General features: G+C 42.4%; 1 protein-coding gene across 1 annotated transcript; it reads right to left on the bottom strand.

The window, feature by feature from the left end:
- Nucleotides 1-22,829: 22,829 nt before the first annotated feature.
- On the bottom strand, nt 22,830-214,817 carry COLEC12 (collectin subfamily member 12). The gene is made up of 10 exons (XM_036823213.1): nt 214,641-214,817; nt 197,583-197,633; nt 66,300-66,422; nt 56,854-56,952; nt 55,066-56,112; nt 42,855-43,343; nt 41,741-41,877; nt 40,303-40,412; nt 31,924-32,069; nt 22,830-24,291 (listed from the first exon to the last, which is right to left on the bottom strand). The coding sequence occupies exons 1-10, from the start codon at nt 214,645-214,647 to the stop codon at nt 24,272-24,274; spliced, it is 2,229 nt and encodes a 742-aa protein (XP_036679108.1). The 5' UTR covers nt 214,648-214,817; the 3' UTR covers nt 22,830-24,271.
- Nucleotides 214,818-256,773: the final 41,956 nt, after the last annotated feature.

The following is a 256,773-nucleotide window of genomic DNA, read 5'->3' as shown; positions in this document are numbered from 1 at the left end:
GGTTCTTCAGAAGAGAACGTGTGGAAATCCACTTTTAGCTTGCACCCCAGCAAGGAAATGTCTTCAAAATAAGGGAGCAAAATAAGTCCATCTCCTTTGACCCCGAGGTATAATTACTAGGAGAGGGAGAGTACTGATTGAGCAGTAACTGAAGTTTCAAGAAGGAGCTCCCAAGGTGGAGTTGCAGGGCTAAGAGAATAGAAAAAGATATTACTCGGGTGAACAAATCAAATGGGCAGCTGTGTTTAAAGGCTAGACCTGAAATGAACTCTGAGCCTTTGCAAATACAGGAACCAAAAGGGCCTTGAAAGTGAGGGAAAACAACTCCTACCCAAACTACAGGGAGGACTTGTGTGCTCAGAATGGGCGAATCAGGAGGAAGCAACACTCCTTTCTTAAAATTCTTTCCTTAAGGTAGCTAATGGCTATTTTGAGCATGCTACCTGGGAACAGAAACTTTGAGGGATTATATCTCCAACATGCCTTTTCATTTCTTTCTCAAAAATTGGGAGCTAGATTTTCACTTAGATTTGTACCATGAGCATTGCCTTTCTTATTTCGCAATGGCTTCTTCCTCTTTTTTTTTTTTTTTTTTTTTTTTAAATGTGCATCTTGTACAGTTTTCTAGTTGCTGAGACTCTGGAAATTTCCCGGCAAATTATGGTTCCATTTTCTTGAGAGCAAGGAATTCTTTATAGATATGGCCCTATTAGTTTCCCATTTCAAGTAACTTATTTTTATCACTCATCTTGAAAAAATATTATGAGAAAGGGAAGGGAATTAATATTTACTGAGGATATGCTAAGTGCCAGACAACTCTTTCACATGCATTATCATAACCCCGCTCCCCCAGGGTTTCCCAAATTTGAATGAAGAATAGACCTCTTTTTAAAAAGGAAAACATTTCCACAGACCCCTTGTAATGATTAAAGTTATTTTATGTTTCTTAAGTGAACAAACATAAAACTAAATACAAACAGCTCATGTATATGGCATTTATGTAACTACAGGACTAAAAGCACATATACAAATTAAATAGAAACAAAACTTCAAATGACATAAATAATAGACAATGTAATTTTGTTAAAATAAAATTGAGGCTTGCAATATAAATACAACATTGATTCTCATAGTGCAGTTTTTTTTCACTTCGGCATTTCTATCTGCTGTGTGATGATTCCATTTCACATTACCACTTACTCTTTGAACTACTGTGAAAATCTGAGATTTTTACAGCACATCGTGATATGATTTAGCCTTTGCTTGGCCCAAATGATTATTTCATTATGGAATCCACCTCTGTTCTTGTTTCATTACAATAAAAAATCAATCATGACAATAAAAATAGAACTATGTCCACTCCTCGAGGGTGTATTCTTGGTGTCTAGAACAGTGCCTGTCACATAGTAAGTGCTCAATAAATGTTTATTGGATGGAAGAGTTAATGAACAAAAAAACACTTGGGGCTAATACATTATTACCTGTAAGGGCAGTTTCTGAGATCTTATGGTGATAATAGATTGTTCGATGGTCGTCCAGATGATTCACAGTGTGCTTATATTGCTGAGATAATATTTTGAGGCATTATTTATTGATTTCTGTCTGTGTTTTCCCTCTCTAGCCCTTCCCTTTCTTCCTGCCCTGACTGTTCCAGCAGGTACGTGGATTCTATGCCAGTGACCTCATGGGAGGGGTCTGGCGGGTCGGAGAAGCAGACTGTAAGCTTTCTTGGTTTGTGTTCCCTAAGCCTCCAGGTGACAGAGCCCCTTTTGGGTCTACTTTTCCTCAGTGTGCTGCTTATCCTCCATCCGTACCTTCAGATCCACTCTCCATTCTTCTCCATCCTGATCTGTGCCCTTGGAGGCTGCTCATTATGAATTGTATCACTGGTCCCTCCCTCTTGTCTTTTGGCTTCTGCTTGGATTTGGCCAGTGGGAGGCACTGGCATGAGACTGAGGGACGCATCTCAGTGGCTACTTGTTTGGACATAAGTCCTTGCTCCCACACAGGCCCCCATGCTTTGGTGTTTGGGGCTCTGTGAAAAGTCACAGAGTTGAGACAAAGCCCTGGAGATGTGGGGTGAGGGGAGCAAGGAGACCTGAAGTTAAGTTGTTTGTCCTCCTGGTGGAATGGTAGACTCAGAGTTAGAAATTAAGTTTAATTATAGAGAATTAAGGAATATATTTTTCCCTGCTTAAATTTGCAGATTGAGATTCATACCCTCCATGGTATTTTTTTTAAAGGTTATCATTACAGTGGGAACTCCAAACTTAAAAATTGTCCCAGTGAACTCAATGGACCCCATCCAGGAATCCAGTTTGAAATACACTACACTATGTCATACTGACCTTTGGGTTGCAAAATTCTAAAAGCTGGTTTCCGTGTGCATGAACAAAAATTGTGATTAAAAGTTACACTCTGGGCTTCCCTGGTGGCGCAGTGGTTGAGAGTCTGCCTGCCGACGCGGGGGACACGGGTTCGGGCCCTGGTCTGGGAAGATCCCACATGCCTTGGAGCGGCTGGGCCCATGAGCCACAACTGCTGGGCCTGCACGTCCGGAGCCTGTGCTCCGCAACAGGAGAGGCCGCGGTGGTGGGAGGCCCGCGCACCGCGATGAGGAGTGGCCCCCGCTTGCCACAACTGGAGGAAGCCCTTGCGCAGAAACGAAGACCCAACACAGCCATAAATAAATAAATTAATAAATAAATAAAATTTAAAAAAAACAAACAAGCCCATACATATAAAAGATCTCCTACCACACACTTAGTTCAAAAAAAAAAAAAAATACACTCTGGGAGGCAGCAAAACATAGTGGATAAGAATGAGGAATCTGGATTCAGATTCCCGCCTTGCCACCCACCAGCTACGTGACTTTCAGTAAGTCTGTGCCTGTTTCCTCATCTGTAAAAGTACACAGAACTTTGAGGATTAAATAAGATAACGTGTAAATAACTTAGAAAGGTGCACATAATAAGTTCTCAATAAGTTTATGGTAATTATTACTCTGATCTCAGTAGTCACTCAAACACCGCTTCATTTCACTGTTTACTTGCCACTCACCCTGCAGTGCACAGCAGAAGGCACTCATGAAGAAATGAATAAAGGGTTTATCTGCTTCCAAGCAGATGGTTAGCCATTCACCAAAAAAAATCCATTTCTTCTTTTTCTTTGGGCAGGCGGCTACCTACACTACATTCCTTGCACCCTTGCAAGTAGGCATACAATGCAATGAAGTTCTAACCAATGGTTTGTGAGAAGTTTTACATGTCACTTTCGAGCTAGAGTTTCTAAAAGGCAGGGTTTTTAAGTGCCCTCTTCAGTGTCTTGATGCAGAAGACGACAAGGCCGTAGGAGATGACACAGCCACAAAATGGATGGAATATGGTTCCTGAATTGCCATGTGGAGGAGAGCGGCCAAACAATATCTCCTTCACACTGAATTCTGGGAAAGAAAGAAACTCCTGTGGTCTTTGAGCCATTATACATTTTTTGAGGGGCTGTTTATTATAGCAGCTAGTGTTATCCAAATTAATATACTCTTCTCATAACTCTAACCATGATGGAGTACATGGAAAGGGTGGATATTTGCAGTCAAATATGTTGTCTATTTGGATTCAGATTTTCAGGAGGGAGAGGGTGGGGCAGAAACTAGAAAAATGGGATCCTTTTATATCTTGTTTTTTTCATAAAGCCAGAACCCTCCCAGATCCTTCTGCTCTTCCCCGTGGTGTTTCACCCTGGGCAGTGTTTCCCCCCACCTCTCCTCTATCATTTTCTTCGTTATGAGAGCTTCCAGGCAGCAGTCTCCTCAGCTCAACCATGAATGGCATCTGCTAGCAGTGCTGGCCCCTTTTTATATCTGGGTCATGCTGTGTGTGTGTTTCTGCATTAGTGGGAGAAAGAGTTCCTCCTGACCCTTTGGTTCCTTTCCCAAATGATCCACTGGCAATTTGTAAAGTGAAAGGTTGGTCTTCCAACAGTCCATAAATAATGTGACTTACTAATCAAAGAAATATCATCATACACAAGGCATTTAACTGTTTTCATTGAAAACAAGGTTTATTGTTATTTTGGGAAAATATTTTAAAATTCCAGATTAACTGTGTATCTACTTAATGAGACAAAATACCTTACTTTCAGTGAGCACGTTCTAGAATGAAAGGCCCACCTCTTCACTAAATGGCAAAACCAAGTAGTAGTTTCCGTAGTATTTGATCACCAACCTCCAATCTAAATTATGAATTTGACAGAGACACTTCTTAGGATACAAAAAAACACCCATTGGGCAAATGTGTATATGCCCCTAGAATGGCCTATCCCGAGTGGGCTCAAGTGGGCTCATTCTGAGGGTGCTGCTGCGATTCTGGGCAGCCCAGGAAGGCCTGGCTTGGGTCAATTTCAGCGTGGCTCTGCTCCAGGCTTTGTCTGGAGGCCTCCCTAATGGGAGGTGTGGGCGCTGTCCAGTTCTCTGCCTTCTTCAGGGCACTGCCAACCTGCAACCTTGGCTTGAAAGGTGTAATAACACAACTAAAAACAAATTGTAGGCACATTTTTACCTGGAGTTGCCAACTGTCCTGGGTTGACCATTGTTATCCAATAAGCAAGCCTGAATCGTAGAGAAAAATAAGCACTTCAGAAACATTTGGAAGTTTCTCTCTCTTTCTCTGTCTCTTTTAAACTCCTCAAACCTGAAACGAAAAGAAGGCAATACTTCTTAAGTTGCCATAGGTAGATTCAAGCTACATTGATAATTTTTGCTATCAGGACTTCATTTTACATTTTAAAACAATATTCCAACTCTGAAAAAAATTACTCTTTTGGCAGGTTTTCAGGAAATAAATACTTAACCATGTTAGATTTTAGAAAAAAAGGAAAGAAAATTAGTCACTCAATACTTTGAAGTATCCAGTAACTTCTAAGTCCCTGGAAAAATCAACACAAGGCAGACCTCTTGCAGATTTCTTAACTTTTCTATTCTCCTAGAAATACCAGTCTCTCAGCTGGCTGGAACACAATTTGTGAGCCAGGATTGGCCCAAACCAAATTGCGGTTTTTCATTTTTCTACAGCAATGGCATTCAAACTGGTAATAACAGCCACAGTGTAAAGTGTACCCTCCAAAACTGGGCAGAGTGGGAGCTGGCACACGGATGTTTTTCTGACCTGCTGTGTAGAGGGTGTCATGTTCTGGCCAGTCGCTAGAGTAGTAGTGACCACCCACTGGGCAAAGAACTTATGGGAGAAACTATGTATTCTCCAGCCTAGCACTACTCTCTGGTTTGGCAGAGTGGGGTGCCAAGGAAAAGCACAGACTTAAGCACCAAAGAGCCTCACTCATATCACATCCCTGCCCTGAACCTACCACAGTGGGAAACTTAACCAGCCACCTGCTATCCATTTACCAGCACAGTGGAAAGAAAGATCATAGGATCTTGGTGCTGGCTGGAGATGGACTGCTGCCATGTTGTACCCCCTCTCAGGGTGGCCTTATAAAGGCTCACTTTATAAAGAAGGAGAAGTACCCTGAGATACAGATTGATATGAATTCTTGGACAAGAGTGAATGGCTTGACTGCTTGGTCGGGGCCCAGAAGGAACAAAATTGGAAGGTCCGTGGTGAGGAAATCTGGGGAAGAGGCATGAGGATGTATCTGTGGTTGTGGGCACAGAGTATGTGTATCTTTGTATCCTACATTAATGCCCACCGGAGAACCCCCACTGCAGAAGAAGCTCTCAACCACAAGGTAGACAAGATGTCTCATCTTGTGGATGTGGACAGCTAGTGATGAGCCTTGGGGAGACCAGACCACCCACTTGGTGGCAGAATGATGTCAATTTCAATTTGTCCTTTCCAGAATTGATATACCTACCCTACCCACATGTCTCTCTTAATATCACCACCCAAGGGCTCACAGAATTCCTGATCTATTAAAAATGGCATCCTGCACAGCATTGTGGCAAAGGGCACATGAACACGAGATCTACTGGTCTCCCCAGAGATCTGATCAACCAGAAGTAGCTAGTCTAATGGGAGAGTGCAAAGACTGTTGAAGGCTCAGCTAGGGTTCTAGCCTTGGGGCAATAACCTACAGAGTTAGGGTGCTGTCCTCCAGGGTGCAGTATATCCACTAAGTCAGTGGCTATAGTGCTATGCTCCCAATAACTAGAATTCACAGGTACAGGAACCAAGGGATAGAAATGGGTGTGGATCCTCTCAGGATCACTGCTTATCAAGCTTGCAACTTTAGACTCTGCCATTTTAAAGGTTCTGGTTTCCACAAGGGGAACACCAGGCAGCAGTTGAACTTGAAGCTGTGACTATGTCAGGTCATTTTAGGCTCCTCATGTCAGTGGAAGAACTGGCAAAGAAAAGAATTATCCCCTTGGTGGGCAAAATTGACCCTAATTACCATGAGGCATAGGATTGCTCCTACATAATGAAAGCATGGAGGAGTTGACTGGAACCCAGAGGACTCACTTGGGTGTCTCTCGGTGCTTCCATGCCAGCAATAAGTGGGCAACTTCAACAGCTATGGCTTGATGAGGCCAAGGCAGCTGAGGACTCAGGGCTGAGGTTCTGGGTCAGCCCATCAGGCAGGAAGCCTCAGCTGTCTGGAGTACTGGCCAAAGGTGAGTGAAATCTAGAGTGGGTGGTGGAGGAGGTAAATGAAGGCTTTATCTTGGGATCTGCTTTCCAGGGAACTCAAGAAAGATCCCCAGCTTCTGGCACAGGATCTAGAACACAGTAGGGAGGCCCTAAGAGGTTGACTATATGAATCTTTGATGAATGTATGAATGAATAGCTATGCCTTGTGCTCTGTGGCAAAGATCCTCAAGTTAATTCACATTTGAGAAGTGCTGAGGGATCTCAGGGAAGGTCTGTATGTTAACACGTGACACCCCCAGCCTCTGTTCAGCAGGGTTCACTCACTGTTCCTCCCACCTAACCAGGGTCTCATGTTGAAGGCTCACACACAGCTTTGGAAGTGCACCAGACCCCCTCAGTGCTTGCCTCCACAAGCCACTGTGTCGCCAGCAGGAACTCATTATTCCTCAGAGTCAGAGTGACAGAGAGAAACACGATCCTTAAGGCTTAACCATTTTCTTTCCCCCAAATAAAAAAGCCAAGTCACACATGGCTATAATTTGGATGCTGTGTCACTTTCACACTTTATTTCTCCACACATAAGCCAGTTGAATGTTTTTGAAAGTGACTGAATGAATTTAGTTTTTAAATTATCCCATGTACCTTACCCCAATAAATTACCAAAATAAGTGGCAAGTGTAATATAATTACAGCGTTGACAGTGGTCTAAGGCTCAGCTCTATGAAAAATTGCTTTCCCTCCACCCCTTCATCTCTCTCCTGGGATTGGTTGGTGGGAGATGAATTCTGCAACAAATGAGCTATCTTCTTGAGATGTAATCGTAGGCCTGGAAGGACTTGGAGGTGTTTTTGCCTAGTGCCCAATGCCAAAAGCAGAGGCTCTGCAGATAGGGTCAGAAATCTATCAGTCTTTCACTCTTTTCCCATCTTTTTTGCTTTCTCTTAGTTCTGACATTTTACAGCCTGGCTCACTGATTCTCAGCTCTTACATTTCTAGTCCATTCTCGTATGCTAGAATTTTGGTGGCATTTGTGAAGAGATTGAAATACTCAGAACAACAGTAAACAAGTAAGCAATAAATTACCATGCAGCCACTGCTTGGGTTTAACACTTTCTCAAGGTGTTATGAAAACATCCACAGTCATTGCCTCATTCACCTGGCAGCTTTTCAGGCCGTGTTGTTGTTTCAGAAGACCTTTTTACTGTCCTGGCCTTTTGCTCACATGGTTAAATTAGCATAAAATTTGCCTTTGGTACTAGCCTGATAAAAATATATGCTTTACCGCCTTACAGTAAGTTCCACATAGCTCTATATTGCTTTTCACAGCCTTGTCACCTCTGTGTTTCATTTTTTGAATAACTCTGTAACAGTAAGTATGGTAGTTGTGCCCAAAATGAAATTTATATGTTGATCAATATTTGGCCACATGTTAGTAATGGATTTGTGAGATGCCACAGTACTATATGTGACCTACCAATTAAGAATCCTGGATCTAGCTAGTAGTGAAGAAAACAGTATAAGAGTTATGAGTTATGAGATTAAAGCCTTGAATGTTAAGACCTGAAACCAGAAAACCCCTGGAAGAAAACAGAGGTGGTAGGCTCCTTGACATAGGTCTTGGCAATGATTTTTGGTAATCTGACACCAAAAGCAACAAGCGAAAATAAACAAGTGGAACTATATCAAACTAAAAACTTCTGCCCAGCAGAAATGAAAAGGCAACAAAATGAAAAGGCAACCTACTGAATGGGAGAAAATGATTGCAAATCATAGATCTGATAAAGGGCTAATATCCCAAATATATAAAGAACTCATATAACTCAATAGCAAAAAAAAAATCTGATTAAAAAATAGGCAGAGGATCTGAATAAACATTTTTCCAAAGAAAACATATGAATGGCCAGCAAGTACATGAAAAGATGTTCAACATCACTGATCACCAGGAAAATACAAATCAAAACCACAATGAGATATCACTTCACAGCTGTCAGGATGACTTATCAAAAAGATAGGAAATAACAAGTGTTGATGAGGATGTGAAGAAAAGGGAACCCTTGTGCATTGTCTGTGGGAATGTTAATTGGTGCAACCACTATGGAGAACAATATGGAGGTGGCTCAAATTAAAAATAGAACTATCATATGATCTAGCAATTCCATTTCTGGATATTTTTCTGAGGAAAACAAAACCCTAATTTGAAAAGCTGTATGCAGCACCCATGTTTATTGCAGCATTATTCACAATAGCCAAGATATGGAAACAGCCTAAGTGTTCATCGATGGATGAATGGATAAAGAAATTTTGGTATATATACACAGTGGAATACTATTCAGCCTTAAAAAAGAATGAAATCTTGCCATTTGTGACAACATGGATGGACTTTGAGGGCATTAATACTAAGTGAAATAAGTCAGACAGCAAAAGACAAATACTATATGATCTCTCTTATATGTGGAATCTTGAAGAAAAACAACAAAAACCAAAAAACTGAGCTCATAGATACAGAGAACATGTTGGTGATTGCAAGGGGTAGGGGGTGGGGGTGGGAGAAAGGGGTGAACTTTTTTTAATAGATTGAATAAATTAAACTCAAAAAGTCAAAAAGAATATTATATTTTCCAAGCTAATGTAACCACTAACATAATGTCAAAATAATGTCTAAATAGCAAAACAAAAAGTAGAGAAGGGGGCAAAACAATATTTGATCCAAAAGAAGACAGGAAAGGGGAGAAAGGGAACATGAGAAAGTGAGACACGAAACATGTGATGCTTGATTTAAATCCAAATACACGACAATCACATTACTTATAAGTGGACTAAATATTTCAGTTAAATAACAAAGATTAACCACTATACACCTTTTAGAATAGCCAAAGTCCAGAACACTGTAAACACCAAATGCTGACAAGGATGTGGAACAACAGGATCATACATTGCTGGTGAGAATGCAAAATGGTACAACTACTTTGGAAAACATTTTGGCAGTTTCTTACAAAACTAAACATACTCTTACCATACGATACAGCAATCATGCTCCTTGGTATTTACCCAAAGGAACTGAAGACTTATGTCCTCTCAAAACCCTACACACAGCTGTTTATAGCAGCTTTGTTCATAATTGCTAAAACTTGGAAGCAACCAAGATGTCCTTCAGTAGGTGAATGGGTAAACTGTGGTACAGCCAGGCAATGGAATATTATTCAGAAATGAGCTATTAAGCCATGAAAAGACATAGAAGAAGCTTAAATGCATATTACTCTTTATTAGTAATATGATAAATAGTAATTGAAAGAAGCCAATAAGAAAAGGTTACATACTGTATGATCCCAACTATATGACATTCTGGAAAAGGCAAAACTATGGGGACACTAAAAATATGTGTTACTAGGGGTTCCAGGGGAGGGGGAGAAGGATGAATAAATAGGTGGAACACAGGGGATTTTTAGGACAGTGAAACTATTTTGTATGAGACTATCAATATAATGATGGCTACATGTCATGTGAACCCTAATGTAAACTATGGGCTTTAGTTAATGTAGCACTATTGGTTCATCAATTGTAGCAAGTGTAGTGCACTAATGAATGATGTTATTAAGAGCAGAAACTGGGGGAGGGGGTGGTTGAGAGGGTATATGGCAGCCCTCTGTACACTCTGCTCAATTTTTCTGTAAACCTAAAACTGCTCTGAAAAATAATGATTAAAAAAATTTACAAGTTATGATTTTAAGACAAAATTATCCACAACTTGGAAATAACATAAAAGGATGAATATACATCCGTGCAAATGTCATTCTGTCGCATTGACCAACAAGCCCATCAACGGGCCATCAGAACCTTTAGGGAATGAAACTTCGGCAACTTAATGGCTCAAACGCTGTAAAGCTGGATGTTAATGAAGATAATTGATAAGCTGCCAGTGATTTTTGGCCAGTAGAGGAGCAGATGATTTCTGTCTGGCTGAAGAGATAACTCCAAAGGTTATGGCCCTATTGTCCTGTTAGTGTAGCTTTGTATCTAATTTAGCAACTAAAAAAAAATTATTTTTATTTTTTCACTTTGTAATTCTTTTTTTTTTAAATTATTTACTTATTTATTTATGGCTGTGTTGGGTCTTCGTTTTTGTGCGAGGGCTTTCTCTAGTTGCGGCAAGTGGGGGCCACTCTTCATCGCGGTGCGCGGGCCTCTCACTATCGCGGCCTCTCTTGTTGCGGAGCACAGGCTCCAGACACGCAGGCTCAGTAGTTGTGGCTCACGGGCCCAGTTGCTCTGCGGCATGTGGGATCCTCCCAGACCAGGGCTCGAACCCGTGTCCCCTGCATTGGCAGGCAGATTCTCAACCACTGCGCCACCAGGGAAGCCCTGTAATTCTTTTTTTAATTTTTATTTTATATTGGAGTATAGTTGATTTACAATGTTGTGTTAGTTTCAGGTGCACAGCAAAGTGATTCAGTTATACGTATACATATATCTATTCTTTTTCAGATTCTTTTCCTATGTAAGTTATTACAGAGTATGGAGTAGAGTTCCCTGGGCTATATAGTAGGTCCTTATTGATCATCTGTTTTATATATAGTAGTGTGTGTATGTTAATCCCAACCTCCTAATTTATCCCTGCCCCCACCTTTCACCTTTGGTAACCATGAATTTGTTTTCTAAGTCTGTGAGTCTGTTTCTGTTTTGTAAATAAGTTTATTTGTATCATTTTTTAGATTCCACATATCACTGATATCACATGATATTTGTCTTTCTGTCTGACTTACTTCATTTAGTATAATAACCTCTAGGTCCATCCATGTTGCTGCAAATGACATTATTTCATTCTTTTTTATGGCTGAGTAATATTCCATTGTATATATATACCACATCTTCTTTATCTATTCCTCTGTCGATGGACATTTAGGTTGCTTCCATGTCTTACCTACTGTAAATAGTGCTGCAATGAACATTGAGGTGCATGTAACTTTTCGAATTATGGTTTTCTCTGGATATATGCCCAGGAGTTGTTATTGCCCTGTTAGTATAGCTTTGTATCTAATTTAGCAACTTTTTTTAAAAAATAGACTTTATTTTTTAGAACAGTTTTAGATATACAAAAAAATTTAGTAGATATACAGAAGATTCCCTTATACCCTCCACCCAGTTTCCTTTATCTTAACATCTTACATTAGTATGGTACATGTGTTATAATCAGTGAACCAATATTGGTTCATTATTATTAACCGAAGTCCATACTTTACTCAGATGCCCTTAGTTTTGACCTAATGTCCTTTTTCTGTCTCAGAATCCCATTCAAGAGACCACATTACATGGAATTGTCAGGTCTCCATAGGCTCTCCTTGGCTTTGACTGTTTTTTGTTCCTTGTTTGTTTTTGATGGCCTTGACAGTTTTTAGGAGTACCAGTAGGATATCCTTCCATAGGAATGTGTCCAATGTTTTCTGCACGAATAGACTGATCTTATGGGCTTTTGGGAGACAGACCAAAGGATAAAGTGCCATTTTCATTACATCATATCAAGAGTATATGCCATCCACATGATTTATGACTGTTAATGTTGGCTTTGGTCACCTAGCTAAGGTAGCACTTGTCAGGTTTTTCCATTCTCTCTCCTCCCTCCTAGCAACCACTGATCTTTTTACTGTCTCTATAGTTTTGCCTTTTCCAGTTGCTATTATTGGTGACCCTTACAAGAGAGGTTGTCGAAAGTGCTACCTTGCTTTTAAAGCTCCTTAAGATGATTCTATGTGCCCTTCAGACTCTTACCAGGTCACATTAAGGATAATGGTATTGTAGACAGAGTGGTGGGAGAGTGGAATGGAAACAGTGCTGAGTTTGAGGACCCCTCTGCTACTCAGTGCCCAGTCCTTTAACACCTTCAGCCTCAGCTTCCTCATTTTGTAAAGTAGGAAATGTCATAGCAGTGCAATGACACTATAAGTGATAAAATATCCTAATCCACTGAGATGTTTGTCTGAAATAAAATTATATGTGTGAAACACTTCCTAAGCACTACAGAAAGATAAATTATTACCATCTAGTATAGGGGTTAGCAAAATTTTTCTGTAAAGGAACAGATAGGACACGTCAGTTTTGTAGGCTATCTGGTCTCTATTGCAACTGTTCAACTCTGCCATTGCTGTTCAAGAGCAACCATGGACAGTGCTTAAACCAATGAGCACAGCTGTGTTCCAATAAAACTTTATTTATAAAAACACGCAGGGGGCTGTATTTGGCCCACAGACTATCGCATGCTGACTCCTTGTCTAGAATATGCGTGGAAAGACACAAACCACTCTGCCCCCTTCCTCCTGAAATCTCTTCCAAATATAGTGCTGGCGAGGACATTCAGTAATTTATTGGGAGTCTTGACGCACAGACTACAAAGACTCTAGGTGGATTGAGCCCATACACATATGATATAAATAAATAAATGATGGAATAAATTAATAAGAGGGGGAGAAGAGACAGATCTCAAGGCTTGATCCTGAGGCCAGATGTACCACTGTGGTACTGCTGATTGTGAGGAGCTCCAGGGAGTGGTGTATCCTTGAACATTTTATCCTGGGTGTCCGATAGGTGGAGGTTCTGAAGACTAGAACGTCAGCAAGGATATACAGTGCTCGGCCATCGCATAAGACGCCTGGGGAGAGAATGGTGCCAATTTGCAGAAAATAGGAAAAAGAGGGTGTTCGGGTGAGTGGTAAAGGGGTTTGAGTAAGGACGTCAGGGTGCCCCCAATTTCCTGTATTCCCCAAAATTCCCACAAAAGAGAAGAGCTGAAAGGGCTCCTGCTCTGAAGACAGGCTAACAATTGCCATCCATGGAGGAACTCTTTTTTTCTTTTTAATTTTGCAAAGTTTTCTAAATAGGTAGTGTCAGTTTGCAAGCCCCCCGAGCTGGGTGCTAAGCATGCGGAGTCCTCGTTATCTCACCCTGGGAGGGCTGGCTGCTGCCTTGTCTCGGAGGACAGATTTTATCTTTTTTTTTTTTTTCTTCTGGAACTGCCTCCTAAATGCCTTGTGACAGCCAGGTTCCCAAGGCCAAGGGCCTCACTCTGCTTCATTCCACCTGTGCAGTTGCAACTGGGAGGAGATGTGTGAGAACTGGCTGAACTTTCTGATCAATTTTTCCCTAAATCTAAAACTGCTCTAAGAAAGTAACATCTATTAGCTAGTGGGAAGCAACCGCATAGCACAGGGAGATCAGCCCTGTGCTTTGTGACCACCTAGAGGGGTGGGATAGGGAGGGTGGGAGGGAGGGAGATGCAAGAGGGAAGAGATATGGGAACATATGTATATGTATAACTGATACACTTTGTTATAAAGCAGAAACTAACACACCATTGTAAAGCAATTATACTCCAATAAAGATGTTAAAAAAAAAAAGTAACGTCTATAAAGATAAGGAAAAAATGGTCCACTTATAAATGTCATCCCCCCTTATAAATGTCATCCCCCCCTTTTGCCTCCTATCCCCAGATTCCTCCCCACAATGACTGAGTCCACCTTTGGAGACACCCTTCTTTGGGTGAAGTATCACCTTCCCAGCCTTTCTACCGAGGTTTTTCTCCCTCCCTATCCCTTCCTCTGTCTCTTGTATTAGTGGCATTGGGTTTTTATTATTGAGATTTGGTTATTCTGGTGCAGACCCTGTAGGGTGAGGCTGGATCTTGTCTGAAGGTTGAGATCTGTGTCGTGTGAATAACTGGAGACAGGTGTCTCCAGGGTGGACCCATGGATCTGTAGGCAGGAGAGGGGCACTTTGGGGGTCTAGATGCCTAAAAGGTGCTTCTGGACAGGGGGTTTTCAAGGTGATGTCAGGCGGCACCCTGGAGTGAGGGAGGGAGCAGTCCAGGTGAGACCTCTCTTCCCTGGAATCCTCCATGGCTGGCAAGCTCTGCTTGTCTAGCAACTGGATGCTCTCTGTGACTGTTTATCTTTTATTGTGCTCTAGCCCTGACTGTAAGCCTTCTCCAGAGCTTCTAACCTAGAGAATGAAAGGGAGGGGTTTGGTCAATGCTTGGATGTGAGCGTTGACAGAGCAGTGTCCCCGTCCTGCTGTGATGACAGCAGGGATCCATGAGGCCCCAGGAGAACGTGAAGCTTAGGGACACATCAGGTTGTGTGGTCCAGGATGTTAGCCTTCAAGTGCTAATCTTGGGGATTGGTTTATTTTCTTATGAGAAGTGGTATTTTCTTATATCATCTCTAATACTAAGTAGGAGATTATTTCTCAAAAATAACAACGGGGCTAGACGGGGAAGGATGAGAATCCAGAGTTCATGCAAATGTTCAGACAGAAGATCAGCCTTGCCTGCTTTTCCGTGGTGCCCAGCGCCTTCCTGCGGGGGTTTCCGGTTGCTGGGAGCAGCCTGTCTCTGGCAGGTCTTCTCCTGGGTAGGTTCAACCCCAACCTGTATTTGGGTAACATACTGGGTTCCTGGCCTCCCCTGCTCTGGCCTCACGAGGTGCCCGTTGTGGCAGGGTGCGTGTCAGCGAGCTGAATTAGGGAGGAAAACAGTCCCCACGGGAGGAGGGAAGCAGCAACCCCAAATGCCAGGGCCAGTTGACCAAGCTGCCAGTTCTTACTGCAGACTGTGGAAGAATGCAGCACATGTGATCCTGTTGCCTGCGATGGAAGACGAAAACAGGAAAAGGTAATGCTGGGGCTCTATGATTTCAAAACACTGTGGCCACAGAGTTGAAAAGTGAGCATAAACAATCTTGAGCAGATGATTTTTTCATGCCTTCAGAAGAGTTTGTGCAGTGGCGCTGGCTGCTCCTAAGCTGTCATCATCTTAAACTCAGGTTTCACCTGCCTGGGGGGGGCAGGCGGAGGACTTCAGGACTTCAGTGGACTTTAAGGCAGTGCTTTTTCCACTGAAAGAACTCTTTCAAATGGACACTGGGGTAAAAAAAAAAAAAAAAAAAAAATGGTAACAGCTTTCTCTTGGCTGATCCTCTTTCTTTTTCTCTTCCATTCTATGCATCTTTGTGTCTGTGTTTGTCTCCTATCTTTCTTCCTCCCTCCCTCCTTCCTTCCTTCTTCCCTTCCTTCCTTCTTTCTTTCCTTCCATCTATCTATCCATCATTTAATTTTGGGGGGCTTTTTTTTTCTTTCTGAGAAATGCCAGGCTCTGTATGAAGGTGCTGGTCATTATTCCTTGTGCCTGTTGATTTAGGCCTCTTGTATACTTCACCCAGTGAAGTTGTAGGTATAGGGTTGAAATAGGTGAAGTTCTGGTATAAAATGATTATTTCTTTGCAGAGTGTCAATTAAGTGGCATCTTATAGGACCTGAAATCCAGACTATTTTATGAAATGGACTCCAAACTATACCTTTGGAGTAAAAAGAGCTTATTTTCACATAGTATTGTCCAAATGGAGGCATGGCAAATAGTTCTTTAGAAACAAGTTGTTATTACCATCAATAACAAGGTAGTGTGTATCTACAATGTCCATGATCATTGTATATGCTGATTAAGCAAGAGAAAAATCATTATTCATTTTACTATCTATGAACATCATGGGGGAAGGTTGGAGCTAGGAAATCTTTTGGCGGGGGCAGGATTATAGATTTTTAAGAGCATGTTAGCAAGTCCACTGGGGACTCTTTCTTGCTTTTTGTCTGTTTGAGCAGGATTTCCCACAGCATTAGGCTTCCGTGCTGTTCCTCTTGTGCCCCTTTCCTTCCAGGTCTCAGTAAGTGGGACCTGGAGCTGCCTCATGCAGCTGAGTTCAGCCAGCCTCTCCCATATCCTGTCTGACCTTCAGCTCTCCTTTAGTTGGCCTTTTAGAGTTTGGTTGAAGTTCCAGGAGAGATGCTTCCAGTGGGATTTGTGTGGAGCAGAAAGTCATATTTCTACAGGTCATGAGGAAGAAGGTAGAACCTGTGAAAAAACTACTTATGATGGGGCCAGAGCCTTTCCATGCAGCCAAGCATCTGTCCATCCATGCTTGCATCTATCCTTGCAACTATTCATGCATTCATCCTTCCATCTGCCCCTAAAACAAAGGGAGGACACAACGGTATATGAATTCATTCTATTCATTTTGGGTAGATACGATTTATATGCATAAAAAGACTAGTGTATTTCATCCAAGTTTTCAAACTTTTTTAAAAAAATAATGAACCTCAAATGGAACCTCATATGAAATAAATATGTAGCCATCTGGATAGTGATCTGGAGCTACATTTGCTCTGCAGATACCCTCCTTCCATCCACTGTGGCCCCTTCACAGGATCCCTGGGCTCCCCAGAGCACAGTTTACAGACTGCTGTATGAAACAAAGTATTGGTGATGTGGTAAAGGTGGTGGGTCTTGGGGGAATTAAGGAAAGAGCTCACTGGGGGCTGCAGACTTTTGAGGAAGTGTCTTGAAAGAGAGGGTGTCCTTGAAAGGGGAGTCATGTTTGGACCTGTGAAGAGGAGGGGGGGCACACACTAAGTGGCAGGTAGAGGCCAGGGATTTGATGAGCAAAGGCCCTGGAAGTGGAGGTGGGGTACAGGTAGGAGGGGTGTCAGTCAGGGTCCAATAAGAAAAAGATGGCACCCTCAGTCTGGAACCAACTGGAAGCCAAGAGCCAATGGAGCCCATAAAGATCTACCTTCCAAAACCCAGAGAATGGTGGAGAAGGGATCTGGAGGGACAAATAGAAAATAACCACATAGAGAACTGCTGGGTTAGAGCTGAAGGACTTGTATCAGTTAGCTCTTGTTCCAGTAATGCTGTGTAATAAACAGCCCCCAAATCTCAATGGAATATATATTGCATTAGATGTTTATTCTCACAGGTCTGTGGGGTGGCCCAGTGGCTCTGCTGCAGGCTCTGAAGGTTGGGCTGGCTCTGCTTCTTGCTGCAGGTCTGTCTTGCCTGGGGCAGCTTTGTGCCATGTGTGTTCATTCTAGAGCCCTGGCCACAGGGGCAGCAGCTACCTAGAGGAAGCCCTCCTCAAGGTGATGGCAGATGTACAAGAGGGCAAGCACAGTTACCCTAGGATTTCTCAAGCCTTTGGTCACATCACATCCACCAATATTGGCCGAAGCAAGTCACCTGGCTGAGCCCAAGTCAAGGGGGCAGGAAGGTACCCTCCTCCCAGAGAGATAGGGGAATTACAAATGGGTGGATGCAGGGAGGTATGGAGAATTGGAGCCAGCAATTCAATCCACCAGAGTCTCCACAGTAAGGCAAGTTAGAAAATACAGTTGGCCCTTCAACAAAGGGTCAGGTTAGGGGCACCGACCCTTTACACATAACTTGTGGTCCTCCCTCCATATATGCCATTTGGTTCCTCCGTATCCATGGTCTGCATCTGCGGATTCAACCAACTGTGGATCGTGTAGTACTGTAGTATGTATTTATTGAAAAAAATCCAGGTATAAGTGGACCCATGCAGTTCAAACCTGCGTTGTTCAAGGGCCACCTGTATGTTGTACAGGAGGGGAATTGGTGTGGGTGGGTTTGGAAGGTGCAACTATTTATACTGCTTCCCACCCATAGCCATACTCCTTTCCTTTTATCATAATAGAAGTTTTAGCTTGGCATGTGACTGTATTTCACAGCTAAAGCCTATATTTCCCAGCCTCCTTGCAATAAATGAGGCTATTTGACTAAGTTCTGGCTAAAGAGATGTGAGTGGAAATGATGTCTGCAATTTCTGCCTTAAAGGGATTCAATTCTCTCTCCACCTCTCCCTCAGGCCTGCTTCCTGGAATGTGGGTGTGGTGCTGAGCCCTCTTGGACCCTGCAAATGCAGGCGATGGCTTCAGGATGGCAGAACAGGAATATAGTAGGAGGGTGGCTCCTTGGCTGGGCCGCTTATGTTCATACAGTTAGAGAGAGGAGAAGAAGCTTCCATCTTATTTAGGCTGGCATTATTCTGGGTCTTCATTTCAGCAGCCAAATCTGTAATTAATACCAACTGATAGGAACCTCTACTCTTATACCTAATTGAAGGGATAACACAGAGAGAGATACCAATTAATTGTTTTCAGCACTTACTGGACTAAGAGAGAAGAGATGATCACAATTTAAGTTTTTCTCCCTGTCACTCCTGTCTAGTATTTTGAAAGGCATTATCAGTGAGCTAATTGTCAATGCAAATTCACCCTAATGATAACAGGACAAGCAATGCCAGTTCTGAACCAGTTCTGGACCAGTGCTGGTTCTGTCCATGAGCAGAGGGCCTGGTGGGAAAGAGAGGTGCGGGGAGAGAGCTATTTGTCGCTTGTTTGAATATGCCTCACAAGCAGGAAGTAGAGAGGAGGATTCAAACCTGGGGCTATTTGGCTCCCAAGCCTGTCTCCTTTCATTTGACACTAATTATATCAGAGAACTCTGTGAGACGTCCAGTTACTCTAGAGTCTACGGTGGTTTCTCCAAATTGGACCTCTTTGGACATCCATGGCATGGGCGCCAAGTGGACTTTTGCCTCTTTGCTCATTGATAACAAAGAGATTGGTCTAGTACTTTTATGTAAGTAAAGAGCACGAATCATGATTCCTCCATTATCTCCCTGCTTCTATTAGAGAGACCTGGTGGCTTGACTGATTTCTTGTGGCAAAGAACAAAATACAACCCAGAAAGCCCAGACTCTCAGGAAGGTTACTGTTGGATCATAGGAGACAGTGTGGCGGGGTGGAAGCTAGGTGGCCATGGGTTCAAATCCCAGTTCTTGGAAAATTATTTAACCTGTCTGATCTTCAGTTTCCTTGTATGGTAGTTGGAGATAGTAGGTGTTATTATAGCTCCTCTAGAGCCAGCACTTTGTGCTGGTTTATGTCAGGCCTGGCCTAGCTCCTCTGCTCTCAGGCACAGGAACTGCTTTTAAGAATCTTATAATTCCCTGCAGCTTGCAGGCATTATTTAGTGGGTCACGGCAATGAGTGATGATTAAAGAATACAGCAAACTCTGGCACCAACGGTTGGAAGACTGGCCAAAGGACAATTCTCCATCTCTGGCCAAGAGGACTAACCCTTTCGTTAAAGCCCATTTAATGACCTGCCTGGTTGAGTTGTTGGCGGGAGTATCCTTGCTGGCAGCTGACTCCCAACCAAGTTGTACGGGTGATCCCTGTTTTACAAATTTGGGCCTAATAAGTCCTTGGGGGAAAGCTGGAGGCTGGGATACAACCCTGCCTATGGCAGGCAGGGCTGGACTGAGATAGTTCATTCATAGACTCATTCATTGAAAAGTTTGAAAACCAGGGGCTCTGCTTCTGGAGAATTAAAGTTGGTTTTCTTAAGCCTGCTTTTCTTTGGACTTCTGCCCACCTGGTGTAACCTGGGCATGCTATGTACTTATTTGAACAAGTATATCTAGGAGGAGAGGAAAAAGCATGAACGGGTGGAGTGGAATCTCTTTAACATCTGCTCTGTGATTTATAAAATAAGTGTGATGCCATGCCACTAAGGGATACTTTCCAGGAAAATGGAGCTATGGTACAGAGAAATACCTTCTAAAAAATGGCAAAAGTTCACCTATACTTCTAAACCTGTTGAGTATAACAGAAAAGAGATATTTCATTACACAGCCATTTAGAAAAGGTTTCTAAAGCTTTTCCCTGACTCAGGGCCATATTTTGATAAATAGAATGAATCTGCTTTGCCAGTTGATCCTTTTCACTCAATATTCCATTCATAATATGTATATTACATATATATCCAATATAGTGGATGTATAGTAACCAGTTGTTATCAACATGAATTGCTTCATTTCTCCTGCTTGGCTTCTCCCATTCTTCAGTTCTCTTAAGATTTCATTGCTGACTGGCAATATTCACCTTTCTCTTCTTTCTTTCTTTTTTTTAAAAATAAATTTATTTATTATTTTATTTTATTTATTTATTTATTTTGGCTGCATTGGGTCTTCGTTGCTGCGTGCGGGCTTTTTCTCTGGTTGCGGTGAGCGGGGGCTACTCTTCACTGAGGTGCACGGGCTTCTCATCGTGGTGGCTTCTCTTGTTGCAGAGCACGGGCTCTAGGTGCGTGGGCTTCAGTAGTTGTGGCACGTGGGCTCAGTAGTTGTGGCTCGTGGGCTCTAGAGCACAGTCTCAGTAGTTGTGGAGCACGGGCTTAGTTGCTCCACAGCATGTGGGGTCTTCCTGGACCAGGGCTCAAACCCGTGTCCCCTACATTGGCAGGTGGATTCCCAACCGCTGCGCCATCAGGGAAGCCCACCTTTCTCTTCTTAATTCAGTAATATTTAGGCCTCTCAGCTAATCTGTAGATCATCTAACACAGTGTGTGGGTTTTCCTCCATGTTATCCAGAGCATTTGTGTGTAGCATTTGACATGGAAGGAAGAATCAGCTCTTCCTTCAGGGTGCATTTGTTGTGAAAGGATTCAGGCTAGAAGTGATGCTTGAGCTGAATCTTAAAGGAGGTACTTTCCAGGTAACAAAGGTAGGGAAGGGAAGTTCAGGTAAAGTATGGGGGTAAGAAAGAGCATGGAGGAAATTGCAGGTGGCTTGCAAGGCTGTTCTGGCACATAGCAAGGGAGGGCAGGGTTGCAGCTGGAGGGGAGGTTGGAGGTGCAGCTGAGGACCTGGTCACGAGGGCCTTATCTCCCCGGCATGTTTTTCCTGCAGGCAACTCAGAAGATTTTAAACTGGGGGTAAGGGTTAGAATGGACTTAGATTTAGGGACATAAGAACGAGGAACCTGATGATTTGCAGGACAGTGATGTGGGCAATGGGCAAGTCTTCAAATTAGCCTCAGTATCCTCATTCCTAAAGTAGAAAGGTTTTGCACCAAGATTAGAAGAGGTAATGTATGTGAAAGTGCTAAATATATTTAAACTTTTATTATTATTGGACTTCTTTGAGCCATGAATGAGTTAACATAGTTTTTCAAGAGATCAGTTTTGTCATCTGAGGCAAAATACACATGCTTAATGTTGTTACCTGATTTATATAGGGATATATGATTGATTGATTGATTGGCTGCGTTGGGTCTTCGTTGCTGCGTGCGGGCTTTCTCTAGTTGCAGTGAGCGGGGGCTACTCTTCGTTGTGGTGCACGGGCTTCTCATTGCGGTGGCTTCTCTTGTTTCGGGGCACAGGCTCTAGGCGCGAGGGCTTCAGTAGTTGTGGCTCACGGGCTCTAGAACGCAGGCTCAGTAGTTGTGGCGCACGGGCTTAGTTGCTCCGTGGCATGTGGGATCTTCCCAGACCAGGGCTCGAACCCGTGTCCCCTGCCTTGGCAGGTGGATTCTTAACCACTGCACCACCAGGGAAGTCCCAGGGATATATGATTTATGTAGCTTTCTATTTCCTTAAACATCTGGTTTTTAAAATGGGAGGCGGTCTTACTATTTGTTGTCTGCTTTAAACTCTAACTGCTAAAATTAGAAGGATATGGGAAGACCTGGTGAACGCTGCTCACGGAAGAGGAAAAGAAAGGGCTTTTTTCTTTCTGGTTGTGCACTCATTCTTTCAAGAGTCATTTAAAAAGAAAAAGTTTCCATCTTCTCATAGCAACTCAAGTGCTTGAAGACCTCATGACATTTTACCAAAACTCTCCTCCCAGAAGGGCATCAGTGGTGAGGAGGTGAATAGAAACATGGTGTATAAATAGCTAAATATACAGAGGAGTACATGAGGCATCTGGTAATGTGTGATTTTCATCTGATTTTACTGTGTTATTAAGACGAACCCTGCTTCCTAAAGAAAATTAGAACGTTTTCAAAGCTCGAGTCTGAATCCTGCCTCATTCCTTGGTGATGATGTGATCCAGGAAATGACATCACATCCCTGAGTGCCCCCCTCTATAAAATGGGGAGAGTAGTAAGGCCTACTTTTTAGAGCTGTTGGGAGGATGACATGAGATCATCTGATTGAAGCCTGACAAATGATAAGCACTGGGTAAGTTGTTGTTAGGAACACCCTCAGCTGTGGGAGCCAGCACCATTCTCTTCTGAGCATGGCATCAGACGTTCAAGTTGCTTCTGAACATGAATCTTAATTGACACCTAAGAAACCAGAAGAGGGATGAAAAAGAGGATAGAGTTTAGTCTATAGAAGGTCTTGAGCCTGAAGAGGTACCAGAGTCCAGTGCCTGTCTTGTGTCACAGGGCCCAGACGACAGCGGGTCCTACCAGCCCGACCAGACCACATGGACAGGACAGCAGGGCATAAAGGAGCTGAGGAGGTGACCATTCCTGGGCTGCAGAGATGGCATGATCGGTGACCAGGGCAAGACAACACAGTCCACACAGCTGCAGGTGTGAAAATCAAACTCTGTCTTTATTCTTTTACCATTGTATGTGGGATAGGTAGCAGCACTGCTGGGGAGCTCCTTGGGAGGAGAGGAGAGGGAATCTGTTGGATGGAAATCTTACCTTTGAGCATCAGTTACATCTAAGCCTGTTTTCAGCACATTTCATGTTAGACTTTTCAATGGCAAGTCAAGGAGTAGAAGGGAGATGGGCTCAGACAAAAGGTTCTTTGCAAGAGTTCAACATAGTGGCCAAAATTTTATTCTTGCATTTCATCATGCATGTGCCTTGGAATTATGGTTTTTTTGGAATCTGACTTAAGAAAACATAAACTTTCCAGGTAGTGTATAGCTGTCCCCATCTTTCTAGCCTCTCTGCCTTTGGCCGATGTGATGCCATACTTTACTTTCCTGACATTTAATATCAGCTCTGGTATGGGTCTGATACCAAGTATATTCATACCTCAGCCATAAAACAGGACCTTCTAGATAGCCAGATTCAGGTGCTCTGCCCTTCCCAACAGATGCCTCTCCACCACCCCTGACTCCGCCAAAATGAAGTAAAAGCACATCCTGAGTTGACCACTTCCTCTGAGCCTGGCAGACACACAGCAAGAGTCTTGGCTGGTGATGGGCTTGATGCATGGCCCACTTGACTGAGCCACATATATGCTCAGGCTTGACCTACACTGGCAAAATCTGCAAGGACACTTCTAGACATTTCAAGTGATTGACTCCTCTGAGGAAATGATACATTAAAAAATACACATATACACACATATTTAATTATTTTTTTAAACCATAACTGAAAAAAATTCTTTGCCACTGTGTAGAATTAAATCTGACAAGAAACCCTATGAGTTTTTATTAGTACCATTATTGTTTTCTTTGGCTTCATGTACTATATTGGTAAAATAACAAAAAAAAAAAAGAAAATAAATTGTAAAAAGGCAAATATTTTGTACAAAAATACAAAGTTTTAAAAGCTCTTTAAGTATATTTCATATTGTTACTAAGAGTTGACCTATATATCTGTATGTCTGCATATTTTTCCTACATGTGGGATTTTAGAAATGTAAGGTACTGTTTACACAGTATACGTTTTCAGTTCTTCCTAAAGCTCAACAACCAATGATAATCGTTTTTCTGATTGGAGCATTCCATACTCTGGAAGACACGATTTGCATAACTGTACGGTTACTGGCTGAGAAAAATCTATGTGATTCAGTCCACTTGCATACTGAAAATCAATGTATCATACTGGGGGAACACTTTTGTTCCAAAGTCCTTAAGTAATGGCAGATGGTAAAGAACGTTGGCTGTCAATTTTTTCAGTAATTGGTTTTCAGTGCTTTTTTTCAATCTGGTGAGAAGGTGATGCAATGAGGAAGAAGTATCTTTTGCCTTTGAGAACTGTCCGAAAATTTGCTCTTATTATTATATCACAGTCCATTATAATGCAGGTGATAGTACTAAAAGAAAGGAAAAAGGATGGGTGTTAGTTTTTCTCAAAGAACAATGTTAATGTATAATTCAAAAAAGGAACATGTGTTTTTATAGGAAACATTCCAAATACATCGTTCAATAATTATTTTTTCAAATAAATGCCTAGAAATTCTTACTCAGATTAAATAAAAGGTAAAATTCACTTTGAAAGAGCCTATTCTGGGGAATCCTAGTCCCAACTCAAATCCCAAATGGCCAAAGAAGGCTAACAAATGACAAATCTGGGTCACTTGTCACCCTCTACTGTAATCTCTTGTTGAGATATTTGTGTTCTTTTCCTGAAACCGACCAGGCTGGGAGTTCCTTACGTGTCTGGAGACCTCTAGCACTTGGACCAGTGCTTGACACACTAGAGGTTTTCAATACATGACTGTTGAATGGATAAATGCATAATTTGTGCCCCAGTTACTGTCAAAAATAATTTGAGCAAAATATATTTTTGTCATCAACTTTCTTTCTAAAAATTAAGATAAAATTGACATATAACATATTAGTTTCAAGTGTGCATGATTCCAAATTTGTATATCTTGCAAAATGATCACCACAGTAAGTCTAGTTAACGTCCATTACCACAAGTAGTTATAATTTTTTTGTTGTTGTTGTGATGAGAATTTTTAAGATTTACTTTTAGCAACTTTAAAATATATAACAGGATTATTAACTATAGTCACCATGCTGTACATGACATTACATTACCATGCCTTATTTATTTTATAACTAGATGTTTATACCTTTTGAGCCCCTTCACACATTTTGTACACCCCACCACTCTCTGCCTCTGGCAACCACCTGTTTTCTGTATCTATGAGTTCCATTTTTTTTTTTTTAAGGTTCCATATAAGTGCGATCATATGGTGTCTGTCTCTGTCTGACTTATTTCACTTAGCATAATGCCCTCAAGGTTAATCCATGTTGTCACAAATGGCAATATTTCATTCTTTTTTATGGCTGAATAATAATATTCCATTGTATTTATATACTGCATTTTCTTTACCCATTCATCTATTGATGGACCCTTAGATTGCTTCCATATTGTAAATAATGCTATTGTAAATAATGCTCCAGTGAACATAAGGGTACATATATCTTTTCAAGTTAATGTTTTTGTTTCTTCAGATGAATACCTAGAAGTGGAATTGCTGGATCATATGGTAGTTCTATTATATTTTTAATTTCTTGAGGAACCTCCATACTGTTTTTCCATAGTGGCTGCACCAATTTACATTCCCACCAACAGTGCATAAGTGTTCCCTTTTCTCCACATCCTTGCCAACACTTATTATTTCTTGTCTTTTCTATAATGACCATTTTGACAGGTGTGAGGTAATATCTCATTGTGGTTTTCATTTGCACTTCCTTGATGATTAGGGATGTTGAGCAGCTTTTCATGTACCTGTTGTCCGCCTGTATGTCTTCTTTGGAAAAATGTCTGTTCAGATCTTATGCCCATTTTTCAATGGGATTGTTTGGTGTTTTGCTATTGAGTTGTATGAGTTTTTCATATATTTGGGATATTAGCACCTTATCAGTTCTATGATTTGCAGATATTTTTTCCCATTCAGTAAGCCGACTTTTCATTTGTTGATGGTTTTCTTTGCTTTGCAGAAGCTTTATAGTTTGATGTTCACACTTGCTTATTTTTGCTTTTGTTGTCAGATCCAAAAAATCATTGCCAAGATCAATGTCAAAGAGATTATCACCTATGTTTTCTTCCAGGAATTTTATGGTTTCAGGTCTTACATTTGAGTCTTTCATCCATTTTGAGCTTATTTTTGTGTATGGTATAAGAGAGTGGTCCAGTTTCATTCTTTTGCATGTGGCTGTCCAGTTTTCTCAACAGCATTTATTGAAGAGATTGTCCTCTCCCCACTGTATATTCTTGGCTCCTTTATCATACGTTAGTTGACCAATAATCCATATGCATGGATTTATTTCTGGGTTATATATTCTGTTTCACTGATCTATGTATCTGTTTTTATGCCACTACCACACTGTATTGATCCCTGTAGCTTTGTAATATAGTTTGAAATCAGGGACTGTGTCTAGCTTTGCTCTTCTTTCTCAAGATTACTTTGGCTGTTTGGGGTCTTTTGTGGTTCCATACAAATTTTAGGATTGTTTGTTCTATTTCTGTGAAAAATGCCATAGGAATTTTTCTAGGGATTGCATTGGATCTGTAGATTGCTTTGGATAGTATGGACATTTTAACAATATTCTTCCAGTCCATGAGCACAGAATATCTTTCTATTTATTTGGGTCTTCTTCAGTTTCTTTCATCAATATCTTATAGTTTTCAGTGTATAGGTCTTTCACCTCCTTGGGTACATTTATTCCTAGGTATTTTTTCCTTTCTGATGCAATTGCAAATGGTATTGTTTCCCTAATTTCTCTTTCTGATAGTTTGTTATAGTGTATGGAAACACAACATATTTTTGTATATTGATTTTTGTGTCCTGTGACTTTACAGAATTCATTTATTAGTTCTAACATTTTTTTTTGGTGGAGCCATTAGGGTTTTCTATATATAAAATATCATGTTACCTGCAAATAGCGACAGTTTTACTTCTTCCTTTCTGATTTGGATGCCTTTTATTTCTTTTTTTTGCCTAATTGCTCTGGCTAGGATTTCCAATACTATGCTGAATAAAAGTGGTGAGAGTGGGCATCCTTGTCTTGTTCCTGATCTTAGAGCAAAAGTATTCAGCTTTTCACCATTGAGTATGATGTTAGTTGTGGGCTTGTCACAGTCCCTCTATAGAGAGTTTCCCTCTACAGGGAATCCATTTGAGAGTTGTTGTTGTTTTTTTTATCATAAATGAACACTGAATTTTGTCAAATGCTTTTTCTGCATCTATTGAGATGATATATGATTTTTTTCTTTCATTCTGTTAATGTAGTGTATCTCATTGATTGATTTGTGGATGTTAAACCATCCTTATATCCCTGGAATAAATCTCACTTGATCATGGCATATAATTCTTTTACTGTATTGTTGAATTCGGTTTGCTAATATTTTGTTGAGGATTTTTACATCTATAGTTCATGAAGGATATTGGCCTGTAATTTTCTTTTCGTGTAGTGTCCTTGTCTGGCTTTGGTATCAGGGTAATGCTGGCCTCATAAAATGAGTTTGGAAGTGTTTCCTCCTCTTCTATTTTTCAGAAGAGTTTGAGAAGGATTGGTATTAATTTTTCTTTAAACATTTGGTAGAATTCACTAATGAAGCCATCTGGCCCTGGACTTTTGTTTATTGGGAGGTTTTTGATTACTTATTCAATCTCTTTACTAGTAATTGGTCTGTTCAGATTTTTTTATTTCTTCATGATTCAGTTCTTCATAGATGGTATGTTTCTAGGAATTTATTTCTCATAGGTTGTCCAATTTGTTGGTGTATAATTGTTCATAGTGATCTTTGTATTTCTGTGATACCGGTTACAGTGTCTCCTCTCTCATTTCTGATTGTATATATTTGAGCCCATATTTTTTTCTTGGTAAATCTAGCTAAAAGTTTGTCGATTTTGTTTATCTTTCAAATACCAGCTCTATCATTAATCTTTTCTATTATCTTTTTAGTCTCTATTTCATTTATTTCCACTCTGATCTTTATTTCCTTCCTTCAACTAACTTTGGGCTTCATTTGTTCTTCTTTTTCTAGTTCCTGGAGGGGTAGGTTTAGGTTGTTTATCTGAGATCTTTTTTTCTTGATATAGGATGTATTGCTATGAACCTCCCTCCTAGAACTGCTTTGCTACATCCCATAAGTCTTGGTATGTTGCATTTTCATTTGTCTCACCATATTTTTTACTTCCTTTTTGATTTCTTCCTTGACCCACTGGTTGTTCAGTAGCATGTTGTTTAATCTCCTCATATTTGTGATTTTTCCAGTTTTCTTCTTGTGATTGAAGCCATATCAAGCATCTTTTCCAGCCACAATGGTATGAGACTAGAAATCAATCTTCTTAAATTTATTGTGACTTTTTTGTGGCCTAACATGATATATTCTGGAGAATGTTCCATGTGCACTTGAGAAGAATGTGTATTCTGTTGCTTTTGGATGGGATTTTTTCTATCAGTTAGGTCCACCTGATCTAATGTGCCATTTAAGGCCAATGTTTCCTTATTGATTTTTTGGCCTGGATGATCTATTCATTGATGAAAGTGGGGTACTATTACTGTACTGCTATCTATTTCTCCCTTTAGGTCTGTCGATATTTGTTTTTTTTACTTAGGTGCTCCTATGTTGGGTGCATAAATATTTACAAATGTTATATACTCTTGTTGGATTGATTCCTTTATCACTATGTAATGACCTTCTTTGTCTCTTATTCCAGTCTTTGTTTTAAAGTCTATTATGTCTGATATAAATATAGCTACCCCATCTTTCTTTGGGTTTCCATTTGCATGGAATATCTTTTTACATCTTCACTTTCAGTCTGTGTGTATCCTTCATCTGAAGTGAGTCTCTTGTAGGCAGCATATAAATGGGTCTTGTATTTTTATCCATTCAGCCATTCTATGTCTTTTGACTGGAGAATGTAGTCCATTTATGTTTAAAATAATTATTAAAAGATATGTATTACTTGCCATTTTGTTAATTGTTTTCTGGCTGTTTTGTAGTTCCTCTGTTTCTTCTTCTCTTGCTCTCTTCCTTTGTGACTTGATGATTTTCTATAGTGGTATGCTTAGATTCCTTTCTATTTATCTTTTATGTATCTACTATAGGTTTTTGCATCGTGGTTATCATGAGGCTTACATATAACAATTTGTATTTATAATAGTCTATTTTAATTAACAACTTAAGTTTGAATGCATTCTAAAACTCTGTGTTTTTACTCCCTGCCCCCACACCATTTTATGTTTTTGATGGCACAATTTATGTCTTTTAATCTTGTGTATCTCTTAACAAATCATTGTAGTTATAGTTATTTTTATTACTTTTGTCTCTTAACCGTCATACTAGCTTTATAAGTGTTAATCCACTACCTTTACAACATTAGAGTATTCTGAATTTTACTATATATATGTAAAGGTAAATATATTTTGACCTTTACCAGTGAGATTTATACTTTCATATGTTTTCCTGTTTTTAATTAGCACCCTTTCTTTTCAGTGTAAAGAAGCCTCTTTAACATTTCTTGTAAGGCTGGTCTAGTGGTGGTGAACTCCTTTAGGTTTTGCTTGTCTGGAAAACTCTCTCTCTTTCAATTCTGAAGGATAACTTTGCTGGGTAGAGTATTCTTAATTGGAAGTTTTTTTCTTTAAACACTTTTAATAAAACTATTCCACTCCCTTTTGGCTTCCCAAGTTTCTGCTGAAAAATCAGCTGACAGTCCATAGGGGTTCCCTTGCATGTAACAAATTATTTTTCTCTTGCTGCTTTTAAGATTCTCTCCTTGTCTTTAACTTCTGACATTTTAATTATAATGTGTCTTGGTGTGGGTCTCTTTGGGTTCCTCCTATTTGGAACTCTGGGTTTCCTGGATTTGGATGTCTGTTTCCTTCCCAAGTTTAGGGAAGTTTTCAGCCATTATTTCTTCAAGAAGTTTCTGCCCCTTTACCCCTCTTCTCCTTCTGGGCCCCTTTAATGTGAATTTGGACCACCACATGTTGTCTCATAAGTACCTTAAACTATCTTCATGTTTTTTTGTTCTTTTTTCTTTTTTCTTCTCCACTGGGTGTGTTCCACTGCCCTGCTTTTGAGCTCACTGATCCTTTCTTCTGCTTCATCTAGTCTGCTACTGAACCCTACTAGTATATATTTTCCAGTTCAGTTATTGTATTCTTCAGCTCTGTAACTTCTATTTGTTACTTTCTTATATTTGCTATCTATCTCTTTATTGAAGTTCTAACTGTGTTCATCTATTCTTCTCCCGAGTTCAGTGTGAGCATCTTTATAACTATTATTTTGAACTTTTTAATAGGTATATCACTTATCTCCATTAAGGACTTTTTATAAGGTTTTATCTTGTTCTTTCATTCAGAACATATGTATCTTTCTTCATTTTGCTTGACTCTCTGTGTTGTCAAACTAGATAAAACAACCCTCTTTCCCAATCTTGAGGGAGTGGCATCTTGTAGGAATGAACCTTATCTTTCAACCCTGCCCTAGCTCTTGCTTGTCCTTCAAACCACTGTGATTGTTCAAGAAGCCTTTCTTATTTTTAGTGGCTCCTAGCATTTGAGTGTGCCAAGACCTGTCAGTGCCCCAAAGGGGAGGATCTCAGTCAGCAACTAGAGTCTTGCTGATTAGAAACTAAACCTTCAGGCAGCAGCTTTTAAAGTATGCAAATATTTATAGTCTTGTGGGACTGAAAGGTATGTCCCACTGGCCACCAGAACTGGGTGACCTAGAGGTGTCTCCTGCACAGTTGTTGCAAAAATCAGGGTGCCAGACAAGTGTACAAGCTCCATCCTGGGAGCTACCCGCACCCTGTCATGAGGCAGAGGGAGGTCACAAAGATGGCATCCACCAGCCTTTGTCCCTGGAGGGCACCTCCGTAGGTCCCTAGATGAGCCAAACCAGAAGCTTACCCCTCTTGCTGAAGCTCCAGGACAAGCAAATAGGCCTCTTTCACAGAAATACTGGGGGTATGATTCAGTTTGCTGTCTGCACAGTGCCCTGGGGATAGCAGCTGGCCAAGAATGATTTGTTTATTATAGTCTCATGGGACCCAGGAATGCAAGCTCACTGGCCACTAGAGCCAGGAGATCAAGGGGTGTTCCCTGGGTGGCAGCTGCAAAAAACTGGGCATCAGACGTGTGTAAAAGCTACCCTTGGGGTGATACGGGTGCTGTGGAGCACAGCAGAGGGAGGGCACAAAGATAGTGCCTGCCCTTCAAGGTCTCCCACCAACTTTCCAAATAAAGACTTTATGAGATTGAATTACATCATATTCACAAGGTTGTATAGTTTAGAACTATCTAATATTTTAGAACATGTTCATCACCCCTAAAAGAAACCCATACCTATTACCATTCACCCCCATTTCCTCCTTCCCCCACCACAAACTTTCAAATCTAGTTCTGATGAAGAAAACTAAGATGCTATGTCCTGAAGAGGGTCATGTATTTAATGAAGCTTTACATAAGTACCTTTTGAAATGAAAAAAAGAATCTCCAAATGCCTCTTAGGCTTATGAGCTTATAAGGAGGCGGGGAACCTATATCCCTACATTATCTAGCACAGCATCTGGCCCATAGTAAATGCTCAATAAATACACATGGAATTGAATGCTTGGCCACCTGAATTATCTGTGCATGGAACTCTATGAAAAAGACTTAACACTGGTGCCATATGTTAAATAACAATTGACTGACAATATTATAAGGTAATGACCTAGGTCTTTTAGTCTAATATTTTTTGAGTACTTCCTCTACATTAGGCACATTTATTAACTTATTTAAGTCCTCACAACAACCCCATTAAGAAGATACTATTATTCCCCTGAGGTTAATAGCTTGCCCAGCTAGTAAATGGCGGAACCAGGACTGGAACCCGATTACCGAGCCTACATTCAGATCCCTTATACTCATCACCTCTTGCCCTTTAATAAGATATAAGCTCAGCGGCTCTCTCTTAAATCCCCTCCGCTGCTTACCTGTCTCCCTGTCTTTTTCGCAAATGAAGTTATTGATGTCCTCACATTGGAAGTCGTTCCACTGCCCAGCATAAATCAGCCCGGCACAGTCTTCTCCAGGCCCATGGCCATGACCCCAGTTATCTGGCTGTCCAGCTTTCCAATTTCTTTTAAGAAAACAGAAATCAAGTATTATTTGCAAAGTCACAGGGAAGTTTTCTTTACCCAAGAGCAGCAGAGAAATGTAAAAAACAAAACCAAGGCCTGTCATTTGTCCGGGAATGAAAATGCACTGTTTAAAAAGCTGTGCACACTCTGATTCAGAATAAGCAGCTGTTTTGCAGAGCAGTGTGTTATGCAGCATCTCCCTGCAGGCTTGTTATCATTGCCACAGTGCAATCAGCTCACTGAGCTGCTTCATCCCATTGCTGAGAGAGTAAATCTGTCTCCAACACAGTTAGATGAATGACAGCTTTCTAACGTGCACTGGAATGCTGACTGCTGGGCATGTGGGTGTATATCTGTGTGTGAATGTATATGCATTCTGAGGACCACACACGCACACACGCACACACACATTCTTGTGAGAACCCAGAAGGATCCTCGTATGTTCTGATATCTTGTCTCTAACAAGTCAGAGTCAGGCAGAGAGCGAAAGACACTTGATATACACTTACAAGAACCTACAATTATAAACACTTGGTTATGGTTTTCTGGCTAAGTTGCAGATAGTTAATTGCTATAGAAAGAAATAGTAATTTATTCTTACTGAAAATGACTTATACATCTCACTGCCTTTTTTGGGAGAGAGATTCTTTAAAACAAGTTTTCTTTAGGATGAGCTCATTTGGGGCTTAACTTGCATGCTGCTGCTCAAAGCACCCCTTTGCCAACGTTTGCTGTTCCTGACTCTATTTCCAAGCAATAAATTAGATGTGCTTCCAAGACTCAAAACTTGAAAGACTATGTTTTCTCTGAGAACCAGGTCTTTGCACAGAAGCTTGTGGTTACCTCCTAAGAGGACAAGCTTGCCTCGTGCGGAGGGTCCGAAAAAACATCTGCAGCAGGAAGTGCTTCCCATAAACGATGACTCATTACCCAACCAGCATCATCTAATAATAACTCACTCTGGTCCATGCTTCATGTTCGTATCAGAGTGGCTGCGGCTTTGGCCGCTAGAGAGAAATCTTCCACTGTACAGACCCTGATAGCAGGAGAAAGTTCTACAGCAAAGAAACACTTCTCACTACTAAGATTTTCCTTTTCTGAGGCCAGGCTCTTACCAGGGTCACCTGGGGACAGAGCCCATGTTGCCCTACTTCTTTTGACAACAAGACCAGCAAAAATCAGGGCGAGGGGAAAGGAGAGTTGAAATTTACAGTTAAAGGGTGTAACAAGGTAGCGTGGACTCCCCCAAACCAACTGTATATTTTGGGATATTTTAAAAAATGAAGTGACCTCACTTAAATAAATCTAGTGATGAAGAGATAATTTAGATGAAACCATCAACTGATGAGAGTAAATGTGGGACGATACTCAGGTGGAAGTCAGAAATAGTCATTCGTTAACTCATTCATTTGACAGATACTCACAGAGCACCAACTATGTGCCAGGGATAAATAATGCTAGCTGATGGTAACACGGCACTATGGAGAACAGAGTCCCAGCCCTCTCAGAACTTATATCACAGGCAAGAAAGAAATGAGGTAAAACTCTCAGACTGTCACAGTGATGCCAGAAAGAGATGAAGTTGGAAGGAAACTTTCAGGCAAGTTTTTTTGTGTGTGTTTCTCTCCACCTTGCAGGACCCTCCCGGAAATGTCAACAATGCCTGGGCAGTTTGATGTTGTTGGTGTACACTTTGTTCATTTCTGCAGTTATACGAGGGGGTTCCATTCCAATTTTGTTTATCAAATTTGAGATTGTGATTCTCGATGCATAATGACGGGACATTTAATATTCTTTATCTCCCAGTTAGTTGGGAAATTGCATAAATAGGAATTCTGATAGAAGATCTGTTTAATATTTTCCCCTTGCATTTCCTTGCCCTTTTGAGTAGATAAGAGGGCACTACCATTCTACGGTTCTATATTATAAAAATGTAGTATGTAATATTACATGTAGCCATCTGTGTGGACAGAAGGGCAACCCATGTTTTGTCTTTGCAGTGCAGAGATGAAAGCTGTTATTCGTAACTTGACAGCATGCTCCCGTTAAATGATGTCCTGTGCAGCGGACCAAGAAATGGACAAGAGGAAGAAAGGAGCTTCAAGTGTGTTTTGGGAGACTCTCAGGAAGCACAGCACATCTCTGGTGATCTAAGGTGGGCAACTGCAAGCAGGGTGGGCAGGAAAGGCCTTCAAAGGTTCCCTTACAGTTCTGCTCTGAGCAAGTGGGCACAGTCTCCATCCCATGTGTGTTTGACTGCCCCGTGCCTACCAGGCAGTCTCCATTGACAGTGATGACCTTTGCCAAATGACACACTGGCATTTATTCCATCAAGAGTAGAAAGACCAGCTTTGACATGCTCCTGATTTCACTGGTCTTCTCGCTGGTCTGTCTGTTTTCTATTTCATTGCTTTCCAGTCATTATTATTTCCTTCCTTTTGCTTGCTTTGGGATTAATTTGCATTTCTTCTTCTACCCTCATAAAGTAGAAGCTTAGGTCATTAATTTCCAACTTTAAAATATTTTTCTAATATAAGCATTTTAAATCTATAAATGCCCCTCTATATACTGTTTTAGCTGCATCTCACAGATTTTGATATGTTATGTTTTCATTGTCTTTGAAACATTTGCAAATTTCCTTTGTGATTTCTCCTTTGCCCCATGGGTTGTTTAGAAGTGTGTCTTTAATTTCCAAATACTTGGCGATTTTACAGATATCTTTTTGTTATTGATTTCTAATTCAATTTTGTTTTGGTGAGAGAACATACACTACATAATTCCAGAGCTTTTAAATTTATGGAGACTTGTTTGATGACCCAGCCCATAGTTGATCTTGGTGAACACACCATACGCACTTGAAAAGAATGTGTATTTGTAGTTGTTGGGTGAAAAGTGCCATAAATATCAATGAAGTCAAGTTAGTTGATAGTGTCTGCTATATCCCTGTTGGTTTTTCTATCTCTTCAATACTTGTTCTATTAATTACTGAGAGGAGAGCATTGAAACCTCCTTTGAAGCCCCGTTCTTCACTGTATCCACATTTAGGGTCAGAGTGTCTGTCTTCTTGATTGTGACAGGGTCCTGGAAATCAGACTGTTTTTACATGAGTAGAAGAACAGTACCTCTCACTTGTATTGTGCCCCAAACTCCAGAAAAGATCCTCCAAACCAGCACAGAGGCTGGGTCATGGTGGACACTCCAGGATAATTCACTGAATGTTATCATGGGACTGTGGGCCAGTGGATCCCAATGTCCAGTCAGAGGACTGGTGCTGGGCAAGAATGAAGTTCTCACAGGTCTGTGGTGAAAAGAGAAAAATGAGGACAACCCTGTGTGTATGTGTGATGTCCAACTGTCTTTTCTTGGTTTTATTTTTGTTGTTTTCATGCTGAGATTTGTTGATAGGTGATTTTTTTTTTTTTTGCCTGTGCTGTGTAGCATGTGGGATCCTAGTTCCCTGACCAGGGATCGAAGCCGTGCCCCCCTGCATTGGAAGTGTGGAGTCTTAACCACTGGACTGCCAGGGAAGTCCCCGTTGATAGGTGATTTTTAAAACCCATGTCCTTAGTTGGGCAACTAAAATCTCGGCAACACGAGTCAGCCCTCCAGTGTTTCTCTTGGAATTGTATTGGCGCGTGGATCCAAAGCATTTGGAAACCTGTCCTGGGGACCATCCTGGGACATCACAGATCACTTCTCATGCCATCCTTTTCCCTAATCGTCATAAGATTTAGTGAGTCAGGTCATATGTTTCATGGGAAATAAACCTTCGTTCAAGTCCACGTGTGCCCTAAGCTTCTGGCATCCAATCCACATCACTGTTGCTTTTTGTCTGTTTATTCCAGCACCGTCTTTCTCAACCAGCTCTCAGTATAAAAATGGAGTGGGGGCAAGAGGCAGAGGAGAGAACCTTTTATCCCTTGTCTGTTTCCTCTTTAACAGTCCCCTCAGCAGCCTGAAATAATTTCACAAGGGGTGTGTGTGTTTGCGTGTTGGAGAGAAAGGATAAGAGTAAAGTAGGGAGACTGACTTCTTCTGTAGCCTGGACAAAGTATGGGGAGGTGGCAGGTCCAGAAACCACTGTGGGTGGCAGGGGAAAGGGAAGTGGATGGACCAGGCTTGGAGGCCACAGAAGCAAAGAGGAGGAGGGTACAGGTGAGTCTGAGTAGATGGAGAGGTACTTGGGGAGCTGTATCGTGTTGGGAGACCCCTGAGAGCCTAGAGCCCCATCCCCAGGCCACGGCAGGGAACATTCTTCTTGTCTTCACAAACCTGTCGTGAGTGTGTGTGGCATCTCCTTCAGGACATGGTATAATCCATAACTGCTAGGAAGTGTTATCCTGCAATTAGTGACTAGTATGAAAATGATGACAGTGATGACAATAGGAGTAATAATTCCTGAGCACTTCCCATGGGCTCAGTGTCCTCAATGCTCGATACATATTATCTCATTTAATTTTCACAATACTGACATCAGTCCTTCTGGAATCTTCATTTCTAGATGAGGGCATGGAGATTCCACACGGTTGAGTAACTTGCACAAGGTCACAAGCTGTTGAGTGCTGGGTCTGGACCTGGAACCCAGACCTTATTGACTCTAGGGCAGGTACTCTCTCCCCTCGCTACACTAACTCTTTTTCTAGTTTGCACCGTGTTTATTATTATATGTCAAGTTAAATTAGCCTTCGGCTATTGAGACCTCATAATATGTCTGCCTAATTTATTCTGGCTTTTAAAATGTGATCCCAGGGACAAAGTGAGAGAGTGGCATGGACATATATACACTACCAAATGTAAAGTAGCTACTGGGAAGCAGCCGCATAGCACAGGGAGATCAGCTCAGTGCTTTGTGACCACCTAGAGGGGTGGGATAGGGAGGGTGGGAGGGAGACGCAAGAGGGAGGGGATATGGGGATGTATGTATATGTATAGCTGATTCACTTTGTTATAGAGCAGAAACTAACACACCATTGAAAGCAATTATACTCCAGTAAAGATGTTAAAAAAAAAAAAAAATGTGATCCCGGGGTTTTTTACATGTCTATGTATTCCTTTGGGTGGAAAACTAGAAGCACAGTCTGGGCTGTGGCTGGGAACAGAGCTCCCAGGAAGGTGTCAGGGGATGTGAGCCTTCTCAGGTCCCAGATACCAATTCTGGGGCTCTCCTCCCAAATCACATAATTCCTGCTGGAGCCTGGGAGAGACGAGGAAACTTCCACCTTGGGAGAGCTGGCATAGGCAGTACTGTTCTGTTCCCTCTCAATCCATTCCATGTGGGCCAATCCAGTTTTTGCTTAGAGGAGGGCTTCAGATTGAATTTCTTAGTGAGTCTAACCCAGACCTTTTTCGTATTTATGGTTGTGAGAAAAGTGGAGGAGACTGAGGGTTTTTTTGTTTTTGTTTTTTTTTTCCAGCTCCCCACTGACTCCCTTAAAAAAAAATGATCCCGGCACTCTAGACTGTCAGTCACAAATTTCTCTTTCCCTTAGTAGTCTCTGCCTCCCGTCCCCCCACTCCCACTGGTCCGATTTTAGGTGACAACTCTCACAACTGTTTTGACTCTCCTGAAGCATATCTCTGCTGTGCTGGATGCCCTCCTAGGGCTGGCGGCCAAATTCCCGAGTGCCAGGGAGTGGTGTGGCTTCATCTCCCCAAGGACAGGTGCGCAGGGAGCAGACAGGATGTCTGCTGAGCCAGGAGGCAGATATCCTTTTGCCCTGCGGGCAGTCTGGGGCTCACCTTCGGAGCAGACCTAAAATCTTCAAATGTTCCACCTTGAGGTTCGGTCGCTCTTTTAAAAGAAATGGCCTTCGCCAGCCCCCACCCAGAACTCCCTTGTGGTAGGATGAACCTAGCTATGGACCCGAAATTTCTTGCATGCCCTTCAGCACAGCACTTGTGATGGGCTGCAGGAGCAAAAACATATATTGTTGGGACTTCCCTGGTGGTCCAGTGGTAAACAGTCTGCCTGCCAATGCAGGGGACGCCGGTTCGATCCCTGGTCAGGGAACTAAGATCCCACATGCCACAGGGCAACTAAGCCCGTGCGCCACAACTACCGAGCTCGCACACCTCAGCTAGAGAGCCTGCATGCCGCAACTATGGAGCCCATGTGTTCTAGAGCCCACGCACCACAACTAGAGAGAGAAAAGAAACCCGCACGCCACAACTAGAGAAGCCTGCGCGACACAACAAAGAGCCTGCGTGCTGCAATGAAAGATCCCGAGAACCTGCATACCGCAACTACAACCTGCAGCCAAAATAAAAAATAAATAAAAAATAAACATATATTATCTTTCTCTAAGTACGGTTTCTAAACACTCCCCCCAAACCCCCCACAGTGGTAAGATCATAGACCCAGTGCCTGGCTATGTGACCCCACCTCGGGGGTCAGGTCCATTCTAGGCTGATCATTTCCCCCTCTCCTATGGGGGTGATGAGGGTCACATGGAATGAGGTCTAGGACTGTGCTGAAAACTGAATTCCCACGTTTACACATCTGTGTTCATAGCAGCATTATTCACAATAGCCAAAAGTTGGAAGCAACCCACATGTCCATCCATGGATGAATGGATAAACAAACTGTGGTCCATCCATACAATGGAATATTATTGAGCCTTAAAAAGGAAAGAAATTCTGACACGTGCTACAGCATGGATGAACCATGAAGACATTATGCTCAGTCAAATAAGCCAGTTACAAAAGGACAAATACTGAATGATTCCACTTACAGGAGTGACTTAAAGGAGTCAAATTCATAGAGACAGAAAGTAGAAGGGTAGGTACTACAGGCTGGGGGGAATAGAGAGTTATTGTTGAACGTGGACAGGGTTTCAGTTTGGGAAGATGAAAAAATTCTGCAGATGGATGGTGGTGAAGTTTACACAGCAATGTAAATGTAGTTGACGCTGGAATCTACACTTAAAAATGGTTTAAATGGTAATTGTTATGTTATATATATTTTACCACAATTTTTAAGTAAAAGTGTTTTTAAAAAGATAAAATAAATGGCCTTATTCTGGTTTCCACCTATATCCTCTAATCATGCTTTTCACGTGGAGGATTTAAAAGTATAAAGAAGCCTGTCTGTCTACCCCCATGCACAGACATGCACAGGAACTCTATCTGGCCCCTCCATCCCCTCTAACCCCTGTTCCCTGTCCTTGACCTCTACTGCTCCAGCCTCGATGCCCGTGATGCTGTCTTGGACCTGAAACACCCTCGCTTTCTCCTCTCCTGGTGCCAAGGTTGCTGCGGCTCCTCCATGCTCGGGACGTGGTCCTGAAGCCGAGATGCCCACACGCCTGCTTGAACCTCTGCGGGGCCTGCCTTCTCTGTCTCCAGCAAAGGAAAGGTATTCACAGGTCGGTTTTTATGAATTCTGCTCCATTTGGTACAGTGTGTGTTGCATATTTTCATAGTTTCACATCCATTAGAGGCAAAGCAGGAGTAGGATAAAGAGGTGGAATTTAAATGGGCACAATTTAGTCCTCTTCAGACCCTGGGGTAGGATTAGGGCAGGAGTGGACACCGGGGTCGGATGAGGCTCACAGAGATGTCTGTGCCCCTAGGAGCTCCGAGAAGGTTCTGTGAAGTGCTTCCCTTCTCTGTTGCTGCCTTTATAGAACTCAGGTCACATCGGACTTACAGAGACTCTTCAAGCCTGTAGGACACGGTCATCCCACAAACGCCTTCATTTGTGGTGTACTTGAACTTTCTGTGTGTAGGAGAGTCATCAACCTGTAGTTCATCCCCACACTCTGGCCGGAAGCACAGAGGGGGTCAGGGCGTCGATGGCGTCATCCTGAAGGGAGTGCCCGGCTCTCGTCAGAAACATGGCTGGTGAGCTCGGACCATGCTGGGGAGCCTGGGGCTTCTCTGGCCTTCACGGCAGCACTTAAAGAGCACGCTTGGCCACAAGTGCCATCCTGGGTGGTCTTATGAGCCTCTGGTGGTTTATTTTGTTTGATTTTTGTTTGTTTTTGTAGAAATGAAAAAAAATTCGCTCCATGAAAAGAAAAAGGAAAACCCCTATTTTTACAGCATATTGATTCTCAACCATAATTTCCCTACATGGAAATAAACATGCAGCTGGTACCTGAAGCCTCAGTTTGAGGAACGTGTAGGACACAAGGTCGTTCAGGAAGAAACTGTAGGAAGTCAGTCTGGCAAGAGGTGAAAACATAGACCAGTGAGAGCCTGACCAGCAATCTGGAAGTTTCTGAGACTCACTTATACTCTAGAGAGGTCCCATCCAGCCACTTCCATTCGTTTTCCTGCTCTGAGTCTGTGAGGCCGATCCAGTAGTTCTCTCTCCCTACCATCTGCTTTTTGATCCATTGCTGAAAAAGAAATCAGAAACAGTACATTACTATTTCTTGAACAGATGTTTGGGGGACTTTCCCCTCAATGTTTAGAAAAGAAGGACACTTTATAAGAGGATGTTTATCAGACTTTAACAGAGAAGCATAATGAGATTTGAATAAGATAAAGCTGTCTCAAAAAAAAAAAAAAGAGGATGTTTGTCAGAACTTGTGCACTGCTTTTGCTGTCCTCTTCTTATTGCATTTGTTTTGCACTGTTTTGGGGGCTTTGACGTTTTTTCCTCTTATAAGTTTATAAGCAATATTTAAGTGATGCTCTTTCTCCCGTAAAGTATCCAGACCACTCGATGAATCCCACCAGGCTCCACCCCCTTCCACCACCCCTCCCTCCCATGTTCTAATGACAGTAACAGCCATGGCAATATTGAGCGCTTCCTCTGGGCCAGGTCCCACGTCCAGTGTGTCACATACAACGTGTCTTTGAGCCATTACAACCACCAACCTAAGACAGATGACAGGTGGCTGAGCTGGGCTCAGGCCCAGGTCTGTATGTGCTGAAGCCCAGGTACCTGACTACTGTCTAATGGATGTTCATTCCCAGTCAATTACTGCAGAAGCATCTGTTTTCAGGGTCATGTCTGCCAGAGACACTTAAGGAAAAGGAAGGAGGCCACTGGGACAGTGTGGCATTAAAGAAAGAGCATTGGTATTGTTGCTAGTTGGACCTCAGTTTCAATCTCAGCTCTGCATTTACTTGTCTCATCATGTATTAATCATTTAAACTTTGCGGGGCCTCAGTTTTCTTATCTGTTAGATGGGGGTAACATTACACATAGGCTGTAGGGATGTGGTGAGGTTTATAAGAGAAAATGCCTCATACAGTGCCTGGCACACAGTAGGGGCCTAGTGAATGGTCACCATTGTTATCATGTGTGGGCTCTGCCCCAGGGCCTCCTTTACTCTTCCTGACTGTGCCGAGGCCACATGTCTGGTCCCTTGCATCCCTCCCCACCCCTACGGTGCTTAGGCCTCTCTGCCTCTCTCTCCACAGGGGCCTGGTGCCGGCCTGCCAGGCTTACGGCTCTTTCAATGGCCACTGGGAAAAGCCACACACCTCCAGGCTTGATAAAGCAAGACCTTCCAGGTGGAAGCATAAAGACCTAATTCCCATGCCATGAATGCTTCTTGTCACTGGATAAATAGCCCAAATCTCCATAATGCAGCCTTCTGTGTTTATGTGACTATGAATTCTTGATATCTTTGAATCCTCAGTAAGCACGTACTTTCCAGATGTCACGATCCTTAAATTACAGTTTTCCCCAACTATAAGTATGCTGCAAACATACCTGTTCCTCTCTTGTGTTTATGAAAACGAGATGTGAAGACCTGTCTTCACAGGAAAGTTTTGCATCCTCAAAAATTTCTTTTTCAACCGAAAAATAGTAGCATTTCTCTGTGAAGTTCTTCCAGTGAGGCGGGCAGCCTAGGAATGCAAAGTTTAAAAGTACTGATTAAAACACACACACACACACACACACACACACACACACACACACACACACACACACACACACACACACACACAGAAAGCACTATGCCTTTCCTCAGCTGTGTTTAAGAGGCACAGCTATGGCCCTGCTTCCCCACGTCCGTGTGCCAAGCCAGTGACTGACGTTTGGGGACATGCTAGGAGCAAAGACTAGTACAAGAAAGTGGCCTGCAGAATACACAGTAGTTAAAACTACATAATCTGGAAGATATCTACCCTGAGCCTTTGTTCCTCTGTGTCTGGATTAGTCTTTACAATGACAGAAATAACAGACACAGCAACAAAAAGCAGCACAGGCACAGATGTTCAACGTCAGTCTGGAATCACGTGGCACCTGTAAACAAGTGGCTGGGAGAGCCCAGAACTAGAACTAGGCTCACGGAACAAACGTGACTGAGCTGGACTGAAGGAAACCAAGTGGAATCGGGTGTGGGTCAAAGGAGAGAAATACAGGCTTGGTTGCAGACCCAACACTCAGGGTTTGACCAAAGGTTTCACTATCAAAGGACGAGAAGGCGCCATAACATCTTCTCAAAAAGAAATAACAATCTGGCTTCAGGAACAGAAAGTTCCACCTGCACGTTAACCACGGGTCATCCATCCCCAGGTGAAGGGTATAAAATGAGGACAGGGACGGGTCTGGGGTGGCCAGCCTCGGACTTTCCTGAAGGAAATGTTTGGGACCAGTTTGTCCCCGAGGACCTGACTCAGCTAATTATAAACAAGTGCTGGAGGGCCTGGTGCTGTTTGGAGAGAAACACAAGTGCCTGAGCGCCACCGCCTGGCACGGGGCCGTGGGAGCAGCGGGGGCGGAGGCCACCCTGTGCGATGCCTTCACTGCCAATAAAACGGGGTGTGGGGGGCGCACATGGGGGGGCACCCATCCCCGGGTACGAGGGGCTCAGACTCACCGTTGGCCTCGGGTGCTGTGGTTGGCTCGCTCTGCAGGGCCAGGGGCACCGCCGCCCCTGATGGGCCCGGGGGACCGGGGGGGCCCTTGGGACCTGGCATGCCTGGCACCCCAGGCAAGCCAGGCAGACCCCTCGGCCCGGGCACCCCAGGCTCCCCCACGGTGCCCTGAAGTCCCTGGAAGCCGGGGGGGCCCTGGGGGCCCGGGAGTCCGTCCTTGCCTGGTGGGCCGGGGGGGCCTGGGTCCCCACTGGGGCCCTGAGGGCCGGGCTTCCCGGGGGACCCGCGGGAGCCTTTGGGGCCCTGCAGGCCTTTGGAGCCTTTGCCGCCACGCTCTCCAGGGGGGCCGACTGGCCCGATCGGGCCCCGCTCACCGGCCGGGCCGGGAGGGCCAGGCTCCCCCTTCTCTCCCTTCTGTCCCTTGTTGCCAGTGGGCCCCGGGGGTCCCTGCTGTCCTCTGTCACCTTTCGGACCCCTGGGGCCAGGAGGACCTAAAACAAAAAAAAGACAAAAGGCACAAATGTGAAATCCACGGCGCCTCTGGTCATCTGGGACCATTTTGTCACCAGCAGGAAGGCTGTGCGGGTTGAGATCGGGATGCCCTCCCTCTTATTTCCTCCTCTTTCCACTGATGTGATGAATATTTATGAGCTACCTGTTATATGACAAGCCCCATGTAAGGTGGGGGAGAAGGGGTTGAATTAGACCAAAGAGACGCCATCGAGTGCTGAGAGGCCCTGTGCTGTAATTCCTGCACCACACCGGCCCCGCCTCTCCTCTCTGCTCCTCCCACTGGGGCTCCTGTCCCCTTCAGCGGTGCTGCGGGCACACTGCTGTCCTTAGGGCTGAGCCTCACCGTGGACCAGCTCGCAGGGACGGGCGGTCTCCATGAGAAGCGCTCTCGGGGCCAGAGCGGAGGAGGATCAGTTTCATTTTTTCCAGAGAGTCTAATATGACACAAATAGGGAAGGTGAACTAGAGAAAAAAATAGGTGGACCATCTAATTGGCAAGGGAGGAAAAAAAGACACCATTTTCCACCAAAGGAGGAAAAAGCAGTTCCCCCTAAAAAAGGTTGGGAGAAGAAGGCAAATACCTGTTCATCCCTTCTTGTTCCAAAAGGAAGTTCACATAACATGGGATTGTTTTGTTTTCTCTGAGTTCTCAGGGGTAGGTAACGGGGATGTCACACAAATACATCACAACAAGGATTTGTATAGAAAATGACAGTGTGAGGTACTTTCACATACATTATGTCACCTGACCTTCATCTATGACATAGAATTCCCACAGCACACCTGAGGACACGCAGGGCCGCAGACACCAAGCTCTTTGTTCAAGGTTACTTAGTGACTCAGGACAGATCTACCCAGGGGAGTAAGACACGGACAGTCACCATCTGGGAGAGGAGCTGGGACAGGAATTCAGGGCTTCTCGTGTTGAAATGGATGCATCGTGGAGGGCACTGTGCTCAAATATCCTGCTGCCTGGAATCTTAGAGTTTGAGATCTCACTATTCTTCGTGAATAAGTATAAGAGCTTCACACCCATTCTTTGGACAGAAGCAGAGAGCCTTTGAGGCTGGAAGGGCGGAGGTGCGGGGGAAAGGCAGGGTTGGTGGGACTCCCACACACAGTTTTTCCTATTCCCCTGCACCAGCACACCCCACCGGCTGGTCGGGATGGAACAGTGAAGCAGCCTTTCCCGCCTCAGTAGGGGGACTCTCTGCACCCTCCCATCCCAGGCCCTAATGGACATCACTGCACCCACATACCATCCATGGCCAAGTCCAGCCTGCCATCTCTGCTGTCCCTTAGCAGGAGCCTAGGTCCTGGACTCAGCTTTCCTTACTTGAGGCTACCCATGACGTTGCCCCTAGACTTACTGGCAGGACCCTCTATAGAGCTGTAAGCGAGTTTATGCCAATGGCTAGCACTGGCTTCAATGCGTTCTTTCTAGGGTTATCTACCCCATAAGTGGGAGACTTTGGGATGAAGCACCCTCTCCCTGAACCCATTTCATTGACTTCTGTCCATCCGCTCCTGTTGACTCCTCTCTGCCATCAGCTCCCCTGGGCTCTGGGTCCTTATCTCCATCTCATAGTCGGATGGCCCATCTTTTCTGGGATGTCCCGCCAGCACCCCCAACCTGGTGTGTCTACACTGACCTTGTCATCTCTGCTGTTCACGTCCTCCTCCCGCCATCCCTCATCCCACTGCATCATCACGACCATCCCATCACCATCCTAGTGTGAGTGTTCTCTCTCTTCCTCTCTCCCTCCTGCCCCTCTCTGTCTTTCTGCTAGATGTTCACAGTTACCTCTTAACTGCTCTTCCTACCTCTGATTCCTCTCCATTCATCCCACTCTGCATCTTTCGCACTTTTGTCTTCTTTACACATAACTCTGGTCTCCACCTGCTCCAGAATCTTCAGCCCCTTCTTGATCACCTGGTGTCAAAGCTTTCATGACCTGGTCTCACATGTGTTTATTCCATCTTCCCCTGCACTTATGCAAATTTCTTCTCTTAGAATTTTCTCTGCCCATATCCATCTGGAGAATTCCTGTTCACCCACCATGTAATCCTCCCAGGTCACTCCAGATGGAAGTTTTCCTCTTTCTATGATTTTTTAGTCCTTGTTGTTCTTCGAGGATCCTTCCCATCTAGCAGCTAGATTATAGGCCATAGTCATTATCCAGCAAGTGTTATCAATTCAATGTGCATCACAGGTCAAAAAGCCCAGTGCACTAATGCCAGCATTATGGGCCCCAGCAGAGACCAGAAGGGAGAGATTTTGGGGGAATGGTGTCCTGCCTGGTGTCCCCTCACCTCATTCCAAGAAGTACAGCTCCACTCAATCTACATATCAGGTTGACCCTGGCTGCCAGTATGGAATCACCATGGGGAGATGTCTTTCCTGACTCTACTCACATTTCAGAATTGATCTAGTGGTCTTTTATCCACAATCTGATTTTTTTTTTTTCTGTTTAACTTGATGAGGCTTATTAAACAGCCAAGGCATTTAGTAAAGACATGGAGGGTGGGTTTTCATTGCCAGATCAGTCTCCTTTAAAAAATAACTTAGAGGCTTCCCTGGTGGCACAGTGGTTAAGAATCTGCCTGCCAATGCAGGGGACACGGGTTCGATCCCTGGTCTGGGAAGATCCCACACGCCACGGAGCAACTAAGCCTGTGTGCCACAACTACTGAGCCTGAGCTCTAGAGCCTGTGCACCACAACTACTGAAGCCTGCATGCCACAACTACTGAAGCCCGTGCACCCTAGAGCCCATGCGTCGCAACTACTGAGCCCACGCGCTGCAACTACTGAAGCCTGCGTGCCTAGACCCCGTGCTCCACAACAGGAGAAGCCACCGCAATGAGAAGCCCGAGCACCACAACAAAGAGTAGCCCCTGCTCACCACAACTAGAGAAAGCCCACGCACAGCAACGAGGACCCAGTGCAGCCAAAAATAAATTTTAAAAAATAATAAAAATTTAAAAAAATAAAGAGGGCTCTCACTCTTCTAAAAAAAATAACTTAGTTCCTTTGTGTAGTTGAGAAATAGTGTCTTACAGATTATTAGTGGGTAAGGTGGCATGTGTGTTCCTCCACAACGGATGTAGCATTATGGAAGATGCTAGTGGAACAATACTGACAATAGGCCAAAACGAACAAACAAAAATCTGATTTATTTAGAAAAAGGGCGAAAATAAAAGTAACTTTTTTTTTTCCCTCAGCTACTTCTGTTTTATGTTCTATGTTTAGCCTTAAGAAATCCAAATAATGAGGAAGGCCTGTTGGGAAATTCAAGTGCTTTAGAAATTCTTTATCCTTATCCTCTTCGTGGATTTGCCAATAATCAGTGTTTCTTGATCACTACGTCTGGGGTTGGGCTTATACTTGAAAGTTATGGGAAATGAGTTCACTTGCAGCCATGAAATAGTACCCGTTCCGGGGCTGTCTCCCTGTCTTATGTTCTGACAGACCCTGTGACAGGGACTTGTATTGTTCCAGAACGCCCTCCTCTGGTGTCTGACGGAATTCCAAAGACATACCAACTTCTCTTTTTGCCTCCTCACATGAATCCAAGACCTCCCCTACCTGGGGTGACTGCTTTTCGTGAATCTTATTTTCTTTCTGGGGTCGGGTAGTTTATCGTATTCAGCTGTTTCCCTCTGAACCGAAGGTGTGCTTGAATGGCCACATCCTCCACATAGAATCGTGGCTTATTTTAAGAACAGCATAAAAACAAGGATCCCACAGTCAACACAAAATACCAACAGATGCTAATTTCCAGATCTTGAGAAGGAAGGGAATAAGACTCTGGGAGAAGATGCAAGATTTTGCCTTTGATAAAGTCTAAAATCCTACTTGTGATGGATTTCCTAGCTGGATTAGCATAAAAAACTGAATTTTCATATGAAGCACTACATCCATCATAAATAGGTTATCTGTCTCTCTCTTTAAGATGAAGTTTTATATTCATGGCTGTGGATAAACTCCTAGCAAGCACACTATTATCAACGCATGTCTTCATCCACAGCTGCCCCATCCGCAGAGCTAGAGCAGGAGGCTGGCGCTCTGCCTACAGATGCTGGGCTATGTGAAAACGTATTCTGTGTGTCCCATACCTAGGGGATTCATTCATTCATATACTTGGGTCATTAAGACAATACTTTGCTCCTTAAGACCTAGATATTTGCTAATCATTTCTTTTTAAAAATCACTAAGAGAAAGAGCTAAAACCATTTCAAAAGTCAGCACTGGATCCCCCTACAAAGCCGATCATTAATGCCATGGGTATATCTTCCTCTAGGACCTGGGATGCTGGTATTGCTTTTGGCATCTAGATGATCCCAGGCTTTTAGGTATTACTTGAATCTTTTATTAGGCAGCTATTGAAGTGAAATAAAATGAAATAAAAATATAAGCCATCCATAGTGCCCTTAAAACTGAGAACACTGAGATAAATGATGAGGGAGTTTTATGAGCTCATGTGATAACAACTTGAATTCAGAGTCAAAAAAGTGTAACACTACATGTGAGGCAGACATGATGTCTTATACAGAAGAGGCAAACTGGAGATTTGCTTCAAGACCAAGTGGGTGGCTGCCTGGCTGGGGATTCTGAAATGCCAGGATACCCATGTTGCTGATAAAGCCACCAAAGGCTCCAGAAATGCCTGTATATAACCGACACCAGAACTTGGAGCAACCGTGTTTGCACTGCCAGCAAAACCTTCTCCCCAGGTTCCCAGGCTCCAGAGCCCAGAGCCTTGAACACCCGAATCCCCTAAACAAGCAGCTCTAAAGAGGACAGAAGACTAAATCACTGTGCCATTTCTGCTTTAACAACCAAACTGCAGGCCTTGAGAAGGGCCCAGCCCTGTGTCCTATGCCAGAGATAACTTTCCAATTCGTTTTCCAACAAAACTGCTGGTGCTTAACAGAAAGTAGAGAAACCACTTTAATTCTTACTGCCATTCAACATCTTGGAGACTCTGTTTTAGAACCACGAGTGGCTGGGTTGGAAGACAGAACAAAACAGTAATATAATCTGACATATTTTTCTTCTTCTTAAAAAATCTACTTTGCATGCAATGAAATTAATCAACATTTATTTATACCCACATATGAAAAAGTGGTCCTGCTTCACTTAGGTGAAAGGAATATACAAATTAAAAGGAAATTTAAGAGATATTTTTTGGCAATCATTTTGAAGAAGAATTTGATTCTTGACTCATGTTCAAGACAGTCAGGCTTCTGGAAAGCCATGGAAGCTCTCTCTCCACAGAGGAGGAGATATACTTAAACCACTGTTTCTCACCAACTGGCCACGGTCTACATCGATGCCTTTGAATTGCCTACTCTCAAGGCTCCCAGACACGTGGTCTTGTATGGGGAAGAGTATCAAGAGGGGGTGGGGTCGGCAGTGAGAGGAATCGAGGCCTCATGCCTGATCCACTTTGCTCCATGCCCTGTTCTGCTGTGTGTGCTGTCCAGGCTTCCTGTGCATCTTCTAGGTCCAGATCAAATGTCAGTCTCTCACTGAAGCCTTAACTGATAGCTCTCCTGAAGATAAACTCTCATGTATTCAACCTCCCCAAACATGCCATCTTTCTCCTGAATCATCCGAGGGCAGCAGGGTACCGTGTGGAAGCATGGGTTTAGGGACCAGACAGACCCGAGTTTAGCACTACCTACCACTGACTAGCTGCTTGATCTTGGATTAGTTACTCAGGCTCTCTGTGCCTCAGACCCCCTCCCTGCAAATGGGGATGCTGACGATTCCTACCTTAAGGAGCTGTAACAATGAACAGAGACAACTTATCCAGGTGCTCACTGCATGACTGGGCATGTTGCAGACACTCAATAAAAGTCGATTAGGGACTTCCCTGGTGGCACAGTGGTTAAGAATCCGCCTGCCAATGCAGGGGACACAGGTTCGAGCCCTGGTCCCGGAAGATTCCACATGCCGTGGAGCAGCTAAGCCTGTGCGCCACAACTACTGAGCCCACACGCCACAACTACTGAAGCCTGCGCGCCTAGAGCCTGTGCTCTGCAACAAGAGAAGGCCACCGCGATGAGAAGCCCCGCGCACCTCAACAAAGAGTAGCCCCACTCGCCGCAACTAGAGAAAAGCCCGCGCACTGCGACAAAGGCCCAACGCAGCCAAAAATAAATAAAATAAAATAAATAAATTTATTTTTTTTTAAAAAGTGTGATTAAAAAGTGAGTGAAAGCCAGGGGTCGGCAGCCACCGAGTGTGATTCCTCTCCTGGGCTGGGCACCAGGAAGCCAGCAGTTAAGTACTTTTGGACCCACATGGTACAACTATAGTCCTTGTGCACATGAAGCGTGGTTTCCACGGCGACTGTTACTGGCTGGGGCTCCAGTGGAGGGAAGTGCTTGGATAGGAAACTGAACAAAACTCACTCTGGGTATGAATATTAGCTAACCCCCTGCCAGGCAACTGCACTGTTTTATTTACATTATCTCATTAAGTCCTTATAACTCTAAAAGGTAGATGCAGATGGGAAACCGAGGCAAGAGAGGCTAAGGAAGTGGTACTCGTATCCAGGGCTATCAGGCTCTAGAGCTTTTGTTTCTCACCCACTAAACCTCGTGCTTCTCTCCAGAAAGCAGGTGCAGGGAACTTCTGATTGCACTAGGAGGATGGTGACTTACACCTGCATGGCTTGCAGAGAATAGGCTCAGGAGGGTGGAGGTGAACTTGCCACCCAAGAGTGGGTGTTACGAGTATGAAGTTCCTCCATGTGCCTAATTAGGATAAAAGCATTACATTATTGGTTAACAAAAAAAATAAGGCTTTCTTAAGGTTTGGGGGTGGTTATGGATATAGAGAGATAATGTTATCAAGATTCAACATATGACTTAATATCTAGTTCACATTATCATCTGGCTTCAGTGCCATCTAATCAGTCAAGCTTCAGCTTTCACTTCCTAATGAGGCAAGTGTCTCCTGTGGCTGAAATGTCCCAGAAGCATTAGGGTTCTTGAAGTGCAAGTCACCAAGAATTTCCTGGAAAGCATCAGGGTATTCTAAATCTTGCAGAGGCAAACCCAGCATAAGCCAATATTAATCCCATCCTGCTCCTTCCTCTTTTATCCCATCTGTCCCTCATCCTCAGGGGTGGGATGTGCGTACAGAGAGAGAGGAAAGGTGCTAGAGATGCAGGGTGGGAGGAAACGCTTGCATTTGGAAGTAGAGGTCTTCCCCCAGTCTCTGGTTCTCTTGGAATTGCCGGTGGGCATTCCCGTCCTGGAGGAAGTTGAACACATTGAAAGGGGGTGGCTTGGCTTGAGAAGTTTCTCAGGTCAGCTCACAGAAAGCGCAGGTAATGAGAAGACCAAGGATAAATGTAAATGGGAAAGCATATGAAAAAAAGAAAATACCATTCAGAAACCAAACTCTGAGGGCTTTCAGAGACACTGAGCCAGGAACCTCACCCTAAGAGACATCTCCCACTTAATACGTCTAAACAGACCTCCCTTTCTGTATCTCCTGGTTGGTACTGCCATCCGCCTAGGTGCTCAAGCCAAACACTTAGGAGACACCCATTCCTCCCTTTCCCCTGCCCTCCATGGCTGATGCATCCGTGAGCCTCGTCCACCTAACCCCGTGTTCAGGCAGCAGCCCCTAACCCTGTGTTCAGTTTCTGTCCACAGTACCCTGACTCCTACGATGTACTGGTGCCTCTTGGCTGCCCCTTTGGGCTTGGGACACTTTGGGGAGGGAAATCCAGTGTCCTGTGCACCAAACGTAGTCAAGAAGGGATTGGCACAGACTCCAAACTGCACAGCCCCTCCAGCCCGGGGATTCCTCACCCCGGTGGGCACGGCCTGCTGTCCAGGGAAGGGCAGGGCTCTCCTTGATTCTACCTCCGCGATTCCTCCTGACTGAGGATACCCACTTCTGTCATCTCCACCGCTACCATCCATCCCACGTCACCCATGACTGGTCCATCGCCCCTCACTGGACCCCTGCCTCCAGGCTCACTCCCCCAGAATCTGTTCTCCCCCCAGAGAACATTTATTTTTGTATTTTAAAATGTAAATATTTTAATATTTAAAAACATAAATATTTTTATATTTAAAAAATAAATATTTTTATATTAAAAAATATAAATCAAGTCATGTCACCACCTTCCTTAAAACTCCCCTTCACACTTAGAATGAAATCCCATCTCCCTGCCCTCACAGGCTCCCTCAGGACGGCTGGGAGGGGGGGGTGTGCACTTTCTGTGATTATCAATGGGGTTCGCACCATGGGCTTTGCACCAGACACACTGGGCTCAGATCCTGTTTAGCTGCTTATCATTTCTGTAAATTTAAGCAAGTGCCTTAAACCTCTCAATGCCTTAGTTTCCTCATCTATAAACAGGTGATGATTTTCTGAGTACCTGCCATACAGAGTGGGTGTTAGGACTCACCAGGATGGTTCATGAAAAGCCCTCATTCCTCTCACACTCAATATCAGCTGATAAAAATAATCAGAACAATGGAAACATTAACTAATTTAAAGCCGGGCTCTGAATCTTCAACCATGAGCTTTTCATACCCTTCCTTAGCTGTTAAGCCGCACTGTCTGTAAACTAAATATGTCAGAAGTTTCCTTGTACAAGAGAAGTTAACAATTAAACCCATGGAATAATAAAACTATGAAATTTATAGCTAGAAAATGTCCAGAATACCATGATAGGATTGCCTAAGCTATAACAACTTTAAGAGACAATTAGAAAGCTCTTATTTTCTGAGGTTGAACGTCTGCTGAGATCTGCCCTCATTCTGAATTTAGGTTGAGAAAGAATAGGAAAAAAAATGAATCAAGCACTGAAGAACTTTCTGGTCATCTGAAAGCCCACCTCTTTATTCAGAGTATGACTCATACCTACAATACTCTGACGGGCACTGTCCAACCTCTCTAGAGTTGGGGCATGCCTATGGTTCAGGAAACCCATTATAGTCTCAGGCAACACCAATTTTTATAAGGAACATTATATAAAACCAAAATTTATTTTCCTTTAATGAGTACCCACTAGTCTTTGTTTCACCCTCTGGAGCACCTCAGATGTCATTTAAAATCTCTTCCACATGCTGGCCTTTTGAATAGTTGTAAACAACGGCCTTATTCCCCACTAAGCTGTCTCTCCTACAGGTTAAAGTTCCCAGGTCCTTCAGTCCTTCCTCACAGCACATGGTTTCTAGACCCCATCATCCTGGTCATATTTTTCTGAGCATGATGGCCTGTGAGTGCCCCTGTTGAAAGGGGCTCCCCGACATACGCAGTATCCTCCAGGAGTGGTTTTGCCATGCTGAAGGGAGTAAGATATCACCTCCCTCATTTTGGAAATCATATTTTTATTAATATGGTCAAAGATCACATTAACTTCCCTGGAAGACACATTTAGTTGCTTACAGTCAACTAAAATCCCCACGCTTTTCCTGCACACTTCCTCCAAGCCATGCCCTCCCATCAACATTGGTATTTGGTCTTTTCTATGTACGAGCAGGTTTTACATGTCTTCCCTATTTATTTCATTTTGTTGGCATCTCTTTACTACGCCAGCCTCTGCAGATCATTTTGGATTATGATTCTATCACCCATTACATAGTATATACAGTTTCATGTCACACAAGTATTGGATGACCAGGTCATCCACATCCTCAAGCGAGTCCCTGCAAAGCTGTTGAGCAGGTCCCTGCCATCTGCCACCCAGATCTGCCTCCAGGCTCAGAGGGGCTCATGAACTATCACTCTTTATACTCAGTCATTCAATAGTATGGCAGTCACACCCCAGGGTGACTCCCAATGACTCATGCCCTTGTATAATCCCCTCCCCTTAAGTATGGAACCTCTAACTTGCTTCTAACCAACAGAATATGGCAAAGGCAATGGAATGTCACTCCCTTGACTAGGTTACATTATATAAGACTCTGTGTTTGCCAACTAGAGAGAGAGAGAGAGACTCCCTTGCTGGCTTTGAAGAAGCTGTAATGTTTTGAGATGGTCACATGGCAAAGGACTGGGGGTGGCCTTTAGGACCTGACAGCCGATCTTACAGTCCAAACAGATGAATTCTGCCAAGAACGTGAAGGAGTGTGGAAATGAGTCTTTCCCCAGTCAAGACTCTGACGAAACCACAGTTCCTCGCTGAGACTGCAGCTGGGTGAAACCCTGAGCAAAGGACGCACCTGAGCTGTGCCCAGATTCCTGACCACAGAAACTGTGGGATGAGAAGTGGGTGTTTTAAGCTGCTGAGTTTTTAGTAATTTGCTATGCAGCACAGAAAATGAATACAACCAATAAACCCATCTAACTGGGCTATAAACCAGCACTGATTGCTCCATCTTGTTCAAGGGTATCACTGCCAAGTGCCTTGGTGAAATCCAGATATGCTATTTTTCATTCTCCTAGTTTAAACAATATACTAACTCTGTTAATGTGAGGAAATAAGATTAGGTTCACCAGCCTTCTTCTTAGTGAATTCATTCTGATGATTACTGCATTCCTGAAAACTCAAAAATTATCCTTTTTATAATCTCTTCTCAAATTTTTCTTGGGCTTGAAGACAAATTCCCCATTCTACACAGTGTGTAGACTCTACCTTTATCCCCTTTTTTTGAAAATCGGGATTACATTTGCTTATAGCCAGTCTCTTTTTGCCCTAAAATTCTCTTGATTTTAAGCTATGTGAGGGCAAAGACCATCTGGTCTTCCTTGTGTACCCCAGAGCGCCGAGCACAGCATCTTTCACCCAGTACTTTCAACTTAAACCCTGTGAAAATAGTTATGACTGAAAATACTATTAGTATATGGTTGCTGCAAATCTTCAGAAGTGGGCTTAATCTAATCCAAAGACTTTCAATTCATAGGGATGATCTGGTTGAGAGCAAAACTCAGATTTTTATGTAAGTGCATTAGTCCCCTCCTCTGTGGTGTTACCAGTTACTGTAATGGCCAACCATCCATCTGCTCATGACACTTAGAAGTAGGAATCTCTTAATGGTAACTCCATGATCTAAAAGAATTAATCTTCCTTCCAAAGGAGCCTGATTTATATTGGCACTGAAATAGCTAGGCACTAAGAAAATCCAAGTTAACCAATCTTTCATCCCACAAATATTTAATGGAACACATTTGAGCAGTGTCCACAAATTCTTAGTTATGCTTCCTTTCAAGAAATGGAGCTTAATTCCCTTCCCCCTTGGGTGTGGGAAGGACTTAGTGACTTGTTTCTAAATTAGAGAATGTGGTGGAAGTGATGGTATGTGACTTTTGAGGCTAGGTCATAAAAGGCATCGTGGCTTCCTTCATTCTGTTTCTCATGGATCACTTGCTCTGGAGGCAGCCAGCTGCCATGTTGTGAGAACACTCAAGCAATTTCACATGGTGAGGAAGCGAGGCCACCTGCCAACAGCTGACAAGCCAAGAGCCGTGTGAATGAGCATCTTGGAAGCAGATCCTCAGCCTCAGTTAAGGCTTCAGAAGACTGCAGCCCTGGCCAATATCTTAACCACAACCTCATGAGAGTTACTAACCATCTAGCTAAGCTAAGCTGCTCCTGAATCCCTGATCCATAGAAACTATGAGATAATACATGCTTATGGTGTTAAATTGCCGAGTTTTAGGGTCATCTGTTACACAGCCATAGATAACTAATACAAACACAAATTCAGAATTTTCGCTTACCTTGTAGTATTGTAAAATTCTTGATGAGCTGACCATGCTTGGAGTCCACCAGCTTCATTTCTTCCATAATCACTGATAAGTTGGCCACTTCAGTGTCCAACCTCGACCTCATCAAATCTTGTTGCATCCTGAGAGAAACAGAATCCAAACGGATGTTGGCCAGTGTGTTATTCAAGGAGGTCAGATCATCCGTGTGTTTGGTCAGCGTATCCGTGCACGTGGTCCTGACTTCATTCAGGTTGCTGGTCAGTGTCCGTAGGTAGTGGGCCGTGTAGCTAATGTTGCTAATGATGTTCACAATGTCGGTCTCAAAGAGCTGGAAGCGCTCCTCCAGCTGGCTGAACTTGACAGCCGTTCTGTTCTCCGCATCCCTGTGTACATCCTGCAGATCTTTCAGGTTCTGCTCATTGGCTTGGGAGGCCGTAGTGATGTTGTCCATCTGCCCCGCAAAGGAGCTGAGCTGGCTGTTCATGTCCTCCAGGGTGTCATTGTTGGCTTTGGCCAAGGCAGAGTTATTGGCAGCCAGCGTCTGCAAGCTCTGCACTTTCTCCTTCAGCCAATCTGTGTCCTTCCTGGCTTGAAAGAAAACCTGCTGCAGGTTTTGGAAGTCATTCTTGATTCGCTGGATTGCCTGGCTTGTGTCATCCAAAGAGCGCTGCAGATTTGTGATGAGGTTCCTTTGCTGCACCTGGGTCAGGTTCAGGTTGTTGAGGTTCATGATGACCACGTTGTGAGAATACATCTGGCTCTGCAGGTTGCCCTGCAGCACACTCGTGTCTTGCTGCAGATTTGTGACATAGCCGTTATATGCCTGGAGGGTTTTGTTTACAGTGGTGATGAGGAAGGAGTTATTCTCCAAAGTTTCTTTCAGTTGACTCTGCTGGTCCACCAGCGCATCCCCGCTCACCTGTAACTTCTCCAGCGTATCTTTGTTCTTGCTAGTCTTTTCTGTAATATCACGAAGTTGCTGACGAAGATCCAGAATGTCTGACCTGAAGGTGGAGAGTTCTGAGTTGGTGCTGAGAGCTTTCTTCCCAGTTTGGTCCCCTGGAATAAGACACGTGTGTTACTCAGATTGGTGGGATGGAGAAGTGTTCAGATGAGGTCACAGATCCCAGAGACCTAACTGGGATGTGCTCTATTTCACACATAAAACTTGTGGGATATGCAGACTGCACTGCAGTAGTAAAATCCATATCTCTGTTAAAACTGGGTCCTCAGAAATTGGAAAGGCTACTGAGTACTAGGACAGACTAACTTGGGTGAACACTGATCTCAAAGGAGGGGGAATTTGCCTGATTCTAGAGCACTGGGAAGGACGTCAAGAAGGCAATAACCTGTTTAATTCACCAAAATTCCTTTTTAAAAAATTGAAAAAAATCACAGGATAAGAATAGGCTGGGATCTTTTATTTTTTTAAATTAATTTCTACAATTTTTTTATGAAGTTTAAAATATTTCGAATAGGAATTTACTGAGTATTTCATAAAAGAGCTTTTAATAAAGGGTATTTGTGGTTCTTTTTGATCAGGATTGGTCTTCAGGTTTTATGTGGCACATAATAGTGTTTTCTGGGGAGCGGAATTCAACTCCAAAATTGGTCCTTAACTTTAAAATTTTAAAGTCTTTGAATTAAATCATGAGGAAAGATTCAACACACAACATGAAAGTTTAAAGTCTTTCTGGGTGAATGTGAGTTTAGAGCCATGTCATTCTAAAAAGCTGTGGTCATTTACATAGAGTTGAGTTAGGGGATTCAACTTAATGGTTCACTTTCATTGCAGATTACCTAATTTTTTCAGGTCGCTTTCCACTGCTGTGAGCTTGTCATCATAGGTTTGGCGAGATGTCTCCATGCCACCTGTTACACTGTCCATTTTCTCTACAACTAAGATTTGGAAATCAATGGATTAATACACACACCTGCCCATATTTTATCTTTCAGTTTCAACAAGAGAGCATTTCATTACAGAATAAAGGAAACAGAGTGAAAGAAAAAGAGTATAAAAGAAATTAAATATAGGGAAAAAGCCATTCTTTTAGAAAAATAAGTAACGTACTTGTCGCAAACCCAGGTGGTAGTTTACTCGGTTGAGAACTGTATGTTCTTAAAAGCTATTCTCAGGATTCTGTATTGGCTTGGAGATTTCAGAAATTGTATGGAACTCATTAAATATTTTTTGTATTATAGAAATCCTCAATCTGTGTTATTTTTTATATTAACTTCCATAGGTGGAGGCATAACACAAAATTTTGTCACTCATCAGACTCCCTACCATTCTTGGTAGGTGTAACTCGATTATATGGAAGGAGATTCCATGGCAAAGAACATCTAGCTCAAGTCTATACATAAAGTCGTTGTAAAAGGAATGCGAAGTCAAGGGTGTTTGCTACTCTCTGTCATGAGTTCATCACTGAGGCTTGAAAATCTGCTTCTCCGTAGTGACAAGTGAATCTTTATCAGTTCCCAAGAAGATGCCTAAGTGGGTTTCCAAATAATAATTTACTAAGAAGACTTTTTTCCCAGCATTTTCCTGATTGTACATGATAGGGAAAGTTAGTGATGCAGTGTTAAAGCCACTGTCCTTATTCGTTCTCAGAAGGCAGTAATTCTCCATGGTTATGAATTTAAGTTTACCATTCTAAAATGTCTGGGGATTGTCTCCTAAGGCAAAAGAAACAACACAAAGAAACAAAATAAACAAATGGGACCTAATTAAACTTAAAAGCTTTAGCACAGCAAAGGAAACCAGTGACAAAATGAAAAGACAACATACTGAATGAGAGAAAATATTTGCAAATGATATGACCCGTAGGGGTTAATATCCAAAATATATAAACAGCTCATGCAACTCAATATCAATAAAACAAACATGCCAATTAAAAAATGGGCAGATTTATTATACAAACACCAAACTTACTGAATTATACTTTATTGTAATTTAAAATAGAGAATGAATATGTAACATATATGTATACACATACACATATATATATCTTTTTTTAAATTGATTTATGGCATCCTCGATGCTTCCCTGAATTCCAAAGTTGCAGTGTCAGACTCTCTTTCATCTATTTCCTTCTCTTTATACCAGCCTTCATCTTTTGTATTATTGGAATAAAAATATCCAGGTCACTAAGCTCTAGTCTATAAAGAAGAAAACTCTTACTCTCCCTAACAGTGATCCATCCTATGTCATAATCTCTTTCATCTTCTACCTTCTCTAGTATTGTACCTCTTCATATAAATGAAAACCTGATTCCTTCCCAATAACACCACTTCCCTGGAGGTCCTCCCTAGTGGGGACTGTAAGTATTGACATAATTGTTTACCTCTGGCACATCTTGATCCTTATCTTTGAAATATCTTTTAACCCTTTCCTCCTTTTGAAATCAGCATCACCCAATTTTACTCTACTTTTCTATCTTTGAGGCTATAAACCACAGAACTTCAAGACATGGTGTACCTTCTCTCTGATTTCAGCATCTTTTTCTTCTCATCCTTTCAATGCAACATTTCTTGAGACTTCAGTGTTTCCCTATTCATCTGTAATGGACGCATTTCAACAACTGTCTCTTGCTCCTTACAACTCAAGCCATGTCACTGTAACTCATCTTCCAGGAGATTTCCCCCCCACACACCAAAAACAAATCCAACCAAACAAACAAACAAAATAAAACAGGCAGAAGATCTGAACAGATGTTTTTCCAAAGAAGATATGCAGATGGCCAACAGGTATGTGAAAAAAATGCTCAACACTGTCAATCATCAGAGAAATGCAAATCAAAACCACAATGAGATATCCCCTTACACCTGTCAGAATGGCTATCCTCAAAGTCTACAAATAACAACTGTTGGCAAGGATGTGGAGAAAAGGGAACCCTACTACACTCTTGGTGAAAGTGCAAATTGGTGCAACCACTATGAAAAACAGTAAGGAGGTTCCTCAAAAAACTAAAAACAGAACTACCATGTGTCCAGCGATTCCACTGCTGGGTATATATATGAAGAAAATGAAAACACTAATTCAAAAAGATACATGCATCCCAATGTTCACAACAGCATTATTTTACAATAGCCAAGATATGGAATCAACCTAAGTGACCATCAACAAAAGAATGGCTAAAGAAGGTGTGGTATGTATGTATGTATGTATGTATGTATATATATATATATATATATATATATACACACATACATACACACAATGGAATATGACTCATCCATAAAAAAAGAATGAAATTCTGCTATTTGCAACAACATGGAGGGACCTGGGGGGTACTGTGTTTAGTGAAATAAGTTAGAGAAAGACAAATACTGTATCATATCACCTATATGTGGACTCTAAAAAAATAAAACAAACGAATATATATATAACAAAACAGAAACAGACTCACAGGTATAGAGAACTAATGTTTACCAGTGGGGAGAAGGGAGGGGAGAGGGGCAAGATAGGGATTAAGAGATACAAACTATGTATAAAGTAAATAAGTAACAAGGATATATTGTACAGCACAGGGAAATATAGCCATTATTTTGTAATAACTTTAAAAGGAGTATAACCTATAAAAAAATTGAGTCACTATGTTGTACACCTGAAAATCAACTATACTTCAATAAAAAAATAAAGATAGAAAAAAATAAAGTGTACTAAGTGAAAAAATAAAAATAAAAAATAAATGTCAAATAAGAGTATATCCCTCCAGAAGTAACTCCTATGAGATCCAACCTCTAGCACCTTGGGATCAAGTCTGACTGTCCCTCTTGGTATCGATAGCTTTTTAAAAAATAATGACTAATTTTTTAAGCATGAGTATGTTTTATATATTACTTATCAGCCAATGGACCCAGTCTATTTTATTCAGCAAGCGTTCCACCCACGTGGGACTGCGTGAGAAGATTCTCCAGGCTCCCATCAGGAAGCAGAAGTATGTTCCCACGTGTATGCGTGACCTAAAGTGAACCAGGCTCCACGGCTCCCAGCACCTTCCCTAGAGAAGCTCGTCGTGCTCTTCCTCAAGCTTCTATAGTCTGGTCATAATGAAATGTGTGCTTTGCACCAAACGCTCTTTCTCCCCCAAGCCTTTCCACGCATGCTTCTCCCCACCTAGAATGTTCTTCCCTGGCCTCTTCCCCAAGCTAAGCCCTCCTTGCTCTTCAAGACTCAGCTGGTCACGTCCTGTGGGAAATCGTTGCTGAAGTTTATGTTGCAGGGGTCTCTCTCCCGATTATAGGACTCTCGTCACTGTGTTGTCATGGTTTCTCTAAGACCCCTTAGGGCCGGAAAATTTGTGTTGGTTTTATCTCCAGCTCTTAGCTTAGTGTGTGGCGCATAGTAGGTATTCATCACATACTTATTCATTACACCGTTTTTTTTAAATAAATGAGAATCTGCCTGCTGGCTGCCGAGGCCTGTGGAAAAAATCGTGGAAAAAATCGACTGAGCTAGAGGTTATGCAAACAAACGTATAAACCAACCAATGCAGGGAGGCCTCGGCACTGGCAATGAGTATGGCATTTAGTTGAATAATTATCGTTTTTTTTAAAGATGACTATATAAACACAGAGGTATAGTTATAATAATCTGAGGGTTGTCTGATAGGCATGCACATTCCTAAATCCCTGGAAAATGGGAAGAACAAAATGTTTCATCTGCATTTTAGCAAAGCTACCCTTTAAAAAAAATAAAATACGAATGTTTACAAGTTTAGGTTCAGTTTTGATCCTCAAATCAAAACACATTCCTCAGTCTGTCCTCAAACCACATACAGGATCTTAAGTCCTGACCTTTTTTCCTGGAAGCCAAAGAAACCTCTGAATATGCTGACAGGCAGTCATTTTCTACCCTCTCTTATTTTTCTTCCATTTTACTTTTTAAAAACACAGAACTGTCATAGACAGATAATTCAGGTTTGTATAGAGTAAAAGGAATAAATACATTCATTAAAAAAACCCAAAAACCTGTTGGGTTTCTCTTTGGTGCTAGGAAACTCTCTGCCCCGCCCACAAGGATTATGAACCGGTTACACGCACCAGTGCCTGTGTGTCTGTGTTTAAAAACACAGGATCTGGGTATAAAGCTGCAAACTTGAGGAGTGCAAAACTGGCAGCTTGCTAACTGCTTTAAAATACTAGACTGATGGAGATAACACTTGCTGTAATAGCACACAGCATTTTCGCTGTTTTTTACTCTTAACTCATTAGCACAAATTCTCTGTCAGGAAAATAGTGGCAGACCATCCTCTCTGACCCTGGAAATTCCCCATCTTTGGAGGGAGACCTCAGTTTGTAGATTATTCTCATATGAGGAAAACAAACATGAAACACAGAAGGGTCATGAGCAGTCTGTTTTTTCACAGGCTCCCCTTTATTGGAAAGTGTTTCTTGACAGATTTTTTCTTCAAAATATTGTTGCTTTAGGTGTCATATCTGAAGTGTTGCCCTTCTTTAAGTACCCAAAACTCAATTCTCTAGGATCATCTGACAATAATACCTTTTCTATAAAAGCATGTTGGTATCATTCCTTGGCCTGGGCCACTAACCTCCTTCTCCCCTGTCTGGATTCCACCCGTCCTTTAAGGTCTACTCCAAATCTCACCAGCCCGTCGTGCTAAGCCTTGCCTGATGATCTGATTCCACACCAATGGACCCTTTATCTGAATGGCAATAAAAACAGCCTCTATGGATTGCCTGCTCTCTGTAAGGTGCACTGCATCATCACTGCAGTTAATCCTTATGACTGCTATTTTACAGATGAAAAAAACTGAGGCTCAGAGATGTTCAGTAACTTGTCCAGAGTCACACAGCTTATTTTTTTAAATTTTTTGGGGGGTAAAAATCTGCACTTTACTTTTTTAATTTTAAAATTTTTATTATTTTTTTGGCCACATGGCATGCAGGATCTTAGTTCCCTGACCAGGGATCAAACCCACGCCCCCTGCAGTGTAAGTGCGGGGTCTTAAACACTGGACCACCAGGGAAGTCCCTCACACAGCTTGTAAGTGACTAAATGGGATACCAGGCCAGGAGATCTAACTCTAAAATCCATGCTTGCTCTATAATTCCACATTGCCCTTCATCCAGTATTTCTTTTTCCTAAATATGGTTTCTTCCAAGAAAAGTCCCTTCAGGGGAAGGACTGTGTCTTCTTTATCTTCCCTTTACACTCATCATCCTCAGATGTTTACCAAGTCTCTGCCAGGTTTGTGGCCCAGAGCTGGACATGGAGGATCCAAGAGACTTAGCTCATGGCCCAGGCCTTGGGGACGGGGAACAAGAGCAGAGCACAGAGCTCCTGCCTGGTGCTCACGAGGGTCTGTACCAGCCTGACTGTGGTCCTGAGGGAGAAACACGCCCCCTACTGGTACCTGGGACTTCCCAGTAATACCAGTTACGCTCCTTCGTGCTGTAATAAAGACATTTCTACCTTGAACACTATTTCATATTTCATTACAAAAATACAGAAGATCTGGTTATAGGGTGTTATCCTGGATTCTGACAACAGCTACACAGTGTGATCTGATGCACATCTGAAAGCCTACTTATCCAGCTGTAACTGCTACCTTGGCAGAGCTGAACAGCAAGGCAGACATTTATGACTAGGAATGTTGCATCAGAGGAGGTTCTTACTGAAAAAGATTCAGATGTCTGTCTTTCATCTTTATCCTAATTACCTTAAGGTGGATGCCTGCTGGGCAGGACCACAGACTAGGATTTTCTTGTTCAGGGAATGTTCTGGAGGAAGAATGACCCACTGAATTTAGGAGGTGGCCTCTGTCATGGAAGCTTCACTCACCGATGATAAAGAGTCCAGGACAGAGGGTGCACCAAGCTGTAACTGTCTGAGAATGTGCTTTCTGTAAAGTGGCTGACATGCCTCATTGTCACAAGTGTACTGACCTGTCTGGGTGACTCAGCAATCCTCTGACTTGTTCAGCAAATTCTCTGGAAGGAACTTAAGTTACATCCTAACTTGTAGCTGCATAAGTGACATAAAAGGAGAAGTAAAGAACAGTTTTGAGGAAAACACCATGGAATTGCCTTTGCAAACTCTGATAAATAAAGGAGTTTCTATTTTACTTCCTTCCAACTTCTCCTCCAGAGAAAGATCTTTTTTCACTGAATATTCTTTTTTGTTTCTTTCTTCCCTTTTTTTTTTTTTTTAAAGTGGAGCGAGTTTCTCCAGACTTCAAAGGGAGATGTGTGAAGGAAGAACTTATCTTTCTGCCTCTTACCATGTTGGGTCACCAGAATCTTATCAGCAAGAAAGAGGAATCACTGTTCAAGTAAAGGGAAAACACATCTGGAAATATCAGCATTTTTAGCACATTAAGGCTGTGTTTAAAGACAAAATTGCATGTTGTGTTACCTTATTTTGTCAGTAGAAGCCTGAGGGATGGGGACCCTGAAAGAGGGAAAGGGGCCTCCAACTTGTCTCGCTTCCTCAATCTCTTCGCCCTTCATCCTGGCAAGATACACCCCAGAGCAGGCCAAGTGATCTTCAGGATTTTAAGCTTCTAGGTAGGGCCTTGAGTCTCAGCAGTTGGCTTAGAGGTCCCTGGGCATTGATTGACTGCCTTTATAGAAGTCAGCCCTAATCTACAATTCAACCATCCATCCATCCATCCATCTTCTCATTAATTCATTCAGTAAACTTTATTGGGTAACTATTATGTACTATGAGTCAGGTGCTAGTGGGAGATATGATAAATAAAAGATAGTCTCTTGTCTTCGTGGAGCTTACAGTTTGGGTGGTGAGACAGACCCACTGGCCATAATGATATAGTGTGACAGGGGCTAAGAGTAAAAAAGGATGCCATGGGGACCAGCAGGAGGGCACCCAACTCAGCTTTCAGGGGCTTCTTGCAGGACATGTGTCTGAGGGAGACATGAAGGGAAAGAAGGAAGAGAAAGTCATAAAGAGAAAGGTGGAGAACAGGGAAAAGGTGTTCCAGGTGAATGGACCAGCCCACACAAATATGCCAGAGCTGAGAAGGGCTTTCCACTGTCATAAAAATGGAGGAAATATCTGTACTTTAAAAATAAACCAACAAAGCCCCCTATTTTGTATCTTTCTGTATAATTCTTAAGGCATAAAGATCCTAGACCTTATTTTTTTGCAGAGGTAAAAATGACAAAATACCATACAGAGGTATTTCTTCAAACCTTTCTCATCTCTGTTTACTTTCATATCACACAGTGCTGAGCCCTAAAGATACCTATTAAATGACTGTTTGATTTCAAGCATCTCCTTTATCTGAGTTCACTAGGAAAAGTTGTGAAGTGAGTAATGACCTAAATAACCCAGTAAAGGAAGACAACCAGGCTGAATTACCTGGGACATAAAACACCTTCCTTTTCGCCACTAGGTTTCCTCCCCCGCCGCCTCTGTCCAGCCCCGCCATGATTTAATAGCCTTTCTTAACACTTGCTCGTTAATCCTAGGTTAGATTAACTCATCGTAAATGGATAAAATGACCTGGTAATTTCCCAAACTTCCATTGCCCAAGTTCATCAGTCAGCCCACTACAGGATGCATACAATTTTCCATGGAAATAGCCTTAAAAGTGGACTTAACAAGCCTTGACTATACTGAGTATTTTTAACATGTTTTGCCATTCTCATAGCTAGGGCTGTAAAAATGCAGTTATGAAGAAGCAAGGAACAGAGAGATTCAGCCACTCGCTACTGGGACCAACCTTAGGACAGGTGGCTCAGTTACATCATCTTTGCTCATCGCAATCACCTTGAAGAGTGGCATCATTATTGCCATTTTACAGATAAGAAATCAGAAACACTAAGGGGCTATGCTTCATACCCAGGTTACACAGCCATGCAGAGGATTTAGCGTGATGCCTGGCACACCAGCGAGCACTTAATAAACATTCACAATTGCATTACAAATGGTGGACTCAAGAACTGGACCGGGACCGTCTGGCTCCAAAGCCCATTCTTATTCCAGTACATTGTTTTCTCAGGAAACTGCTAAACACTGGGAGAGCAGTGGGAGGAGTTACAAGCTGGAGGGAATTCACTTTGCATCCTTCTGTCCCCAGGTTAAATCTATGGGGCAGGGAACAGAGAAGGGAACATGTGGGAATTCTCCACTGTTAATCTGTCAGTGCTGAGGGAAGGCAGAGCGAAGATCAACAGACCCCATGTCTGCCTCTTGCTGAAACCAGACATCACATCTATCTCGCATGTCTCTGTGAGGCTTCCATGGCTGTTTTCTTTTCTTTTTTTAAATACATAAATAAATTTATTTATTTAGGGCTGTGTTGGGTCTTCGTTGCTGCACGCGGGCTTTCTCTAGTTGCAGAGAGCTTGCGGTGCACAGGCTTCTCACAGGCTTCTTACAGGCTCTAGAGCACAGGCTCAGTAGTTGTGGCACACGGGCTTAGTTGCTCCGCGGCATGTGGGATTTTCCCGGACCCGGACCAGGTCTCAAACCTGTGTCCCCTGCATTGGCAGGCGGATTCTTAACCGCTGCACCACCAGGGAAGTCCCCCATGGCTGTTTTCTATAAAAGGGTTTACGTAGCTTGTGATTCTGAATCAGGGCGCCTTCTACCTGCGGTGTCTGGAACAGGGGGTGGGGGGAACCAACCCACTTTGCAGATCTGGAGGATTCAGGCAAAAATCCTCCACTGACCTTAAACCAGACATGTTGAAAGAATGCCTGATGTGCCATAAAGTACAGTTGAGGTGGTGGTGCCACCTCTGTGTTTAATTTCTACAGGGTGGTATTTTTGTGGGGGTATATAAACAGTGACCACAGTAAATGTGCTGAAGAGAAACAAAAGGGAATTAATTGGCCAGTCCCTAGGTGAAGTAAATTGTATCTCTTGGAAGTCTTATCCTCTGTCAATACAGTTTTCCCGTGTGCTGACTCCAGGGTTTTCGTGGGGCCTCTTAGAGATAAGATGAAAAAAGATAGAGGAAGAGGGAGTATTTGGAAATAAGTAGGAAAAAGCAACAAAGAGGAAAAAATTTTATAACTCATAGAGGGCCATGATTATGGTTGAAATGACTCAAAAGGAATTGCTACTTCTCTCCTTTCAGATCCCACAGCTACAAGAAGCTCAAGACACAAAGATGGAGCTTAAGATGTTTAAGTTTTGTTGGCAAGAGTTATATTAATGAAATACTTCACACTTGCAAATGTACTTGTTTTTTCAGGCTTAAATTAATGAAAGAAAACTTGCTATTTGGAAGGAAAAAGGAAAGAGTACTTACCTTTGTATCCCAAAATGGCTACTGTGATTGTTAACAAGGCACACAAAATGTATAATAATATGATAGAAAACTTCAGTGCCCAGTTATTTTTACATTTGGTACATTGTGTTCCTTCCTGAATACCTGTAAGAAAAGTCAAATCTTAATAATAGTAACCAAAAAAACATTTCAAAAGTATCTTTTTGCATTTTGGTTCAAATACTGTAACTAAGAATATAATTTTTACATATGCCCTACTATAGGATGAGTGGTATTTTAAAATTAAACATACTTGAGCAACACAACCACTTTAAATCTCACCATTATTATAAACGTATTTAATGACTTGAAAATAGAGAACTTTGTCTCATAGAACAGTTTCAAGATCACATTCCATTATGATAATTATAATTTCAATAAAGATCTCTACATGACAAGAGATTTAAAACACCCAAATCTACTTGTGTCAGCCATTATTGGACCTACAGTAATTCAGACACAACCAACAACAACAACAACAAAATTGTGACTTGTCCCTTGATGTTTGTTTCAGTGGTGTGCTCGAGCTAGTTCCTACTGGCTTGCAAGAGTCAATTGTCAAATTTGTAGGAATTTTGGGAACTGGTTGTTAAACGGTTGGCAGCTTGAAATCAACCCTGGAGGGAGTATTTACACCATGGAAATTGGCAAACACTACAAATGATGCCCTCCCACACCCTCAATTGCTTTACCAGCATGCCACTGGCTATACTGTACTATAACCTATAGCAGAAAATATAGGTAATTTTATGATTAAAATGCTCCATATATAACCATCTCTGTACACTACATATGTACAGAAAACAGACACTGACCCTTATTTAAGTTATCACAGTGATTTAAATATCAACTAGGGAACAACCAGAAAAACCAGACATTTTTGATGCGAGGAGGTAAATTTTTAGTGCTCACAGCTGAACTTTTTGAAAAACATTCTAGTCTAAGTGGTAAACCACCAACACTTCTGCAAATGACTCCAGAAACTAACCCATAAAAAGGGAACTTGCCATCGGACTGATGAGAAACACAGAAGACAAAGACTCTTGACATTTTAATGTGAAAATCACATTGTAAGGAGTATCGCGAGAGTCTTCCTTTCCCTATGTGTGTCCTACTAATAGCGTCTCCCAGGAGCAACAGCACATAAAGGACTGATCTTCTATGATTGTGCTCAATAACTTTTGATGGGTAAATTGTGAAGATTAAGCCACAGCTGAAGTTTCTCTCCTTTGGTTTGTAATTTTACGCATTGTGCCCTTCTTTGGTGAAAAGAGTTCTTCAGCTGTGTTTAATGCAAAATGATGAGAGAAGCAGCATAGAACAATGACTCAAATTAAGTTTCAGGGTTTAACCAATCCCTCCAGTGTTCTGGGCTATACACCCAAGGGGAGGGGGCTCAATCTGTCTGTTCCATGACTTAGAGCAATGATTCTCAAACTCTGCGGTGCACTGGATTCACTCGAAAGGCTTGTTGAAACACAGCCTTTCTAATTCAGGAAGTCTGAGAAGGCGCCTGAGAATCTGGATTTCTAACAAGTTCCCAGGGGCTGCGATGCTGCTGGTCTGGCCGCCATGCTTTAGAACAGTGCTTCTCAAACCGTCAAGTGCTTACAATCACATTGTTGAAATGCAGATTCTGATTCAGCAGGTCTGAAGCAGGAGCTAAAATTCTGTATGTCTAACAAGGTCCAGGAGATGCTTCGTTGGAGGAACACATTCTGAGGAGCTACGGTTTGTTTTAGAAGATGGTCATGCTGGATCAACCTTGGTGAGCCAATTCCTTGAAGGTAAAGCTGTAAAGTCAGACTTATTGATCAAACAGACCCAGAGTTAATCAGCTTCTCAGCATCGCAGTTTTCTCATTTCTTTGACTCCTTTTCCTTTCCATCCTCCTCCTTCCATTGCCACCTGGATGTTTCAGTGCCATCTCTTGTGTCCAAAACTGACCTTGGTACTAGCCCTGCCAAACCAGATCTCCAGCTTTCACCCAACTTTTTTATTTCCATCCAATCTAAATACTCCTACCATCCCAATCCCCCAGGTGGTCAAACTCAGACACCTTGAAGTCTTCTCTTATACTTATTCTCTAACTCAATCAGTCATCAGACCCTGCTAATCTTCCTGTGGATATTTTTGTCATGATCATCTCATCCACAGTTTATTGATGTTCACTTACTGCCTACACTGTGCCAGACTCTAATATAGGTACTGTACATCACCTTTAATTCATATAATAACCCTTCAAGATGGCATGGTAGTGAGAGCTGAAATGACATCCCATAGACATCATAGCCAGGATTCGAACCTGGGCCTGTCTGACTCCAAACGCCATGACCTCTCCCCTACGCCATGGTGCCTCTCTGGTCAAGCTTTCCTATCCATTTCCACTGCCACCATCCTAGTGTGAGATCTTCTGATCTCAGTGGAAGATTCCTCTTCCATTCCCACTGGAATCCAGCCTCAACCCTATAACAAATACTGCTGACCTCATGATGATGCCAAAAAGAAAAAAACAAAACAAAGAAAACTTTCAATCGTTCACCCTTAACTGAAGGGTGAACACACACACAACCCCCTGCTCATAAGCTCTCTATAATCTGGCAGTTTAAATGAAACAAAGACCCCCTTATACCCAGTTAGAGTGAGCATATTTTTGGAATTGGGAGTGGGGGAAGCACAGGTAGACCCAGAGGTATGCCACATCTCATGTTCAGAAAACAATTAACTTGCTTTGGTGGCAAACTGTAAAACACAGACGAGGATAGACCCAGGGATGCTGTGGAAAGATTTGGATGACACTTTTATGGTTGATGGAGGGTTTCATTCCTTTTGGATTTTAGGACTGTGGTGGGTGAACTCTTTACGCCTCTCCAGGGCTATTTCTTTCATTCCATTAGAAGTGCCTCAGAAGATTTGGTCAGAGGGCAGATGATGATAGATAACAGAATTTGGGGCTAGAGCATTGCTTAGAAGTCATCCGGTCAAGCATCACTGTGTTACTGATGTGGAGAGTGAGGCCGGCAAGGTAAAGCAGAATCAGAAGGAACGTGCCCTGATGTCCAGTGCAGGGGTCCTTTCCTCCCCTTCTCACCATGCGTGCTGGCGCTGTGTTTGCCACTGGACATCTTGTGCATGTGGTCTTCATGCAGATCTGCTCCCAGACAGTTGTCACTGCTTCACATGCTGAAGAACAAGGGTCACTTCATAGTGACACGCATTTCTCGTTGCTGACTCTATCAGCATTTAATCAATATCAGATGGCACCGCCTGGTCTCCCGTCCTACTTGACACAATTTCTCCGTCTTGTTTTTTCTCCCTCCCAAGACTTATTTTTCATAAGAATTCTGTTTTATCTTTCCCTCTCTGCCCTCCACTGGGAGGACATCTGGCCAAACATACGGATGCCTACTACAAAGAGACCCTGCTGGCTCACGTAGCTGGGGGACCCCCTCCTCCTTGAACCTAGATGGTCACAAAAAACATTCAAGAGAGACATCCCCCTGTTACCAGCCTTTGTAGTGTTTGTTTTCTTAGCATTACTTTCCAGAGACGGGGGACTCTGTTCCCATTGCGAGGGGCCGGTAGGAAGGGCAGGGAATGGATCTGCAAGGCTGCAGATAAGAGATTCTAGGTCAGGAAGTGAAGCAGTTTGCCCCTCACCACCGAGAGAGCCAGCTTATCACAAAACCTGGCCCAAACGGCACATCTACAATTCAGCAGGCCACAGGCAGAACGTGCCTGCAGGACCCATGCCCTCCCATGGGTTACCCCTCCTGCTCTATCCCCACTGAACTCAAGGCTTGGCTTGTGTTCTGAATGCATTTTCCAGTGTCCAAGTCTTTATTATACAAAAAACATTGGGGAGGCCAAAGGAAGCCAGAATCACTCTGGTTAACTCCTTGAGTATTCTACGAAGTTCAGAATAGGCTGACAATTTGATCCCATCCCCAGTGTGCAAACTCAAAGTTCCCTGTGTTGCCCTGCTTCCAATAACACGTTTTAAGTAAGAAGATGGGGGTCAGTGCGGCCGCCGATCAGGGTATGGTGAGCTGGTTGGAGAGTATAAGTGAAACACTGCAGGAATGACAGTGCAGAAAGCCAGAAAAATTCACCAGCAAAGAGAATTCCTTTCTGCTGTGGTTCTCCATAAAGAGCCCTCCCAAGTTCTGTGGTCCTGGCCCCAGTACAGTCTGTTTTTGCCAATCATTTTGGAAAACAAAAGAGTCTCCTTCACCATCATATTTTTCTACCATCACCAAAAGAGGGCTCTCTGTTAACATGGATGCGTGCTGATCAGCGCCCTTCCTCCTTAAGTGAAGGCCGGCGCTGTGGGCGAGTGCACGGCACTTCCGGGCTGTCTTAATTATCATAAATGTCCAGAGCTCAGTGGTGTTGCCATAAAGATCATGTTACCATAGAGAAGCTTCAAAAAGCTGGTAGCCTGCAAAATCCAGAAAAGCACAGGTTTTGATCTGAGTTTTGCAGTGACCTTTTCATGTGGTTTTTTTATAGTTATTAATCTACTGCCTGGTGGCATATATTCCCATAAGCCCATGAGAATGATTTGGCCCTAACGGTAAAACTGATGATTCAAATACATTCCTATCATTAAAATGCCCTCAAAAGCAACAAAACAGTAAGAGTTAACATCCTAGTTAGTTATTTGGATGTTGAGCAACATCACTAGAACAGAAGTTAAATACATAAAACAATTTATCCCACGAATAATTAGTTTTTCCTTATTATAAAGGCTATTTACTAAATGATGGGATATGGATTTATTTAGTATTTTTTTAAAAGTATTAATGAGTATTTAGTTCCCCAAATACAAATCCCAGCCCTGGACAACTTATTATGCCAAGTTTCTTAAATAATGTAGAGAATCATGGTAACAGAATGAGGACAAGAATTAAAAATAAAATCACTTTCTGTGCAAAATAAATGAAGCCTCACAGCATCGCTATATTCAGAAAGATGTATTCAAACCAGAAAAATGATTTAGAACAGAGTTTTATGAATTTGAACTCTTCAGCATTCATCCTGAGCTTATATTAATATTCCGCACATTTACCAAAGGTATAGTTTCTTTCGTTAAAAATTTTTCATGTAGGGCTTCCCTGGTGGCGCAGTGGTTGAGAATCTGCCTGCTAATGCAGGGGACACGGGTTCGAGCCCTGGTCTGGGAAGATCCCACATGCCGCGGAGCAACTGGGCCCGTGAGCCACAATTACTGAGTCTGCGCGTCTGGAGCCTGTGCTCCGCAACAAGAGAGGCCGTGATAGTGAAGAGGCCCGCGCACCGCGATGAAGAGTGGCCCCCACTTGCCGCAACTGGAGAAAGCCCTCACACAGAAACGAAGACCCAACACAGCCATAAATAAATAAATAAATAATAAAATAAAAATAAAAAAAATTTATGTAAAAAAAAAAAATTTTTTTTCATGTATATATTAAAAGAGGCAGCCAGTTCTGGTTTGGTTTCAATGTAAAAAAAAATATTTATTATTTGTTTAAAATTTATAATGTATACCCTGCCTGCTAAAAAAGAATTGTTAGAGGCAAAAGCCAGATAATGATGCCACTCAGAAAATATAATATCTGCCAGAACGTACAGTGTCTCAAAAGAACGCATTACTTTCTCTTGTGGTTTTTATAATAGGAAATCCTTTATTATATGAACTGTACACAAATGCCTTCAGTTCTGAGGAGCGGAATCCTAGGTCCAGGGGGAGTTCATCCATCACATCTCTTACATATGTCTCTCCTGGCTGGCCCCTTCCTCCTGGCTCTCTTCCTATTCATTTATTCCATGGGCACAGAGTGAACTGTCAACCATCCTAATGATACACTTCAGCAGCCCTGACTAACTTCATTATCGGCACCACCAAACAATGTCCTTCTGTGATTAGGCGCTGAATCTTTTAATTAAAAGGACACATGAAAATTTGGCTCCAGCTTGGACCCTCAAGAGTCTGTCATATAATTGAGCTGGACACTTAGACTGCACAGGTATTTGGAGGAAAGCCACCAGATATTTGTTTAGTGGATGAGAGTTTGCTATTGCTGCAAACTCGAAGAGGAATTGGTAAGGATGGCGGCCAGTCTTGAGTACTTGATGTGTACCACGTCCCCCTGCCCAGCTACTTTCAGTCCCTTTAATAACCCTGCCAAGTAGGACTTCTGACCCTGATTTTATAGATTTTTAGGAAAGTGGGGGTCAGAGAGGTTGAGCACCCAAGCTAGTGAGTGGCTGAGCTGGGAACTGAACCCAGATGATCACACGTTGCTTCCCTAAGCTTGCTGACCTTCAGGGGTGGAAAGCAAAACAAAGCAAGGAGAAGGATGCCTAATGACATAAACTGTAGAAGGTGGACAGGTTAGACTTTAGAAGTGTTCTGTCAAAATACAGGAATGCAGAAACGTCCTTTCAAATCTTGACAGATACGCCTTTCTCAGAAATGAGCAGGAAAATTTAGTCTCCAGGAAGTTAACTATTACAGGCCTGAGGTTTCTACAGGCTGTAATTTCTCTTCCTATTCTGTGGTGACATACTTGAGCAGCAAGTTAATTCCACCCTAAATAAATCCTCATTATCTCTGTGAGACGTCACAACTGGCTTGGAGGTTTGGCTGGTAAGGTCTGTTAGCCCCTCAGGGGAATCATCCCCCAATGGTGGTGAAATTTCTGGAATGGAGTGGCCTGGGAAGAGAAGGTAGCTTTATAATTTCAAGGCAAACTATGAGACATGTAAGGGCTTTGAGCTTGAAACCAAAACAAGTTGGTTGCCCCTACTGAGTTTTCTTCCGAAGTTCTAGTTCACTGAAATAGGAGCCTCAAAAGTCAATGGTGCACTCATCTATGGACCCAAATAATTGCTGGTGGTTCAAGCCTGCAGGAGTTGGGAGAGAAAAGTTAGTGGAAAGGAAGGAGGTGAAAGAAGGATTTATTGAGTGGTAATAAAAATTTATGTAGCCTCTTAACCCCCTTTTTAAAAAAACCTGCCTGGGGACTTCCCTGGTGGCACAGTGGTTAAGAATCCACCTGCCAATGCAGGGGACACGGGTTTGATCCCTGGTCCGGGAAGATCCCACATGCCACGGAGCAACTAAGCCCGTGCACCACAACTACTGAGCCTGCACTCTAGAGCCCGAAAGCCACAACTACTGAGCCCGCGTGCTACAGCTACTGAAGTCTGCATGCCTGGAACCCGTGCTCTGCAACAAGAGAAGCCACTGCAATGAGAAACCCATGCACCTCAACGAAGAGTAGCCCCTGCTCGCTGCAACTAGAGAAAGCCCGCGCGCAGCAATGAAGACCCAACGCAGCCCCCAACCCCCCCCAAAAAAAACCTGCCTGGAGTACTTTGGAAAAAAACAATTCTTTTTACAAATACCAGCTTGACCCCATGGTTCAGAAATCCACTGCCACAGTAACAGCTCCAGGTGGCTCAAAGTAGATACCAAGAAGCTCACTACCTAGCATCCTCTGACCACCCAGGTCCTCGGAACCTCACAGCCTGAGGGCTTCAGCGGTCACCTCAGCCAGTATCCATCTTACCAGTGAGGAAACTGCAGTCCAATGAACTTCTCTGCCCTCCAGGCTGTCCCGGGCTTGAGGACTCAGGTCTCCGGATCCTCTGCCAAAGTTCTTTAGAGCCCAAAACACAGCCCACCATACTTCTTTCTCGCTACATCCCATTTATTCAAGAAACAAGGATGGAGCACCTAGTCTGTACCAGGCGCTGAGTAGAACAGTGAACAAAACAGACAACAATCTGTGTCCTTAAGGAATGTACACTCCGGTGGGAGGATATTTTAATATGTTGGAAGGTGCTAACGGCTATGGAGAAAAATAAAGCAAGGACTGGACAAAGGGCACGTGGGAGAGGAGGTGGATGGCAGTGTAAGCAGGTGGTCAGAGAAGGCTTCGGGGAGTAACATCGGGGCCAAAGCTTGAAGGAGCTTGGGGTGCTGGGCGGGGACCTCATGGCGCGGCCTCAGCGTCTGCCTGTCTCCTCTCTACGTCTTGAGATTCGCCCCCCTTCTCCCTGCAGCACTCTTCTCTCTAGCAAACGACTTCTATTAGAAGCCGTTTAATTTCCTCACAAATTTCCTCCTGGATGAACCCTCTTCAATAAGCCTTGCCCCGAGCCCAGCTGGGCCTGGACCCCTTCGGCTCCTCTGCGGTTCACATTGCATAAATCTATTAGGCTCATTTGTACGGTTTTCAAGTAATTTAAATGCCATCTCCCTGGCTATGACCATGGTATGGGAATGCAATTGTTCTGCTGTGCTGCTTTTGCATTTCCCTGAACAAACCAGACCCCTCTCATACCCTGTACGCCCTGCAGATTCACAAATATGGGCCTGGAGTGTAGAGCCCGCCACGGGCAGACAGGCTCTGTCACCCCCTCAGCCAATCCTAGTCAAACAAACTGGCAGCAGCGCCAGGTGTGGGGATTTCACAACCTTCTCTTCCACTCTGTGTCCAGCCTTCTCGGTGAGGGGTGACACGCTGAGCTCAGTGTCCTGCAGGCCAGGGTGTGACGTCCTGAGAGAGGCATTCAGCTCAGGGCCTGACAGTCAAAACGCAGACATACAGGACACCTTCCAACCAAACACTCATGAACCTATGGCTAGAAAGGAAGCATTTCCTTTTCACCACTGGGGAAGGGGTGTGCGGTGGGATTTACTAACCAAAGAAATGCAAGCTGTTCCCAGAGACCCTTCCCCGCCGCAGGGCTACAGCTCTCACAGAACTAAATCTGACAGGGCAGAGGTGAGAAAGCAAACCCACAGTCCAACATTTGCCTTTAGGTGCTTGCTTTAAAAAGTGTCATTTTAGGGCAGCTGAACTGAGCGGGCAAGTCTCAGTTAATGATAGCGTATTTGTTGTTGATTACTGAGGCAGTGTTGGGGCATGTGGAAATTATGCTTTGGAGCAGGTGCTGGCGGAAAAAAAAAAACCCCACTATCTCTCACATATCTACTTGACTTTTTCTAAACCAAAAAACGAGTGTTTTGATGAAAAAAAAAAGGACCTCAATGTAAGTGAAAATATCAATCAGCCTGACAGACACTCCTCAGTCCTGTATGAATATGTGTTTTTTACTTTCTTCAAGTGAAGACGATAGTTGAGGACACTTAAATTAAGGGAAAAGTGAGCCAGACAAGGCGAAAGATTTTCCTGTCGGTGCTTTAAAGTAATTAACTATTCTGTGGTGAAGGTAGCCTCCGTTCTGAACCTTGATGAGAAGTCAGTCGACTTGAAATGACCCAGATGAGGGGGAAAAAAAAAAGCTGGTAAAAATAATGAGGAAAATGAGAAGGCTCTATTTTACAGACCATGGGACCAGTGATGAAGGGGGTGTGGCCCCCAGATTCAGTGAAGAGCATCTGTTCACCAGCTTGGTATTCACACTTGGTATTAAAACTGGACAAAGGACAGAAAGAGGAAGAAATTTTTCATGGAGCAGACAGCCCTGGCTGTAGAGGTCAAAGGAATGAAACTGAAAAATATAAGTGGAAAGTCACTATACCAACAAGTCAGAAGGCATGCAATTATAATTAAAAGTAAAGTAGGAGAGCAGCTTCAAGATGGTGGAGGAGTAAGACGTGGAGATCACCTTCCTCCCCACAAATACATCAAAACTACATCTACATGTGGAACAACCCCTACAGAACACCTACTGAACGCTGGCAGAAGACCTCAGACCTCCCAAAAGGCAAGAAACTCCCCACGTACCTGGGTAGGGCAAAAGAAAAAAGAAAAACAGGGATAAAAGAATAGGGACGGGACCTGCACCTCTGGGAGGGAGCTGTGAAGGAGGAAAGGTTTCCACACACTAGGAAGCCCCTTCACTGGTGGGGATGGGGGGTGGGCGGGGGGGAAGCCTCAGAGACATGGAGGAGAGCGCAGCAACAGGGGTGCGGAGGGCAAAGCGGAGAGATTCCTGCACAGAGGATCGCTGCCGACCAGCACTCACCAGCCCGAGAGGCTTGTCTGCTCACCCGCCGGGGCGGGCGGGGGCTGGGAGCTGAGGCTCGGGCTTCGGAAGTCAGATCCCAGGGAGAGGACTGGGTTGGCGGCATGAACACAGCCTGAAGGGGTTAGTGCACCACAGCTAGCCGGGAGGGAGTCCGGGAAAAAGTCTGGAGCTGCTGAAGAGGCAAGGGACCACGTATCCGGGGTGTGCGAGGAGAGGGGATTCAGAACACCGCCTAAATGAGCTCCAGAGATGGGCATGAGCCGTGGCTATCAGCACGGACCCCAGAGACGGGCATGAGACGCTAAGGCTGCTGCTGCAGCCACCAAGAAGCCTGTGTGCGAGCACAGGTCACTATCCACACCTCCCCTCCCGGGAGCTTGTGCAGCCTGCCACTGCCAGGGTCCCGTGATCCAGGGACAACTTCCGTGGGAGAACACACGGCGTGCCTCAGGCTGTTGCAACGTCATGCTGGCCTCTGCTGCAGCAGGCTCACCCCGCATCCGTACCCCTCCATCCCCCCGGCCTGAGTGAGCCAGAGCCCCCTAATCAGCTGCTCCTTTAACCCCGTCCAGTCTGAGGGAAGAACAGATGCCCTCAGGCGACCTACATGCAGAGGCGGGGCCAAATCCAAAGCTGAACCCTGGGAGCTGTGTGAACAAAGAAGAGAAAGGGAAATTTCTCCCAGCAGCCTCAGGAGCAGCGGATTAAATCTCCACAATCAACTTGATGTACCTGCATCTGTGGAATACCTGAATAGACAATGAATCATCCCAAAATTGAGGCAGTGGACTTTGGGAGCAAGTATATACTTGGGGTTTGCTTCCTGCATCTAATTTGTTTCTGGTTTTATGTTTATCTTAGTTTAGTATTTAGAGCTTATTATCATTGGAAGATTTGTTTGTTGATTGGGTTGCTCTCTTCCTTTAAAAATTATTTTTATATATATAAATTTTTTCCCCTTTTTCTCTTTTTGTGAGTGTGCATGTGTATGCTTCTTTGTGTGATTTTGTCTGTATAGCTTTGCTTTTGTCATTTGTCCTAGGGTTCTGACTGTCTTTTTTTTTTTTAGTATAGTTTTTAGCACTTGTTATCATTGATGGATTTGTTTTTTGGTTTGCTTGCTCTCTTCTTTCTTTCACTCTTTTTTCTGTTTTTTTATTTTTAATAATTTTTTTCTATTTTAATAACTTTATTTTTTTTCTTTCATTCTTTTTTTTTCTCCCTTTTTTTCTGACCTGTGTGGCTGACAGGGTCTTGGTGCTCTGGCCAGGTGTCAGGCCTGAGCCTCTGAGGTGGGAGAGCTGAGTTAAGGACACTGGACCACCAGAGACCTCCCGGCTACATGTAATATCAAATGGCGAAAGCTCACACAGAGATCTCCATCTCAACGCTAAGACCCAGCTCCACTCAACGACCAGCAACCTACAGTGCTGGACATCCTATGCCAAACAACTAGCAAGACAGGAACACAAACCCACCTGTTAGCAGAGAGGCTGCCTAAAATCATAATAAGTTCACAGACACACCAAAACACACCACAGGACGTGGTCCTGCCCACCAGAAAGACAAGATCCAGCCTCAACCACCAGAACACAGGCACCAGTCCCCTCCACCAGGAAGCCTACACAATTCACTGAACCAACCTTAGCCACTGGGAGCAGACACCAAAAACAATGGGAACTATGAACCTGCAGCCTGCAAAATGGAGACCCCAAACACAGTAAGTTAAGCAAAATGAGAAGACAGAGAAATACACAGCAGATGAAGGAGCACGTAAAAACCCACCAGACCAAACAAATGAAGAGGAAATAGGCAGTCTACCTGAAAAAGAATTCAGAGTAATGATAGTAAAGATGATCCAAAATCTTGGAAATAGAGAAAATATAAGAAACGTTTAACAAGGACCTAGAAGAATTAAAGAGCAAACAAACAATGATGAACAACACAATAAATGAAATTAAAAATTCTCTAGAAGGGATCAATAGCAGAATAACTGAGGCAGAAGAATGGATAAGTGACCTGGAAGATAAAATAGTGGAAATAACTACCAAGAGCAAACTAAAGAAAAAAGAATGACAAGAACTGAGGACAATCTCAGAGACCTTTGGGACGACATTAAACGCACCAACATTTGAATTATAGGGGTCCCAGAAGAGGAAGAGAAAAAGAAAGGGACTGAGAAAATATTTGAACAGATTACAGTTGAAAGCTTCCCTAATATGGGTAAGGAAAGAGTCAATCAAGTCCAGGAAGCACAGAGAGTCCCATACAGGATAAATCCAAGGAGAAACATGCCAAGACACATATTAAACTATCAAAAATTAAATACAAAGAAAAAATATTAAAAGCAGCAAGGGAAAAGCAACAATTAACATACAAGGGAATCCCCATAAGGTTAACAGCTGATCTTTCAGCAGAAACTTTGCAAACCAGAAGGGAGTGGCAGGACATATTTAATGTGATGAAAGGGAAAAACCTACAACCAAGATTACTCTACCCAGCAAGGATATCATTCGGATTTGATGGAGAAATTAAAACCTTTCCAGACAAGCAAAAGCTAAGAGAATTCAGCACCACCAAACCTGCTCTACAGCAAATGCTAAAGAACTTCTCTAGGCAGGAAACACAGGAGGAGGAAAAGACTTTCAATAACACACCCCAAACAATTAAGAAAATGGTAATAGGAACATACATATCAATAACTACCTTAAATGCAAATGGATTAAATGCTCCAACCAAAAGACATAGACTGGCTGAGTGGATACAAAAACAGGACCCATAAATATGCTATCTACAAGAGACCCACTTCAGACCTAGAGACACATACAGACTGAAAGTGAGGGGATGGAAAAAGATATTCCATGCAAATGGAAATCAAAAGAAAGCTGGAGTAGCAATTCTCATATCAGACAAAATAGACTTTAAAATAAAGACTATTACAAGAGACAAAGAAGGACACTACAGAATGATCAAGGGATCAATCCAAGAAGAAGATATAACAATTGTAAATATTTATGCACCCAACATGGGAGCACCTCAATACATAAGGGAAATGCTACCAACCATAAAAGGTGAAATCGATAGTAACACAATAATAGTAGGGAACTTTAACACCCCACTTTCACCAATGGACAGATCATCCAAAATGAAAATAATTAAGGAAACACAAGCTTTAAATGATACATTAAACAAGATGGACTTAATTGATATTTATAGGACATTAGATCCAAAAATAACAGAATACATTTTCTTCTCAAGTGCTCATGGAACATTCTCCAGGATAGATCATATCTTAGGTCACAAATCAAGCCTTGGTAAATTTAAGAAAATTTAAATCATATCAAGTATCTTTCCCGACCACAACACTGTGAGACTAGATATCAATTACAGGAAAAAATCTGTAAAAAATACAAACACATGGAGGCTAAACAATACACTAGTAAATAACCAAGAGATCACTGAAGAAATCAAAGAGGAAATCAAAAAATACCTAGAAACAAATGACAATGAAAACACGATGACCCAAAACCTATGGGATGCAGCAAAAGCAGTTCTAAGAGGGAAGTTTATAGCAATACAATCCTACCTCAAGAAACAAGAAACATCTCAAATAAACAACCTAACCTTACACCTGAAGCAATTAGAGAAAGAAGCACAAGAAAACCCCAAAGTTAGCAGAAGGAAAGAAATCAGAAAGATCAAATCAGAAATAAATGAAAAAGAAATGAAGGAAATGATAGCAAAGATCAATAAAACTAAAAGCTGGTTCTTTGAGAAGATAAAAAAAATTGATAAACCATTAGCCAGACTCATCAAAAAAAAAGGGAGAAAACTCAAATCAATAGAATTAGAAATGAAAAAGGAGTAGTAACAACTGACACTGCAGAAATACAAGGGCTCATGAGAGATTACTACAAGCAACTATATGCCAATAAAATGGGCAACCTGGAAGAAATGGACAAATTCTTAGAAAGCACAACCTTCTGAGACTGAACCAGGAAGAAATAGAAAATATAAACAGACCAATCACAAGCACTGAAATTAAAACTGTGATTAAAAATCTTCCAACAAACAAAGCCCATGACCAGATGGCTTCACAGGCGAATTCTATCAAACATTTAGAGAAGAGCTAACACCTATCCTTCTCAAACTCTTCTAAAATATAGCAGAGGGAGGAACACTCCCAAACTCCTTCTACCAGGTGACTATCACCCTGATACCAAAACCAGACAAAGATGCCACAAAATAAGCTACAGGCCAAAGGCCAATATCACTGATGAACACTGATGCAAAAATCCTCAACAAAATACTAGCAAACAGAATCCAACAGCACATTAAAAGGATCATACACCATGATCAAGTAGGGTTTACCCCAGGAATGCAAGGATTCTTCAATATACTCAAATCAATCAATGTAATAAACCATATTAACAAATTGAAGGAGAAAAACCATATGATTATCTCAATAGATGCAGAAAAAGCTTTTGACAAAATTCAACACCCATTTATGATAAAAACCCTCCAGAAAGTAGGCACAAAGGGAACTTACCTCAACATAATAAAGGCCATATATGACAAACCCACAGCCAACATCGTTCTCAATGGTGAAAAACTGAAACTATTTCCTCTAAGATCAGGAACATGACAAGGTTGCCCACTCTCACCATTATTATTCAACATAGTTTTGGAAGTCTTAGCCACAGCAATCAGAGAAGAAAAAGAAATAAAAGAAATCCAAATCAGAAAAGAAGAAGTAAAACTGTCACTGTTTGCAGATGACATGATACTATACATAGAGAATCCTAAAGATGCAACCAGAAAACTACCAGAGCTAATCAAGGAATTTTATAAAGTAGCAGGATACAAAATTAATGCACAGAAATCTCTTGCATTCCTATACACTAATGATGAAAAATCTGAAAGAGAAAATACGGAAACACTCCCATTTACCACTGCAACAAAAAGAATAAAATACCTAGGAATAAACCTACCTAAGGAGACAAAAGACCTGTACCCAGAAAACCATAAGATACTGATGAAAGAAATTAAAGATGATACAAACAGATGGAGAGATATACCATGTTCTTGGATTGGAAGAATCAACATTGTGAAAATGAGTATACTACCCAAAGCAATCTACAGATTCAGTGCAATCCCTATCAAACTACACCGGCATTTTTCACAGAACTAGAACAAACAATTTCACAATGTGTATGGAAACACAGAAGACCCCAAATAGCCAAAGCAATCTTGAGAAAGAAAAACGGAGCTCGAGGAATCTGGTTCCCGGACTTCAGACTATACTACAAAGCTACAGTAATCAAGACAGTATGGTACTGGCACAAAAACAGAAATACAGATCAATGGAACAGGAAAGAAAGCCAAGAGATAAACCCACGCACATATGGTCACCTTATTTTTGATAAAGGAGGCAGGAATATACAATGGAGAAAAGACAGCCTCTTCAATAAGTGGTGCTGGGAAAACTGGACAGCTACATGTAAAAGAATGAAATTAGAACACTCCCTAACACCATACACAAAAATAAACTCAAAATGGATTAAAGACCTAAATATAAGGCCAGACACTATAAAACTCTTGGAGGAGAACATAGGCAGAACACTCTATGACATAAATCAAAGCAAGATCCTTTTTGATCCACCTCCTAGATAAATGGAAATAAAAACAAAATAAACAAATGGGACCTAATGAAACTTAAAAGCTTTTGCACAGCAAAGGAAACCATAAACAAGACGAAAAGACAACCCTCAGAATGGGAGAAATTATTTGCAAATGAAGCAACTGACAAAGGATTCATCTCCAAAATTTACAACCAGCTCATGCAGCTCAATATCAAAAAAACAAACAACCCAATCCAGAAATGGGCAGAAGACCTAAACAGACATTTCTCCAAAGAAGATATACAGATTGCCAACAAACACATGAAAGAATGCTCAACATCACTAATCATTAGAGAAATGCAAGTCAAAACTACAATGAGGTATCACCTCACACCCGTCAGAATGGCCATCATCAAAAAATCTACAAACAATAAATTCTGGAGAGCGTGTGGAGAAAAGGGAACCCTCTGCACTGTTGGTGGGAATGTAAATTGATACAGCAACTATGGAGAACAGTATGGAAGTTCCTTAAAAAACTAAAAATAGAACTACCATATGACCCAGCAATCCCACTACTGGGCATATACCCTGAGAAAACCATAATTCAAAAAGAGTCATGTACCACAATGTTCATTGCAGCACTATTTACAATAGCCAGGACATGGAAGCAACCCAAGTGTCCATCAACAGATGAATGGATAAAGGAGATGTGGCACATATATACAATGGAATATTACTCAGCCATAAAAAGAAACGAAATTTAGTTACTTGTAGTGAGGTGGATGGACCTAGAGTCCTGTCATACAGAGTGAAGTAAGTCAGAAAATGGAAAACAAATACCGTATGCTAACACATATATATGGAATCTAAAAAAAAAAAAAAAAAAGGTTCTGAAGAACCTAGGGGCAGGACAGGAATAAAGGCACAGACGTAGAGAATGGACTTGAGGACATGGGTAGGGGGAAGGATAAGCTGGGACGAAGTGAGAGAGTGGCATGGACATATATACACTACCAAATGTAAAATAGATAGCTACTGGGAAGGAGCTGCAGAGCACAGGGAGATCAGCTTGGTGCTTTGTTTCCACGTAGAGGGGTGGGATAGGGAGGGTGGGAGGGAGATGCAAGAGGGAGGGGATATGGGGATGTAAGTATATGTATAGCTGATTCACTTTGTTATACAGCAGAAACTAACACACCATTGTAGAGCAATTATACTCCAATAAAGATGTTAAAAAAAAATAGTAAAGTAAGTGGGGAAAGTATATGCTTATTATCATTTCCATGCCTACGTAAAGAGTTCATAAATGAGTGTTAAATTTAGAAAATTGTGTAAAACTGATATAACTAGATGAAAAGATAGGTAAGTACCTACATTTGTATGTACACACACACACACAGAGTGACTTTCTTCAGACGGTAGAGATGTTTTTAAAGAAAGGATTTCCAAGGCAAAATTCAAATTCACGATTTCCCATCGTTTCTCAGGGGTGTGTTGGAGCCAGCTTACACTGACTGGTGACAGCCAACTGTTCTTGTTTTTTAAATAAATTTATTTATTTTATTTATTTATTTTGGGCTGCATTGGGTCTTCATTGCTGCGCTCGGGCTTTCTCTAGTTGCGGTGAGCGGGGGCTACTCTTCCTTGCAGTGCGCAGGTTTCTCACTGCAGTGGCTTCTCTTGTTGCGGAGCACGGGCTCTAGGCCCGCGGGCTTCAGTAGTTGTGGCTCGTGGGCTCTAGAGCACAGGCTCAGTAATTGTGGCGCGTGGGCCTAGTTGCTCCACGGCATATGGGATCTTCCCGGACCAGGGGACTCGAACCCATGTCCCCTGCATTGGCAGGCAGATTCTTAACCACTGCGCCACCAGGGAAGCCCCAGCCAGATGTTCTTATCTCTTCACACCCTGTGTTCAGAGACTTTAGTTGACAGCTTGAAGCTGGTCATGCTGGGAGTATTTACACCACAGAAATCAGCAAACGCTACAAATCAGGGCTTTGGCCTCCTGGAGAATTGGTTGTTAAAGTTGGCCAGCATGCTGTTCAACCTGGTGCAGCTGACCCATCACATTTAAACAAGTGAAACAACTGTTCTGTCCATAGAATCACATGAGAAGTTCAGGATCACTGGCCCTGTCAAGCTGGACATGGTGGAGTCTCTACTGGACCGTTGTTCCTTCTCTCCCCTCAAGGTAGTAGAGATAGCGCACATGCTCCTATTGGTGATTTGTGCACATTAAAAGTTTTGCATTTAAAACTTGCATGGAAAGTTCATAAATTACAAATTCATCATATCAGTGGGACATAATATCAGTGAGATAGTCTTATATTCTCAGTGAAACTGACAATGTTTATTTTAGGGTTCAATTCCCACATGTCTGTTAATTCATACCAGGGCACAACTTTGACTCAACTCTGACCAGCCACCCTGAAAACTAATTTCTTTCTCATGTGGAGGAAGGGATTTCGAAATGACAACCCCTCAGAGTCTGGAAGATATTCTCTTGGCCTCCTAACATCATGCAGGAATTAAACCCCACCTGCTAGGCAGAAAAAAAATCCAAGAGTCCAAAGGAGCATGAAACTTCTGTACATTTTTAAGATGCACAAATGTCTGTGACAGCAAACAGATGGACCCCAGAAACAGAAAGAGGAGAACATTAGAAATACACAAGCTGAGCCGCTCAGAGTGAGGCCGGGTGCCTTTTGAACTTGACCTCTTAGAGCAGAGAACTGCAAGTTTGGTCAGGGCCACATCAGCTTTGGTCCATTATTCAATGGATATCAGAGATGCAGAAAATATATACACAATTTCATACGATATGAAATTCTTAGGGTAAAATCACTTAATTGCATTTCATGCTCAAGAAATGAATTTTATTGCCCAAATGGCTAAACAGCTTCTAACTAGGGCTGTAAACTGGTTAAACAGGCTGAAAGAAGAGGCTTTGGACAAATGCTTCACAATACTGTCCAATCCACACCTAGCTCAGGGTTTTCTCCACCACCCCCGTGAATCTGGAATTTGGAATTAATATCAGGATCACCCACCAGGGAGTCATTCATATATTATATTTCTAATATGCAACTCTATTGGTTTACATGAACTCCTAGAAATCTGTATATAGTTTAGAACTCAGTGTGAGTTCACTGCTTATTATTCTTTAAAATCTCTTGTGGCAAAAGAGTCCCTCTTGGTTAAGAAGATGTAGCTGTCTTGGGTGGCCACTACACAATGGGATGCCAGGGATGGGCTCAGCTTGGCAGACCAAGGACACACACCCCATCTAGAACGGGGCCTGAGCAGGGCTCTTCCTTCTTGGGGAAGCAAAGCTTCCCAACCCTACTGTTGGAAAAGCCACTTGAAGCTCAGGTCCTAGGGATGACGGGCCAGCAGTGTCATCTGGTGAACACAAAGAGAGCACTATTTCATTAACTTCACATTATGCATGGCCCTGGAGAGCAACTGAAAAAGAAAGATTCAGTGATTCACAAACGTCTGTTCCTAAATGAGGAATCAGATGAAGTCTGGACTTAATAGCTCAGCTACTTTGCAATGTTCCTTCCTGCTGGAAAGCAGTTGTGTTATAGCAGCTAAGCTAGTAAAGACAACCAGCCACCTGTAAATACAAACCTACTGGTTGCCCTGAAACAATGCATCCCTTTATACAGCACTTAGAGGAACAACACCTAATAAACAACACCTAGAAAGCAAAGAACATTATACTACGGTAAAAGGAAACATCCCACTTACAACCATGGTTATGACAGTGCTTATAAAATTAGAAGCACTAATTCATTAGGGTATACAGCGCCCCTAAATGACTGTGTGATTGTGTATTTACTTAAATTTTATCTATAGGACGGTTTGCATAGGAGTAAATCTTCCTGGCTTTGAGTTTGTTTTCCATCCCCTGCTTACTTGCCAGACACACATCCCAAACTGGGCACAAATCATCTAAGAGAAATGTTTATCCAAATGGAACTGGAAAAGTCAGGGGCTCCAGGCAGGCCCTGGGGCTCTGGGAAGGGCCCTTCTTTCAGTGACTTCTGCTGTACAGGCCCAGGGTGGGATGGAAAGGATCACACAGTAGGGCACGGAAACAAGATTTCTTTTTTGAGGAAAAGAGCAAAGCTTGTGATTATCTAGTCAGAACAGGAGAAAGGGGACAGCTGTGACAACAGGGAAATGAAAGTAAGCAACAACAGGCTTCACGAAATAGACTGTAAGGAAGGTTCCTACCATCGAGTCATTTGTGTCCCAACGAGCTGGGAAACCCTGAGGTGGAGTGTTGGTTCTTCACTTGCTGGGACACAGAGATGATACAGATTATTGCTGTTAGTAATGAAGAGGCGGCTCTAGAGAGTGAAGGAAAAACAAACTAGAACATGAAACGAATATCTGCCCAAGTCTTGTTAATTACTTGGACATCTAGGGCAAAATCAAACCAGTATGTCAGGCAGAGAAAGTGAGTGCCAATCTAGTATCCACTATTAAAATGTGGTGATTCTTATTTACCAAAGGGCCAATCTGCTTCCAATACTAAGGTTTTATAGCTGCACCTGGTCTTCAGAGCAGGGCAGGACTTCACTCCCCTTCCCCTCCCACCCTTCCCCACAGCCAAGTACATCATGTGGCACGAAAACTGGGAACCAAACAATGGGGCTCCCTCCTCGTCAGATGTACCCCACTTGGGCGCACTATATCCAGATAATGAAAGCATCCCCCTTTAGTAGATGTATTTCAGAGTCCTTCTACAACCTCAACTCCCCTCCCTCCATGAACTCTCTTGAAACACAAAACAGGTAATAAACTGAAGAGAACAGCACTATCTCCTTTAAGTCAAGCACCACAGTGTTGAGGTCACTGAGCCACAGCTGTGAGCAGGCTATTCAAACCCTTAAGTTGGTGCAGAAGTTGGTGCAAAATAGTTTCCTACCTACATCAATTTGTAGGGTACGACCAAAAGTGTTACCTGGTGTTACTGACACCAGGTAATAGAATTCACGCAAGGTCGAGCAGTGTGTGATTCAAAGGAACACCTCCAACTACTTCCTGCCAAGGGGGACATTTGATGCTGTGACACAGGAAGTGTATCGATGTCTCATGAATAGGAGATCCAAAATGGATGTCTGATCTTCTAGCAGAAAAAGGGTCTGGCCTAACAGGTTAAACCTCCTCCCATCTTTAAAGGAAACAGATTACAGCTCTGTTGCAAAACCTAATGAATCCCTCTGAGAGACTGATATTGTTAAATTAATGAAACAAGGAGGCCATCAGACTGAGGTGGCTCTAATCCCGGCAAGGCCTATGGAAGCAAACCAAAACCTGAACCTGAAATGCCTCAAGGTTACGAAATCTAAACCCAAGGACAACCAACCACAAACAGCCAACTAGGCTTTAAGCTACAGCCAATCAATAATTTGCTGTCTCTGCTTCTGCACCTTTTCCTTGTAAGTCTGGCCCCAGCTTCTGTCGGGCAGAATGCTCCAACCACTTCCGGCTTAGTGCCATCCAGGTAGAATCGATTTTTGTTCAAATAAGCTCTTAAAATTCTTAATATGCCTCAGTTTACCTCTTAACAGTCCACTCGAGTTAGAGAGGAGTCCAGACCACGGCTTCCCCGTGACCAGGACAAAACTGAAACGTTGGTGACAGTGGTGGAAAGGCACACAGACTGAATCCAGGGCACTTTTCATAGTTTTTCTCAATTCCCATCTTGATGAAAAATGTGAAATCTCTGTGTGTGTTTCCGACGGCCCCCGTTTCCCCCTGCAGAGCGATCAGTCAGGGGGCATGTCGATGCTCCTGACCCTGATGGGAGGAGCAGACAACCAGTGAGAGGAGCAGTGGGGGAGGCAGTGTGGACATACAGGCCGGATTCAGACAGGACTGGGACTATCTCCTTAGCCGCACTGATGAGGGGTTTCTACCGGGTCCTTAGTGAGGAGAACTGGAACCTGATATCAAAACCCACTGTATGTCCTTTCTAGTTTATTGTATATAATGAAGTACCACCAACTGTGCGGGGTTTGCATTCCAGGGCCTGGGATCAGTCATTCTCGACAATCCTTTTGTTGACTCCCCTAAGTCCCAGCTAAGAAGCCCTTGAGGGCTTCCCTGAACTGGGAGGAACTGATTAGCGGGGCAGAACTCTAGCGCCCAGGACGCCCCTCCCCCGCCCCCACCATCTCCGCCAGGTGTGCTTCACGGCACACCTGCAGGTGAGCATCAGACAACAGACACACCGGGTGCGTGCCCTGCCTCCAGCTGCAGAAGAGGCCAGTATGTACCCGCGGGACTGGGAACGTGTATTTCTACCATGGTACTGCGGCGAAGTCGCGAGGTCTCCCTGTTAAGTCCCTCTCTTTGTTCCCCTTCTGAGCCTGGACTTCGTCTAGTGTGTGGGCCCTGTTCCACCAAGGACCCGAGGGGACGTGGCAGGGGGCTTCTAAATACCTCAGGCCTAGGTTGTTGTTTCAAACCGCTTGGCTCATGCGCATGTCTGTAAAGCATTGCTAGAATTGGAGGTGTTTCAAAGGCAATGAGGAGCATATGAGAACAAATGATCTAATACAGAGGGTGAATTCCTGGTGACTTAGTCACTGAGTAAGGAGGCAGAACAGACCTTGAGTTATACTACACCTTGAGGTCCTCAAAAATACATTCCACACCTTCTCAGGGACCATAATTTATCTATCTTGGGAACACTATAAGCAGTATTTGTCAAATATAGATATTACAGATTCTTAATATTACGGAACTAAAAGTTCCCTTTAAACCCCTTTATAAAACATGTACATTTTCACACGGTTGCACATAGGTTATCCAAGGTTGCAAATGTGGCCTACAATTGTGACGAAGCCATTCAATGAACATGCAACTGAGCGCTATGACCTGTCCCCAGAAAAATGTACACAGACATCCATTTGGACATGATTTCAGGAGATCCATGAGCTCCAGATGCCACTCACAGACCTGGGGCTCAGAACTTGTGATGCCTGACCTCTCATAGGATGTATGAGGATGTCATAATCCTTTCCCACAGGAATGTACGGGTACAAGTTGTCTGTCACTCAGACACACGTCTGTTCCCCCATGGAACAGGATGGAGGGGAAATTCCATTGACAAACATCTCCTCCCTCACCCTTCCTCCCCGCTGATTCTCTTGATTGCCAGGCCCAAGCAATATTTATCTGCAAGTCCCTGGTCCCAATAACTAATTCAACACAGCAACATATTATGAATCACGAGTGTGGACCACAGTTGTCTATGCAGCCACTTAAGTAGCATCATCAAGACAACCCAATGCAGAGAGAGAGCAAAGGACAGAGTCATCCAGAAGAGGGGAGGAGGCTGGACACAGATACAGGGGAAGTTGGGGAGAGTTCATCTGTTGTTAAAAATCAACACGTACAGTGTTGACAGTGGAGGCCCAGATGTCCCATTAAGCAGTGTCCTACTTAAAGTCTCAAAAAGTTGGCAACTGTCCTCATGGGAACCAACAGCAGGAGCAGCAGCTGTAGTGAATGAAACAGAAATGTCCTTTCTACACATCTGGCTTCCTCTTGATCATGTCTCCCCTCTGCTCAAGTTCTTCTGGTAGCTTCTCGTCTCACTGAGATAAAGAGCTGAGACCCACAAAGCCTATCTTCTCCCCAAACCTTCTCTCTCTGACCTCATCTACTCTGCGGATCACTCCTTCTGCTCCAGCCACATTGGACTCCTTGCTGCACCTTGAACACACCAGACACATGGCCCCAGGGCCTTTGCACTTGCTGTTTCCTCCGCTTAGGACTCTATCCCTTATATACCCTCACAGCTCTCTCTCTCTCTCTCTCTCTCTTACTTTTTACAGGTCTTTACTCAAATGTCACCTTGTTAGAGAGGCTTTCCCTGATCAACCTTTTGAAAATTACAGCTCCCCCATCCCCCTTTCCTGTTTTATTTTTCTCTATAGCACTCATCACCGTTTAACACACTATCTAATTTACTTATCTTTTGGCCTCCCCCAACAAGAATGTAAGTTTCATGCAAAGGGAGATTTTGTGAGTTGCACTCACTACTCTTTTTTTTTTTTTTTTTTTGAGGTTTGCAATTTTATAAAGAAAACAAAAACATAAGCTATACAAAAAGGAAAGTTCCGTTCCTACGGGTGGCCCGAGTCCTGGGGGAGGGGCGGCCCCGGCCGCTAGGCATCTTGCTGCTGGATGAAGGGGTTGGGGATGGCTAGAATATGGCTGGCTAGCACAGTGCCTACTGCACAGGGTTATTGAGAAGATTAAATGAGTTGAGACACATAAAACACCTGAAAAGCACAGGGCATATACTAAGAATTATGTAACTGTTTGCTATTATTCTGATTTTTGTTTTAAACTCCATGACACACCTAACGAGTAGTTGGTATTGTAATAGCCATTTTACAGATATAAGAGGCTGAGGCTCAGAGTAACTTTGCATGCCAGTGGTTGGCAGAACCAGGATTCAAACCCAGATCTGACTCCATGTTCTGTGCACTCATTTCCCTCGATCTGCTTTGGGAGTCCTGGGATAGAAGAGAGGCAGAAATCCATTCATTGTGGAACAAGGTCCAAGCCTGAGAAGGCTCTAGCCCAAGGGGGTGGGCGGTAGGGAATCAAGTTTCCAGAATCCAGAGACATTTCTACTGCATGGATCTGAAATGGCGTGTGGCATTCTGTTTACTTCCTAACTTCACCAAAAAATGTAGCAGAACCTGCCAATTAAAAAATGTTTTCATGACCCCAGAAAATCCGCGTATCAGAGACATTTACTTTAAACAGTCATTCCACCATAACAGGAAAAAGAGGTAGAGCAGAGGAGTTTATTATAACAGCTGCTTTCATACCCAAAACAAGGCTTGGCTGTTTTTGGCAGGTTGTACTGTAGTAGAGTTGGCAAGAAGCTGACAGACTGCATGAGTTTCCTTTCAAAAGATCATTTTGCTTCCTTAGAAAAACCCATGACTGGACTATCCAGTGTGACCTGCAGATGTCTGTTCCTCCTCTGCTCCTCTGTCACCCCGGGGCTTCCACCCTACCTGGGCCTAAACGGGGCACGAGCTTGTAGCACAAGAGGGTGTGGGCTTTGGAACTGCAAAGACCTTGGGTAGAATCCAATCTTTCCATTATTAGCTGCTTAACTCTGAGACTCAGTGTCCCCGTCCGCACAGGGCTATTACGAGGATGAAAGTAAGGCAACTGCAGCTCCTAGCACATTATCAAGTACCACTGGCAGCTATTATTAGGATGCAGTTATTATTATGACTTTAAATGGTGACAGGATTGAGTCCCGATTCCTGTGAGACATTCCTTTTACAAAATGCACACAATGTGAAGTACAACTCCTTTCCTGGGGGCTTTTAAAAAAGTGACTTATCTGCACCCCCTTCCTTTCAAAACTGCAAAGTGGGCAAGAAAAGGAATGGGGAGAGATGCCAGGGTCCCCCTGCAAGTGTCACTGCTCTCGAGGTCCAAAATAAGAGGAAAGGGAAGGGAGAGAAGGGGACCTGATGGCGGCCTGCAGGGCAGGGCTTCGCTGGGGTTGACACTGGAAATCCGAAAGGAAGCAAAGGGCTCCTGACTCCTAGGACCAGGGCCATGCTGGGCTGCGCCTCCTGCAACACAAGTGCACGGCAAGCGGCTGAGACCGTCTCAACACTGATGGCTTCCAGATGGCAGGAGAGCAACCAGCACACGGCACAGCTCAGTCCAAGGGGTCTGATGCCCATCATTCGGGCCAGTGACCCAAACTCATAAAGAACCCATGTGAATTAGAACCAGACGTCCCACATGTTCGGATCCCCTGGCTGGACCAACAGCGCGTGCTGGGGATCCCAGGTAACGGGCACACACCCTGTATCCTGCAGGGTCTCCAGCTGCACGGAAGCCACCTCCCTCCAGCAATGCGTGCCCTGCCGCATTTGAGCCCGAGACCCACGGACAGCACAGGCCTTGCGGCACAGAGGAAATGAGCTTCCCACAGCATTTGGGAACTGTGGGCTGGGCTGGGTTTGGGACCCATGCTTGAGGGGAGAGAATCCTTGGCCATTGCTGGCAGCTTTGAAGACCTAGTTTTGATTTCAAAAGCCTTTAATCCTCTGTCTATTCAGAGCCTGAACTTGGAGCACTTGCCTTCCAAAGAAAGAGAGGGAAGCCGGTGAGCAGCACAAGGGGCGTGGATTCAAAGGGGCACCACCAGCTGGCACATCTAAGCCCTTATTCCTGGGCTCCAGCCAGGCGAGGAGTCAGGGTGGGGAAGGTGGGTGAATGGGTGGGGCCTGTACTCCTTCCCCACTGAGAGGGCTGTAGTCTAATTCAGTGTAAAACATCCCACAGCCCAAATACCAGCTCAGCCAATAGGAGAAGTGCACATCTGACTGTGCACATCTTCAGCCTGAACTCCACGTCCAGGTGATATTCCAAATATTTGATAAATGCCCTGGCACGAGCACGAATCAACGAGCAGGGATACCCCATGGCGCTCCCGGCCGAGTATCTGCCCTGCCTGCATCCAGACAGAGATGTTTACAAAACACCACAGCAATTACCCGTGGGTGGAATATCCCAGCACAGCCAACACACTTTCCACTGTTGACTCAGAGCTTTCACTGCCTGGCGCTTTTCCTGGAGGGTGCCCTGCTCTGTGGTAGCCTGGCCACACAGAGCTGATGGGACATCAGAAGATGGACTATCTGCCCCAGTTGTGAATTAAAAATAAAAGCTGTTATGAAAGCAGACAGGCGGATGGCCATTTAAATTTGCTCCTCTGTTTAAGGAAAGTAGCCGTAAGGACAGGTGCCAGGGCTCGGAGGATATCCTTCCATTCCTGTGAAACTGGGTAAAAACCCCAAGTGCAATGTTTTGTGAACCAAACACTCAGCGGCGATTGCTGCAGGCCCTTCAGCGGGTTGACCAACATCGGGTCCTGCAGGGTGTGGCCGGTGAGGGAGAGAGAATGAGGGCACCTGGTGCCCACCCTCCCCGAGCTTACGCTGAGGTCCTGGCAACTAGTATTAAAGTCGGACATGATCCCGCTCCCTCCGCGTCACAGTCTGTACTGCTCTCCACGGGGCCATTCTCAGGGCCAGAGGGTGTGCCAAGAGAACCACGTTTGTCTTGCCTTTTCTCCACCCTCCTGACACCCAATTGATTTCCCCTTTTCCTTTCCACTCCCAGATTGTTACCCTCTCCATTCGCATCTTTCTCCCCCCGCCCCGTACACGCTCTCCCCTGCTGTCCCTTCCATTTTTACAGCAGTTGTGCTACTTCCTCCCGGTTCTTTCTTCCCACCCGTGCCCTTGAGAACCTTACATCCAAACTGTCAGAAAGCACCCTGCCTGCCCTTGGCTGAGGGTTGAATGGGACATTGGAAACGTGTAGGATGGTTTCCAACAACTCCCTCTGTTTGGGAGACAAGGGCTGGATGGATCGCTCAACCCTTTTATCGCAACACTAGATTTTCGTCAGAAAAAGTTGTAACAAGCAGAAGGGCTCACTGACTCCCGACCAGGTCCATGCAACCTACACATTTTGGAAAAGCGAAGGAAACAGGAGGGGAAAAAGAAAGAAGAAAAGAACAAAGAGCAGAAGAGAAAGACCCCACTTCAGAGCGATCACAGCTCATTCAGGTCAAAGTTCAAAATACTCAAACTGTTCCTAATGTCCCGCTACGCAGCAGCCTCTCAGGGCCTCTGACAAGTGATTTAAGAGGAGTGGTCTGCTCTCCTGGGGGCTCACGAATCTCCACGCAGGATGGTCCGACCGAGCGAGCACAGAGCCGCACAGTGGGGAAGGCGGTGATGCAAAGGTCAGACAGACAAGGGAGAAGGTCATCCATCAACCCGGACGTGCGAGCGTGCCCGGGACAGCGCATGGGACGGGAGCCATCTGGCAGCTTCGCTTGCAAGGCCAGATTAAGAAAGCACCAGCACAGAAACCACAAAGGAGAAGATGAAGCTGTATTTCCGGAGGAAAAGCAAAGATTTCTCCCCAAAGCTGAGGTAAGAGCTTTATTGATTTATTTTTCCAATGATGAAGAAAAAATCCTACTTCCCTCTGATTTGGGATTATTTTTAGCGTAGGTGCGTCAGCTTTGAGGCCCACACGTCTGGCCATATCTTCTCCCCAGCCTGAAAATTTTCAGGAGCTTCCCACTGCCTAGTGTATGAAACAAACGCCATGGCATGGCACCCAAGGCTTCCAAGGTGGAACCCCACCCACCTCTTCCCCTTGTCTTCTTCCTGCATTCTCGGCTCAGACTTCAGAGTATTTGCGTTTTCCAGAGCACGTTATACTGTCTCACACTTCCCTGGTACACGCGTTTCCCTCTGCCTGGAACACCTTTCCCTGCTTGCTTGCCTACCCAGATTTTACTCTCCCTCTGTAACCCATCTCAAAACTCTAGCTCCTCCGTGAAGCCTGACTTCCTGGGTTCCCTCTCCTGGACTCCACTGCACTTGAGAGCCACCCCATTACGAGAACGATCTTTCATTGTAATACAGACAAGAACTGTATCTTTTCATTCTGTCACCAGTGTCTAGCCCACAGGAAGTGCCCCAAATGTATGCCAACTGTTCGTGTAGCATTCATTTGGATTCTACATGTATACACATTTAGTTACACATACACATACACCCACACAGCCATCATCCCCTGCATCTCCAGGGTTGTGGGTTTTAGTTAGGACCCTGCCATGAAGTTTCTGACCAGGGTCCCAGAGTTGGGATGGATTGATGGAATGGCATAAGTGATCTATCAGAAATCAAGTCTAAAACTTGGAAATGAATGGCTTCAAGCGCTTGGAGACCTCATATGCACAGGCCTCAGCCTCAACTCAGGCAGAGGCTACATTGTCTGAGAGAGGAGAGCAGATCAGAGTGAGTGAGAGCAGAGAGAGGGAGGTGCAGGGTGTTGTGCAGAGTCTCACACCTGGTCCCCTTCCAGCTTCCTGGGAAAATGGCCCTTATCAGGTCATCCTACGTAAAGAGCCATTTATTATATCAATTTTTTTTTTTTGGCCACACTGCGCAGCATGTGGGATCTTAGTTCCCCAACCAGAGGTGGAACCCGTGGCCCCTGCATTGGAAGCTCGGAGTCTTAACCACTGGACCGCCAGGGAAGTCCCCTATTTCCATCAATTTTAATTCCATTTTTAATTAGCCCTTTCCCAAAGAGCCACCCAATGTCAAAGTTGCTGGAATAAGCAGTTGAGACTTTAATAAATGTCAAAGCCAGTGGAACCAGCCTCAGAGAAAGGCAGGTAAGTGCAGGAAGGGACTTCTTGCATTCCAAAGCATACGTGAAAAATCGCAGAAGTGGATATTTACGTATGAAGGAATTTTTAAAATAGCCCATCGTACTGAGACATAATTCTGCTCCAAAACCTTAATTGTCAATAAGTCTGGCGTGAAACTGACAGGAGGAAAAAGGGGTATCTAAATCTCAAATGTTCTGCAGTTCTGAAATTTGGTTCTGCATTCTATTAAAACACTTCACCTCTCATCAGGAAAATAATTGCTGGATTTATGAATGTCAAGAACTCATTACTGGGCATATTTAACAAGCATGCCAGGTCTGTGATCATCTAGGGATCTGAAAAAAGCTACTTGCCACCATGCGGGAGACAGGAATATAATAATCGGCAGTATACTCATGATGGAGGTGGAATAGTATTTTCATCACCACGTATGGTATACCATGGTTTAAAAAGGCAATGCAGATGGCCAGAAGAGAAAATATTATTTCTTGGGCAAAATATATCTTTAAATGATCAAACATCTGCCTTGCAAATCACCTTTCCTGTTCCAAGTTGGGGACTACCTATGCAAATCATTCAGACACACTCAGGGGGAAAAAATCCCTTTTTCTTTCTACTTTTCATGCACAGGGTCAAGAATATAGGATCAATTAGTTTCACAAGCACATTGTCTGACTTACTACTTTACAGAGCAAATTGCTCAAAGACAGGATGAGTGTCTTCTAAGAGTTCTGCATCCCATCACAATGGAGTAGGTTTCCCGAACCTAGCAAGTGCACGGCACAAAGAAAGAGGATTCAGAATGACTGAAAGACTGGAACTCTGGAGCAAACCCAACACAATGAAATGCAGTAGGATGGAGGGCCTTCCTTACCCTAGCAAGATGGTGTGGTGGAAAGGGCATGACTCTCACTTTCATCCTGACACCCCACTGATTAGTGCTTAAGTCCCTCTGAGCCCCCATTTTCCTCATCTGTAAAATGGGCATAATTACATGCACATCACAGGATTATTGTACAGGTTAAAGGAGACCATGCATTGCCAATGAATACAGTGAATGTGGCACATATTAAGTCAATGTATTGTAGTTTCCTCTTCTTCTCTCCTTTTAAAATGCAATTCCTCTTTGGAGGTATCTGCAGAGAACACACTTTCTGGTCTGTGCCTCCATGCTGCAGGTTTTACACGACAGTCCCCACATGGGAAGTCTGTGGTTTTCCAGCACTTCCTGTAACTTCACAGGAAAGTCTAGCTAATTCTGGAGTCCAGGATTGGGAAGCTCACTGCTGTGGCACACCTAAGCCATATCCTCCCACCTAGCCTTTATCAATATTAAAGGTGAATTTTTTAATTTAAAAACAAAAAGCATTTGCCAAAAAAAGATGGGGTGTAATGGTTTAGAAGTAAAAAGACCTAGGAGTTAAAGTGCATAGCAAATTCACCTTGAGTTAGTGATCTGGTGCAGCTCAAGTGTCATAAGGTAGTGTGATGGAGGGGAGTGATCTCTCAGGAGGGAGATGTATATCTCCCCACATCCCAACCCCCCAAATGTCTCATCACAGCATCCCAGAGAGCGAAATAAAATATGTGCCAGAAACATGATAAATAAGACATGAAACACAAAAACATGAGCTCAGCTAGCTCAGCTGTGAAACTTAAGTTATGATTATATTGGTTTTGTATCAATGTAAAAAAACTTCAAGATGAGAATCTAAAACCCAAGAAACAAGTATGAGTTCCAGCTTATGGAGAGACCTACCAATTCAACAATAGGCTGTAGCCCCTCCTCGACCCTAACACCCTCTCCCATTCTCATCCCTTCTCCACACTCAGCCTGGGAAGCCAGCAATGCCTCTGATGGGTAAAGACTTTAGAATACTCGTTCTCAACCTCAGCTACACTTGGTATTTCCCCAGAAGTTTATACAAATCTTGGTGCTCAGACCACACCCCAGGTCAATGAAATCAGCATCTCCAAATGTGGGGCGCAGGCACCGTCCAGGTGATTCCAACACGCAGCTAAGGTTGAGAACTACTGCTCCAGAAGGCCAGTCCCATTCCAACCTGAAGGACAGTACCAGTTCTGGGCCACGAACCTGAGGAAGGTTGGTGAGGTAGGAGCCTGTTCAAAGAGTGACCAGGATGGTGAAGAGTCTGATCTCTGACATAAGGACAACTGGCAAAGGAAAGAGAGGCGACTCAGGGGAGTATAACTGGTACTTAAAATCCCTGAGGCCCTGTCAGGTGTAAAAGGAAATCGTTCTGTTCTGTTTTCTCTGCATTGCTATCAAAGGGTGGGAACTAGAGAGAAATGGATTTCAGCTCCAACTCGGAAGAACTTTCGTATGAGAACTCTGCAAAGACTAACTTATAACCTGTGGCTGAACAGGTTCGAACACAGACTATGGTGAAGCCCATCGGGCAGGGAATCTACAGGGAAATCAGGCATCGGACAGGGGATTAGACCACGTGACCCTTCGGGTCGGCTGTAACTCTGTGATTCCAGATGTCTTTGATTCCAAGGGCTCAATGACTAATAACGGACTTAAATCACAACTTTGCACAATGAAGAAAAAAAAATTTGTTTAACTCAGGAGAACAAATCCATTGCAAACCTTACCAAATGGATAAACATGAGTGGACTGGGACTTAGGAATAAAGCCCAGAAGACTGAAATGCCCAGAAGTTCTTTCCACAATACCATACAGTTCATTAGAACAATGGGAAATAGAGCAATAAAAGAGGCAGCTGAATGGCCCCGCTGTGGCAGCTCTCTGGGAGGCTATCTGCTGATTTAAGAAGGCAGACACTCAGGAGGAGACCCCTGCTGTTTATATGGTTGTCCAAGTTAATTATCCCTATATTTTCAGATGAAATGAATGGTAATCTGTTTATCTAGGTCAAATATTTGGAGCTGTCTTTGTCCCTTGACAGTGGTACAAAATACATAGTGTTGTCCTTTTGGGCATTATAAGAAAAGATCAGGTTAAAAAAATAGTAGCCGCTTCTTTATAGGTTCAACACAGTAAGCCCTTATTTCTGAAGTACTCTAATTAGATCCAACTCTAAACAAGTGGTTTAAAATGGGATTTAAAAAACGACAGAAAGAAAAGAAATTCTGAATTCATGCCATATTTTTGTCTTGAGTTTATGAATATGTTTCCCCATAGAGATTATGAGAATCTGGCCTCTGGCCTCTGCAACCATTCCTAAGAGCAGTAACTACCACTGCACAAGGAAAAAATGCATGGAGCCATCATAGACGGCTAATAAAATGCTGCATTGGTTACCAGAACAAAGAGGGGTGTCGGAGTGGAGAAGAAGAAACTTTACATGTCACAGTGTACATGGGGAGGATGTGATTTAAACTGCAAAAATAAATAAAATCTTTGGAAGAGTAAGGTGCTTCTTAATGGTATTTACCAGGTGTCCTTTAAGGTTGGTCTCATTCTGGAACATGTCAATCAGAGTGAGCTGTGGATAGACAGAGGTAGGGTGAATGAGCCCACTGTGGAGAGAGGATTACCAGGGACTCTGCCATGGGGTGGCGGTGGGGTGGGGGTGGAGGAGAAGGCCAGGCTCTGGTTTGGCCCTTGAAGGATGGAGCCTTCAGGGAACTGCAGAATCACTGAGCAGCTAAAGTTAAAAACCTCCCTTACTTTGAGCCACTTACTCTACTAAGCAGATCCAACGTCTCTAACACTATTGAAAAGCAAGTATGCAAGGCACCTACCAAACGCAAGCCTGCATCGGTGAGTGGAAGACCTGGTGGCTGCCATCTTGGAATCCCAGGGTGATGATGCTCTATGACCTCCGTTCCTGCACCAGCATCAGCATCACCTGAAGCTTGTTAGATGCAGAACCTCAGGCCTCTCCCAGACCTACTGAGTCAGAATCTGCATCTTAACAAGATCCTCAGGTGATTCCCATGCTTATTAAAGTTGGAGAAACACTTCAGTAAGAAACCTTTGAGTTTCTATCCTTTCATTTAAATTTGTTTGCAATTAAGACTTTATGCTTTAGAGTAGTTTTAAGTTCACAGTAAAATTGAAGGGAAGATAACAGAGATTTTCCACGTACTTCCTGCCCACCCCTCCACATGCACAGCCTCCCCCATTATCAACGGCCCCCACCAGATGGTACATTTCTTACAGCTGACAAACCTGCATGGACACGTCATCACCCAAAGCCCACAGTTCACATTAGAGTTCATTCTTGGGGTTGTATATTCTGTGGGTTTGGACAAATGTATAATGACCCGTAGCCATCATAATGGTATCACACACAGTAGTTTCACTGCCCTAAAAATCCTCTGCTCTGCCTATTCGTCCCTCCCTCCCCCATATCCCCTGGCAACCTCTGATCTTTTTACTGTCTCCATAGTTTTGCCTTTTCCAGAATGTCATATGGTTGGAATCATAAAGTATGTAGTCTTTTCTCATTGGCTCCTTTCACTTAATGTGCATTTAAGCTTCTTCCATGTCTTTTCATGATTTAATAGCTCATTTCTTTTTAGTGGTGAATAATATTCCATCATCTGCTGGTACCACAGTTTATTTATCCATTCACCTACTGAAGGGCAACTTGGTTGCTTCCAAGTTTTGGCAATTATGAATAAAGCTGATATAAACATCTGTGTGCAGGCTTTTGTGTGGACACAGATGCAGGTTTTCAATTCCTCTGGGTAAATACCAAGGAGTGTGATTGCTGGATCGTATGGTAAGAGCATGTATAGTTTTGGAAGAATAACCTCTTATTTTTCAGATACAAACCTGAGGTTCAGGGAAGTTATGAGACTTACCCAAAGTCACACCATGAACTCATGGCAGCCAGGTCTAGAACAAGCATTTCTTGATGCTTCATCTGTCAATACACGTTGTCATGGGAGAAGAATGGATACGGGAACCAGGGAGACCTGAATTGGGAAACTCTGTGCCTCAGTTTCCTCACCTGTGGACACTAAGATGCTTATACTTCCTCAGCAGTGTAATTGTGAAGATTGAGTGAAATAGCATAACTGAAAATGCCCAAGGTGCTCAAAAAATTTAACTCCCCAATTTTTTTTTTCTGTTCCTACCAGCACCTTTGAGGGACCCAGTGCCTCGGGAAGAGGCCAGGTGTATACCTGACTCAGGCTGGGGGTTTTTCTACATAGTAAGGAGTTTTCTTGGACAAAGAATGCAGAACTTACTTCATCTGCTGCAGGGTGGGTGCCACATTGCTGCCCCTGTTGTTTAAGACTGGTGTCTACGCTTTATATAGATCCCTGGATGCCTCCAGCCCTGTTTTCTAACAGTGACATGCTTGCTTCTGGCAGATTAATTGGTAGTGTTGTCAACACAGCTGCCTTTTATTGGCAATAAACTTGGGCCCCTGTGAGCTGTGGCCTTAATGATTTGTTATTTCTTTTTCCAAGAGGGATAAAGTATATCCCGCTTTAAGCTGGTGTTCTCTTGTATCAGGACACGAAACTAAAGAGCACACTGAGGAATTGATCATGTAGCAGTGACTAGAAGGGGTGCCTTCGCAAAAGCAAAAAGTGACCTGAGGCTCCAGCACCCTTCCTGGCTCTTTTTCATCCTCTCACACCCTCTTTCTCCCCTAAATCCAAGCTTAATGGCAAGAGGCAGAGAAACTTCTGCTCATAATCTAAGCCTCATGAGGAAATTTGCACCAGTAAAACATTGTGATTTGTCTCTCCCTACTTAAATGTTTGAAGGCTTCTACGCCATAGAGCAATCGCTTGGTGATGTTTTCCTATGTCACATTGGAGAACTGATCAATCTCTCATGGCACCATTGATTCAGATACAACCGTATATGTATTTTCATAGCTCTTAAAAATAATGTGCTCTAGGAAATTTCAGACTCTTTGTTGACAACATTTGCAGAGTTAAGCAAAGCTCATTTTGATGAGTATAACCACAGTACAAACCATGTGTAATTTTTTCAAGCTATCTTGTTGGGTTTATCAGTGTTTTTCCTTACATGTGACAAAATTAATGTCATATAAAGCAGAAGCCTGCTGACTTTACTTTTTACCCTCCCAAGAAATAATCAGTTCAGCTAATTATTAGCTCTCTCCAACATCAGGAATCCAGGGAAATCAAAGGAAAATTTAATCCACGGGAACACAAAGGTCTGTTTTAGTCAACAGTTTCAGTATCTTCTCCACAAAATAGTTTACCAGATCTGCTGCTAGGCAGAAGGATTTGAATTTTACCTTCTTCCATTCTACCTTCTAGTCAAGGGGCTAATGAACTGTAAAACAGTCTCAACTGGACAGCAGGAGGCATACGGAACAAAAAGAACTTGGTAATAAGCCATCAACATAATTAGTCCTTGAAACAAAAAAATCCAGCTTAAATGGTAACTTTTAAGGCTGTTAGTAGCCCTCAGCTTCCACAATGGCAAGACCTAGTAAACGACTTATTATACTATTTTATTATAGTCAACTACCACCTCATTTTAAATAGAGGCCTTGTAAAACTGAACTAGATTGATGTCTTAGAGTTATCTGTGTAATCTCTAACTCCAGCCGCCTAATTGGATCATCGGCAATGGCTCTTTCGGCCATTAGTCTTAATTAGCATGGCGCCACCATTACTGCGCATGCACACGTGGCTTCCAAGCGGGAGCGCGCAATCACCCACCCGCCTCTTTATAAAGAGAGTCACTCAAAGTTTCTGTATGTGTGTGGGTCTCCCCAGATGTCAACCACACATCCAGTGAAGTTTGTAAACGTCCGTTTAAATACGCTGAAGTCATTTCATTAACTACCTGTGGCCACTCATGTCCGAGAGAGCCGGTATGTCAGAGACATGGACTAAACAGGGATGCGCTGGGGAAACAACTGAAGGTATTCCTGGCAACTAATTAACGTGACATGAAAACTAGCTTTTGCCACAAAATCTGTTTCCCAGGGAAATCTGAACAGGAGCTGACACATCAGCAGTTGCCATAATTGACTGTGCTGATAAGATTCTCACCTACCTTTATCTCCCTTTCTTTTTGGTCAAAGAACCCTTGGGAGAGCACACACCTTCCCCTCCCCAAACCAGGGTCAGCTTTGTTCACATTTTCAACACGAGTAGAAGTTTATCTTTGGAGGCCTCCTGCCTGTATCTCTGCATTGCCCTTCTTTCTTCTGAGCATACTTTCTGCATCCTCATAGGCTCATGTGCCTGCCAGCTACTGGAAATTCCTCGCTCCAAGTACCTCTTCATCGGACAACATACACTCCCTCTCCTGGACAGCGTGTAAGCCAGGCATTAGAAGGAAAGCAACATGATCACATTATTCACAATTTAGTGTGAAGATAGACCAACTCACCACAACTCTCCAAAGAGTATTAACAATTGAAAAGATGAGCTTATTGTTATCATTGAATTTATACTGATACACTTTCAGCCAATATAACTTTGGAAAGGAACTTATTTTAGGGAGAATTGGGAAAGAATGTTTGAAAAGCAAGATACATATATCCACTTCACACACCCACACCCATACACAGACAGAACCATGCTACAGAAAACTATACAGCCAATTTTTAAAATGAGATAGTGCTGCAGATCCTAAAGCACCCTTTGAGTTTCTTAAAACCAACCACAAGTCACAAATAAAGTCATCCCTGGTCTTCCTCCACTAATTCAGAATAATCCTCCCCTTCCCTCACCCTACTCCCGGAGAGAATCAAGCTCACTCAGTGCCACCCACAGCCTCAAGCCTGAAGAAGGGAGCTGGAAACTTGGCGTGGTACTTCTGAAAAATTGCTAATTCCCGAGCCTGGCCAGTGGATGTGGAAATCTCATTCGTGGTCAGAATCACACTCACAGATCAGGCCACAAATGGGAATTCATTTTCCGCCATGGTATCCATAAACCTCATCTATAGCTCTCTGATGAGTGGCTTTTGTTCTAACTGAAAGGTCAAAGATAAGCTCCCAATAGAATTTTTTTCTTTAACACTAAAAGCACAAATAAAAACAAAAGAAAACAAAACACTGCGCGAACACATTGCCAGACTCTTGTTTCACAGGTGCCACCTCAACCTGTGGCAGTTTCCAGGACCTAGAAGTGCTTTGCCCAGCAGGGGGCGACACTGCTCCCAATCACATCTGCATTCTCCAAGAGCAGGCCTCAGATGCTCCCAAAATCTGGGAAGGGAAGTGAGTCCTGTTACCCAAACCGTGGTTTGTTATGGAAGCAGAGATGGCCTACACCTTTCCCCCTATGAGCTATTTTTGAACAAGAAGCAAGATGAGAAACTTGAATTGGAATTTTTTGAAGCAGAAACTACTCTCTGGGACCCACAGGTTTTTGGAGATGTTCCATTATCTATTTCCTGGCACTAAGGATCATTCAGCAAATGACTCTTTTCTGTGCTCAAAGATGAAAACAATAACAGAGGCAAGGACTCCTTTGGCGCATGTGTTATAATCCCTGAGAGTGAAGAAGGCTCTGCTTTCCTAATGCTTTTGTCACTGTTTAGCAGCAGGTCACAGAAGGCACCTGGACACCCCTTGCTGCTACACTGGTGGGACAGACATTGTCCCCACAGCAGCAAACTGGTGTTTGTCAGGAAGTAACCAACCGTGCAGGGAGCTGTGTTGACAGGGAACTGGTTCCACTCTTTTTTTCTTTTGTTCTTCTTTCTTTTTTAACCTGAATTTCCAGTTGTATTGCAAAGCCATTTCTAAACAATGGGTTTCCCAAACCAGTCTCAAGTTTGGCTGTCAAAGGGTTTTGTTTCCACTGAATTAACATAAACTCTAACAATTTGGGAGGCTGGAGAGAAGCAAGCTCTTTGGTGTGTAGCTGCTTTCGTCTTGTAGAACCAGTAAACTCCCAAGTTTTGAACTGAAAGAGACTCAGGAGATGATATATCCTCTCATTTTGGGAGTGTGTGCAGGTGCCAACTGGAAAGAGGTAAGTGGTAACGTGTGTGCCCTAACAGAGAACAGGGAAGAACATTCTGGAACATTTTATCCTGATCAATTTGGGGATGGGTTGCTTTTGGAAACCTTTGGCAAGTAACTGCATCAAAAGTGTCTCGGTTTTTCAGTGAATACGTAACAATGTGTTGAGTTACCAGGTCTGCCCACCATTCTGAGATCTGGAATCTCCTCCCTGGCTATAAACTGGGGATATTTGGTGCTATATTGAAATCATCCTTTTGAGTGCTTATGGCTCTCTAGTTATAAGTAATTTTGCTGATCGGGAGGAGAGTGCTGTCTTTTGGGACCCTAGCTTACAATTTAGTGCACTGTATCAGCAGTGGCATTGATGTCTGAATTTCACCCCCTCTTTGTACTTTCAGGGAGAATCAAGTGAAAACAGTCTATATCCACAAAAGTAACACCAAAGTATATGCACACCAAAGTAACTAGATATGAGTTAGCTCTTTAGATGTTCAATGAAAAAGTAGAAAAGAGGTGGCAATGCTTCCACTTAAGTAGAGTACTCCGAAAAGCAATTATTACAACATACAGAGTTCAAGTTCATCCTCATATTTACAATAAGTAAGTTAGCTTTGAGAAGATTTGGTCACTGAATACCAATAAGTAAGATTATTTAAATAAGTAAGATTATTTAAAGTTTCTCCAATGTTTGAAGCTACTCTTGCATTATACCGAGAATATACACGTCCACACACTCATGTATGGCAACATGTATGTATGTTTGGTAAAAAGAAGGGTGAAAGAACAAATCCTTGGATTGTCTCTGGCCAGTGTATACCTGGGGCCATGCGTGGGGTCCAGCAACTAGAGAGTGCTCTTCCTCCCATGAACAGATGCTTCCCTTTAGCATTCCTGCCTAAGGAGTTGGTATGTTTTCTGAGTTAACTGCAGGGAGCCTTCCAACCCTACAGTGTTTGGAATTTTTCCCAACAGGCGCTACTCTAGCCTGGTGGCTGCTGAGCATGGTCATCACGACCTACAGCTCACTGGTCCTTTGGGTAAGTCAGTTGGGCCTGGGAAGGTAGAACAATACCTATACTAAAATCAAAAGACCTGGGTTACGATCCTGGTTCTCCCACCTCACATCCATGCCAACTTGATCAAGCCTCTGTTTTCCCATCTGTCTGATGGGATAATCATACCAGGCCTGCTCAAGGTTTTTATGCAATTCAACTTAGATACTGGATGGGAACAATGTGAATACATTTTACGAGTTGTACTATGTTGTATAAATATTTGGGATTGATTTATGTTTGGCAAAATTTACACTTTTACCTTAGATGCTATTTGGTGAATGCCACAGGCCTTCTGAGACCGAAGCAACACACATACACACACACACACACACATCAGCCTCTTGAACCTAGGTTTGCACTTCACACAATTACTTTAGCCGCTAAGGAAAAGAACCAAATCTCAAAAGATGCTCAACCCACAGCTTTACTTCTGTAATGTGAGGACTTTTTATGCTACCACCTTCAACCTAGATTCACAGCAGTACACGTGCCGGCAGGTCAGGGAACTCTACTTAGCAACCCAGCCTTAATTCCAGGTCAGTTGGAGCCGAGCCATGAGATTGCACTATTAGTCCGGGATAACCAATTACTTTCCTTCCATGATTAAACATCTTTGGAAAAATATTGTTTTTCTTTGTTACATAACCCGAAGTTCAAATTCTTTTGTTCTTGAGGTCTCTGCCAATGAATGGAAGCTCAAGTTCACTGCCTGCTGTCCAATACTTTTTAAGAGCCCCATTGTAAGAAATAATATTCATGGATGATTGCCTAAAAGATATGAAGAACTTCTATTTCTCTAGATACCCTAAATTGTATCCGCACACCAAGCCAAACCATGGAAAAGCTGCAGGCTTAGGCTGAATCGTTCTGGCCCTGTGTTCAGCTGGTTTTACTGAATTACACTTTGGCAGTATGCCATTGGCTTGCATTGAGGGACATTACAAGAAACAGTCCTATAAAAATTGCTAGTGCAGGGAAGATATTTCCACTGTGTCCCCACATTGAGCCTTCGATGAGAATCAATGGAGAAATTTCCCTTGGCTCTTAGTTCCAGCAAAAGCCTGTTTCTTTTGAGCAATTGGCTTTTTTTCATATGGGTATAGCAAAGTTCACAGTTCCCTTTTTGCTTTGGCATCTAGGAAGCTCAGAGTCAATTTTTGTCCCACCCCTAACAACTAATGGTACATAAACTCTATATGAACTAACTGCTCATGGTCTTATTTTTCATCCCTTATATTCCCTACACTTTAAATTCTTGTCTATGTAGTGTGTGTTGGGGTAAACCCCCCTGAATCTTTTTGAGAACAAATGTGTATGGAACTCACTGGCCCTGCATAAGCCTCTTCTAGACCCCAATCTGCCTTTCCAGCCTTGTCTTTGGCCACTTTTTACCTTGAATCTGTGCTCCAGTCACACTGAGCCACGTCACGCCTTCACGGTGCTGTGCTCTTTTGTGTTGTTCTACACCTGCCTGTGTAGGTTCCCCTGCCTGGAATACCCTCTGCCTGTCTTCTCAGTCAAGCAAAAGACTGGCAGAACGCAGAGTTCCCGCCTCTGTTCCTGTACAGCTTTTCATCCACACCATCAGCTTATCACATACATTACACACTAGACCAGGTACACCCCTCTGTCCTTTGCTAGATCATAAACCCCTGGAAGGCAATGCCATTTGCACTTGTCTTTGTATCTCCAGATACAAAGTTCCAGATGTACAACAGGTGCTCCACAAACATTTGTAAAATTAACGAGTAAATGAGCGCTCCTGTTCCAGCACCAGCACGCGGGACCCTTCTGATGCTTGTTACCAAGGTTGATAACAAAATGCATTTCAACATTCGCAACCTGGTGGTGGTTGCTAGAAGCACAAGTGCAGGGGATGCTGTCTTCCAGAGTGTGGGATACCGGTCCTCAGAGCAGACCCCAGTCCTCCAACTCTCTTCTAGAGACAGCAACGCTTGGATGCTCCCGCCGTCCCGCCCCACTACCACCTATGGCATTTGCTACTTGGTCAGTTTCAGCTGTTTGCCATTGGTGAGGCTAACACCAGAACAGCAATCATGGGAAGCCAGAAACAGAAAAAAGTGCAGCTGATTCTGGTTTGTGATTCTCTAGGCCAGAGGAGAGGGGCCCAGGAAGGGGGATGGGAGGCAGCCTGGTATCCTGGGGGCAAATATCTATGCATATGAGCGCAAAGGAAAGTTAACACCAGAAACCAATTACTCAATCAATTTTCCAAACACTGGGGTGGAAACGATGCTTCTCCAGCCTCCCTTTGTTCTTCCAGTGCCGGAATAGTGTGTTTCTCGTTTACTCAAGAATCCAGAATATTCTTAGGATGATGAAATAGAACATGAAAAGAGCATCACAGTGTTCTCAGCAGAATGCTGCATCGCGACATATTAAAAGGGCCTTGCACAGCAATGTTCAATACGATAAGCAGTTACTTTCTACCTTGAAGGTTTCCCATTTTTGCCTCTTGCTTTGGTGTTTGCTTTCCTTCGAAATCTGACAACAAAACTAATGGGATTATTACTGTTTCAACAGGAAGAACACTGAATCCAACGCCTCCATTTTACAAATGAGCAAGCTGAAGCCCTGTCAGATACAGTGACTTGACCAAGGCCACACAGACCAAGGCGGCAGAACCAATACTGGACCCCCAGCCCACTGTTCCTCCCAGGACACCATACCAGCTGCCTCTTTGTAGGCATACAACAAAAAGCAAGTACAAATAACCAGAAGCTCCTGGGAGAATAAGCCAGTCCATTTGTTTCCACGTTGATGCCAACTCAGTCCAAAAAACTCTTGTATTAAAGGGCTAACAGACTTAGTTGACGGACCCAGCAAGTGATTAATGAGTACAGGGACTAAGGTTGTAAAGAGATGCTGTATCTTCAAGCTTGGCGTCTGGGACTGGTTCGACAAACACTCTGGGAGAGCCTAGCACTGACCCAGTTGCTGGAAGGAGATGAGGTGATTGAAAGCCAAGTGTGGAAGAATGCAGCAGAAACCTAAGACTCAGACCTCCTGCTCTGCTGACGAACGTGTTATGCATGTCACTTGGCAACAGGACATGGCGTGCATCAGCAGAAAGACACTCGGGATTTCTGCAGTTGAGGTGGGAGGGCACAGGGCCCTACAAACAGTTCACAATTCAGTTGGGAGGGTCACAAGGAAGGCGAGAGTGTCGGTGCCCTACAGTCTCAATTCTGCCACAACAGGCCGTCTCATCCCCAATTTTAGGGGCCAAGGGTGTCCACGATCTCTGGGCACACACAACACAAAAGGCAGGCTCGTGAGAGGTGTACCAACTCAACCACAGAAAGAGCACTAGACATTTTTGAGTTTCTGATTGTCTTTTTTTTCAAACAGTAAAAACACGGATAATAATCCTTCCCAGAAAAATGTGAGGTTAAAAGTTTAATCTGAGTTCACAGCACACACATTCCAAGGGGGCACCGTACTTGGGGAAATTACTCACCTAGAGTTTATGTAAGTTCCGAGGCGATTAGAGTCAGCCGACAAATTGGAGCCAGAACACGTTTACATTTAAGGCTTAAAATGTAGATTCCTCTTACGGAAGAAAGAAGGGTGTCGGGGCGGGGGGGAAATCACCCACCACGCAATGTTTCTTGTTAAGGGACCAGACTCCATTAAGTGTCAGCCCGTCATCCCAAAGAGTGTGGAAGATGCCAGTACACGATTCCCCTCTGCCCGTCCCTCTTGAAAAGCGCACGTCACATCTGCTTTCAATCAGCATTTATCTCGCGGCGTGCGTCTGACTCATTGGGAAAACTCAAAGCACATGTCTATTCCTGCTGAGGCGCCGGCCATTACCATGCAATTTACAGGCCCTATGCAACCCTGAGCACACGGCCACAGAGCCGGTCCCGGCTCTGGAGCTGCTGGGTTCGATGACTTTGCTACCAGCTTCACAAATGGAGGTGACACCCGTGTCAGCCTCCACAGAGCTCTCTTGTCACCTCCCAGCCCCAGTCACAATGAATGCTTCTCCTTCTTTGGTGAGGACCCCAAAGGCAAAGTGTTTGGGAAAGAGTGGCCACATGTAACTAATGGGGAACATGTGGCTTGTTAGTTTCTGGAAGCAAACGGCCTGCGTGCAACCCCTCCAAAAAAAGCCTTGGTCAGAAAGCAAAATCAAAGTACTCTTTCTTTTTTTCGAATGCCTGCAGTCTCTGGGGTGGAGCTTGGTGATTGCAGCACACTTTTCACCTGGGTTTCTCTCCACCACCTAATCTGATTTCAAGCGGCCTCTCTAACAACACTGAAAGGGAGTGCAGCGTGAACCTACTTAACCGTGGTCTATACCAAGCCACACTCCGGGTTGAAAAGTGAAAATTCATCAGACTTAGCATTTTGTCTGCTGGATCTTTTCTTTTTTTTCCTTCTGATTTTGGCTCTAGTCGGCCACAAGTCACAGCAAGGTCATGGCCATAGCGGGTCCACAGAGGTGCCTTTGTGTAAGTTATAAAAAGGTGACCCCTCCAGGCAGCTCAGCCCTTCCGGGAGCCTTTCTGCAAAGCAAAACCTGCACCAATGAATGTTGCAGCAGTGGCAGGAGCTTATCAGCCTTTCCTTTCCAGAAATCTTGAAAAGTGATGGATACTCTAAAGTTTGTTCACCTTAACTGGAAAAGGCCACACACCAGGCTGATAAAATGCAAGGGGCCAAAGGCTCGAATAAAAATCTACTATGTACCCGTCTGTGTTCTAGGAATGCTGGACCTCTGCATGGAGAGGCTGGCATGAGTTATCTAGACCCGATGGGCTTCCATCTGGCCAGGTGACCCTGTAGTATTCATTTTGCTCTAGAACCACCTCCTAGATGGAACTGGTTCCTTTGGTGAGGTGGCGTCCACTTTCCTTGGGTCCTTCCTTAGTTCTGCATATCTCTGGAAAGATGGGAGATTTCCTGTCCTCCTGGTTTGTGCAGAATGTCCTCCCAGCTCTTTACTTCTCATCAGTGGCCTGTATCTTCCCTCAGACTTTGCAGGCAGGCCTGTCCTCTGAGGCCACCTCTACCTTTGAACATGCCACCAACCTTTGACCATCAACCTCAGAATATGCCATTTCCTAGAGCAGTGGGTTCTAAGCATTTTGAACATATATCCTCCAAATCCTTATTTTTTTTTTTATTCTTTATTTATTAACATATACATTATCTACACAGGCTATTACCATTATTTAACAGTTCAAGGCACAAAATAGATTTTGAGATTTATCATAACAATTATACTTGTAAATTTTCATCCAGATTCCCAGTGACATTTTAAAACTTTTGGAGGTTTTTTGGCCAACTGCTTAGTAAATCAAATTAGATTGCCACTGTTTCTACCTTGTAACACTGTGACCTTGTAGTGTGGTTGGCAAACATTCTGCAGTGGGAGTAGCAGGAGGGCTACTTCTGCCATTTTTGTTCGGTTTTCTTGGAAACTGTATGGTTAGAGTGTTATCTTTAATCCGTGGTTCCTTTAAAGGAGTCTTTTCAAGCCATGTGTCCCTTTTGTCAAGGTTAAAACTAGATAATACAACTGGTAAATCCATTTAACCAGGCACAAGGAACCAGGCACAGGACACTCCATGCCTTTGAATTGGAAAACTTGGAGACAAAAGACTAAAGACTGGCCCATTCATTCACTCAGGGTTAATACCAGGTCAGGAAAAAAAAGCAGAGGGGGCTTTTTTGGGGGCTGCCAAAAAAATGCTACTTTCACCGTTGATTCCACATCTACATCATTTCTGGTTTAGAGCACTTCCCAACAAAGGAAGGGAAGCGACAGATACCAAACGTGTCCCAATGTCTCAAATGCCTCTAAAGGGAAGCAGGTAAGGTATACGAGCTAACTTCATAGGTTTAAAGAAACCCAAATCGGGGCCTGTCTTCACACGTCTTTCCTCCACAGAAGGTCAGGGAAGCATGGGAACCACGAGACAGTGGAGAGAACCATGAAGTTCCTCTTCCCACTGGCCCATGCTGCCTCTCACCCGGCAACAGTAATATCTACAGTCTTAACACCTCCAGTAAACTGATTTTTGTCACCCCATTCTGGGTTTGAAAAAATGAGAGCTGGTATAGGCACATTCAGTCTCAAGGGTCACAACTGCTAGTTTTAGAGGGAGGTTGCTACTTTATCCAAGAAAAGCAACCACTGTCAAGGTGAAAGGAACAGGTAGCACATTTCCTTTCCGCCCACTTCTATGGTAAAAAACCCCAAATCAGCAGATTTCTCTGCTGTTGCCAGTGAAGACTTTTCTCTAATGCTTGAAAACAACCGGCCCGTCCCACCCAGGCTCCCTGGGAAGGTGGGAGCAGCTCTGCTCGCTCAGTGGGTCCTGATGCAGGGAAGGGCCCTGGGGGAAGGGTGGGTAACTGCCTGCAGCAAGGTCCAGAAAACCTCAGGATGGGAAAGGAGGCTTCAAGCTAGGGAGGAGTTAGAGGAGGTAGTTAACCATAAGCTAACTCTAAGTGAGCTTATACGCTGAACTGTCCAACTCAGTGGCATCCACAATGAAATTCATAGAAGTCAATAATTCTATAAAGAATGAGAAAGAAACTGACATTGAAGCCAACAAAAGACAGGAACAGAGACAGGCAAAACCTCCCTGTTGTCTGGGCCGGCGGGAGATATGGGAGCTGACAGCTTTGCTCTCATCCACGTGCCGCCTCTTTTCTCGCTACTTGGAGGTGTTCATATACCCGTGGACTTAAATAAGACGAGAAGGAAAGAATCAAATGCCAGCCTATATGCAGTATCCAGACCTGAAACCTAACCTAAACATATCCAGATTCCTCTGATCTTGTTACTAATTTAAGACAAGAGAGTAGGTCCAAATAATGCCAAGCATCTCAGGGCCACCCATGGAAACCAGGCTACTTTATCAGCAGTTCAAGGCACTATTTATAAAAAGCAAAACCAACCAAACAAAACAACCCAAAACAACCCAAACCAGAAATGCCATCCTGGAAAATGCACAACGGAGTCTGAGGTCGAGGACATTTTCTACCCTGCTGGTCTCAGGCCAAGTGTAAGATGCTACTGACAGAGTGAATTTCAGACAGCTGGGGGGGGGTTGGGGGGAGTGACCCCTGCACTAGAGACCCGGTGGGGGTGTGTGGCCAGGAAGTGGGGGCTGAGAGAGCAGCTCACTCAAAAGGATCCTTCTCCTCTGTCCCCAGCTCCTGCTGCTGGAGTCCTTTCTTGTCAAACGAGCCCCGAGAGCAGCCCGAGCTCTGCCACCCCACGTCATGTCATTCACTAATTTATTCATCCATTTAGCAAATATTTATTGAACTCCTCTGAAGGGTCAGGCCCTGGGGATACACACATGAATGGGACACACATGGCCTCTACCTTCATCTGAAGCTTTCTCTAAGTCTCTCTGGCAGGTTGTTGGCTTCAGTTTTCACCCTGGTTAAAAGGCAGACGCTGTGGGGTAGAACTGTGCTTTGTGTTCAGTAAGTGGAGTTTTTCAATCCAGGCTGATGCCCGGTGCTTGGAAGGAGCAGGCCCCTGCCCCGGCCTGGGTTGGATGTGTGGGGAGAAGCATGGTGGGAAATTAATTTTCATCTACTTCACAGTTTGCTTGGGACTAACCCAACCTAGGACAGAGCTCCCATCTTGGCTCGATCCTCAGACAGCCCTTGTTAGAGGGCGTCTTGGGGTGGGGGACTGGAGAGGCTCTATTTATTCAGGGTCTATAGATAATCCCATGACAGTTTCAGCAAGGACTTGCCGTTCTCTCTTAGTATGAATAGAGAACCCTCTTCACCTCCATCTGTGTCCCCAGCACAGGTCTGCTGGTAGTGCTGGGAGAAATGAAACTGCAAAAAAAGGCTGGGGCAAGTGGGTATCTAGAAGATGCAAAAGGCCCAGATAAGTTCTAATCTGGATAATCTCTGCGTACTGGATGATGATGTGCCCTCAGAGTGGAGCAAATTTTAGTCTAAATCATGCCAATTCTGTGTTCAATAGTTTACAGGCTAAATAGATCCTTTTAGTCTGTCATAAGTTCATGCACTTGGAAGGACCAATAATGTAGACTTAAACATGCCATAAACTTAAAGGAAACGAGGGTCCAGGGCGTGAGGAGAAATGAGCTATTACTCCTCTGGCAGGGAAAGGCCACTGTATTTCATGTATGATTTGACCATGCTTTTTTTTTTTTCAGGAAAGCTTTTTTTTGCTTCAGGAAAGCAATTTTGGCTTTAAATGGCACATTTCTTTCTTCTTTATTAGGCTTCCTGAAGGGTTATTTTACCCCCAGGTACTTTCTTACACTGAGTAGTATTTCAGTTGTGTTGCACAAACCCAGAGGTCTTGCAGAGATCTCAGGAATACTTGGTATGTCACTAACGGTCAACAACCAGCAGACTGTGGTTCTGGAATCCTGAGATGCACACTCGGATCTGTGATGGATGTTTATAACTCTCGGGATGTGTCTTCAATCATTGCAGAAATGCCTGAGCACGTGGCTGTTGCTTGTGCAACGTGAGACGTGACTAACCGTGTTTCTTAAGATGGGCATTTGCGCCATTATTTATTATTGTTCTGGTAACATTTACTATTTCGGAGTGCTTGTTGCTCTGTTCTAAGAAGTAACAATTTGACTATGGATTTTTTTCAAAGTAAGTAGCCTAAGCCTCCTTTCCCTGAGTTTTGGAGCAAGGCAGCATCTGGGAACATATGGTTACAGCTTCCTGAAAAATAAACTGTCCTTCCTTATTTTGTTAAAATGCATTCTTTATCCCTAGTGAAACCAAGATGAGATTAGTTCATGGAGTTTTATTTCCATGAATTTATTTTGGGACTTATCTACATGGGGACATGAATCTCATTAGAGCCTCTGAAGGCAAGGGCTAACAGGATGCAGACCGCCTTGCACATGGATGTGATCCCCACCCAACAGCTCTCACCTAGGAACTGCATATGCTCCGTTGTGATACTATCTGCATCCAGGCTGGTTTCAACCTCCTTAGTATTTAGGGTTTTTTTTTTTGGAATTTTTTTTTTAAATTTTTATTTATTTAATTATTTATGGCTGTGTTGGGTCTTCGTTTCTGCGTGAGGGCTTTCTCTAGTTGCGGCAAGTGGGGGCCACTCTTCATCGCGGTGCGCGGGCCTCTCACTATCATGGCCTCTCTTGCTGCGGAGCACAGGCTCCAGATGCGCAGGCTCAGTAGTTGTGGCTCACGGGCCCAGCCGCTCCGCGGCATGTGGGATCTTCCCAGACCAGGGCTCGAACCCGTGTCCCCTGCATTGGCAGGTAGATTCTCAACCACTGCGCTACCAGGGAAGCCCAGTATTTAGGTATTTTAAATTAGTTATTCATCAGTGAAATCAAATATTTTTATTTGCATTATAGTGCTTCACATCTGTCACTGCTCATGCGCCACACGGCATGTGGGATCTTAGTTGCCCAACCAGGGATCGAATCCACGCCCCCTTGCAGTGGAAGCACGAACTCTTAACAACTGGACCACCAGGGAAGTCCCCCTGGCTGGTCTTTCAAATAATTCCTCTATAAAATCCCCAGCAACTCTGTCAGTCAAAGCCATGCAGTTACCTTTGGCTTCCTTAAGGGATTCAACCCTTATTCCAGGGGAAACAGACCAGGTTTTCAAAAAGCAAAACTGTTTTCGACTCCTTAGTTGCTCATGAAAGCACAATTATTACCAACAGAAAAGATACTTTCTAATTGTCACTAAGGACTTGTCCTCAGTGTTCTGCGATATTTGCAACTGAAAGTCTCCAGGTGTCATGGGGAGGGCCAGGGCCAGGGCTGGGCTTAGACTCACAATGCATCCTCTTGGCACCCAATGTTCTTGATTATGAAGTTGGGCTCTCTTCCTCCTTAGAGATCCTCTAAGAAGTACCTCAAGAGAATATGCTCAAAAATTTGCTTCAGTATAATTTTGGGGGGCATGGCAGTGGCCACACTGTGTCATATGAGCTTCATAGCAGGCTTCAAGCCCTCTTTCTTCAGGGTCCAGGGACAGGAAGGCTGAAAACCGTCTGTGCTACGTGATGACCTGGAATTCAGAGGACCCAAGAGGGCCTGAAAGGGACATTTGTCTTCTGGAGCAGTTAACACTTGGCTCCAACAAAGGCCTCCCTCCTAAGACAGCAGAAAGAGTTCTACTCTGGAAGGCACAACGAATGGTCTGAGTTCAACCATGGCATCACCGTGGTTAATGGTTTCCTCACCTGTAAAACGAGGGTTTGGGTATATTCAACAACCTTCCAAACCTCTTCCGGTTCACATTTGTGTGACTCTGTAATTCTATTCTACATAGAATTATACCCTAGCAGACCATGGTAGAGCAAAACTGTAACATAACAGTACGAAAGAGGGTATTTATGACAGTTAACCAGGGCCAAACAACACAAAGGCTACCAGAAGTGAGGCGAGAAGGTGACTTCTCATGACTCCTTTACTGCAGAGATCTAAAAGATCCAGGAGAAATCTGGCAGGAATCTAAAAGATCCAGGAGAAGTCTTGCCTTGTGAGATGTTCAACCTTCACATAATAAGGATCTTAGCGGTAGGTGAATTAGGGCTATCTCCATGACTGGTATAACGATCCCACTCCTCCGCCCTGGGCAGCAGTAATAGTTTGTTCCTTGCCTTCAGGTGTATGTTTGGGAGCCTCTTGGAGGGTGAGGCATGTGCACAAAAGCTAGAAGCACATAAATCAGGCACAAAGTGACTAAGCAGCCGTGGCCTAAGTGACCACTTTAGGGAGGGCGTCTAATTGTTTCACAGAAAGTGTCTGACGGTGCCCCTGTTCCTGACAGTGAGCCATCTGGATTCACTTCTCCTTCAAGGGTTAATTTACTTTGCCCTTCAAATGGGGTTTTTTCAACTTCTCATCTATAGTCTTAGCACTCAGAAGAATGCTAATCCTACTGAGAGGACTTTGAGATACTTGGTTCCTAGGCTTTAGGAAACAAAGACTGAGAGCTATGTATGACCAGCTTAGGAGAGACCTTTTGAAAGTAAGAAGTACAACCTAGATCAGGGATGGCACAATCATGATAGAAGGACTCAGCCTGGGACTTCCCTGGTGGCGCAGTGGTTAAGAATCCGCCTGCCAATGCAGGGGACACAGGTTCGAGACCTGGTCCAGGAAGATCCCCCATGCCCCGGAGCAACTAAGCCCGTGCACCACAACTACTGAGTCTGTCCTCTAGAGCCTGTGCGCCACAACTACTGAGGCTGTCCTCTAGAGCCCGTGCGCCACAACTACTGAGCCTGTGCTCTAGAGCCTGCGAGCCACAACTACTGAAGCCCGCACACCTAGAGCCCGTGCTCCACAACAAGAGAAGCTACCACAATGAGAAACCCGTGTACCACAACGAAGAGTAGTCCCCGCTTGCCGCAGCTAGAGAAAGCCCGTGCACAGCAACGAAGACCCAACACAGCCATAAATGAATGAATGAATGAATGAATGAATGAATGAATTTATATTAAAAAAAAAGAAGGACTCAGCCTGGACCAGAGCCACTGCCTAAGGGCAACCAGGTCCTTAATGAGTGGAACTGGTAACTAATAGCAAACCCCACTTTATCTTCTGTGTGGTTTGTTGTATGTACACATGAGTGGCAAATTGTGTAAGGTCTTCACTTATCACAGAGTGTGATTTCAACCACTCCTAAGAAATCCTTTTGTTGTCTTCATACAGACCCTGCATTAAAAAACAACAAAAGACAAAAAGACAAAAACACACAAACAAACCAAACAACTTTCAGGGGTTGTTATAAATAGATTTGAACACAGGTGACCATAAAAGACAAGATTCTGATGCCCAGAGTGGGAAAATTCAGGCTAGCAGCACCCACCTGCCCCACCCTTGAATACACAGAACACAGATAGCACTGGGTGTGCTAACACTATACACACTTGCATAGAGGCACTAAAGAACAGTATATTAAGCAAAGAGTGTTTTGTTGGTGGTATTTGTTTTATTTTCAGTGATGATTTACTGTCCAACCTTCTGAAAAGACAGTTTTAACTGGAAACACATCCATCTAATTTCTTTTGGAAATCTCTATCAAAAAGATAAATGGAGTTGATGATTACAGTTGTATTTCCATTAGCTAACCAAAACGAAGAGCTGAGGAAATTATCCAGTTTGGGCAAAGGTAAGAGGATAGTTATCCTTTCAAGTCTAAAATGTCCACACTGCTAATTTCACCAGGTCATTGGGCAGCCTTCTGATTCACCTGAAGCCAGGTAAACATGGCGCAGGGTTGGCTCACCTGTTGTTCTCACATTCCTATAGTATTAAAAAAAGGGGGTGGGAAGAGGTTTTCTTTTGCTGCTCTGGAATTGGAAGAACCCCAAGATCCAGCCCAGGTCGTTTTCCTTTTCCCCAGATGTATTTCTAGTTGGTTTATTTTTTAAATTTATTTTAGGTAAAATGAGAATAGCAAAACCACGTGAAGATTAAGCATGAAATGGAAACTCTGATGTCTTCAGCTTCACACATGGCAGCACCAATGTGCTTGTGTAATACAGTAACGAAAGCACTGCTAGCTGAACTTCGGTGACTTCTTTTTTTTTTTTTTTTTTTAATTTTTATGTATTATTTATTTATTATTTATTTTTTGCTGTGTTGGGTCTTCGTTTCTGTGCGAGGGCTTTCTCTAGTTGTGGCAAGCGGGGGCCACTCTTCATCGCGATGCGCAGGCCTCTCACTATCGCGGCCTCTCTTGTTGCGGAGCACAGGCTCCAGACGCGCAGGCTCAGTAGCTGTGGCCCACGGGCCCAGCCGCTCCGCGGCATGTGGGATCTTCCCAGACCAGGGCTTGAACCCGTGTCCCCTGCATTGGCAGGCAGATTCTCAACCACTGCGCCACCAGGGAAGCCCTCGGTGACTTCTTTTGATCCCTTGAAATCTGTTTATTCCCTTGAACTGGAATAATTCCTGTGGCTTTGTTTGTTTATTAGCAATTGTTTTTCAAAGTTTGGAAAAATGTAGCAAAAAAAAAAAAGAAAGAAAGAAAAGCAAGTGATAAAACAAGAATATCATTCCTCTGCCTGCTATTTACAAGACACTAAAATGAATTAAAATTTACTCTAACAATCTCCAAGAATCTCAAAGTGCCATTTCATATGTTTAAAGATATTATCAGTGTGATAGAAATTTATGGGGAACTGGATTATGGTGTTGTAAACCAAGGCTTCTTTTGACCAAGTCATGAACTTGTGTTCCTGAATGAAACAAAATATTCAAAAGACAGGATGGAGCCACATATTGATTTAAAGTGGGACTAAGGATGGGGCTGTATAAACTGAATGAAAATTAGCTACCACTGCACAGGCCTTTCAACCAGGCGTATCCATTCATTCATGGCCACATGGCAGGCAGCCATAGAAACGAGTCACGGATTGCAACAGTGGAGACTTCTGGTCTACCTTCACATCTGCATCTCTCTTTCACCCCATCCCATCCTGTTCTCCTGGCTACCTCTGCTGGGCTTCTGAACCTTTGACTTTGCCCTCCCCTCTCGCTCCCTGCTTGCCCCTTGGACTGGCATGGGACACTGGCCTGGTACTCAGTGCTCTCTAGGACTGGCTTGCAACCCTCTTTGGTTAATTTTTCTCTTGTCTCTTTGGGTAATCACTTCCCCACTCAGGGCTGGGCTCTAGACCCCATGTTCAGCTTTAGCCATCTGTCCAGTACCCTGAGCAGACTGACCCCAGACCCCCCTGAGATGACTGGACAATGTGAGTTAACAGTGGGCACCTTATATTAAGGTGCCTGTACTCCCCAGGCTGCCCTTCCTGTGACAGGACCACAATTACCTGAGAGGGGTGTCCACCCAAACCCCATTTCAAAGGCTTTCCTTGTGATGTCTCCAGGGACCTAAAGTATGAAAAAGCTCAGAGACGGAAAGGTGTCTCAAGTCTTAGTCAGAAATGGAGTGTGTTAGGCAGGGTTCCCCAGAGAAACAGAACCAATAGGATGCATAGGAATTGGTTCATGCAATTGTGGAGGCTGAGAAGCCCCAAGAGCTGCAGTTGGCAAGCTGGAGACCCAGGAATGCTGATGGTTTAGCTTCAGTCTGAGTCTTAAGGCCTGAGAACCAGGATAATGATCATTGAGACACTAATAAAAGGTCAGCACAGTGCCTGGCCCCTGATAGAATTCCAGCAAATGTCAGTCTCTTCCTCTAACTCCATAAGAATCAAGTCTTATTAAAATTTGAGAAACAGAAACATTCATATCATACATGTAATCCACCTGTGTTTTCAATAAATAAATAATACATCACATACTGCACTTCCTTTAGCAGTCTTTCTTTTCAATCACTATCTTGTACTAAAAACTCCTGTAGTTCACAAATAGAAAAAAAAAAATGTCAGATTTTGAACGTGGAAAGGAACAAATGCAGGATTAAACTTGAATTATTCATAGCTGTCTCAAAGTTGAAACTCTCCAAGGAATTCAAGTATTGCCAGATATCGAGAAAAAGAAAAAAATGGGGAAAGCAAAAAAGAAGGAAAGAGATTTAAGCTTATGTAAGTCGAATTTCAGAGACACGAAATAGGTCTAAACTCATTAATGTGTATGGGGCTCCTTAGGAAATAATTTTGCTACAACTTACTTCACACTAAAACAGGGGTTGAAATGCCTGACTCAGAAAGGACTGTGTTCCATAATTATGACCAGCTTATTAACCTTAAACAAAGTCAATGATTTTTCACAACTGAAAGAATATTATCTGGATATTCTGCATGTAGACAAATGTTTTAGGCTCTGAAAGAAATGTCTCCTTCTCTCCAAAATGCAAGCATTCCTATAAAGAGTGTTGATGAGTTGCTTTACTTATGATTCTGTAGGTATTTATTTACTACTGGAATCTGTCTATGGGCACACTTAACATAGCAATACTGGCACATGTTAGCATTGTGGAATCTCATTAATTTGATCCTATAGGTATTTATTAATTACCTCCTATAAGTAGAGGACTCCTCCCTGTTGATGCAGTTATATCTACATTTACACACATAACCACACATATCTGAATAGGCTTCACCTAACTGATTTGGAGTTGCATGGGATTTACTAGGCACGGGCACACAAAAGAAGCAGGAAAGATCATCTCTGTGTCAGTGAGCTCACAAGTTGACTGAGGCCTGTGGTGGGAGAAAAATCTGGGCAAAACTGGCCTCAAATCCTGGCTCTTCCAATTATTAGCTGTGTGATCTGGAACAAGTTACTTAATTTCTCTGAACTTCAGATCTCATCTCGGTAAGTCAGGGTTAATAATACCCTCCCTGTAGCGTTATTCTGAGGATTAAGTGAAATTATGTGTAAAGTGCCAAGCACGTGGTAGACACTTTTCTTCTTACATAAATCCTAGAAACAAATGTTTCCTGCAGGTGGTTTGGTGCTCTTCTGGTTTGTTAAGTGATGCCGCATGTGCATAAAATACTGAGCTTGGAAAACCAAGCTGACTAAAAATTAAAGTTTAGGACTCCTGCTTCCAGGAGGATGAAGTGGACACACTTTCTCCCATCTCTCCTGTTAAGTATAACTAAAACCCTGGACATTAGATTTAAAACAAATTTAAGAAGACTCTGATAGGTGGAGAAAAGAAGGCAGACTAGCTAAGGATCCCAGGACCCATGGAAAAACACGGTGGTGAGTTGTTCTTCTTTCTTTTTGTTTCACATGCCCCATAGTTAGAATTGAAGCCAGAAACTCTAACCAAAGTTAGAAACACCAAAGGGCACAGATGAAAAAGGTCCCAACAAGTGCCTGCTCTCTCAAGGAAAGGGGCAGCCTAGCAAGACCGCAGACATTTAAATAATGAAAGCTGTGCTCCAGCCAAATACCGCACACACAAAAATGGTGGCCCTACCTCTACCCATGCCAGCCAAGCCCAGGTGGGGAGCCTAGACTTCCCCACCGTGAGGTGCCCCAACACCCCTCTGGAGTGGTGTCAGAGAATGCCCACTGGAGAATCAGGACTCTCACCATTGCCTAGTGATAACAAGGCCACCCCACTGTGGGGTCAGAGGAGACCACGGAGAGAGCTGGAACTTCCACCCCTGCCCAGGATTTATGCTTAGTAATGAGCTATGAGGATATTGAACAAAATGTCACCCCTCAAGTGTCAATGGAGGCTGAGTGGGGGACCTGGATTTCTGTCCCCACCTAAGTAATGAGGTGGTGCCCACCCCTTCCCTGCCAAAGTCCTGTCAGAGAGAGCCAGCTTAAAATGGATTTCAGTAACACCCAGAGTCTCATAAAATAATATGAAAATATCCCAGTTTCATTTGAAATCACTGGCATACCAAGAAGCTGAAAAATCTCAAACTCAATAATAAAAGGACAATCGATAGATACCAATACCCAGAAGACACAGTTTAGGATTCCCTGCCAAGAATTTTAAAGCAGTCATGAAAACTTGCTTCAATGGGCAATTATGAATGTTTCAAACAAATGAAAAAGATAGAAAACCTCAGAAAGGAAATGGAAAGTCTCAGCGAAGAAACAGATGACCTAAAAAAAAAAAAGAATCAAATGGAAATTTAGAATAAAAAGAATACAGTAACCAAAATAAAAAGCTGATTGGAAGGGCTCAACAGCAGAATGGAGGGAACAGAGGAAAGAACCAGTGAACTGGAAAGTAGAATAGTATTTTATCTGGACAACAAAAAGAAAATAGATTGAAAACAAGATGAGCCTCAGGGACCTGTGGGACCAAAACAAAACAAAACAAAACAAATCTAACACTCATGTCATCAGAGTTTTGAAAGGAGAGAAGAGAGAGGAGGTGGAAGAGTACTTGAAGAAATAATAGCTGTGAAAACTTCTCAAATTTGGCAAGAGACATAAACCTACAGATTCAGAAGATGAATGAGCCCCAAACAGGGTAAAGCCAAAGAAATTCATGCCAAGACACATCACAATTAAACTTCCAAAAGCTAAAGACAGAGAAAAAAATTTGAAGGCAGCAAGAGAGAAACAACATTTTACTTGTGGGGGAAAAACAATTCAAACAACAGTGGCTTTCTCATCAGAAAAATTGGAAGTAGAAACAATATTTTTCAAATGTGGAAAAAAACACACAAACAAATAAAACAACTAACCCAGAATCCTATATCTAGCAAAAATATCCTTCAGGAATAAAGGGGGAAATGAAGACATTCTTAGAGGATGGAAAACTAAGAGGAGTTGTAGCTAGCAGACCTACTCAGAAAGAATAACTAAATAATTTTCCAAACAGAAAAATAAACAGAAGAGACCTGGAATGTCAAAAAAGGAAAAAAGAATATAGTAAACAAAAATATATGTAAGTGCAATCGATTTTTCTCTTCCTCTTGAGTTGTCTAAATTATGTTTGATGGTGAAGCAAAAATTTTTGACAACGGTGCAAAAGCCATGCAGTGGAGGAAAGACAGCATTTTCAACAAATGGTGCTGGAGTATCCACAGACAATTCTCACACCTTGTATGAAATTTAACTCAAAATGGATCACAGACTTAAATATATAACATAAAACTTTTAGGAAAAAATTAGAAGAATATCTTTAGGATCACCAGATAGGCAAAAAGTTCTTAGATTTGACACCAAAACCACAATACATGAAAGGAAAAGTTGATAAGTTGAACTTCATCTAAATTAAAAGCTTTGCCTCTGGAAAAACGTCTTGTTAAAGGGTTGAAAAGACAAGTTACATGGTGGAAGAAAATATTTGCATACCATATCTCCAACAAGGAACTAATAGGGAATATAAAGAACTTGCAAAAACTCAACAGCAGAAAAGTGAATGATCCAATTAGAACATGGGTGAAAGACATGAAGAGACATTTCACCAAAGAAGACAGAGAGATGGCAAATAATCACATGAAAAGATATCCAACATCATTAGTCATTAGAGTAATATAAATTAAAACCACAATTATATACCACAACACACCTATCAGAATAGCTAAAATAAAAAATAGTGACATCTCCAAATGCTGGTGACGATGTGGAGAAAGTAGATCACTCATACACTATGGTGGGAATGTAAAATGGTACAGCCACTGGAAAACAGTTTGGCAGTTTCTTAAACAATGAAACATCCGACTACTCTACGCAATGGCACTCCTGGGCATTTATCCCAGAGAAAGGAAGACTTGGGTTCATACAAAAATCTGTATATGAATGTTTATAGCAGCTTTATTCACAAGAGCCCCAAACTGAAGACAACCCAGACGTCCTTCAGTGGATGAATGGTGAAACAAATTGTGATGTATCCATCTCATGGAATACTACTCACCAATAAAAAGGAATGAAGTACTGATATATGCAACAATCTTTTATTTTAATTGAAAAAATTATTATTATTTTTATTTTTTATTTTTTAAATCAATTATAGTTGATTTACAATGTTTCAGGTATACAGCAAAGTGATTCAGTTTTATATATATATATATATATATATATTCTTTTTTTAGATTCTTCTTCATTATAGGTTATTATAAGATATTGAATACAGTTTCCTGTACTATACAGTAGGTCCTTGTTGGTTATCTATTTTATACGTAGTAGTGTGTATTTTTTAATCCAAATTCCCAGTTTATCCCCCCCCCACCTTTCCCCTTTGGTAACCATAAGTTTATTTTCTATGTCTATGAGTCTATTTCATTTGTATTATTTTTTTTAAGATTCCACATATAAGTGATATCATATAATATTTCTTTCTTTGTCTGTCTTACTTCACTTAGTTTGATAATCTCTAGGTCCATCCATGTTGCTGCAAATGGCATTATTTCATTCATTTCTATGGCTGAGTAGTATTCCACTGTATACATATGCCACATCTTCTTTACCCATTCATCTGCCAATGGACATTTAGGTTGCTTCCATGTCTTGGCTATTATAAATATTGCTGCTATGAACATTGGGGTACATGTATCTTTTCAAACTAGAGTTTTTGTCTTTTCCATATATGTGCCCAGGAGCGGGATTGTTGGGTCATATGTTAATTCTATTTTTAGTTTTTTAAGGAACCTCCATACTGTTCTCCACAGTAGCTGTACCAATTTACATTCCCCCCAACAGTATAGGAAGGTTCCCTTTTCTCCACACCCTCTCCAGCATTTATTATTTGTAGACTTTTTGATGATGGCCATTCTGACTGGTGTGAGGTGGTACCTCACTGTAGTTTTGATTTGCATTACATGCAACAATCTTGATGAAGCTCCAGAGAATTATGCTCACGGGGGGAAAAAAAGGGTATACATTGTATAATTCTGTTTATATAACATCCGTGAAATGAAAAATCATAGAAATGGACAGCAGATTAGTGGTTGGTGGGGATTAAGGAGAAGGTGGAGGGGAGGGAAGTTGGTGTATCTATCTATATAAGAGAAATGTGGGAACCTGTGATAATGGACATTTTCTGTATCTTGACTCTACCGATGCCAACACTCCACTTGTGCTATTGTACTACAGTTCTGCAAGATGTTACCATTGGGGGAAACTGGGGAAAGTGTACAGAGAATCACTTTCTATTACTTCTTACAACGGCATGTAAATTTACAATACTATAAAATTTAATGCTCCAGAGACGACTTGCAAACTGGTAAAGAAAGTAAGCAAAAGCAAAACAAAACAAGCAAACAAAAACCAAACTCCTATGAAAACATGGTCTTTAAAGATAAAAGAGTCCTTACTTATCAACTCGTCTGATTTCTTAATCTGAAGCTGGCAAATGGAGGCCCAGAGGTGGACTGATTTGCTCAAGGACAGACCTAGGACTCTGACCACCAAACAGTCTTGGTCCCAGACACCGAGCCTGTGGGCCATAGTGAACACATGTAATGTCTGTGTAGTTAAGAGGGGATGCAGGAGCTGTTTCCTTATCTGAGCACAGACTACTTCACTTGAATTATTTCACTGCTTTTCTGCCCCTAATAAAGCTACTGTCACAAAGACAAGGGAGTAGCCTTGATTTTAAAGGTTGAATTCAAAATGCATTTGTGCAACCTTGGAATGAAGCCATTACTTATGATCATTCCTCTAGAATTACATACATTGTTCAATTCAAAGTGAGAACAATAAACATCTGCATGAAGTTTTACAGTTCATTAACACCTATATATTCACTATTTCACTTGATCATAGCAACAACTCTATGTGGCCTAGGAATTATTGCCATCTCCAATTTTTAGATGAGGCAACTAAGGCGCCATAGAGCTATATAACCAACCCAAAGTTAAAAACTAGCAAATGCAGAATGAGGGCGCCGACCTAGATTTTCTATCTTCAGTTACTGCTGCCTGTTCCTCAAATCTGTTGTGTTCTCCCAGATCTAGGGACAAGATATACCTTAATCCTTACAAATCTAACCCCATCCTGGATGGAAATTCCACTCTCCAGACCCGAAGTTAGGCTTAATTCCTTACCGTCCTGGCTCCAGATCTTCTCTGCACCATCCAGTCATTCTACACAACAACATGCTCTTATTTTTGTGGCTAATTGAATTATAATTATTTGTTCAACTCTCTTATACTAATCTTTGTATCTTCTACAATAGATACCCATTGACGTGACTCATTTGTAAAAGTTGCCTTTCTTGTCTTGTTTGTACACTGGTCTGTCTTATCTGATGACCTCTTTGAAATTTAAAGGCTTTTGGATTTAGACTCTAGAAGTTTCTACAAGGCACTGGCAAGCAGGTTGTGTGTCACCACAGAAAAGGAATTGGCTCTTCAGGAACTAAGAGAAATAGAATAAATAGCAGAGCTTTTCTGGCTACATGTGCAATAACATGGAGATTTATTCAGTTGCCTGTCACAGTGACATATGAACCTAATTACATTGTAATTCACGTCTGTCTTTCTTCAACTACTCAATACTCTGGTGTTGAATATGTTAGGCTTATAGTAATCTAGAATGAAGAAAAATAAATAAAAAACGATAGTCAATAGCACTAGTTCCTGGTCAGGCTACTGAATTTCACTGCCCTCAAATGAGTTATCATTACACTAGTAGATGTGGGTGAGATATTTATGGGGTAGAGAGATGACATTTAAACCTTTTTCTGGATTATCCAGTTCTTATTTTCTTCTTAAAGAAACATAAAGATCTAACAGATCAAAATTCAAACCTGACCTGTTATGGTGTTGACCCACAAAAAAGTCAATTCGGGAATTGTTTCATCAAAAAGCAAAAGCCAACTGAAAATAGTAAAGGCCAGCCAGGAACATGGAGTGAAGTACTTATCACATGCTGGCTATGGTAGGTGACTGAAACATGAAACAGGACTGGGTTTTAGGAGATTTGGAAGAAAGGAAAAAAAGAAAAATGAATCCACTCAGAGGTTGAAAAGAGAGTAAAGGAAGAGTGACCGCCATGATATCTATGAGTTGTGGGTCTCGCTAACTACTCCCTCAATATTTTGATTAAATGTCTTATTACGATATCCTAGAGAAATTCCACCACTGACTTTAAGTGTCTTCTGTGCCTCCTTTCCAGTAGGGAATGGCTTTCCTTATGAGCAGGGAGGTAACGAAGCTTTGGGACTCTTCCCTGCCCAGCTGTGTCCCCTCACACAGCAGGAACACTGTTCACAGGCTTCTCTTTCAGAGAGGGTCATGGGAAGCTCCAGCTCTAGGGAAGATCAAGTTCTGATACGTCTCTGTACTCAAAGTTTTTTAAACTAAGAATAACATTAAAGTTAGAAGACCTGTCTCACCCTGCATTCTCGACAGCATGAGATGACGTTTGGCTAATCAGGGGGAGGTAGAAAAGGAAGAAGGGAGGGAAAAGGCATTCCAGGTAGGGGGTCCAGCAGGTGCAAGGGCATGGATGTGAGGGAGAGTGTGCCAGGTTTAAAGAACGGCAGGAGCTAGGTTCATTCATTTCACATGTACTGTTGAGCACCCGAGCCAGGCATTATTCTAAGGGTTACAGTGACCAACCCAGACAAAGCCCCTGCTCCCATGAACCTGCCTCTGAGCTGGGCATAAAGGGGTGGGGAAGAGACGTAAAATAAACAAGTAAAGGAACATGAAATATATACAATGGAATACTACTCAGCCATAAAAAAGAATTAAATAATGTCATTTTGCAGGAACATGGATGGACCTAGAGATTATCATACTAAGTGAAGTAAGCCAAACAGAGAAAGACAAGTATCACATGATATCACTTATATGTGGAATCTAAAAGGAAAAAAAGACACAAATGAACTTATTTCCAAAACAGAAGGAGACTCACAGACACAGAAAACAAACTTATGATTACCAAAGGGGAAAGGAGGTGGGGGAAGGATAAATTAGGAGGTTGGGATTAACATATACACACTACTGTGTATAAAATAGATAACCAACAAGGACCTACCGTATAGCACAGGGAACTATACTCAATATTATGTAATAACCTATAAGGGAAAAGAATCTGAAAAAGAATATATCAATATATACAGATATATATATGTATGACTGAATGGTTGTGCTATACACCTGAAACTTACATGATATTGTAAATCAACTATACTTCAATAAAAATTTTTTAAAAAAGGAACATGAAAATATCAGATAGTGATCAGCACTATGCAGGGAATCCAAGTGGCTGCTTTGAGCTTGGGTCCTCAAGGAAGTGATTATTAAGAGGAGATTATTAAGTGATTATTATCAAGGTGATTATTAAGTGGAGATTGAATGACAAGAAACCAGTCATACCAAGAACACTGGGGAGAAGGAATAGCTAATGCAAAGGTCCCAACACAAGAAGGAGCTTGAAAAGAGAAAGAGGGTCAGGGTGGCAGTGGCGAAGGAATGGGGAGCTAGGAAACACGTCCTTAGCTCCAGTCAACATTCAGACACGCTGCTCACATCTAAATGGAAAAGGGGAGGTGTTTCTTAATGCTGTTTCACTTATTCCCTAGTCTCTCTGTGACATCTATAGATGTATGTGAGATATTAGCTCTACCCAAATATTCACCGACACAGGTTCAAACCCAGATTCCAAACCCCTGCCTTGTCCTTGTCGCCATCAGCCTGGCTCCCCTTCCCCAGAGCATAACCACAGATGAGCCACGTTCCCAGGGCCACTGTCAACATGTCTATCAAGTGACGTGAGCAGAGTCTTGCCCTACCCTCTGGCAGGGAGGAGATGATGGTAAGAAGTGGACATGGTGGAGGTGCTGAAATGGTAGAGCCAAGTTCATTACTATCAGCCTCAGAAGCACGATTAACAGAGGAGAGATTTCACTCCTAAGGCCTTTTGCTGTCAGCAAGTTCCAAGAAACACTGGTCGTTGCTATAGCAACTGATTTCACATGCATCAGCAGAAATCGTAACAGTATTAGTTCCTCCTGGAGACAAGTTGAAACTGCCTACAATTAGTGTTCCCCATTTCCTCTAACGGTGCTGGCACTGCCCTTATCTTTTTGCCTTTCTCTAACCACTTTGGGTTACTCAGTTTTCTGAGGCCTCCCATTTTTCTCCCTGAAGAGGATGGTGCCACCCTAGACAATTAGGCCGTTTATGTGCTGTTCCGAGCCTTCCAAAGCCAAGGAACCTGGGGTTGGGGAGTGGGGATCAGAGAGCGAGAAATCACAGTATTCAGAGTTTAAAGTTCTGGGCTTGGGCACCAGCTCTACCAGTTAGCTGTCTGACCCACAGAAGCAGTTTACTTAACCTCTCTGTACTTCTGTTTCCTCATCAGAAAAATGGTGCTATTAGTATTACCTCTCTCATGAGATCAGCATGTAGAACAAAGTAAAAAAATGGGTGTGAAAATACTTTGTAAGTAGAAGAGCCATGTAAGTACCAAGTATTTGCCTGAAGCAAAGGATCTTTTCTTCATTTTAGGAGATAAACATCCAAAATTATGATATACATCTATTAAAAGTCCTTACCATATACTGATGAACCTAGTGGCAGGGCAGGAATAAAGATGCAGAAGTAGAGAATGGACTTGACGACACAGGGGGCGAAGGGGAAGCTGGGACGAAGTGAGAGAGTAGCATTGACATATATACACTACCAAACGTAAAATGGATGGCTAGTGGGAAGCAGCCGCATAGCACAGGGAGATCAGCTCGATGCTTTGTGATGACCTAGAGGGATGGTATAGGGAGGGTGGGAGGGAGACTCAAGAGGGAGAGGGGATGGGGATATATGTATACATATAGCTGATTCACTTTGTTGTACAGCAGAAACTAACACAACACTGTGAAGCAATTATACTCCAATAAAGATTAAAAAAAAAAAAAAAAAGTCCTTACCATAGTCTGTAGCTTCCTTCTACCTCTATTACAGAATTCAAGGAAGCCATCAGTGAAAGTATGCAGCTAACCGAATTCTGGTCCTGCCTCTTCCACCATTAGTAGCTTTGGGATCTGGGACACTTAACCACTCAGAGCCTCAGCTTCCTCAACCACAAAGTGAAGATAATAATGCAGGGAACAGATAATACATCTCAATATTCTTTGGAAAATATCTAATACATTTAAGGATATACATTTGAATATCTGCATACATGCATGCATATGTTTTAGATAATTATGAAGTCATAATTTGAATGTGAGATAAAAATTTTTCCATCAAAACACTTGCGGTCAGTAATCTTTATATAGAAAGAACTCTGAAATGAAGTGCATTGAATATCTATCTTTTTAAGGCAGGCACAGAGTGAGATAGAAGTAATCTCCTTTTGGGCTTCCCTGGTGGCGCAGTGATTAAGAATCCACCTGCCAATGCAGGGGACACGGGTTCGATCCCTGGTCAGGGAAGATCCCACATGCCGCAGAGCAACAAAACCTGTGCGCCACAACTACTGAGCCTGTGCTCTAGAGCCCGCGAGCCACAACTACTGAGCCCACGTGCCACAACCACTGAAGCCCACACGCCTAGAGCCCGCACTCTGCAACAAGAGAAGCCACCGCAATAAGAAGCCTGTGCACTGTGACGAAGAGTAGCCCCCGCTCACCACAACTAGAGAAAGCCCATGTGCAGCAACAAAGACCCAACACAGCCCAAAATAAATAAATAAATAAATAAATGTATTTTAAAAAAAAGAAAGAAATAATCTCCTTTTTGTAGATACGGTAAATGGCGGGGCAGGGGGGATTTTTGATTTGCCACCTGTGGTAGATTAAAGATGACCACAGATTCTTTGCTATTCCTCCCACTGACAGGTGTAATTTATGTTCCTTCTCCTTGAGTCTGCAGGGTGGGATTGGGGGTGTCTCTGTGGAAACTTAACCATCAGAATATGGCAGAAAGGAAGCTGTCTGCCATGTCAATTTCCAAGCCTTAGGAGACTATGAGCTTCTACTCTCTGACTCTTGGAAGACTTGCTTTTGGAGCCCTGAGACACCACATAAAAAGTCTGACTACCCTGAGGCTGCCATTCTGTGAGGAAGCCCAAGCTGCTCACTAGGGGAGGTCATATGAGGAGAGAGAGTTGCCCAGCTGCCCCCAGGCCGCCTAGCTCTCAGCCATTCCCATCACCCCAGCTGAGACCCTACGATGGTGTTGCAGAGGTGAGCTATACCTGCTGCCCTGTCTAAAGTCCTGGCTCACAGGATCAGAGATAGAAGAAGAATAACTTTAAGCCACAGAGTTTTAGAGTGGTTTGTTTTACAGTAATAGGTAGCTAGTAAATCATCCAAACATGAAATAATAAAATGTTTGATGACCATTTATGAAAGTGTGTCTCACCAAAATGAAATTTCAGCCCCAGAGTTGCTTCAGTCTTAGAACAGGGAAACATTTTCCTATGGCTAGCTGCCAGTGGGTGTCTGAGAAATTATGGCAAATTGGAACGATTCCTCAGTATTTCCAAGTACACTGACAAAGGAAAAAGCCTCATTAAGTTTCGTCAAGTAACAAAATCTACATAGGCTTAATCTCTTTTGCAGAAATACAACAGAAAGAGAAAAAAAGTCTAAAAATCTATAAACAGCCCTCAAAAAGTTTTTGGGTGAGGAGAGGGGGGCTCTAGATTCCCCCTCCAGCTGTCCAGTAGAGGTTAAACTCCTTATTGGATGATAACTTGAGGACTGTAGAAATACTGTACCAGGGGGCTTCCCTGGTGGTGCAGTGGTTGAGAATCCGCCTGACAATGCAGGGGACACGGGTTCGATCCCTGGTCTGGGAAGATCCCACATGCCACGGAGCAACTAGGTCCGTGCGCCACAACTACTGAGCCTGTGCTCTAGAGCCCGTGAACCACAACTACTGAGCCCGCGTGCCACAACTACTGAAGCCCACATGCCTAGAGCCCGTGCTCCACAACTAGAGAAGCCACCACAATGAGAAGCCCGCACACCGCAACGAAGAGTAGCCCCCGCTCGCCGCAACTAGAGAAAGCCCGTGCACAGCAATGAAGACCCAACACAGCCAAAAATAAATAAATTAAATAAATAAATTTATTTAAAAAAAAAAAGAAATACTGTACCATGCATTCAAAATCATGTACCATTGAAGACAAATTACTTCTAGAACATACTTGGCAAATGATCGTGCAACTCCACAAGAGGTAACTAAGAAAGATTCAGACAAATATGTTAAACTCATTTGGATTGTATGTATTTTGAATTTTCTGTATATTATGATGTTTTGACATCTTAAAAAAATCTTTCTGGCTGGAGAGGGACTGCTCCCTCCAGAAGCCAGACAATCCTTGGAAATGGCAAAGGACCCAGGCTGGAGCAGGTCTTTGACAAGCAAACTAACCCAGAGCCACACCTCCTCTGTCTGGTCCGTACACCCCAGGAGGCAATATTCCTCTGCCTTAGTCACCCCAGGCCAGGTACTACACAACTGAGAACACTGTATGGTCCAAAGCCCTCCAAAATTACTAAACTAGCTAATCCTAAACCATTTACCCTGTCCTGCCTTGCCTTTCCCTGGGAAACCCCAGTAAAGACTGTGGCCCTATTTTACCATAACATGGACATTCTTAGAATATCATTCAAAGGGTTACGTGGTCAAAGACTTAGCTGAAATCAAGAGTAACTGCTGGGAGTTGGGGTGGGTGAAGTTAGGCTAGTTTAATGACCATGGAATTATGGAGGGGCTTTTCTCAGCTTACAAAGGAGAGAGGAGGTGAGAGAGAGCACAAGAGGAGAAACTCAACTGCTTCATTCCAAAATTCAGTTTCTCATGTAATCTAGCAGGGAAAAAGTTATGTAGCTTTATAAGCACCTACTTAAATTAATTCTTTTAAGTACAATAGCTAAATGCCTGCATACGGAGCTTTAAATAGCACAGGGCTACGTAGCTTCTGAAAATGAAGCCTGTCTCTAATGCTGAGTTATGAAAGCCACATATTAAGGTAATGAGCATATACTTTAATAGAAATACAAGATGAAATTGAACCTTCTTGCCTGGTGATATAAACCAAATATGTTTTATTAATATAGTAGAGAGCAGATGGTGAAAAATGTAGAAAGGTACGACTCACTTCTACCTTGAAAGGCTTTACTATTCTCTGCTATCGGCAGAAATCAGATTTCATATTTTCAAAACTTCCAAATATGGTGCCTTTATTTTTCGGAGAAAGGCTACAGTGAAAGCCAAAGAATTAAGGTCTTTTCTCCTTTTCCAGATCCTCTACCTTCACCATTGCTCATCTTCTTCCGGTAGGTCGATGAAGCAGGAGGCTAACATGAAGGACTCAAAGGAACGTAGGAGGAATCTGGAGGTGTAATTAAAAGAATTATATGTCTGCCTTTTTGTGCCTTTAATTTAGGAAGTCAACGGCTTAAATCACCTACTTCACAGCATGAGTAAGGCACAGAAAGTCTGGGCTGTCGCCACATTTAAAAGGACTCTGCCACCCAGACGGACGATAAGCAGCACTTTCTTCACTTAAAATATTGAAGTGATTCCCACCGTTGCCTACTGATGGTACTTTTATCTAGACATTCCTGCCATGAGGATCTTCCTATCAGCTTCTTCAAGTAGACTCCAAGCTGCCATTCAAGCATTTTCAATATCGCCAACTCATGTCCTAAATGAGGGGTCAAGAAAGGGTTTCATGCATTTGGGTCATGTCAGCTAGACTGGGGTTAAAAGCTCTCATTCATCATGTCAAATTCTGGACATCAAGATGTAGGACAGGCCTTTCTGGTCAATTTAGGCAAATGACTGGTGGTTGAGCCCCTGGACTACTGCCTCCCTCCCAGTCTCACTAGTCCTCCAGGTGATCTGGAAACCAGCTGTGGCCTGAACACAGCTGTGAGTACAAAGGCCTTTCAGACCGCCATGCATGTCCAGCCCTGTCAGGTGAGCAAGTCACCAGGGCTGGTGGCCTTTCTTGCCAGGCTACTGGCCTTTGTGCAGCCAGTAGACAAACCCACAGGAACACCTACGACTCGGTGTGACACTATGTTACTATACATAATGCTGTGTTATTTGCCAACAGCAGTTAGGTGGCTAATTTGGGCAGTTTTGTTTCTAAAAGTGGGAAATACGCAGGTTAGCAATGGCAGCCTCACAACTATTCCCTTATTTCTGCTGGCCTCTCCCAACGACAGAGCCAGATGATGTTCTCTTTCCCTAGATCTTCAGCTCAATTTCCTTATCCTCATCCCACTCCTACCTCGCTCAAAGTCAGGTGTTTGAGTATAATTTTTATGCCACCTACTGACTGATTCACCTATGTGTTTGCTTAACACTGACTGAATATTTGCTAAGGGCCACACCGTGTGTTAAGAACTGGAGATAAACGAATAGTCATGATAAGAAGGTTTCAACAAATGAGAAATATATCAGGTAAAAATGTGAATGTTCCCTGTATCTTTTCCAATTTTACTCCTTCCAATTGTACTCCTGGAATGTGCTGTAGATGGGTTTATCTATATTTTCCATAGCTTTAAAAATGCATTTATATGTGCACACACACACAATCTATGTATTATATTCTAAGCATATACACATGGGAGTGTTGGGGTGTATGCGTGTTCACACACAATTTTAGATATGGTACTCATGAGGTTAAAAGTATAAATTATTGAAAATTATACTAAATGTTCTTTTAAAATTCCCACCCTGATCTTTTTGTTTACACACATTTTTCAGAGTTTGCAGAAAGAAGATACCACCGGACTCACAGCCAGCCAGCTCAGAGGCTTTTGCTCTGTAAATATTCTTCTCACTCCGTTCATTCAAAAAATATTTACTGGGCTTAGACCATCTTCCAGACACTGTGCTAACCAGGAGTACAAAAATGAATTACCCTCAAGTCCAGAGTACACAGGATTAAAATGAATATATCTACTATTTTTCCAAATAAAATTCTTACTTTTAAAGAAAATAACCTCAAAAACCCTTTTGATTATAAATATTTTTTTTACATTGCATAACGATCAAGTGTTATAATGATAGTTGTTCAAACGTTGGCCTTCCCAGGTAACAAGACAGGCTGACTCAGGATCAGTGCGTGTGAGTGACTTTTCAGGAAACTTGAGAAGCTGGGCAGCTGTCACATCATACACACACTCACGGGCTGGCCTAATGGTAGGACGGTTTGGGGTCGTTTTGATTTTCCCTTGTTTGTAATTGTGGTCACCTTAGTCAGACTGGGCGATGTGGCCCCTGGTTCAGGGGCAGTGGAAGAAGTGCCCAGGAGACAGTTATGTAGGTTGAGAGGCTGAGGAGTTCATTCGATTTCAAGCTTTAACGCCATCTTTTCCCTCTCATCTTAGAAGAAGACGGTCTCTTGCTCCTTCCTCCAACTGGGAAGGAAAAGAAAGTGACTTTGGAATGTTCTATAGATAGGCTTTTATAGCTGCCCCCAAACTCCGTTTTAAGGACAGCATCTTCTAGTGAGAGAAAACATTATACAACAAATGTCCCTGATCATTTTTCTACGGAGAGTGAAAGCCCAGTTATAAATTACACTGAATACTTCAATCATGGCATGACCTACAAGTGACCTTCTGCCTTCATCGATCCAGCCAGCCTGGACTCCCACATCACTGTCACCATGGACACTGTATCACAAGAGAAGAGAAGACCGTATGGGACTTACGTAACCACAGGCCTGTCCCCACCCCGGCCCTCTGCTCACATGAATGCTAAGCAGTGTATAATTTAGATAGGGGGAGAGGCGATCATAGCTTTTGACCTCACACTGCTATGAAATTCCAGGCTTTTATGTGCAGGAAGCTCCATGTTGATCTTGGCGTCCCCATGGGTTAAAAATCCTGTTTAAATGTTGCAGCCTTAGAATAGTCTTTGAGGTTTTTCTATGTTGTTTTATAAAAGACTCTGCCTGATTATTTACAGATGCTGTCTCTGAGAAAGCTGAAAATAGTCTCACTACGAATGCTGAAATCTGGACCCAGGCTTCCCTAGTATTTTATGGTGAACAGTTCATCAGAGCTCAAGCCCAAGGCTCAACCAGCTTTTAAACGGGGTTTTCTGTCAGTGTCTCTAGCGTTGAGGTTTCTGTTGACCTGACCTCAGCCTGTCAAGGAGTCGTTCATCAGTGCTCTCATTCAGCAAGTATTTGTCGAATATTTGCCCTACTATGTGTCAGGCCTTGTGCCAGGGGCTGGGGACACGGAGATGAAAACCAAGGCTCTGCCTTTGAGGAGAGGAAGTCAGTCAACCAACAACTAGAAGACGGTGTGACAAATGCTGTGACAGACAAGCAGGGCGCACTGGTCACCTCCCAGGGCACAGGGAGGCGGAGAGGTGAACAAGGAGGCCAGCTCGGATGCTCAAGCTCTCCTTCCCTTGCCCCCTAACTCCTACTAAACAAGGGCTGACAAGCAAGGTATGATTTTCTCATCTGTTTTTTTCCTTCTTCAAATCTGAACCAGGCCTCGGCCTCTAGGGGAGCATGATTTGTAATATTCTAGATTAAGAAAGACCCATTCTTGTTCTACAAAATCTCTAGAGAGGAACTTAGTACAGCCTTCATAAACGTGTTTGCAGTAATCATCACCGTGGGCAGAGAGGTCCTTGGTCTCCATGACCATAATCCTTGAGCTGCTTTGAGTAGCAAAGCAGCTCAAAGATTATAAACTGCTCATAATCTTTGAGTTTCTTTGTCCCGTCCCAGCCTTGAAGAAAGCTGGCCCCTGGAAGCCTCTGTCCACACTGAGTCATGTCCCCGCCCTCTCCTCTCCAGGCCAAGTGGTCCCAACGCCTTCCACTCAGGACTCATTCATCTCCTTCAGTGCATTCAGTGTCAGGTCCTGGACTCACTCCAAACCCTCCTCATCACTTCTCAATTCTAAAACACAGAACTGGGCCAGGAGAGGAGTGTGCTGGGCCAAAGGTTTTCCTTCCCAATTCCTGCAAATTCCTGAGAGTCTCCACAGGCTGGTTGAATGAGTCTCTTTTAACATGATGACCAGGGGAGACTCTGGGATGACAGCTTTGTGGGGAGGAGTTGAGGAGAGTAAAATACAGTCCTAACAGGCCTCATTAGAGACACACAGCCCCACAGTCATCAACATTACCATTCCTGGCACCACTAGCTTCTCTCCAGAGCCATGAGGACATGTGGGTGAATACTGGAGAAGTGCTTTTGGGTTAACAGTAGTGCCATTAATCACTGTTACTGAGTTAAAGCCTTCTCCATATGATTTACAACCTGCAGTAATAATGACCTGGTGAGTTTGAGAACTCATCACTCCATCTCTTATCCTATAGTGTCTCCTTAAAGAAAAATGAACCAAAATCTAAGCTGAGAGCAGTAATGTAATCACATCTCGTCTTGGTACAGCATTTCGTATTTCCCCACATACCACCTCGTCTAATCCTCACAATAACCTTATGCAGTGAATCTTACATACTGACTTATAGCTAAGAAAACAGAGGCACAAAGCTACAAAGTGACTTGCTCAAGGTCACATGAAAGTATCAGAACTAAAACAATATTGTATGTTAATTATAACAATTTTAAAAACATTAAAAGAAAGTGTCAGAATATTACTCAGCCATAAAAAGAAATGAAATGGAGGTATTTGTAATGAGGTGGATGGAGTTAGAGTCTGTCATACAGAGTGAAGTAAGTCAGAAAGAGAAAAACAAATACAGTATGCTAACACATATATATGGAATCTAAGGGGGAAAAAAAGGCCATGAAGAACCTAGTGGCAAGATGGGAATAAAGACACAGACCTACTAGAGAATGGACTTGAGGATATGGGGAGGGGGAGGGGTGAGATGTGACAGGGTGAGAGAGTGTCATGGACATATATACACCACCAAATGGAAAATAGATAGCTAGTGGGAAGCAGCCGCATAGCACAGGGAGATCAGCTCGGTGCTTTGTGACCACCTAGAGGGGTGGGATGGGGAGGGTGGGAGGGAGGGAGATGCAAGAGGGAAGAGATATGGGAACATATGTATATGTATAACTGATTCACTTCGTTATAAAGCAGAAACTAACACACCATTGTAAAGCAATTATACTTCAATAAAGATGTTTAAAAAAAAAAAAAAAAGAAAGTGTCAGGAGTAGGACTCAAAGGCAAGTCTACCTCACCTCTCTCTTATACACTATAACTACTAGTGTTTGCAAAATACATCTTAGTTATGACAACTTTTCATATACATGATTTTATTGGTCTTCAAAACATTCCTAGGATGTAAATAAGGAACTAGCAAAAATAAAAACTGTGTAGGAAATAATTGGGAAAATTTTTGAAATGCACCAGAAGGGTGAATGGACATTGCCTAGTTCACCCTTCCCTAGTGCACACTTTCCAGTTATCTTGTACTATGAGGACTTTGCATGTTTTGTGGTCTTTGAGCTATTTTACAACTCATAAATTGTAGATAACTGAGTGCAAACAATTCTTGCTCACAGACACACAATTGCATTTTGCCCCCTGAAAGTGCAATTGCTTTCCCTCTCCCTGTGGAAGGAGCCAGTTTTGCATCTCCTAAGCCAATTCACTTCAGCATCTTTGGTTGCCTATCTATGCACTTACCCTTTGAATTCTCCTTTGAACTAGTTGTAACATCTTACTTATTCATCAATTAATGAGTTAAATAAATCCTTGACACATGCTCATTCGATATTTGTATGAGATGATGATTTTATCTTTTAAAATAATTATGGTTTAACAACGGCTAACACTTACTGAGCACTTACTATAAGCCCTTACTAAGGGCTTGACATACATTTAATTCTCACAACAACCATAAGGCAGGCACTCTTATTATGTCCATTTTCTAGATGAGGAGACAGAGCTTCAGGAAGATTAAGTCACTTGCTCAAGGTCCCAAAGTCAGCAAGGGAGGGAATCACTTCTCTCCTGCTTCTTCCTGAGGCCACCCTTACTGATTTTTCCTAGGGGTCTGTGATATCTAGAACTAAATAACTGAGGAAGCAAGGTCCCTGATGGAGGTAGACATGTGAGTCTACCTTGAGCAGTTATGGCTGGCGGACTACAGTTCATGGTAAGTTTAACATGGAAAGGTTAAAATCATTCTCATTTTGGATGTTGATCAACACCCCACTGCTTGACAATTTGGGGAGCATTTGATATGATTTGTCTCCAACACAGTGTGAGTTGAGGGAAGATGGTGTCCTGGAAATAGCAGTGGCCTCGTTGTTAGAAGAAATGCATTCCTGCTTTGGCTCAGCTGCTGACAAGTAGTGTGACCCTAGGCAAGGCACTAAACCTTCCCAGTTCTCGTCTGTAAAGTGAGGAGGCCTGGATGGACAGCAGGGTAAGTAGGATGACAAATTTCGCTGTGCCCACATTGAACAAAGACAACGGGCACTGAGCCAGGTGCGCATTGTATGGAGGTCCCTGCCTCTTCAGTCTTCCCCATTCAAAGTCATCTTTAGTGCTTAACGATCATCTTTTCAAAACATGCAATTCTAAACATACTGTTATTTGCTCCCATGGAGGCCCTACTTAAAGAGATTTTTCCAACAAATATTGATTGAATATTTACCATGGGTTATGCCTTGTTCTATGCAATGGACTAAACAGAGAAAGTCTCTGCTCCCACAGAGTTTATGTACATTTTAGGGTGAGACAGGGTGGTGAGAGGAGATAGATGAAATTAAAAGAACTTTAAAAAAAGGCATGTAAATTGAAAAGGAAGAAGTAAAACTGTCTCTATTTGAAGATGACATGATATATATGGAAAACACTAAAGACCAAACAAACAAACAAACAAACCTGTTAGAACTAATAAATGAATTCAGTAAAGTCACACGATACAAAATCAATATATATAAAATCCGCTGACTCTCTATACACTCACAATGAACTATCAGAAAGAGAAATGAAGAAAACAATCTCTTGTACAATAGCACCAAAAAGAATAAATTACTTAGGAATGAATTTAACTAAGGAGGTGAAAGACCTATACACTGAAAACTATAAGACATTGATGAAAGAAAATGAAAAAGACAAAAATAAATTGAAAGATATTTTAAAATCTACAAACAATAAATGCTGGAGAGGGTGTGGAGAAAAGAGAACCCTCTTGCACTATTGGTGGGAATGTAAATTGATACAGCCATTATGGAGAATAGTATGGAGGTTCCCTAAAAAAACTAAAAATAGAACTACCATACAACCCAGCAATCCCACTACTGGGCATATACCCTGAGAAAACCATAATTCAAAAAGAGTCATGTACCATAATGTTCATTGCAGCACTATTTACAACAGTCAGGACATGGAAGTAACCTAAGTATCCATCGACAGATGAATGCATAAAGAAGATGTGGCACATACATACAATGCAATATTACTCAGCCATAAAAAGAAACAAAATTGAGTTATTTGTAGTGAGGTGGATGGACCTAGAGTCTGTCATACAGAGTGAAGTCAGAAAGAGCAAAACAAATACCATATGCTAACACATATATATGGAATCTAAAAAAACCAAAAAAACGGTTCTGAAGAGCCTAGGGGCAGGACAGGAATAAAGACACAGATGTACAGAATGGACTTGAGGACACAGGGAGGTGGAAGGGTAAGCTGGGAGGAAGTGAAAGAGTGGCACTGACATATATACACTACGAAATGTAAAACAGATAGCTAGTGGGAAGCAGCCTCACAGCACAGGGAGATCAGCTTGGTGCTTTGTGACCACCTAGAGGGGTGGGATAGGGAGGGTGAGAGAGAGACACAAGAGGGAGGGGATATGGTGATATATGTATATGTATAGCTGATTCACTTTGCTATACAGAAGAAACTAACACAACATTGTAAAGCAATTATACTCCAATAAAGATGTTAAAAATAAAATAAATAAATAAATAAATAAATAAATGGAAAGATATTTGTGCTCATGGATTGGAAGAATTAATATTGTTAAAATGTCCACAGTACCCAAAGCAATCTATAGATTCAATGCAATGCTTATAAAAATTCCAATGGCATTTTTCACAGAAATAGAGCAAACAATCCTAAAATTTGTATGGAACCACAGAAGATCCCAAATAGCCAAACTAATCCTGAGAAAGAAGAACAAAGCTGGAGGTATCACACTTCCTTATTTCAAACTCTACCACAAAGCTACAGTAATCAAAACACTACAGTATTGGCATAAAAACAGACACACACATCAATGGAAGTAATAGGCCAGAAATAAACCCACATATAAATGGTCAATTAAATATTGACAAAGGAGCCAAGAATGTATATAACAGGGAAAGAAGAGTCTCTTCAATAAATGGTGTTAGGAATACTGGATAGTCACATGCAAAAAAAATGAAACTGAACCCCTATATTATACCATAAACAAAAATTAATTCAAATTGGACTAACAACTTGAACATAAGACCTGAAACCATAAAACTCCTAGAAGAAAATACAGGGGTAAGCTGCTTCACATTGGTCTTAGCAATGATATTTTGGATGTGAAACCAAAAGTAAAGGCATCAGAAGCAAAAATAAACAAGTAGGACTACACCAAACTAAAATGCTTCTGGGAGCCTGAACCAAGGTGGCAGAGTAGAAGGGCGTGCTCTCACTCCCTCTTCTGAGAACACCAGAATCACAACTAACTGCTGAACAATCATCGACAGGAAGACACTGGAACTCACCAGAAAAGATACCCTACATCCAAAGACAAAGGAGAAGCCACAGTGAGACAGTAGGAGGGGCACAATCACAGCAAAATCAAACCCCATAACTGCTGGGTGGGTGACTCACAGACTGGAGAACACTTATACCACAGAAGTCCACCCACTGGAGTGAAGGGTCTGAGCCCCACGTCAGGCTTCCCAACCTGGGGGTCCGGCAACAGGAGGAGGAACTCCTAGAGAATCAGACATTGAAGTCTAGTGGGATTTGATTGCAGGACTTCAACAGGACTGGGGGAAACAGAGACTCCACTCTTGGAGGGCACACACAAAGTAGTGTGCTCACTGAGACCCAGGGGAAGAAGCAGTGAACCCAGGGGAGACTGAACCAGACCTACCTGCTAGTGTTGGAAGGTCTCCTGCAGAGGTGGGGTGTGGCTGTGGCTCACCGTAGGGACAAGAACACTGGCAGCAAAAGTTCTGGGAAGTACTCCTTGGGGTGAGTCCTCCCAGAGTCTGCCATTAGCCCTACCAAAGAGCCCAGGTAGGCTTCAGTGTTGGGTTGCCTCATGCCAAACAACCAACAGGGAGGGAAACCAGCCCCACCCATCAGCAGTCAAGTGGATTAAAGTTTTACTGAGCTCTGCCCACCAGAGCAACACCCAGTTCTACCCACCACCAGTCCCTCCCATGAGGAAACCTGCACAAACCTCTTAGATAGCCTCATCCACCAGAGGGCAGACAGCAGAAACAAGAAGAACTACAATCCTGCAGCCTGTGGAACAAAAACCACATTCACAGAAAGACAGACAAGATGAAAAGGCAGAGGGCTATGTACCAGATGAAGGAACAAGATAAAACCCCAGAAAAACAACTAAATGAAGTGGACATAGGCAACCTTCCAGAAAAAGAATTCAGAATAATGATAGTGAAGATGATCCAGGACCTCGGAAAAACAATGGAGGCAAAGATCGAGAAGATGCAAGAAATGTTTAACAAAGACCTACAAGAATTAAAGAACAAACAAACAGAAATGAACAATACAATAACTGAAATGAAAACTACACTAGAAAGAATCAATAGCAGAATAACTGAGGCAAAAGAATGGATAAGTGACCTGGAAGACAGAATGGTGGAATTCACTGCTGCAGAACAGAATAAAGAAAAAAGAATGAAAAGAAATGAAGGCAGACTAAGAGACATCTAGGACAACATTAAACACAACAACATTCGCATTATAGGGGTCCCAGAAGGAGAAAAGAGAGAGAAAGGACCCAAGAAAATATCTGAAGAGATTATAGTCGAAAACTTCCCTAACATGGGAAAGGAAATAGCCGCCCAAGTCCAGGAAGCGCAGCGAATCCCATACAGGATAAACCCAAGGAGAAACATGCTGAGACACATAGTAATCAAATTGGCAAAAATTAAAGACAAAGAAAAATTATTGAAAGCAGCAAGGGAAAAATGACAAATAACATACAAGGGATCTCCCATAAGGTTAACAGCTGATTTTTCAGCAGAAACTCTACAAGCCACAAGGGAGTGGCATGATATACTTAAAGTGATGAAAGGGAAAAACCTACAACCAAGATTACTCTGCCCGGCAAGGATCTCATTCAGATTCCATGGAGAAATCAAAAGCTTTACAGACAAGCAAAACCTAAGAGAATTCAGCACCACCAAACCAGCTCTACAACAAATGCTAAAGGAACTTCTCTAAGTGAGAAACACAAGAGAAGAAAAGGACCTACAAAAACAAACCCAAAACAATTAAGAAAATGGTAATAGGAACATACATATCGATAATTACCTTAAACGTGAATGGATTAAATGCTCCAGCCAAAAGACACAGGCTTGCTGAATGGATACAAAAACAAGACCCATATATATGCTGTCTACAAGAGACCCACTTCAAACCTAGGGACACATACAGACTGAAAGTGAGGGGATGGAAAGAGATAATCCATGCAACTGGAAATCAAAGGAAGGCTGGAGTAGCAATACTCATATCCGATAAAATAGACTTTAAAATAAAGAATGTCACAAGAGACAAGGAAGGACACTACATAATGATCAAGGGATCAATAAAGAGGAAGATATAACAATTATAAATATATATGCACCTAACATAGGAGCACCTCAATATATAAGGCAACTGCTAACAGCTGTAAAAGAGGAAATCGACAGTAACACAAAAATAGTGGCGGACTTTAACACCTCACTTACACCAATGGACAGATCATCCAAAATGAAAATAAATAAGGAAACAGAAGCTTTAAATGACACAATAGACCAGATAGATTTAATTGATATTTATAGGACATTCCACCCAAAAACAGCAGATTACACTTTCTTCTCAAGTGCGCACGGAACATTCTCCAGGATAGATCACATCTTGGGTCACAAATCAAGCCTCAGTGAACTTAAGAAAATTGAAATCATATCAAGCATCTTTTCTGACCACAGTGCTATGAGATTAGAAATGAATTACAGGGAAAAAAATCTAAAAAACACAAACACGTGGAGGCTAAACAATACGTTACTAAATAACCAAGAGATCACTGAAGAAATCAAAGAGGAAATTAAAAAGTACCTAGAGACAATTGACAATGAAAACACGACGATCCAAAACCTATGGGATGCAGCAAAAGCAGTTCTAAGAGGGAAGTTTATAGCTATACAAGCCTACCTCAAGAAACAAGAAAAATCTCAAATAAATAATCTAAACTTACACCTAAAGAAACTAGAGAAAGAAGAACAAACAAAGTCCAAAGTTAGCAGAAGGAAAGAAATCACAAAGATCAGATCAGAAATAAATGAAAAAGAAATGAAGGAAACAATAGCAAAGATCAATAAAACTAAAAGCTGGTTCTTTGAGAAGATAAACAAAATTGATAAACCATTAGCCAGACTCATCAAGAAAGAGAGGGAGCGGACTCAAATCAATAAAATTAGATATGAAAAAGGAGAAGTTACAACAGACACCACAGAAATACAAAGCATCCTAAGAGACTACTACAAGCAACTCTATGCCAATAAAATGGACAACCTGGAAGAAATGGACAAATTCTTAGAAAGGTATGACCTTCCAAGACTGAACCAGGAAGAAATAGAAAATATAAACAGACCAATCACAAGTAAAGAAATTGAAACTGTGATTAAAAATCTTCCAACAAACAAAAGTCCAGGACCAGACGGCTTCACAGGTGAATTCTATCAAACATTTAGAGAAGAGCTAACACCCATCCTTCTCAAACTCTTCCAAAAAATTGCAGAGGAAGGAACACTCCCAAACTCATTCTATGAGGCCACCATCACCCTGACACCAAAACCAGACAAGGATACGACAAAAAAAGAAAATTACAGACCAATATCACTGATGAATATAGATGCAAAAATTCTCAGTAAAATATTAGCAAACAGAATCCAACAACACATGAAAAGGATCATACACCATGATCAAGTGGGATTTATCCCAGAGATGCAAGGATTCTTCAATATACGCAAATCAATCAATGTGATACACCATATTAACAAATTGAAGAAGAAAAACCATATGATCATCTCAATAGATGCAGAAAAAGCTTTTGACAAAATTCAACACCCATGTATGATAAAAACCCTCCATAAAGTGGGCATAGAGGGAACCTACCTCAACATAACAAAGGCCATATGACAAACCCACAGTAAACATCATTCTCAATGGTGAAAAACTGAAAGCATTTCCTCTAAGATCAGGAACAAGACAAGGATGTCCACTCTCACCACTATTATTCAACATGATTTTGGAAGTCCTAGCCTCAGCAATCAGAGAAGAAAAAGAAATAAAAGGAATACAAATTGGAAAAGAAGAAGTAAAACTGTCACTGTTTACAGATGACATGATACTATACATAGAGAATCCTAAAGATGCCACCAGAAAAGTACTAGAGTTAATCAGTGAATTTGGTAAAGTTGCAGGATACAAAATTAATGCACAGAAATCTCTTGCATTCCTATACACTAATGATGAAAAATCTGAAAGAGAAATGAAGGAAACACTCCCATTTACCAATGCAACAAAAAGAATAAAATACCTAGGAATAAACCAACCTAGGGAGACAAAAGACCTGTATGCAGAAAACTATAAGACACTGATGAAAGAAATTAAAGATGATACCAACAGATGGAGAGATATACCATGTTCTTGGATTGGAAGAATCAATACTGTGAAAATGACTATACTACCCAAAGCAATCTACAGATTCAATGCAATCTCTATCAAATTACCAATGGCATTTTTTACGGAACTAGAACAAAAAATCTTAAAATTTGTATGGAGACACAAAAGACCCTGAATAGCCAAAGCAGTCTTGAGGGAAAAAAACGGAGCTGGAGGAATCAGACTCCCTGACTTCAGACTATACTACAAAGCTACAGTAATCAAGACAATATGGTACTGGAACAAAAACAGAAACATAGATCAATGGAACAAGATAGAAAGACCAGAGGTAAACCCACGCACCTATGGTCAACTAATCTATGACAAAGGAGGCAAGGATGTACAATGGAGAAAAGATAGTCTCTTCAATAAGTGGTGCTGGGAAAACTGGACAGCTATATGTAAAAGAATGAAATTAGAACACTCCCTAACACCACACACAAAAATAAACTCAAAATGGATTAGAGACCAAAATGTAAGACTGGACACTATAAAACTCTTAGAGGAAAACATAGGCAGAACACTCTATGACATAAATCACAATAAGATCTTTTTTGATCCACCTCCTAGAGTAATGGAAATAAAAACAAAAATAAACAAATGGGACCTAATGAAACTTCAAAGCTTTTGCACAGCAAAGGAAACCATAAACAAGATGAAAAGACAACCCTTAGAATGGGAGAAAACATTTGCAAATGAATCAACAGACAAAGGATTAATCTCCAAAATATATAAACAGCTCAAGCAGCTCAATATTAAAAAAACAAACAACCCAATCCAAAAATGGGCAGAAGACCTAAATAGACATTTCTCCAAAGAAGACATACAGATGGGCAAGAAGCACATGAAAAGCTGCTCAACATCACTAATTATTAGAGAAATGCAAATCAAAACTACAATGAGGTATCACCTCACACCAGTTAGAATGGGCTTCATAAGAAAATCTACAAACAACAAATGCTGGAGAGGGTGTGGAGAAAAGGGAACCCTCTTGCACTGTTGGTGGGAATGTAAACTGATACAGCCACTATGGAGAACAGTATGGAGGTTCCTTAAAAAACTAAAAATAGAATTACCATATGATCCAACAATCCCACTACTGGGAATATACCCAGAGAAAACCATAATTCAAAAAATCACATGCACCCCAATGTTCATTGCAGCACTATTTACAATAGCCAGGTCATGGAAGCAACCTAAATGCCCATCGACAGACGAATGGATAAAGATGTGGTATATATATACAATGGAATATTACTCAGCCATAAAAAGGAACGAAATTGGGTCATTTGTTGAGACATGGTTAGATCTAGAGACTGTCATACAGAGTGAAGTAAGTCAGAAAGAGAAAAACAAATATCATATATTAACGCATATATGTGGAACCTAGAAAAATGGTACAGATGAACTGGTTTGCAGGGCAGAAATTGAGACACAGAGGTAAAGAACTAACGTATGGACACCAAGGGGGGAAAGCTGCAGGGGGGTGGAGGTGGTGGTGTGATGAATTGGGCGATTGGGATTGACATGTATACACTGATATGTATAAAACTGATGACTAATAAGAACCTGCTGTATAAAAAAAAAATAGAAAAAACCTATTTATTAGGTTTATAGACATGTGTGCAATTTGAAAAAAAAAAACACTACTGTTACCTTGAAAAAAAATAAAATAAAATAAAATATGACCAAGTTGGCAATACAGGTTAGTGGGGAAAGGATGAATTATTCAATAAAGTAATTTTATTCCCTTTAAAATAATAAATAAATAAAAATTAAAAATAAAAAGCTTCCGCTCAGCAAAGGAAAGCATCAACAAAATGAAGAGCAACCTATGGAATGAGAGAAAATATTTGCAAACCACATATTCACTAAGGGATTAATATCCAAATTACATAAGGAACACATACAAGTCAATAGCAAAAAACCAAATAAGCCAATTAAAAAATAGGCAAAAAACCTGAATAGACATTTTTCCAAAGAAAACACTCAAATGGCCAACAGCTACATGAAAAGGTGCTCAAGATCACAAATCATCAGGGAAATGCAGATCAAAACCACAGTGAGATGCACCTCAAACCTGTTAGGATGGCCATTATCAAAAAGACAAGAGATAAGTAAATGCTGATGAGGATGTGGAGAAAAGGAAACCCTTGTATACTTGGTAGAAATGTAAACTGGTACTGCCACTATGGAAAACAGGATGGAGATTCCTCAAGAAATTAAAAATAGAATTACCATATGATCCAGCAATCCCACCTCTGGGTATATAGCCAGAAAAAATGAAATCATTATTTCTAAGAAATATCTGTACACCAATTCTTTGAAGCATATTCACATTAGCCAAGGTTTAGAAATAACCTAAGTGTCCGTTGGTGGATGAATGGGTAAAGAAAATGTGATACATATACATATATACATATATCACATACATATATATATTTATGTACATATACATACATACACACAATGGAATATTATTCAGCCTTAAAAAAAGAAGAACATCCTGCCACTTGCAACAACATGAATGAATCTGGAGGGCATTATGCTATGCGAATTAAGCCAGACAGAAAAAAACAAATACTGCATGGTATCACTTACATGTGGAATCTAAAAAATAAACGTTGAACTCAGAAACAAACAGAAAGGTAATTGCCAGGGGCTGGATAATGGGGGGAAATAGGGAAAGGTAGGTAAAACGGTACAAATTTTCAGTTATAAAATGAATAAGGTCTGAGGATCTAATGTAAAACATGGTAACTATAGTTGATAACACTGTATTGTTTAACTGAAATTTGCTAAGAGAGTGGAACGTAAATATTCTCACCAAGAAAAAAAAAAAAAGGTAAATATGTGAGGTGATAGATGTGTTAACTCAATGGGGGAATGCTTTCTCAATGTACACATATAGCAAACCATTATGTACACTAAAAATATCTTACAATTTTGTCAGTTATACCTCACTAACACTAAAAAAAAACTTTAAAAACTTTATACTATGAAAAAAATTTTAATTATTAGAAATCTTGCCTTGAATTTCAAAAATAAAAAATAATCCCAGCAATAAAATTTCATATCTTTCATATTTCTCCACGACAAGTTAAATGATGGCAAAGAAGGTTGATTTCCACGAGATTCTCTAGTATCTCCCATTTTCAGACAATAGAGAAAGCAGATCTTTTTTGTTAGAACTAGTGCTTAGTAATTGGTTACTTGAAGTTACTCACTGGATAACTGGATCAAATGGATCAAACACACATCATGGGTTGCTCAGCAATCTGTTATTATGACTAAAAAAGTAATTGGCTAGAAATTATATCCAATTGATACGTATAGACACATTCTGTGGGAGCTCATTAAAAAAGAATTGTTTTAAATAAAGTATTATTCCCCAAATGAAGCAGTACTGCATTTAATTAGGTAACTAAAAACTGTTTTGAGACTTAAATTAAAAATTATAAGCCATGTTGCCCCTCTCCCTTTTTTTTTTCTTTTTTCTGCTGTGGTTTTATTTTGCCTTGTTGCAGTTCTTTCAATATAATTTTATTTTTCATAATATATTTTTTATCTTTCTATTTTATTTTCTTTTTTATTCATTGATATTGTACTGCTCCTTTTTTTTTACCATGCCATGAAGCTTGCAGGATCTTGGTTCCGGGGCCGGAGGTCAGGCCCAAGCTCCTGTGGTGGGAGCTCCAAGTCCGAACCTCTGGACTAACAGAGAACCTCAGCCCTCAGGGAATATCAATCGCAGTGAGGCCTCCCAGAGGTCCTCATCTCAGGACCAAGACCCAGCTCTATCTAACTGCCTGCAGACTCCAGTGCTGGACGTCTCAGGCCACACAACCAGTAAGACAGGAAAACAGCACCACCCATCAAAAAAACAAAAACAAAAAACAAAAAAAACCAAAAAAAATGTTACAGACAAAGGAGCAAGGTAAAAACCTACAAGACCAAATACATGAAGACGAAATAGGCAACCTATCTGAAAAAGAATTCAGAGTAATGATAGTAAAGATGATCCAAAATCTCGGAAACAGAATGGAGAAAATACAAGAAACATTTAACAAGGTCTAGAAGAACTAAAGAACAAACAAACAGTGATGAACAACACAATTGCTGAAATTGAAAATACTCTAGAAGGAATCAATAACAGAATAACTGAGGCAGAAGAACATATAAGTGAGCTGGAAGATAAAATGGTGGAAATAACTGCCAGGGAGCAAATAAAGAAAAAAGAATGAAAAGAATTGAGGACAGTCTCAGAGACCTCTGGGACAACATTAAACACACCAACATTCAAATAATAGGGGCCCCAGAAGAAGAGAAAAAGAAACGGTCTGAGAATATATTTGAAGAGATTATAGTTAAAAACTTCCCTAATATGGGAAAGGAAATAGTCAATCAAGTCCAGGAAGCAAAGATAGTACCATAGAGGATAAACCCAAAGAGAAACACACCGAGACACATATTAATCAAACTATCAAATATTAAATACTAAGAAAAAATATTAAAAGCAGCAAGGGAAAAGCAACAAATAACATATGAGGGAATCCCCATAAGTTTAACAGCTGATTCTTCAGCAGAAACTCTGCAAGCCAGAAGGGAGTGGCAGGACATATTTAAAGTGATGAAAGGGAAGAACCTACAACCAAGATTACTCTACCCAGCAAGATCTAATTCAGATTCGATGGAGAAATTAAAACCTTTACAGATAAGCAAAAGCTAAGAGAATTCAGCACCACCAAACCAGCTTTACAACAAATGCTAAAGGAACTTCTCTAGGCAGGGAACATAAGAGAAGGAAAAGACCTACAAAAACAAACTCAAACAATTAAGAAAATGGTAATAGGAACATACATATCGATAATTCCTTAAATGTAAAAGGATTAAATGCTCCAACCAAAAGACATAGACTGGCTGAATGGATACAAAAACAAGACCTGTACATATGCTATCTACAAAAGACCCACTTCAGACCTAGGGACACATACAGACTGAAAGTGAGGGGATGCAAAAAGATATACCATGCAAATGGAAATCAAAAGAAAGCTGGAATAGCAATTCTCATATCAGACAAAACAGACTTTAAAATAAAGACTATTACAAGAGACAAAGAAGGACACTACAGAATGATCAAGGGATGAACCCAAGAAGAAGATATAACAATTGTAAATATTTATGCACCCAACATGGGAGCACCTCAGTACATAAGGCAAATACTAACAGCCATAAATGGGGAAATCGACAGTAACACAATCATCGTAGGGGACTTTAACACCCCACTTTCACCAATGGACAGATCATCCAAAATGAAAGTAAATAAGGAAACACAAGCTTTAAATGACACGTTAAACAAGATGCACTTAATTGATATTTATAGGACATTCCACCCAAAAACAACAGAATACACTTTCTTCTCAAGTGCTCATGGACCATTCTCCAGGATAGATCATATCTTGGGTCACAAATCAAGCCTTGGGAAATTTAAGAAAATTGAAATCGTATCAAGTATCTTTCCCGACCACAACGCTATGAGACTAGATATCAATTATAGGAAAAAGTCCGTAAAAAATACAAACACATGGAGGCTAAACAATACACTACTTCATAACCAAGAGATCACTGAAGAAATCAAAGAGGAAATCAAAAAATACCTAGAAACAAATGACAATGAAAACACGACGACCCAAAACCTATGGGATGCAGCAAAAGCAGTTCTAAGAGGGAAGTTTATAGCAATACAATCCTACCTCAAGAAACAAGAAACATCTCAAATAAACAACCTAACCTTACACCTAAAGCAATTAGAGAAAGAAGAACAAAAAACCCCAAAGTGAGCAGATGGAAAGAAATCATAACGATCAGACCAGAAATAAATGAAAAAGATATGAAAGAAACAGTGGCAAAGATCAATAAAACTAAAAGCTCGTTCTTTGAGAAGATAAAAAAAATTGATAAACCGTTAGCCAGACTCACCAAGAAAAAAAGGGAGAAGATTCAAATCAATAGAATTAGAAATGAAAAAGAAGTAACAACTGACACTGCAGAAATACAAAGGATCATGAGAGATTACTACAAGCAAGTATATGCCAATAAAATGGACAACCTGGAAGAAATGGACAAATTCTTAGAAAAGCACAACCTTCTGAGACTGAACCAGGAAGAAACAGAAAACATAAACAGACCAATCACAGGTACTGAAATTGAGACTGTGATTAAAAACCTTCCAACAAACAAAAGCCCAGGACTAGACGGCTTCACAGGCGAATTCTATCAAACATTTAGAGAAGAGCTAACACCTATCCTTCTCAAACTCTTCCAAAATACAGCAGAGGGAGGAACACTCCCAAACTCATTCTAAGAGGTCACCATCACCGTGATACCAAAATCAGACAAAGATGTCACAAAAAAAGAAAACTACAGGCCAATATCACTGATGAACATAGATGCAAAAATCCTCCACAAAATACTAGCAAACAGAATCCAACAACACATTAAAAGGATCATACACCATGATCAAGTGGGGTTTATCCCAGGAATGCAAGGATTCTTCAATATACGCAAATCAATCAATGTGATAAACCATATTAACAAACTGACAGAAAAAAACCATATGATCATCTCAATAGATGCAGAAAATTTTGACAAAATTCAACACCCATTTATGATTAAAAACTCTCCAGAAAGTAGGCATAGAGGAAACCTACCTCAACATAATAGAGGCCATATATGACAAACCCACAGCCAACATCATTCTCAATGGTGAAAAATTGAAACCATTTCCTCTAAGATCAGGAACAAGACAAGGATGTCCACTCTCACCACTATTATTCAACATAGTTTTGGAAGTTTTAGCCACAGCAATCAGAGAAGAAAAAGAAATAAAAGGAATCCAAATCGGAAAAGAAAAAGTAAAACTGTCACTGTTTGCAGATGACATGATATTATACATAGAGAATCCTAAAGATGTTACCAGAAAACTACTAGAGCTAATCAATGAATTTGGTAGAGTAGCAGGATACAAAATTAATGCACAGAAATCTCTTGCATTCCTATACACTAATGACGAAAAATCTGAAAGAGAAATTAAGGAAACACTCCCATTTACCACTGCAACAAAAAGAATAAAATACCTAGGAATAAACCTACCTAAGAAGACAAAAGACCTGTACCCAGAAAACTATAAGGCACTGATGAAAGAAATTAAAGATGATACAAACAGATGGACAGATATACCATGTTCTTGGATTGGAAGAATCAACATTGTGAAAAGGACTATACCACCCAAAGCAATCTACAGATTCAGTGTGATCCCTATCAAACTACCAATGGCATTTTTTACAGAACTAAAACAAAAAATTTCACAATTTGTATGGAAACACAAAAGACCCCCAATAGCCAAAACAATCTTGAGAAAGAAAAACGGAGCTCGAGGAATCAGGCTCCCAGACTTCAGACTATACTACAAAGCTACAGCAATGAAGACAGTATGGTACTGGCACAAAAACAGAAATACAGATCAATGGAACAGGATAGAAAGCCCAGAGATAAACCCATGCACACATGGTCACCTTATCTTTGATAAAGGAGGCAAGAATATACAATGGAGAAAATACAGCCTCTTCAATAAGTGGTGCTGGGAAAACTGGACAGCTACATGTAAAAGAATGAATTTAGAACACTCCCTAACACCATACACAAAAATAAACTCAAAATAGATTAAAGACCTAAATGTAAGGCCGGACACTATCAAACTCTTAGAGGAAAACATAGGCAGAACACTCTATGACATAAATCACAGCAAGATCCTTTTTGACCCACCTCATAGAGAAATGGAAATAAAAACAAAAATAAACAAGTGGGACCTAATGAAACTTAAAAGCTTTTGCACAGCAAAGGAAACCATAAATAAGACGAAAAGACAACCCTCAGAATGGGAGAAATTATTTGCAAATGAAGCAACTGACAAAGCATTAGTCTCCAAAATTTACAAGCAGCTCATGCAGCTCAATATCAAAAAAACAAACAACCCAATCTAAAAACGGGCAGAAGACCTAAATAGACATTTCTCCAAAGAAGATATACAGATTGCTAACAAACACATGAAAAGATGCTCAACATCACACTAATCATTAGAGAAATGCAAATCAAACCTACAATGAGGCATCACCTCACACCAGTCAGAATGGCCATCATCAAAAAATCTACAAACAATAAATGCTGGAGAGGGTGTGGAGAAAAGGGAACCCTCTTGCACTGTTGGTGGGATGTAAATTGATACAGCCACTATGGAGAACAGTATGGAGTTTCCTTAAAAAACTAAAAATAGAACTACCATACGACCCAGCAATCCCACTACTGGGCATATACCATGACAAAATCATAATTCAAAAAGAGCCATGTACCACAATGTTCAGTGCAGCACTATTTACAATAGCCAGGACATGGAAGCAACCTAAGTGTCCATCAACAGATGAATGGATAAAGGAGATGTGGCACATATATACAATGGAATATTACTCAGTCATAAAAATAAACGAAACTGAGTTATTTGTAGTGAGGTGGATGGACCTAGAGTCTGTCATACAGAGTGAAGTAAGTCAGAAAGAGAAAAACAAATACTGCACGCTAACACATATATATGGAATCTAAAAAAAAAAATGGTTCTGATGAACCTAGGGACAGGACAGAAATAAAGACTCAGACATAGAGAATGGACTTGAGGACACGGGGAGGGGGAAGGGTAAGCTGGGATGAAGTTAGAGAGTAGCATTGACATATATACACTACCAAATGTAAAGTAGATAGCTAGTGGGAAGCAGCTGCATAGCACAGGGAGATCAGCTTTGTGCTTTGTTTCCACCTAGAGGGGTGGGATAGGGAGGGTGGGAGGGAGACGCAAGAGGGAGGGGATATGGGGATATATGTATACATATAGCTGATTCACTTTGTTATACAGCAGAAACTAACACAACACTGTAAAGCAATTATACTCCAATAAAGATATTAAAATATATATATAAGCCAATATAATTTGGGAGAATAATAATTAAGACACCAAACTAAATATAAATATAGTGGCTTTCCATTAAGATTTCATTAATTTAATGTTTTCCTCCCTTTGGATTAAATTACATCAGGCCAAAATGAACTTGCCACAGAGCAAATTTTCCAAGGAATGAAAACAACATTTACTAGGGGACACAAACACAGTTTAAGAAAAAAAAAAATTTTTTTTAAGATGTTTTTTAACCAGATGGAAGGCTTTACTTACAAAATGTAAAAGGTCATAAAAGCCCCCCTTTCTGGGGTAATCATAATTTTTTTAACAAGCCAAAGTGAATATTATTAATATACAAGTGAGACTTTTAGTTCTTTAAAATGCAGTGGGGAGTAATTTTTCCTAAACAGTAAAAAGGAAAATCCCTCTGAGATTGTGAAGTCACAGAATTTGAGACTAAAAATTTGCTCACGTCGAGACGTTGTTAGTTAACCATCTGTTCTGCATGTGTTTGTGTGTGCTTTCTTAATGAAAGCATTTTGTCTCCCCAGTGGTAATGATGTAGATTGCAAAATATTTAAACTATTGTTGGAACAATGTGTACCACACCAGATAATCTCTATACTTGGCTGATTTGATAGTAAACAAGGCAAGCTCTTTTCTCATGCAATTCATTACCAACACAAGCTAGCAGAGAGCATGCAAGAGTGAAAGGGAAATAGGACCACATGATAGAAGATGTGGATCTGAATGTCTAATTCCAGGCCGGTGTGAATGAATAAAATCTCAGTGAAGAACCAAGTAGGCAGAAGCCCTACAGTCTATGGGAGATTCCCCACCACCCCATCTATCTAATCCAGCTCCTTGTACTCTCTAGTCCTTACTGCCCTTATTTTAATTCACAGCTTTTATCACTGCCTGGCATTACAGGTATACTGTGTATTCATTTATTTCCTGACTCAGATCAGGGCTCTGGTTTGTTTATTGTAGCATCTCCAGCTCCTAGAACAGGACCTGACACAAGAAAGTTCTCAATAAATATTTGGTGAAAAATGAATAAATCCTTTGGAGAACTGCAGACTCTGTACCTGGATAACTCTGCATATTAATTACCCCTGTTTTGAAAAATTATATTTTCTCAGAGCTCATTCCTAGTTTAATTAATTATTTATTAATAAATGATCAGCTATTAACAGCACATTTTGAAAAATGTTCTCTTCCACTGATACAGTAAATTTGAAACTTACGGGGAATTAAAAATCTCTAAGGCTTTATTTGTACAGACAAAACTGCTAAGAATATGAGTATAAATGGACTAACCTAAATTTATAAATCCAAGCTAGTATATAAAAAGTAGGAATTTTTTTAAACTGAAAAGCCCGTTTTAAATTCTTTTCAACCTATCTTTATACCACAAAAAAACAATCATTATACAGACACAAATCTAACCAAAGGACTGAATATTCTAAAACAGAGGGAAAACTTTTACTGTAAAGCCATTGTTGCGTAAAAGAACATTTTCAGGACCCAAAATGAAAAAATATGATGAGTAATGAAAATTAGTATTCCTGACAAATATGTTTTGTTAGCCCAAGGGGCCAAAATTTTTAAAATACAGGATTACCCCAGGATTATATCCTTCATCAATTTTGCATGTAAGTGGTTGTCCACTTCAAGTGTATTTAAGTGGGTGGCAACATATTGGAACTATGGTCACATCATGTGGCCTCTTATATAGCTGGTTAACACATTTTATGGTGACTGCCCTACTGTCATGGGATTTGGATCAGACACTTCATACTTTGCATCTCTGTCTTATGATATCCTGAAAATTCTTCAGGACAAGGATCATGTCTTATTCATGTTTATTTCTTGAAGCACCTTGGAGAGTGTCTGGCACACAGTTGGTGCTCAATAAAAATCACAGTTGAAAGAATGGATGACCCATGGAATGCGGAAGAGGAAGGAGAGAGTAAAGGAAAGGACAACTGAGGTTTCCAGTGATGGTGCTGATGACAGTGGGATTCAGGAGGAGGAGCACACTGGGAGGAAACAAATGAGTTTGACTTTGGACATTTGAGTTTGAGGTCCTATTACATATCTGGGTGGAGATGTCCAATGAGTAGTTGGGAAAACTGGGCTACAGCTCAGAAGTACCAGGGTTCCTTCTCAAATTCACCTGTTCTTGGCTCCTTCCAACATACAGAGGGGTATGTTGGAAAAGCAGCAGCAACAGTAGTAGTTGTAAGTGATGATAAGGATGCTGCTGCTACCGTTGCTGATAATAATAATAATAATTGATAACACTTATTGATCCACTGCCATGTGCCAGGCACTGTGCTAACGGTTTATATACATGATCTCATTTATTACAGAAACCCAATGAGTACCCAATGGGTACTCTCCCAGTGTGACTTAGGGAGAGTAAATAATTTGTCTGTGGTCTGTTACAAGGCCATACCCTTAATCATTTTACTAAAATCCAAACCAACCCAAAAGGACTTGAGGAGTATAAGGAAAGAGCACTGCCGTCCTTAACTCTAAACATATATCTTCTCTGTAAGTCCATCTACACTCAGGTCTGGAACTGCATCCATCGTGAACCTAGATTTGATTATGTCCATTCATTAATTTAGTCATTCATTTACTTACAAATATATATTCAGTGCCAGATATTACGTTAAGTGCCAACATCTACACTGAAGAGCTAGTTCTGAAATCTACATGAAAACAACTAAGTACTAAAATAATGTTATCACCAGCAGTAACATGAAAATAATGAGAGCAGGAGTTTATAAAACACAGTGAAAGAGGCAACAGAGTATGTGGACGCTCCTACTGCAAAAGGAGCCTGGGGTCCAGGAATCCACGCTCAGCTCAGCTACTAATCTGGCTACAAACCTCATTGAAACCTGGGTTGCAATGTCCTTATATAAAAATTAAGGGGTAAGATTACCGTCAGTTCTGCTATATCGCTTGTTTTGAAAAATACACATTCCTTCCAACCCATTTGACAGATTAGGGAACAATCTGAGCATGACATGGATTTTGCTTTTTTGCTTTTGCACAATTTCTCCTGTGACAGACACCAAGAGAAGGCAGAAAACTTCATCCAACTGAACTGAGCCATGCTGGAATACACAAGACGCACATGCACTTTCAACTCTAAATATCTACCAGCTACCTCCTTCACCGAATGTTGTGAGCCACAGCCATCCACATCTGGTGCTAGAACTTTCCATCTGATATCAGATAACCCTCCTTCCGCCCCTTCACAAAAGCTCACAAGCTGCAACCCTTCCAAGCCCCTACTTCCTCAAGCAAACTTTTCAAAGTCAAGTGTCATGTTTATTGTAGTATTGATCTAGTTCTTAACCATTTAACATGTGTGAAACTGCACTAACATTTTTATTAGGATCTTATCTCTTTTTTAATATATGTCACTGGCCAAGCTGTTGAGAGTTGTGTCGCTTACCCTACTTTTACCCTAAGCCTGGGTTTTCATCGCTTGATTTTACATAGTGTGGTTTTCAGGAAGGCCATGCATTGCATGGAAGCAGCAGTGACTGTTCTCAGATGGTTTTCAGATTTAACATTCAGTTCTGCCTGCTTCACTATGCCGTCCCTGGACTGAAGGTTTGCCTTTGGTGCTCCTTTAAACAAAACTTAACACCGAATCACATCAATAGGAGGCTGAAAATAAGAAGGACTTATTTAAGTCTGAGCTTAAGGATCAAAGGATCAAGTCATAGCATTAAATGACCACCCACTCCCTCTGCATTTTGCTCCTCCCTCAGGGAGAGCACCTACTTCCTTGCACATGGAGGTTCAGCACTTTAAGAAGCCTGTCCCTGGGTCTCCTACCCCAACCAAAGATGCTTGGGGCTTCACTTAAGGCAGGACTCGTATGGGCCCAAGAAACTTCATATAGTCTGAAGGCTATTGGAGGGCTGCTGCCAGTTTCTTCTCTGAGACTCCAGTGGTTACTGAACAATTGGTTTCTTAGAAGATTCTGGCATCCCCCGGAGGCCCTGGCATCAAGTTGTTGCTCAGCCCAGAGGCCAATCAGCTCTAAGAGTCATCACTTACAGAAGACAACAAAAGGCTTTACAGGCCTGGTCTGACCATCACATCCTGAATCCAGGACTGTCCTGCTTACGAAAACGCTGGAAAAGAGGTTTGCTTGTGGCAGGTGGTAATCTCCTAAATATAATTATTGTGAGAGAGAAAGAGAAGAAAGGAGGAGGGTTAAGTACCCTGCAAAGCCCACCACAAACATCAAACTCACACCCCAAGAGTGAGTCATTACACAAATATATGAGGCCATTGTTATTATTACTAATAATATAACACTACTGAAATATTATCCATAAATCATTAAGCCATTCTCATTGGTTGGGAAAAAGGTATAGGAAATATTAGAATATATGCTTTCTATTGCTAACAAAATACTGTGAAAGGACATGCCACCAACTGTAAGGAGGTAAAAGCATCATGTGAAAATGCAAGAAATAAAAGAAGATACAAAATATTTAAAATTGCAGATATTAAAAAATATATAAACCAATAATGGCTGGTAATGATCCAGAAAGATAAATGCAGTACACGATATTTCATGACAAATCTCCATAATTGGGGCTAATGTTTTGCTTCCATAATCAACTGTGTGCTAGGTCTGGCTTGGTGTCTACATTTCTATCACCCATGTTTCCGTATTGTCTGAGCAGGCACATCTGGCCCATTCTTCCCCCGCAAGACTTCTCTTGGCCACTCTTTCTCAGGACAGGTCTTTGTCACTGTCTTGATCAGCTCAGGCTGCCACCACCTCTTGCCAAGTGTGACACAATAGACTGTTCAATTCAAATCCTTATCTCAGATCACTCCTCTCTCCAATCACTTCCCTCCTCAGACTGCCATCAAAATTATCTTCCCAAACCTCCTATCTGAAGCTCACTCTCCCCTGCAATCACGCAGTGGCTCCCTTTTCCTCAGACTCCTTCCCATGGCTTTTAATGCAAACAACATCCTCACTGCACCCCACTGATTTGGCCTAGACTATTTTTTCCTGCTTCATCTCTCATCAGAGCCATCCACATATCCCCCCAAGTGAGCCAAACCACTTGCCATTCCCGGAAGTGCCCCACCTGGCCCCTCTTCCAGGCGAACACTCACACCACTTGCTTAGCTTGGAGTGTCAATCCCTCATCCTTGCCTATTTTCTCATTGACGTCCCTGATCTCCACTAGCAGCTTTTTGGTGTCTGACTTACTCCTGATATGATAATTCTCTTCACTTATACTTCCCTAGCTGGATTCTGAGTTTCCTAAAGATTTTAGCAGCCAGCACACTCTCTCAAACATAATAAACACTCTATTAATGTTCACTAAAATGTAATTGAGCTGCACTTCAAATTAGGGAAAAGATGAGAAGTTAAAATCTTTGGTGTATATATATCTGGCTGATACATATTTGAAGTTTCTTTTTATACACTGGCTTTTTCTGAATATCCAGAGTTAGACAAAGCATGCAGAATTTTGCCAACTTAAAAAAAAAAAATCCTTCTGGATATCCAAAATCTGGATGTCGTATTATATTGAGTAACCTTCTACACCTAAGTTGAAGAAACTCATTTGCTTTCAAAATGCAAAAAGTGTTGAAATAACTATTATCTTGATGGGTGAGCCTGAAGAATTTCCTGGAACTTTGCACTCTTGTATCTGATAACACACAATAGAAATTTGGACTGAAATCAAGACTCTTCATCTCCTGCTCACAGCAAAGGTCCACAAAAGTCTGTGATTGTGTTTCTGGCAGTCAGATATTCTTAATAACCGTTCACCTTTCCCCTTTGGTCTTGCATGTGTCTGTGTTGTCTCTGGAGAGAAGTTAAGTCAGAATCTGTGACTAATGTGCAGAGTATGTCAGCCAGACTATCCTTCCACTTAGCCATCAACTCTCTGTCATAACATTGCTTCTTGGTCAAGTTCCTCGACTGCATGAAAAAAACCCCTACTTAGTGATTAAAATTATGCTCAAATAGGCCCTGCACTGCCAGGGGGACTAGCCAGAGAAATGAGGTCTTTCTCATCTAGACACGGGTTTATTCTGCAGGTAATAAAGGAAAAAAGAAAGCAGGCTTTCAGGAATTTAGATCTGGGGTCCCACACTGTACATGCAGTTTTGGTCTAGACATTACATAGATCTCTTCTGTGTTCGACTGGGATTCTTAGGCCTTAATACCAGCCTACCTGGGAGTCACCTGAACCAAAAGTCACGACCAGAGGCAGGTATCACAGCAGGTGTATTGTTTTCCTCTAAACAGCTATGGAAGAGTTTTTCTGTATTGTTCTGTGATGATCTGTGTGTTCACCCCTCCTCTACACCCAGACTGCAAGTTTCTTGAGGCCAAGGTCCACGTTTCATATTTTATTTGTATCCCTCGCATGGCTGATAGAGTCACCAATGTTGAAATATTTAGCACATGCTCCATAAATATCTTCAATTAATTGATTTTGCCCTAAAAAGATACGTAACACAATCCTTGTGGTCTTCAGATATTTCTAGCTCATAACTTGAAATAACCACACATTTACATGACCCAGGAGCTTCTAAGGCAAGAAGCAATCCGGTGAGGAGAATAAAACTGGATATGGGGGTGCAGAGGGCAGAGGAGGCAAGAGTCACTGAGGGGAAATTACAGGGTGTAGTGGGCTGTCGGGCCCCAAACCAGGACCTCTCTTACCAGGACTGTATATTTTCAGAGAACAGCTCCATTAAATATTGATGATAGGACTATGAAAGGCCTAGAATTAAATTCCAATCCTGTTTTAATTTTATGGGCCATGCAACATAAAGAGCGAGGGAGAACAGCTGGGCCACTGGGCCACAATGCACATGTTCACAGCTGGAAGAGATCAGAGATGACCCGAGTTAAATTAGCTTCGGGGTGGCCACCTGCACAACATTTTCGTTTCTCTAAAATTCTTTCCCCTGCCCATGTTGACCTGTCCCATGACTCTCCACTTAAACTGGATTTTTTTTTTTCAAGTCTATTTCCGTAGCCTCTTTTCTCCCCTACACTCAAGCTGGTTTTCACTGCGTTGCTGGTGCATGTGCACACACGGAATGAGGAACTTGCAGTCGTTTGCTGAACTGGTCGAGTTCTCTCTCTTTCGTATATTCCTAAGTACAATTAGAAAGGACAGGAAATGACTCCAGGGCTAAAAGTTTTATTCTGATTTGGATAAGTGGCTTGAGTCAACCCAGATGGTGATACTTCATACGACAGCATTTGAGTTAAAAGAAAAGTCTTTGGAGAAATAATAACAATGACAAGAGTTTGCATCGACTTAGCCCTCACCAGGTGCCAGACACTTTTGTAAGCTCTTTTGCATCGATTAATGTATTTAATGGACTGTTTGAGCTACAAATTGGGTACCAAAGAATCCTTAATATTTCTCTGGCAACGAATAAAATAGACTAAGGAAAGTAGAAGCTAAAGCTCTGAACTGTCATCTGAAAGCACACATATTTCTAAAGAAATACACTTTTTAGATATTTACAGTTTATATACATACGTTACATGTATATAGTCAAATTATAATTCAGCTTTGAACTCCTGGGTATATTTTCAGTTTAACTTTTTAAAAAATTATGAAAGGGGTAAGGTGACATATGTGCTAGATTATAAGGTAAAAGCCATGTTCTTAAATAAATGTAACAAAGGAATTAATTTGGCCATAGAGATACTATTGGATATAAAAAGGTAGACATGAGTAATTTCAGACGTTGTAAAGTCAGAGTGCCAGCTCAGACCTCCTGCTATTACAACCCAGGCTGAGAGATGAATTAATCATTTACTTTTCCTAATTCTTTTCTTCTAATCTGATAGCTTAGCCTCCAATATAAAGTGGTACTATATCATGGAGCTAAAATAATCCCAAATTTTAATATACTCTATATTTCTGCCAACTATTTATTATTTTTAACCATATTAAAATCTTAAGTGAACATTTGTCATTTTACTTCCAATACTTGGAAGGTTTATATGCCAAGTTTAGCTTCACTTTATCCAAAAAAAAAAGGCATACAGTGGAAGATCGAAAGTTCTCATTCCATAAAGTCCCAATCACCCCACAGCTACAAACTTTCATTGAATGCCTCTGAGAAGCCACAGAAGAAAGAAGAACAGACCTGAAGTTAGGGGACAAGGCCATGATTATGCGAAGTCAGGTGCAACTGGCAGGAAGGAATAATAAATAAAGGAAGCAGGAATAATAATTTTGCATAGGAACTGGCTGCCCTTAACATGACTTGTCTCTCTGGGAAACTCTGTCAAGACCCAACTCAAACCTCTCTTCCTGCCTCTGACAGTGTCCTTGCTCTAAGAAATCAACTGCACCCCAGCATTCTTTGTACATACTTCGTTTATAATTCTTTGTTTCCATGCCTGCCTTTTCCTCAAAACCATGAACAACGGAAGAGTTTTTTGTGTGTTTGTTTTCTCTTATCCACTGTCCATACGCCTAGACCAACCAAAATGGTACATTCTCTTGAGTGCTTAATATGTACTTGTTAGATAAATGAATGACTGAATGAACAAATGAATGGGAAGAGGTAGCTAGGCTATCAAGGGAGAGAAAACCTAGAGAAGAGAGGAGAGAATCAAACTAATAGCCACAGCAATTCAAATTTTCTGAACCTCACGGTCTCCAGAAGCACGGATTTTTTTTCCATTTTTCTAATTTTATCTATCTATCATCTATCTATCTATCTATCTAACAATCTTATTGAGATATAATTCATATACCATCTATCTGGAGAACAGCATGTGCAGTAATAATAGGGAAATAGGACTAATATTATACCTTACATGTGATTAAAGTTTTACATAAAAGCATATTCACATAGGTTAATGCATTGGATTCTTTCAAAAGTTCTTTGAGTTACATACCATAGATTTTATCATCCCCATTGTACATATCAGGTACCTGATTCACAATTACAGATGATTCTGGGAAATGCTGGCTTAGTTAATCAGGGTTCCTACAGTGGTGCTTCACTTTAAAGTGTTATGCACATAGTACATCTCCAAAGAAGGTTACACTAGGCAGCTTTTCCTGCACTGATATGATCAACAGGCATTTTTCTAAGGATCACCTTTGGAGACTATTCTGAAAGAACACATTTTGGGAAACACTGCTTAGTCATTCAGCATTCAGTTGGAAGTGTTTGTCATACTATATGACAATGGGTATATAATGGTGAACAAAGCAGACAGAGTCCTCTGCCACATTAGACTGCAGTTCAGGCATCCATGGGGATGGACATAGGCAGACTGTCCACATGCCTGTACCAACCACAGCGGTGTCTATTCTACCTCATGCTCATATTTTCCTTTTACCCGTGAATGTGCCCCTATAAAAACCCCAGTAAAAAACTTTGGGACAAAGTTAATTTTCTTTATATAGTACTCAACAGGAAACTAATAATGTCTCTTGGTCTAATGTAATTGGTCAAATGTTTTAAAAAATCATAACAGATCCAGAAGATCAATTTCTTTCAGTCAATAGGTTTAACAACTAGGGATGTTCCTTACCCAGATTTGTAAGAAAAAGAAAATATTTGGGGGTTAGAAGGACACTAAGTCAACAAACATTTATTGACCATCTACTCTGTGCGGATGAATGAGACAAAATCTCTCCCCTCAAGCTGTACAGAGCCTGCAGAACAGAAAAGTCTAACGAACATTATCATCCTATGCAATGAATGCCATAATAAAAGAATGGAATGCATGATACTGGAGCACCAAAAACGGCACATGAAAGTCAGCTGGAGGTGGGGAAGAGGGGATAAAGTGGCAGAGGAATATAATGTTTAAATGGAGTCTTGAACTGATGCTTCTGATGACCATCGTCAAGGCAGGGATTCTGAGACTGTATGCCAACCTTGTGCTCCTCGGTGCTGGGGATGTCCAAGGAGTAAGTCAGACAATGGTGCAGAGACGGAAGAAGAGGTCACGAAGCATGCAACGTGGGCTGGCATTTTCTTTCCTCCTCATGCATCCTGGGGCTCGCTGATCTTCCATCTCCACAGTATTTCCTTCAGAGATGGGTTATAAATTCAAGCCTTTGATTATGATGCATACGCAGAGGGCATTTGAATCTTTATCTTCAGTCCTGACTTCTCTCCTGAGCTCTTCGTGGATGGGTCCAAATCTCTGTAGATAATTCTACTTGGAAATCTCCTCACCTCACCTGTTGACCTCACACTAGGTAAGAGCAATAGATCACCTCGCAAGTGTTCCTGATTTCAATCTTTCCTTTCTTTCAATCCACTTCATACACTGCAGCTGAGCTAATGCTCCTAAAACAGAGGTTTTGTGTGCCTTCCACCATACGACAGCATCTAGATGTTCTACAGGGATCTCCAATGACTCCCCTGTCCCACTGAGAACAGGGTCCTGGCATAAAAGACAGGAGCAGAGGCAGGCTTCCTGCCTCTGGGTCTGGACTGCCATGACCTTGGGCAAATAACTAAGCCCGGGAGGACTGAATAAGAAAACTCAGGCCAATGCTTAGCACAGATCCAGCACTTAATTCCCCTCAGTAAGGAAGGCTTACTTATTAAGTTCTGCTTGTTCCTGCCTTTAGCTCTTTGAATATATTGCTTCTGTTATGTGCGTTCACATGCATTCATCCTGCTTGTGAAACTTGCCCTCAGCACTACAGCCCAGAGCGACCTCTGCTTTCTCTAAACTCCTAGGACCTTTACTACCAGCTCCTCTACACAATCTAGAGGCATTTCTCTGAAGGCTAGAAGCCCCTGTAAGAGCTCATCTGGTCCAGTCACCTGCTGGCAGGAGAGGCATCTCTTTTTCCTGATGAATCATGTCTCATACAAAATCCTGATTGTTCCCTAATTTTCTATACGTGTGTTAACATGGAATATATATACATATATATGAAAAGAATGTATTCTGTACATGCATATTCTTTCCAACTATGTTGGAAGCTCCTGAAGAACAAATTCTTTTCTAATTTTTCCCATGGCACCTAAATATAGTATGTACTTAATGAGTATTTAACTGACTTTAAGTATTTCAGATTGGAGTTAAATGATGGCTCAAAATCTCCAAATCTGGAAAAAATAGATACATCAATTTTCTCATGGTTGAAAGAAACCAAAGGTCAAACCTGAAAGAAACTCAATTACCCTGTGTCTCACTTTCATGTCTTCTGGTTGGTAAAGTGAAACCACTCTAACTTTTTGTTTAAATCTCCTTCTGGCCTTCTATTGAAATGGTGGTTGAGAACAGTTGGCTCCGGAAGTGAGGCTGTCCTATCAGGTTTTCATGGGAATGTGTGTGTGTTCGTGACCCCTAAGGTGCTCTTGGCTCCAGCTCTGTGGCTGTGTTCCCTTTGCCTAATGGTGCAGGCAGAGGGGCAGGGGAACAGTGGAAATGGATCGTGAGGCTGGAGCATAAGGGTTATGTTATGATGGAAAAGAAAAGGGAAAGAAAAAAGGAGCATGCTCTCCAAAGTTTTTGATCAGACACCCTTATCAGAAACAAAGCAATGGGGCTTCCCTGGTGGCGCAGTGGTTGAGAATCTGCCTGCTAATGCAGGGGACACGGGTTCGAGCCATGGTCTGGGAAGATCCCACATGCCGCGGAGCAACTAAGCCCGTGCGCCACAACTACTGAGCCTGCGCGTCTGGAGCCTGTGCTCCGCAACAAGAGAGGCCGCGATAGTGAGAGGCCCGCGCACCGCGATGAAGAATGGCCCCCGCTCGCCGCAACTAGAGGAAGCCCTCGCACAGAAACGAAGACCCAACACAACCAAAAATAAATAAATAAATAATTAATTAATTAAAAAAAAAAGAAACAAAGCAATAAGCAAGCATCCTTGAGTATATGTATTTATTTATAAATGATATATACCTGTGATCTTTAACCATCATTAAAGAGCATTACAACTTACATGTCTTTCTCTTTTTTCAAATAAAAAACAAGCGAACATGGTTATCACTTTGGAGATCACTGGGGTAGAATCTAGAATCCCTAGCTAAGGGCTGGTTCCGTGAAAAGGCTGCGGCAGGTGAAAGTGCTGACGTAATTGAAGCCACACCTAAAAATAACACACCATCTGTACAGTTAATAAAGCCATGTAGATAGAAACTATAATAAGCCCATATTTACATTTCAGTGTAAAATGTAAGAAGCAGTTTTGATACGAAATTAATTTATTTTTGAGACATGATATTTCCAGAAGCGGCTTCCAGTCCTGTCACTCAATATTTTTTAGAGGGATATTCCTTCGTTTCTTTGGGGTTTTTTTTGGGGGGGGGGGGCGGGGGATGGAATAGAAAGGGCAAAGTTAAAGCTAAAATATAAGTACAGGTATGAAAAACAAGAAAACTCTTTCCCCAGTGTGAAAACCACTCATTTGAAAAACATACATCTCTCTATGTAAATGAGATAGACACATGATATTTCCGTATTGCCTTAAAGCAAGAAATTTAGAGTTGTCAGAAATCATATCCTGAAATCATCTCACCGAGCCCCAAAACCAACGGTGACCACAGTTCTCACAGTGGTATGCAAGATTTGACAAGGCTTTTCCAGATCTAGAAAAATACTTCCTCCTTGATTTGTTATGTTTTGTTTCTACTTTATCAGTTTAAGCTATTTTTATTTATTAAGATATTTTTCCTTACGGATTATTTTACAACAGAGGTCAAATCTGACTCATTACCCTCCTCATATGACATTTACAGTTTGTTTCTTGCAGTTGAAAATGGTTTTCCCACATGATATTTGCAGTCTGAGGTGAACGTATAATAATCAAACTTGACCGGGGCAGTACTTTTCACTGTGACCAAGTATGTGTCAGCAGATTCCATTCAGTGGGGATTTCAGAGCACCCTGGAAAAAGCATTATCAGTCTCACGTAGGTCGTAGCTACTGTTTCTCCACCTTGCTCCTCTTAACTTGCAGATGTTGTTTACATTATAATGTGAGATCTTATTCATCTAAATGCCAATTATTCTTATTTATAAAAATTCTGATAGGGATGGATGGACATATATCTTTTTTTTTTAACAGAACAGCTTTATTGAGATATATTCACATATCACATGATTCAACCATTTAAAGTGTTCAATTCAATGGTTTTTAGTATATTCAACCATTTAAAGTGTTCAATTCAATGGTTTTTAGTATATTCATAGAGGTGTGCAACCATCACTATAATCAACCTAAGAACATTTTCATCATCCCAGAAAGAGACCAAATACCCACTAACAGTTCTCCAGCTCCTATACCTGCCTGGCAACCACTAATCTACTTCCATCTCTACAGATTTTCCTGTTTGGATGTTTCGTATGAAAATAACCCTTTTGTGTCTGGTTTCTTTGATCTAGCAAAATACTTTCAAGGTTCATCCATATTGAAGCAGGTACCAGTACTTCCTTTTTATAGCTGAATAATATTCCATTTTATGATTATACTATATTTTATTGATCCATTCATCAGTTGATAACATTTAAGTTGTTTCCACTTTTTGGCTATTATGAATAATGCTGCTTTGGACATTCGTGTGCAAGTATTATGTGGACACGATTTCATTTCACACTTAGGAGTGGAATTGCTGGGTCATATGAAAAGTCTACGTTCAACCTTCAGATTGTTCTGACATTTATCTTTTTAATCTATGTAAACAAGTTTTGTGAAGAAATTCAAATGCAAAATGCAAAAAAAAAAAGTCCTGGGCCTGCTTCTTTTCGAAAACAATCTCCATACCTTTCAAAATGTTAGCACTATTTGCATAAAATATTTACTGTGTTAATTGCAAACTATTCTGTCTTATAAGAGCAAGGCCAGTTGATCTTAACGCACACTGCAACATTTTGTCCGCCGTTCATTTGTATTACTGAACACCTCGAAAAACAACCAAAAAGGCATTCATTTCATTCACATTTTCCATTTGACTTCTTCCTAATCATGCTGAATTATTTTACCCATTTCTCCTCAGAATACAAGGGTCTGGGGACACATAGGCACATCAATAGACTTCTGAGAAAATAATGCATTCATCTTTGACCTTGAGTGGGCTGTACCACCTTCATAGCTATTCTTGATTATTTGTACTGGTTTATCTTCCCATGTTCAAGATGCCTACTATCTATGGGCTCCTCTGGCACATGTGATTGGAGGGAATGACTTCCTCCTAGGAATTAACATGACTTTAAGTCAGATAATCACATGTGGAGTCCCTACCTGTGAAAGGCAGTTCGTGCTGTGCAGATGACACACGCATTCAGGCTTTCTCCTGGGCTCATCGTAGCCTTTGCTAACCAACAAAAATGGTATCTTTTAGTGCATCCTATTTTTCTACCCATAATTTGGGGTCAGCCACGGTTGTACCATCTAAGAGATACTTGTATCAGAGATCTTACTTCCTACATGGGGAGAGACCTTGCTCAGAGCAGGTTCTGACTTCCTCAGGAGGCAATTCCAGGTCCCTTCAACTCCCCCTGGGCAGCGGAAACCTTGTACAATTTCTCACGGCGGGTAGAGGCAAGGCAGAGCAGCCTACAACTTCTGGAAATTCACCCACAGTTCTTGCCTGGCGTGCTGAATGGAGGCCACCCAGTCTGGCTTATTGAATAGAATGCGATGACTTCACCAGACCAAGTGAAACAGATCCACCGTAGAGGCACTCCAGGAAAAACAGCAGACCGTAACCTCGGCGTGCTGAGAATCTGCTGCACCGCTCTTTATGGGCCACTGTCAAAAGTGGGAGGGGATAATTCCAGTTTCTCGCATTGCAAAATTCACCCCAACACATATACTGAACAAACATTAGAAGCAGTTTCTAGTGCTTGTATCTTTTACTAATATGTGGGAAACATACAAGTAAAACTGTAAACGCAGGTCCCTTCCTCTCTGACTTCACTAAGTATAAAGCTACAGACCACATTTCCCCCCCTTTCTGGCAAAATATATCAATAATGTAATCACATGGAGAGGAAAAACTCCAACCTCTATTTTTTATAATTATCAAATATTTTTAGAACTCTTTTCAAAAATAGCCAGCAGTCAAAGTACGTTGTAATGGGGGTGTGGGTGGGGAATCTGACTTGGGGGAATACTGTGCATTGAAAATATGTATCTAAAAAGGTCAGGGTGGAATGCAGCACCGCCTTGACTGGAGAACAATAATTACACTGCTTTCAAAGACCCAAGTGGTAGCCACAAAGTTTACCTTTTCTCTAAATCCTGTCTGTATCAGTGCCTTTTGTCTCTCTTGAAAATATTACTTCGTGGAGTAATCTTCCTTTTAACCACTTTGTCATCACCGTGGGATAAACACAATGGAGCTTCCAAGATGAACTGGGCAGGCTGGGGTTCTCTAGATAAAACACGACTGACTCTGTTTGGCAAACAAGTGCTCACAGAGAGCTTGATCCAATAATCTTTGTGTTGGCAGAGCATTGCTGTCGTATAACTCGGCTTGGCAAACTTTGTGTAAAAATAGGACCCTTGACTTAAGACACAGTGTAAACAGACTGACTTCCCTCAATGGGTATGTGGTGAATGAATGCTTAGGCACAGACTCTGCTATGTAAAACCAAGTTAACTTGAAATATAATTTTTCTCTTCCCTCTCTGTTTTTCATAATGTATGGGCATCCCAACCCCACCCTCCCGCCAAGAACTTCACAATTATTGCCCCAAATCCTGTGGAGTCCAGAGAGGAGATAGTATTCAACTAGTGGAGACACCGAATACAATGAGATGTCTGTGAGGCCAATTAGGTTGTCAGTGGCCAAAAATAAGCGTAGGTTAGAAGAATTAAGTGAACGAAAATGGTCAAAAGAAATTTGTGGGGAGATACGTTTTTCACAGATTCTGTTTCCATTATACAAGTAAAAACACCATTTTTTAATGAGTTTAAAAGGTTTTTTAAATGACTATACTGTACCTAAACCTAACCGAAGTAAAGCGATGCCTTTTGCTATAATGTACAGAGGAATAAATTCAGTAGTTTCTTTTGAAAAGTTATTTTCATTGAAGGAATATTGTACATTCAGTATATTCACAAATAAGAAAAAGAATATGAGGTCATTTTTCTGATCCCAAAGGAACGACACCCGAGGGAAGGAGGGGGGAATAAATACTGTTTACTTGAATTCATCTCTTTCATTGAAATCAATCGTCTTTTTAAAAAATTGTATCCCCAGAAATTACAGAACACACAGAGGAGAAGGCAACATGACCACAGAGGCAGAGACCCAAGTGATGTGGCCAAAAGCCAAGGAATGCCAGCAGCCACCAGAAGCTAGAAGCAGCAGGCAACAGACTCTGTCCTGGAGTCTCCAGAAGGAGCCAGCCCTGCTGACACCTTGATTTCGGCCCAGTGAAACTGATTTTGGACTTCTAGCCTTCCAAACTATGAAAGAATAAATTTCTATTGTTTTAGGCAACCAAATAATTTATGGTAATTTGTCACAGCAGCCACAGGAAACCTACAGAGCACTGTGCTAACAAAATACCACAAACAGTTACCTCAACAACAGAAATGTATTCTCTCACAGCTCTGGAGGCCAGAAGTCCAAGATCAAGGTGTCAGCAAGGTTGACTCCTTCAGAGGATTGTGATGGAAAAATCTCTTCCATGCCTCTCTCCTAGCTTCTGATGGTTTTCTGGCAATCTTTGACATTCCTTGGCTTCTGCTGCATCACCCCGATCTCTGCCTTCATCTTTACGTGGTGTTCTCCCTTTGTGTGCCCTCTGTGTCCAAATTTCCCCTCTTTATAAGGACACCAGTCATACTGGATTAGAGCCCATTCTAAAGACATCATCTTAATTTGATCACCTGGAAAGACCCTATTTCCAAATAAGATCATATCCACAGGTACTAGGGATTAGGACTTCAACATCTTTTGGAGGGGATACAATTCAGCCCATAACAATTACTTCAAACTGAATGTGTACAAAACTTAATTCATCTTCCTTCTAAAATGTTCCTAGACTCTATGTGTGAGATGGTGTATCACCACCCCTGAGCCAGTCAGAAGTCTTGGCGTTTATCCTGGATACCTGGCTTTTCTGACCTCCACACTCAGTCCTGCTTTTTCTTTTAAGCATGTATGTATGTATGTATTTTTTTAGTTTTTTAAAAATTTTTCTTGGAGTATAGTTGCTTTACAATGTTGTGTTAGTTTCTGCTGTACAACCAAGTGAATCAGCTATACATATGCATATATCCCCCTTTTTTTGGATTTTCTTCCCATTTAGGTCACCACAGAGCATTGAGTAGAGTTCCCTGTGCTATACAGTAGGTTCTCATTAGTTATCTATTTTATATGCAGTACCAATAGTGTATATATGTCAGTCCCAGTCTCCCAATTCATCCCCCACCCCCCATCCCCCCTTGGTGTCCATACGTTTGTTCTCTACGTCTGTCTCTATTTCTGCTCATCTCTCCACCCCTCGCTACTGAAAGGGACCCTTAACTGGTCTCCCACCCTCAAGTTTGCCCTTCTCACATTTGCCCTCCTATTTTCTGAGCTCTTTGACTACAAGGACCGTGTCTCAGTCATCTTGGAATCCCACTGACCTTGCACAGAGCCTGCCACGTAGAAGACTCTCAGTAAATGATGATCATCAAACTCATTCAAGAAACTGTGTTTAGATACACAACATCAAAACCATACCATTTAAGGTCTTCTGTGGGATTTATAGATAAATTCCCCTATTGAAACAATTGTTATAATAGTATTTCTTAAAAGGGGATTTTACCAACAAATACTTCATTTTCGTAGGCTATTAAGTATTACTTTTTACATTAGTTAAAAAAATAGTTATAGGACTTCCCTGGTGGCTCAGTGGTTAAGAATCCGCCTGCCAATGCAGGGGACACGGGTTTAAGCCCTGGTCCGGGAAGATCCCACATGCCGCGGAGCAACTAAGCCTGTGGACCACAACTACTGAGCCTGCGCTCTAGAGCCCATGAGCCTAGAGCCCGTGCTCCGCAACAAGAGAAGCCACTGCAGTGTGAAGCCCGCGCACCACAACAAAGAGTAGCCCCCACTCGCCGCAACTAGAGAAAGCCCACGCAGCAACGAAGACACAATGCAGCCAAAAATAAATAATAAAAATAAAATTAATTAATTAAAAAGAAAAGATAGTTATATCATAGAGGAGAGATATCACTCTGACCTTTGTAACTCACATTGTCTTGCTCTCTCTTGAGCATCTGCAATATTTGTCTATACCCCTGATTAGGCACTTGGTTCCATGCTGCCTTATACTCTTATCTATTTTTTTTAGACTACGTCTTCTCTCAAAGACTGTAAGTTGCATGAGAAAAAGAATAATGTCACATATATTTGAATGCCCCCACTATGCATGATCTAGTGTTAAAGAGAATAGATATTACTGAGTGAATAAATTTCACTGGCATCCATTATCACTCACACAGACTCTGTTAGAAAAGGAAAACCAACTTGAACTGTGCACCATTGTTTCCAATATATATGGTTTAGAGTGAGAGCTTGGGTTCTGAAATCAGAGACTTGGTTTCAGATTTCTCCCACCTACTAGCCCGTAATGTTGGGCAACTCATGCAACCCCCTGAAACCTCAGCTTCCTCATCAATAAAACGGGATCTGCCTCCACCTTTAGTTCCTGCTTTGTGAGACTGCAGTAAGGATGAGGTAAGACATAATGTACAGCACAGTGCTTGGCACATGTAAGTGCTCACTGAATGGTGGTTACCATCATCATTATCATTTTTTATCCCTTAAGGCTTTGGTTGCTGCTTCCAGGAACTGCCTCTTCAGCAGCATCCTCCTCCTCCTCCTCCTCACTACCACCATCAAAGAACATTTCTTAAGAATCCTGGAAGAAATCTTATGCTTCCAGGTGTTGGCTCTGGCAGGGTTCCGTGGGAGTGTGGAAGATCAGCCGATATCACCCCTGACAAAACCAAAACTTTCCCCAACCCAAGGCAGGACCCAAAGATTGGGTCTCCAGGACTGACTTGCAGGTTTATTTTTTTAATTACTGTGTTCTGCCAATATCGTTTTTTTGTCTTGTGTGTCTTTTCTGTGGAACTTCACATCTGTTCCTCTTGCCCCACAAACACCTTAGTGCTTTGGCAACGTGCACTTCCAATGGAAGTGCGAGGTGGCTGGGGAGGGAGTGAAGGACGCTGCCTTTGCCCCACGAAACAGTGTCACTTGGGGACACAACGTCAGAAGCCCTAACCCATGGGAATTTGAAGCTAACATTCTACAAGTTGAAAGAATGTAACCAAAAGACATCATCCTAAAACCCAGCAGGAAACTGGAGTTATTCTTTATTACACACTGTCAAATCCATCCTCTGATACACAGAAGAATTTCTGGACAACAAAGAAGGTCTCTGGAGGTTGCTGGTTTGTTTTTCTCCTTCCCCCACCAGAAGTCCAACTTCCCCTACTTAAAAGCAGCAGTGGATTTAGCAAGCAAGAATTCTGAATTACTGACACATGATCAGTGTTGCTGGACTTGTTCTGGGGATCAGTACGGATAGGAATGTGCAGCATAAGCCAGAAAGAAGTCCACTCCCAGCCAGGTTGGGGAGCTCTAGAAGTTGGGAATCAATCAAGAGAGGAAATAGGAGGGAGAAGGAAGGGGAAAAAACAGGGAGGAGAAAGAGGAAAAGTAGAAAGATGAGGAAGAAAGAGGAGAGGGGAAATGATGAGGACCTGTCTCCCCTGCCCCCTGACACACGGGAAGAGCATGGAGCTGTCCCCTGGGAGTGAGGAATTGGTGTGTACGATTTAGGTGTCAGCGCTGAACTTTGCAGAACAGAATGCTTAGTTCTTCCTCCCTTCTCAACCTTTAAATAATACCAAGGGGCAGTCCTTAGCTCCCAGCTTTCCTATCGACACTCTCTCCATATGTAATTGCCCCTAGTCTCTTGACTTGATGCTGAAGATCCCAATTTCTATCTGCAGCCACAACTTCTCCACCGAGCTCCAGACTCATGCAACTATATCTCACTGGATGTATAATCTCAAAATTGACATGTTTAAGACAAAATTCCAAATCCGCTCATCCCTTAGGTTCCAATGTCCATAAATGCACCACTGTTCACCCAGATGCTTAAACCAAACACCTAAGCATCCTCAACCTCACTCCGTTACACCCACATCAGCAAGCCGGATTAGCTGTGCCTCTAAAATATACCCCCAATACCATCACTTCCCATCATCTCCACCATCTCTCCATTCCAGTCAAAGATACCCCCACCCTCATCTAGTCTACGGACACGACCCCCTACAAGCCTCCTGCTCTCACACCTGCCTCCCCACCCTCTGTGCCCCATACACACTTTGCCATGAAGGAGTCAGAGTGGCTTACACTATGAGATGTAAGCCAGGCCATCTTACTTCTCTACTTGAGCCCATGAAGGCTTTCCATAGACTCCAAAGTCCTCCCCATGGACCCCAAGTCTTAACATATTCTAGTCTCCCCACCCCATTTCTTAACTTCATATCCTCCATCTCCCCTTCACTCTATTCTAGCAACATCTGGCTTAGTTCTGTTCCTTGTACACTCCAGGCTGTTTCCACCTCGGGCTATAATGTTTCCCCCAAATCACAGCACCCATCAGTTTATTGTTCCAATGTCACCTCTTCCGAGAGGCCTTTTCTAACCATCCTATCCAGAACACCATTCAGTGCCACCACGCCCTAGTCCCCCATCCTGGTTTTTCTCCATGGCACCTATTTGAATTGTTTTTATTAGCTGATTAGCTATCTCTCCCACCGGCCTGAGGACAGGTAATCTCTGTCTTGCTCTCCACTGTAGTCCCAGAGTCTGCAACAGAGTCTGGTGTACGACAGATGCTCAATAAATGCCTGACTAAATAAATGTTGAGCCATGCAGATTGGCCAGAAAGGGCTTCCTAGAATCAGAATTTTGAGTTTTATTTTCGAAGCGATGAAGGATACATGCTGGGTGGAATTATCCTTGAAGATCCCTGAGGTTCCTGATCTTACTGATGTCCAAGCAGCCCCCCGCCCCCACCAGCAAGGACCCCTTTGACGATCACAGACCACACATCATCGTTCAGACCATGCCTGTGAGCCAGACGGAAACCATGTGAAAAATCATTGTTTCCCATTCCACGACAGTGTGGTAGCTAAGCGGAAAGCCCCACTGGAAGATAAATAGAAATGACAGGCATGGTGATGGGATAATGTTATAAAAATAGTGTGATGTATTTTAAATGACACAATACTTAAGTGTATCAGGCACACTCAGGCAGGGTGTGAAATCAGACCATGTGTCAGCCCTCAGGTGGGATTACAGAGCACGTGGCTGAAGCCTGGCTGGTTTAAGAGGGCCTTGCAATCCATTGCATGGAGCATTTTACTGCTTTTCTGAGTTGAACGTAGCCACAGGACTGAGAAAAACCATCTGACACCCACATTTACCCCATCTCCTAGAGGCGGGCACGACAGCACGAACATCCAGTCTGTAGCTACGCTTGGTCCAAATTCCCAGTGCAGAACTATGAGCTTGGCGTTATGCTGCGTTGATTTCCATCCTGCACATGGCCGAGTTCTCCAACCTTCCTACAAAACACAAACCCCTCACTGGTCAGGAAGCACTGGGGGTTTGGACCAATCGTGTCCCACGAGCAATTTGTGCTCAGAGCCAGGCCCACACAGTTGAAACATTTTGCACAAGGAGAGAAAAGCTGTCTAGAAACTTTCTCTGAAGAAATACTCAGTGTCGGTCAGGATCTCCCCTCAGTGCCGGAAACAGCAGCGTGACTTCTGAGTTACCAGTGATCTGTTCTCCACACTTCACTGGGGCCATCCCACACCTCGGCTCAAGACGGTCACAAACCCACTTTGGGTTAAATGCTCTCACAGCTTACTGGAAAGCCACTGGCAGCGGATGCCAGGTTTCAAGAATAAACTATGTCATCTTCAAGATTTCCAAAAGGCACATTTTCTCTTCCAACAAAGAGCAGCTTCTGACTGGGCTGTGGGCTGTGGGCAATGGTCACCCCTCGGCGATTCACTCTTTTGATTCTGGAGGGATCGCACATGAGGATCAAAGGCTTTTGGGACGGCAAGATCAGCTTCCCAGCCAGAAGGTAAAAATAAAATACAGGTGGTAGGCAAGAGCCGTGCCCACATAATGCACAACGCTGAGAGTGTTCAGCCCTGCTGCTTCTCCAGGGATGAGCCTGGAAAGGTCTTCAGGTTCTGAAATATTTCACTGCTTTCTGGTGGCGTATTCATGGGCATTTTGTTAGGATGGTGGCTTTCTGGTGTCCCTGCGAGTTTTGTCTTGGCAAGGATCAGTCCAGCTAGGTGACGGCTCTTCCTCCTAATGAGCCTTAATTAGATTATGATTAACAGCAGGGACTGCACAGCGAGACCCGCTGATCTGCAGACGAGGAGCAGCTTACCCTGTAAATTAATAGGCCTGCCTGGGATTAGGGAAGCTGGTTGGGTAAACGCGCAAGGAGCCCCGTAAGCCAACAGTCCTTGGCCTGCTGACACAGCTGCGCCCGGGTACCCAGTCACCGGAGCGCCCAAGGATATTCAGTTACAGTGAAGAAATCATAACAAAGACAGGAAACAGATCAGCACACTCTGGATTTCACACCCTCCCTGGGGAATTCTGCTGATTTCTAGGCTGCAGATGTTTTTAACCCTGCCTTGAAGAATGTCCACGTCACAGGCTCGAGCTGATGCAGGCAAGTAAAGTATTTAAGCAAAGCACACACATTCAGCAAGTGGACCGAGTTATGTCGATCAGAGGTCCTCATCTCTGAAACAGAGGCAGGGCAACCGTTCCAACCCGCAGAATCCTTTGGTGGAGTTTGCTGAGCTGTCGGGAAATGGACGCCGGAAAAGTCCATGGTTTATTTACTTAACGTAAGGTGTAAATGAAGCCAACTAGAGCCTTCCATGAAGATCTCAGTCCCTACAGTTGTGGGGTTTCTCAGCTGTTTCCTCATTTTGCTCTTCTCTGCACTCCAAACCAAGGGGAGTAGAAGGAAAACAAGCCTTCTTCATTCAGCGTTTGGAAACATCACTGCCAACAAAAACGGGATCCTTGACCGTTCCGAGTGTATGATTAAAGGGATGGCATGTCTTACTGGCAGGATACGGGTCATTTTTCAAAAGTTACAGTAAATTTATCTTTTAAAATTCATCTAGGCTACATAAATATGTCGAAGGCTGCATAAAGATGTGGTTGGCCAGAGACACCACATCTTCTTTGGGGCAAAAGAAACAAACTGGACCTGCCAGAAAAGAGTTCAGGCCAGAGGAGACTATGAATGTGAGATGAACTTCAAGCCCAAGAGCTGGAAAAAGAGAACAACATTCAGCTCACTTGTGATTTTGGCGGGGGGGTCGGGGGGGGGGGGCTGTGTCATTTGCAACTGTTTTACTGTTTGTTCTAAGTTTTCTTATCTGTTACATGAGTAAGTTTTAAGAGTGTTCTCAGAGAACTCTGTTAGGACCAAAAACTCTATCACTAATTTCCTAACTTACCCTTGAAGCATCCCACTGAGGATGTATTTTTGTTTCTCATGTTAAGAAAGCGATGACCATTTCAATTGCTACTGAATTAAGCCCTGTGTTTGAGGAGACACAGATCTCTGGTAATTTAGGGCAATTCTCCTTTCTCCACCTGAGTTTGCAGGCTTATCCAAACAACTGGGAAGACACGAAGGTGGGCGGGGAGGGGGAGAGGCTGCCTGAATTACCCAGGCCGGCCCTCCGCCCTCACCACAGGCATCGGGGAACGGCTGTTCCTGACCGCACAGCCCCATTTTCCAAAGGCCAGTCTCGGCTTCTGTGAACAGGTGACAGTTCAGGACCTAGGCGCTGACGGTGACCTATGGGGCGGCCTGGACCACTGCTGGCCAGTTCCACCTGTTAAAAAGCCCCTCCTTAATTTTGGACCTCTTCCGTCTTATGATCCCAGACTCTCGCCCCATACAACCACTTCCCAAGATCTCTCTCTCCTGGGTGAAGCCTTTTCTCCCAGCTTCCTCTCTGCTCCACCACTACACCTGATGGAATTCTCACTTCACACACTGGGTCCTCGGAGCATTCTTACTTGCCATCTACTTAGCTGGTGGACAGAGCTGGATCACCCAGATTCCGTGAGGAGCTTGGATGGATTCAGGACAGGATGGCCCTTAGCTGTGGGCAGAAAAATCCCTCTAAGGTGTGAAGGGTGCCAACAAAACGGCCTCTGTCCTGTCAACAGGCCCTAAGTCTCGTAAGTCAGGTGTTGTGTTCTTTTTTGGGGTCAAGCAGTGCCCTATCACAAAGGTCTACTTTTGAATGAATGATCACTTGGAAGAGCAAGCATGCACAGTGCCTGGTACGTATGTGCTGAACGAGCTTATAAGTGAAATCGTAAATCGGACAGCTTTTCTCACTGGGAGAGCTCGCAGGAGTGAAGGGGTATGTATGTAAAACCTGAGTGAAGATATGAAGGGCGTTTAAGATAGTTCTATCCACATAAAACTCTGCTTGCTAAAGGCAGGTGCATGTCAGGAGACCCCAGATCAGCTTTCTCTGCACACCCAGGGCAGCAAGTACCACATGCATGTACCAGAATGCTTTTGTATACTCCTTTCTCCACCTTCCAGAAGCTTCATGGTGGAAGTAAAGCCAGAGACAGGATACAATTTCCTGACTCGCCCATGCCTCTCAGCTATAAGGTAAGGGAGTACAAGAGGAAAAAAGGATGCTGAGGACCTTCTCAAAGGAGGATCATTGCTCATAAGGTTGGCCCCGAAATCAACCTGGAAATCCTGCAAAACACATGTGTGTTCATTTATAGGATTGTTGTCTCTCTCTCTTAATTATCCCATTTTTCAGTAAACCATAACGACCTCTCAGTACTTCCCAGGGGAACTGCCCTGAGGTTCTTCCTTTAAGACGGGCAAGTGATGAGTGATGACTGATTAGCCTGCCGAATCCTTCACTTAAGAACTCATCAAGAGAAAGAAGAAGAAAATGAACTCAGCTATTTTGATTTGGCGGTGAGCTCAAGTAAGCAACATCCATAAAACAGTACGAATATTTTTGACAAGAGACATCATTTAAACACACGTGGAGTCCCTCTGCTGTCATCCAAGAATAAACTCCTGGCTGGCTCTTACCTCTTTTTATTCTCCTTCTTCCACAGTCACTTGGGATGGGCCACAAGAGAGATCAGGATTCTTCATTCACTCTATGCCCTAAGGTTTTATGGACTTTGCCTCACCTTCTGAATCCACTCCCATCCCAAGTTTCATTTTACGCATCAGTGAAAGTTTCAGCCAAATGGGAAGAAGTTTTCTTCCTACTGGAGTGGAATTCAGGAATGTATCTGTCTTGAGGTCTGGAGTCAAGCTAAATTATGTTACCTGGGGATGTTGCCAAAATACAGGTCTGTTCTCTGTTTTGAATCATGAAACAACTAGTGGTAACCTTATGTCCAGATATTTGAAATTAAAAACACCAGTACCTAATGTGTGTTTTACAAAAGAGGGTTGTCAAGGACGTTATGCCTTCCACATAGCTTTCCTGGTAACCTGAATACTGTTCTTCCAACAAAAAAGGCAGGTGAGAAGCCCCGGACCAACCCACTCTATTTACAGCTAAGTGGTATTCATTCACACGTTAGGTGAAGGACGACTCAGCGATCAATGCCCCCAGCATCTTCCCCATCGTTTGCCATGTGTGTCCCATCTTCTCTTCTTTAGTCTGCAATGTCCACCAGGTTACACAACAGAGAAGGGCATCGTCTCAGGCCAGCCCGTGACTGGGAGGGTCAGGGAAGGAGCTGTATCCAATTATCACAGGATTTTGCTTTAACGTCTTCATGGCCATGTTTCTGTTCGTCAAGGCTTTGTCTTATTTTGTTGGGTAGGCAATGGGTTAACTTTGAAGGACAGTTGGCTGGTTGGTCAGTTAAGGCCCTACTGCTGAAAGCTGACCAGAGCTCATCTGATGTGCTGTTCTCACTCAGGGAGCAAATGGATTCCTGGTGATAAAAAGTGATAAGATTTGCTAATAATCATCTGAGTTTTACCCGAAGGGTATTTAGATGACATATTTTTCTTTTCCAGGAGCTCAAAAACAAGCCTTGAAAATATTAATAGTATGTAAAAACACTGTCCAATAGAAATACAAATCACATATGTAATTTAAAAATTTCTAGTAGCCACATTAAAAAAAAGTAAAAAGAAAAGGGTGAAGTTATTTTTCTCAGTGTATTTTATTTAACCCAATAGACCCCAAATACTATCATCTTGACATGCAGTCATATAAAAAACTATTATGAGATATTCTACCTTCTTTCTTTCATAGTATGTCTTCCAAGTCTAGGCAGAGTGTAGACTGACAGCATATCTCAGTTGGCACCAGCCTCATTTTCAAGAGCTCTATAGCCACATACGGCTCAGGGCTGCCACACTGGGAATCCAGGCACAGCACTGCCTGCACCCTCACTGACTTAAACAGGCACTTAGAAAAGAGGGAGAAGAGGAATGTTAACCAGACCACCTTTTCCACATGGCAGCAAACTGAAGTGTATCGAAATGCATAGATATTGAGATGTAATGCCACCGTATCTAAAACCACTCTCACGTCATTCCAGTTCTATTCCTTTTTAGTTAATACATATCATCCCTGTATGATAGCAAAATAACTCCAGCTGATTTTTTTTGTCTTTTGGGATTAAAAAAAATGGGGATACTCAGTAATGGAATGGTGCAGCCACTTTGGAATGGAGTCCAAAAGGTAAACACAGGGTGACATGTGACTCAGCAATTCTACTCCTAGGTACACACCCAAGAGAAGTGAAAACATATGTCCACACAAAAACTGGTACAATAAAGTTCACAGCAGCATGATTCATAATAGCCAGAAAGTAGAACCAACCCAATGCCTGTCAGTTGATGAATGGGTAAACAAAATGTAGGTGGACTATTATTCAGCAATGAAAAGGAATGGAGTACTGATCCATGCTATGACATGGATGAACCCTGAAGACATTATATTGAGTGAAATAAGCCAGATACAGAAGACCCCCATATTGTATGATTCCATTTATATGAACTGTCCAAAAGAGGAAAATCTATAGTCAGAAAGTGGCTTAGTGGTTGCTGAGGGGTTTCACAGAGGAGGATTTGGAAGGAATGGAGTGATGACTAATGGATACAAGGTTTCTTTGTGGGGGGATGAAAATGTTCCAAAATTGTGACGATGGCTGTACAACTCTGAACACATTAAAACCTATCGAACTGTACACTTTAAACCATTGGATTGTAATGATATGCGAACTCTATCTCAATACAGCTGTTATTAAAAGAAAACAGTGAAGAAGCGTTGCTGCCTGATGGATGAGGCCCCTCCAAACCGCACACAATTTATCAGGTGGCTGTATGAGATGGAGCACTTGACCACAGGGATACAGATAGAGACGCATTCTACCAGCACAAACAATGGTTGAAATGTTGAAGCCAGTATGTTTCTTTTATTGGAAAAAGGCAAAGCAGAGCAGCCCCAGGTTAATTTCTCCTTAGCCAGAGTTTATTGAGAGGAGCCAAGTGCAATATCTCAGATTTAAGCCCTCCCAGCAACAGTGGAGGAGCCAGCTCTTTCTATCTCTGTGCTTTCGGGAGGATGGGGCGGGGAGGGGAGTTTGGGGAAGGGGTGGCAGGTTCTGCAGAAGCTCTGGCTCCAGCTGAGAGGCCCCGCTTAGTCCCGCAAGCCCACTGCCTTCCCAGTGTGTGTGGCTCAGCTCCCCTCACTCACTACTTCCCCCTCCTTGACTTGCTTCCCAAAATGAGCTTCCAACCTCAGAGCCGGCTTTCGGCATCCACTCTTCCAGAAAGGGATTTACTTACCCTTGGCAGAGGATGAGGCTCGTTGATTTTCGTTTCAGACTTCTTTTCCAGTGTTTTGTCTTAGGCCTGGTTTGTTGTTTTGTTTTCCCCCAAATCAAAGATCTCCAGCATCACGCTGGCGCATTGTGAAGCAGCAGCCACTTTAGTAAAACGTGCTTATTAACTGTACCTGATGGTACATGGTTGCATTTAAGACATCTGGCAAAGACCAGCCAAACCAAAAGATCTATTAAAATCAGGAAAGGAATAAACCACACACATACAAAGAAAAATAATTAGTTGCCTAATAGTCTCAACGCACTGAAAGGTGGCGGCCTGTGTCGTAAACATCGAGTGTGCCCGGCGGGGCTGTGCTGCGGCCGCTGCCTCCGTGGCTGGCCTCTGAATCTCAGCGGCAGATAACTATCAGTGAGCACGGTGAGAGTCAGAGACATCCTGGAGTCACAGATGACACGGCTCTCTCACTTCATTCCCATCGTCACAAGCACATTATCAGCTTACTCACCAGTGACGGCGACAGCTCACTTCCCCTCTCCCCTAAATTCCACTTTCTCTTCTTTCTGTATAAAACTATGTAGTAATAGCACATCAGTCGCTCTCGATACTCCTTTTGCTACACAGACGGATCTGTTAAAACACTTTGAGTCTGGTTACTTTAATTGGATCAAACTGAAATTCTGCCTAGTTTTCAGCTCCCCAGCCCAGCCCAACCCCCAACACGCAACCCCAGCTCCAGGCAGGAAGGTTTACTGTTTCCCTCCCTGGCGGCCTTTTCTCCCCATCCCCACAGGCACCCTGAGCTAATTCCTGCCCCTCCTCACTCAGAGCCCCAGACGGCTGCGATGGTTTTCCTTTTCCTTTCCTGATTTCCTCTTGTCTGGACTCATCTTCAGCCCAGACCTCTAGGATATAGTGGCTTGCATTGTTTGCTCTTGTTTCATGTGAGTAACTTCTGTCCTGTTAACTTGGTGGTGATATCCTGACAGCAGGGACCATGACTTACTATTCTGAATCCCTCCCAACCCTTGAAACATACCAGGTGCCTAATAGACACAGCATTTAATGACCATCGCTGGATACTGGATCCCAGCGGCGGGGCGCACCGCTGCCTGCAGGTGTACACAGGCGTACCTTGTTTTATTGTGCTTCGAAATTGAAGGTATTTGTGGCAACCTGTGTTGTCAGATGATGGTTAGCATTTTTTAGCAATAAAGTATTTTTAAATTAAGGTATGTACATTGCTTTTTTTTTAGACATAATGCTGTTGCACGTTGAACAGACTACAGTATACTGTAAATGTAACTTTTACATGCACTGGGAAACCAAAAAAACATCGTGTGACTCGTCTTATTGGGATATTCACCTCACTGCAGTGATCTGGAACCAAACCTGCAATATCTCCGAGTGTGCCTGTCTGTGTCCCCTGAAGACAGGACTTACAGCCCCTTGATGCCACTGATGCTATTGCTCTAATTTCATTCTGTTTCTTCTGCCTGAGGATCTCGCCCACTGACTGCCAGGGGACTTCCTCATTTTAATGCCCCACCCTTAAACAATCATCTTTCTCTGTGGCTTCTCTGATCACGGGTTCCTCCCTTCCCTGCAGAATTAGTAACTTCAGAATCTGGGTCCTCTATTTCCTTTTAAGGATCTTTCAAATTATAGTATGATGATGTAGATGTTCTTTCCCCTTTGTTAGACCATGAGGACTACACACACTGGTGCCGTGTCTTAGCAATCCAATCCCAGGGTCTAGCACAGGGATAGGATATAATAGGTACATGACATGGGCTTCCCTGGTGGCGCAGTGGTTGAGAATCCGCCTGCCAATGCAGGGGACACAGGTTCGAGCCCTGGTCTGGGAAGATCCCACATGCCGCGGAGCAACTAGGCCCGTGAGCCACAACTACTGAGCCTGCGTGTCTGGAGCTTGTGCTCCGCAACAAGAGAGGCCGCGATAGTGAGAGGCCCGCGCACCGCGATGAAGAGTGGCCCCCGCTTGCCGCAACTAGAGAAAGCCCTTGCACAGAAACGAAGACCCAACACAGCCAAAAATAAATAAATAAATAATAAAAATAAAGGAATTGCTTAAAAAAAAAGCCTATGTTACTTTATTAAAAAAAAAAAATAGGTACATGACAGATATTTTTGAATTTCTTCCCCAATCCCAGGTGCCTTAGATCCAAAGCTCCTTGAACCTTTCATATCTCTGAAAGATGAATCTCTTAAAAACAACCACTGTACTGATTTCAGCTAGATTTGAGGAAGAAAGCAATCTGATTAAATAGTTCACCCTGAAGCGCAGATAACTGAGTAACCAACTTCCTCTCTATAACTTCCTAGCGTATTTGCACTTCACACGAGCTCTATAATCTTAACTAAATTTAAGCACAAAAGAAATTCAGGTGAAGCCAGAGGACCTTCCCTGGGTCTTTCTGAAGAAGCAAACAGGGACGTGGGCCCACCTCAGCTAGAGAATTTCAGGTGCTCAGTCTCTCCCCCTAATAGACCGGGAACTCTCTGCAACCCCCGTCCCCAGGGTCGGCTCTAGTTGTTCTGCTTCCTTCTCAGCCCTAGTCCCAGCCATGGGGCACCTGTCCTGGCTTTGAGTTGGTGCCGTGGCTGGATGCTGGATTTGGGGTCCGCGCCTCTCCCTCCCCAGACTTCAACTTTGGAAAATGTTCTTGGTCCACACACAGACGCCATCGGGGAGACGCCCACCAGGTCATGGGCATTGGTAAGATTTAAGAAAACACCCTGAGTACAACACGTGTTATAAGCACCAAAGCATATTACTCTTCCGTTCTCAAATGCTTGTTGAGCCGAGGACCTGTCCTAAGTTCAATGACGAACAAAACGTACACTATCTCTGTCCCCAATGTACTTACACCAGGGCTGAGAAAAATACATTTTTTAAAAGTAAGAAATTATAAGAATGCAAGGGTTTGCTCCCTCCCTTCTTCCTGTAATCCCTGGCCCTTGCGAACTAAATCCGATTGTCTGACTCCCCCATCCCACAGCCTGCGGGACTCTATGCTACCCCCACTCTGCTCTCTCTTCCCCTCCCCTGTGGCTTTTCCTTCTTCTTTCTTTCAGCCCCAGGAACCCCAAATCCTTCAGGTCTCCAGCTACATGCATATATACCTAAATCCACACAAGTGCCCAGGAGGGAAAAAAAAGACTCTCAATTTATCAGAATATCATTTCTAAGTGTTTGCAATTATAAATAGGAAAAAAAAAATTTAATACTCTTCCTTCTTTCCTTCCTTCTTTTTTACTTCCCTTCATTCAAATGCTGACTCATTCACGATTTTCAAAGTGAGGTTAACTATTTACAAAATGGCAGAGAGGGAAGGAATTGACCTAATAATTTCCCAGCTGGGAAAAACAATCTAGCTCACAAGCTTTTTAAATATACGTGTTCCCACTTTACATAACCATAACCCCTGGTTCTCTCTCTTTTTTTTTTTTGTGGGGGGGGGCGGTGTATTCTAATACTTGGTCACTAACCCAGGAAGGTGAGAAAGACAGAGCTCCCAGTGGGCCTTCTTCTCAATAAGGGGCATGGCTAAAGAGAGTTTTTTCCTTTGTGGATAACCAGTAGATTTAGGTTCTCATTCAATATGTCTTTCATTAACATGAGAAGCACAAAGAAAAAATTCATTATATGATAAATATAAACAGATCACTGAATTGAGAGAAACTGCCAAATTTTCTTGGGGATTATTAATGGAAGCATTATGCTTTTTATTAAATTTGCAGACATGTGTATCTGAATAATTACCCACTGATTTTATGAAGCTTGGAGGGAATATATTTTCCCTTTTTGAGTGTAGAAATCTAGAATAAAGTGAGTTCAAAACACTTAAGCCTAGAAAATGCTTCAATACTTCTAAAGTTATATGAAAGGAACATACAACCAAATGGAAACCCAACAATCATGAGATCGCTGACATGTTGAACAAAACTAATGTGAAGAGAAGATAGTTTTCTATCTGCCATTTTTGCTAAATTTTGTATCAGATACCTGGGAAAATATGTCTGAAATAAGGGTACCAAAATACTTATTCTGAATTGTTGGAGTAAGTAAAAGAAAGGGTGAAAAATAACATATATTTTTAAAAATCGCATGTAGCTGCAGAATAGAGCCTTGGATCACATTATAGTTGCAAACCCATAACCCAGTATGGCCTAAAGAAGTCTTTGAAATCATCTACACCAACCCCCTTCCTTTGCAGACCAGCTTATTTGAGACCCAGAGAGTTTACATCATTTTGCAAAATTCACACAGCTAGTGAACTGTAGGAAAAGAAAGACTACAATTCTGATCTCCATGCTTCCAATTCAGAACTCTTCAAATACCCAGTGATGCACACACATGCACACACACACAGTATATACAGACGTGTGTGCCTGGGTAGACAGAGAGAAAAAGGAGCTCAAATGAAGAACTGAACTCAATTTTTTAAAAAAATCTGGTTCTCTTTCCCCGATGAGCATTTATGGAACAGTTTCTAAGTGTCAGGCAATGTGCTAAGCATTTCACTTCCCTTAAATAATCTTCGACGTGCCCTCTCTCATGGGTAGTGTTGTTATCCCTCTTTCCATAACAAACAAACGAAGGCTTAGTGGAAATTTATGTGTTTAAGGTCACTCGGGCCCTCTGTGATCCTTATTCACTGTTTACAGGAGGTACATTTTGGTCCATCAAAAGTGGACCAAATATGGGAATTCCCTGGCGGTCCAGTGGTTAGGACTCGGCGCTTTCACTGAGGGGTCGTGGGTTCGATCCCTGGTTGGGGAACTAAGATCCCACATGCCCCGCAGTGCGGCCAAAAAAAAAAAAAGTTGAATAGTGAAGGATTCTAAACAAAATTATCTTACTACACACTTACTGAATTGTGTTTTCAATGCACAAAGCTGCTGTTAATAAGCAGAGCAGGTTTACGTGGCAACAGTTTGGTAACAGCTGAGTCCACGGCATGTACACCATCTGGAGACGGAAATTACCTTCCAACCTTCTCTCACCGGCTTATATCAAACAGGTTCTCACACCTCGTCCTGAACCTTTTCTGGGGGGCAAAGGACAGGGACTCCATATACGCCCTCTTCCTGTGCACAAATGGGAGAGGCGGGTGCAAAGGAGAACCCCCAACCTCATCCGGAAACCACTCAAGTCTTGCCAATACTGAACTTAGAACAGCAGAAAGAAGAGGCGGCTTGCACTCCGTCTGGCATGTGGTGCCCTCTATTGTGCCTTTGGAAATTCTGCGGGTGGGAGGGGAAGTAATTCGTAGGGTTGGCTGATATTTTTCTTTTATGCAAATACACCCCTGTTGGAAAACTCTGCTTTCCATTACACTTGAAATTCCCAAAGGCAAAAGGCCATGTCTCCCTTCTTTATTGTGCATAATACCCAACACATTATGGGTGGTTAATAAATGTCACATCGCTTTCATTCTGCATTGACTGAGAGTGACATTTTCCCAGGAGTTTTGCTTGCTTCAGTTTCTCAGCAAATCTCACAAAATGCATACATTTCCCAGAAAAAGGGCACTGTTTAAGGCCAGTGTTCCTTGCTTGAATATCTTCCCCAGATTCCCATCAACGCTTCACTCACCTTATCCCTGGGCCAATGGATTTCCCCCCTGTTCTCCAGCTGTTTTACTCTTTCTATGCCCACCTGCAGAATTTATATGTAATTCTCTGACACCCTATTTTATATCACTTCCATCACAAAGTAGCAGCCCTCTGTTCTATGTCTACCTTTTCACTCTTTGTGGGGAGCCTTTGATGAGGCTTATCAGCTGGGCTATTCCTAGTATAAACATTTTTAGGAGAAAAATTTTGTTTTCATAAGGACTTTTATACCTGTTGTTTTCTGAGAAATTTTTAAAAATGCATTATAAATGTTGATGATAAGGAATAAAAGAGTCAAGAGCAGAGACCTTGTTTATTCATCTTTGTACCCCAGTTCATGGCAGTCAGTGAATTCTTCTCAGAATGAGAAGCATTCCTATTTCCCCTCAGTTGTTTCCAAAAGTGATTCAACAGTAGACTTCTATGTAAAACGTGAGGCAGAGCAATCAATACATTTTGATATTCCTTATCAAATGGCCCCAGTCAAATATTAAATATGAGATATCATGAGGATGTCCTCTTACAAGTACAAAATAAAACCCAAAGGGAAAGAATATGGTTCTCTCTCACTCATACTGCTTTGAATGCTTGAGCTTAGACTGAAGATTCAAAATCGAAAATGTCAGCAATGATTTTTACCTATACAATTTCCTCCTTCACAGAACAAGATGGACATGTTAGAAAGGTTATTTCAAATATTAGAGAATAGAGGGCATCTTTAGGCATTTGGATAAGAATGTAGTCTGGATTTTTTGCCAGAACTTTTGCAGACTTCTAGTTCCATTCTCCTGTTTGCCAACAAGCCTAAAATCCTTCATCTTCATCTTTCAGCATGTGAAAGAAATTGATCTGTATATGGAAATATTTACACCAATGAAGAAAAAAAAAAAAAAACAACACCCTAGTGTATAAAAGAGAAGACTGTTTCAATCAGGGCCAAATGTCAGTTTTCAAAAACGTATAAAAAGGATAAAAATGAAATATCAGAAGAAGCAGAAAGTGTTTATAGTTATGACTCAGAACAGAAGACCAATTTCACAATGTTTCCTGTGGCAGGAGTTGTATTCACTGAGATTTGGGACTGTCTCCTTTTTTTTCGTTTTTTTCAAGTTCCTGTTCTAAAAAAAATTGTTTCTTCCAAATCTGCTGAACACTACTGAGAAAACTAAGCTCCAAGAAAGCAAAACAACTTTTGTTCATTCATTTATTCATTCCCTTCTCTATCATACTGATCTCTTGTCTTTTGAAGGTTTCTCTTTTTATAAACTGTCAAAAACTAAGAACTCTTGGTGCTTGAGAGTTCAGCACACAGCAGCTCCATTTATGACAAAATTCCAAATCATAAAAAGAAACTTGCAGCTATTTTGTGAATGAACTGAATTTTTCAACATGTTATATAAAACATGATAATTTATATGTGGAACAAATTATAAATAATAATTGGTCAGATTACAATTAAATTATATTGTTATTTAATAATCATTCATCATCTAATTTAACATTAAATTATAAATGTAACAATATTACATGTTATAATATACATATTATGTATTTATAATAGTCTATATTATGGATATTAACTTATACATAATAACAGTGGTCAGAGTGCTTAATTCCTCACCATACATTTTGCCCCAAACGATGAGCCCAAGCCACCCAGAGCCAGCCCATTCCCTTTGTCCGCAACTGATTTAGGAAAAGACTGACTCAATGTTGGCCAATGACACGTGAGGAAAAGTCTCTGAAGGCCTTCTGGGAAAGCTTCCCTGCTTCCAAAAAGACATGGGAACCCAAGACTGTCTGTCACCCACCTGGAACTGCCACAGCCACCTTGTAACCATTTATGTGACTTCTCATGATGCACCATCTGTGTGTCTTTTTGTGTGCAAGGCGCTGCTCTAAGTACTAACTTTGTGAGTTCTCACGAGAGTCCTACAGGCAGATACTATAATTACCCCCGTCTTTTAGACAAGCACACAGAGGCCCTGGGAGGTTAACTGGTCTGAGGCTATCTCACCAGTAAGCGGCAAAGCTGGAAGCTGAGCAGAGGCAGCTGACTCTGGGGTACATTCCCTCAGCCAGGAGGCTGCTACGTCACCTCCTGCTATGTTACCTGCAACGTGCTCTTAGCCCCCCGTGCTCACGACCTTCCTTACAATATATTCTTTGCTGGTGGCCACCAAGACTTTCAATTAAAAAAAAAAAAGCCATGCAAGAAAACAGACTCTTTTGATATTCCCTGAACAAAGTATGGCCCTTATGCAGAGCAGAGAATGCAGGAGTGAGGGCAGCAAGATTTCTTTTTCCTTTCTTTTTGTTTTTTTTTCCCTCAGACAGGCTCTGTATTTTACTTTAATTTTTTAAATTAATTTTTATTGGAGTATAGTCGACTTACAATGTTATGTTAGTTTCTGCTGTACAGCAAAGTGAACCAGTTATACATATACATATATCGACTCTTTTATTTACATTCTATTCCCATGTAGGTTATTTCAGAGTATTGAGTAGCATTCCCTGTGCTATACAGTAGGTTCTTATTAGTTATCTGTTTTATATATAGTAGTGTGTATATGGCAATCCCAATCTCCCAATTTATCCCTCCCCCCACCTTACCCCCTGGTAACCATAAGCTTCACCTAGCACATATTCAAGAAAGGATACTGAAGAAAAGATGCTTAATGCTTTCTTTCACATGAAAATAGAAAAAAAATCATAATCACGTGGCCATGTGGTGTTGAACAAATTTTTACTGATGAGCAGAAAGACGAGGCAGGGAGGATGTGAGCTGCCCATTGAGAAGCTCTTGATGGAAAAGAAGGGAAACCCAGCTGAACACTGTTGGCAGGGGAGATTGTGAATATTATCTCTAATGATAGAAAGTAGGAAATCTCAGGTTATTTAAAAGAAGTAACAGCCAGCAAACCCTTTCTCTCAGGTCTCAGGAGCCCCACTGCTTGACTGGAAGCATGGGGAGAGGGGCCCCGTGAGCTGTTCTGAATCTCTTTGGCATCTACTTCTCCACATGCCGTTTGACCCCCAATTCTCATAAAACCAGAAATATCTACTCCATTAGGATTTGCAAAGCCAAATAAAGAAGACTCTGCCACTAAGGAAGCAAATGGCTTTGAAGAGAAACCCCACAGGGGCACCAATTCAGCCTCTCCTCCTCACTTATCTCTCTGCCCAGGGTCAGTCCTTTGCCTGGCGTGGTACCCTTTCCATTTAGAGATGTTTGGAAAAGGTGCTGTTGAAAGGACAGTCTCACGCTGGGCTTCTTTAGTCATTCCCCACAGGAAATGATGGAAATTCCTGGCATTCTTATCAGGGAAAGGGGTGAACTCTGCTGGTGCCGGTCTGGAAGGGCTGTGTGGAGACGAATGCGGGGAGCCCTCCTTTATGGTTGGAGGTGGATGACTTCAAAGCGGCACCTTCTCCAAATCCAAAGGTGAAGCCAGGCTTCTGGGAAGAGTCCAGGGAGAGCAGAGACAGGCAGCCTGGTCCCCAAGCCCAAACATCCAGAAGAGGGGGTGGCCAAGTGTTTATGCTGGGCAGCTTCCCAGAGAGAGTTCATCATCCTCTTGGTCAACTCTTGCAACCCTCTCTACACTGAAAGCAGAAACTCACCATGTGTGTCAGAAGGAACCTTTCTTTCTGGCTAAGCATACCTGTGTTGCTAGTTTTCAGAAGCCCAAGTGGTCCTCTGCACTTTCTAGACATTCACTTCCTCAAGCCCTCTTGTGAAGACACAGCTCCATGATTTAACTAGAGTCCCTGATTTGAAGTTTCATACGTTATCTCTTTGGAAGGCGGGTTAGGAAGGAGGTGGGGGGGGGGGGGATGATGAAAAAAAGGAGCAGGGTCGGGGGCGTTCTGGGGCAGGGCTGCGTTCTATTCCACACAGATCTCTCAAGCTGCTCCCACATGCCCTGCACTGTGCAGGTTAAACTGTTAAAAATATTCTTGCTAAGCCAAAATTATTGTCCAAGGGAAGAAAGCCTGTGTGAAACTATAAGTAGAGGGAGGCCTGTGAACTTGCAGGTAAACAAAACTCACTTTTTCTAAAAAAAAAGTCAAGAACTGACTCTGGTGAACACACTTAGGAAAAGGCATCCGGTACCCCTTTTTGGACTGTTACCCTTATGTAATTTTTCAGCAGTTCTCTTAGAATTTTTCTACTTAGTTTTTACAAAAGATTTGAGTTCTACTCCATAGAATACGCTTCCTTGTACTTTTTGCTACTATTTCAGAGTTTGCAATTTTTGAGATCTTATTCTCTCATAGCTATTAACACTCCCTATTGCTGAGCCCCAAGGAAGCACTTTTGTCAAAGCTTTGTTCGTCAAACACAAACAAAAAATGTTTCCAGCTGCCCCCAGTTGCTCACTGTCAACCCTTAAATCTACCCACGACGTTCACAGACGGAAGGAACCACGTGCCTCTGATTCCTGCATCAGTCCAACTTCTGACACCCTATTATTACACCAGGTCCTACTCCAAAGATAATACAAGAGAACCCAATACAACCAATGAAACAAAGTCAGTCTTGTCCCCCCACCCCGCTTCCCCCCAGCACAGAAAAGGGGCAAAGCAGGCTCCAGAGGGAGGGCCCAGGACACCCAGGGTGGTACTCGCCATTAGGCTCCCACACTGCCCACCAGGGTGCTGGGGCAGAGAGCCGTGTCCCCAAGCCTTCTCGCCTCTCCCAGCTTTTAGCAGGAAAGCAGGGGGTGTGATGCAGCCAGAATCCATGAGGCTGCAGGACATCAGAAGGTTCCAGGGGCTTACTAAACCCTAGTACCATGTTCAAGCATCAGGATCAAAAGGTTCAAGAAGGAATCTGATAATAGGATATTGGTCAACATTTATGGGATCCTCACAGTGTGCCAGGCACTGTGCCAACCCAGCAGCATGTTTAATTCCACAACAGCCCTATGGAGTTGGCCTGTGATGACCCAAACTTTACAAGTGAGGAAACGGACTTCACAGCTTTGGATAATCACGTGCCCAAGGTCACATAGTTGGTGAGCGCTGGAACTTGCATCCAAAGCCACCCACCTGGTTCCAGCACCCACACACCCAACCACTGCACCCCACTGCCTCCCGAAAAGATGACAAGCAGCCATGAAATAGGAAAGATGACGCCTGGCCTGTTGGCCTCATGGAGTCGTGGGGAATGAAAACTACACTAGTATGTCCTTCGGGAAGATAAAAGTGATAAGCAAATGTGAGCTGGATTTGTTGCCATCATTTGTCCGTGGGTTAAAAAGCAGGATCTGGAAGTCACCCTTCTTCCCACACTTCTCCCGTTCTCTGGAACTGTGATGCACTTATCCCTTGGAGCTGAAATGACATTCTGCCTTCCTCCTACTCTATCATTTTAATGGAAAAAAAATTTTTTTAACTTGAATGCACTCATGTTAATCACATGACTAATCAGAAGATTTCAGAAGACATTTTTGGAGCAACTTATTGCAAATTCCAAATTTTATGAATTCATATTTGTCCCGTAGAATATGAATGAATTCTCTTTCCCTTTCTGCTAACTATAATAATTAAGGATACTGGAGCCATGTGTGATATTTTTGAAGAAAACAGTAACTGGGAAATAAGTAGAAAGATATCATTGTAGTATAGATCATATTTTATCCATAGAAAATAAAACTTTATATACTGGTACTCCATGTTCCAGAGAATGAACTCTGCCAAACTGTAACTATAGTTACATCCCAAATTAATCAGCTCTGCACACTGAGGCCAAGAAACGCTGACCTGCAGAGCCTGATGAAAATTTGAAAATGCTCACTTCCTTAACCTTTCAAAGTTTACCCTCATCAAAACTTTCATCAGAGGAGCAGATAAGTGCATACCCACCAGATTTAACTTCATCTCTTCTCCAGACACCTGCCCAGAACCTTGGGAAAGGGGCTAACAAGCAGGACATATAGAGAGATGGAAGAAAAATAGAAGCCTTGGTTGAGACCAAAATGTAACAATGAATTCTTGACTAGACAAGGGATGACCATCTTAAAATAATACCATCACATACTAGATTACTGGAGATGATCACCCATTTTGCTCTTTATTAAATATTATACTGAATTTGAAAAAGGACAGTATTATTATGTAAACAAGCCTTGACTTTATGTAGCATATGTTTCTGAATAACTATATATGAATAACTTTGGAAACAAGCTACCAGACAATTTGCTAAAATAGTGGCCCCTTTGCCCTGCAAATAATTAATCCCTGGTTCATCTGCAGCCTAAATTCAAGCTGTGACCACTGTATTTGCACAAACAAGACATACCTAAAATTAGACAATAACTAACCCCTATATGTTATCCAGTCTATTCTGCAAAAATAAAAGCCAATGATATTACCATGTTCATCTTTATATCTCTCTTCAGGAATGAGATTTCAGACCTGCCGCATTTTGATATTTGGCAGAGGCTGGACCAAGATGTCTGAAGAGTGTAACAGCCTCAAATCTCAGGAAAGTGGCTACACCACCCTTGTTTTCACAGTGCTGCAGCTTCGAAGCACTGGTCCATCTGCTATCCTTCTCAGTCTCACCAAAGGCTTGTGAGGTAGACTTACTACCGTGGCAGGTGTCACTCTGCCCACAGGGCAGATGCAGCACTGAGGCCCACAGTGTGGAAGTGACTCAAGTCACAGGAGTAAGTAGGGGCGGGGCCGACAGGACTGCCTGGTCTCCGGATGCCTCCCACTCACTGCCTTTCACCAACTTTGTCTTCCTTTAATGGTTAAAGTTGAATCATACCTGAAGGAATGGGTTCTTTGGTCCTGCTGCTTTCAATGACCAGCCTTGGCCACACCTTAGGAACTAGAAACCCATTTATCTTCTATAAAACCAGGTGCAGAGTCCTATAGGCCCCGTGAAAGTGATGAGGTCTCCCTGGTGGAGCCAGACTGGTGTCAAGCCCACTTTAAGATTCCAGAACTGCAGGGACACTTCTAGGACACAGGAATTGAGAGGTCCCCTCAATCTCACTGTTGGACCCTTCCTCAAAATTACGCTAGCCTGAGAGTTAGAAGACCCAGCATCCAACCCAGCTCCGGCTAACCTGCTTGAGCAAGGACTTGATCTATCTGGGCCTCACCTTCCTTATCTGTAAAAGTGAAGGCCGAGGGACTTGCCTGGTGGCACAGTGGTTAAGAATCCGCCTGCCAATGCAGGGGACATGGGTTCGAGCCCTGGTCCGGAAAGATCCCACATGCTGCGGAGCAACTAAGCCCATGTGCCAGAACTATTGAGCCTGCGCTCTAGAGCCCTCAAGCCACAACTACTGAGGCCACATACCACAACTACTAAAGCCCGCGCGCCTAGAGCCCGTGCTCCGCAACAAGAGAAGCCACCGCAATGAGGAGCCCGCACACCGCAACGAAGAGTAGCCCCCGCTCGCCACAGCTACAGAAAGCCCGCGCACAGCAATGAAGACCTGACGCAGCCAAAAATTAATTAATTAATTAATTAATTTTTTTAAAAAAAGTAAAGGCTGATATAAATCATCGCAAAGCCTCTTCCATTTCCAAAATTCTACTCCACCCCTATCCATCACTGTGCCTAAAAGCTGAACCCAAGAATTCTCAGCCTCGGGATGTCTCTCTCATAGCTCATTCCAAAGTTTCTCTTTTAATTTCATTCCTCTCTTCTTCTACTTGTGCCACTTGGTATCACTCTCTCCACGTCTCCCTGGTTCTCCAATATTTGTACGTTGTTATCATGTCTCCCCTCTGAGTCATCAGTTTATGGTTTCCACACACAATTTAACCACCATAAATTAAATCCTTTCAGCAACTTACTATGTTTTTGTGTTTTCCACCAAATCCCTGCCCATCTAGCTAGTTACAGGATCATGAAATTTTAAATAAAATTTCTCTCAAGGTCACTCTTTTCTCTTGGTTCTTCATATTTCTACCGATTTCTGTGTAGAGATTTGAAATCTGCTGATCTCCAAAATACACAGGCACGTCAACATTTATTCTGCCTTATCTTTACAAGTTTGATTTTCCTCTTTATTTCTGCCTTTTAATTTCTATTTTGTTTTTTCTTTCCTTTATAATGTCTGGTTTCCTCTTCACTCTTATGACAACCTTCAGTGAACCCACGATGGGAAAGCAGAATAACACATGGTACCAATGCAGAAACAAGTCATTGTGCAGATAAAGAACAGTAGCATGGGGGAGGGGAGAGCATGGTGGGCAGAAGCCTCTCTGCCAGCACATGAACGGAGGGGCCGTGGGCTTCGTGCCACTGCATTCTCACTTTAAAGCCCTATTTTTTGTCCCAGAAAGAAATGCAGAAGTGTGTATCCAGAAGGAAAAATGCTAAAGCAATGAGGGAGCCAGAGCAGCTGGGGGATGTTAAATTTAATCAAGGTCCAGCCAGGATTTTTTTTAAGCAACAGGAAGTAGATTTATTCCCTTTCATATTCTCTCTCTCTCTCTCTCTCTCTCTCTCTCTCAGACACACACACACTCTCATTCTTTTCTCCTCTATCCTCTATTCCTCATTTCCTCTGACCAAGGCACAGAAACGGGCTGGACAGAAAAACCTCAGTTCCCTTGAACTGTCTCTGGAACTTTGTAATGTTTTCACTGGCAGTTTGAGGCCCAACTGCAGATACTGGGAAGTGTGGTCAAAGACAGAAGAGCATCCGTGAGTAGGCAGAGAAGCGTGGATTAGTTCCCTGTGGCTGCTGGGACAGATCACCACAAACGGGGTGGCTTAAAAGAACACAGATTTCTTCTCTTACGGTGTGAGAGGCCAGAAGTCTGAGATCAGCTTTAGTCAGCTGAAATCAAGATGTTGGTGGGGCCGCAATCCCACCAGAGTTCTCTGAACAGAAAATGTTTCCTTGCCTTTTTCAGCTTCCAATGCCCACCTGTATCCCCTGGCTTGTGGCCCCTTCCTCCACCTGCACAGCATATCACTCCAATATCTGTTCCCATCATCCCATTGCCCTCTTTTCTCAGCAGTCAAATCTTCCTCTCCCTCCCTCTTATAAGGACAATTGTGCTTGCATTTAGAGCCAACCCGGATAACCCAGAATAACCTCCCCTGCTCAAACTCTTAACTTGATCACATCCGCAGAGCACTTTATGCCATATAAGGTAACATTCAGGTTCCAGGGATTAGGATGAGGATATCTTCAGGGGCCACTGTTCAGACTACCTTGGAGCACCTGTGTCTAGCTGGGTTCCTGAAAAAAGTCTTCCTCTCATTTCTCCACTGACACTAAGTTATGAATATGGGGACTGAGGAAAAAGGGAAAAGATGTTTTCTAAATCTCAAAATAGAGAAATGCCTATCTTGTCACAGATTTACCTTTCCCACCATATTTTGCCTGTTAAGCCATCAGGTTTGTATTCAGCCAACCCCCCTAAGCATCCCATCACTTCCCCATGCCTGGGCGTAACTCCTGTCCCACTAGCCTCAGATTCTCTGAGAAATCATCCACCTGTTATACAGAAACTCAATTTCCAACCAAAATTGGGCCTCAGAGGCACACATGTTCATGTGTGTCAGAGGTCGAGCCATGGTCATGTAACCATATCCCAGATGAAGCACAGAGAAGGAACAGAGCTTTGTTAGAACTCACCAAACCGCTTGTAACCGAAGGAATGCACCTCCTCCTCCTCTGCGAAGTCGTCTGCGGGAGAAGAAAAGACAGAGCATTAACCACAGTGAGGCCGGAAGTGCAGGGTCAGTGCTGGACTCAAGTTCAGCCGTCTCCACCTGCTTCACCCTCCCCTCGCCTACCACGCTCCTCACGTGGCTGTCCTTCTGCTCCTGGAACATACCACGCTTTCTGAGAAAGACCACAGTGTCCCTGCACTGGCTGTTCCCCCTGCCTGCAGTGCTCTTCCTCCTGTTCCTCAGGCGACTCCTTCTAATTCAGGTCTCAGCTGAGGTATGGTATCTTCGAGATGCCTTTCCGGACCACCACCCAGCCACTCTGTGTCAAACCATCCTATTTTAATATTACTCTCTGGTATCATCCTCATTTATGTGTGTGTGTGTGTCATCGTGCATGCTGTGAGCAGAAATTTTTTTCTGTCTGACTTCATGAATGAATCCCATGTACCTAGAATGGTGCCTGTCAAAGAGCGGAGGCTTAATAAACTTGGGTGAATGAATGACTGAATAATCAACTGTCCAAAGGGTCAAGTTATCTTCACGTAACTGAGCCTAAAGCCCTCCTTTGCAGATGCCAGGCTCTGGGGTCACCTCTTCCACAAACTGTGGCATCTCAGGAGCCCAGCATGCCTCCTGCAAGGACAGGCCAAATCCTTCCCCACTCTCCTTCCACTGGATAACTGGGACTGATGGATGGTTTCCCAGTAAATGCATTTCAAAAGACAGACTTGCTTGGGAATTCCTAAAGGTAGGGAACTGGAAACAAGGGCAATGTTATGTCAGCCATGCTTTCTACCAAAAGCCCAAATCCCCCCCCCTCACATGGACACGGTGCAATTCCTATGACACTGATAACGAACTTGTCATTTCACACATCTGCCAGGTGTGGGTGTGCAATTAAAGGATACTTTTGATGACAAGTCAAAGTGTTAAGACCAGGCCTTTCCAGGGAGACCTAACCAATTCTTCTTTTTTTTTTTCTTTTCTATTATGGTTTATTATAGGATATTGACTATATCCCTGTGTTACACAGTAGGAACTTATTGTTTATCTATTTTATATATAGTAGTTTGTATCTGCTACTCCCAAACTCCTAATTTATCCCTTCCCCACCCCCTTTCCCATTTGGTAACCATAAGTCTGTTTCCTATGTCTGTGAGCCTGTTTCTGTTTCATAAATAAGCTCATTTGTGTCACATTTGAGATTCCACGTCTAAGTGATATCATATGGTGTTTGTCTTTCTCTGTCTGACTGACTTCACTTAGTATGATAATCTCTAGGTCCATCCATGTTGCTGCAAATGGCATTCTTTCACTCTTTTTTATGGCTGAGTAATATTCCATTGTATACATGTACCACATCTTCTTTATCCATTCATCTGTCGGTGGACACGTAGGTTGCTTCCGTGTCTTGGCTATTGTCCAGCCAATTATTCTTGAGTTGGTCACCATCACTGCACCAGCACCCAGCTTTCCCCCCACATGCAGTTCAGTTCAAAAGTGCTGACTCTGCGCTCACTATGGACCAGAGATTGCCAGGCAGTGGGGTACACAAATGAGTGAGACATGGTTCCTTCCCTCAAGAAGCTGACAGGCTTTCAAAGAAAAGAGACATGTAGGGAGGAAATAGAGCCTCTGTGATCATCTTTTTCAGCCCACAGACGGGACACAGGGCCTGGCTATAACCGAACCTTGAAATGTGGAAAAACCCAAGATGTGTGATATCTACCACACAGTGTGCTGAACCTCAGCACACTAGTTTGTTATGAAGTGTTATGAAGACATGTGTGAGAGAACAACTACTCCTAAGACAATGGAGAAGTCGGAAATCTTTGTATTTTACCATGTTTCCTTATTCAGAGAACAGCGAAGAGATCTTGCTTGGAATCTAGAAATCCAGGTTTTCATGATTCAAGTCGTCTTCTTCTGGCAAGGATTAAAGCTTTAGTTCTTTCTAGATGGAAGAACGTGCTTACAAGCAAAAGAACAGCACCTTTTTCTCTCTGACTCAGTGATTAGTTAGTTCGACAAATACATATTAAGCCCCTAGTCTGTGCTGGCTTTCCTAAGTAATTCTCCCACTAATGCCTGCAAAGTCCGGTCTAGTCTCAGTTAAAGAGAAACCCTTATCTGCTTCTTCTGCTTAGAAATCCATGCATTCATTTATTCACTCAGTCAATAAACAGGTGTTTATAGACCAGTGGAGTTGATGGGACATGAACATAGGTAACGATGCCACCCAGACGTCAGCTTCCCCTGCCAGCTCCAGGCTCTCCGCTGCAGAGACACATCCGCAAAAGAATCTGCTCACATGCACACGCTGTGGGCCAAGGAACCATCATCACTGAAGAACTCACAGTGGAGACAAAAAAACAGATTACACTGTGCTCCCGGTAGCAAACAGCTTAAAACATTAGTGTTCTCCCTAAAGCTTCTTTTCAGCAGACCTACCATTAGTTTGTTTGTTTGTTTTCTTTTTCCTCTCTGGTCTTTTTCCCATGCAGCATTTAGTCTGACTGACTCCTCTCTCCTTCCTGAAATTTCCCTGGGAACTTCAAATGTCTCATATTTTTGTTATTAAAGCAATTCAGTGCTGCCTCCAAATTAACCTACTCAAACCCATTAGGGGTTCGAAGAAACAAAGGTTTTTTTTTTTGAAACAAAGGCTTTACAGGCGACCCCTAATACAGGACTCAAAGAGGATGTCCTGCTTCTTAACCCTCATCCCAAGAGGATGAGAAATTCTTATAGCAGCTCCTAAAAGAATACAAATCTCTGTCTCATCCAACTCTATAATTAGATACTAAATCATATGAGACATGAGGGGTACAAAGGACCCCAGAGAACGTCTTACTGGGATTATCAGGGAAGGTATCATGGAGAAGCGTCTTAATCTTTCCTAGTGTTTATTCTTTGGAGGGAAAAAGAGAGTTACTGCCTACCATATCCCTTTCTTGGAAATTCATAGCAACTTTGGAGCCATTAGAGACTCAGGGATGTGCTGAAAGAGAGAGAAAAAAATTGTTCAACTTTGTTTCACTCAATGTTTTCAAGAGTTGACTTATCACATCCTTAAAAGCTGCGTCGAGTTGGGCACGTAACGCCAAGTAGACATTCCATTAGTGGAGGTGTCCCCAGAGCCCCGGCCAGATTCCCCAGCTGTGCAGATTAGCAAACAGCTGATTCAGGCTGGTGATGCAGTGAGACATTTCAGGAACGGAGAAAGAGAAAGGGGCAGGAGCTGATGGGGCTTGCGGCTGTGTGGACAGCCACATCAGACTACAAGAGTCACAGGAGAGAGGAGGAGAGGTCAGCGGTTCCCAATGTCTGAAAGTTTGAGAGGGTGAAAGACTCCAACAGGGCCCACATGGCTGGCAGATGGGTTTAAGGAAGAAAAACAGCCTGATATTATGTGCAAGGTTATACTTTGTTCTCAAAACCTTTTCCTCACACTGAGTGGACCCAGGCTAAATGCATCCTGGATTTTCTTTATAGTACCAGGGGCCTGCAGAGGTGATGGGCTCAAATAAGGATATTATCCCTCAAGGATATCCAGTCACCTTTGCAACCTGCCACTTTTCAAAATCTGTCTCTGACACAATCTACGTCACATAACTGCTACACTCCAACACGAGCAAGGATTTTGTTAAGATTTAAGACCTCTAAGTTCTGCAGTGGCCATAACTTGATCCCTGCTTCTGACATCAGTTAGTCTGCAGGGAAGAAGTAACCTTAACATCCTAAATAACAAAACGTGTTTAATTGGAGATTTATGTCTACAGGCACGTACTTTCCTGGCTGCCACAGCTGTACTATAGCATTTTTGTTGTAATACCTATGGACTATACTGTCTTTTGCTTGCCTATTTCAAAATGCGATTTTTATTTATTTTTTTACTTTCCTTGGTAACTGGCACAGGGCCACGCTGGCCAGAGGTTTCGTGATGGAGAACGCAAAACAGAATTCTGCTGCTGATTTATTCTTTGAGCTTAGCTATTTCAGAGTACCACGAGTTCAAGTGAAGTTTAGTTTAGTTGGCTTGGAGAGTTGAGAGTCATACATATTAATATGTTCCAATCAATCTGTGGACCAAGTTGTGCAATATCCCTGTGGGTAGAATTCACCTCTCCTTCCCCTGCACTCCCTTTGTATCAGTGTGACAGCAATTACTTCCGTCTGCCTTATATTCTAGTTCTGTTTTTGTTGTTGTTTTTTTTAACATCTTTATTGGAGTATAATTGCTTTACAATGGTGTGTTAGTTTCTACTGTATAACAAAGTGAATCAGCTATATGTATACATATATCCCCATATCCCCTCCCTCTTGCATCTCCCTCCCACCCTCCCTATCCCACCCCTATAGGTGGTCACAAAGCACCGAGCTGATCTCCCTGTGCTATGCGGCTGCTTCCCACTAGCTATCTATTTTACATTTGGTAGTGTATATATGTCCATGCCACTCTCTTACTTCATCCCAGCTTACCCAGTTCTGGTTTTGACTTCACCAGATGGAAAGTCTTTGGAAGACAGGAAACATCACATTGTACCCTCAGCAACTAGCACATTTATGCCATGCTACAGAAACTCAGTAACTGTTGTTAAAAAGTAAGTAGATTATAGAGTTATACATGTGTCTCTCTCTCCCACGAGCGGATGAATTCCAGAAGGAATTCTTTCCCTTTTTGCATATCCACCATGTTTGAGGAAGAGAAGAGAACCGATACTTACTCAGATCTACTGAATGTCAGTTACTTCCCATTTGTTGTTTCTCTGTTTCATAGGTGAGAAATCTGAGGCTCAGAGAAGTCACGTCATTTGATCCAAGGTCCCACGACTTGTGAGCAGCCAGACCAACACTAAGACCCAGGTCTGGCGGACCCTCAAGTTTCACACCATGGTGGTTGCTGACCTCACAGACCCAGGAAACTGAACTCCGTGCTAGCAGAAGAGAAGGCTGAGAAGTGATGATTTTTACCCCAGAATCCTGAAAAGGCTAAGGAATTTGGGACACAGGCCACTCTGAAAGGAGAATAAAGGTGAGGCTAAAATAGGAGGACTTGTTGAACATATGTTTAAGAAGCAACTGCTATAGGGCTTCCCTGGTGGCACAGTGGTTAAGAATCCGCCTGCCAATGCAGGGGACACGGGTTCAAGCCCTGGTCCAGGAAGATCCCACATGCCACGGAGCAATTAAGCCCATGTGCCACAACTACTGAGCCTGCACTCTAGAGCCCATGAGCCACAACTACTGAAGCCCGCAAGCCTAGAGCCCATGCTCCACAACGAGAAGCCACCACAGTGAGAAGCCCGCACACCACCACAAAGAGTAGCCCCCGCTCGCCGCGACTCGCGCACAGCAACAAAGACCCAACACAGCCAAAAATCAATAAATAAAATAAATAAATTTTTAAAAAAAGAAGCAACTGCTATAATCAAAAAGATAGACAATTAGTGTTGGCAAGAAGATGGAGAAATCAGAACCCTCATATGCTGTTGGTGGGAATGCAAAATGGTGCAGCCACTTTGGAAAACATTCTGGCAGTTCCTCAAAAGGTTAAACATAGGAATACCATATGAGCCAACAATTCTAATCCTAGGTATATACCCAAGAGAAATGAAAACATATGTCCATGCAAAAACTTGTACATGAATGCTTATAGCAGCATTATTCATAATAGTAAAAAAGTAGAACAATCCAAATGTCCACGAATTGAGGAAGGGATAAACAAAATGTGAATATAATATTATTCAGCAATAAAAAGGAATGAAGTACTGATACATGCCACAACAGGAAGGAACCTTGAAAATATTATGCTAGTGAAAGAAGCCGGTCACAAAAGACCACATCTTGTATGATTTCATTCACATGAAATGTCTACATTAGGCCAGTTCATAGTCAGAAAGCAGGTTAAAGCCTAGGGTTGCGAGTTTTGGGGGGAAATGGGGAGTGACTGCTAATGGGCATGGGTTTTTGGGGTGGGGGAGGGTGATGAAAATGTTCTAAACTTGATTGTAATGATGGTTGCAAAACTTGTGAATATATATATATATAAAACCCTCTTAATTGCACACTTTAAATGGGTGATCTGTGTGGGATATGAAAAATAAAGCAGTTTGACCTCCCAGGCCCTTCACAGAGCTGGGTGACTGTCCCTCCCTGACCACAGCAGAAGATGGAAGATTTATTACTCAGATAAATTAAAACAAAAGAACACAAATGGTGTCCTCCTCCAGAGGACACCAGCAAGAGCTGAGATGAGGGGAACTGTAAGGGAATCAGGGGAAAAGGGGGAAATTTTCATACTGAATGTTCAGACACTCAGTCCTCTTCTCCCACTCAGCCAACCAGACTGTATCCTCCAGGCTAATGACTGAAGGTTCTTCCTGGGGAATCTGGCCGGTTAAGAGAAAAATAAACTAATGATTCTCATTCCAGGAGGTCCCCAATGGAACAGCCCAGCCAGATCAGCCTAGAGTGATAGTCACAGGTCACAAAATCCACCAAAACAAGGAGCTTCTAATTAATGTTTATAATACTCTGCTCTTATACATGAGGAGACACCAGACACGTGACACATCCTCTAACATGAAAAGACAAAGATGAAAATAAAGAAACCAGATAAAGCAATTTGGAGGAAATACACATTATGCAGAATGATAAAAATAAAATAAAATATCCTACCATTAATATCCTTGTAGAGATAAGAGAAGATAATGTATCCATAAAAGAAGAACAGAATGCTATAATAAAAAAGAAACCCTCAGAGAAAAGGAAAGAACTCTTGGAAATTAAAACTATGATCACAGAAATGAAAACTTAATAGAAGAGTTGGAAGACAGAGTTGAAATATTCCAGAAAGCAGAAAAAGGGCAAATAAATAGAAAAGAGTAAAGACGAGAAAAGTATTAGACAACCAATGAAGTGGGTCCAATATTCAAATAACAGGTGTTCCAGGAGAAAAGAATAGAGGGAAAGAATCATCAGAGGAATAAGTAATAGTATTTCTAGGATTGAAGGATATGAGTTTCCAGAATGAAAAGGCACATCACTTCCCAGCACAAAGAAAGGAAGAAGATCCACTCCGAGGCACATCATTATAAAGCTTCAGAGCCCAGTGGACAAAGAGAAAACTCAAAAGCTTCTGGACAGAAAAAAAAAAAAAAAAGATTACTTACAAGAATTTTTTAAAAAAGGAATGGCTTCACATGTCTCACCAGCAAAACTGGAGCTAAAAGAGAAGAAACCAGTGCCTTCAAAATTCTAAAGCTATATTATTTCCAACAGAGAAATCTCTCAACTAAATGAGTAGGTAATATAAAGACCTCTTCAGACCTACAGATTCCTCAAAAATGTACCTCTCATGCACACTCTTCTCGAGACGTCATTGGCGAAAGCATTCCACTGAAATAAGGAACAAACCCAGAAAGATGTATGTGCGTATATGTGTGTGTGTGCACCTGCATGTGTGCACCCTAACCTAACCTTAACCCTAACCCTGAGTAGGTCGGAAGAGTCCAGGAAAGATTTCTTCAAGAAGATGAAAATGCGGTAATACCTACTATGTTTGAACACACTGCACAGAGATGGAGGACAGTGGAAGAGACTTTGGGGGTGAATGTCGATGTAAACATACATGGGAGGCTAAACAAACAAAATAACAAGAGGATTACCAATTCCAGAGGAAACACAGTTATGCAAGAGAGAAATATAAGTCAGCTGTGAACAGCATTGACATCGTCTTAATAATATAAAAACTGAATATTGATCTAGGCCAGACTGTGATATAACTATACTGGGATGATAGGGGGCAACAGGAGGTGTCCGTGATGATTGTCAGGTGGAGGTGAAGGGTAAAAGAACTAAATCCTCATCTGCTATAAAGGGAAGTCAATATATAATGCCTAAAACCAAAATAATAATAATAATAAAAACAAAAAATGCCCAAAGCATGTCACTTAAGGACATGGGGCCATAGTAGCTCATCCGCGTTAAGAGCCACCAACAATTTTTCCATCCCTCCACGTGCAAGTCCATTTCCACTCTTTTGAATCTGGGAGGACCCTGTGACTTGCTGTGGCCAACGGTATTTGCCAGAAGTAGCAGTGGGTGACCTCAGGGCCTAGGTCTTCTCCAAGACCTCTGCCTTTCAGCTTCTGTTTTCACCCCCTCGGCAGCTGGCTGCCATGGGAAATGTCCAGGTACCCTGCTGGACCAGAGGCCACCTGAGGAGAGAGGATCCCTGGGGGATGAGAGACTCTAAAGGAAAGGGGAGAGCGCGGCCAGCCCTGGGCCCTTCCAGCCACCCCGCTGATGTTCCAGCCATGGAGCGAGGCTGACCAGCCTGGCCAACACCTCGGCAAGCAGAAACCAGCCATCCCCGCCAAGCTCAGCCTGAATCGCAGGGTCATGAACAAATAAACATCTGTTGTTTGAAGCTACAGGGTTTGGGGATGGTGTGTTCTAGGTAGAGAACTGAAAGAAAAGTCAATGCCAAAAGAAAATGCAAAAAATGTTCTCAGGAGGTTGCCTCTGGGGACTGGAAAGCGATGAAATGAAGTGGGTTGGGCAGGAAATTGCTGTTTTTCATAATAGATGTGACATTCTTTGACTCTTTAAACTATGCGCATCTCTAACTTTGATAAAAATAAGAACTAAAGTCAAGCAAACAAAACAAGGGAATGTGTAGGGGAGATAAAAGTCAGGTAGACAAAAAGCAAAGTGCTCGGGTCCAGTGGATGCTGACCACCAGAAAAGGTCCCCTGCTCCAAAGAGCCGGCGAGCGGAGTTCACCCTAGAGCGACAGCCCAGAAGGTGTGGACTCGCAGCCTTCACTAGCTGGCACAGAGTAGGTTCTAACAAATGTCACACCGATCAGAACAAGTTCCGGCGCTTTTAGGAGCCAGGCTGAAGGACCGTGGACAGAGGCGAGGCTGAATTTAAACTTCTCTTTCCAGCCGGGCTCAGCACTGCTGTCCACTCTGTACTGTCTCCACCCTGATGCAGCCCCGGCTCCTGTAGCGTCATCACCGCTAGAACAAAACAGTGCGGTCCCACAGGCTGCTAAAAATACTTGTAGGTTATTCCAAATAGTACAAGACATTTATTTTGATTACTCAGCTGCTTTCTGAATTTTATGTTTTACAGCAATAGGATCCCTTTTTCGGTTCAATGGTATAGGGGTGTTCTTTTTTTAAGTCAAAATTGTAAAGACATAAAGTGACTCCAATTTCTGACACAACTTGTAACTCTGATGCTTTTCAAAAACTTGCTTTTCTGATAAGGAGATACGATACTCTTTTCCTTCCTTTATCGTTCAACAAAATTGAAGGGATTTTTTTTGGTAACTTTTACCACTAAATTGGTAGTGGAGGCTAAACCAGATTTCCTCCAGCAGGCCCATTTCAACAACTTAAAAAGTAAATAAATATGAGACTCAAAATGTTGACCCCCACATCTATCATTCACAGTAACTACAGGGGAGGTGACATGTCTCCCCTTCTCTTATGAGGGACCTTCTCATCTAATCACCTTGGTCAAGTAGAGTCAGGATGAGGACTTGAATCCCTGCCCCACATTTTATAAGGACCGTGGAAAGGTGTCAACTGCATGGGTCATTTGGCAAGAAAAACTAATGCCGTCCATTTCTCTGGAGACACACACACAAAATAAGTAGTCTCTGTTTAAAAACCAAACCAAACCAAACAAAAACTGATATATCTGTTTTGTTCTGAAATCATTTAACTTTATGTTTAGGTTATCCAAACAATTATACCAAAGTAACATACTATAATTAATTATGAATGATGGACCAAAACTGAGCTTAGGAGACAAAGTTCTAGAAAACTTTGTATTTGATTCCCTCTCATCTCCCACATTGAAATGTCCTACTTGAAGGTTTCAGGGTGGCCCTGATGCACCATTTGCCTCTAATTACTATTAGAGCAATGTAACCTGAAACATGAAATATAATTTGAGATAACGAATCAGCTTGAATCTCCCCTCCAAAGGAAAATATCCCTGTCCTCAGCCATCTCCTCCTGTGTCCTACAGCAGCATTTATCTGAACCTCAAATAAGGCACTTTTCACCTTCTATCTTTAATGCCAATTGTTTATGCATAAGTCTTACCCTGCCCATCAGACTACAAGCTCCTCGAGGACAGGGGCTATGTACATACTAAATATCTGACTATATTTCAATAACATTCTAAATGAAGAATATTTAACTATATTTAATATAAAGAATATTTGAATATATTTAAATAATATACTACATAAAGAATAAGTGAAAGCTAGTTAGGACTTGATGGCCTAATTTTAAATAATAAATAAAATAGAAACATGACAGCTTAATAGAAAATTAACATCACCAGTGAAATAGACATGATGTCATACGGTTAAAAACACATACATACACATACATCTGTCCTAAGACTTATTTACAGATAAATTTGTTTTATGTTTTGACTCTTTGATGTCATATCCTTACTGGACAAAACTGGACGCTGGATTTGAGATACAAATCTTTAAAAACATTATGTCACCATCAGTAGGTACCTGAACAATAGTGCTCCAGGAAAATTAGTGCTCCTAGGTAAATTAAAGGTATTTACATATATTTTCTAATTTCCTAGCATGATCATAACAAATGAGAAAATGGTACCATTTTCACTATAGTTACAAACTTCACTGTAAATATGGTCCATGCATTTTCAGTAGGGCTGATTTCTGACTACATGACAATAACACGAGTGATGGCAGCTGGAGATGGACCAATAGTAAAACTGTTTCCCATAAAGAGCACAGTTTTCACCCATCCCCCAGGTCTTTGTACCACACATTTGTAATTTGAAAATTACTTTCATTTCAAAACCGAACTTTTTTGAACTTTTTTCTTCGTGGTAGAAACTGTATCACTTGATTAACTTAACATAAGATGGTTCATAATTGCCAATTACGTTCTGCCTGGAGGAAGCAGCAGGTTATAACTAAACAGTATTCTAACACCTAAAATGTCTTGAGTTCTCCTTAGGTGCTAGACACCATTCTAAACAACTGATCTATACTAACCTACTTAATCCTCAAAACAAACCAACAAAACAAAAATAAAACAAATAAAACCAAAAAAAAGGCATCCGGTAGCTCCCCCATTTGACAGATGAGGACACTGGGGGCCCCAGGAGGTTAAGTAGTTTGCATGTGGTCACCAGGCCCTCTGATTTCAGAGCCCACACTCTTCACCACACTAAAATTGTCAGGTTCAACTCCTGGGAACACTACATATAATTACATTTTATGAAATGGTTACATTTTAAAGTATATATTATTAACTATAAATTTGGATTATTTTGGCTTTGAATAATAAAATGTTTTATATATATATATACATACATCAGCTAGTTTCCAAACATTTCTATGTCACAAGGAAGGGACTTACGCCCAAAGAAGTGCATCTATTTCCACAAACCAATGACAAGTTAGTTTTTTCACACAGAAATGTCAAATGTCCAACCTCTTAGGCAAGTGCATATGACTTCACGTGATACAAGGTTATAATCTCAAATGACTCAGGAAGTATAAAGGAGTCATATTTAATATATCCAAGTCCAATAAATAAATAAATGTTTAAATCTCCTCCCATGCTGAAAAACATATTTCCTTCATATTTTTTAACAGTATTGATTGACTATTTGTGATAAATTCAGGGGTTAAGAAAGCTCCTAGGATCTCTTTGGAATTTTAAATTGGATTACTAATTTCTCCTTTCACTGCTATATAATTATGAAGGTCCCTTAAGCAATCAGCGGGACCTGTTCAAGGTACTATTTTGGTTTGGGCCCTTCAAACATCATTCACTTAAAAAGAAATCAAATCACTGCTTGATTGAAAAGTTACCCGCTGCAAGTTTTGGATTGTTGGTGTGGTTAGAAACTGTGTTATCAACAGTGAACAATAAAATACTTTCTATGAAGAATGTCAGTATCTCCCTATCCCTTGTTTAAGATGTTTATTTACTACTACTCCTACCACTACTATTTTAAAATTATTATTATTACTGATCACCTACTGGTGGTTACAGTCTGTTCTTGAAAAGCAATTCTGACAATGTTTCATTGTCTCACAGCAAACCTGTCAGCAAAACAATGCAGGGGCTGTTTCCAGAGTCCATGGCTTTAGGGAGCCATTCACACTCATTCAATCAATCACAAGAAAACCTCCCGGCAGATAAATTCTACAAAAGGCAGCAACCCTGGAATCCGCCTTATCTCTGCAGGAGCTCCAGCCTAGAGAGACTCCTCCAGTGACTGGCTGAAGAGCACAGCAATTTCTTCAGACCTTTGATGCCAGGTTATTAAAGTCTAAGCCCAGACAGTAGGACCTTTTCTACCTTGCTCACTCAGTATCTATGGATCGTGGCACACAGTAGGTACTTAACAAAGCTGGGTTGATTGAATGAAACATTAGGGTGTGGCTAGGAGGGAGCCTAAATTAGAGGTGTTACATGTGGATTCTGGAGTCAGACTGTCCGAATTTGCATACTAATTTCCCCACTGACTAGCTTAGTGCCCTGAGACAAGTAACTCAGCCTCTCTGAGTCTAAGATTTCTTAACTGTAAAATGAAGAAAAAAATAATGTCTGGCATGGCAGGTGCTCAATAAATGTTAGCTATTACTAAAGGGAAAAATAGTAAGTGGGGATATTAAATGGCCCATCAGTCATGCCTAAGAAGTTGTTTGCAGCACTAACCACAGTACAGATTAACTTGTCCCTGGCTTTTATCTTCCAACTCACAACACTGTTCCCTGCCTCCAGGCCACAGTCAGGAATTCCAGAAGCTGAGAGAGCCTGTGCCTTCGGAATGGCATAGGAGCAGAAGATGAAAAGGCAGGACCAGCCTGGTAGAGCCAACCCCACAGTGCGGGTAGACTTTTTTCACAGATGATCACTTTGATTACCTAGAACACTGTCCCCTGGCCCACAACTGCCTGATTCTTTTCACTCTGATTTGCCCCCAAAAGCAGGAAGGCTGTCCTCTGCCCACTCTGGGCTCCTCTCCTAGCACCTGACCTCTTTTTCCCATCACACGGAGACATGTGGACCAAACTGTCCCCCTGAGAGATCACTCACGTACTGGGTTTACCCGAGGCAAAACAGACTTTTTCTATCACAAAATTTAAATGTCTATTTTACCATTTGAAAACTAATTCTTCAAAGGCCATTTAACTTTCTTTGGCAGCAGCTACATCAACAGTTTTGAAATAATGTTTTAATGAGAATAAGCATTAATTCAGAAAATTAGACACCTAGTTATGCTATAGCTTTAAAGCTATCATATTCCGGCTTTTCCCATCCACACCATTATTGCTGGATAAGCCGCACGGTGGGGGGGGGGGGGGAGGAGTGCTAAGGGGATGGGAACAATCTTGGAAAATTGCATAGGAGACCACAGGGAAGATCTATACTTAGCAATAATTAAACCTCAGATTAAGAATGTCAAGCATCTTCAAACTAACAGTCAAAAGTGTAATTGGATTGCAAATTTGTCTTCCAGAGGAAGGGCAGCCCCAATTCCCAATCAGTGAAAGGAAAAAGGTCTCACTTTGTTTCCATTTCCCTGCAGAAAACATGATTCTTTCAATGCTAAATGCAGTCAGCCCTTACATGCGTGCCTGCTTATCCCAGTTAAGGACAAGAAATCTTAGACACTGGGAAAGCAAAGAGACCATGGGTCTGGGAAAACAACAGGCAGTAGGAGAAGTATACTGCTTACTAGTGCATTTTAAAGGTATTATTGCCAGACAGCATTTCAGAAATGTTTACACACAAAAGCACAAAAATAAGCAGCTGGACACTATGTTTTGATGGCACCAACCTCCTCCCTGTGTTAAATTAGAACAGTGGTTTGAACCACTGTGGTCCCGTGGTTGTTTCCGGCCGTCTCTTAGGTAACAAGTGCTGCTGTATTAAAACTCACCAATATTCCCAACTTCCAGGACTAGAAGTGTGACTTCTTAATGACACACCTAACTCTAGAGGAGTCAGATTCCTTCATAAAGGATGTGAATATTTATTAAAAACCATGAAATTTATGGTGCAGTACAGCTAATTGAAAATGTAATTAGAAATAAATTAAAACCAGCTTCATGTTTTAATCAGTTTGGAACACTTCAAGTATTGCAGCAAAAAGGCAAGTAATTTTCTTCTGGAAAATATATAATGATGTCATTATTTTGGTACTTGTGACTCCAGAGATGGAGGAAATAGAACAGAGACAGAGATTTGCTGAACGCAACAGATAGGTGGCGCTGTGGCTCATGGCAGACCTGGAATTAGACTACAAAGGCCTGGGTTTTTACAAAGGCTATATCCCAGGTTTAAACATCAGAATTAGAAAGGCAAATAGGCACCCTGAAAAGGTATTTGTCTCGCATAGTAGCTGAATTTCTGCTTTGGCAGATAAACTTCTGTAACTTCTAAGATGTCCACTAATTTTCTATTTGGCTAAAGAATGTTTTAGGTTAATACCTTAATTTTAAGCATTTGCAAGGCTTGTCACTGACTTCTATTATTTAGGGAAATCAAATTCTAATGAAATGTTGGCTTAAACATAATGAGTTAATAGCTATACGACATAATCACGAACCCAAGGAAGACTCTGTGTTGGTTACCTATGGCAAATCATCAAAATAATTCTACTTGGTAAAGGCAGCTTTCCTTTTTTGGCTAAAAGCATACTCTGCTTGGCTTCAAAAGTCTTGTGTCCAATTTCTTGGTTCCACCCCTTCCTGGCTGCTGCACCAACTTCGAGTTACTTGGCTACTTAATTGCCTGAGATTCACTTTTCTTCTAGTCCAGAGATTATCGGATCTGGTCTCAAGGTCTCTCCAAGCCTCACAGGGAAACTGGCAAAGCTTGTCTTTAGATGCCTACCATCCTCCTTGGCTGGTTTCTATTTCTTCTAGACTCCTTTTCCACACCTATAATGTAGGGGTCAAAATACCTACCTCACAGGGTTGTTGAGAGGGTTCACTGACGGAGGGCTTATAGAGAGTGGAGCACAGGGGCTGGCACTTAGTAGGTACTAAAGAAGTATTACTGCTCCCCCCCTTCCGCATCTCACAAACCAGACAAATAAATGCAAATTACATGGCAATAGTTGGTAAGCAAACCTCTCACAGAATATTTTGTTTTAAAAGAGGCCTTCAAAGTGACTAGTCTACCCAGGGATTCAGTCCCTCAGCTCCCCATTCCCACTGGGGCAGAAGGTAAGAGGGGCCTTTGAAGCAGTGCCCAGACCACAGAGAGTAAGCAATGAGTCTTCTCCAGGGGGTCTGCAAGCTGGTCTAGAATGCAGTGTAAATCTCACACACACGCAAAAAATATGTTTAGAACTTGTAGGTGTGTCTTCCTCTGCAGATTTGAATTAACACTGGAAAAATACCCAAACTGTAGTAACAGTCATTGACCCAGTCAAAAGCATAACAAGATTTTCAGAGTTTCGGAACACACATGGGAGCTGATGAAATGAGTAGCTGGCTTATCTTTCTGAGAGTTCAAAACCTTCTGGCCTCAGTGACCAGCAATGAGAAGATTAACTGGCTAAAATGATGGTAACTGAGCCCCAGAGTAAAGTTAAGCCGCGTGAACTCTTTCCTTTCTGGGAGGATCCTTCAATCAGTGCTAAGGAAAGTGCTCCTTTCCTAGAATGTAACTGAGAGAAGAGAAACCGAGATGGAGAGAGAAGGAACACACACCACTGCCTTTTGAAATTCTCTAGCCAGAGAGTAGTATCCTGTCTTTTGTTTCTCTGGCCCTGGGGCGGGCCCCATTCCACCTGGTGTTCTGTCCCCTCCCTACCCTGGGTCTCCAAAGGAGGACACAGAACTCCCTTGGGAGGAGAGCTAACTGGCATTACCGCTCCGGAGTGTTCAGCGTGAACTCCGTTTCAGAGAAACCTAGAGCCAAAAGTTACTTTCCAAGTCTGTGGGGCTCCCGGGGCGCCCGCCTCGGTCAGCAACGCTTGCAAGTCAAAGCGGTCGCATCGCGTCGTCTTGGGCGACTGGAAACTCGGTCCCCGCGGTCAGATGGCATTTCGCACCCAGCCCCCTCACTCGAGTCCGGCCCGCGCGGGGACAGAACTGTGTTATCCTAACGCAAAACCAGGTCTCCAGTCTTGTGTAAACACCACGCCGGCCCATCTCCAAATGGCTCCCTTGGATGCCTCCGCTGTAATTATTTATCTCACATATAAATCTGGATTCTGCTGACAAATCTTCGGGTTTCTACTAAACACAAGGCTGCCCTGAGAAGCCCTTCTCCTCGCGATTCCGTTTAAAGGTACGATAACATCTGACACTTCCCTAAACCGGCCTGCAGAGGATACCGCCCGGGGGACTGTGTCACCCCTGAACACACGTGGGCACAACTCTGCAGGCGGGCACATGGAAGGGACGCGGAACCCAGGACAGTTATTTTCCAGTCAGTGGGTCTGATGGAGAAAGATGCCAAACGCACTTCCCAAGCCAGCTGAACTCCGCGGGCACCTAATCATTGCCAGATGTGGGGAGGGCGCACCGAGAACATCCCCGAGTCCCAGAGAAAACCCCCGGCCAGCAGCCCATCGACTTCTTGGACGGGGAAACAGCAACATCAGGGAGGGAGAGGACGCTGGGGAGAGGGGGGAGTGCTCCAGAGCGGAGAACCGACTGGGGGTTGGGGGCGGAATGATGATGCCTCCACTCTCCTGGGCATATTTTTTCAATTAAAAAGTTGGGAACTGGAACCCGTAAACAATAATTTGGGGCTTCAAACTACTTTGTAGAGACAGGATGGGGAGCGGAATACGCACACGCTTCAAAACCCCAAACTCTAGGTCTCCGGCGGTACCCGACTCCGGAGCCGGGGGCGCCCCCAGGGTGCGCGCACGAACCAAGCACCGGGTGTCCCCCGGGGCTCCAAGCAGAGAAAGTCCGCGCCGGATGCACCTCGCCCCCTCACGCGCTCCCCGAAGCCCGCCCTACCTTTCATGGTGGCCGAGGAGACGCACAGCCAGCCGGGGAGCTCCGCGCCGCCGAGGAAGTTCGCGCTGAGCAGCGGGTCAGTGAGCGCCCATGGCAGCTGCGCCGCGCGTCGGCCGTCTGCGCTCCAGCCCTCCCTCCCCGCTTGGCCCTCTGTGCCGCGGGGCCGCCGCGCGCGCCGCTCACCCCGGGCGGGAGGCGCCGCTCCCGCCAGCGCCCCTCCCCCTGGCCCGGCCGCCGGGGCGCGCGGGCCGCCGCGCCCACGCCCCCCTCGCGCCCTCCCGCGCCCGCCCCCGCCCCGCCCGCCCGCCCGCAGGCCGGCGCTCGCCTGGGCCCCGCCGCTTCCTTGCCGCGCCGTCGCTCGCCCGCGCTCCCCCAGTTCTCTCTTTTTCCCGTTTGACCAGAAGCGGGAAGAAGTCGGAGGAAAGCGGCTCCCGAGGGTGGTCAAGTGCTCACCCTCGGGGTGCACGGAACGTGCGGCCGCTGGGCTTGTTTCTAGACCCCTGACTACCTAGAGTGTGGGGTGAGAGAGCTGGGAGCAGCAGCGTCACGGGGACGGCGGAGTTAGCTCGTCCCTTCTCCAAAGGGCTCTGGCCCCGGAGGGTTAGAGGATCAAACGGGGCGAGCACTTCCCCGAGGCTCAAAGTTTCCAAGTGCGCTTGTTGATGCCCCGAAGGGACACAAGGGACAGTGCTCACTGCCACCCGGGGAGAGCTGTCGCTAAGTTCGAAGTCACCATTAGATGATCTCCCTGCAGAACTCGGAGCAGGATTACAACTCTTGGACCTTCAAGAAGAGAGAGACAGAGACTAAAAAACCCACCACACTCCCCTGGGTTGGAAAAGTCCCCTTTCTACCCACCGCCCCTGAAACCATCAGGTTGACTCCAGTTTTACTAGGAAAGGAGGCTGGGCTGTTGAGCAGATTCATAATGAGTTCCTTTCATTGTGGCCCATCCTGTTGCCCCACAGTGTTTATCTTTCTTTTCAGAAACCCTCCTAAGCAGACCCATTGCTTTATAGCTTTACTGCAGAACCTAAGTGGTGAGTGGAGCTGGTGGGGGGCGGGGCGGGGGGGCGCTGCGGAGGAACTGTCTTCCACAATGGTGAAATGACAGATTACTTGCGCTCTTGTTAGCATACCAAAAGCCATACAATTCTGGCACGGGCAGTGGTTGCAGCTTTTCAGATTTCCTCTCCTGAGGACTTGGTAACACAGTGTAACCAGCCCATTGATTCATTCTAAACAGGGAACTCTTTGCTCTAGTAAAAGTCGGTGCCCAGAAATGAATACATTCTAAAATATTTCACAGACTCTCCATTCCAGAAGCTTTCTATTTAGAACGTTAGGGGGAAACTTATACATGACTGGCAAAGAAAAAGACAAAAACTGGCAATTTTTTTTTTTTCACTTTAGGGCTTGATGAAACTATAGGGTCCCTGAAGATTACTCTGGAGATTTGCTCCAACTCTCACCAAGGTACCTGCCTTGTTTTGCACGTCAAACGAGAGTCCTGAAGAGCCCAGAATATGGATTCTCAGCCCAGAGCATACTAACTAATGTTGGGATGGAATAAGCCCATCAGTTTCTTTGCATAATAGTTTCTCCAACTGAAAAATGGAGAGAATTTTGGCCCCAATATTTGAATTGAAGAAAATCATCTAAAATACCTAAATTATAGCTGTGACACCAAAAACAGTCAACAAAAGAAAAAAATAATAAATTGGATTTCATCAAAATTCAAAACTTTTGTGCATCAAAGACACTATCAACAGAGTGAAAAGGCAACCCACAGAGCAGGAGAAAATGTTTGTAAGCCATATATCTGATAAGCGGTTGACATCCAGAATCTGTAAAGAACTCCTACAACTCAACAACAAGAAAACAAATAACCCAATTTAAAAATTGGGCAAAGAACTCAAATAGATATTTCTTCAAAGATGATATACAAATGGCCAATAAGCATATGGAAAGATGTTCAACATCACTAATCATTAGGGAAATGCAGATCAAAACTACAATGAGAGGGACTTCTCTGGAGGCCCAGTGGTTAAGACTCCACGCTTCCACTGCAGGGGGAGTAGGTTCGATCCCTGGTTGGGGAACTAAGATCCCGCATGTCACACAGCATGGCCAAAACAAAACAAAAAAAAACTACAATGAGATACCACTTCATACTCACTAGGATGACTATTATAAATATAAAAACTTTTCAAAAAACAGAAAATAACAAGTTTTGACAAAGATGTGGAGAAATTAGAACACTTGTGCATTGGTAGTTGGAATGTAAACTGATGCAGCCACTATGGAAAACAGCATAGTGGTTTCTCAAAAAATTAGACATAGAATTACCATATGATCCAGCAATACTTCTTCTGGATAGATACCCAAAAGGATCAAAAGCAGAGACTCAGATAGATATATTTGTACACCCATGTTCATTGCAGCATTACTCACAATTGCCAAAAGGTGGAAACAACCAAAGTGTCCATTAACAGATGAATGGACAAAATAAAGGCAGCCCATGCTGACAATGGAATATTTTTCAGCCTTAAAAAGGAAGGAAATTCTGACACATGCTACAGCATGGTTGAACCTTGAAGGCATTATGCTAAGTGAAATAAGCCAGTCACAAAAGGACAAATACTGTATAATTCCACCCATATGAGGTACCTAGAGTAGTCAAATCACAGAGACAGATAGTAGAATGGTGGTTTCCAGGTGGAGCGGGGAGGGAATGGAGAGTAGCTGTTTAGTGGGAACAGAGTTTGTGTTGCAAGATGATAACAGTTCTGGAGATGGATGGTGGTGATGGTTGTGCAATGATCTGAATGTACTTAATGCCACTGAACTGCACACTTAGAAAGCGTTAGGATGATAAGGTTTATGTTACGTGTATTTTAACACACACACACACACACACACACACACACACACACACACACATGCAAAACCTAACAGAAGAATTATAAGGTTGGAAAAAAGTCCCACAAAAACCTGTTAGCTACAATGGGCTAGACTCACAGACCAGGTGATGAGAAAACAAGCTCAGCAACTCTTTAGAGGACAGGGCTTCTGGAACATGCATCCTCCCTCCAGCCCCACCACCTTCAGCACCAAGAGCTGATTGAGCCCCTGCAGGTGGGTCACAAAAGTCCCCGGCCTGGCGCCTCCTCTGAGCCCCAGTCTGGAGGATACAGGGGCTGAAGGTTGTGGTCACGTGAAGATCATCAGCTGACCAAGATTTCTCTGGTCAAGAGCTCTGGGAGGAGTTGAGTTGGGGCTCAGGGAGAGGAGAGAAAGGCCCAGAAGAGGAGGATGGTGTGGTTGGAAAGGACACCAGTGAAGATTCCTTGCACTCCTCAGGGGAGATGGGCTGCAGGGCGGGAGCTCGTACTCAAGTCTCCCCGCTCCAGGAGCAGCAGCTGCGCCCTGCGTTCATGTTACCTTTATAACCGTAGAGAAGGCATCGTCTCACTTCATCCTCACACCAGCCCTGTGCTAGTAGTGTCTTTTTACTGATGAAAAAGCCCAGTCACCCTTGCCTCCTCCCTTCCCCTCTACCCTACATCCTCAACAAGCTCTGCTTCTACCTGCAAAATATATCTCATAGTCCACTTCTCTCCGTCTCCCCCGCATTCCCCATGTGGAGACCGCGATAGCCCATCTGGAATTCTGCAATCACCCTCCAGGTGTTGCCCCCTCACCACCCACCTTATCAGGTATGAAAGCCCTCAACCTCCTTTTCCATATGCATCCAATTTTTGCTATCATAAACACCTTTATCTCCTCCTCTCCCACCTCCACAATTAATCTACTCATATACTTGATCTCACTCCCTCTACCTGGTCTCCCTGACTTCAATCTCGCTGCCTTGAATCTACCCACACCAGTACAGCCTAAATATTTCTAAAATGCAAACCTGATCATGCCACTCTCCTACTTAAAATTTAAGTTCAATGGTTTGACATTGTCCTCAGGCTAAATTCAAGTTCTCAGACCCAGCTTACAAGGATCTCTATGACTGGACCCGTGTTTATCCCTCTGGCTTCAGCCCATACTCCCCTCTGGGCTCTATACTTTAGCCCCTACCTTTTTTTTTTTTTTTTTTTTTAACTTTCCATTTCTCTATCACCTCTTAGCCTTCAAATATTCCATTCCTGCCTGAAGCACTTTTTCCCAGGCCTATCTTCATTACCTAGCTCAAGCTTCTGGCCTCAGCTTAACCTCCCTCTTCCTGACACCTAAACTAGTTTAGAGTCCCCCACCCACCCAACCGGTGCCTCCATAGCAAACTGCATTCCACACTCTCTTGTGGAATAGTTACTCGTCAACTGTGTGAATTTCCACTGGCTACAGCTCTATGAAGGCGGGGACCATGTGGATCCTGTTCAATGCAGAACCACAGACAAACATGTATGAATAAGTAAATGAAGTAAATCTTCCTAGATCACATGTTGTAATTTGTGCCCTTTCTTAAATCTTCAAACCTTGTCCTCACTCCATAAACTTCCACATAAGCTCAGGTCTCCCCATCTTATAAAGTTCCTTGGATCCTATTTTCCTGGAAATAAGCCACTTTCATTTGACCTCTGATTTACTACCCAACTCAAGGCAATCGGACTGGTGCCTCATGACGCCACAAAAATTGCTCTTGTGGCTGTCACGGACCTCCAACTTACCAAATCCATGATTTTCCTTCCAGATTTTTTCCCACCAACTTTATCCCACTGCCATGTTTGTCTTGCTGATCATCATTTTTTTATTCATTTACTTATTTATTTCTGCAAAGGCCTCTCTTCACTTCCATGATCTCTCTCTCCCTTCATTTTCCTGTTCCTGTTTTCTCCACTTGCCCTAAGCACTTGGATTTCATCCATTGCCACCTTGTCTTCAGCCTCCACAAGCTCTCCTTGGGTGGCCATCTAAACTCTCCAAGGTGTCAGCCATACTGCCTCCCACTGGGAGTTGGGGAGTGAAAAAGGTAACAAAGCCTCAGGGAAAACCTTTCAAACCACACTTGGGCCTCCTTCATATTCCAATTTAATCCCTGTCATCCACATTTAAGAGTAACTGAGTCACTTCTGCTTGCAGGAGTTAGTTTTATTAACTCAGGTGTGTTGGGGAGAAACTGATATGTATCATTCACCTATATGCTGAAGACACCCAAATCTCTCTCCTGTTAGACATTTCTCCTGGACTCTAAGCCCTTCTTTCCATCTGCCTACCTACTGACAAGTTCTTCCCGGATATCCTACAAGCATCCCAACTCAGTTTCTCTAAAACCAAATCACCTCTTCAAGGCACGTGCCTTTCTATATTTCCTACAACCCACAACCCAGTTGTCTAAGCTTGAATACGAGCATCATCTTAAAGCTTCTCCCTTTCCTTCAATCCCACTATTCACATCCTCTCAACTCCACCGTGATCCAACTGCGACCTCATTTTTATAAAGTGCAGAAGGTTGGGCTTCACTTCAGGCCTTGGAATCAGAATCTTTCAGGGAGAAGCTCAGTTGCTTCTGTTTTCTGTTGCTCCCTGGCTGATTTTCGTGTTCACTAAACTTGGAGAATCATCATAGTAGGCTATGAGCTTCTTAAGAGAAGGGGCATGTCTTCTTCACCTTTAGAATAACAGTTTCTAGCAATTAACATTCAGTGAAAGACTGAATAAATGGAGAAGGGATAAACAATGGAGGGAACTGCAGAGCAGGGAAAGCAAAACGCATGGCACACCCCTGAGGATTGCCATCAACGGGTGATACGGCATGCTCTGAGTCAAGCCTTTGAGTGTGGCAGGAGGATGAGCTGGATTCTTGAGAAGGATGTTGGCTTCCACAGCTTGGTCATCTGAGTCACGTCATCTTCTCTTCCACACTTGACAAAGAATAGACCTTGTTTGCCAGAGGAGCCATTGTTGTTATTAAGCAAGTCCACTAAAATGTTACGACCCCATGAAGAGACTAATGAGGTTGTAATGGACACCAGGTGTTTTGTCTCCATCCTTTGAGATGTGATTATGCTTGAGATTTGCATGAAGGTTTTCAGTTTTTTTGTTATTTTTTGGGGATTCTTTTTTTTGGATAAAGAAATAGCTTTTTGGTCTTTAAAAGTTTACGGTTTTTGTCAGTGAGTGTTTCTATTTCTTTCATTTTTAAATAAACTTAAGGTTTTTTGAAAGGAGGCTCTGATTGAGAGCTGCTTTCCCTGTTTGACCAAAAAGTCAATATTTATTCCATGTCATGTTTCACAGTTCAGAGGATCAGTCTGAAATTTTTCCTCTAATCCACTGCAAGGCCACTGATGGTTCTCGAGACTGGTTCAGGAGCCTCTTTTTAATTTCAGTGAAAAGGTAAGGGCTGAGAAAAAAGAAATGTGACCCCTGAGCCTCAGCTTGGAGACCCACGTACGTCACAGGGAAAGCCAGAATTCCCTCATCCTGACCTGGGAAGTACAAGGTAGATGGCCAACTGCAAAATGCTGATGATCCTTTCCTATTAGGTTTCAGATGTATTACATCTGGACATTGCAGACAAGTGACTTATATGAAAAAAGTTTTTAGAGTTTGTTTTTGCCCTTAATGTGTGCCTTTTGCAGTGGCATAGATGAGAGGGACTTATTTTGCTTTTGTCTTCCATTTGGTCTTGTCATTCATTCGTTCTGGTGGAGATGAAGTGTGTTGAACCACGCCACCATCTGGTGATCAGTAGAGTTTGACTCCAGGCCCTGTTCTGTTATTAGGGGCCTCTCTCACTAGGGCTGGCCTCTGACATCTTGAGGCCTGAGTATTCTTACAGTAAAAATGAAAGGTTTTAGACTAATTTCCAAGGTCTTTTTTGGCTCAAAAACCTTAACATGAAATGCATGTAAACACTATTTGAGGGGACTTCCCTGGTGGTCCAGTGGAACCAGGGTTCTATCCCTGGTCAGGGAACTAGATCCTGCACGTATGCCACAACTAAAGATACCGCACGTATGCCGCAACTAAAGATCCCTCACGTGGCAACGAAGATCCCGCATGCCACAACTAAAACCCGGGGCAGCCAAGTAAGTAAATATTAAAAAAAAATGTGGAAGTTGGAAATTCAGACATATTTTGGATGTGTGTGTATATATATGTATATATATTATATGTCCAAAATATGTCTGAATTTCCAACTTTCACAGTGATCAGCTACAAACATATATACATTTGTATACATATATTGGTAGCTGATCACTGATTTGTATATATATTATATATTATTTATATATGTATATATTTTTACTTATGTATATTTGTATGATATACCTGTAGCTCATCACTGATTTGTATATATGTGTATATAAATACATTTGTGCATATATACATATATTTGTAGCTGATCACTTTTTAACATATTGGACTAGCTCAGAGGTACACCTTTGTCCATATATTCATGCTGGTGTTCCCATTACCTAGTAAGTATCCAGTAAATGACTAAATGAATGAATATGCAGATACAAGTGAAACAGAGAAGCTGTTTCATCTGTCCATCAATTCTCACCTACCTTTAAAATGAACCTCTTCTTTATGGTAATAACAGTAACTATTGCTGACGTTTACTGAGTGCTTTCTATGTTCTAGACCCTATGCTTAGCCCTTGATACACAGTATCTTATCTATCAGATTCAGAAATATGTGGGACTTTAGGGAAACCACTTAACTTTGATTATCAATTTCCTCATCTAAGAAATGAGGACAGTACTATCCATCTTGCAATATTTGGGGGAGGGATTAGAGGTAATGTTTTAAAATCCCTCATATACTACCTGCCACTTAGGAGAAGCTCAGTAAATTGTGGTAATTTTTCTCATAATTAATTAATTTTCTATCTTCCTTTTTGCTTTTTAAGGTAAAACACAAGACCAAATTGAACAAAGGCAAAATAATTTCATTAAATTATTTTATATGAAATAACAATTTGGCTGGTTAGGGAAGAGCCTAGTAAAATTTATTTAAAATCTTCATGATGAATAGCTTTAAAGAGACAGTTTTATTTTTAAGAGCAAACAAGTACAAAAATAGTAGAGTTCCCAAAGAGAACTACCCTAAGAGATAGATTAAAATGTTTATAATTCACATGTACATTGTTACTAAGTGTGGTGTGCACAAGATATTTGAACATAATTTGTTCTCTAAAGTAATTTAAACATTAACTTTATGAATTTTGTTTATACTATAATTTGATTAATAATGGTGAAAAGGTAAACTTCTGCTAAGATTTTGTCAAAATTGTTACAAATTCCAAATAAGTATATCAAGATTGGTGAGGCTTCACTGTATGGTGTTATTCCTATGTGATATTGTCTGTTGATACTATATTCTTTCAAGATTGGCAGAATTTTATTTTACTCTTTACTTCTTATAAATAACTAGCTATTTTCACTGGAGTTTTTGACTCCTATAAATAACTTACACTACATTTTTTATTCAAGGTCAAGATCCAGTAATTATTTCCACTTTATTTATATTTTTCGTTGAGACAATACATTATATTTGAACTTAAATATTTCTCTACCTTGAATGTGCTTTCTTAGAACTTAAGAATAGTGCATATCAATATTCTAAAAGATTTACTTAAAAATAAAGAGCATCAGATGTGCAAATAATTTATTAAATAAAATCTTTTCATATTTTTTTTCTGTTTGTTTGTTTGTTTTTGCAGAATTTGAAAGATGTTCTTTGTGGATTGCTCCCATGGTGCAGTGAGTTCTCACATCGTCCATTAAGTTGATCTGCTTTATAGATTTTAAAAGTTGTGGATTTCTATTCCACACAATTAAAATGTTTAGTATTCCTTGTAATGGAAGCTAAAGCCCAGAAGGGTTCCACAACTTTTCTAAGCCCAAGACAGTCAAGAATAAGGTTCCACTAAGATTCTTATTGAATGTGTTCAAAACAAGCACATCTCAAACTGAATATGATTTTCCAATAATTGCAGTTTAGCTGAATGAAAAACTTGAGACTGAAAAGAAAGAATTGGAATTTTATCACTAAACCTATAATGCTGCAGAAATATAGGAATGCAGATAGCTGAAAGGTCATTCTTACAACTTATTTAATATCTCCTATGAAGAAAATATGGCTAATGAAATCTTTGTAAAATATTAGAATCCTATCCTTTCTCCATTTGCAACTTAAGGACATTAAAGTAAGAAAATCCAATTAAAGAAAACACTGACCTTGCCAAGGGACTCATCAGTGTAATAGATAACTTTCTTTTCCACAGTTTTCTGTCCTATTTTTCATATCTAAAATATACCGGTTTTTCACTAATTATTACTCAATGAGAAAAATTTTGAACTGTGAATAATGCTATTTCTGATAATTTATTAAGTGCTAATGTATTACATTAGTAAAAATATAATTTTGTATTAGAAAATAAAAATTAGAATCCTAGATTCTAATGTGCTCTAAGGAAAATGCCCACAGGTCAGAATCCAGGGTCCTGGTCATGGGTGGCTCTGTTGGGGTCTGACAAGTCTCTCCGTGTCCTTGTATGTGCTCTGGGCAGCTCACTGCCCATTTTCCTAGCAATTACTCCTGACCTTCTTCTCAAGGACTCTGCTTGACGCCTACCCTCTTACTCTGAGCAGATGACCTCATCGCCTCCTCTGCAAAAAATCAGAGGTTATCTGACAGGAATCCCCTGGAGTTCCTGCACTCTTTCCTCCGCCCGGCCTGCTATGACTTATCTCTCTCGGCACCTGGACTCACCACTTCCCCTCATCATCACTGGAAGAGACATCTTATCGGTCCTCCAGGGCTTCTTCCACTGAAACCTCGCCTCTCCCATCCCCATCTATTATTATTGCTTCTCTCTCTTCTTGTAGTTTCTTCTTTTACTTCCTACACTCTTCCTCCCATTAGAGACAAACTCTTGAAGTCGTCTACACTTGAAGTGTCCACTTCTAGAACCTGTTCCCTCTACAGACATGGCCACACCTGTGCTGCCACACGGTGGCGCCGGCCCTGCTATAACCAAGGTCATTGGAGCCATTCAGACCGCCAAATCCAGTGGGCACTTAGCTCCATCTTTGGTTCCTTTAACTTCTCTCCTGTTGACAATCAACTTCTTTTTTTTTTTTAATAAATTTATTTATTTTTATTTATTTATTTGTGGCTGCACTGAGTCTGTTGCTGTGCTCTGGCTTGCTCTAGTTGCGGGGTGCAGGAGCTACTCTTCATCACGGTGCGCGGGCTTCTCATTGCAGTGGCTTCTCTTGTTGCAGAGCGTGGGCTCTAGGTACACGGGCTTCAGTAGTTGTGGCACGCAGGCTCAGTACCTGTGGCTCGTGGGCTCTAGAGCACAGGCTCAGTAGTTGTGGTGCATGGGCTTAGTTGCTCTGCGGCATGTGGGATCCTCCCAGACCAGGGCTCGAACCCATGTCCCCTGCATTGGCAGGCGGATTCTCAACCACCGCGCCACCAGGGAAGTCCTGACACTCAACTTCTTGAACCTCCCTCCTCCCTCTGATAAGTGTCATCACGTCTCTGATTCTCCTACTAACTCCATCACTCTTTACTCTTGGTCTTCACTGCAGCTCCTCTTTTTCTGCCTTGCTTCAAAATAATGACCCTCCTAAGGATCCTGACATCAGTTCTGCCTCCAGTAACTCAATAATTTTCCATTTCTGATGACCTCTGTTTCCTGACTGGACTTCTCTGAGCTCCAAATATCCAGAAATGCTTACCATTCAAATGTATACATACTTACTGTATCTCAAAATGTTTCCCTTTCATGTAGAGTTTTAAATTTACCAGCATAAAGTTCAAAGTAGTTGCTTTTGCTCTAAAAAAAAAATCTCATCTCTGTATTTATATCTCTTCTTGTTCCTGACATTATTTAAACCTTCTCTCTGCTAGAGATGTGCCTATTTTAAAGAAACAGGTTTTAAAAAAAATTTTTTATTGAACTACAGTTGATTTACAATGTTGTGTTAATTTCTGCTGTACAGGAAAGTGATTCAGTTGTATACATATATATTTTTTTTCATATTCAAAGAAACAGCTTTGATGTTGCTCATCTATATATACCTTTGTTTTGTTTTATTTCTCTATTTTATTTCTGCTCTTACCTTTATTATTTTTTATTATTTCCTCTCTGGTTTTACTCTGTTGTTTTTCTAGTTTTTGTTTTTGTTTTCTTTTTAGTTGAATGCTAACTCATCTGCAATTTTCTAACTTTTTTTAATTGATGGAGTTAAGGATTGTGGTAAATACTTGTTATTCTTTTGGGGTGTTTAGCACCTGAGTCCCCCTACTATGTTCAGTTAATTCCCCACCACATGAGTATTGAAGGGAGGCAATGGTTCTTCCCAACATAGAAGCAAAAAAGCCAAATATTTGCTGTCTCCACTTATCAAGGTATAGAATTATAAATTACCACTTACTATCTCTCAGCAATTTAGCTTCTGACATATATTGCTGCTGAAGAGAAGTTTGATATCAGTCTAACTGCTATTTCTTCACATTTGACTTATATTTTCTGACAGCTTTTTAGGATTTTCTCTTTCTCCTTGAGGTTCTGTGGTTCCAACTACAAAGTATTTAGGTATTGACTTATTTTTATTTATCTTGCTTGATACTAGCAGTGCACTTTCAATGTAAGTACTCATGTCTTGCTTCTCTCTGGAAAATTCTCAGCCATTTTCCTCTTTGAATATTGTTTCCTCACAAATTCCATCAATTCTCTTCTTTTGCAATGTCTACTCACTGCACATTGAAGGCTTACTCTCTATCTGCATATCTCTCAGAGCTTTCTCATATTGTTCATGTTTTTGTCTCCCTGCACTGGACTCTGGGTGAATTCCTCATGACTATCTTTGGTTTCCTTTGTGCATCTAGAGTTCACCTTTTCCACTGAATTTTACAAATTTTAATGAATACATTGTTCAGTGTCATGATTTCTAATTTTCTTTTTCATACTTACCTATTTTGTTTCATTTCTCTTGTTTTGATTTATAATATCTCATTCTATTTTTATGGCTGTGATTCTTTCATTTACCTTTATGAGCATGCTAAGTCACTTAAAGATTTTTTAAAAGATTATCCTGTACATTTAATTTCATCTGGAATGAATGCTTGTTCTGGAAGGTGATCTTGTTTGTTGTCTGTGTAGATTCTTCTCTTCCCTGGGACAGAACTATATGTTCACACCTTTACTCTGTCCTGGTGATGGGTAGAGTCTACCTCCCCACTTCTTGATTTTGGGCTTGTCCATATGACTTGCTTTGGCCTTATCTGAAGTGACTTGAAATATTCCTATGCTCTTGGGCCTCCCCTCCTGCTCTCTGATGATCTGTTGTGAGAGGAACATGAACCAGGCAACTGCTGTCTCTCCAACCCGGGTCCCTGAATAGGAACTGTGAAGCCAACCACATGCCCTAGTTAGCATTTGGTCCCAGAAGGAGGAGACATATGGATCAGACCTGAAACCAACCTGGAGCCTGGAGGCTGGTTCCTGGAACCTGGAGTCCAGCCAAGCCCAGCCCAGCAGCAGCTGCCAGCAGCCCCATGTACTTGAGAATAAATGGCTATGTTTTAAACTACTGAGTTTTGTTACACAGCATTGTTGTGGTAATAGCTGACTAACACCTTATGCTTTATTGCATTCGTTTTCTTTACCTGTTTTGAGAGTTTTGGTTTGCAGGCTTGTTTTGAATGGGAGGGTTTCTGTTTATTTTCCTCTTTCTCCTTCTCTGTACTTATCATTACCTGTTTAGTAAACTTCAGAAGCCTCCATGCAGCCCCTCTGGGCCCTATGTCCAGAGCCAAGTCTGATATTGATTCTTCAGGTCTTGTTCTAGGGTAGTATTGGAAATAGTCCTCTCTGGTCCTTGACCCAGAGGGTGGCTTGGCCCAGGGACTGGTTGTAAGCTGTGTTTGCATCTTCTGTTTCTCTGGATATGAAGCCCACATAAGGCAGAGGTCCCAGCCTCTGGCTTCTGGAAGTGAGCCTGGCTCACTTTTTCTACCTCGCCCAGGGTTCTTTTCATTCTTGTTATCCTATAGGTCACAAATTCCACCTCCACCTGCTTCTACACCTTTAGCCCAGCAGGCCCAGGAGTTCAGTTCTGCTTTTCATTTTATACTTGTCTTCCAAATTTGGTTCAATGTCATATTTACCTTGCTTTTGAGATAACAGTCTCTTTTGAAGTGTTTCTAGTATACTTTTCCCATCACTGCTGTGTGTTTGGAGTGGGGAAGGGGTGCTTCAGGACAAGAACTCACTGCTGTCTTAACCAGAATTCTCCTGGACATTTCTACTTGCGTGTTCATCAAGCACTGACACTTCATACACTCAAAATGAAACTGAAATTCCACCATCCCTTTCCCGTAAAACCACTACTTTCTGTATTCCCAACTCTGGTTAACGTTACCATCATCCATCCATTTGCTCAAGTCAGAATCCTCATTCTTTCTTTTTTCTCACCTTCCATGTGTATCTGCTTCTAGTCTGATTACCAACTCCTTCCCATGCCACTGCTGGATCCCATCTGTAAAGTCAGCTCCCTAAAATGCACATCTTAATCTATTACTCCATAGCCTAAATGTTCTGTTAGCTCAAGGATAAAGTCCAAACTCCACAGCACAGAGGGGAGCAGAGGCATGATCCCCTCTCAGCCTCAGCTCCAGCTACTAATCTACTAACAGTTCCCTGACTCTGTCAACCTGTTTCTGGCTCCAGGACTCTTTTCATACCCTTTGCTCTAACTGAAATTCAGTTTCCTAGACCATCAGCCCAATCCATCACATCCTCTACTCCTCATCCCTCCCCTCCCCAGGCTCATCTGGCAAAATCTTCAAGACTCAAGGACATGTCCGACCCCAGAATGACTGATCCCTCCTTCATGACCTCAAGGAATCTGGTATTATACCTCTGTTATAGAACCTACCACACTAACTGGCATGTGTTTGATTACATTTATTTTCCCAACTAGGCTGTAATGTCCTTGAGAGCAGATATCATTTTATTTTTCAATATCTAACACCAAATCTGATATATAGTATGCACCCGTCGGTAGGGGTTCCTCTACCCTTCGAAGAGTCTTTCCGATGGTTGAATAATCAAATCAACATGAGACAGATTAACAGGAGAAAAACGAATTTAATTTTGTACCTACTGGAACCCCCCCATACATGAGAGGTTCAAAGACAGAAAGGTGAAATGAAGTATATATGCCACCCTGAGCTAAGGAGTAGGGCTTCCAAGGAGAGAAAGGTAACTCATAAAACGATAAGAAGAAGAGTAGGTGTTGAATAATAAGGTGCTTGACCTGCCATACAGATGGGTCCCTCAGACAAAATTTCTCTCTGGTAATAATTCTCATTCTGGGGAAAAAACCCAATTTAAATAGTTCTGGGTAGTTTAGGGAGGGGCAGAAGTTTCTCCTGAGCCCACACAGTCTCAATTGCCTTTAGCTCAAAATAACCCACATGTGAAAGTGCCACATATGGGGGAAGCTCGTACTGAACCCTTTGAAGTTTCCCCAAGAAGTTTCACAGACCAGAAGTTGAACTGGTAGATGGCTCCATCTCACTGAATCAGTCTCTTAGCCCTGAGAAAAGGTCAGTTCAGTTAAACAGTTGTGTTCATTTTAGGAGGCGGAGATGCAAGGCTTCCAAAGCTAGGAATAATAATTAATGATTGGAGCAGACTATAATCCCAGTTTCTAAATTTTGAAGGTAGCCAGTTGAGAAAATTTCTAGATGTCTGGCTCAAAGCATCTTCAGATGGAGCAAGGGCAGGCAGTGACAATCTGATAGATTTTCCTGGTTTGCAGTTTGAATGTCTCTGGTGATCTTCCTGAGTGTCCACACAGGAACAGGCACTAAGACTATCCAGACATAAGCTGTTGTGGTGATACCTCTGAAGTTTATATCAAGGTGTCCAACTTTTAGCTTGCATCGCTTTGGGAAAAGGGCAGTTTTACTTCTCAATGATTCCAAGTCAAAGGAGTGGGAGAAGAATTGGAAATGTTAGTTTGGAGAGTTGTAGCCAAATATTGGAGGAAACTAGAAGCATTCAGAATCCAATCCAGTTTACAGATAGAAAAAAAACCTTAAAAGACAATGGACAGCACTAGAATCTAATATCCACAAAGGTGTATTATTGAAACATAAATTTTCTCCCTAAAATCAACCCCATTTTTACCAAAGATTGCTAAATTAAGACTAATTCGTTTGCAAAATAAGTCTAGTGTAATAAACTTGGCCTCATTATTTACATAAGTACAGCAAGAATAATGATTGATCATATAAAATCTTATAATCAACTTTTCTGGAACTTTTAATAAGAAATTTCAGATTGGACTTTTTAATGCCTTTTGAGGCCAACTAGCCAAGTCAAGTATTTGTGATCAGACTTTGCCTACAATACCTATAGATTTTAGTGAATTCCTCTTGGGAAACTATATAAGTAGACCTACCATAAAACAATCATTGCTAAAAAGTTCATTGCTAAAATAAAAACTCTTATTTACATTAATTTATTTGTTCTTAACAATCATGTTTAGATTACCTACAAAAGCTTCACTTGACATTAGACAACATCAGTCATATCCTGTTATTTTTCTGCCTGACAAATTTTGTAATAAAGATAACATGAGTATATTTGACTTGGTAAACCTACGTAGAATAAAAGTATGCTTATTATTGCTAGCTCTAAAGACATGTCTGTATTAATTAAACCAACAACCTCAAACTAGCTTTTATGTACTGAAAATTATCCTAGATCACATGAACTTGAAAAACATTTGTGTTAGTTCCTATTATATTTTCTGAGAATTTAATTTATAGGTAAGTGTTTCTTTAAGCCAATTAAATAGAGCTCTGTACAAATTAATTTTGGCAATACTATACAGAGGTAGAAAAATATCGTTATCTATAATATACCTATATAGACATACATTAAGCATTTAGACACGAACAGAGATTGTGTGGCTTTCATTTAAAAATGTTTGGTCATGAATCAACTACAACCATATAAAACTCACTAGCTAGCTACAAATAACTATTTGGGATAAGTTTATCTGCTCAGATTGCTAAGCTTTTTTTACTAACATTTGTGGAGAAGACACTTAAGATGTGTATTTGTCCTTGAATAGATTTTGGGAAAGGGTGTTTCTGTAGCAGTCTGTATTTTCAAAAGGCCTCTTTTTCTTTTTTTCTTCTTTTTTTTTTTTTTTCAGTCTTAGGAATTGTGGAAGGTCAAGATAAGAGTTCCTGGAGAGTTACAAGCCTTTTGAGATGAATAGGGATTGGTGAAAAGGAATGGGTGGAATTTGAACCACTTCTAGAGCTGAATTTCCAGTTTTGCAAAGATTTGACAAATAAAGACAGTTGTTCTCAATTCCTCAAAGAATTTGGGTTGTAACTTACATGACATCATAAGTTGACTCACTCATCCACTCAATTTGTTCTTTCCTTTTGGCTATACACTTTTATTTTAATTTAGGGGAGAAGGCCTAAAAATTTTTTTCAATCAGGCTCTGAATGTCAGCTACCTTTATTTATTCACTAATCTCAGGAGGTAATCCATTTACAAAACTTTGAGGATCCTCCCTGGTTTTAAGAAATCCTTAACTACGACCCTTAGTTTCAGCCTTTGATCAAAGAGTGATCTCCCGTGGCCTCAGGTGGTCTTCTTCTAAAAGGTAACCATTTAACGGTCTCCTCCAAGTGGAAAGGCAATTCAGACAGAGAATTGGTAAAACGTGAGTACTCTGGAAAAGCCGGACAGAGGGGAGTGGTAGGAATCACATCAGTCTCAGCGTCCTCCCGTTAAGGTATCACCCACGTCTTCAACTTTTCATTAGCCTTTTACAACAGGTCTTTCAATGAAGCTATTTTGGAATTTTGCAGACTTTAGGAGTCTCTTGCATACCAATTAAAATACGTATCCCATTCTGTTCGTTTGATTTGGAAGCCCTGGCTTTTAAGTACACTTTTAAAATGATCTTATCGAACTGGAACGTTCCTTCTGTGGCCATTGTGATTCCCCTGAGGGCTGGCTGCAGTTCAGTAGGGGCCTGGCCACAAATGGAGTTCAACCCACATTTCTGTCCAGCCATGTTTTGGAGCCCCCAACCTGAAAGTAACCAAGCCAAGTTCTCAGGACACAAAACAAGCTTAGTTAACATTTTGCCATTTTTTGTAGAGATTTATAGCTTCTGGAACCTGCAGTCCTTAGACATAAAATAAGGAGGTGTGCTAAAAGGTGGCACACTTAACTCTTTGGATTTTAAGAAGGGGGAATTTATGCTGTATGTAGAGATTTTGTTGTTGTTGTTCTTAGTCTAATTTCCGTTTTTTCATTTTGTTAAAGGAGTCCCTAAGGCTAGCTGTTATACTTCTTTGTATCCACTTTTTAATTTGATCTTCCCATAGGTATTGAACCAATAAAGCAGTTGTTTGAGGGTGAAAGTTCTCTAAAGTTTTTTTCAAATACAGTTTTTCCAATTCAAAGGATCCATCGTCTGGCCATTGACAAGTAGGATTTTCATTAGTATGTGTAACCAGATTGAAATAAAAAGTTGTTGTGAAGGGAAGAAAGGATGGGTACTGGGCAGGCAATCCACTGAGGTTTACTACAAGTGCTGCCATAAGAAAATATAGAGTGTTTTGTGAGCAAATCGTGCTTTGGGAGGCAGGATGGTATCGTACTTGGGAGCAAGGACTCTGAACTCACATTGCCTGGGTTTCAGTGCCAGTTCTGCTAACTTACTTTCCCGCCCTGTACTAAGCTTTGTCAAGTACAAAATACAGATTATAATAGTGACTTACACTCTCAAGTTCGTTTGAGGATTAAGTGTGATAATGCATGTAAAGAGCCTAAAACAGTGCATGGCATGCTTAGCAGTTCCTATTTTTGTATTAAAGACCCTAAGCTGGCCTAGAGGAGTCAGGGAAGGCCTCCAGGAGGAAGCGGCATTCACACTAACTCCTAAAGGACAAGGAAGAGTCATCTCAGGAAAAAGGAGGACTGTTTTTTTGTTTTTGTTTTTATTTATTTTATTTTTGGCTGCATTGGGTCTTCGTTGCTGTGCACGGGCTTTCTCTAGTTGCGGCGAGCGGGGGCTACTCTTCGTTGCGGTGCATGGGCTTCTCATAGCGGTGGCTTCTCTTGTTGCAGAGCACAGGCTCTAGGCATGCGGGCTTCAGTAGTTGTGGCTCGAGGGCTCTAGAGCGCAGGCTCAGTAGTTGTGAGGCACGGGCTTAGTTGCTCCACGGCATGTGGGATCTTCCCGGACCAGGGCTCAAACCCATGTCCCCTGCATTGGCAGGTGGATTCTTAACCACTGTGCCACCAGGGAAGCCCGGAGGACTGGTTTTTAAGAGAAAATAGACTGGCCCCTCATTTTTGGCCCTGAATGGATATAGTACTGCTTCAGAAGGAAGTGTTTCTTTTGTCTCATTTTCTAAGTGCAATGTGTAATGATTTTACCAGAAATATAATTTCTAGAATGACCAGAGAGAACTAGTTTTAGAGGAAGGGAGAAATTTGAAAATGGAGCGCAATGAAAGGACATTTGGAAATAAAAATTAGTTTGTGCAAATTTTATTTTGGGATTTGGCTTATTTTTTTAAAAGTATATGTAAATGAAAAAGCTCTTTAGATTTTGAGGGTATCCATCAAGGTATGTTTGGTAGATTTATAGTAAAGGGAGGTTAGAAAAGACAGAGTGGGGTGGTGGAGCTCACAGTTAATTCTTTACAGGCCATTGAAGCTAGTGAGAATTTGGAGCAAACACACACACCAGACCCAGCTTGGGGAATCTATAATTTAGTAATCGTGGGTCAGGGAAGTGCTGAGCAGCTACAAAGGGAATCCGTGGTAGGAAAATGAGGCACCTTCCAGGGAAAAAGCAAACCCTAACCCACTGGTAACGTAGGCCAGTGAGGACAAACTGGCCTTCACCAACCCCATTCCTTGCCATACTCAGATCCACCCAAAACCGTGTCCATAGTTACCACCAGCAAGCTATGAGGGCGGCCAGAGTTCATTCAGTAAACCTTCACTCAGTGCTTCCCCGGGCAAGGTGCTCTGCTTTGTATGGAGATTTTAAAGATGTAACAAACACACACCCTTCTAGGCTCTTACCCTCTGGAAATGTGATTTATTCACACACCGTGAGCCAACACTCTGCTGACTGCTTTGAGAGTGTGGTTGTTACGCATTAGTTTTCCCACTTAACAGATGAGTAACAGGTGCTTAAGGTGCCACAGCTGGTGAGGGTCAGCATCAGGACTAATTCATGGCTGTCCGAGCTCGGAGGGTCCACTTTTAACCCTGTCCGTGTTGTCTGAGCCTCTGGACTCACTTCGGGGTTTGTGGGAAGTAGGTACAGTGTCCACAGGCAGCAGTGCTCTGGTTTCTTTGCCAGGCAGGGGAGTGATGAGAACTGGAGAACTTCAGTGGGCTGGTGACAGATTGTTTGGACCGTTTTCCCTCCGTTGTTCTCAGAGGTAGTGGAGATCCTCGTTTGATTCTTCACAGTGAGTACTCTGATTTTCCCTTCCCAAAAAAACGATATTGAAAAGTGTGGTGTTCATTGAAAGCGCTTTATTGCTCTTTATGTATGCACTGAGTTTTTTCTAAATATACAATTTTAATTCTTGTTGCTTTTATCTTTAGCCATGAAGGCAATTTTTGTTCTATGTTAGCTACAAAACTACAAGCTTACTAGAGGGTGGTTGTATAAATTTCACTAATTGAATGTACATTATTTCCAGTATTAACTCATATCCAAAAAAATAGTGAGAACAGTTAAAAGAATCAGTGTTTTTGTATGGGGCAGGGGAGTGCGGTGCGGGGGAGAGACGGAGAGAGACTTTTTCATTGAAACGTTTTTGTCTGAAAATTTTTCTGCATTTTTTGAGCACAAAAACAGTCTTTTCTCACCCTTTGTTTCCTTATTCATATTGTTATAAATTAGTAAAATGTATTGTTGCTAAAAAAATCACTTGAAACATTTTTCAACCACTTCAACAGTATTTATCTTCTTGATTAAGTGAAATTGCACTAGTTCTTAAGAAAACATGCCAAGCAAGGACTATCTCAAGAATGTGTAAATATTCTTAATCTTATTTCCTCACCTCTTTTAAAGAATAGAGATTCATTTAGTTGAAATCCCCTCTGGCAACCATTTATTTACTTTCTGGATCTTCCATTATAGTGACTTGATTTTTTGGTTGTTTTTTGCTGTGAGCACACAGAGGCAGGTCTCAATCTTGTGTTTGCTGAGCACTTATGAATAGATTTTTTAGGTGGTACATTCAAAATGATTAAAGTACAGGTATGAGTGCAACTACTATCTTGATATTCTGTTGACTATCTTTCAACAAATTCCTATTTTAAATACAACTATTTCTTGACCAGATCTTGCCTTCCAATATGGTCAGAAAGCAAATCCCCCATCTATAAGCATATCTTTCTTTAGTGTTGGATTGGCAGTAGAATATACGTATTACTCTACAGCAAGCGGTACCTACAAGACAGGCTACTTCTATCACACTGTGGACCCTCAGCTGTAGGAAATAGTGAAATAGTAAACGTGGATCAAAAGGGATTGTGGCATAGCTGTGACACAGCACAGCTGCGCAGGGTCAGAGCCTGAGCTGTGGAGTTATGCAAGCCTGGATTTGAATCCCGGTTATGCCATTGGTCAGCTGAGTGACATCGGGCAAGCTGCTTGATGTCTCTGAATTTCACATTCCTCAAGTGTAATATCTGGGCAATAACATGAACTGTTGTGAGGATTACATGAGATGATATATGTAAAGTGCTGAAAACATAGTGAGCTCTCCATAAGTGCCAACTATTGCTGATGACCAATCTTTCTGATGCTTTTGAAAGCCCCTCATCTTTGTGATCAGTTGAACTGCCTGTGTTCAGAATGTTGGCTGATTGATTCATGATCTTCTCTGTGCTGAACGCTTCCATCCTGTCTAACAGAGTGCACGCCCTGATCATTTGTAGTCCCTGATTGCTGGTGATTATTGACGGTATTGCTCTCTGCCACAGATTCCTCACCCCTCCAGCTCAGGGGGTGTGAGCCCTGTGATTATCCAGAATTACCAGATCTGTTCTTTGCCACCCGCACTTCTATCTTACTCAAGGGCTACCACTTCTCTGATTCCTGAAGGTCCAGGGCAGACTGATCCTTCAGCTTAGTTTATACTCTAGGTGAAAATCAAGGTCTGTGTCTGGAGGCTCTGATTTCTGATCAGCTGTTGACCCTTTAAAGAACCAGCTATAGTCCTGAGTCTCTGGGATCCTCTCGCTGACCGTCAGGCTACTCGTCACAGGCACTAGCGGGACGCTGCAGACGGCATCCATGCCGGGATGGGCTCTGTGACAGCTTTCAGCACTAGAGCCCAGATCTGCCCAGTTTATGACCCTTCACTTCTCCCTGGCAGTGAGCTCTCATTTGCTTCTGCACCAATCTGCTTAGAGATGCAAACTTCACGATACTCCTGGCCCTCTCAGGTGAGTTCCTTTACCTGATGTCAGATCCCTCTGCCACCTTCATGAACCTGGTCTTGATAAACAGCCTGCCTTCTTGCTCGGATGGCAAATTTAGAGTGGCCTTGGCAATGTAACATTCACAGTTGGAGCCACCATATACCAAAGGGGAAAAAACCATGAATCATATTATGAAAAGTACCTAAATGCAAGACCAGGAATACTGATGCTGACTTTGTTTTTGTTTTTCGTTTTGTTTTGTTTTTTAATTTATTATTTTATTGAAGTATGGTTGATTTACAATGCTGTGTTAATTTCCGCTGCACAGCAAAGTGACTCAGTTATACATGTTATATATATTCTTTTTCATATTCTTTTCCATTATGGTATATCCCAGGACATTGAATATAGTTCCCTGTGCTATACAGTAGGACCTTGTTGCTTATCCATTCTATATATAATAGTTTGCATCTACTAACCCCAAATTCCCAATCCATCTCTTCTCCCAACCCCCCACCCACTTGATGCTGACTTTTTGGACTGAAAAAATTTCAATGCCTCAATTTTAGTTGGATAAAGGAGAGAGATGATGAGTGATAATGTTTATTAAATATTTGGCTATGGTTCAACAGGATGATATCTTGGTTATCAGATAAAAGGTGTGTCTGAGCGTAACTTCAAATGATGTCACTATTTTATTCATTGGTCTTAGATCAAGCTAGAGATAAGACAGAGATGCTGGACAGATCTCATAATGGAGTAAGTTTACTCAGATAATAATCACTCATTGTCAGGACTCATTTATTTAACATACTAACACACTTTTCTTGACGGTATCTTTTGTGACAGTGTTCTAGATGCTGAGGGTAGCTACAAAGCGCCTAGGGGATTTGACTGTCCAGTGCAGAGAGAGACAGGTACCAAATTGTCTCAGCATAGTCTGTGCTGTGTAAGAGATGTGTAAGCCGTTCTGAGGAGTGGAACAGGGAGGGAGTGACACGGTCTCCCTGGGGAGTCCAGAAGTCTCTGCAGAGGTGATCACATTCTAGGAGATGTAAGTTCATTTTGTGCTCTGTCCATATGCGGAATTCTTCCCCTTTTGTCATCTGGAAGTTCCCAAGTTTGGAAAATCATTTAGACTCAAAATAATTTTAACATCTCCAAATTCTAAATGTTAGGGACATTCAGCACAGTGTCTTGACAGTCTGAAAAAAAGCCATTAGTAAAAAAAAAAAGCCTAGTTATCTCTAGTGAGATACACTTACTGAATACAAGACTGAGGCATTTGAACATACCTGAAAGATAGTCAAGCTTCAGAACTTTGCCTTACTGGCTCTGAAAAGTGAAATAGGCCTGTGAAAGTCAGTCCCCCGGGAGCAAGATTTTGTTAATCCTACGTGTTCTTCATCAGACTTTGCAGGGCTTTGAAAGATAGCCTGTGAGAATCAGTAACTACAACATAATCACATTTCCACTATTGACAGCATTAGAAGCAATCTGAGTACCAACACGCAAAGTTCATTACAAAACTAAAATGAACTCAACCTTAAACACTGAAAAATGTGCAAAACAAATAATGCAGAAAAGGAAAACAGTTTCCATGACAAACTCTCACTTCCAAAGAACAGCCTTTCTTTTCCTTCTCTCTTCCTTCCTTCCTTCCTTCCTTTCCTTCTTTCCCCCCTTCCCCCATCCAACTCCTCTCTCTCTCTTTCTCTCTCTTCTTTTTCTTGGTGTAGATTTGATACTTGAAATGAACCACATTGCAGTTCTCTGTGGCTCACTCTTGAACCACAAGGTCAATACAAAATTAAGAACACATCACTTATAGGACACATTTTAACCTGGCAACTGCCTTTAATCTACACATTTACCAAAACTACTAAAGATAATTCACTGAAACTGTAATTTTTCAAAATGCATATTGAAAACACCATAGAAAAGCAGGTGGACTCAGTACTTATCCCCAGCCTAGTGTCCTTCACATTTGTTTGTCACCCTCCAGCCCTGACCCTTCCCACCACTTCCACTCTACTCCCCCACCCCACTCCCTTCCCACCAGCTTTAGCTAGTTAACTGCTACTTATTCAGACATCACCTTCTCCAAGAAAGAGATCCTTAAACCCTCCCAGGAGAAGGCAGGTACCCCTCCTGGGGGCTCTGACTTAGCCCTTTCACTGCCTTGTAATGATCTGCTCTTATTTGTAAAGGCAACCACTGCATCATGTATACTCTTTTATCCTCTGTGTCTAGCACAGAGAAGCTCAAAAAAATTTGTGAAATGAGTGAAAGAATTCAGTCACCATACAAATCAATAACTAGAATTACAATGGCAGTGAATATCTCTTAGGCATGTGTAATGTATCAGGCATGGTAGTAAGCAGTTTACATGTATTTAATTTCATTTCATCTTCACATCAGCCCTATGAGGTAGACACTATGATACTATGATCCTCCTCGTTTTACAAATGTGGACACTGGGACTTGAGGAATTAGGTAACTTGTCCAAAGGTAGAACGACAGAGGATCAGAACTGACTCCAAGGCTGGTCTGACTCCAGAGTTTGTGCTCTTAGTCACTCAATTTTTCATCTCTTCAACAGATGTACTTTCAACAGATATACTTTTAGAGGGAAGTTCTTAGAGGTTTCATTCTCTTGAAACAGGTATCATTCATTCATTCATTCATTTATGGCTGCGTTGGGTCTTATTTGCTGCGCACAGGCTTTCTCTAGTTGCGGTGAGCGGGGGCTACTCTTGGTTGTGGTGTGCGGGCTTATCATTGTGGTGGCTTCTCTTGTTGCGGAGCACAGGCTCTAGGCATGCAAGCTTCAGTAGTTGTGGCACGCGGGTTCAGTAGTTGTGGCTTGCGGGGCTCTAGAGCGCAGGCTCAGTAGTTGTGACACACGAGCTTAGTTGCTCCGTGGCATGTGGGATCTTCCCGGACCAGGGATTGAACCCGTGTCCCCTGCACTGGCAAGCAGATTCTTAACCTCTGTGCCACCAGGGAAGTCCAATGGGTATCTTTTATTTTACTTTTATTTTTTAAATTTTATTTATTTATTTATTTATTTATTTATGGCTGTGTTGGGTCTTCGTTGCTGCATGCGGGCTCTCTCTAGTTGTGGCGAGAGGGGTCTGCTCTTCATTGCAGTGCGCGGGCTTCTCATTGTGGTGGCTTCTCTTGTTGTGGAGCATGGGCTCTAGGTGCGTGGGCTTCAGTAGTTGTGGCACATGGGCTCAGTAGTTGTGGCTCGTGGGCTCTAGAGTAGAGGCTCAGTAGTTGTGGCGCATGGGCTTAGTTGCTCCACGGCATGTGGGATCATCCCAGACCAGAGCTCTAACTTGTGTCCCCTGCATTGGCAGGCAGATTCTTAACCACTGTGCCACCAGGGAAGCCCCCAACAGGTATCTTTTAAATGATTGCTTTTGTACTGATTTTTTCAGACTTCACAACAAAGGCTTGTTTAGGTGCCAGTCAAGTTGACCTGATGATGTCTTTCTATAACATTACCTCTGACATGTTATGTTTCAGGCTCAAAATTATTTTTAACTCAACAGGCCTTGTGATGTCGTAGAACAAAAAAATGGACTAGGAGTCCCATCTCTCACTGGCCCAGTCTTGAGGGACTTAGGCGAGTCACCCAACTCCTCTGACCTCCAGATCCTTGTCTGTGAAGTAAGAGTCTCTCCAGCACTTACATTCTGCCATCCTGGGAGCTGTTCTTCTAGGGTATCCAGCTCTCTCCATCTTAAATCTTGAAAGGGCCCTTTTACAGGGACATGTTTTGTGAATGTAATATGGGCACTTTATTTTCTTTCTCAGAATGTGTGCCTGGAAAGGCAAGATGAAACAAAGTACTGAGTTCACCATCCAGAATAATTCAGGCCGAAAACAATTGCTGTAAGACCACCGCTTGCCTTTGCCTGGATGAACTGGTTTGTCTGACCTCCCTCACCAGGCAGCACAGTCTCTGATTCCTGCTGCTCTTAGCCTGGGAGGACCCAGCTAGACACAGTCAGGTCTTTTGCTGTCCAGATACTAATCATAACAGGATGCTTCTGGCCTCCACAAGGAGAAAATGCAAACTTTGAAGCTGGATCCCAGAAGACAGAATCTTTTTTTTTTCTTTTTTTTTAATTTATTTTTTATATAGCAGGTTCTTATTAGTTATCTCTTTTATACATATTAATATATATATGTCAATCCCAATATCCCAATTCATCCCACCACCACCCCCAACCACTGCTTCCCCCCCTTGGTGTCCATATGTTTGTTCTGTATGTCTGTGTCTCTATTTCTGCCTTGCAAACCGGTTCATCTGTACCATTTTTCTAGATTCCACATATATGCATTAATATACGATATTTGATTTTCTTTCTGATTTACCTCACTCTGTATGACAGTCTCTAGGTCCATCCACATCTCTACAAATGACCCAATTTCATTCCTTTTTATGGCTGAGTAATATTCCAGTGTATATATGTACCACATCTTCTTTATCCATTCATCTCTCAATGGGCATTTAGGTTGCTTCCATGACCTGGCTATTGTAAATAGTGCTGCAATGAACATTGGGGTGCATGTGCCTTTTGAATTATGTTTTTCTCTGGGTATATGCCCAGGAGTGGGATTGCTGGGTCATAGGGTAATTCTATTTTTAGTTTTTTAGGGAAAAGACAGAATCTTAATTGGGAACAGTAGAAAGAAATCTATTTCAGTAGAAAATTGTCCTAGTTCAGCGTGGATTTGTCTGTAATTATTCCCAAGGGGTTCTTCACTCATCAAAGCCACTGTATCTAAAATACATAAAAGTCATGTTTTCTCAGAGAAGGAAATTGAAAAAGCAAAAGACCCCACCAAAATCAGGTCTGAGGAACACTGGGAGTGGTGGAGGCAGCTCCTGGTAGAGCTGAGGGTGGAGGGAGCGAAGTCTGGTGGATTCACTCACAGCCAGACCAGGGCTTGTTGAGGCATCAACACCCGCCCCATGCTGGGTTTTCTGTTTCCTCAGGACGCATAATCAGAGGTCTCCAGTCCTGGGCGGTCTGTTTTTCCAACCTATGATGCCTGTTGCAATATCTTATCACTCTGCGCCTTTCCAATTTCCTCTCCCCCTTTCTTCCCACCATCCTCTCCTCTCCCCTCCCTTCATGCTCCCCAACTCCCCTCCCCCACAGACACACTCTTACACATAATAGCCTCACAAAGTCAAATTTAAAACTTCCATTATATGAGAAGAATTAAAAGTGATAATGAAACACAGGGTGATTTTCTTAACATAATAGAATTTTCATGTTGCCAGTATCTTTAGAAAGCACCTAGGCAAACTCTGCATTTGACCGTGCGTCAACCAACCTGAGGAACTTAAGTGATTGTCTCCCGTTATTATACAACGAGAGCAAGGATGATACCCAAGTTTGCCGTCCCCCAGACGTTACTCACCATCGTCTGATTACAGCCATGCCTTAGACGTTTATCAAGTTCTGCACTTTACAAAACACTTTCTCATATGGGACTCAGCCCAGGAATTAGATCAAGTGGCTATTATTATTTATACAAACAACAAGGCTAGAAGAACAGTATTCTCCCTGGGATCACCTGCTATTGAGTGGTGGAGGCTGGGCTGGAGACCTGGAGTCTTAGACCAAATGCTTTGCACACTGTCTTCTTGTGTCCTCTCCTGCTTGTATTTTAGGGTTCATTCTGCACACACAAATTTATATATGTTAACAGAAATTATCTGGTTTGAGTGATAAGTTCTTTTTTCTTTTCTTAAATTTATTTATTTATTTATTTATTTTTGGCTGCGTTGGGTCTCTGTTGCTGCACGTGGGCTTTCTCTAGTTGTGGAGGGGGGCGCTGCTCTTTGTTGCGGTGTGCGGGCTTCTCATTGTGGCGGCTTCTCTCGTTGCGGAGCACGGGCTCTAGGTGCGCAGACTTCAGTAGTAACAGCCCGTGGGCTCAGTAGTTGTGGCCTGCAGGCTCAGTAGTTGTGGCTCGCGGGCTCTAGAGTGCAGGCTCAGTACTTGTGGCGCACGGGCTTAGTTGCTCCACGGCATGTGGGATCTTCCCGGACCAGGGATCAAACCCGTGTCCCCTGCACTGGCAGGCGGATTCTTAACCACTGCGCCACCAAGGAAGTCCCGAGTGATAAGCTCTTAAGTGTGAAATCAGCGCTATGAAATGATTGGGGTTTCGCTGCCTCAAGTTGATTTTTTTTAAATAAAGTACTTTAAAATGCATGAGAATCATGCTGCAATATGATCACTCTAAAATTTCAAGATGAAAATAAGCAGTTTTTAATTAAACTATTTGAATTTTGAAAAAAAAAAATAAATTGGGGAAAAATCTGTTTGCTCCGACAGTGCTTCCCGGCTCAATCTGTAAGCACCATGCTCAATCCAGACACAGTTGCCCAACATCTTCTCTTAACGTAAGACTCTGGATTTAAGGCCTCGTCTATTTTATCCTCAATCCCATACTGCAATTCAGGATAGAAGGAGCACAGGTACATTTTAGGGCAGGAACAACAATAAGCATAGAAAAAATACAAGTCAGAGCCAGCAGCTGCTGGGGTCAGGCCCAGCAAACCCACCCGCAGGCCCTTCGCTAGAGATCCGCAGTTATGGTGACACTCAAAAGTGACGTGAAGGCTGTTTGGGGGCCTACGTGTTCTCCTGTTTGTTTGTTTTTTGTCACTTAGTGCTATCTCGTGGATGTTTTCCATGCCCACAAATGCATTTCTGTAATAGAATTTGTAATAGCTGCATAGAATTCCACTGTATATTTGTACTGTATCTTGTCTAGCCAATTTTGGATCGTTGAATTAAGGTTGCCTTTGATTTTTCATGTTATTAACTGAAAACATCAGTAACATCTAAATCATTTGTCATGAATCCTTTCCTATTTGAAGGCAACATGGAAAAGACTATAGAAGGGCAGATTGATGTAGCCTGACATACTGACCAGTACACTCTCCTCTGAAAGGTGTTTGTTCAGTTGTTTTGCTGGTGCCACCTAAAGAGAGCTAGTATCTATGAGAAAAAGGGAAGCTGGTTACTACTTCACTTATGAGTATTTGTTCGTTCATTTAGCCAGCCAGTCAGTTATGAAATGTTTATCCCACATTTAGATATTCCAGGCACTATGCTAGGCATGCACTAGAGGAAAACGATTTAAGACAGACTCACATCTTGGTCAGAACTCAGTCTGGTGGCGGGACGTGTTGGTGTCCGTGTCAGTCTTCCCACCCAGAGAATGAGCTCCTTAAAGGCAAAACTGAAGTTGATCCCTTCTCTGCCCACGTGGCGCCTCCCTCAGTGATCTGTGCTTAGAAGTCCACGGTAAACACTTACAAAGAGGATGGGCACATTTGACCTATAGTGAATGATGGGAGCCACTGTGCTTTCCCAAAATGAGGAAGGAACCCAGCGTTATGTGAAAGAGAGGGGACTCAATGTCTTTCCTGCATTAGAAGTGCCTGAATTTGAGATTTATGGAGAATTGCATAAAAGCGTCTTATCTTTCATGTTGGCATGTTTGATTTTTACTTTTTTTAATTTAATTTTTATTTTATATTAGAGTATAGTTGATTTACAATGTTGTGTTAGTTTCTGCTGTAGAGCAAAGTGATTCAGTTATACATATATACATATATCAATTCTTTTTCAGATTCTTTTCCCACATAGGTTATTACAGAATATTGAGTAGAGTTCCCTGTGCTATACAGTAGGTCCTTGTTGGTTATCTATTTTATATATAGTAGTGTGTGTATGTTAATCCCAAACTCCTAATTTATCCCTCCCCCCACCTTTCCCCTTGGGTAACCATAAATTTGTTTTCTATGTCTGTGAGTCTGTTTCTGTCTTGTAAATAAGTTCATTTATGTCATTTTTTTTAGATTCCACATATACCTGATATCATATGATATTTGTCTTTGTCTGACTTAGTATGATAATCTCTAGGTCCATCCATGTTGCTGCAAACGGCACTATTTCATTCTTTTTAATGGCTGAGTAATATTCCATTGTATATATGTACCACATCTTCTTTATCCATTCATCTGCCGATGGACACTTAGGTTGCTTCCATGTCTTGGCTATTGTAAATAGTGCCGCAGTGAACATTGGGGTGCATGTATCTTTTCGAATTATGGTTTTCTCCAGATATATGCCCAGGAGTGGGATTGCTGGATCATATGGTAGTTCTATTTTTAGTTTTTAAGGCACCTCCATACTGTTCTCCATAATCGTTGTACCAATTTACATTCCCACCAACAGTATAGGAAGGTTCCCTTTTCTCCACACCCTCTCCACGATTTGTTTGTAGACTTTCTGATGAAGCTCATTCTAACTGGTGTGAGGTGATACCTCACTGCAGTTTTGATTTGCATTTCTCTAATAATTAGTGATGTTGTTTTACTTTTTATTTGTTTTGGGTCTCTTCCACGCAAGACATTAGTTACTAGTTACCCAGTACCTTGTTACTAAAGACTGTTAAAATTAAGCCTAATTAATAAAACCTTAGTAAATATTAAATGATTATTAAGATATTAACCAGACATGGTTAATAATAGAATGATCTATTTATTCTTCTTCCCAACAGCTTTCGTATTCCCAATAGCTTTCTTTTATCCATGAAGGTTGCCCAAAAGCTAATTCTTAGAAGAAAATTTTTATCATTGGCCAAGTGAAATTTAAATGACTTTCTGTCTTTTTATTCATCTTATAGAAAAAGGTTTTGAACAATCTTGCATTCTGAAGCAACTTAAAAGACATTCTTATCTTCATTTATAGTGAAAGAAAGCAGTCTCGCAAGCTTTCTGAAAGTAATTTTGAGAAGTTGCTGTAAATAACCTTGTTACAAAATTAATTAGCATCCAAGCAAGAAGAAACTAGAATTATCAAATCTTAGAGCTTGGAAAAGTTTAGAAGTAAAGTTAAAGGCCTCATGTAGATGTATGTCTGTAATGACATTCTGAGCACCAATAAAATTGGGCGTTTATAAGGCAGAAAAAAAGTTGTGGTCTAATGATAATGCACAATTCGCTGGGCACAGATAGGAAACAAGAATGAATAGAACGTAGTCCCTTTAGTCCAGCTTAGAGAAGAAATTATACGTGAAAATTCATGAGGTGAGGGGCAAGCAGCTGGGCTAGCTATAGGACTTGTGGGGCCCGATGCAAAATAAAATGTGAGACTCACTTCAAGCATTATTAAGAATTTCAAGGCAGTGACAGCAGAGCATTAAATCAAGCACAATGTGCTTGCCCTTGAAGCCAGCCAGCCTCGGATAGTGGTAACCACTGCCCTGTTGCACCAAATACAGGTGGTGGGGCTTTTCCTCTCTTACCAAGGCCACCTCTCTGGATACAAGAAGCTCACCCTCTGTTTTCCAGTACTTACAAGTATTTCAGGCCTTAAAAGGCCCACGAAGGACTATATCTGCCCCGACAGATGTCAGGACAGGAGCGATCCAAAGCAGCTCAAGGGCAGCTTTGTGTAGAACCATACTCTGCATTAAAGAGAAGTCTGCCTTTTAGGGTTCCTTTCCCTGAGTGGTCTGCCCTATTTGACTAGCAATAGTCTCAAAGAATCTTAAGGCAACAGGAACAAAGCAAAGCTTTTTTTGGTCACATCCCTCCCAGATCCTGCATAGCTCAGCAGTTCCGGGCCCTGCCTTAGAAGTCCCACCCAGCCCACCCCCCTCACAAGCTTTGCCTTTACAGTTCTCGCTCTGAAATGTTTTGGCTAAAACCTCGTCCTCTTAAAATGTCCTTGGAAAAGGAACGGCACACACCCATGAGCAGCTCTGGACGGAGGGCTTTGGCAAGTTACCTGGGTTTAGGAGCCCCTGTCGCAGAATAATGAGCACACATGTGGCATTTGGGCCATGAGACAAACTTCCCACGGCAACTGCACCTGGACCGCCCCTGTGCTTTGTTCACTTGATCACTGAAAAGGCACATGCCTTCTTCTTTGGACAGATGGAATCTGACACCAAATTGACAAGTTGTTGGGATGTGTGTGAATCAGGGGTGTGGTGCAGGGTGGTGAAAAGGGCTTTGAACTAGAACCCAAGGGTCCCACCTTCTTAATTTGTCACAGCCTCTTCCCAGCTGTGTGAGTTTAAGTAAATTACATCTCTCTGGGTCTCAATGACCTTGTCTCTTTAATGAGGAGGTTGGACTATCTCAACTTTTGGGTCTCTTCCTGTGAAAGAAGAGAAGCTCTACACACATTTTCTTGCAAAGGTGTTGAGGGAAGATAGGGCAAGGAAAGAGGAAAGAGTCTGTTGAAGGGACAGAGTTTGTTCGTTGACATAAACAATGGAATACCCAGGGAGAGTGAATCATGTCCAGGAAACCTGAGAAGACAAGAGAAAAGACTAATATTTAGGGATTGAGATAATTAGCTACAGAGCATGTCAGGGTGGTGGGCCAGGGAACTGAAGTATGTTCAAGGGCAAGTTCTTGGCTTGGCGTAATGTAAGAGGCGGGAAAAGGGCTGGATAGGATACAGATTTTAATTTCAAACTTCCAAGAGGTTATTATAAACAACTGGAGAGAAGGTTGTTTTAAATTGTGTTTAATGGGAGTATTCACTTGTTGGCAGTGATCAGCATTTCCTATAAATACCACTTACATCTTACGGAATGAAGCTGTAACGTGTAACGTGTAAGGAGAAGAGGTGAAGAAAGAGCAGTGAGGGAAACTTGGAGCCTGAGCTCTTGGCATGAAAAAGTGGGGAAATTGAATTCCCCTCCTTTTATTCCTTTTGGAACTGATGGTGAACAATTGCCTTTTGAATGGCTGTGTTCTTATTAATATACATTTTTGCTTTGCTTTTGGGTATTTAATGTGCTCCCCAGAGAATTGTTCAAAGCATTTAAAACAGCATTTGCCAATTTCTCCTTCTAATTAATACCAAGTGGTTTCATTCAAACTGAAGTTTCAAGCTGATTCTACATACGCTACAAAAGTAAGTGTAGAGTCAAGCTTCGGAGCCAGAACGACCTAGATTCCAATTCCTGCCCCACCACTTACTAGCTGTGTGACCTTAGGAAAATGATTTAACGTATCAGAATTTCAAATGCATCTTTCTTATAAAGAGGATTGTTCTGATTATTAAATATAATAGGCAAGATATGTAAAACATCTAACACAGTTCTTGACACACAGTAGGAACTCAACAAACAGGAACTATTCCTCTTTCCCCACTCACTCTCCCCTAGAGGAGAAGCATGTAATTTTGGAGGTCTGAGCTATTCGTCCAGATACTGACATTGGTCACAGTTACCAAGGATGACCATGTCCCCTGTTCCACTTAGGGCCTGCAGAGGAACGTTGGGTAAGAGCCTCTCCTTCTAAACATCTTCGCTCCTTATTTAGCTCGCGTGAGTACCCCATGCATTGGCTCTTGCAGCCCCACGGGCCTGCAGCGTCCACCCAACCCCACCTTCAGTCTCATCCCAGCAGGTAACTCACGCAGAAGCCTTCCCAGTCCCTTCAATTACAAGTCCTCTCACAGAACCCAGGGCACACAGTAATGAATTTCCTCACCTCTTTTTATTGCCACGACCTATGTATGTGCCAGGCTTCCCCACTGGTCTGTGTGTCCTGAGGGCAGGAACTTGGTTCCCAGTACATGATGGGCATGCCATATTTGTTGAGTGAAAAAATAAAATCATCATACCTAAAACTACTTTTCCCATAAACTTCAGTTTCTTCCTGGCTTTCCCATTTTGGTTGTTGCCAGCCAGTTCTTCCAAGAATGCTTCTCTGAAGACCCAGCCAAGTTTTCCTCACTTCCTGTTACCCAAAATAGGACCATGTGACAATCTCTGATCAGGAATACTGACCAGAGGCTGAGATTATGTGATTAGCTGAGCCATACACGCAGCTCTTTCATGCAAGGATGTAATCTTTTCCCCTAAAGCTTGCATTTGGGTGGGTGGATATTTAAATTAACATTGGAATGGATATCAGGAGAAAGGGGAATAGATGTTGGGAAGACAGCCACTATAACTAGATGATTGAAGGGTAAAGCTAGTTGGTGATGATGCACGTTCGATTTTGCCTGAGACTGGTGTTGCTTTCATGTTTCCCTCTATGATTTGACACACTTATGTAATTTTGGTTGAGTTCTGATCTACTGAAGCTGAAACTGGGGGAAATATGTATGGACCCTAGCAATGGCCTCGGTGCCAATATGTTAGGGGTGCTCAGTTCCAAACTGGATTCCACCGTGTTCAGGTAGTGAAAGTGGGAAGCCAAGCACCCCAAGAATGAACATCACTGGATGATACCTACAAAGACAAGCATCTCCTAACTGGGGGAAAGGTCCTGGCGACAGGCTGGCTCCTCCTGTCCCTCTAGACAAGGCTCCTGTGCCTTCTCACGATGATGGGAAGATGAACTGAGAGCAGATTTTCAAATGTAGACTTAGAAAATGGGATTACATTATGTACGACGCTTTGTCAAAATTCACTTCTTAAAGTTAAGCTTGGAACGTTGCCTTGCCTCTGCCTGACTCTGTGAAACCAGTATAAAGGTTCTGGGGTTCTTCATGTCAGACTGGCTTTCCCCCTCAACCTCAGAGGAGCCATAAACCTAGGACCCTTTGTCCTAGAAGTAGAAATATGTTTTCACTCTCCTGCTCAAAAATTTGCAATGGGGGCTTCCCTGGTGGTGCAGTGGTTAAGAATCCACCTGCCAATGCAGGGGACACGGGTTTGATCCCTGGTCTAGGAAGATCCCACATGCCACGGAGCACCTAAGCCTGTGCGCCACAACTACTGAGCCTGTGCTCTAGAGCCTGCGAGCCACAACTACTGAGCCCACGTGCCACAACTACTGAAGCCCGCGTGCCTAGAGCCTGTGCTCTGCAACAAGAGAAGCCACCATAATGAGAAGCCCGCGCACCACAACGAAGAGCAGCCCCCACTCGCCGCAACTAGAGAAAGACTGCGTGCAGCAACAAAGACCCAACACAGCCAAAACTTAATTAATTAATTAATTTTAAAAGATTTGCAGTGGGCTCCCACCACACCCTCACCTCACACTCCAGGGCAGCTGCATTCTGGTTCCAACAGCCCTTATCAGACTTTTTTACACACCTGACACTCCAGGCAGCCTGGATAGATATGGGTGCTGCTCTCGATGCTCTGTACCACGATTGCCCACACCATTTCAGCAGCCTTCAATGCCCTCCTTCTACCATCCTCTCAAGTCCCATCTCATATGTTCCCTCCTCCCCAAAATTGTTCTTTATCCCCCAGCCCGAAATGATCTGTCCTCCAGCTCTTTGCTTGGGTATATCATGTGTTCAGTGCTGAATGTATGAACCGAAGGTCAGTCTGTGCCTGCAATATTCCTTGTGTTACAGAAAGTTACTTTTATCAGAAAAAACCTGGGGAAGTTATCTCCACCTAGGTAATAATAGTTTTGAAAATAGATTTTTGCGAATCAGTGTAGTGTTTAATCCATAGACGTGCATTCATAGCAAGAAGCAACAATTAAGAGCTCAATTTGGGACTTCCCTGGTGGCGAAGTGGTTAAGAATCCGCCTGCCAATGCAGGGGACATGGGTTTGATCCCTGGTCCGGGAAGATCCCACGTGCCGTGGGGAAACTAAGCCTGTGCACCACAACTACTGAGCCTGCGCTCTAGAGCCCGCGAGCCACAACTATTGAGCCCACATGCCACAACTACTGAAGCCCGTGCGCATAGAGCCCGTGCTCCACAACAAGAGAAGCCACCACAATGAGAAGCCCATGCACCTCAACGAAGAGTAGCCCCCGCTCACCGCAACTAGAGAAAGCCCGCGCGCAGCAACAAAGACCCAACGCAGCCAAAAATAAATAAATAAATTTATAAAGAAAAAAAAGATCAATTTATTTTGTACTTTCTTTTACATCTTCTTTCCTGCTTTAACAAGGCTTACATCCTCAGTTGAAACCCCAAATGTTAGTTTGTGGGGCACAATGTCATTTTCTGGGTAAAAACTGAAGTGCTGATATTAATTAAATATTAATTAATCTTGATTAATTACAAAGCAGTTCTCCTCCCCTTCCTTTTTTTATATGCCCCCTTCTCTCTCTTCTCTTTGAATCGGCACGTAGGCATGGTGATTCTGCCGAATGAGTAAGTTGAAATGGGAAAATTCTTTTTTTTTTTCTTAGCCAGAAGCGTGTCAGCATTGACCTGGGGGGAAAAGGGGCTGATAAGTGTCCTGGCGGACCCTGTCACAGGAGAAGCACCAAGGGTGTTTGAGGGAAATCCAGCCTAAGTCCGTGGATTGTCTGACGGTTTAATAAGTGTGCTTGCACTAAATGGTCTAAAACTGGCTGTCTTTCCAAATGAAGTATGAGCAGGCTAGATGCATGACTGTAGAATAATTCCAAGCCTGTTCTGGTTCTAAATTTTAGTTGAGCACGTATCCAGAGCGGCAGGCACAGAAGGAGTTGTCATTCTGACTGTGCAGTTTTCTGCACGGGCCACTGCTAAGGAGTTCCATAAGAAAGCTGTGAGAACGGCTTGTCACTATTTTATCACATGTATAGCCAGCCAAAGTTCTATATGTAGATCCCAGCAGGAGCTTTTCTACTTACATCAATTAATCCAAAACTACTAGCAATTTTTGAATGTGTGTCAACACCGACAGGTGGCACTGATCCCAGGGGCAAATTCACGGAGCAAATTCCTACTGTGAGTCCTGACACAGGTACCCCCAGAACTCAGAGGCTTCTGCTATATTTGCTTATGAGAAAATTAAGAAAATGGATGAACTCTGAGCAAGCTGCTTTGGGCTGAGGGTCTGGGATGCCAAGGGGTTAATGGGACCTGAGTGATTCATGGGATTGGTGGTCGTGCACTCAGGGGGAGGGAGACCCGAGACTCGTCCACCCATCCCCCACTACAGTTAGTGACAACTTTCCAAGGTGGAGAGGGCAGGACAGGCAAACCAAAAATGAGATTCGGGCCATCCCCTACCCCCCACTCCCTCCTCTGCCATCTAGAGCAGCAGCCTTGTGGTGTGTGAGAAGGAAAACAATAAGATTTCTGCCTTTATTAAAATTCCATTTTAAAAATAAGAAAAATAATGATTTCCTAATACTTAACATAAACTGCCATTGGAACCCATGTTCCCACAGTTTGCTTTACACACACTCTGTTTATGCAAAAAGAATTTTTGTGTTCACTTTCAGTATATTTCAGGGTTTTAAAGATGTCTTTGTTGAGATGATTTTATAAAAATAAGATTGTAGTGAGATGGAAAAGTGACCAAGAAAATCTAAAAAAATTAAGCATTAGAGTTACCATATGATCCAGCAATTCCACCAAAAGAAGGGAAAGCAAGGACTTGAATGGATATTTGTACACCCATGTTCATAGTAACATTATTCACAATAGCCAAACAGTGGAAACAACCCAAGTGTCCATAGACAGAAGAATGGATAAACAAAATGTGATACATACATATAACAGAATATTATTCATCCTTAAAAAGGAAGGAAATTGGCTAAATGAACTAAGCCAGTTACAAAAGGACAAATATTGTATGATTCCATTTATATAAGGTACTTAGAGTAACCAAATTCATAGAGACAGGAAAGAGAATGGTATTTGCTGGGGGCTGGAGGGAGAGGGAAATGGGGACTTACTGTTTAATGAGTACAGATTTTCAGGTTTTCAAGATGAAATGTTCTAGAGATGGCAGGTCATGATGGTCGCACAACAATATGAATATTCCCCCTGAACTGTACACTTTAAAATGATTAAAATGGTAATTTTATGCTATATATGTTTTACCACAATAAAGAAATAGAGAAATAAATTAAAATAAACTCTTTTACTTTGTCACTTCATCATAAAGGTGATACATTCACAATGAATGAGAAAGTAAATATTGTCTAAATGCAATTTGTGCTATGAAAACATTGTGAAACTGGATTTCTGGAAATATTTCCATGATTATGGACTTCTGTTTCCAAAAGTAGTATATGTGTCACCTATAAAACTCTGATATCTGCACTTTTTAAAAACTTGGAAAGAGACTCTGTAGCTTCTTTTTAAGAGCTTCAGTGGGTTTTTAATCCATTTTCAAATTCACATACAGAAATGCAACACTTTAAATTGCAGGAACCAACTGATTTAACGTCAAGAAATATTTAGGTTTGCTAAATGGATTTGAACAAAAAGCTTTGTATAATGGGTTGATATAATTGAAAATTAGTATCATGTTTTAGAAAATTCAATGATACAATTCTACTTTAGGGCTATTTTTTCTGTGTTGTCTGTTAAAAACCAATTGTCATGCATGGAAATGTGAGTTACTGTACGTATCTCTGTGTGTGTGCTCTAGTTCTGTCTGCTGAATGGGCCTAGAAGTAATGACATCCCAAAAGCAATGAACAGACAATGGTTTCTAAATACCATGTTCCAATAAAAGGCACCAGGACTCCTCAGAGAAATGACTAATTCCAGGGCTGGGCAGGGAAAATACAAGATGAACCTAGAACACTGTGTAGTAGCAGCAAGTGAGGAATTGCCTCCAAAAAAACCAAAGTGGGTTGGCATGTCAAAAGGATAGAAGAACCAGCCTAAAAGAACTCCCAATGGCCAAAGCTGGAAAAACTGAGCAAAAAAATAGATAGCATAGTATTGGATTATAACCCAATCTATAAAATAAATATCCATGAGTCAATGCTGATATAAATAAATGATTGAATAAATCAATAAATGGGATGAGAAGAGACAAAGCTCACAGAAGAATCCCAAACAACGTATGTAGATACAACCCATCTACCCAGGAGGTAGAGCTTAATTCCCACCATCATTTCCCCTGCCATGACGGTAGGTTAGACACGCTTCCAAAGAATAGGTGGGAAAAAGGAAAAATAGTGACTCTACGGTAGAGAAACTTGGCAAACACTGTCTTAACCAAGTGATGGCTAACATCCCCTGTGATGTCATATAACTCTCATGTCCTCCTGACATGATATAATGAGAAGGGCACTTTACCTCTGTGTTATTCATTCCAAAAAAAACATCACCCCAGTCTAATCATGAGAAACACATCAGACAAACACAGATTGAGAGGCATTCTGCAGGGTACGTGGTTAATAGTTCTCAAGACTGTCAAGGTCAGGAAAAACAAAGCCTGAGAAGCTGTCACAGACCAGAGGAGACTGGGAGACACGACAACAAAACGTAATGGGAGAACTTGGATTGGATCCTGGAGCAGAAAGAGGACATTAATGGCAAAACTCATGAAATCCAAATCCGTCTGGAGTTTGGTTAACAATAATGCACAAATGTCAGTCTCTAAGTTTTGACAAATAAACCACAGTAATGTAAGATGTTAACAATGGGGGGAACTGGGTGAAAGGTATACAACTCTCTACTATCTAAGCAACTTTTTACAAATCTAAAATTATTCCAAGATAAAAAGTTTATTTTTAAAAAAGAACCAAAATACATTAAATTGAGGGCTAAACTTGGAAAGCACTACATCACAAAGTAGTCAACCAAAATTGTCATAAACACTAAAGCTTTGACCATCACAGTATCTTCCTAAAAATTAACATTAATAATTGCAGTTAGAGCAAAATTTGTTTTTGCTTAATTAATAAACTAAGTGAATTATTTTTTAAACAGCATTTACTTTATTTTTTTACCCTTTCATGTCTTTTTTTGTATTTTCTATAATGTACTTAGTATATTAACATTGTCATACTTTTTTTTTTTTTTTGGCTATTTTGGGTCTTTGCTGCTCCGCACGGGCTTTCTCTAGTTGCAGCAAGTGGGCTCTACTCTTCATTGTGGTGTGCGGGCTTCTCATTGTGGTGGCTTCTCTTGTTGCGGAGCACGGGCTCTAGGTGTGCAGGCTTCAGTAGTTGCAGCACGTGGGCTCAGTAGTTGCGGCTTGCAGGCTCTAGAGCGCAGGCTCAGTAGTTGTGGCTCACGGGCTTAGTTGCTCCGCGGCATGTGGGATCTTCCAGGACCAGGGCTCAAACCTGTGTCCCCTGCATTGGCAGGTGGATTCTTAACCACTATGCCACCAGGGAAGTCCCTGTCATACATTTTACAATTTGTAGATAAGTCGACATACATATGTTTGGAGTACACACTCAAATATTTTCACAGGAATATGAGGCTTAAAAAAGTGTGTCTAGGAATTCCCTGGTGGCCCAGTGGTTAGGACTTGGCGCTTTCACTGCCTTGGCCTGGGTTCAATCCCTGGTTAGGGAACTAAGATCCCACAAGCCACGTGGTGTGGCCAAAAAAAAAAAAGGAGGAAAAAACCAAAGTGTGTCTATCAGTGGTTTAAGGGTATAACCAACACATCAAAACAGAAATCAGACCAGAACATCCAGGTTCAGGTTCTGGCTCCACTGCCTACGAGCTGAGATAACGTGTGCAGGTGACTTCACTTCTCTGAGTCTCATTTTTCTGATCCATGATATCGGAATAATGACAGCACCTACGCCCCAGGGTGTTTATGTTGGCCAAATGAGACCATGAATATGAAAGTCTTTATAAACAGGAGGTGCTCCATAAAGGTGAGCAGGAAATCAGACTAAAAGAAGATGGGGCGTCCAGGGTACTAACACTGAGAGCTGAAATCAAAGCTCAGAAAAGGCACAAAGTGGAGAATTTTTACAAACTGAAGAAACCTAGTTGACTTTAAAATATGCCCCCTTGGTCTTCTCCTGGGCTCTCGGGGTGTCTGGAGTCACAGCTGTGCCCTGCACTCCTTCTGGTCAGTTGGGGCCTTTTGAGCGGCTGAGGTCATGAGGTCATGAGGTCATGAGGTCACAGAGGCCTGGAGGCTGGGCCTCATATTTTACTTTTTGTTGAAAACCTTGCTGTAATCAGTTCATTCGGGGGTGTCGGAATCTGGGGAATGACTGTCTACACTAACCAAACTTCAGAAAAATGATTTATGAACCGGGAACACATCTCTCAATTATGATAGCCGATGTGTGCCATGGAGAGTGTCATAGTTGGCCCGCAGGCCAGGACCCGCCTTTTCTTGTAAGTTTGCCTGGAGAATGGAGGATTCGACTGCAAAGAGTTAGCTTTTCATCTGGCGGGATCCAAGTCTGCTCGGTGGCAGGAATCACCTGCCACACACATCAGAATTCCCCGGTGTGCTAGCCAGAAGCTTCCATTTCCAGGTTCCCAGATGACCATCTCTTTCTGTTGCCGTGACAACACGCCATCTTCTCCGTACCATCCAGTTTTCACTGTGGGTGACAATTCAGGGACAAAACGTGGCAGAGATGGTGCCTGCTTCTTCTGATAGCTCCAGAGGCATGTTAATTTCATCAGCAACATCTCTAAGCTCCACGGCAGGGCCCTTTCATTCTGAGAGGGCTTCAGACCATCTGGACCTGTCTGGGTGAATTTCAGTAGCTTCAATCTTGGAAACTATTGCTGTTGTAATGGTTGTCCATTTTTTAAAAAATGCTCAGAGGGTGGTATTTCCCTCACTGGGACATCGTCACATCCTACTCCTGACCTCCCCCTCCAGATGTGTCCCGTCTTAAATCTCAGGGCCTTTCTTGAGGCTGTTTGTATTTCCTCCATGATGAGTAAGACGTGATGCTTGTGTGTGCGGGCATTCAGGCACTTGTTTCCCATCTCACTGATCTTCAGAGATTTGAGCCTGGAACCTACTGCTGACATTTCCTGTCCAGTGACTTCCTGTGTAAACAAAAGTAGTTCATCAAGAGCCAAACAAAAAAATACAAACATCTTTTGTAGCCCAGTTATACCATTCATTCCTCCTTGAGAAAGACTTTACATCTTATCCCAATAAGAAGCTGGGTGCCCCAAACTATGATTATTAAGATTCTCATCACATAAGGTTTTGAACAAAGTTGGGCCTCATTTTTTTTTTTTTTAATTGTTGGGGCCGCACAAAACACAACCACCTCTTTCATCTAAGTGTTTTGAAAAGAAAAGCTACAGAAGTTATGGATTCCACTGTCAGAAGGAGACTCCTTTGATAGAGGAATGTTTTTAATTATTTAAATACCTTCACAGCGAGAGCTCACGGTGGGTTGGTTTCTAAAAGTATTATGAGAATCTCACTGCAGGTAACCATGTAACTTGGTCAGAGACGTTGATTAAACAACCTGGCATGAGGTGAAGTATCCTCGTGAGAGTGTGCATCCTGCATGTAAACATGCCGTGCTGAATGTTTGCAGCCATTTGTTCACTAGGCTTTATTCACTTTTCCTTCTAACTCCGAGTATTACAGTATCTGAACCCTCCAGGGGCTTCCAGGGCAGAGGCAGAGGAGCGTCATCCAGCCACAAACCTCTGCTGGCTTGTTATCTTTTAAAAGACAGTGAAAGAATAATATGAAACACAAAGGAATATTTTCCAATCCAGAGGCAATGAGAGGTAGCCTTGAGACTCTCTGAAAATAGAATTCACTCGTTCCTCTGGCCCTTGGGAAAACGTTTTCACATAGAGAGAGGTAATCGCCATCCTGAGAATCTTTTTTGATTGCTCTCATGAAAAATAAGCATGGAAAGGCTTTAAATAAGGTCAAAGTTGAACTGGCCAAATCTACCAAGCATTCCTTTTAACTGAGACATCCAGACAAGAACATACACAATTATTCTCTC

This window comes from Balaenoptera musculus, chromosome 14 (genome assembly GCF_009873245.2).
Source record: "Balaenoptera musculus isolate JJ_BM4_2016_0621 chromosome 14, mBalMus1.pri.v3, whole genome shotgun sequence".
Lineage (NCBI taxonomy): Eukaryota > Metazoa > Chordata > Mammalia > Artiodactyla > Balaenopteridae > Balaenoptera > Balaenoptera musculus.
Note: the sequence above shows the minus strand (reverse complement) of the source record. Positions and strands in the feature narration are given on the sequence as shown.

What these genes read in the sequence shown, in the direction of transcription:
- COLEC12 (XM_036823213.1), bottom strand. An exon ending in CTTCGGTTACAAGCGGTTTG is followed by an intron (nt 66,423 to 197,582) that starts GTGAGTTCTAAC and finishes CTTTTCTTACAG; the next exon opens with GTATTCAGGAAGGAACACAA. An exon ending in GGGACCTCTCTAGAGTATAA is followed by an intron (nt 32,070 to 40,302) that starts GTGAGTCTCAGA and finishes TTTTCTTAAAAG; the next exon opens with AAATTGGAAAGCTGGACAGC.